The sequence below is a fragment of the Halichoeres trimaculatus genome, unplaced genomic scaffold, assembly GCF_033239565.1.
Source record: "Halichoeres trimaculatus isolate MK-OKI-2021-1 unplaced genomic scaffold, fHalTri1.1 fHalTri1_scaffold_20, whole genome shotgun sequence".
Taxonomy (NCBI): domain Eukaryota; kingdom Metazoa; phylum Chordata; class Actinopteri; order Labriformes; family Labridae; genus Halichoeres; species Halichoeres trimaculatus.
The window spans coordinates 17,561,338-17,808,814 of record NW_027437198.1 but is presented as its reverse complement, the minus strand read 5'-3'; the positions used below and the strand labels follow the sequence as shown (position 1 = coordinate 17,808,814).

The window sequence follows — 247,477 nt, the reverse complement described above, 5'->3', positions numbered from 1 at the left end:
GCTGAGATTTGAAGCATGGCAAAGTTGTGCTTGATGCATGAAATGTGGTGTGAAATGTGTTGATTTCATTTTAACTTGCTCTTTTTGTGTTGCTGTCTACAAAGCATCTATTTCAATAGCAAGGCAAAGACTACCAGGCTGTTAATCTGTGTTCTGAACATGCAGTGTAAACAGATCTAAAGAGCTGACAAATAATTATTTAATTAACTTTGCAGCCACCACATTTACAGGAAAGTCTATTTTGAAGTGCTTTAATTTGAATCAGACATCGCATTACATTAAGAGGAGAACAGATGGAGAAAATCAGGCCTGATTAAAAAAAAAAAAAAAAAGGAGCTGATCGCCAATTTCACTTGTCAATAGTAAGTGTATTAACCACAGGATAATACACTTCCTGTATTGACTGATACACTTCCTAATGACAGGCTCTGCCCCTTTGCTTAAAAAGAGGATGGAGTGCTGGCACAGAGGCGAGGCTATCAGCCCCTGTGGAAGAGGTCAAAGCTTTCACGTAACGCCACAAGTTTTAAGAAACTATGAACACTTAGGCTGTTTTCCAAACCACCTACAACATACTACATGTGAATGTAGTAAGCAGTATGACTGTTCTGTCAGGTCTGTTTTGTAGTATACTACTTTGGTTTCTGGTTTCAAAGGAGTAGCTACAGATGATGTTTTGTTTTGTATGTTTTTTTTCCCTTATTATAAATTTACAAGACAATCAATGGGCAGTTTTTGGCCTTTTAGTTATTTTGTTAATCATATCATAGCAGAATCATCAAACTTGATTTCTAATCTTACACCAAAAGTTATATCGTTTACTGAAAATAAATCTGAAAGGGATTTTTTTTTTTTTTTTACAGCTGATGGAATAAACACTTCAATATAATCCACCTATGGTTAAAAAGTGAATTAATGGTTTACATGGGCTAATGAATTTGTAGAAGTGAACACCTCTTAAGACTGGAAGTGACAAGATTTACTCGTGTTACTTCACTTCTATCTCACGGACCATCTAACGTTAGTGTTGTGTTGTAATTATAATGCCAACTCATTCCAGTAGTTGGCTGTAATTCACCAAAACCTGCCACCTGCGTAGACAAACAGCGTTAGCGCAGTGCATTGTGGGAAACAGTAAACCAGGAAGACTGGTCCGTTGCATACTGAGAAATTTCCCTGGATCAGTAGGACATCCGGGAATTTTTAATATACCGCAGATTTTGCAAGTTTTGGCATACTGACTACTACATACTGAATTTCAGCCAAAGTAGTAGGCAGTACTAGTGTAGTAGGCGGTTTGGAAAACAACCTTAATGTCTCCGTGTCCATTTTTTTTGGCCAGTGTGACCGCAAGTGTGCCGTGCTTGAGCACTCTGCTTTGGCATGCTCCAGGGCGCAGTCTCTCTGGCTATTCGAACCATGCTGTACTCAAGCACTGTTCTCCCGCCAGAGAGTATGACCATTCCTGCTTGCACGGTTTGAACAGCTAGTGTGACCCAGCTTGGGCTCTATCTTTCCCCAGGGCAAAGGATGGTCAGCTTATCTGGTAGAAGTTGACTTTTGCAGCGCACAGATTTATTTAGAATTTTAATATTTGTGTATCTCAGTGTGGCACAATTTAAAGCCTTCAGTGCTGAACATAATCTGACACAGTAATAACTGTAGAGTTATAGAGTCATTAAGCTGTCCTTTTGCGCCCATACTTAACAGCATGCCATCATCGCTGTTGACTTCAGTACTTTTGTTGTTTGGTTGCAGTTTTGTCTTTTTTGAGGTTTACAGTCCTGACCCACAGATCAGGGAGCTGCAGGCTAAAGCGGGCCCAGGTGTCGAGTCTGAAAATAGAGATGAACGACTGAGCTTCCTAAGATTCCCTTTACATGAGCAACCTTATATGGTGCTGTTCACCCTGTCTACAGAAGCTGATAACTCAGCTTCTGTTTTGAAGCATTTAAATAAAAAGAGTCCAGCTGTGTGATAACCCCTCTGATCAAAACACTTCCCATCACCGTCGATTCCTTGTTCAAACTGTATATTTTTGACAACGAAATTTATATTTTTAGGGCCAAATGAACTATCTGACACCTGAATACAGACGGTGAGTCACTGAAGGAGGATTCTTTTTCAGAGCGCTCGAGACACTGAGTCTTGGCATCCCATCTGACATTTGGCTTCAGTAGGACACCCATGTGGCCCTCTTTTATTTAGATGTCCATGTGTCACAGGGACTGGCAACAGGACATGCACTGGGCTCAACCGCTGACAGAAGAGTTGGCAGTGAGAGTGAACATGCTGTTCACTTAAAATCATGATAAAAAAGAAGGCACCAAAGCGAGGAAGCATCCAGGTGAATTAGAGCAACTGAGGCAGGTCGTAGGTGTGGGCTACTGGGTTTTTTTTAAGTGTTTGTTGTCCTGTCCTTGCCTAATATGTGGGATTTCAGCTGCTAAGCAGTTCAGGGGTTCCTTTTTGTTGTATTCTTTGTTACACAATACTGAAACTTTTTTGGATTGGTGGCAAGTCCAAATTCAAGGAGGTCAGTTAAGCACCCAGACTCCTCTAAGCCCTGTTTCCACCAAACAGTCCGGTTCAGATCTGTACAGGTTGGATCAGTAAAGCCTGATTCTGTTTGTGTTTCCACAGCCAACAGTGCCCCCTCTTGGCAGGTAGTGTGTAAACCGAAACGACAATGGACGCATCACTTACGTAGTAGCATAACGCCATAGCAGGGCAACACAGTGTACCTTGCTAACACATCCGCCGAAGAAGAAAACGCAGCACTGTACACAAAAAGCAACAATGGAAGACATCCAACAATACGTCTTCTGTGTGATTTCCACGTGGCTCTTTGATACAAATGGCAATCAAGCTTCTTTCAGAGGATGTGTGATGCCAGGAGAAATACAGCTGCTGTCGCACGGTAAGTGATGATTCTTTCGATGAATCAATGGTCTGCAGTGTTGTAGCTCCAGCTTCTGGGGTCAGATTAATTTAGTCTAGCCACCCTTAGGAGGGGTCCCACAATTTGGGATGGTTTGTCTCGGTGATTTGGGGATCTGTCCTGGGTTTAGTCACCGGAAAAGCCACAAAATGCGAGACAAAATCGGACTGAACTTGGTTGAAACGGGGTTTTACAGAGCCGTGGTGTAGTTAAAGGCTCCTTAAAAGGCATTGTCTGCATGACAACAGGCATTATTCTTCAACCTAAAAACATCTGTCAGCCATTCCAGATTAATAGTCTAGCCATGTCATAGGCATGTATGCATCCCCATACCAGCCTGGATGTTTAGATGCCCATGGCTGGTTGGCCCTTCTCTTCTTTAGAGCAGAGGATGCAACTGCGTCCAAGATTTTCAAAGAAAATGTGTGTTCCCACCTCCGCTGTGTTCACAGACAGATTTACAATTAAGTGTTGTTTGTTTTCAATGAAGCCTAAAGATTACAGCCTACAAGCGTTGTTTTTGGCTTTGTCTGAATTGGAACTGGTGCTACATAAGTAAGAACTGAGTAACTAATAAATTGATTTATGTGAGTATTACATTAGCTTTTCTCCTTTTGGAGCGCAAAAACAAACAAGGGGTAAATATGTTTCTATCTGCTGATGACGAGAATGATAGCTAGTAAATTTATTCCTAAACTACATGATGATAAATTCAAACACTAAACGCTGAGTTATCTCCCCTGGTTGCTGTTCTGCAGATGTCTCATAATCATACTCATCATACGCGGCACAGGCCTGTTCCCACCTCCGACAGTGGGGGATGTTGCTTAAATATTCATGTAAAACACGCATATAATATCATCTGAAGACATTTTTAGACATTTTAAAAAGCGGTGTCGTAACATAAAGGCTCGTCTCTTTAATTTCACTTTCTATGCTAAACGTCTATTTGGGCATCCGTTTGAAAATCACTCTGCAGCTCTCCTCCAGGCCGACTCTCGTTTCTTGTGAGATTCAAAGAAGAGTTACAATGGGCCCTTATGTTATGGATGACAATTCATACGGCAGCACCCTTGCTTAAAAGCCTCTGATGGAATGCTTCTTTTGTTTGTAATCGATCAGGGGAAAAAAAAGGCATCCAGCGAGTAATTGTAGCCTCATTTGATCTCAAATAAAGCGTGCTGTCCGACACAGGAGAGAGAGCAAGGTGAGCGTACGCTGAAGACACCTTCATTAAAAGGAAACACACTCAAACACACCGACCTCCTGCTGCATGAGCACACACACTCATCTGCACCCTCCTGAATTATATCAACTCTGCTGCTCTGTCTTTTTCAGTAATCTCCATCTATGTCTTTTCTTCAATCATACTCAACAAACACACACACACACCTTCGTTTGTGTGCACATACACACAAAAACACACACATTCACTCTCTGTGCCTATCTTGGAATGAGCCTGGGATTGATTCTAGTCACAGTGGAGTGGGGCGAAATGAGCAGTCACTCTGAATAGGCAAAGGCGTCAAATAATACAGATATGAACGTCAGAGGAATAATTGAAGAAAGTGTTTTATATGTAAAAGACAGAGGAGGACGGACGAGTGGAATTGAATCTCAGAGAAAATGAGGAGCGGGTTGTGTCCCAGGGAGGCGACTCACAATGCCTGAGCCTTGTTTGAAGAAAATCGAGGATAATTAGAGTGGTCAGCGGCTTCCACGGGGCACAACTCCGCTCAGCCTCACTTCTCCTTTATCTGTCCTTCATTCCCTCTCTCCATTTGTTAGCCTCTCTATTCTAACATCTCACACTCAATTGTCAGTCTATGTCCATACACCCCTCTGTCCCTGCTTTTTCTTTGCTCTTGCTCTTCCTTTGTTCTTTCCTTTGCCCCATCCATGGCAATTCTATTTGTACTCTCCATTCCTTGTTTTTATGTCGGCCCCCTCTCCCCCTCCTTCCCTCTCGGAGCAGGCGCGAAGCTACATCAGTGGAGTTGATCATATATTCCAGGCACATATGGACAGCACTGACGGGCATAAATCATGAGTATTTTGAAGTGTCCATGGAGGGTTCTTCAGACTGCTTGTGGAGAGCAGGAAAAGCTCCGTAGAACCAGAGCACCAAACCCCTGTTTTCTACCTCCAGTTTTCACACCAAATCTTTTTCTCTTGCTTTTCCTTACACAGCCTCAACCTCTGCCTCGACAGACTTTTCCACTCTCCCTGGCTTTTTCTGTGCCTTTCATCCTGAGCCAACTCGCCAACTCAATATGTGGTAATACGAATGCATCTTCCAAGCCCTCTTCCACTGAGCACATGTGCACTCACAGCCAGAGAGGTGACTGCTTTTCAAAGGGAACTGCCACCCTACCACTCCACGGCAAAGTTGTTCTCATCCCTTCTTCTTTTTTTTTTTTTCCACATTACATCCTGGCTAGCTTGTCGGCATGACAACAACAGGTCTCTATGGCAACAGAATGGCCAGGAGTTACATTCCACGGTGTCCCTCGGTGGCAGGATAGCAGATGACAATCAATATTTTCTTTTGGAGGAAAGATGGGTTAAAGGAAAAAACCAACAGGCGTCAGCAGGGGGGTAACAGTTAGAGCTGTGGGGGCCCTAAGTCACACAACAAACCATTAAGCAACAGTTTGAAAACGAAACAAGAAATAAGATTTCCAATAGTGTTCTTTCATTGCTCTGTTTTCCAATTCCAGTAATCTGTGAGTGCCTTCATAAACTAAGATTGTTTTTGACAAATCTACAGCGTGGAAATATTGCACAGAAATGAAAATCATTACAAAATCAATTGACATGCTCTGTAATCACAGAGGAGATCCCTGGAGCTTCCCATGAGCATTTGTCTCCCCATGTGTGGCCAACAGAGCGACAGGCAGGACAAATAAATCTCCACGTTCTGCTCTGCCCTCTTTCTTTCTTTTCTTTTTTCCTCCTTCTCCCTCCGCCTCTTCCCAGATGAGTTGTCCTCTGTCTCCCTCTCCCTCGCTCCAAGTCCCTGGATATTGATTGGGGCCCTACTGGAGGGAGCAGGGATAAGATAAATAAGGAGTCAGTGGCCGTGAACGGCGCCCTCACTCAAGCTAACATGACGGAAAGGATAATCATCTGCCAGACCTGAGAAAGTAGTCGTGTGTCCCTGCATGCCACTTTCATACAAAACGTTGTCTTCTGAGACACTGAGAATGAATCCTCCTCTCCCATCCCTAAATCCTTAAACACAACCGCTCATCACTCAAACGATCTGACAAAAAGTGTCACCACAAGCAATATAACACGTCATCCTCATCATTATCATTGAATGAATGAAGTTCTTGAATCAAACCATCTGTAAAACACCTCATCATCAACACTGTGGTAAAATGAGCTGCAGCTGCAAACATTACAAGTACTTAATGGAAGCCTGGTGCATGGTGCCATCTCAACTGTGCAGCACAAACAGCAACATTCAGGCAGGTGTCTGTTTTCACTCTGCTCTGTGCAATTATCTAAGTAGTGCACAGGCCATCAAGTTCCTCTACACGGACCATAACACGCCACTTCACATGAGACGCCTATCAATCAAGGCAGATTTCACTGAGAGGCAATAAGGAAGAGAAGTGACTTGATAGTCACACGGCACCATGTACAGCAAAACGCTGCTATGTGCACACGATTACAGCACGCAGGCACACGTAAAGTCATCTGTAAACACAAGTGCACACAGTGGGGTAAATAACTGCCGGTATCTCTTGCAGCGTCGGGAGCAGTGGTGCGAGGCTTCCCCTCAGATTTTGAAAGCCCTATCTGTATCAGGAACAGCAAACTGAAAAAGCAATTTGCTTTGTCACACAGAGACATGCTTGACTACACTGAATAATTGCACTGCAGCTCTGGAAAGAGCTGTTTTCCTTTTATCTAATGAAGGCCTTTAGAGGAGGGAGCCTAGCTTGGCATGTTCTGCGTGTGCGTGTCTTTAGGTGTGATATGCATTAAATGTGCCACAGGATGTCTGCAGGTATGTTTCAACATATAAAGGTGTGCAAGTGGAAGATAAGCAGCCGAGGCATTAAAAAGGTTTTCGTTGTTGCGTTCTTATCTGATCCCATCCTGTCAGCGTCACTTTGCTGCATGCTCTTCGTACTGTTCCTCTGTGATGTATTGATTCATCAAATCTGCATGTTGCCCCTCGTTTCTGCCTGATTTCAGGTTTGAGCCAGTCCCCTGATTCAATAATGCAGTAGCAGACCGGTGAATAAAAGCCCCCGTGCCTGGCCTCAGACACTAACTCCTGAGAAGAAGTGCTGAGTCCACATTCTGCTGCCTGCCTGCCTGCCGGCTGGCCTCTGTGGAGCTTGGCAGAGCGCTGAGGAAACTGGAGGGACAAGTTCAGCCTCCAACCCCACAAAACTAACAGCAGAGAGGAGCGAAGAAGCCCTAGTGAGGATTTGGAGTGTGAGGTTAAAGACAGACAGTTTAAATGAGAAAGCGAGTCCCTCCCTCTTTCCTTCCTTCCTTCTTATTCTGTGCAACTGGTCGCAGAAGTATTCAGAAAATGAGAAGGCGGTGGTCGAGGAAAGGGGCACAGACACAAAAAAAGTGGATCTAGAGACAGAGAGGAAATCAGCTCAATGGGGAAAACACAAAGCATCTTCTCTGATGACTGCTTGTGTGTTCAGAAAAAGGTTTGTGATTTGCCATAATGACTGGAAAGCATTTGTTCCACAGTGGAACTGTAATTAAGCCATCAGCCACAGTTTGGAGTCCTTAACTTCATAATGAGGCTGAATGTGCGCAGTTCGTGCTCTGTGGATAAGCTGCTGTAATCACTTCTATCTGCTTAATTATGTAAAACCATTCTTTTATCCGACTAGTGTCTCGCTCTTTATCTCTTCCACTCCCTCTTTCGGTCTCTGTCGTAGTTTCATCTTTTGAATGTAACTGGAACCATGAGAGCGTGGGGACGTTAATATCTTCCAGCTACCACAGACAGCCATGCTGGGAATTGTCAGTCCAAATGGCTTCTGGGAGATAAAATATAGCCAGGACTGAGTGTTAACAATAGCTGCTATATGAAGTAAAGGTGTGTTTGCAGTGAGTATGAAGCTCTCAGCTCTCCAAGGAACTTTGTATTAGCTTCCCCTGTCCTCTCTACAGCTCACATGGATGTATTGTACACGACATGTTCCTTTTCTTTCTTCCTCGCTTTCAAGTTGAACTTAGAATCCGGGATAAGAAAAGTTGGGTTTACAGAGAGCCTTATATTCCAACTAGAATTGGTTTAGAAGCCCAAACTGAATATAAATGCTCCATATAAACACTGCAATCAGAACAAACCGGTTGAAAGAAAAAATTTGTGAGTTTGGGTTCTTTTTGCACGTGTTCTGTCTTGCTGTTCATGCACAATACAAGTACAACTCGCTCTCACCCCCAAATCATAACTTTCATACCCCACTAGCTACTTTATATACATGTATATATTTTTTTTAAAGGTAGCGTCCACTGAATTTTCCTAAAAATAAAGCATCATTTTTTACTCCTGGGCCTCTATACATGCATGTCAGTGTCTCTGTTTGCTTCAAACCCTCTCCTCAGCCTGTTTGTTGATGTTCTGGCTATACCAGGACGTTTCTGGGCAATAAGTAAGCATGGTTACATCAGCCAATCACAGTACCCCCCCCAGTGACTTGTGTGTCGATTAGTGAGTGGAAGAAACTATACTGAGTGGCTACGATAATGGATGTAGCACAGAGAAAGAGAAACACAACTGAGTGAAACAAAATGCCAAACAGATAAGGTTTTTTCCTAAACTAAGGTGAAGCTTGGCTCAACTATTGCTCGTTTTTGGGGACTTGAACGGGACAAAGAGTGACATGAGTTGGCTTTCTCCTGAGCGGGTATGTGTCAAATACCTGTGATTAGCTTGTGCTTACAAGTCAGGTGCTTGGCTGTCAAGTCTCTCTTGCATCGAAACATGATGCTGCAGGTGGTTGCTGGGCTAGTGATTGTGTTCATGTAGTCACTGTAAGAGATTGTGGGTGTGCGCTGCTGCTGGCACTGAGCCAAGGAGGAGGATCCCAGTTTGAATGTTGTGTTCACTAACAAGCAACGACAATTCCTGCAGACCCTACCTTTAACTATCTATTCATTTATTTTTGTCAAAATAAAGTGGCTAGCAACAAATGTTGCGACTTTTCTGGAGTTGGAGATTCTGATGAGACAGCACTATTGATCTCTCCTCAATGAGCAGCGGGTGCTGAGCCCCTTCCCCTGTCCAAAAACACTCAGAGGCAGAGAAATCCTTGCTCACAGCAGTCTCTCCCAGCTATGAATAAAGGAGGAGGTTGTTATTTTGATTTTGAAATAAAAACAAAATGTTACAACGTTTTCCCTCTCTACTACAGCATCCACGACAATTGCAAACAAATGACTTATTATGCAGATTAGGCGATGGCGTAATTTAGTGACTTTAGACTTCGGGGACAGCCAGAAGTGACTTTTCTTACTGGCTGCGGACCTTCATCCACAGCTTTGTGGTAGTGTAAAATCAATCAGAACAACTGTGTTAAATAGATGATAAACCTCCATCTTTGAAATTTACATGATTCTTTTGTAGATCTGCTTGTGTCACACATCTGTAAAACTGATGTTCTGATTAAATCTTGAGGCACATGTAAACAACCGGAACAGTTAACCTGAGATCTTCAATCTGAATGAAAAAGCCTCTGCATGGAGACCTGGCTGTGCACACATTTCTGAGATTACATGTGAGGATTCGTGGAGGTTACTGCAGGTTACTTGGAATGAAAGTAAACACATCTCTCGCAGAGACCAGCAGGATCTACCGCTTTTACATAGACTAACATCAAAGCTCCCCTTCTATAGTTCAGCCATCACTTCACCACTGAATGCCGCTCTCACAAACACATGTACTCCATCACACTTACACTCACTCCCGAGTGTGTGGCAGTGGAGTGTGGAGTATTGTGAAGCACAGGGAACTTTACACCAAAGACAGGCCGCAATGGAGGGTAAGAAAAAGCCCTAAATGCATGAAAAAACATGAAGCTGCCGCTGTTTCAATGGAGCAGAAAAAAACAGAGGAGAAAAATGTCAACAACAAATAGCTGCTGGTTTCTTTTGCTGCAGGCGACATGGACTTTGGTTCCCTCATGTTTCCTTCCTCTCGCATTATGCATCATCTTTTCATCCAATTAAACACAAATACAGTCTGCAGAGGACAACTCAGGGAGCATCTTCATGCTGCTCGTTCTGGGAGAAACAGGCAGAGGAGGGGAGCAGGGGGTGACACACAAAAAAGGGGAAAGGGAGGTTTGGAGGAAAAAGCAATGGGCTATTGTGATTGTGTTTGTGTGTGTGTGACTGTACTTGGTGGATTCACTTAAAAGATGGACCTCTTGGCAGAGCAGCTCTGTGTTTCTGCCAGTCTGCGCCTTCCCTCATTTCTTCATGTTTCTGCGTTCTGTTTCTGATACAGCGACACGAGCAGCCTGCCGTGCACTTCTTCTAGATTATGATTGATGATGTTTGCTGAATTATGGCGAGGCGTGGACACAATGCACGGTGGGGCCCGGTGCGCTGAAACCCCCCAACTGATCCTGAGTTGTCCTTGCCCTGGTTGCCGTGGTTACACACAGGTAGTAAACTGAGACAGCCCAGGAGAGGGTGTGAAAAGCCATCTTTAATTCCATCTTAAGGCAGCCATTGAGGATTTCACACCTTCTCATCCGGGCACTGGACTGCTGAGTATTTCTATGGAAACCAAGCCCTCACCCTTTTGACCCTGCAGCAGCGAGAGCTTCACCACCTCTAACTCATCCTGTATGTCCATATGAAAACACATGGCTCACCCTATGCTGAATCAAAGAGGACGAGGTTTGCTTTGTTTGCCTGACAGGAAAAGCTTTAAAAAGACAGATTTAATTGTGAGTTGTTGTTGTTTTTTTCCGTAAATCCAGCCAAGAAAGAAGATATGTCATCATGTCTTCCAGCTGCTGCTTCAAACCCTTGAGTTCTGTAATGTCTAAATTGACAATGACTTTTTTCAAACTGCAGCAGGCGGGTGGGTGAAGGATGTGCAAGGATTTCAGTTACAAAGACATCACAGACTCCGACTGCAGAGTTGTTGGCTCATGTTTACACGACACAAGACAACTAGACATTCATTAGCAGGCATAACTAACACGCTGCTGTCGTGATGTTTGCACAAAGCTTCTATCTTGGCTCGGCTCTCTGTGCTGTGTTTGCAGGAGTGGACGGGTTAACACTTCTCCATCTGTATGTTTATTCACATGTTGATATTGTGGGGAAGTGGGTTTGTGTCTGATAAACTGCCAGTCCAGGGTGTATGAGAAAGAAAGCAGACTGAGAGCCTCATTGTGTCAACAACCTGCTGTGGGCACCCTGCATCACTAAATGTAGATGAGGTAATACAAAGTCCGATTCGTGGATACTTTCAGGGAACATACGGTCATTCAGTCCTATTGCATAATAAGTCAGCGGCAGCGGCAGTAGCAGCAACATTATGAAGATCAATAATAACAACAGGGTCTGTGATGAGACAGGTTTCAATGTTTGTGTGATAGATAGAGCAGTCGACTTCACCAAATCCAATCAGAGTGTCTCTGTATGTCTGCGTGATGATCTACAATCTACTCACTCATTGGGCCCATCCATGTGCCAAATATTCATCATAACAGTGCGCAAAACACTGAGTACCTCTGTCTGCAGCTCTGTGCTCCCACAGCTCACTTTCAACAGAGCGCCAGTAAATTTCTTTTCTTTAACCCTTTGTAGAAATCTCCCTGAAAATTTTAGATCTTAAAAATGTCACGGTGTTGGTCAGGCTGTACTTTCTGACAAGCAGAATGCCTGTAGGCCGTAAGAGAAAAACACTCCTGCTCTCGTTTGCTCCCTGTCACTCATTCACACAAACTTGATGCATGACAGTAGGTTGGTATCTGAAAACAGTGAAAGAGACTTTGTAGAGGCAGAGAAAGGTCCAGGCAAGAGAAAATGAAAACACAACAGCACAGTCACACATAAGGTGACACAAAGAGAGACACTGCCGCCTGTGAAGACCCACAAAAGCCCCAAGGCTCTGTTTTCTCCTTCCTCTTAGCCTCCTCAGAATGACTCTCAGATGAAAGGAGGAAAATTAATCTGCATCTTTGATAAATGGGTTATCCACTGTTTGCATTTACCTCAGAAACATGCCCCTGGCTCTCTGAGTGCCCCAGGTCTCCAAACAGTGACAGGGCCTGGGGATGGAGAAGTGCGACTGAGGAGAAGGGAGGAGGGTGTTAGTGCAGCGAGTCTCCTCAGCATGACCATTAAACACACTGGCACTCTGACCCCATGAAGTGACTCAACATCACTTTTACTCACCCTGGCAGCCTTGGGCTTCTCTGTAATTCTCAACTTCATGCTCTTACTGTATGTATTCCAGCACAGGCTCGAGCCAGGGCCACACAGCACAACGGAAGAGCTGTGCTGAAAACAAGAAGTGATCCCTGTATTCTTTGTTCTTCCTGATGCGCCTCCCTCTCCTACGCTGCCCCTTAGCAACTCATTTCACCTCCATGTGGTTTGTCCTGCTGGGAAAATAGAGGGGTGTGCACCATGGCAGCGAGGGCAGCAGCAGGGGTGGAGAAAGCCAGGCCTCAGCTGAACCGTACAAGGGCAGAAGCTGGAAAACACACACACCGACTGAATGTCTGCTCTCAAATGCTGTCTGAATCTGTTATTAACTGAGCGCACAGTTGTAGGTGTTACAGCTATGACAAATCGTGATGTTGACCTTTAAGAAAAATGGATTGAAACACATAAGGAAAAAATACTGCTTGGCAAAATGAAAACATTAAATGAGCAGACTTTGTTCAGACAGTGCTGTTCCTGGTAAAAATAAAAAATGAAAAATAAATAAATTGAATTTCAAGTGAGGATAGTGGGCAGCTGGGCCCCTTTATTGAGAAACTAGCTGGTCAAGTTTACACTAATTTTGTATTTTCAGTGCTTTACTTTGCCATCAGAAGGTTCTTTTAGCACTGCTTCACTGATGCAAGACACACTACCTGCAGTACACTGATCAGTTCTGCCATGATAAGGGATGGGTACCTTTCACATTTGCAATATGATACTGATGCTATCGGCAATCGGTATCAGTACTCAATAATACCAATTTTGGGTACTTTTGTGTGTGTAAATGTAGTAATAAATATTCATTCATTCATTAATTCATTTTCCATATGGTGTATCCTGTGCAGGGTCGCGGGTGGCTGGAGCCTATCCCAGCTGTCTTAGGGCAAGAGGCGGGGTACACCCTGGACTGGACAGTATATCACAGGGCTGACGCTAATAAATATTAATCTTTTTAATAATCAAATTAATAATCAAATTAATAATAATAATAATAATAATAATAATAATAATAATAATAATAATAATAATAATAATAACGATAATAATAATAATAATAAAATAATAACTTTATTAATAATAATAATAATAATAATAATAATAATAATAATAATAATAATTATTATTATTATTATTATTATTATTATTATTATTATTATTATTATTATTAAATCAAAGTTTTTCAATGTAACATATTTATTTCTTCATATATAAACTTGTAATGCTGTGTTCATGTCCAGCATGGAAATTCCCCACTTTTCTACTCCCTCACAGTCACAAGGATGTGTTTGGGTACCTTAACATGGTACTGTTTGCTTTTATATTAATTGGCACTCAGTACCAGCTCAGTACCTGTCCTTAGCTTTTAGAGAATTAAAACTGCAGTTTCATGTGGATGATAGGCCTTAATGTATAAGAATATGTGAGGTTTTCAAGATACTCGACTACATGTGGACATAGGCAAGTAACGTTTATTACCTTTATCATTTAAATCACAACAAAACGTACAAAAAAAACCTCACGATCAAATAAAATTGAAAGACAGAGGTCAAGTATCAATTGGGGCTGGGACGATATGCCTTTCTCGTAATACGATTCTATTACAATTTTTGGGGTGCTGATTTGACTTAAATTGCGATTCTTTGTCATTCATGATTTTTGCGTTTTTTAGTTTTCTTTTTTAACACCAGACCATGGGAGAAAGTTAAATGATGATGATAACAATGTCTACAGACTATATCAGGAGCCACGTTTTCCCATAAAATGCAAATCACGAGTCGGAGAGAAATATTTTACCCTCTGCTGGAGAAAAGTGGTACCTTTTTTCCAATCCAGTTTATGAAAAAAGACTGAAATGAAGAATTAAAAAAAAAAAAAAAGATATTTTGACGAATAATTTTGATATTGTAAAACAAAAAAATGATCTTTTCTCTCACCCCCCTTGTGTCAATACAAACGATATATTACCTTTTTAAAACAATGTTGGATCAGTAGATGTCATCTGAAAAGCCAACTTACTGAGCACAGATCAATGTTGTTGGATTAAAGTAATGTAAATTGATACATTGATGTACATGAATCATTACACCCCTCGATAACAGGTTAAATTTGATATAAGTTTGAATCATTTTGAGCTTAATGTCACAGTGTTACAGAAATCCAGTCAGGCAGGTTGGTGGATGATGCAGACTCCAGTCATTATGGAATGCCAGTATCCTCAAATTCGATCCTGAATTACTGCTGTCACCGAGTGTAAACCGGCTCTCTGAGTTAATGGGCACTGGCTCACAGTCTACATGTCTGCACCACTAAGTCACTTGGCATCCCTCCTGCTCTCTGGTTACCAATAAAGCTTCTGTTTTTCTCTTTTTTTATTTTGTTCCTTTCAGTTGGTTTCCTCTCTGTGCTCCAGTTACTAAAAGGTGCACTTTCACAACCACACATTTTTGTTTGGTTGTATTTTTGTCTGCAAACCCAAAGAACTGATCAGGCGGAGGGGGACATGGAGGCCATTGTGTCTGAACATGAGAAAACAAAGTGGCTTTCTGATAGTGTGGTGAAGCAGTACAGCATTTCTGAAGAGAGAAAGAGAAGGTGCACTTATGGGAATATTAATGCTCAGGTTGGTCTTTCTCAAAATTTGCTGAATTGTGACGTTAAGTCCACCCTGTCTGCAGCTTCTGTTCCAGGTCACCAGCTGGTTTCTTCGCTAAAGAATGGAGCTGACCAGAATCCCTTGCCACATGAAATCCATCTTTGAAAAAATGAACCATCTCTATAACTATAACTTTGTAAGAAAGATGTTTTTATTGTTTGTTTGAGAAATACAGAGCAAGTCAAAGGCTTAAGCACGGCGCTAAGAAACTACAAACTCTGATTATTACAGTGCACCCAAACTGTATCTGCCTCCTTTGTTAAACACAAGCATTACTCAGATGCTTTTAAACAACCTAAGAAACTGTGTATAAACAGCCAGCTGTCACCAAACAGAGCATTCTGCTTGCTTTGGCCGTGCTTATGCTGCTGAATCCCTTTGAAATTTATGAAAAGCATAATCGAACTGGAGGGCTGAATACACTTTTTTTTCTGGCCACAGCGTCACTTTATATTTTCTCTGTTGGTTTTTTCAACAACAGGTCAGTCATTGCAGATTTCTTTCTCAGATTTCATGCTATGCACTGAGTTTTAAGCCAAGCTTTGAGCGCTAAAACAGGGGGGTGCTCAGGATGATTCTCAATAACTCAGAGAAATCAGACCAACAACATCCAATCAGTTCATGTAGATATGCATGGTTATATAAGCATCAAGAGAGTGTCTGTTTATGCATTCAGGGCCACACCTGCTCGGTAAAATACTGATTAGGATGCCAAGCCATCATTTAATTATCTCTGTTAGCTAATGACATTCATTACACTCATTGTAAGCAGGGCAAGAACAATCTTTATCATTTCCCCCAAACCCAAGAGAATCCCTCTGATTTGGCATCTCTTAATGGGACCGGTGTCAGTGCAGGATGAATGGTATTCATGTGGAGCTGACAGTCACTCTTTGGGTCTTTTTTAACGCTCAGAGTTTATATTCACAGACATTATCGATGCTAAATGTCAGCTCTTTCTGGAGGTATCAGTCATTATAGAGGAAGCATTTGTCACTGCCTGCAAGCACATCTATCTATCTATCTATCTATCTATCTATCTATCTATCTATCTATCTATCTATCTATCTATCTATCTATCTTTTCTTTCTTTTAGTCAGTACAGCAAGACTATTGTTGCACCCCCCCCCCCCCCCCCCCCCCCCCCCTTCTCTCCCTCTCTTCCACGCACACTCACGCGCGCACGGCCAAGCTTGGCTGCGTCAAAGAGTGGTACTTCTTTGACTGGGCATCTTGCACACAGACGTGCTGCTCCTAGCGTCGGCACCTTGCAAGCACAGCAGTCACCTTCCAACCTCTGCGCCCTTCCTCCGCTCCTCTCGCGCGGCGGAAGATATTTCACAGAACGAAGGGAAAGAAGGAAGACCCCGCCGGCCGCCGTCCACTCCACCCGATTCCAGCAACACTGGGGACTTTCCCCACACTGGGAGATCCGCACCGTTCCCATTTGCTACCCGCAGAAGAGTCTATGCTCCACAGATTACATCGCGGCTGGTCGCTTTGCTGAGCCAGTGAGGGCTGCCGTGCGTCCTGGTGATGAGGTTGGTGGCGCACAGCCGACGAAGCGTTAAAGGAATCCCGCTGTATCCGGAGAAACCGCCCCAGTAAGGACCACAACGGGGGTAAAGCTGAGGGACTGGTGTCGGCTGGGACGCTACCATTTCAACTGGGATGCATCTCTTCAGTGCCATGTTCCTACTTGTGATGTTAGCTGTCATGCCTGGTGAGGTAAGGAGTCCGGCACAAACGTTTGCACGCAATGAATAAGCATTGTCTAAAAGTTCCTAAAGCTGTGCTTAAAGCGCGTTCACAGAAACAGATTATTTAACCAAGACCTAAAGCCTAAAAAGAAAAGTGCTGTACAGTTAAAAGGAAGGAAACTAGGTTGGTAAGTCTGTGCAAAGACTGAATGCATGTTGCATCATTAAACAGGGAAATTGCTATTGTGCTGAGGTCTGGCAGAATGTAACGTAGTGAGCTGGAGGGAAGAGGTAAAGGAGAGGAAAAGGTAGAAAGTTCTTCGGAGCTGTGGCAGTAAGTATGGCTGTGGTTGGCGGTTGTTATATTGCGGTAATTGAACCCACACAATTTGCAGAATGAGTGAAATGAGAGCTGATCGCCCTGTGAAAACAAACCATGTCTCAAAATAAAAGCAGAGGATTAAATGTCCTCTTGTGACAGGGCAGATTTCTGAGGACTCTGATATTTTTAATCCCCCATCAATCCCTCCCGTCCCTGTCAGAAGGGGTCCAAGAGGCTCCCTCAGAAACTGATCCCTCTAAAAAGAAGTGTGCAGTGATTGAACGGCAGCACTGACAGTTTGTTTACAGCCTATGTGATCCGTGGCTGTGAATACAAACCATGCGTAATTAGAAGTGTTACCAAACCCCGCGCCGACAAATGGTTGTATTCTGGAGATGTGTGACGTGTGTGTGTGAGAGAGTGTTTGTCGTGCTGTTGTGCATAACCCTCGAGGTAAGCCGTGTCCCTTTGGTTAAAAAATGACGAGCTTTGATGTGACAGTTGTAAATTGAAGTGAAGGACGGTAAATTATTTGACCCAGAAAAGCTTTCAGTGAAAGCAGGAGCATTTGAACTTGGAGGGGTTCAGCTGGTCAGTAGCAGGCAGTGTTCAACATAAGCCACGGCAGCTTGGAAAGTATCAAGTCAGATAATAAAAGGGATATATTTCCTGTGTTTTGAAGGAAAGTATTTGATAGCCAGTAAATTTTATGTTTAGCAGAGGCTTGTGAATCTTTCTAAATCCGTACGGGAAAGATTCAGGACCACGGACAGCGCCTTTGGTTAAAGCAGAGGTCTGAGCCAATTTTGTACCACAGACAGCAAAGAGTGTCACCGTTTTGGGGTTGGCCACCAGACGGACCACAGAGCCTCATGATAAAAAATGAAAAGAAAAAAGAAAGAGATATGAAAGATACCAAAATATGAAAAAACATTTTCAATCAAATGGTGAAGAAATGGTGAATCACAGCGAGTGGGATACAATGCCTCCACAGTTAGTCTTTGGGGATGTTTCCTCTAAGAGTTTCACAGGCCACATTTTTCTTGCCTTGGCCTCTTAATAAAACAGCTTGCTGCAGCCAATATCAGTAAATCCAATAACCATATATTTTAATTTTACTACCTTTAAGGAGTCTGTTATACAGAGCGCTATTACTATGTTAAATACAATAAAAGACATGTCCCATTGTTCCCCATCTACCAAACTCAGGACTAGTTGAACATTAATCTATTCTCATGGCCATTATTATCACTACATTACCATAGCCAGCCTTTCCAGCGTGCATTAGTGTTGTATTTGCTCTTCGTACAGGGCAGGTGGGTAATGCACTTGACCTTTAACAGAAGGTTTCCTGTTGAATTATGTTTTTATTCAACAGGAAACACAACGATGGTGAACAGTTGGTACCATCCACCTTTGTAAGGAGTCAAAGTGCTACATGTACAGTACAGATGGTGTTTGAGGAAAACCAGCTAGGTTCATTTAAAGAGACAAGAAATGAGATACAAAACCCCACAGGGCTGTAGTGTATCCATCACATCCCTGACATCCTTGAGTACAATGAAATTAGACTATAAAGATGCATTGTGACTCTTTAGTGTCCTTCAAATGTAATTTATCTCTTGATGCTGACACATCTTCTTATTGAAAAGACTTTTAAACCTAACCAAATAGAAATTCTAGCACATCAGTTGTGAAGTGAATAATTTGTCCTTCTGAAAACACTGGCGCAGAAATTCTGGTGTTTGAAGGGAAGGGAAATAGATGTCAATGCTAAACACTTACAGACGTGACTCTGATAATGTAGCTAATGATTTTAAATCATATCCAAGCCCCTTCTTCACTGGGTTCACGCTGCAGATGCCCTTGGGGGACAATTTGTTGTAAGTGTTTGCATGAAACATTTAAAGGAAAATACGACGCCAACCCAACACTCAAAGACTGCACAGCAAACATAAAGAATTGATGACTCCTCGTGCATCTTCTGCAATGAGACTAACATTCCCTGTGAGCATAGTTATGATACCACATATTTCAGTCACAGTCTCGGCACAGGCTGCTATGAAATATTTAGTGGGCTTTAATGAGACAGATGCACTTGTTCTCACTGCATGTGTTTGTTCAGTACCCATAAAGCCCATGGGTCTCCTCTACCGGAGATACAAATGGGCACCTGCTTGACCTTGGTGCACATGTTATTGATGTCTTGTTATTTTCCTCACATAGAGCCAAGCGTGACAGAACAAAGAAAAACCAGCACATGCATGTATGTGTGTGTATGTGTGTAGAATGTGTGCATTGTACTTAACATCCTTACACCACACACACAGGATACTGCACAAGTGATGTTCCTTTCTCTTTTAAGGCTGCAGGACTTAAAGACTGCAGGTGATCGATGCAGGAAAAAGGGAACTGTTGGTTCAACCTGAATTTTTTTTCTGTCTGCAAAGTAATTTACAGTAACAGTGTCTGAAATATGAAAGGGTCAAGTGACTTCTTTTTTTTTGATGTGTCATACAACTTAGGTACATGCAAAAGCGATCAGTGAAATTCATCTTATTGTCATTAGATTTTTAATCTAAATTTTGCATGAGCAGTAAAACACACAGTTGTGTTATTCTGATTTTTTTTACAGCGTGTTTTAAAAAAATGTGGGTGCGTTTGGAAAACATGGAGCAGGGATCAAGCAGAGGAAGCTCAGCTCCCATAAGGAGGAGTATGAGCTTCCATGAAGTAGTATATTACCCACTTCCATCTTTTTAATGACAAATATTAAATGAATATTATACATACATCATTGTATTTTGGTATGAAGATATATAAGTTAAGATAAATACCTTTAAGAATTGTGTACGCGATCGTCCGCAGACCAAACCACTCTATGTTTATTTAGCCATGATTTATTACTATGTATTGTTCGTAAAGGGTTATTTTCCCTTCTGATTAAACTTCATGTGTCGTTATGCGTATAGAAAACAGTCAAAACTAAGTCTTTGGCTCACTATCACATGACTGTTCTTACAGAATAATGAACAGCACTATTTGACGTGTGCCCGGGGTACAAACGCAAAATATGGCATGAGAAGATCTGGCCTAATGTGTGTGTGAGAGAGAAAGGCAGCCAGGGAGGGAGTAGGAGAGCATTGGATCACATAATGAGCTGTGCACTTTCTGGTTGTGTTCCAAATTGCATTTTTTCCTATGGTTAATTTATCTGCTAGCACCTATTGCAAGTTTTCCTTAGAGACTCACAGGATGCTCAGTTTGCAGCTTGAGCCCAGTGGGAACTCGTGAGTTTATTCTGTGATCATTTTAGGATGCAATTTGATGCAGACAGAATTAATTTTGTAATTAAGGAATGCATTCTTTTTCTTTGCACAAAAATTTGAGCATGTTTGATGAAGTGGTTTCATTGTTGTTGAGGTTTCTTTTAAGTGTTGTCCTTTCTTAGTTTTAACAACCTAATGTCTGAAAACCTTTGCCAAGAGGCAGTTAAAAAGTCTTTTATAGCAGTGAGGTGTTAATCACTAATATCTGGTACATCTGGATCTGACCCTGCCAGTGGTTTTTGGCAAAAATGATCGCGAGGAAAGGTCAAAGCTGATGATCATCTCATTTTGCATGATCCCATAAATGCACTAGTTTTTATTTCAAACTGTTTTTAACGGACAGGAAAGTCCTCATATGAGCTTTAAATGTGCCAAAGCAAGCCCATGCCAGGTCTTTTTTTTCCAAGTGCAAAACTCTGACAGTTTTGATAAAATGATGTAGAAAAAAATCAACATTAAAATGTCCAGTAAAACAGACCCACTGTGTATAATTCTGATTTCTCCTTAGTCGGTCTCCTGAAAATCTGTCATTCATGAAATGTCAGTTGACACTCAGCTCTGATGATTATTAATAAGCAGATGGATTCCAAAGCTGTGCCATAGAGTGTGAAAATATGAGTGATATGAGACTTTGTGTGTGCCTCCTGAGTACCCTCACAGAATCTCACCTGCTGTGATGTTTATGGAGAAATGAAGGCATAAAGATAAACAATCAGGATGTCATTGACTCATGCTCATGTGAGAAGTAAGTTTAATGTTGTTTACAGAGATATAAAGATTTGTATCTTTAGTAGCTGTCCATTTTACCATGAGATGTAATGATAAAGACTTGTTCCTCTATGTGTGAGACGTTCATTCAGATCTGGAGGCATTTCATTTAGGAAGTGGTCCCTGCAGAGAACTTGAGTTATCCGTTCTAGCTGTCTGGGCCCCTCGACTTCTCCAACACTGGCCTGGCTGTAAGTGATGGAGAGCAGAATGAACACTTGCTTTGGTGTTTTTCTGCTCAAACAGCGGGTGCAGTGGGGGAGAAAACCTAATTGCTTGTCATTCTGTAAGACGGAGACAGAACCCTGTGCAAGCAATTGGCTGGATTTTTTAGTAATTTACTGGATCCCTTCTCTCACCAGGTATCAAGATAAACAATCAGTCTGAACACGCTAACATTTAGGACCTTGTTAAGTTGTGTTTCCTCATTCAGGAGTGGTGTGATGATTGAACCTGAAACTCACCCTGCTGAGGTCGATTTATAGCGAAAAGGCGAGTACTGTAAAAGAAAGAGCACTTGTAAATCACACTGCTGTTTAAAACATCATTTGGCACAACATTTAGTTTATTTACATTGAGGCAATTATACAGTACTTTAGTGCTGTAATATAAGTGTCACTGAGCTGAGATGGTTTTATTGATCTGAGTGAATGAGCTAGAAGCCTTCTGCTGCTGAGCAGGCTTACATTGCTTTGTGTCAGTATTAGTTACAAATCCCACAGATAATAACGGTAATCACAAGGCCACTTCCTCAAACAAACAAAGACAAAATAGTGTGAAGCAGTTAGCTGGCCAAATGCTAATGCTATCTGCAGTGAGTCAACATATCGGGACAGCAAGGACAGACTTCCACTCCATCAGAGTCATGAGGGAGACAGCTCAGTCGGCTTATGTCCAATCAAGACGGCTTTAAAACAGTCCGCAGACCTGGCAGTGACACTTCGGTCAGAAATCTCTTTTCCTGGTGCTGGTCCAGCGAGAAAAGCAGCTTTCTCACAATAAGAGCCCTCCCAGATGTGAATGTAATCGACCCAATTATGGTAAATTTCAGTGACTGTCACTGTGCCAAAAAGCTGTAACACATCAATCTGTGGGAAACTGTCAAACTCATTAAAGCTTTAACTCAAAAAATCGCTATTCTGCTTTTACCTCACCTGAACCTAAATATTTAACTGTCTTTTCTTATATATATATATATATGTATGTGTGTGTATATATATATATATATATATATATATATATATATATATATATATATATATTTTCTCAGACTGGAGTTTTAAGGTAAAAGTCAGTCCCTCCACAATATAGGTTTCATGAACAGTTCCTTGCCAGTCTTCCAATGTTGGCAAGTTGGGTTGTAGCCACTTCCTTGTTACAGCTTCCTTGGCTTCAATCAATAATATCTTCATTAAATAATTGTCTGCTAATGATTGGGTATGCAATGCCATAGTTCCAAAGTACAGTGAGCAGATATCAAATGGCACATTAGTTTGAAATATATTTTCCAGACAGTCATAAATGTCAGACCAGTATGACAAAAGTTTTGGACAATCCCAAAGTAATGATAATGGTTGGCTGAATCCGTACCACATATACTCCAACAGTTTGTTCCAACACCTTGATGTCTTTTCTGGGCAGGGATAATAAAGAATCACGTAATGTTCTTCCATCCAAACTTGCACCAACTGTGTGAAGTTGCGGTTTTTCCATTGCATTTTACAAACTCTTTCCCATTCATCCTCAGGCATGACCAGATCTCCCTTCTTTTACCCATCTCGATTAATATGCAAGGTGTGTGAGTAAAAAGAGTTTTTGAAACTTTTGTATAATCTCTAGATATTAGTCTACATCCAATCCCAGGTTTTTCGGTTGAAACAAAAACCTACGGGATATCCCTTCTTAATTCCTCTGTCATATTTTCATTTAACCGATGTCTTATTTGTAGATATCCGCAAAAATCTTGCTTCTCTAAACCATACTCTCAATTGAGGTCATCAAAACTTTTCACAGACCTTTTATGTATGAAGCAGCAGTAGGCTGTTAAACCTCCCTCCAGCCATAATTTAAATCTACTATCTGTCCTATTTGGAATAGATTCTGTGTCATACGCACACCAATGTAAAAAAAATAAAATCTGTACCCTTTAAATTGTATTAACTACTATGTACCAGGGTTTTAAACTTGATAAATATGGAGGATTGAGACTATGCAGGTGTACAACGGACAGAAAAGCACAGAGATGTGAGTCCGTGCCTCAGACTTTCAGAGAGGAAGGACAGTAGGAGGTGTGGACTGGACAGAGTGTGCCCTGCCAAGCAGCAGGCTAACCTCCACCCAGAGAATTAAACAAATGAAAAGCTGCTGGAGCAGGGGGCGTAAATCTGCCAGTGAGACACAGAGACACACACTCAGCTGGTAAAATCACCTTGCTATGCTACAACAGGCTCAGTGCTTGTCTGATACAGAAGAATACAAGAACATTATCAACTTTGCAGGGAATATTACAATAAACCATCCATTGATTGTTTGAAACCCATCATCTAATGTATGTTGATGTATAAGCCCAGCTTTCTTGTGTTTGCTGCTCTGTCAAATAAGATAACCCACATAACCTTATTTTTGTGTCCACGGTCTGTCGCTTACAATCATGTCTAGCACCATGTGGGTGAGTCCACCTCCGCACACTCCCCATTAATATACAAAGGTGCTGCTTCACAATCAGCCACAGATAATGAAGTTGCATTATGTGTCGCGGCTGCTTGAAGAGATTGAATAGTATGTGCTTGTGTTATGACTGATTAGGCGAGAGCCGGAATCAGTGCTCGATAATGATACCACATTGTGTGACTCAGAAACTTACAACTGCAAAGAGATTTGTTTCATAAAAGAGACACTGCTTAAAGGAGGAGGCTGGAGCTCAGAGAGCTGTTGAGCCTTTGTGCTGTCCGCTGTTCACTCTCATCTTAATGTTTGATGTGCTTTCATGTAGCCCTCTGCTTCATCATCAGAGGCTTGTGTTTGGGTGTGTGAGCAGGGAAAATAATGTTTTCACACAGGGATGGGACGCTGGGGAGCATCCCTCCCAAATGTAGAAAAAAAAGTAATTATAAATAGAAGATTATCTAGGGAAGGTAAAGGATGACTGATATCCATTTTTTATTTGTTAGTGTCCGTGTGGATTTTGTTGACAAAACCTATGACAAAAAGTATTAGTGGATGAAAACTAAATAAATATGAAATGAAAAGTCTGATATGATGACGAAGACTGTGACAAAACATAACAAACATCTTAATCAATGAAATATAGATGAGGCGGTAATGCTTGGGAGGGACGCAGGCCCCCAGTGGCTCTGGGTTGAAATGTATCAAAGAAGTTGAAAACACTGTCCCTGCAAGGGCAGGTCTTTTTTTCTCATACGCAGCTGCCCGTTACCTTGACAACACGTCCGTGCACACCCACACACAGCAGTGTTTGTCAGAGGATCATAAGAACAAGTACTAACTTTTATTATTACAAAGTCAATGGTACAATCACACAAGTATTGGCAGTAAGAAGAGGAAGGGTGGCACTGAAAAGGCAAGAAACGAAACGAAAGAAAAACATTACAGTCTGAAGCGACCACACATCACAAACTTAGTAACTTTGTCATCAAGATGAGCTGTGGGATGAAAAAGAAACTCCAGGTGGAGAGGATAAAACGTATAAGGCAAGATGTAAAAGAAAATACAAGGTTGTCTGTTGACAAAATTCAAGATTTTGAATTGTGTATGGTCACTAAGGATGGGCGCCTTTCACACCTTTGAAACGATACAGTACCGGTGCCTGGTACCTGGCAATCGGTACCGTTGAGTACCTGTACTGTTTGCCAGGTACTTTTTTGTGTTTATGTGGTAAAAAAATATCAATTTGTATAATAATAAAATAAAATAAAAAATTCAAGTTAACATATTTATTCTTCAAAATATAACCTTGCAATACTGTGTTCATGCACAGCATGGAAAATTGCCTACTCTTCCAGTCGCAAGGATGCATTTAGATACCTAAACATGGTACCTTTTGATTATACGTGAACCGGCACCAAGTACTTCTGACAGAATTTAATTGGTACCTATAAAAGTACCTGATTTGGTATCCATCCCTTTTGCGCGTGCAGGTGTAGCGAAGTGGTGTCCCATGAGGTTACACAGCCCTTGAAACAAAGACAAACCGAGACCTCGCATGAAACCAAGGGATATGATGAATTTCCCATGATATTGATATTTTTGTATCAAATATCCAATCCTTTGCTTCTTCACATTGATATTAGCCACGTTTTGAACTGGTTGTATTTTGAAATCGCTCATTACAATGATCTACTCAAAGGTACTATAGCAACAGTTACAGCTAATCGTAGCTACACCGATGTCAGGTGAGGGATTCACAGGGGTGGTCTGTATTTCATGAGTGAATGGACAGTTAAGCTGCATTCAGGAGCTGCATCAGCTACACAAGCTATGAAAAGTGAACATCATGGTTTTCAGAAGCTACATAATATAGCGTCTATGTACTGTAACCTTAGCTTAAGTTAGCTTTTCATAGCTTAGCTGTCTTATTACTCATGAGATGCATCGTGGTGGTGTCTGTTTGCTGCTGTTGCTGTGCACTTGACACCCTTATCTCACGTTGGTTTCTCATCAGTTTGTAAAAATGTGTTTTGTTCGGAAGCGAATAAACAGTTGCTCTTCCTATCATCCACTAGGGGTGATGACATAGTGGGGATCGAGTGGTGTCTTGTTTCTAAGAGATGTTTTTTTACCCCATCTCCTTGGCCCTTAAAATAGAGGGCCAAGGAGATGGGGAAGACAAAGGAGTAAAAATGACGATTGGGATTGGCCAAATGACTTAAACTCTCATGGTATTTAATCGACTAAAACTAGAGTAAGACTAAAAGGTTTCAGATGACTAAAATATGAGTAAAAATAAATGGTGAATTATTCAAAAAACTAAATCAGAATTTGTTGTCAAAAATAACTGGTTGGAATTTTGTTTTTCATTGGAGTTTGTCCATGAGAGAGGAGCGGTTAACAAATTAGTTATTTCAACAGATGAGGAGGTGTGTATGCGTGGTTTGCTTTCTGATGATGCTCTACCTGTTTCTGGGTCAGTTTTTCTAAATGTGGTGTATAATGACTCACACAGGGGTGATATTAGCGTGTGATGATGGCGATGATTTTTTTTTTTTTTTTCCACCAAGTGGTCCGGGGTGAAACGGGTGACTGATTTTACTACTGCAGTGCCTCAGATGAGGCACAGAGGCAGGCAGCAGTCGGCGTGGTAATTGGTTAACAGATGGAACGCCGGGTAGAAAAAAAGCATGTGAGGTCAGCAGCCTGACTGTCAGACTGGTATCCCTGTCATGGCCATGCTCTCCCTGAGGAAGCGAGGAGGGGGTGTCAGCGAGCTCTTACCTTCCCAAAATGAAACGGCACATGAGTGTGTGAGAGCAAACGCGCCAATCTGCCTTAAAACAAAACCCCAAGTGCAATCACAACTTAGAAAAATAACATCAAACCAATACCACTGATAATCTATGAGGTACAATTACTCTGCAGGCTTTTAGGGATTGTACACTAACTCTCCAGACTCCCCACTGAGAGACGTAACAATAAAAGCACACACATGCTGAGCATAATGTTTGTGGTTCTGTAAGCTTTTAACTCACACAACAGGTGGGCCTGTTTAACTTATTTGTTGTTAAAACCCTCCAAAGTAAAAATGCTTGCAGATTTTTTTTAAAGATGGCATAAATGCCTTGCTAAAAAGTACAACAAATATATAAATCTCTGCTATTTATTTTAGTTTTAAATTACCACTTTTTTATTCAGAGGCACAGACAGGCCACTACTTCTGCTCGGGGGCTGTGTGGGCTCCATATGACCTCTGTTACTGTTTTCTGTCTTCTTGCAAACCCAGCGGTCGGCTGGCCTAAAATGAACATTAGCTCTCCCATAGAGTGAGCTGGCTGACTCCAGGGCAGCTTATAACTGTCATTAGAAAGGTCTTTGAGGTCTTTTGGGAGTGAGCACTAAATATGGATCTTTCTCGTTTGAGCAGGCGTGGTAAACCTGGCAGCCAACCAGCAGCCAGCTGTACGCTCAAGGACTGATTCTTTTTTTTCATGTGGGAGAAAAGAAAAGTAGATCTACATACGTCCTCTGACTGTGAAGTATTCGACCCTTACACTTTAATACAGAATATTTCACAATTTCCAATCAGTGAACAAGAATTTCTCTAACAGCTCTGCCTGCTCCGATTCTATAGGATGTTATTTGTATTCTTGCTGTCAACAGTGAATTGAAGGATCAGCTTGACTGGTGGGATGAATATCATCCCCATATCACATTCTCTCCCCCACTTTTTCTCTTTGCTTCAGTGTGAGTGTGCTGGAGGGTGCAGGACTCCCAGAGGTTTATGTCTGTGACTCTAAGCAAGAGTGACATTTCTCTGACAACACCCGGGACGTGCACGCGCACACGCACTCTCCCTTTCACACACACAATGTTTTTGACTCCCTTTCTGCCTCCCCTTTGCTCTCTAGTTCACAAACATGTCAGCAACGGCATCCAGGACAGACAAAGAGCCAAACGCTTCGAATCGACTCTGACAAACATGGCTGATGCTCTTCAGCCCGTCGAAGGGTTAAAAGCCTGAGTGACAGCTGACAATTCGAGCGCAGACAAGCTCGATCATGTGGTGGATGCAGGACATGTCCTGGCAATAAGGGGAAACTATACATGTAACCTCTGTAACTGTCGCCATGGGAGTCACCTAATCACTTTTTTTTGCATCCATCTGCTCTTTTTTTGCATTGCAGTATGCACCTTCTGACCAGTTTTCTGCATGACCTTGCTTTCCCCAGCTCGATGAATCTTTTATGAGCCTGGCAATGTGGGTTTCTGTGTAGAAGATTGGAATATAAATATGGCTGTTGCGCCTAGAGCTCCACTTCCCGCTCTGATACAAAAGCTTTCATAAGACTGAGCAGATTGGGCAAGCTGCTACTCGAACAGTGCTCTTCACATCTCTTTCGCTTTTATCAGAAGACACACATCCGGTATCAGAGAGTGTTATGCATTCTCATGCGCCACACATAGATTCTGCCTCCACCTGCCTGATGAGACAGCTGGACGACACACAACTCTTCTGGGATTTTTTTTCTTCGACAAACGGTTGAGTTTGATGTGAAATTATTAAAAATGATTCATGTACTGTATATTTTGCTCCTCGAAAGCTTGACTTCATTACCAACTGCTCACATTCATGTTCCAGAGCTGAAAGCTGTAGCAGCATTTGACATTGAACGAGACAAGATGAAAAAGTGTTGGTAAATCTGAGCAGGACTCCTCAGACTGCACGTCTTTTTCCTCTCTTACTACCCCTTTTGCTTTCCTTCCTTTGTCTCCGCTTTGTCTCCTTCTGCTCCCATTTCACATCATCCTCACTAACTTTATTCCAGAGGAGCCTCTCCTCACCACCGATGTGTGAGTGTGGCAACATCGCCTCCCATTTTGAAAGCTAACTCAATTGCAGAGTTTTCATTTTGGAGAATGAAGGATGAGAGCTATGCGACACAGCAGAGGCGGGTGGCAAGAGGAACCATTTAATCGATGTGTTTTCCACGTGGCACTGTCACTGCCACTCAGTAGGGCCATTGATGAGGGAGGCTCTCTCTCCGACTGCGCCAAGGCTTAAAGGCTCCAGTCAGGGAGGCGTGGGAGCCCAGCAGCCACCAGACACTGCTGCATATCAAGCAGGCTGGCAGAGCTGCTCCCTGCAGCCCCACGATGAGCAGGGGAGAGAGGTCCTTTGATAGAGACACTACATGTAGGAGAGGAGAGATAACAAGATGCTCAGTGGAGGGAACAGCAGCTTACATTACATTATGCTGCCTGATTCTAAACCCCTGGGACTTCTTCCAAGTCTAAAAAAACACACACAGACATCGGAAGGTGTAACACGGCATGTCAACACCGCAACTCAAAGTAAGAATCACAACTTAAAGCCTCAATACATCCTAATGCTTCTAATTGGGAACTCGCCGTGTCGGGTATGAAAGAGAAATATGAAATGGTATCTGAAGTATTGATGACACTCTCTGAGAGAAACAGGATCTAGCCTTGATGGATTACACAAAATTGGAGGAAAATGATGAAACACGCTGACTTTTGCGTTAATGTTTCATAGATCACAGGGCTCAAATTCAGATAAGTGTATTAGCCGAAAAGGAGCTTTTAACAAAGGGAGCTAAGTCTTTTCAGCCGGACCATGATTCAATTACTCATAAAAGCTCTTTGATTATTCGATGATTTGAAAAAAACTTTTAAACAAAGATTTTGAGCTTGTTCTGATTTCCTATTCGAACATTTTCACCTTCTTTTGAAACAACCATCACCCTTAGAGGCAGCCAGTTCAGAGAACAGGATGTATTTCTTGCAATCTGCAGAAAGAGCAGCCTTTTGCACATTTAGTCAATGTTACACACTGAGCGGAGGGTATTCATACAGCATGTAACAGAAGTCTCAACACACCATTGATTTTAAAGGTTCAGTCTGAAAATAAAATGTCAACTTTTACTGCTTAATCATCACTTCTGAGCCTCTACACATAAGTATCCGTGTCTCTGTCTGCCTCAAACCCTCTCCTCAGCCTGTGCGTTGATGTTGTGATTGTTTTGGGACATTTCTGGGCGGATAGTAGGCGTGGTTACATCAGCCAATCAAAGCACACCCAGTGCACGAGTGACTTTGCGTGTTGATTAGCGAGTGGAGGAAGCTATCCCAAGCAGCTATGATGGTAGACTTATCACGGAGACAGAAAAACAACCAACGTGAAACAAAATGCCAAACAGATAAAGCTTTTTTGTCAGTGAGGGTGATGCTTGGCTTGACTTTCACTCACTTTTGTGCACTTGGAGAGCAGCACTAGAGAAAGAGTGACGCGAGCTGACTTCCTACTGAGCAGGTATGTGTTAAATACCCGTGATTAGCTTGTGCTAACATGCCGGGTCAGGTGCACAGCTCTTGTGTCTTTCCCATGTAGAAACACAACGCTGCAGGTGGCTGCTGGGCAAGCGAATGTGTTCACGTAATCACAGTCGGATCGAGGCTGTGGGTGTGCGCTGCCGCTGGCACTGAGCCAAGGAGGAGGAGCCCAGTTTGTTTTGTTTAACAAGTAACAAATATTCCTGCAGACCCTTCCTGCAACATTTTTTTTTGATATTACAAAAGCCTTATGTACATAAAACACCAGAAGGACTCTCTCAACTCTGCCGAGGCCAATAGTTCAATTTCAATGATAATCCAAATCTGCAAGTACACCCACTACAAACAAACTGGATATCTGGAGTTCAACAGGTCGTCAAATCTGGATCCGCTCCAAGATATGTTCCATCCGAGAACCAGTTCCATTAAATATGACTGGTAGTTTTTCAATCATCGAGCTGAAAAACAGCCCAGAAGATGTAACCTCTGTGCCAGTGATACACGTACAGCACATAGCGCATGAATAAACACGCATTCACTAACAGACTCACATACACTGAAGAGAGATGCTGTAATAAGCGAATGCTGTAGTGATCTAGGTTAGCGGTAAGTGTCAGAGTACAACGCGAGGGGATGTGGAAGCTGAATTAATGCCCAGTGGAGTAGATGAGAGGGCCAACATGGCTGAGAGACTGAGTGAGTGTAAGAGAGAAGAACACAAAGTGGTGAGGTGGTGGGAACTGAAGAAAAAAAAAAGAGACTGTAGCAAAGGATGGAAGGAGAAACAGACAGTGAGACTGTCTCCCGACTGTGCCTGCAGGGCGATTATCTCTGCCATCCGAACCAAAAGGAGAATAATAATGAGAGGCCCGTTGCTCTGTCACCATGATTTCTTCCTCTTTACTGGCACTGACACTCCTTGCAGATTGTCTTTAATTAGCCTCACGTTGCTTAATCAATATGGCCATGACTATGACAGAACAACGGCATGTGCATCCTGTCGCTTTGGCAAGAGAAGGCGGTGGGGGAAAAAAAGGATGAAGTGATGACAGACAAGATGAGAGGAGAAAGTGATGTAGAGTGGCGTTTCTGCGGTAGGGGTGGGGTGGGGGAGTAACGTCATGCTCTGATAAAAACCTGCTCTCATGATGATTAGAGTCCACACGTGTTTATCTAATAGTGAGTTTTATAAGCTTGAGGATGAGCAGATAGATTGGAAAAAGATGAGTTTGAAGTCGATTCTGCTGTTTCTGTCAGTTTATGTTAAAGGATCTAAAGCAGTGATCCTGACTGTATTTTTGAGCAGCAGAGCTGAGTGCTTCAGCCACACTAATGGTGATGTGATGAATAGGTATTCAGAAGAGGTCTCTCTCCCTCTTTAAGCTCTAATGCCTCAGGGTACTGGTCCTCTCAGGCCTGGCTCTCATCTCTTACTCCTCTCAGTGAGGGGAATAGCACACAGGGTGCTGCTGCAGAGCTCTTCAGGGAGGAGGACGGCGAGCTCATTAGGCATATTTTTACTCTGCATGTTCTAGATTGATATCTGCTGCTCTCTACCTGTATCTTCATGAATCAGACTCAATCAGCTCTGGACAGAATCCACACATGTAAAAAGAGAGACTCAAATAGTGAATAATATTAGATGAAGATTCATTCTGTGTGGGTAAAATTAGTGGATCCAGTGAAGTGACGCGAAAGTAAGTCCTTCAGCTGGGAAATTAAAAAATTAAGATGTGATGGATATGAGGTTCTATATGCATCACCAGGATACCTTAAAATTCATTAATATGATTCCATAATTTCTCTGATAGTTTGATGGGGAAGGATGATCAAGAGGTGTCCTGCTTCTCAGGTGAATTAAAATGTATTTGCAATAAGTCAAGAATCTGCAGTTACAGAGTCTCTGGGTTCAGTTACACTTCTGTCACAACAACATGTGCTGGGTCAGTCCTCGAAGGCTGCACCCCATCTAACTTTCCCTAAAGCCTTTTATAGGTTAACAATGGTTTTCTAAGGATGGAATGAGTCTCTTTTGGTGTCTGCCCTTCGTCATTGGTTGTTGGCAGTTCTAGCATGTACAATTAATTATTTTATTATTTGGAATAAGCAATACATTCAATTGTGGTCACTTATCATCCTTGTACTGGGTGATCTGTAGCCTCCCAGGAAGGATGATCAGGACCTCTTCCATTAAGTGTCCAACAAGATATATTACCCATAGACTGTGTAATCAATGGATGTGGTCTCCCCGATGTCACCCGTCTGTTTCTGAAACGGATTTTGAAGCAAATCGGCTATCGCGGCCATATTGGAAGTGGCAAGGGCTTTGAGTACAGCTATAGGGTGCCTGTCAGTCACGTAACCTGAGCTGTGCCTCTGATTTGGCAAGCTTTATATCTTCTTAACTGCCAAGTTAGAGAAAAATTGAACCCCCTGTACTGTGTGTGCCAATAGGGAAATTAGCCACTCAGATAGAAGACGTTTCTTGAACCAGGCTGTAAATAAGTTAATTTCTGCTGTGAAGATGGCTTTTATTTAGCCTGCTGAATATGTGACCTCAGGCAGACACTCGGGAAAGGTCAGATTTTAGCACTTCCACATTGTCTCATATTCTTAGACTGGAGGTTGCCTCTTAATTTTATCACAATGACTAATTTGTTAATAATATTAGCAAACTATATATTCCAACAGATGCAGGGGATGAAAGTATAGATTCCTCTGCTTTTTTGTAAAAATTGTCACAAAAACAAGGGAAAGACCAATAATCAGCCTGGCCAGTAATCGGACGGCCTGTTATTGACATGTGTCTTCTCTTTTTAATCCGGTGGCCGATAAGAAATTAAATCTAAGACTATGTTATTTTGACTCTAATACAACCTGTTTGCAGTCACTACTCTGTCTCTAGCACTTTCCCACCCAGTACCATCTGATTGGAGACACCATGAGCCATTTTTTAGAAAACATTTTTTTTCTTCTATTTAACTTTATAAAGACAGCTGCTTAGCCTGGGAGATGTTTAACAAACATATGCTAAAAGGTGTTTAAACAAAGTTACGTGTTGGAGTTCGTATCATCCCCAATTTTGATGCTATTATTTTCACTTTTACTGCAAATGAATATCGACCCCAAATATCGGTTATCAGCTTCCTTAACTACTGATAATCAGTATCAGCCCTGAAAAAAAATATATCAGTCTATCTCTAACAAAGATTTTGCAGAAGTGGACCCTTGCATGTGCCCCATTGAAATTCAAATAAGCCGTACAATCTGAGGGAAGTAAAAAAGTCCTCACAATGGGATTCCCTCTGATAATAACTCTTGATGTGTTTTAATGCCATTCTTAGAAAGGATCTTTTTTTTTTTTTGGTGTTGTCCTGTCCATTCCACCCGAGGCATTCAGGGAATTGTGACAATGATATGTCCCAGGGGGAACAAGCAGCGGAGACACAGACTGCCATGAAGACAAACTAGGATATATTTATGGTTGCGATTAGCAAAAGGAAGCACCTCCCTCAGGGAAAAATCATCTCCCGTCCCCTTTACGTGCTGCATGGAATACTAATGCAAGGAGTGGCCTTTCTGGTATCATATCTTCTGGGCTGCACTCAAAAATATCATCATTAAGCTCTGAAGATGTGTGTCATGCTATGAGTGAGGAGTGAGCCACAGCATCCTGCTTCAGCAGAGGAGATACAGGCAGGCTGTTTAAAGTGAGATATAGAGATTTTTTTTTGAGGGTTACAGGAAACAGAATCAGATTTATCGCAGAGCAGGTTTCACATGAAAGGATTTTGCCTCGCTGTTTGTTGCACAACCTAATATAAGGTTAAAAATAGAAGTAAGAAAAGCAACTATAAGAAAACACAAGCATTAATTTTTCTTTTTCAAAAAGATAGATGTTTTTTCCTACAGACTTTAATGGCCTGATTCTGATAAGATTTGAAATCTCCACTGTGTTCAAGTCTGACACTTTCTGCACCAAACATCATAAAGCGAACAATTTCACATGAATGGTATGTTAAAAAAATGTCCATGTTGGCAGATAAGTGTTGAAATATATTGTCAGGAAAAATTACTGAAGCAATACCACACATATGGAGTGTTGTTGAACTGAATTACAGTGTGGCTGTGATTCAGTAACCGGCAAGAGGCCCTCGTGGAGTGTCAAGTATAATCACAGTGTTTTGATACTTGTTACAACAGCACAACCTGGATCCGTGATATTGCTTCAATTGACAGTTGTACAAGATGCGGGCAGGAGTAAAAAGCTATAAGCAGGAGGTGTTTTCATAGGGTTACACAGATGTTATTTTGATTATCCGATCATTCACAGGCTCATCCACAACCTGACTGAAGCTGGGCTGGTAGCATGCAAATGTATTTTTTACACACTTGATAATTTATGTGAGTGAGCCTGCATCTTAAAAACATACTGAATCGTAATGATTTTTGAGTTAAATATGCAGTTTGCAACAACCAAGGCATTGATTATGCTTCATTATGTGATGTTAGTATTAAAGACTTCTGCACAAGTGATGATACCTGTAAGCTGCAGTTTTGTATTCTCAATCAATAAGTCCAAAAGTCCAAATACCTTTTTATCCCAGTTTCCTTAGTTCCAATTTAAAGATGCTGTTAGGAGGATCTGTTTTAACTGGGCTGCTTCGCCACCTTCTGGCCCAGAGTCTCACGCACACTGTCGTGAAGACGTGATTTTTAGCAAGGTATGTTTTTATTATGGTGTTTGTTTTTTTGTTCAAGACAGTTAGTTATCTGATACAACATGCTGAGGTAAAATATTTTTTGGTACAGTTATGCTGTGCTCTTGTTTGAAACGTGACAACAAGCAAGCATAAGTTTGTACCGTAGTTTAGTAGCCAGCTGTATGTGGCGCTGCTGGCAGCCTGGTGCTCCGACGTATCTGCAGGCTAACGTGACAACAAGCAAACTTTCAGTTTCTAAAGTAGTTTAGTAGCAGTCTATATTTAGTGCTACTGACAGCCCGGTGCTGTGACATGTGTTGGTAATGTGTAACGTTGGTGTATTCTGGTCATGTCCTGCCAGTGCTCATCTACCAAGCAGAGCTAACGTAACCTCACTCTTCATTTTATTTACTCTGCAGAATAACAGCTGTGTGTGTTAGGATGAACATTATCAAAAACAGTTTAGCCGATTTAGCTAGACAGGTTAGCTAGACGGTGCAGATTCCCTTAAATTTGGGGAATCGGTGATCAGCCCATCCTTACATATAAAACTGATCTTTTATACCTCCAGGAAGGTCTGACAGCCAGCCATTGTTGCTTTTTGATCTGAGACCTGAAACACAGGACACTTTATTGGTTGTTTAGGTTAAAACATTAAGATTTTATTGTTTTACAGGAATTGTTCAATGATTTTCAATAAAATATGATTGGAACATTGAAGGTATATAAAAAAAAAAATGGTATTGGACCTAAACGGGTAACGGCAGGTCAGGCTTTTTAAAGCCCGGTGATATGTGATCGGCCAGAAAATTGTGAACAGTGCACCGCTACTTTTAGCCTTTAGCTCGGGCCGTATCACTATCCTTTTTAGCTTTCTTCTGCTCCTCTGTCCTTTTTCTGTCTGACAGTTAGGCTCCTGTGTCCACCATTTCTACAACCAACATCGTCAGCTGGCATGGTGTTGTCATAAAGGCTTTGACGTGCCATAAATCAATCCAGTTCCAATCAGGAAGCTAAGAAGTAGCATTTAAAAATTACCTATACTGGCGGAGATAATCTCATTTCAAAGCATGGATAATGATTCTGCATCTATCTAGAATGGAGACTTTTGCAAGATCACTTAGAAACTCTTCGCAGGGACTTCAAAGTAAAAAGTCAAATTGATGGATTTTTTGCTTTTCACAGATGAAGACATTACAAAGAGCTAACTGCAGTATACTTCCTTCAGTCAGAACCCACATTATATTGGTTTTAAATGGGTTTCACAACAGCAGATGATTTTTTCTGCCACATTGAAGCTTCAAGCTTTTATTTTCACATGCAAAATTTGAGGAGTGATGAGATAATATCTTAAACCCCCTAGTCAAAGCCTGGAGGTGGATGCTGGGTGATAGCGAGGCTGAAATTTGAGGCATGGCAGTTGTGACAATGGCTGAGCAGAGACTGGATATCTTGCAGCTGAAATGGATTGCCTGATTCGATGGATATGTTAATCACTTCGAGAATGATGCATGCCAAGTTTGAAATCATACAGCTCGAGCTATCTGCCCATCGCCCTAAGACGGTGCTTCATTCGATTAACATCAAAATTCTCGCAACTTACCATGCATGTTAATATGAGCTGACTTACGACGATAACCACGCATAGAAACATTCTTTGCTGAAACTATGTTCAACCCTCTCTACTGTGACCAAACACATCCAAAACAATGCACCTGTGCTCCATCTACCCAGCACTTCACAATTATATGACAGTTTTCTTTGCTATGTTGATAGATATTGGAAATGGACTTGTTTCCAGGAGGGAGACTTGTTCAAAGCACACCAAAATGACACAAAATTGTTCTCCGCATTTGGCTGGAGAGGGAAGATGTGCATGTCCTAACATCCCCCATACAGTTTATTGTTTTGTATTTGCTGAACACTGCATCTGTTGCCACTAGCTCCAGTCTGATGATTCGATACATCCCCCCTGAGGTGAAGCATCAGGCTCTATGGTCACTCTTTACCATCAGGCTCACCTCCTCCTCTCTTCCATCAACACCTTCCCACTCACAATACTTCCCATCTCATACTCGGCTAACTCCGCAGAATAGTTTCCCTTTAATATATTCAATGTACAGCCTTCTCATGTCTGCTCTGAATACTCATTTTCTCTGCTTTGTTGACACTGTCAGTCTGATTGTTTTTATAATCACTGCATGGATCAGTGGTGCCTCTGTTTTGACAATGCAGCAGAGACTTTGAAGATTATTCGTCTGGAATCATCAGCAGGGTGTTAGGGGAAGGTACAAAGAACACAAGTTAACACAAGACTGCTTATTAATACTAATAATATGTTTTTTTCTCTCTCCAGCAGCAAGGCAACCCCCCATTAAAGCACACAGTGACAAGCTAATTTGCTTTTCTACAAGTTTCTCCTAACCCTTTTTGCCCAGAACTCCATTTGGCTGTAAATGTAATATTGAGTTAGAGGCTGTTTTGGGATTTCTCTCCAATGCACACTGAGCCTGTGTTATACTAATAATGTGTCCCTAATTAAATGTTACAGCTTCTCTGAGCATTAATGACCTGAAGACAGAGGATACAAATGGAGGCTGCAGTATGAGCTCAGACAAAGAAGCTGGACACGAGACTGCAGGCTGCTTCTCTCCCTTTATGACTAATATGCACTCATAGCTGATGGTCATTGTTTACTTCTGACCATGTTGAGAACAAAGCAATAAGGGTTTTTGTTGTTTTTTTTCCCCAGAAATTTTCTGCTGCCTGCTCTCAGTCAAACTGACTATAATTGGCAGGATCGCACCAATCCTCTCTGGTCCTGTTAGTTTCGCTGCTGCAGACGTGGCAGAAAACAGACAAGATGTAAATTCATCACCTCGGGGAGTTTAAAACACATCAGCCTCTCTTTTCTCTCCTCTTTGCCTTTCTCTTTACCTCCCCTAAACATTAGTCACTTCTATAGTCTGTCTCCTTTTTTATTCCTCCCTTATTTCCCTCCTGTGGACCCACCTCGGTGATGAGTCAATCATGGTGATATCTTTGCTCTGTGGTTTGGTGATATTCAAAAACAATGACTCAGTTGTCACTTAAGCCATCTACAATGTAGAAAAAAAAATGTGGGGGGCCCGAGCAGCGAGGAGCAGCGAGGATCAGCTCGGAGCTCTTCTGCAAAAATAGATGAATAAATTTTAAATGAAACAAAGCACTTTGCTAGCAGGGTAATAAAACAATGAAACAGCACTCAGCAGCAGCGGTTCAGAGGCAGATCTAAAACTGCTCTCATCAGCAGCAGCGATGCTCTATATTGGGGTATTAAACAGACTTGTAAATATTAGCATACAGAAGAAGATGAGTTTATCAGTTGTGCTGGGGCAGAATTTAAAGAATTTTAAGAAATATTTGTTGCCACTGCTCAGTTGAAGACAAGTTACCACCTGGATGTAAAAACTCAATTATTCTAGGTGATAGGGACTGAACCAGTACCCCGAGTGTACTGGAGGATGCTCTGAATAGGAGAGCTTTCTCAATTAGCATGCTTTTTTTGAGCCCCTGATACCTTTCTGCTGGACTGAAGACTCCCAATTTGCTGTCAGTAATTACTCCATTTACAGGAACAGATTTCACACACATACACACACACAGAATGTTGCAGGGTGGGAGAAAGGGTCAGGATGTGGCGGTGGCTTTCTGCGGCTAAATCCAGGAAAAGGCTCGGCTTTGTTGGTCAGAGCTGATCAGGTCATAGAGCCGGAAAAAGGATCAGTAATTGTATGTGCTTGAATGTGTAACTGTAAGCATGTGCCTCAGTGTGTGTGTGTGCGTGTGTGTGTGGGCAATTCGGCTGGGCACAGGAAGTGCTGCACTGAGATGTATTCAGCTGTTAATGTTGGCATGAGTAGGAGCAGAACAGTGGATGGAGACATGCTGTGCTGCAGAATGCATGGCAGCTGATTGCTGCTGCATGTCGTTTCTCATCCATTGCTTTGATCAAGCCTTTCCTTTAGTGAGCCTTGAACAAAATGTGGCCCCCTGCATGTGCCTGATTGAGCTATCAGATATTCAACCATACACCATTCATACATATCAAATAACCTACCAATAATAATGTATAAGCCCCCATGGGCTGTTGAGATTGTAATCAGGGGAACAATCAGAGGCAATCAATCCTCCCATGAATACAATTTGAATGCAGGTTCTGGCAAAATATTCATAAAGCTTCGAAGGGGAAGTACACTGAACTGCAACTTCTCCGTACAGTCTGTGCTCAGAGAAACGAAGTCCTTTATAACTTATCTGTCCCTCCGGTTGGTGGGTCACTGAAAGGACAGATAACTGCAACGTTTCACATTATATCTCTCCAAATTATCCACAACATTTTTTTTTTTTTGGTGGAGCAGTCAAACTTCTATAGAAGTTTAAAAACTGGCAGGAACAATCATATATTGATCATGAATGTAAATTGACTGACTTTGCAGTTCTTGAATCAGAATTTTTCCACATTCTGAAAAAGGCCATGACCATGACCCCTTTTAAGTCAATTTCAAAGCTGTGCGCGCACTCTCACAAAAAAATATCACTATGTATGTGAAAGGGAAAGGAAATCAAGGATTAAAATTTCCATGAGCTGGAGAGAACACTGCTTTTTTTTAAGTCAACACACCAGGAGTTGTCCAGAGGTACGCATATGCCATGCTGGAGACATTGTGGCTCAACTGTTGCTAACCGTTAACATTTCTCCTGGGAATCTCTTCCCTGAGCACTGTTTTTAACACTCAAGTTCCTCTGAGTTTTGCTGTATCTGGGTCTTGTCTCTTTTTTTGTAACATAGAAGTGAGATTAAACTGTAGCAATTACTCTTGGCGCCAAGTGAGAAAACAATTACAAGCAGATGGTTAAGCCCAATTCAGCCCTCCCTGGTTGATTGGATTGGAATAACTCTTGAGATATCTAAGATAGGAAAAATTGACCTATCAGTTAAAACTCCAAATGGACAAATTTGAAACAACAAGATTATATTTATTACCCCCAAACGATCAGATTTCATTTAATCTCACTGGTAATATTATTTTGCGATATAACCATTTAATTTCTGTTTGGTTATTGATGATTTTTTCTTTTCCTTTGACAACAGTGGCAGGTAACCACCCTGGTTCTTGTTTATAGTTCCATGTTCATTGTTCTATCTTTACTAAAGATGTAATAGAGTTCTCTTTAACCCCTTGATGCCTGTTGTCACAAATTTGCACCATACCCAGTCAAGTCTTAATGCAGCTGAGGGGACTTTTGTGTCCAACTAATGCCTATTGAATCATATTGTACACATATAGATATAAAGGATCATATCAAATGCACCATGCCCAACCACATTGGGCAGAGGGCAAACTTATTTTATCTGTATTTATCATATAACTTATTTGTAACTTGTGTGTATGTTGTATTTAAATTCACAATCTCCACTCAATTAAGCATCTGTAAGAATGCAAAAACACACAAAAACAACATTTTTATATGATGGGAAATAAGTTCTGAGCCTTTTCTGATAAAGTTTACTGAGAGCAAATTGTTAGCATTATCCTTAAGAGGTTAAAATGTATCCACTATTACTGGTTTCTTTTTTCTACATTTGGTTGGAATTTAAAGTATCCCAGAAGAGTGGGTATTATGATGGATTATCAAAATCAGACCAATGGTCTATGATCTTACCTCGTCATACTTATTTTAGAATAACTGATGTTGAATTTTTTTCTGGACTTAAAACAACACCGGAAGGACCTTGGTTTTACTTTCAATAATGTTGTTTAACTTTCGTATTGACCTGTCCATTCCAAAGAAAAATAGTATTTTTTAAAAAAAAAAGGAGTTTAAAGACTGATTGACGGCTCCGAAGGTTAAAAGTCCTTGTCTCAGACCTGCAGTCCTGGATCTACTCGTCTTCAGTGTGGGCGGATTAGACAGGCTTCACAGTAAAGACAAAAGATGGACTCACTACAGGGTATATTGTGGGTGTGTTACAGTCAATACAGCCAGGCACACACACTTACCATATTGATTTTCTTTCTTACATGTTCCCACTGGAAGCACAGACTTGCACCTGTTAACGGCCATTATTGTACTTAAGCACTATTGGGCTGAACCTCGGGCAGTGATGCTGTTTTGTTACTTTCCTTCCCTACAACAGTGACCGAGATACCGTACAGTATGTGCATGTCACTGCTCTACCGGGCCTCTCACACAAGACTGTAGCAACCGCCATTAGCGGGTACTGTAGACATTTCACAGCTGAGTGGAGGGAAAGCCTGTCTCATGCAAGTGGACAAAAATATGGAGAGCTATTGAAAAAACACACAATAGATGCATCAGATGCACATGAAAAATCAGACCTCTTGTATTTCTCTCAGCTGAAGTTATTATCATGGTTCTTATCTTGTAAAAGTAATCTGAACATGTAGGGTTATCGTTTTAACCAGGTCTTTTTTTATATACTGGCTCCCTCAACACGAGCTGATGACTGAATATTTACAGTTTAATTGAATGTGCTGTCGTCAGGCGAGCAGGGTCAAAACATGTGTACACTATAGTCCTCTCGTGGCTTCACTTGTACTATAAAACGTAAAAGCCCAGATGAGTTTCCTTCATCAAAGCCCCACAGGAGCCGTTAATAGATTAAACACTCCATGTTGAAAGCACACCACTGTCTGCTGTCCTGAACCCTGGGGTACAGCCTATTTATGTCATTTTAATTGTTGCCATGGTAATGGGGTCACGCTTTGTTTAAGCTGATTTTGATCTTGATATATTTAGAAGGCAGTGGGCCTCCATGTCCATCATCTAATTAATGAATTATGACTCAGAAAAATAGCCAGTATTCTTAGAACCAGATGACGGCAGCATCTTTCCCAGCTCAGGCGGGGGCTCTCTTTGTGTGCGGCTCGGCTGCCTCAGTCATAACAGCTCTACATCATTATGAAGGAAGCCTGTGTAATTAGCTGAGGTGTAATTTCAGCCGTGGATCCGTAGCTGGCTATGTGCTTGTTGCGGTGAAAATATGGCCTGTGTTGGTGCTGCCTGCTCCCCCCATATTGTTATCTCACCCGGAGCTTGTCCCTGTGACCTCAGGGCTTTGTAACGCTCTACTGCCATCCATGGATGTGCTGTGCACGAATGGTTCCATTTCCTCAGTTGGTGGGGATTTTCACCATTTGAACTGATTAAAAATGCCCTTTATAGAGAAAACCCACAGGCAGAGAGCAGAGTGGATTTTATTTAGAAGTATATGTTGAACATAAAGTTATGCCAGCATGTCTATATGTACATGAAGAGGCTCAACAGTTCTTCAGCACAGCTTCTAAATGCTCTACAGGTTTCTGTTAAGTGTTTAAGTCTAGCGTGCATCAAAATGACCAGTTAAAGCTCGAAACAGAAACAGCATAAGCTGAAGCACATGCAGAGGGGAGGAGAAAGACAAGTTAAGATGCCATTTTTTTCTTATTGCCAAAGGGGCAAGGGACCACAGAGCGAGTGGGAGTGAGCAGAGTTAAAGGCTAAATAAGATTCACTGAGAATGAGAACAAAGGAAAGCAGGAGAGAATTAAAGATAATGATGCAGCAGAGAAGCAGCAAAAGGGAGGCTGGCCAATAATTAGAGAAGAAACTATGAGGCAGGGCTGTGAAAATTAATCAAAAAGGATTAAATTAATACAGGTTAAATGGCCAACTTCCTCTCTGGCTAATATTTAATGAAAGCTTGTTCTGCCAGCAGACTGTGTGATTGGATGGATGATTGGCAGAGCTGCAGATTCTTTGAGGTACAGCAGATTGTCCTCATCACACTCATTATTCTCATCCTTTATTTGGTCCATCACTTTTTACAAAAGATGCCTTTTGACCTTTAATCAGTGAGAGGAATTTTAAGTTGAAAGAGTGCTGGTACACTCCACTCAGCACAGTTAAGTAAACACACAAGCTGTTAACCACACTATCATGTGACCACCTGAGAGGATATAAGAAGTGGGAGTTTCTGATGAAGATGAATGCACTGATAGCTGGTAATGTTTTGCCTTTATAAGATAAGGATGTTTATCTCATATAAACAGACACAACCCCTGTAACTGCTTCAGACTTCTTAGTGCCTGCTGACTGTAAATAAAACACAGAATTTAGTATTTGTTTATTCAATGATCACTGTGAGACAGTCTGGGTTATTTTGAGATCAGACAGTTATTATTCTGTGATCATTAGGAGAGCAATACATAAAGAGAGTGAGGCAGCGCCTCTACCATCATCCATTATTTCTCTTCTTACTCGGCGAAGATGAAGAAAAACGATGGTTCACGCTGAGATCATGATTTTAAAAGAGGAAAGGATTCGTAGCGTAAGCATTATGTGTATGTGTGATCCTCACGAGTGTGGGAAAAAGTGTGTGAATCACCATATTATGTTACACATTACATTTAATGTGTTGTCTTGGCATTATTAAACCAATTTAGAAGCAAAATTGTTAAAATCAGATCCACATCATTAGAATGCTAAAGCCATGTTCTAAAATAATTAGAGGAAAAGATTTTCACAGCAGCCTCAGTTGTACACGAGCCTCCTGGGCTCTTTAATTGTCCAACATTTTGCATCAATAAGCACCATTTTGAATGATTTTTTCCCCTCTGTACCTAGTTCCCTTTGCAGTAACTCTGTGTGGGAGAGTGGGTAAATACAGACACAGAGGTAAAGGCCAATTCATGTTTGAATCTTTGCTGCCACCATGTGAATATGTTGATCACTGCATTCTCTTAAAGGGCTGCAAAAGTGGAAATAAATCACAAGGTGTATGACGTCTAGATTTCCTGGTTCACATGAAGCTTTAACATTAACACCACTGTGTAAAAATCAATTTCACTATGACCTTTATGTGCATATCAAATGTACTGGTTTGATAATAGGTTTGATTGGGTAGTGTGGCTGTAGATTAAACTGGATTATGAGGTGAAATCCATGTCAAATTTTAAAGATGAAACAGGGATTTTATCGTCACTGTGTATGCTCTTGAATATTTGCAAAACCCTGCAGCAGTGTGCCTTTGTGTGCATATTTATATTATATTTTTCTTGCAACAATTTTTATGAGCAAATTATATGACTGTAAGCAGTAAGATAGTGTGAAGCATTACATGTCTTTGACACACCACCATGAAGTGACACATAATCGCAGGGCTCAGTACTCATTAAAAACATTGGGATAAGGTGCAGTCCTTTCACTTGTCCACAGGGGGGCAGTCTTGCTGTAAAAATGGAGGCAACAACACACGCAAGACTAATGAGGGAGCCAGCAGGTGAGCTGAAGAGTGCTGAACAGTTTTTGGATGGGGCTCAGAAGCTGTCTCTTTTCATATCACTCCACAGTCCAACCCCACACAGACGAGCCTGTATCACTCACCCAATCTGTGTGTGCATGTGTGTGTGAGAGTGTGTGTGTGGGGGGGGGCATACAAGGCTGACAAAGTGAATAAGTCAGCAGATCAGGGTGCAAGCAAGAAATAGAGATGACCGGGCCGTTTTGTCAGAGAGGGCTCTTCTGTCATTTTTATGCGCGGCTATTTAGGGTGTGAAAACGACACTTGCTGCCGTCTGGTAACTCGCTGTCAATTGTTGAGAGGAGAGGTGTCAAAAGGCAATTTGAGACACCCTTCAATTCACATGCCACCTTATTCCTTCTCGCCAAATTGTATAGAGGGCAGAGAAAAGCCCAGACAGCTGTGATTTAGAGCAAAATGCATACTTCACATCCAGAAAATCGATATAAACTTCAGGAACATGTCTGAAAGCTGTCCTGCGATGAACCTGAACCAGACGCGAGGAGTTGTTTCTGAGTTGACACGATGCCAAATATGTGATGGCGCCTTGGAAGCCAACTGAACTGCAGCAGTACACAATGTTAAAAATGTAACACAAGAAAAACAACATGTAATCCCCCTTCATTAAAAGAAGGCATGCTGTTACAGCTATGTAAGAAGAGTTAAATTGTTTCTTTGATGCTACACAAAACCACTTCATTATTATTAAAATCAAATGCTCCTTTTAATTAGTTCATGTGCAAAACTTAAGAGCATCTGGAACAGTCAATGCAGTAACCGTCAAGAAGAGGTTGTGAGCTGTTTCAGTGATACGCTTGTGCCTGGGGCAGACTGGAGTTAGTAAGATACTGTGGAAGTGCAGGCAACAGCCTGATTTCAGAGATGTCAACATGAAGCAGAATGACAGACAAGCTGTCAGAAGCAGCCATGAGCAGAAGCACCTGGATCTCTCCCACATTAATGTCTCACTAAGCCACCTGCCTCTGTCTCCCATCCTGAGCCCCTGGCCAACCTGAAATCTCATCTAACCATCGTTCATATCAGTCCTTCACTTGGTCCCGACAATGTGCTGAGGATGCAAGAGCATCTTCAGCGCCTCAGTTGCCTGGAGCACTCGCATGTCACATAACATAGAGCAGAGATCAGCCCTCAGAAATCAGACTCCGTCTCTGATCTCTGCGCCTCAGAAATGTGTTCTCTCATATACAACAAGACGTGAGTCATGAAAGGACAGCCAAATGTCAAAGGCAGACAGAGGAAAGGAAAAGAATGGAAACATGCATGCAAAACAGGGCTGGCAAGAACAGAGCAGAGGCTGATTGGGGAGGGGATGAGACGGAGAGGCAGCCAATGCGCAGCTCTGCATCTTGAGGAAGAGAGAGGGAGGGTGAGGGATAAAGAGAGGAAAAGAGTGAGTGAGAGAGAGGGAGGGGGTGAGGCAGAGGCAGTCACTCTGGGAGGGAAGATTCCAGGGTGATGCTGTTGGATGTGAGCCGCTCTCCGCTTAGCGCTCTTTGGCTGTCCTTTGACTGAGCCAGTGCTGAGTGAGTGTGCTTGCTGTGATCCACCGGCTCTGGGGGGATCTGCTGCTGCTGCTTGGACTGAGGAAGAATCTGACTGACCATTTCCCTGCCGAGCCTGTCTGGAGCAGAGGGGTTGACTGGAGCTGAGGTCCAGGGCAGGGCAGGGCAGGGCAGGGCAGGACAGGGCTGGCCACAGGGCCATTTGGGCCCCACAGAAAGCAAACATGAGCGTTCCAATGCTAAAAATTGGGGCGGTGCTCAGCACCATGGCCATGGTGACCAACTGGATGTCTCAAACCCTGCCCTCTCTGGTGGGACTCAACGGGACTACTATTTCCAGAGGGGGCACCTCGGAAAGGATTGTCAGCGTGCGTAAGACTTTCTTCCCTCTTTTCTTTGAGAGAGTGCACTGAATGTGTTCATTCATGCTTCTGTTTTGAGTGTATGAAAGAGGATAAGAGTGGGAGAGGAAAGACGGACACAGAGAATAAGAGTGAGGGCATGTAAGTGAGTCTGCTTTTATTTTCTAACTACAAGAGATTTCTGACAAAGATGAGAGCGTTTCAAGAAAGTGATGTTTTAAGGGAAAGGACTGAAGGTGCAGACTTGCATGTAAGAGCAGTATTTTAACCAAACATGCCTGATGCACATGTTCCTGCATGAGTCACATTAAGTGTTATGAAGCTGATGCATTGGCTCCTGAATATGAGTGATGAGAGGTGGAAGACGCGGTGTGGACGGCTGTGGTAAATCATATGTTTGCCAGGGTGACGGGAGGTAGGGAGTGTTATTGAGTGATGTGCAGACTGATCCCATCTGTCACTCACCTCCAGGCTGGACGGGTGGTGCTTGGATTCAAAGGTGATGGGGAATCCGGCGAGGCTGAGAATGTTACATGCCTTTTTTTCCTGCCTGCTCTGTCTCTCTTTGACTCCTTAAGTCCACTCTTCAAGTAACTCTGGCTCTATAAAGAGAGGTGGCACATATAGAAAGGTGTTGGGTAAAGTTTGTTCTTGTTTACAGTCACCATGTTCACATTTTTACTTCACACATGCAGAAATGTAAAAGCCCCATGAGTGGCTCTCTCTTAGTGTGGCTGTCAGTTAGAAATAAGAGGCTGGCTAATGAATTAGATAATTAATAAGGGTTCCCTCCATCCTGAGTGTGTTCTTTTATGGCACCTTTCCCGTTATAAAAAATGCCGTGGTCTTTTTAAATGATCGGGTAAAAATTGTACATCCCAAGAGAACTGTGACCATCTGGAAATGTGTGTGTATGTGTGTTTGTTTGTGTGTTTAAATATGTACTCTGAGGATGCGTTGGCATTCTTGTCTCAGGGGTAGACGTCCATCTGTTTGAAGTGAGGTTTCATAATTCAGATAGTTTGTTAAAAACCAATGATTTGCCTCTTTATCGGTCTTGTATTTCACAGAAAGCTGTGGAACTGACTCTGTTGCCTTTGTGAAAATGTGAAGCATGAAGTCTTTCTTTATCTTTCAAACAACATGAGCATATCCCAATAGGTAGTTTTGAGTACATCAAAGCAGAATAATAATGTAACCTTGGAACTAACGTCAGAGCATAAAGCCTGTTTGAAGTATTTACACAACTAAACTCTAAAATCCTGCTGAAAACACACGTTTCCTTTGAAACTGAAACATCCACTAATCCCTTCATTTATTTCCCATACCTGTGTATCTCACTCAGGGTCAAGAACGTAAAACATAGCACCATTTGTCATTTCAAAACATAACAGGAGAGGTATGATTTCCATTTCAAAGGATGAACACAATAAATTGTCACATCCAAGGATTACATGTAACAATGTTTTCTTGGGGTAGCCCTCATTCACAGCCAGCGAAGGAAATTGTGGTGATGGAGTTCATCAAAGTTTCATCAATACTGATGAACTAGTTTGATGATGCCAAGATTATTACAGCTTAAAAGTGTGTTGTGATGGAAAATGTCTTGACTGAAATAGTCTCTTTTTGGAAACAATGGCAGGGAATTATACTTTAATGTGAAACCTCGGATTCATAACTATTAATGAGGCATCCTCCAGTGATGATCTCAGACACAGCCATGAGTCTCAATGTTTGGTGTTAGTTTGCTACTGGCAGCTCCACACACTGAGGATGTGTACGAGTAATCCAGTACTTGAATACTCGCCATTGACCCTATTATTTGAGTAACATTGAGTAACATATTAATACGATACAAACTTATGACTTATCCTGCCACGGCTCCAGCACACCGAGCCAGATTTCAGCAAAAACAACTGTTTCACGGCAGCTACGGCAACTCTCTAGGAACATGTTATGACACCGAAAGCAAAAGCACAATAAATGTAGAACCGTCTGCTACATCTGCAACAAGTCAGCCAAGAAAAGTGATGTCTGGAAGTACACTGCAAAACACTGAAACCTTACCAAGTGTTTTTGTCTTATTTCAGTGAAAAATGTCTTTTCAGACTTAATATGAGCCACATTAACTTGACCAGTCCAGAAAAGTGTCTTATTTCAAGTGATTTAAAGGCACTTGAAGAAAATGACACCTGAAATGCCTGTAACAAGTAAAATAATCTGCCAGTGGGGTAAGAGAAATGTGCTTGTCAAAATTAGAATAATGTCTTAATACAAGTACATTTTTCTTACCCCATTGGCAGTTTTTTTTTTTACTCGTTACAAGCAGTTCAGACCTCATTTTTGTGTTTAGATAACTTAAAATAAAACACTTCTGGACTGGTCAAGTGAATGTTGCTCATATTAAGTCTAAAAAGACATTTTTACAGAAAATAAGACAAAAACACTTGGTAAGGTTTCATTTTTTTGCAGTGTACCGCGATGATGAAAGTGATGAAAGTGAAAGATGATGAAGTCAATGTGCAGTGTAAGATATCAGGCATCAAACGTGCACACCATTGAAAAACTAGTTTGATGCTTGACCATATGCGCTCAAAGCACAAGGAGAAAACAGCAGAAACAGGCACGTTCATTCGCCTGTCCTGTCAGCACGTATAGTTGTGAGGAAACCAGAGTGGAGATAATTAGCCTGCTAATAACCAAAATGCTAACTGGAGATATGCTCCCATTAAGGTTTGTGGTGGGTGGAGGCTTCAGAGAGCTGATTGTGTTAGTCAAGCCAGAGTTCAAGCTACCGCCATGGAGAACAGCATCCACGAGACCCTATTTTTGTTTATTCTTTCAATAAAAATGAGAAATGTTTTGTGAGTACGCATGTATTTGTTGATTAGATAGAAGAAATTACTGTAAATTCCCCTGCCTACACCCTAGCACCCTTGCATTCAACCGTGCAGTGTCCCATTTGCAAAGTCTGCCTCACTTGCTCTCTGTGTCTGTCTTCGAACCAGCTGATCACAGAGCACAGTTGACTGAGTTTGTATGGACTTTTCTGCCGTGGCAATGAGCACAACACTGCCCCGGATGCATGTACACATCTGGATGGTGCAGAACCATGTTCCTTAATGAGCACGAGACCCAGCAACTGTAACACATGCGTGGATCTGGTGTGGTTAGACAGTGTGGTCAAAGGAAAGAAGAAGAGCTAATGGACTATACACATATCACAGTATGAGAATTCTTTAAACTGGAAACCATCCTAGAATCTTATATACATATCATCTGACAATGAGGGAAACTTAGCAATAGTTCTGCAGTCAGTTATTAAGCTTAAAACTAAGCTAAAGGTACAGATTCATGGAGGCATTCAGCCACGGTGGCAGGTAAAAGTTTTGTATTTTTCAGGCTGAAATGTGATGAAACTGCGTGAAAAAGTATGGCTTCAGAAGTTTTAACACTATTGAATTCTTAAAAGACAACTTGAAAAGTTCAGGCTTTGTTTTCCCAATGAGGTCTGCAACCTTTGTTGACATCTCACACAGCGGTCAAAGCCGGCAAGATTATGAATAATTCTGCTTTGTAAGCAGAGTTGGCTTTTAAAGATACGCCTGAAGCAGAAAATAAAGTAGGCCTGTATGCTTTTTTAACATTATTTTCAAAGCTTAACCAAGAGGACATAAATAAACATTTTAGACACGACGCAGAACAGAGGTTTGCCAGATGCCATATTTGTTTACAACTTGTAAACTACCAGGGTAACATCTTTCATTTGTGCATTTAGCTGGAATACATTCTGGGGCACCCGTCTGTAATGCATTTAATAATTTAGTAAGATCCTAGAGAACGAGACAAAATTAAAAACAAATGTATGAGAGTATGATGGACACACGATCATGCTTAAAAAAAAGATTTACACAAGAAAAGCTTCCGTCTTCAAGATCAAGAAGTAAATCTGTTGTGAATGCCCTGTCTATAAAAAGGAATAAAACAGTATTGATTGCTTCAGCCATAGTTTTCTGTTCTGTGAGTTACTCTGTGTACAGTGCACTTAAAGTGCTACACAAGGAACTCTTCCACATTCTGTGTTAATCTCCTATCAGTGTTTATGGAGGATTTAGTCAATTCTTCAGTGAGTGCTTTACCAGCCTGGAAGCTGAGCCAGCTGTTCATACATGTTTGATGTACTCCTCATAAGTAGTTTATGTCATGCATTGTGCATACGCAGCATCCTGGTAAATAAAGCGAGACAAAACACTGGAAAAGTTTTTCTTCATGCATTAAGCCCTCTGGTACATGAAGCTGTATCAGTTGATGTAGACAGGAAAAACAGTCCATGGTTTCCGAAACTAAAAACCAGAGTAGTATACTACAGAACAGGCTCAACAGAACAGTCATACTTTGCAAAAGTAGAAGACAGTATGCAATGCCTTCAACATACTACATGTGGTATGGAGTAGGCCGTTTGGAAAACAGCCTGTATCACATAACTAGACATCAACGATTGACTTTGATGCAAACAAGTCAAACTGTGCAACAGCAACAGAAATCTAAAATTTTGAATTATTTTTTATACTATAAAAATAATACCGTATTGACCCAAATGTAAGACAAAGTTTTTTTCTTTGAAAATATTGTGAAGAGGGGTGGGGTCGCTACATGACCACAACAGCAGAGAGTGCCAGCTTTTTGTAAAGTCAGTGACCTCAAGGTAGCTGCAGTGATCTGCCAATCACAGCAGAGGCTCAGCGACAGGAGATGAGCAAAAGAGTGGCGTGCTGGTTGTCCAGAGCAAAGTGGACCAAAAGTTGGGCGAGTTAAAAGACAGCTGAGGCGGAGTTATGATGCTAATGTTAAGATAATGATGGTCAATGTAGCAGAGGCGTTAGCAAAAGGGATGTACCAATCCGATACCTGTGTTAAAAAATAACCTGCGTGCTCAACTGTGGGATAAGACTGGTAATGTTTTGCGTAAAAGAGAAAATAATGAGTGTATGGAATTACTGAAGTTAATATTAATTTAAACTACAAAATATCTAAATGTTTACCATCAAAACAGTTATTCAGAATGAACACAAGTTCTTTTTAATTGTAAACTTTTAAATCCTGTAGATTGGTGATGCTGCAAAAACAAAGAAAGTGCATCAGAGGTAATATTTCAAATCAAATAGCAAATAGCACAGGTAAAAAAGAGGCTTAGAGCTGGTTGCCTGGATCAGCACCATGGATCTGCCCCTTCCTTCAGGTACCGTTACAGCTTTGAGGAGTATAAATACACTGCTACCCCATACCAGGAACGGTACTGGTGCATCCTTAGTTAGCAAAAAACTATGGAGTTACAGAGTGTAATGTCAGAAGATTGTGTTCATAAAGACCATCTAAAAAATTAGAACTGTAAAAGAAAAGCTTATCGTGGTCCTCAAAGCAGCTGTTCCCAAGAGGCTGACAGGAGTATGTATAAGTTTTTCATTGAGAAAGGTAACAAAGGTATGCCCAATACCAGAGCTTAAGCTAGCCCAAATAACCCCACCTGACGACCTAGGCCGTTCCATATTCGGGTCTACATGGTAAATAAATCCATTAAAGCTGTACACTGAACACACTTTCGTGTTGTTTCTCATAAACATGTTTTTCTTGAATATGTAAACATGCATATTTAGATGCAACAGAAAACTCCTGAACCTTTACGTGCTTTTGTATACCCATAATGGTGCATGGAAGGACAGGATGGTAATGAGAGCGTGTTTGTATATGTGTGTGTATGTGTGTTTTGTGAGTGACTCTCCCTTTGATATCTAAAATGAGCAAGCTGTGAGGCAAAGGACTGAAGAAATTATTCTCACCATCAAAAGGGAGCATGGAACAACGAATGGCAGCACACATAAAGCCGAGACTCTGAGTCTGATTGAGGTCACCCAGCCTCTGTCCGTGGTGGTGTGAGACTGTAAACTTTATCACACTCGCTGTGTGCTCCAATAAAGCAGATTGTAAAGATTGATTCTTGGCTATGGATTAAAGATTAAACACTGCTGCAGATTTTTATTTCGAGCACTTTGTTTTTAATGTTTATAGTGCTGTGTTCTTTGGAGTTTATTTGAGTTCAGGGCCTGACAGGTGTCCTCTACTGCCCAGTCAATGTGAAGCATTGTGCACAGCCAGAATCTCAGTGAAAGTTAATCTTGTAATGTAATTTTAAATTGTTCTGATACATTAGATAATTATGAGAGCGTCTGAGTACAAAGCTATATTGATCCCAGACTCTTTGGGCCTGTAGTCAGGCTTTTGACATGGTTCATTTGCTGTGATGAGAGTGCAATTTCCAAGCAGCTGAACTTTAACAAAATCATTGCTTTGTCTCTCTGAAGCAATCTGATGATCTTCTTATTCACACACCTCTGCAATCCATATTTTCCTTTGATGAGGCTCTGACTGTGTTCTCACAGTTTATGCAGTATTTTCTCACATTAGCCACCCTGCCACTCTCTTTCCCCCCTCCCCCACCCAACATTAACCACAATGAAGCTGTCTTTTACCCTTGTAACAGCAGAGCAGATGCCAAATACATTTTCACCGGGGCACCTGGCACCGTGCTCGCAGCCTGCTCCAACAAAAAAGGGATGAAGTTGTGGGTGCTCGCTTCTACGTGCTCAGCATAGATTAGAGCCATTTTCGTCAACAGCCTGAGAATGTGTACCCGAGACCCCTTGAAGCATCATCCTACCCCTGCTGTCATTCAAATGTGATCTGGATTAGATGTGGTGAGCTGCTGTTGAGAAGTGAAGAGGACTACACAGGAGGGGTGGCAGTCTTAGGAGTGATGGAGAGCCAGCAGGGAGGGAAGAGGAGGCAGCAGGGAAGGGGGCATGATGAGTTTATGACTCATATTATTGACTGGCAACCAGGCAGCACTGATTGTGTTAATGGTTTTTTCTTTGGGTGGAGGAGAGACCTGGGACTTTTTCAGGAGTCCTCATTGAGTTTTATTTTGAAGGGCAGCAGCTGGCCTGTGCTTTGAGGATTGACTGATTGTTCATTTGTTCAGCGGGCGTGTACTGCATGTTTGTTTGTGTGTGGGCAATTACAGGAAGATACAGTAAATCTGAAAAATGAGATGTGATTGTTTGGCCAAAGTGTAGATAGAACTCAGCTGTGTGTGTAGCAGGGACAGATGTTGCTGATTTGCTGAGGACAAGTAGACAGAGCATTTAATGCCTGGCACAAAACACTGACAGAGAGGAGGGGGGAGAAACTGTAAAACTTTGATAAACAAAGTTGGCATTGCAGACAGAAGCAGAGGGAAGAGATAGATTATGTCGTTACTACCTCTCACTTTGTTATACTCCCAGACTATCTCACCTTGATGTCCCTTTCATCCTCAGAATGTTTCTTACACCCTCTCTTTACAACTTTATCTCACTTTCTCTTGTGCTGTCCATCCTCTGTGGTGAAGCAGCATCTCAGTTGCAAGTTCAGTTCGCAGTCTAGTCAGCGGTCAGCTCTCTTCCATGTCTCACGAGAAACCTGCGCCGGCTTCCGCCCGTTTGCCCCTTCTGCCTGCTGCTTATGAAAGTTATAATAGACTTCCCGTCATGCTCATAAAGTTGGGAGCTGTAGATTTATGATCTCATTTAGCTCTGGCTTTACAGCAGCAAGCCAGCTCCGGGGTCGGTGTAATGAAACGCCAGAGGAAGTTCATCCTGCTACTCTAGACAGTGATACCCGAAGCTGCTGATGTCTAATTGGACGATCACTTCAAACTTTGTGAATCATTAACAATGAAGGAGTGAGGAAGGACTGTGGTAATGACACAAGGTGGCTTGATTGAGTTTGACATGGATGTCCTGAAACTATAAATCCTCATGTTATCAGCCTCTGCCCCCATTAAAATGACGATTGGATTATTTGTCTGGCCTCAAGCTCAATCCCATCTGTGCACATTTGTGTTGTCAGATGTCTCATTTTATACGAAGCAGTACTGGAGTGCAGTGTTGTTGTATTTGAGTTGGGGTCTTGAACTACATTAGACTCTATCACTGATGACTCAGACTTGTACTTAAGTATTGGCTTCATTTAAAACCAAAATCTAGAGAGGGGGGCTCAAAAGTTTCAAATGTTTGAATCTCTATGTTAGATTGTTTTATTACAGCCTTTTATTTCCTGTATGCACGTCCACGTCTTATCCAGCTCTAGTCACTGTCAGGATAAAGAGACGCTATGGATTATGCATTTTTTCTTTTTAAATAGATATGTCTGCAGTCCAGCTCCGTTCCGTTGCATGCTGACTGCATTTATGAACTCACACTGGCTGCGTGTTCAGTCCAACAAGCCGCATGACTGACAGACAGGTGGACTCACGAGACTGAGAAGCTCTGGCTCTTCCCACTCCATTAATTAGTGTCTCTTCATTCAAGTTTGGTTGTAAAACCTGTTGTCTCCTGGTCTGGCTCCACTCATTATGTCCCTTTGTCGTCGTAGTCAAGCCAAATACAAACTGATTTTGACATGGTTTGTTTTATTTTGAAAGTGACTGACTTTGCAGGTAGTTTCAAATCACAACTTCCCGGCAAAAATAAGATGGCTGTGTTAGGGATGGGAATTGATTAGATTTTGTCAGTACCGATGCCCTTATCGATTCTGCTTATTGATCAGATTTTTTATCAATTCCCTTATCAATTCCTGTTGTGTATTTTCTTGGTACAAAAAGTAGCTTTACAGGTTTTCTGTGTCAACAACATTTAATTGAGTTTATACTGTAAGTAAATAAAATGTACTTGGTCCCTGAGTCTGAATATTTCTGGGCACAATTATACAGAAACAGGTAAAAATTGCACACAATGTGACATTGATGTACTGTGTTGTAATATATCAATAATTCAAGTAGGCCATCTAGTGTCTCAAAGTGGTTATAGCAATGGTTTAAGTTGTTTGGAAGCTCTCCGTAGTTATGAAGTCAGCCATGAGCCTTTCAATTGTCTGTTAGCTTTTGACATTTGAAATTCTCAGTATTTTTTACAAAGAGCTGATGTGATATGTTTCTGTGATGAAAGTTGAAATTCTATTCTGAAGCTGAAGTTATACTGATGTATGCTCACTGCTAGCATATCAATGCAGTTCCCCATATACGTTTTCGATTCCCATCCCTAGGCTGTGTATTAGCTGCGTCATGACAGACTGCACAGTTTAGTCAGGCACCCAAAGGATACCAAAAATTGAGATGGGTCATCTCATTTTTTTGGGAATCTGTCACTGGATTAGTCATTGGAAACACAACAAAATGGGTGCCTTACCAAGATAAACCAAACTAAACTGCTTGGTGGAAATAGGACTTCAGACTCGACTTGGGTCTGTACACTAAAACTTCAGACTCAAGGTTTTGTAACTTGACATAAAACTTGCTACAGTGAATGCAAAGGCAGGCTTTGCACTTTGTAAAGTGATTCCTCAAAGCATTTTTATCACAAGGTATATAATCCCCAAAGGTCTTGTTGTCTTTAAAAAAAGGATCTGGTTAACAAATGTTTCAATACTGAATTCTAAGGCTGGGAAGATATGCTGTTTTAGTGATTCCATTCTATTACGACTTTTGGGGTGCCTGTTCAATTTATTTGTGGTTCTTCAACATTTCCGATTTTTGCAATTTTTAATTTGCTTCTTTAACACCAGACCATGTGAAAAGGGAAATGATGATGATAATGTCTACAGACTATATCAGGAGCCCTATTTTCCCATAAAATGTACATCACATGAGTCAATAGAAACATTTCAGCCTCTGCTGGAGAAAAGTGGTAACTTTTTTCCAATACAGTTCATAAAAAAAAATACTGGAATGAAGAATTTGGATTTGAAAAAAAAAAGATATTTTGGCAAAGAATCCTGAATTTGATACTGTTAAACAAAAAATCCAGATATATAGATTTTCAATCTTTTCTCCCACCCCCACTAAATAAACAGCTTCCTGATGTTTGTGTTCACTTAAAACTCTCTAGCTTCTAATTTCTCTCCATTATTCAAACTCTGTTACATTACAGAAAGCACAAATAAAGAAGTTGTTTGGAAATGTTTTTATGTTTCACAGTTGGAGCTCAGAAAATCTTTGATACATTTTTGCCTGACAGCTAAAACATCAGACCCATGACACCTACAGTGTGTCTGAAATGCTTTAAACTGAAAAAGAAAACTGAAGAATTTGTCCAAAGTTTGTATGGAAGAGAATAAACTGATGTGACTCATAAAATTGGGGCAATGCTTTGTTATCTGATGTGAATCAGATTTCTTTTGTCTGCAACATACAAAGATAGAGGGGGGATGTTGGGAAAGCACTTTTTTGTTACTTTTTAGCTTAGTAATGGTTGAAGATTCACATCTCTTCTCCTTTTCATCCCTCTCATCAGGTTTTAACTCAAGTTGTCATTCAATATTGTGACTGGGCACAATTTGAACGAAGCCAGAGCAAATAAGAGCCATTACTCTTCCCCTGTCAGCCTTTTCTCAAACCACAATTCTTCCTTTTCTGCCTATCAGTGCATTAGCGACTCCCACTATATGCATTTTTTTGTTGCTGGGATAGTGGGAGGTTGTGTTAAGAAGACATGCCAGCAGGAGATAGTGGGACTTCATAGGACCAGGCTTAAGCATGTGATGTCATGGGAACAGGGGGGAACCCTGGGGTGATGCAAAAGAGGCAAGCCAGAAATCTTAAAAGAGCAATTTTTGCTTTAAGATGCAAGCTGGATTGATTTTTCATCTCTCTTGCTTTCTGCCGTTTTCTGTTGTTTTCATTGCTGCCGTCGTCTTTCTTAATGGGCTTTAGCGCGGCAGCCATGACTGTGACAGTTTTGAATCAGGCACTTACATATTCTATTTCATCCTTCACATCTAATGGTTGAATTTCTGGAGGAGTTGACAGTAAATCTCATCTCACTTGAAGCCACAGTTGGCTCGGGGTGGAGGATCTCACAGACCTGAAGTGCTCCCTGCTAGCTGTAGCTGATAGCACAGGTTACTGAGTCATTCTTAACCTGCTTTTAATATTGAAAGATCTTTCATTCATTTCACTTGGCTGTAACTTTGGTGAGTCAGGGTCTTATTTTCCTGCACTAATGACATGTCTTTTGACTGCATGCTGTAGCCACTTTGCTAAATGACCCACTGTCAATGACCCAGCCTTCACTGCAGAGAAGACTCTTCTCTGTTTACATAAATAAGCCAAGACTCGAAAACATATTCCAGTTTACCACTGGCGCTGAGAGATGGCTTGTTTATGAGTGCTGAGATGTGGTTATCTGTGCAATTGCTCAGGCACAAAGTATATAGGGACCAAAAATTTGCATTAAAGAAATGCACTTCCCTCCAGTTCCCTATAGAGCCTGTAACTGCTCTGGAAACGGGGGAAGTTAGCGCAGAATGGATAGGTGGGTGGTAATGAAATTGGAACTGATTCAAATAAGCTCTTAATTTCAGCCCAGCATTTATGAAACATTAATGAAGAGGGGAGAAGATCTGTTGCTGTGAGAACTCCCTGGCTTGGAAAGAGCACATGAGGAGCACAGCATGAGTCCGAAGATGTTGTATAATGAAGAAGACGGAAGAAGAAAAAGAAGGTATTATGATAATGTCTTTGACGCGCCTCCGATATAACCTTGCTGACTTATGACACTAACCAAAATGAAAGAGTGCGACGACCAACTGTGGCCTGCTCTCAAGCTGATAGCAGTTATAAAATATTGATGCACACTTCTGCTCCCATAGCAGGAATCTTTTTAACCAAAAGTGAATATCTGGTGCGTGGGCAGACAGCCCACACATGTATGGATATGAGGTAATCTTATTGAAAGCAGGAGGCCACGCATAACCTCACAGTGAGTAACTTAAGTGGATTGTGCTGTTTGAGGCAAGCTAACCTGCACCTGTTAACACTGCAGGATATCAGCTGTAATGAGAAGCCGGAGTGCCAGGCTGTGGAATCACAATCCCCCATCATACACACGTAAAGTCCTAGCCTTACACTCTGTAGTCCTGCAATGAGTAGCTGCAGAGAAACCTGTTAAATCCCTTTTGGTAAATGTGCAACTTCATAACATGTCAGATACATTCGACAATAGAAAACATTTCAATTCTTTTACTTCATGTTCTTCAGTGTTGGGCAAATTACTTTAAAAAAGTTATTAGTTATAGTTACCTGTTACTTTTCAAAAAAAAAGAAACTGGATTGGTAACTGAATTACTCATTCATAAATGTAATTAGTTACTAGGGAAAGTAATTCTTGCATTACTTTTTTGAAAAACCTTTAACTTTGCAATTTAGTTTTTGATGAGGTTTTGTCCAGCGACATTATGTTCACATGTATGTTCTTGCCTTTCACATCTTTGACGTTAAAGTATTGCCTGTACTTACATCCTGAAAATCAGTGATGTTCGATATCACTTTTATGCAGACCGGTACCAGTGCGGGCACTCCTTCTTGAGTATTCACCGATACAGAGTACCAATACTACAAGCACTTTTGATACATAAAATTTCAGTAAACAGTGACAGATTATTTTGATCAAAGACAGCACAGTCACTCTGCTATTAAGTCCAAATAAAACGCAAACAACTCTCTCTTTAGAACTTTTAAGATCAATATTAAAATACATAAAATAAAAGTACACTGTCAGAGTTTAAGCATTTTTGAAAGTAAACTAAAAAAAGTAAAATAAAAAAGTTCAACTGTTAACTCTTTCTGGTTCATTCATATTGTCTGAAATGGACCTGGCACACATTTGCAGTGGATTTAACTGCAGCAATTAGCAACATCTAGTGGCAAGGAGGACTTGCTCAGCGTAAGATTTTTTTGCCTAGAGTATCAGCTGCTGGTATCTGCAGCCTTCTTGAGTACCGATGCCTTGAAAAAAGGCTGGTATCGGCCAGATACGATACCTGGTATTTGGCTATCACTACTGAAAATGACGTTGAATTATTGCATGTTATTCTATCCTGAAGTCAACTTTTAGACCTACTGACGGCTCCGGACTCGCATATTAAATTTGCAGCTCCTGTCCTATGTTTGGCTGAGCGAGCCAGGTCTGCTAGACCTGCCAAAACTCCTGTTTTAGGAGGGATTGTCCCACTTTTTAACCCTGTCTCCCGCTCCTATCCCAACTTGTAATTTCTCCCGATTAACGCTTTATTTTTAAGTCTGGTCTTGTCATCTCTGATACTTTTCAAGTCTAAACAATTTGGCTACCTGTGCTTTAAATTTAAACCTTGAAAAGCATCTACCCCTTCCCCTTGAGTTGGTTTGATCCAAAGATGCTGCAATAGATCTTCTCTGACTGCAGGTTACACAGACGCACACAGGTGGCTGTGTGATATTCGTTGCTGAAAAGTTTACTTTAGCACTAGCTCTTTGTTAAAAGACGTGATGCATGATTGCACTTATCAGCTGGGTTACCATAACTAGAATTGCGCAAAACCTAAATATCGCAATTAATAAACTGTAATGGAAACACCACATTTTTGAAAAACCTCTCAAATTTTGATTCAAAGTTTTTACGCTCTCTCTGAGGTGGTTTTTCAGAAATTTGGATACCGAACTTTGTCGCAAAAGTGCAATGGAAACACCTATTCTGCAAAAACGTCACGTTGTCACAACAACGCTCCTCCCTCACCTCCTTGTACGTGTCCACTGCCACACAAACAGACTCCAGCGTTCATATTTTATCAGCTCTGCTGTTCAGTACAGGGTTAGGGTTATTTGTGTTTTTGATCGACACTTGTGAAGGCATCAGGACGGCTGTGAGCCGGTCAGAGTCCAAGAGCAGCAGGAGGGAGGGGCAGAGGTCTGTGTGTGCGCGTGAGAGTATGTGAGCTGGAGATGATGATTTTCATTCAGTTTTTTGCTCCTGCATTCTTGAGTTAGCGTAATCACAGGCAAAATTTTGACCATAGAATAAAAACACGAATGCTCATGAATCAGCATCATCATCAGTGCAGCATCTGGACGGATAAGACGCTTTACTTTACTCAAGTTGTGCGCAATTCTAGTCGTAATGGAAACACTGGCAAGGCGAAATTGTTCTTTATCGAACCTTCAGAAATTCGCATTTATTTATCTATAAAGTGTAATGGAAAAGCAGCTATAGTTACTTGTGTGTTTGCCCGCTTTTCTCCACTATTAATTTGCAGCTTCTCTCTTGTGCCTGGCTAAGTGAGCCAGGTTGGATAAATAGTGAGGTGCATAAGTATTGGGAATAACGGCAGTAGTGACGACACTGGTGACGGCATCAGTGACGGTGTTTGTCTTAACACCGTTATTCCCAACACTGATGCTCTTGCATGTTCACCAGCAGATATTGCATTGAGATATTGATCACAGACATATTTAACAGCTCAAGCAGTCACACAGACGTGCTACAGTCCTGACAGTGAGTGAGACGTAGACAGAAAAGCAGACAGCATAAAAGAATCTCCCCCTCAGGCGTTGGCAGGATGAGATAGAAAGTCAGATGGAGCTGAGTGAAAGTGAAGGAGGTCTTGCTGTGGAGATTGTCTCCTTTGTTTCAGTCTTAGCTTCAACTCTGGCCTCTGTGGACCTCCATCTTCCACCTCCACCTGAAATCCCTTTGACACTGGATTTCCTCAAAGAAGAAAACAAACAACAGGAAGGTGCTGACTGAGTTAGCTGTACAGGCCTCTGCAGAAGGCTGCCCACTGACTCACAATTATGCATCAATATTAAGAATAGAGGAATGGTAATTAAGCCAACGAGCCAGTGAGGTCCACTGTGAGTCATTCATGTGCACAGAGGACATTTGGTCCAACTGAAACATTACTAATATATGTGTGTAATATTCCCTGAATAGAAAAAGTTTAATTAAACTTAGATATATTCATTTGGAGGCGCAGGGGCCAATTTAAAACACTTTGAATACACTGAAACACAAATATAAAAACAATGTGATGGATATTGTCTGCTTATTGTGCACTTGATCTTAAAGTATGTCTGAGTGTAGCTCACAGAGCTATTGTCTGTTTGCCTCAGTTCATTTGGAGCAGAACAGATTTAAAATTCATTCATTCTGGGAGTGTGAGGGAGGAAGGAGGGAGGCAAAGAGGCAGAGAGCGGGAGAGACAGAGAGAGGGTGGAGTACCAAGGGGCTCGGAGGAATGACAAGATGTGACAGTGAGCACATTGGCTTGCAGGGTGGCTGCTACTTTACACTCCAATCACACATTCCCCCTGTCCCCAAAGACATTTTAATCTGATCCCCTGGCCCATGAAGACGAGAAGCAAAACACCGAGAAGGAGAGGCGAGACACAAGACTTTATACCCCGTCTTTTCCCCCTCCTGTTATGTGGATGGCTCTTTAATTCCATCACTAAAAGAGCTGCTCCTTTCCTCATTACATTTTGCTTCATATGCTGAGTGTGTGTGGATGCTGCGAATGAATGGATCATCCAAGCCAGGCCTTTAAAACTGTGTGTACATGTACATGTTCTTGCAAGCTCACAGCACTACTTTTGATTGGATTAGTCGCAGAGAGGCATCCACCCTTTCAGCCTCGCCCCTCCTCCACTGGTAACGGCTGCATTATCGATCCCGAACAGCTTCATTTCCTCTCTGTGTCCAAACTTATTAGATGCTCCGCTTTCACACAACCTGGCCTGATCCCTCCTTCTTCCTCTTTTCTTGAAATCCCCACTTCCCTCCCATTTGTCTTTGTCTTTCTTCATCTTCCATCGAGATCTAAGTCTATCTCTGCTGTCTTTTTCAGCCCTTTTGTCTATTTTTCCACCAGTGATCTTGTCTTATCTTAATCTGCTCTCATTTCTGCCCATTTTCTCCCTCTGACTCCTCTATCCCCCAATCTCTTTACCTCATTTTCTCTGTCCTCACTGATGTGAGCTTTACTTCTGCTGCTCTCTAGTCTCGTCTCTCTTTGTGTCGCTCTCTAGCTGATTCTGAAATGAAACTGTGAATGTTTTTTTGAGTGGTTTGTGGGATCAATTGCGATTAATTGTTTTGGAGGAGAGAAATGTTTGACAGGCTTTCAAGAGAGAAAAAGAATACCATGGAGAAATAATAACTCAGATGAAATATGGTGACAGAATGGGCACAGCTTATCATGATATAGAATGCGTTAAAGAGCAAACTTTTCCTCCAAAAACTCTTCAAATCTGTGCAGCAATGGTTGCATTTATTATTAAAAAAAAGTTCTATAGGGTTGAACATTTTCAAGGTAACATTTGATACATGCTGACAGATTTCACTTTTCTACCCTTGTGCACTTAGAAAATCCTGCTTGGTGGCAACAGTAATAAACAACAGATGACAGAAGCTAGCAGTCTCTTCTCCTGGTCTAAGTTATATATGTCTGTGTTTCTGCAGGCTTTGTACCCGAGCCCGGAGGAGGGCTGGCAGATCTACAGCTCAGCACAGGACGCAGATGGGAAGTGTATCTGTACCGTGGTCGCACCAGCCCAGAACATGTGTAACCGCGACCCACGCAGCAGGCAGCTCCGCCAGCTCATGGAGAAGGTGACAGCTGTCAATAACACACTCACTCACTCTGAGACACGACTGTAGCCCACGCAGACACATAAACAGTCACGCTGCACTGAGCCTGTGTCTGGCACCGTCTGTCAAACACAGGCCGCCGAAGTTAACAATCTTACTTTTTTTCCCAACAACAGTTGATGAGCGGATGGAGGTAATCAGTCATCACTATCCAAACTTCAGATCTTTTGATGTTCAGGTGGAGCAGGAGGCTACAGTGGAAGCTTGCTCTTCGTATTAGTCCCCTTTTAGCATGAGTCTGTACACTTTACAAATACTTTGATGCAGTTTCATTTGAAAACTAAATACAAGCAGGAAGTTTATTCTTACCTTCTGAAGTCTGAAGGTCTCCCAACATTGATTAACGGTGTTATGTCAGTACAGAGCTCTGTGGTGTGTCATTGCAGGCTACCTGCAAAAGATGAGTCAACTTTTAATGACTTTTGTGTCACTTTAATTTGATCTTTACATAAATTTCAATAGTTCCTATTCACACAGTCTGAGAGGGGGAAAGGGAGAAGCTGGGAAGGCGGTAGCAGATAAGTCCCTGTAGCCCAAATGTGGCACCAAAAGCACTCTAAGAATCAAGATTCAAGAAGCTTTACCGTCATACTAGCACACTTAACACACAATAATAAAAATAATAACAGTAATGATAACAATTGTTATTATCATAATAATAATACATTTTATTTCAAGACATCAAAGGATTCTGTACAAAACATAGGTTGTGTCTGAAATCATTCTCTCATTCCCGACTCACTACTCACTCTATAGTGAATTTGAGGTAGTGGACTATATAGTCCACTAAGTCAGCTAAATTAAAAAAAAATTCAGACACTACTCACTCACTTACTGGGTAGCTGCTGACAGTGATGTAATTACTCTCACCTCGCTCACGGACGGCTAGGGATTTATAGTTTTACATTTTTCAAACACTGAAAAACTGTATTTCATTTCAGTGATAACTAATCTTATACTTAGTGTATTTTCTGGAATAGCCAAATATAACAGAAACAATTTTTACACGTTATTTTTTAAATAAATAAACCATATCTATGTGCAGCAACTTATGCTGTGTTTGAGAATTACAAGGTCCAGTGAATGCACCACGATGAATGGTTTAGCAGCTAACATCCGTAATGTTTGTTTCTCTGCTCTAAGTTGTGAGACAGGCTCGTATGAAAGTTAAACAGAGAGCTAATTGTTATTCTCTGGCAGTTTGTAATGTTGTTTCATGTTATTAGTAATCAGTAATCATGTAATCAGCCATTCCTTCTGTTTGAACCGCAATGCATGATGGTATATATTGCTCATGTAGTGAGCATCGCAAATAGACTACTTTTCAAAATGCATTGTGGGATACATTGAGTGGACTGTATAGTGAATGACCATGTTCACCTAGATTTTGTACAGCACTACAAAATGGCGTATTCACTATATAGTGCACTATATGGTGCACAGGACGGGATTTGGAAAAAGTCAATAAGAAACATGCATAGCACAAAATTTCACTTTCAAGGTCCTGTTTTTAAGCCAGATAAATATCAAAGATAAACAATAGGTAAGAATAGGACAACTAAATGGTCTTAAGAGCAAGTAAGACTTAAGACTAAACATAAAATGTGCAAATTATAAACGTAAAAGTACTGACAGAGTGAACTAGGATAGCTGAATTCTGTTTAATACAGTTAAATACAGGAGGTAGTCCAAGAGAGCCACATTAAAATGTTTACACTACATAGAGGTGACAAAACAACAAAGGTCGTCACCATGTTGACGGTTTTGCATTAATGATTTATGCAAACAGACCAATCTGCAGACATCTTTCCTCAGTTTTGTTCACACTGCTACCTGGCACTCTCCTGGGTTCACGCCTGATGCATCATCATCGTCATTCCCCTCGCCTACTCACTCGCTGGAAATTTTCCTGAAAATGTCCTGCTGCGTCTTGCATTAGCTCACACTAATTTTTCAATCCTACAGAACAGGGATGGAAAAGCACAGGCTAGGTCTGCTGAAATATGGAAGTAGTTTTGTGCAAGTGTAGTTACAGCTTTTCATCCCAAGTTTCATTCGTGGATATTAATCTTTGAGTTCGAGTTTGAGAAGTCAATGAAGAAAGGCAGTGCTTTCTTTGCCATGTACGCTGGTAAGTTCTGCCCTTCCTCAGTTTTCTCACCCTTGTGATTCTCTTTTATTCCTCTGCAAGTTAAAAGAAATACCTGTCAGCACACTTTATGAGCACCGTGTCATGTATGACAGGCCAATAAATTAAAGCATTATAAAAACATGTACAAACACAAAAGCTTCAAGTGCACACAGACAGGAGCAAGCAAACAGTGTTGCACGAGCAGACAATAAATCTATGTTTTATATACACTGAGTAAAGTGTTATTGACCTACGGAGCACTGCAGAGTATGCAAATGTAATTTTCTGCTGGTGTCCTCTGCTCGATCACACACGCACGCTAACACAATAAACACAGATCAGAGGTGAAACTATAAAGCCAAGAAAAGATCTCTACATACAATGGGTTCTCAGCTGCTTTTTACTCTGCATGAGCATAAATTAGCAATTTTCAGACAATGCATCTGCAACTTCCACTCTTCTCCACCCGTTCATCGCTGAATGAAAGAAATGTAGAAATAGTACTCTGAAGCTTTTGTAGCTTCCATGGCAGCTCATGGACACTCAAACCAACCATATTAGTTTATGTGTGCGGATCCACAGAACGGGTGAAAGCCTGGGAGCAGAGAGACAGAATAATTTGGGTGAGACAGCAGGGCTGACATTGATGCGGTCTAGTGAGGAGAGGTGGTGGTAAATTGAGATGCTGAATAGGCTCTGAGGTCCTGGTGGATCAATGAGACACCTGAATTCACATATTGTATTCATTCTCATTGAAGTTTGCCTTTTCCCCTGACAGTCTCTGTCTGCTGCTCTTTCAAGCACACATTCTCGCCGACTAAATCCACACTCATACACACTTTAAAGAAGAATTCCAGCAGAGCGGGCGTATTCCTGCAGCTTTTCAGAGAAAGTGGTTACCTTCACATAGAGATACAGTATTTGCAGGAATGTAAATATGCACTGTGCATCTTTGTAGGAGCTGTTATATACTCTATTTGGATGTGTCAATCTTTTTTGAAAGGTTTGACATGTTTACTGCACAGGGGGGAAAGTAAGTTTAACATGCTCAGGTTTTTTTTTAGAGGGTTAAATGTGTCATCTGTCGCTTCTTCTTAAAGCTCCAGTGACACAATTTTAGCTGTTTATAGAATGAACAGAAAATGATACTGAAGACTCTTTATGACCTAAAAGTAAACGAGAAAATCAACAAGAAGTGTGACTACCTGAAGTGAACAGTAATTCCCAGTTAAACAGTAATTGTGTCATGCACAGAACAGTGTTAAAGGAAACCAAAGTATAGCTTGCTTTGTTGCCTGTTTGATCCCTGCTTTTTTCTCTCCCAGCTCTCCACAAGAAACATAAATACGCACTTAAGTTTCACTTTCATTTTTCTCTGTGTTACTGAGCATGACTTCTGCTCCAGAAAGACTTCAAAGTTGCATTAAATGCGACATGGCTGTTCAAAAAATCTGATTCTGAATCTAATTCAGTACTGCATTTGAAAGTGGCTTGTGGCTCAATGTCAGATTCAATGTGACTTGTGCTGTTCAGACTGTTATAAACAAAGCAGATATGGGTCACATTCGAGCGAAAAAATCTGGTTCGTGTCACTGTTAACTGCAGAATGAACAGAGCCTGTGATCACGTGCACCAGGTCGATGCCGCCATTTGCATATGATCTACTTCAAGAAGAGAGCAGGACAAAACTTGAAGAACTACCTTTGCATAACACAAACCCAGCAAAGATGACTGAGACCACATGGGGCGCCAAAAAACAGCAAAAACTGAAAGTTCCTTACAGGTGCTTTTATTACAACCCTCCTGTCTTATGACCTATTGTTTTTGAAACAGATATAAGATACCATTAAGGACAATATCTGTCTGCAGTGTTTTACCATTGCTTGTTTATAGCAATGTTCTATACAAGTTGGCTTCAGCTAAATGTTTGCAGTCTTTGAATGTTGTTTATTATTGTACTCTGAGATTTGTTACCAGTTGCAATCACCTCACTAACACTGTGAGCTCTGTACTGTTTCTGCTGGCCTTCTCTAAGAGCTTGCTGGTCTATTCACTAGCTGTCTCTAGTTTACCAGGCTCTTCTTGGCTTGATTCCTCCATACCCATGTATGCTCCTCCAAAGAACTGAAAGCCTTGATGCTGTGCGCTCTCAAGACAACATTCAACGGCTTGTTCTTCGTGTCAGGACTGAAATGAAGGAAAAAGTGATCAGCTTTGCTTCCCCTTGCCCTTCATGGAATGCTGTACAGATCGATCTAAATCTGTCTGAACTAATTTCTCTTAGAGCCTTTCATTCTATACTCAATGGAAGAGACTATGGACCAGACCCTGTGCTTATGAACTTGTGTTTTGATTCACTTCCAGCACTTAAGCTGTAATCGTCTGTTTTGATTATTCTTGTAATAACTGAGCTGAACTTATTTATTTGTTATGACGTGTGCTGCTGACCTCTTGGCCAGGTCACCATCAATGGATTTTTTTCTATCTGGTTAAATAAAGGTGAATATATATTTATATCTATCTTGTAACAGAAAATTAGACTCCAATTAAAATGATGAATAATGAGACAATGATGAAACAAAGCTACAGGGGGACACCAGTTTTATCATGTATGGATTTTTCTGTGCTACTGCTCTTTAAGTCTAAAATTATTCCAGTTTGATAACACATTAGACATATTCAGTATGATGTTTTAATGCTTCGATTGGCTCTTCATCATTAGAGAATAAGAAAAAGCAGTTCAGAGTCCTGAGAACTGACTGCTCTAAAGACTAACACTTGGTCTGAATCTAAAATAGCTGCCAAAATTTTAATTTAGAAAAATCAATGAAGTAAAAGACTAGATAGACATAGATAAAAAAAAATGTGGGATGCAAGTTTGTCTAATAAGACACAGATGGTCAAAGACACTTGACAAAATGAAAACGTTAATGGTAAAGCTGACAGATTTAACAGGTGACACTGCAAACTCACGTTGACAGCATTGGACCTGCATTCACAATCAATTGATTGATGGTGCTTTGTCCAAGTCAGACAGAATTTCAAGCGGAGTTTCATCTCTACAGCCAAGCATTTATTTTGCTGCATTGTGTTTCTCATATTGTTTACTCGGTGTGCCTGCACACCGCTTTTAAGACACCAGTTATCAGCTTACCCATCAAATACGGTGCACAGTTCAGCTTAATGAGGACAGCAGGAGTCAGAGAGGTTTAAGCTGCACCCAAGTTAAAAAACAACGTTTTGGTCCGTGTGTTTGCTCACATATTCGCAGCATACCTGCTTAGGAATCCTCATTTGAACCCAGACCACAAAGAGAAGTGAAGCAAGCCTGGGACACAAGGGCTCTTCCTGACAGAGAACACCATGGTGACACTAACAGTGTCTAAAATGACCTCTGCTCAGAGATATTGAAGTTGCATTGTGCTTAGGCCTCTTTTTGGTTTTCTACAAACACAGCTCAAAGAGCTATTCAAAGCAGAGCTTACCCTGAAGGACAGTGGTGTAAGAAAAATGTCAGCATAGAGTTTGGACACCTCATCTCTTTCTGACCTCTCTGTCTGAGTGTCTGAGGAGTGAAAGGATAAAATGAGACAGAAGAGCACAGCCGGGCGCTGAAACACACAAACACACTTGAGTATTTGGTACAGAGTGAGTCATTACATTGGACATGAGGCAGACACACCTGTGACTGATTGGATTCTTGGAAGTGTGAGGGTGGGGAGCATCTGAAAAGGCCAGAGGACAGTATGAAAGCCTGTTTTTTTGTAGATTAGTTATCATGGTTCAGAGAATTCAGCGAGTCCAGACTGACATAACAGCCAAGCAGGAGGGGGGAGGAACCTGCATCTGTTTGGACTCCAGGCTGATGGAGGAGTTCACTGTAACACCTTCCTTCAACTGTTCCATATGCACTTCTGTCAAGTTCCATTTAATTGGTGTAGAAAACATTCTCTGACCAAATATTTCCTGGCAACTTCATGAAGCATGTGGGAGAAGAGCTGGGCGTACAAAACAGTAGGCTTGGACACAAAGTAATTGAGTGGGCTGTCAAAGAGTAGGCAAGCAAGGCATTTGGTGCAAAACAGACTTAATGCCAAACTGTGACCTATGAGAGTTCAGACTGTTTTTGTTTTGTTAGGAGTGATATGAATAAATAACTTTGTGGAATTTCAGCAGCTCGTGTCTGTGTGGGCAAGCGTGCATTTGCGTGGGTGATCGGACATATGCACACGTGAGGCTCCTGTATGCCCCAGCAGGCGAGCAACATTTGTCAATGTTCAAAAGATTTCTGGCCGGTTCAGGCCGATGTGCAGGAGATGAGTGGGTGTATGAAACAGTAGGCTGGTTATGCAGCTACAGAGTGGGCTGTCAGAGAGTGAGCAAGCTGAGTACCTAGTAAAAATTAAACATAGTGCAGACCTGACTCCTCCGAGAGCTGGGATTCAATAAACACCTACTTGACATGTTTGCTTCTCATGAGATTTATTCTGTTTGCTTTATTGTTTGAATGTTCCGACAATTTGAGTTCACTTTCATTGTGAAACTGATCGCCTACTCCCCTTCTGTTCAAAGGATATAAATACAGTAACTTGACCTTGTTGACTTTTTATATAATTTGCAATGTATTTAGTTTTTATGCAACATCCTGATGATTTTGGGCCACTTTTAAATCCATAAACACTTTACCCTTTTCTCTATTCTTCTGGATTTGCTGATTGAATAAAATTCTTTAATTTCTGTTATCTCATGACATAAATAGACATTAACTGTTGTGTACCTATAATGTGTGTTTTTGGTCTTCTGGCAAGAGCGTGTCAGAAGTTAAAAAAAAAAAAATTATGCCTTATACTTTTTTTTTCCAGAAGTGATATGTGTTTTTGTTGTGCTTAGCAAGTCAGTATGCTGTAGAGATCACATTTTTCTTTTAATTCTAATTAACATTTTTTGATTTACTTATACATCTCATTTTTTTCTTGGTTATTTTTGTAGAATATTGCAACATATCCCACTATCATGATACATCGTGATACTATGGGGTGGGTGATAAGGGCAAAAAAATCTATCTTGATTATTTTTTCAAATTTTTCAATAACAGTATTCTGACGATTTTGAACAAAAATACTGTAAAACTACTTGCCTACCAAGAGGACAACTATAGATAGACACAGATCCCCCAACGGAGGCACCTGCCCTCCCGGAAGTTGAGTTAATTTTGTTTTCCATATAGCACCAGCTCACAGCGGAAGTGATTAAAAGTTCCCTCGCTCATAAATCGGGTCTATACCTTGTTTTTTTTTAATTTAACAGACTAAATAGTCTTGTGTTATTCATCTAATTGACATGACTGGATGTCATTTGTACATCACTGGGTTCACATTTCTCCTCGTGCTGTTCCACGCACGGTGAAGTTCCACTCCAACATGTTCACACACACGCAAACATGTGGTCACATTTACACACACAGACAAGCTCATTCCATATAGCGGACAGAGAGCTAAAAAAAAAAACACCACAAGAAACATTTCCCAACACCTTCTCTGTGAAGATGCAACACTCGCTCCAAACCAATTCCAGGCAAGGGACGTGGACTCACGTCTCACTACGATATCATCCCCTGAGACGGGAGACTCCTGCATGTTTCCTCTTTGTGCGACTATGTAGTGTTTTGGTTTACACTGAGTTACGTGACTGAACCCTGTCCACTGATTGGCTCTTAAGGAGAACGAGCACTTTCATCACTTCTCCTTTGCCATCAATGCATCATCTGCTTGTTTTTTTTTCTTTTGAAACAGTAATACTCCATAATGTAAAATTGCACTTTGTTAAAGCAACGTTTTGGATATTATTGTACGCGATATATATCGCCAACCCCCAATCATGACCCTTGTATCGTGATGTGTATCGTTTCATGAGGTTCTTGCCAATACACACCCCTAATGTTTTCTCTCTCTTTTTGGGTCATTCAGTTTAAAATAATTTTAAATTTATTTTTTTTACAGTTGCAGTGCGGTTAACTGCTAAATCATACTTAAAGTAACCTTTTTGTGCATTATTAGATTTTTCTTTGAGAAACACTGGTTACACCAAATGTCAGAATTTAGTTTTACCATCTGATCACATTTTTCACCCAAGCACAGTTGACTTTTTAAAGCGTGGCATGTTTTCTTTTTTCTTTCCTTTTTTTCTTTTTTTGTTTAGACGTAGCAGATAAAGTCACTGTAACTGGTAGGTAACCACACTGACAGAGCAAAGCATCACCAGATCAGGCCTACACATGCTTAAGGACAACCAAAGACTGGTTGTGCTCTGCCTGCTTCAGCCACACTCAACAAACCAATCTGCCTCCATCAGCAGCAGATTCTGTCGGTCTGTTTTAAGTAATGTTGGAGACATTGTATTAATTTGACTGCTTTCTTACCTATAGAGTAGTGTGTGAATTGAATTTTAAATGACAAGGAAATGTGCATAGACACTTTGGCACATCCCCACTTCTGACCACTCAAAAAAGCTTTCACACTAAATGTCCCATTCACCCATTTACACGGAGATGGAAGAGGCTGCTGTACTAACTGCCCACCAGTTCTGATCCCATTTATACTCATTCATATGTCGCAAGAAGCAATTTGGTGTTCAGTTTCCTTTGACTGAGAAACAGCCGCCTTATTACAAGGTTGTCTTTATGCTTTGCTCTGCTTTTTTTTACAATACATTTATTAAACACAATCTTTTTTTTTTCATTAAGGCATCACACACACACACACACACACCCCAGTTTTTTATTTATTTGTCCAGCTTATATGTTTTTCTTCACACCAGGTGAAAGCCTAAGCATTTAATTAACAGTTAAGTCTCAAATACTGTGAAGTGACTTCAGCACTGACATAACACCACGGGTGAAATCCAGCTAAGCCAGTCCATTACAGGAGCTTGCTTTACAGGCTCTGCTTTGTGGCTCTGCCTGTTCCTATGAGATGTAAACACAAATCATATTTACTGCAAAATATTTTGATGCATGTCTTAGGGGCTTATTGCTTGTGTTTATAGTTATACGTCTGTGCATGTGTGACAGGTACAAAACATCAGCCAATCGATGGAGGTGCTGGACCTGCGTACATACAGAGATCTCCAGTATGTGCGAAACACAGAGAGCCTAATGAAAGTAGTGGACGGAAAGCTGAAGGTGGCCTCAGAAAATCCCCGCAGTCTCAATCCAAAGGGCTTTCAGGTAATTTGCTGTCTGTCACCTCTGGTACAGTGGTGAGAGTGTTTATTATTGTTGAGTGAATGTAGATACCGTTTGATGTGGCTCTGCTAGCAGTGCACTCACAAACTTTACCAGAGTGCATTGCAATCTCTTTGGCTATTCACAGACAATAAAATTTTGTGCGACTTTTGATAAACTGCTTCAGCTGCGGTACACAAATGGAATTCTAAAACTATCTTACTCATGTGCAGAGGAATATTTCTGCTAACTCACATGCTCCTGAATAATTAAAGTTCTGGACTTAGAAGAGCCAGAAGAGGAGTGTTTTTTTTTATATTCTGTCTTTCTCTTTCTACATCATTCCCCTTCCCCTCCTCACACACAGATATACTTAACATTCTGGTGACTGCTCTTAGATAGCAGGCACATATATTCACATTTATCTCTTCCTTATCTCTCTACAAGCTGAGGCTCAGCTGCCATTATCTGTGGGCCTTTTTGTCTTCCTGTCAGCAAGCTGTCTGGCCCCTGCTTTCTCCACATCTCTCATACTCTCACAGATATTAGATGGGCCATAAAATAGCTTGATTAAAAGACGCATTGATAAATAGTAAGAGTGCTTCACAGCTGGGTTGTTGTCTTGTAGTGGGACAAGTATGAGCTGTTTTGCTTTCAGTGCATATTTTGAAAGTAGCTCCATGTGAGGCAAAGAAGATGTTTTCAAAAATTAGACAGTACATCAGAAGAACCTGTGAGCATAACTTTGCAGAAAAGTGAGCACTTAATCTGAGGACTTTCCTGAATGCAGATCCGCAATCCAATAAAGACAAGGAGGAGAAGTATTTAGAAAATCAGGACTGACCAGAGCAGGTTGCCTGATGAATGCTTGCAGCTCAAAGTTGCCAATGGCAAAGCGTGGGAGATTAACGAGACCGAATTTTCGCAGCTTGAAAAGGGGAAAATGAGATTTATGATGTGGCGCCACAGGGCTGAGAGCTGCTCCATCACCAGATTTACGATAAACCCTAACACGAAGGAAACAGCCCCTCCTGTGGTGGCTACACTTTATTGATACACCTTTTTCTCTTTCCTACCTTCCAAGCAGGCAGCCCGGCTCTCCTGCTGCTCCCTGTGCACCAATCTAAGGACACATTGTTCTTTTCCACTTGTAAACAAAAAGAAATGTCTCACAGAACAAGTTTACACCCAGCTCAGCGGTACCATGCACTTCACTGTGGGTAGAATATAACAACTTACACTAACTTAGACAGTAAACAGGCTTGCATTTGATCAAATTGAAAATAATGTACAAATACAGAGGCTTTCCAATCCTTTTAGAGGACTGTAAATGAAAATAAATGGCTACTTTTGATCACACAAAGAAGCCAACACAATTGAAACAAATGAGCAGGAGCTAGATCAATACAGAAAAAACACTGCGGCTGAAACTTTTACTTCTTTTGCTTTTACCTCCTGAAGATAGAAAGGAATAATATTATTTTAAAATGAAACCTCTGTGCAAAATCCAACTTCAATGTGGGTAACAGTCATTTAAGGAAGACATCAAAGCAAATTGCATTTCGACTCAGTACTTTTGATGTCGCTTCAAATCTGGGCTCTAACATGTCAAACACAAGAACCAGCACCAAGCTCCACATGAGCTCCCTGATTGAGAGATTATCTACAAACCAGAAGCCACAACTGAAGATTGAGTGGCTGACTCCTCTGCCCTCAAACACTGCTCTGAACAGAATCAGTTTGATATCCTCAGAGGGTTAAAGTCTCACCAACCCTTTTTATGTCTCTCTCTGCAACAACTATCCCAGGAATTAAAGAACAAGGTGACAGAGTTGCTCCCCCTGCTGCCAGTGCTGGAACAATACAAGGCTGATGCCAAGATGATCCTTCGACTCCGAGAGGAGGTGAGGAACCTGTCCTTGGTGCTGATGGCCATACAGGAAGAGATGGGGGCCTATGACTATGAGGAGCTGCGTCAGAGAGTCCTGCTTCTGGAGACCAGGCTCCACTCCTGCATGCAGAAACTAGGTAAGACTTACGGGCTGGTGTGAAAAACTGTCAACATTTCCCCTCGACTCCAAGCTCTGATGATTTGAATTAATTAGGAAAAATGGCTTTAAAAGCAAAAATGAACATTTTATAATATTCCTAAAGAATGTGTTATCCTTAACTTATGGCTTCGACTGAGACTGTAACTTACCCGATAAAGGCTGTGGTTGTTAAAAGCCTACAGGTCATTAGTGTTATGTATGCAAATGACTTCATCACACTTTAAATAAAGCAAGAAAAGTGCTAATTTTAACAGGGTGGATATAATCTTGAAGTCATTCTTTAAACTGTGAATTTTGGTATTAATTTTCCATCAACATGAGTTGAAATATAAACATATTTTTTTCTTTAATTGCATAAAAACATCGGATTTCAAATGACAATCCATATTAATTGTTGTTTAATCATGTTTAAAATTCATTATTTTGCATTTTAAAACAAGATAGAAAATCAATTTCAACATAAGTTGTAATTAATTAAATGGTTGGGCTGATTAATTAGGCTTGTACTCATGAGGCCAATAAAAGAATTGACAACTAATGCTGAAATCTGAAGCATGACCCAGAGCATTTCTTCTGTTTATTTTATCTGGTTATTTTTTATGGGTTTTTTTTTTTCCAAAGGCCCATTTATCTTTCCTTTGCATATAAAAAATGAATATGTCCTTTTCAAATGATTTTACCATCACTGCTCAGTGCTCATCACTGCTTTACGTTGGAATGGCTGTTAGCCAATGCATCCATCAGAGGGGGTAGCCCCAAGTCAAACGTTTATGACAACAACAAACTCAAATTTAACATGGTGACTGTAGAGGAGGTATTGCCAATCTACTTCCTGTATAAAAGACATAAATATAGGTAGCGTTGTATGAGGTGGTGGTTGGTGAGGCTGTTAAATGCATTGCAAAAGTTCCACCATTGTTTTTTGTTATTTCTGTTTTGGTGTCTCAATACAGGTGTGTATCCGATAGTAACAGCAACACTTCCCCCAATGGTTTCCTAGGTACTGCTCTGTTAGCAGTACCTAGGATCTGTATCTGGATCTGTATTTAGCATTTTAAGAATTCAAAGAAGAAAAAACAAGCACACAATATCGGCATTCAGTACCAGCCAGTCAGTATCAGCCCTCAAAAAACCACCACTGTAAATAAATCATTACCAGCGTATTAATTTGGGAACCAAATGAATACTATGTAACATACTATCAAAAAGAAATAATGACCGGAGTTCTTAGTTCCACAGAGGTTCTAAAACCTTGCCTTGTGGAACACCTTGGATCAGCATGAGCTGCTTTCTGAGGATAACAATCTGTTTCCATGTGCTCCTCCTATGATTACTTATCTACAGTTAGTTCATGACTCCATACTTTTGTTCGTAACGCCTTACCTTCTCTTCTTTGACCTACAGGCTGTGGAAAGCTGACTGGTGTTAGTAATCCAATTACCGTGCGTGCATCGGGATCAAGGTTTGGCTCCTGGATGACTGATACCATGATCCCCAGCTCGGACAACAGAGTAAGTCCCCTCTGCTTCTAGTTTAAGGTTTGTCCTTTAACAAATCCAGGGGATATGAGCAATATTTTACAGCCAGTACTCCTCCAAACTTAGTTAGGTGCTAAATGGGAAAAATATTCCTAGCAGCAATGCTGTCGAGATACTTCAGTGACTGATGGACTGTTTTCCTGGAGAGGGGGAGAGAGATGCAACAGGGATGCAAAACTGAGTCACTGATGGATAGCATCCCCTTACTTGTCTTCCTCTGTCACTACAACTCGAGCTGATTAATCACTTCATCATCACGAAGAAATGAATGAGTTGTTTGGGACAAAGTTTTCTAAATCACTTTGGTAATTACTAAAAGTGTGTTGAGCTGTTTGGGACCCTGATGATACAGTTATGGCCACACTTGATTCGTAAACAGCACATGGTTCTATACAGACAGACACACGGTAAGAAGTAAGGGGTAGACATGAAGAAAAAATCAAAAGATGCAGTGGAAAAGTGGTGGAGATGGATGACCCGGAGTGGTTTATCTTCTACAATCTGTTGGGGAAAATGCAAACTGATGAACTTCAACAGGAAAGCAAATGATGGCCCTTATTTTTATCCCCCACAGGCCTCATATATTTTGCCTACAGAAAAGGTCAATTTATGTGATTGAATGCCCTGATCTTTGTCTTTAATCATCCGACTTGCTGATATAACAGTGGACCCTTAGAATCAATCACTGCTGGTATTAATAGCCGGATACATCAAGGCTATCATATAAACCCCCGCACCAATCATGATAATGATATTTGGGAAACATCGTTGTCGCTGAGGAGCCAAACAGAAAAAAAAAGAAAACACGGTAGAGAGGATTTGGCCTGGCTCAGCTCCTGTTCATTGCTTCGCTCTGGGGAGTCATTTAGCCAGCATAGGAGAAACAATGCCTAATGCTCCATAATCTCCCCTTCTCTATAATTCAGCTGCAATACCTCACCACACCAACTCCCTCCTCATCCACCTCCACTGGGCTTGTCATCACAGAGTGCCTGGTCTGTACTTGGAGTGGAGGTGAGAGACAGAGGAGAGACAGAGAGGTAAAAGATCGGTGGTGCATGAGGCAGCTGAGAGCTACATCTTGGCAAAGCTCTACTTGAAATGTTAAAGACAAAATAAATATCTAAGCCAACTGCAATTTAACTGAATTAATTAAAAGCTGAACTGTGCCTCGATGGGAGTCCTGAAGGAATGAGATGGGGGATGCAGCCGGAGAGGGGCAATGTCAGTGGAGAGATCCGCTGAGAGTGCTTGAGGAAAAAGATAGAGCTGCTAAATGGATTGATTTTCTGTAAATGTGGACTGGAGAGGGCAGAGAGCAGAGCAGCGGCTGACTACGAAGAGCAGGCAACGTCTTCATTCCCACACGCGGGGAAGATCAATAGTCCTGCACACGCAGTCAAGTATGCAGAAACGCAGGAGGGCATACACTCACATTTAAACAAGCTGTGCTTCAACACATACACAATATCCTTACTTTGCCAAAGGCATCACCACAGGCTGAAAATAAAACACTGCTCTAAGAGCTGGAAGAGTGTTGTGTCAAGTAGATGTTCTCCATAACCTCTAGTTTTTATTGTATATTAAACTCTTTCTTTCTAAGTAGTCCTGTTTTTCTAAGTGGGCTCATTTTTCCTCTCCACACAGGTGTGGTCCATGGATGGTTACTTCAAAGGGCGCCGCGTCCTGGAGTACCGCACCATGAATGATTTCATGAAAGGCCAGAACTTTGTACAGCACTTGCTGCCTCATCCCTGGGCAGGCACCGGTCATGTTGTCTACAACGGCTCACTGTACTACAACAAGTACCAGAGTAACATCATCATCAAGTACCACTTTCGCTCTCGAAGTGTGTTGGTACAGCGCAGTCTGAGCGGAGCAGGCTACAACAACACCTTCCCCTACTCCTGGGGTGGCTCCTCTGACATCGACCTGATGGCAGATGAGAACGGCCTGTGGGCCGTTTACACCACCATCCCCAACGCTGGGAACATTGTCATCAGCCGTCTGGAGCCTCAGAGTCTGGAGGTGTTGCAGACTTGGGACACAGGCTTTCCCAAACGCAGTGCTGGAGAGTCATTCATGATCTGTGGCACTCTTTACGTCACCAACTCCCACCTGGCCGGTGCCAAAATCTACTTTGCCTACTACACCAACACTTCGAGCTATGAATACACAGACATCCCATTCCACAATCAATACTCCCACATCTCTATGATGGACTACAACCCCAGAGAGAGGGTCCTGTACACATGGAACAACGGACACCAGGTGCTCTACAATGTCACACTGTTCCAGGTTATTAAGACTTCTGGGGACTGAGAGCTTCAGAGGGACTCACTCAAATAATGCTGTGATCATTGGATGGGGAGGGGTTAATAAGATATGTAGAGAGGGGAACAGACAGCGGGAGGTTGTGGGGTTGGGGGCTTCGGTTTGTGGACAAAGGCTTGGATTTTTTAAGAATTTCAATCTTCATAGAGTGCTATTATTCACATTCTGAAAAAACACGCCGACAGCGATGCCGGTAAAGATACAAGGACTGAACGCTTCTCTTTTTTTCTTTTTGTGATGAGTAAGCATGGTTCTTTTTATTTGTGATGAGAAATAAAATATCAGTCTTTACCATTTATGACTTTGAATTTTATTCTCTCATATAAACTCTGCCAGATTGTACAACAAGGAAGAAAGTCCCTGTAGAGTTTAGACAATATCTTCAGACTTAAAGGGCGGTGAGGGGTTTTTAAGTGATCCCGATCTTGAAAAACTTCTAGATATATGCCTTATCTTAATCCACACTTTGATGAGATGATCAGCACCATTATCTTTATAGTTAGTTCAAAATGCTTCTCCTTAGCTTGGGTTAAGCAGAACCTGAGTGCCTTACCATCTAGGTCTCTGACATCACTACGTTAGCTGACAAAGTTTAATAGTGAGAGGATAGACGTGTGCTTTTCTCAGCTGAAAGCGATTTCTGTGATTAATTTTATAGTAGTGGTTGACATAGGAACCTAGCTGTCAGACAGAAAAAGGACAGAAGAGCAGAGCACAAGCTAAAGGCTAAAACACAAGCTAAGCTGTTTGTGATAATGATAATTCCAACCCACAGTCAGCAGTTATTCTGCAGTGGTCTGTTCAATTTTGAGAGTCTATCAATAAAATGAAGAGTGAGGTTACTTTAGCTCTGCTTGGTAGATGATGGGCAGGACATGACCAGAATTCACTCACATTACACATTACAGGCATGTCTCACAGCACTAGGCTGTTGGCGTTACATATGAACAGCTACTAAACTACTGTACGAACTGACAGTTAACTTGTTGTCACATTAGCCTACAAATGTGTACTAACACCGGGCTGCTAGTAGAGCTACATAAAGCCTGCTGCTGACATACGGTACAAACTTGTGTTTGCATGTTGTTACATTTCAAACGTATGTAGTGCTACGTAAATGTACTGATAACTATCTCACCTCTTCACGTTGTTTCTATAGACTGTATAAAACATGGACGTAGTCTCCCGGACGTCACCCGTCTGTTTCTGAAACTGAAAATGAAGCACATCGGCTATTGCGGCCATATTGGTAGTGGCAAGGGCTTCGCGTACAGCCCGTACAGCCATAGGGCGCCTGTTTGTCATGTGACCCTCAGCTTTGCCTCTTATTGGGGGAGCTCGGGATCTTAATATCATCTGAACTGCTGAGTTCGAAAAAAATTCACCCCCTGTACAGTGGATGCCTATAGTAAAATTAGCAACTCAGACAGGAGACGTTTTTTGAACCAGGCTGTAAATAGGTTAATTTCTGCTCTGAAAATAGCTTTTTTTGGCTTGGTGTGTATGTGACTTCCGGTACTTCCGGAGCCAGCCTCAAGCGAACACTCGAGAAACAGCAAATTTTAGCACTTCCGCATTGTCTCATCCTTAGACCGGAGGTTGCTGCTTGGTTGTTTCCAGTAAAAAGTTGTCTTGAACAAAGTAAATTGGTTCCAAAACAAACACACGCTTGGTTATAAACCACATCTTTTACGGCAGTGTATGCGAGACTTGGGGCCAGAAAGTGGTGCTGCAGTCCAAATAAAACAGATCCTCCTTATAGCATCTTTAAGTGTGTACCCCGAGGTCAGTGCTGCCTACAGAAAAGGCTAAAAGAAAAGGTTTAATGTGTCTTTTGAAGGTTTCATTTAATCTCTGCTCAATGAAAACAAAATGAAAGAAACAGGCTTACAAATCTGATTTCTCCTCATAGAAAAAAAGAATCCCTTAAATGTACAATAAATAAACCAAAAATATCAGCCTTAATAATACCATGTGGCTGAAACTTACAGTCTGGATCATAAAAGAATGAGGTGACAACATGTGAATACTGACAATTCAATCTCAAGGGCTGCATTAGACCATACCTTCGAAAACCATTTCATCAAATTCTTTCCAGTCTAGCAAGGGCATAGGCTCCTGTGTAAGAGAAAAGAATCCTTATACACACTCAAAGAGTGGTAAATTGAACTGCAACAGCCGTGGCTTGCATTAAATTTTACAAGGTGAACTGAAAGTGAAAGCAAAATATTAGGTAAAAGGAACAGGTGGCAGTGCAAAGGGCTGGGAGGCGCAAACGGGGAGGGCGAGGAGAAATGTAAAAGGAATTTTAAAAGTGTTTATGTTTGAGGGGAGAGATGAGGTGTCACGGTGGCTGTTGCTCGACAAGCTCCAATCTACTTTAATCTTGTTAGTTGCACACGGCTCCAGTCTGCGCTGAGAAATGTTCAAACACAAAATGTACAGCCTGATATAAGTCATTAAATAGTCTCAGTCTGCACATCGGTTGCTGCTATATTTTATTGTTTTCTGAAAATAACACTGAAGCAGACGTTCTCTGCTTTTTAGAGGGCACCTCTTTGGACAGCAGCCTACTGTGCTGCCATTTCGCTCCTTTCATTCACAAAGCAAGGAAGGTTGCAGCTATTCTTTGCAGGAACGGTGCTCCAAACAGAAGACAGAATAGGAAAAGGATGATCCACTTTCCTTTCCCTGCGTAACCATGGTGATCCTTTTTTATTCTGGATGACCTTTCTATCAATAAAGTGCCGTGCTGAAGAGAAACCCGATGAGTTCATACACAGCAGTGCCTGGCATTTAAAGCACAATATAGGAAACCACAATACAGAGCATCAAACTGTGAGAGCAGAGGGAACAAGTTCAGATGTTCTCAGCTATTTGAGAAAGTGCAAACAAACCAAGAGCTGATCAGTCCTTCCAAGACGATATATGTCGAGTTCGCAACAATCAACACAAATTCACCCAATCCCTGTGAATCCAGGGCAACCTTGCAATTTTGTCCAATCACCGCAACCTATTCGCAATTTTGATCAATCATTTTAGTTTCACCTGCCCCCTCCAGTTTCACCAATCATGGCAGTCAGTTCCATAGACTGTAAAAAAAATGGACATCATCTTGCTCGTTTCGAAGTGAGGTCGCCACAAAAACTGCTCCCCCCATGTTTGGCTGCAGTAAGGGACAAAGAATCCAGCTCCCCAGTCATTCCAGATGGGCTGTGGTCAAACTTAAAAAAATTAATACACCTCGTAGAAATGTTTCTCACATCCAATTGTTGTGATGATTTGAAGATATTGTTTGGCTGCCTTGTATTCAAGTCCTCTTTTTTCCGAACAGTTCAATTTTTCATTAGTTATAAGAGATTAAAAACTAGGTTTTACGTTATGTTATGTATAACAATGATTGACAGCTGTCATTCTCATGTACTTTTTTCTGGGATTGTAAAATATGTCAAGAAGGAAAGCCAAGAAGAGATTAGACTCTCAAAAATAAAAAATAAGTATTATTTTTGTCGTCCAGCTCCACTCAGATTCTCTCCGAGTCCTTCATAGCCTCTACTGCCCAGACTCTGGCTGCCCTACAGCTGCCAATGGCTGTGCCTGTGAAGGGGGAATTTTGGCTTCAAAACCATACAATGGTAAATGGTGGAACTACGCTGTCCACTCTATATACAGTCTATGATCATTCTGCAAAACTGGCCTGTACAATATCCTGGTGGAACACAAACGTAAATCATCTACTGATGAACACTTTTCTATCGCAAAACACAAGAGAAGAATGACTGAAGCACATGGACAACAGACGAGAATGAAATGTATACTCCAAAAAAATATATAGTGACTTCTTTTGCAATTTTTGCTCACTGGCGCAATTTCTTTGCCAAAGAATAACCATCCAAAAATATCCCAACATGCATTGCAATTTTTTCCAAAAAGCTACTGCAAAATCAGCCATTTTAGCCACAACAATCACAAAAAGGGTGCAACATCTTGGATGGACTGACTGATAGAAGATGGGGAACACGTGGCTCATGCTGCCCTGGAGCTCATTCCAAGACTCTTAAAGAGTAAAGTATAAATCCTTTCACTGTTCGCAACTTTCCCCTTTGACCACAAAGCATGTATGATATAACAGAAGCACACAAATAATCACATTTCTACAGTCAGATGTACTGAATCATAAAGTGACAGCAGAGAATGCATTGACTGGAGAAATGTGCCCAGAAAATCTCTGCATTCAACAACATTCTTCAAATTTCAGACTAAAAGGTCTCTAAATGGAAATAAAAATGTTTTTCCTCCTTTCAAACTAACACCACAACAAAAACACATTTAGTCACAATAAAAGGAGAAATATCATCGCCGCTCTTCTACTCACTTAAGGATCTTGTTGTGCTTTCCCATTCAAGAAATGGACTTTGCAGAAACCGTTAACAAGAGGGGAATAAAGAGGAGTGCAAAGATATTACCAAGTATAGCAGAGAAGAAAACAGGAGTTGTCCTGACAATTTTTTTCAAAAAAAGAAAAATCAATTACTGTGAGTGTTTGCTGCCAGCATTGTTACCATCGCCTCCAGCACTGGAGAGGCAAACATTAGCTCTATGAGCACCACTGAGTGCGCTGTTGTGCTGGCTAATGCTTAAGGTCAAGGGCTAGTGTGTGACGGGGTAATAACAGTCAAGACTGTATGCTTGACAGACTGCATCGAATTCCTGTGTGGCCACCGTGTTAAAATTGTATCAACGTATCTGTGTCAGCGGGGATCATCTCCAGCTAAGGCCTTCTTGTCAGTCTGCAGACCTTAATGTGTCTTCTTTGCTCAAGATCAACTCCGCAGAGAAGCAGAGGATTGAAAACGATGAATCACTGAGCTGTTGCATGCTGTGTGCAAATCTCTGAAGAGTCAGATTCTCACAGATTGGAGCTTTATCTGCAAAACAGTCCAGTACAACAGATTTCAGCCTTGATGAAGGCTGTGTTTTCATCTGAGCCCCTGCTGTGTGTGTTTCAGTCAGCAGTTTACAGCAAACTCAACATGGTTAAATAATCAGATCTAATTTTTTTCCAACCATGGAAGGCCTTCTACACTTGCATGCATCAGGGGCAATAATCATGCTTTATAATGGAAAATACACCACTGCGTCTGGATATAAGTTGGCCTGATCTACCAGAGTATTTATCAAATTTTCCTTTAGTTTGAAGTGCTAAGTGTGGCTTATGTTAGCAGAGCTAGCAGCAACAGCTTTAGGTCCATCCTGCAAGTTAGCATCCACATCCCTTTGCTGTTTAAACTTTGCTCTAGTTGAGTTAATTAAACACAACCTTTAAAAAACTCTATTAACTTTTGCAAAGTCAAAATGTGCCAAACAGCACCATGCCACAAGATGCCAGCTGCTATCTGAGTTTGTTTACAAGTAGCAGTAGTCCTCTAGTCAACTGGAGCTAAAGCTCTTAATAGTGGTGGGTGGCTGTGCTCCAGCTCTGACACAACATACAGTATATTTGGCCATTCCAGCAATTAATTCCATTAATTGAATATAAATAAATCATCTAACCCCCTCATCTCTCTAACGAGGGTGGTAACATTAGATCATCAACTAAGGGCACACATCCAGTGCTTCTCATTCAAGGCCAAGAGACTACAGGGTGTTAGGAAACATATGAGTCACATAGGATTAAAGAGGGAAACAGTATATTTACGTGCACGTAGTGGTTCGGCTAAGGTCACAGCTCGATCACAAAGACACAACAGGGGATTTGGTTTTTAGGGGTGGGAAAAAAATTGATACATCTGGATTTTTGCTTAACAATATCAAAATCAGGATTCTTTGTGGAAAAAAAAAGATTTTTTTCAAATTCATATTCTTCATTTTAGTCTTTGTTCCCACTTTTCTCCAGGAGAGGGTGAAATGTTTCTCTCAGACTCACGTGATGTGTATATTATGGGAAAATATGGCTCCTTACATAGTCTGTAGATGTTATCATCATCATTTAAATTTTTCACATGGTCTGGTGTTAAAAAACCTATATCAAAGAATAGCAATTTAAATAAAATCAGCACCCCAAAAATCGTAACAGAATTGAAAAGCGAGATAAGAATATCGGCCCAGCCCTACTAGTTTTATACGTGTGTACATGCAGAAAAGAGAATTGGACATCTGGCTGAGGACGTATCACTCCAGTACGATGGGCGGCGCTGTGTTCTTTCTTGAAAAGCAAAGCTGTGTGTATACTGAACTAATTTAAACAGATCATTCGTGTTTTTCTGTTCAATTCCTTGAGCTGAGTAAAAGGGAAGGTTGTTTCCTCCCTGCTCCAAAAATGACACTTGTTGCTCTCTGTTGCCATGGTGTTTGTTAGTCAACAGTCATCTCCTTGCTCTTCTAGGTGAAATTTGCTTGCGCCAACAACGAAGCAAACCGAGACCTGCCAAGTCCTGCTGAATCTGTTTGAATTGGAGAGCAGTTGCATTTTCTACGTGTTGATCAAGCTTTGCTCAGTCTGTTATCAGTCTGACGAAGCTCATAGTCCAATTTCTTAAGCTGCATGTAAGTATACTAAGTGTTTTTTCAACCTGTATCCACCATATACTGATGTAGTCTCCCTGACGTCCCTCGTCAGTTTCTGAAATGGTTTTTGAAGCAAATTGGTTGGAGCAGCCACATTGGAAGTGGCCCAGGCTTTGAATTTCCACGCTAACATGTATAGGGCCCTGGTCAGTCATGTGAGATGAGCTGTGCCTCTGATTGGGCAAACTCCCAATCTTAATATTTTTTAAACTGCCAAATTAGAAAAAATCACCCCCGTACAGTGTGTGCCGATAGTGAAATTAGTGATTCAGACAGAAAACGTTTGTTTGAACCAGGCTGTAAATAGGTTTATTTCTGCTGTGAAAACTGTTTTTTTTGTCTTGATGTGTATGTGACTTCCAGTACTTCCGGAGACAGCCTCAAGCGAACACTCGATAACAGCAGATTTAAGCACTTCTGCATTGTCTCATATTTTTAGACTGAAGTTGCCATTTGGTTTCCACTTAACCCTTGCTCCGGAAGAAGACCCTGTAGTACTTGAACTCACACTTTTTTACACAACAGTTGAATCCATACAGCGTCTCCCTGCTGCTATCCTCAAATAGAACAAAATAATCACCCAAGTACTTTGAGTATTGGCTTTGAGTCTTCTGTAAAGGGGCAGCCAGTCAGACTGATGTCAGCCAGCAACAGCATCGCAAAATTCTGCAGGGACTAAATAAAAGAGGTGAACTACAGCGCCTGCTAAATAGATGACAACCGACTCCAGACCAGTCATCACCGTGGCAGAACCAAGTTGGAAGCACACATACACAGGACCAATAATAAACAGAAAAGCGACTAAACTTGACCTACTTGAAAGTGAAAATGCTTAGCTGTCAATGAGTCATTAAAAAATCTTAACACAAATGCACACCATAAAACAGATCAGACATTTTGTTTAATGCATAACAGGTTTTTTCATCCAAAATAAAATAACACTTTTTCACAAACTAATCATGTTGAAGCTGATATTTGGATTAAAAAAAAAACAATACTGTAAAGCAGATTACTTTGAGAATGCAATTAAAAACTCAGACCTTGCGTATCCAAGTTCTGGTTGCCAAGACATCACTAATCTACTTTCTGCAGCCGCAGAGAATAGTAAAGAGGTCATAAATAACTGTTCTTGGCAAAGTGTGCAACAGCATCCTGTAATACATGAGCTACTTTGTATTAAAAAGGATAAAGTAGTGGTTAAAAGTAAAAGTTCAGCCTTATGCTGTTTATCAAATGTGAAAGAAACTGCAACTACAGGAGTTTACTCGACAGACCCCCAGTGACTTCTTCAAGGCTCTGCTGTGACTTCAGCAGAACTTTTCCTTGTTGCAAAGTTTGAGTCCCTGAAGAAATGTACGAGACTGACTTTGAAATTAAAGCCGGCCTGAATAATAAGTGTACAATGCAGAATTTTTATTTGGATGATGTATTAACCCACAGATATCTCTCTGCCTGAGCAGCCTGCATTAGTGCACAGATCTACAAAGAAACAACAGAGACGCTTATCAGGCATGGTTTACTTTAAGTGGCTATATGCATGCGTTCTCACATGCACTCGAACTGACTGAGAGCAGATATGGCAGCGGTGGAAGCAGTTTGATAGAGTGCAAAGGGTTTTGTGAGCCTCACAGGCAGGGGCAGCAATGAAAAGAGGAACTCAAGGATTAAGAAGCCAAGCCGGTTCTTACTTTAATCATGCAGTCTTCCTCAGGAACGAGGTTTAGTTTAATGGGAATACCGTTATACATCTGCATAAGTGTGTGTTTGTGTGTGTCCGTGCAGTTGGTTTACTTTGATCAAGCTATGCACGCTCAATACTTCAATCCACAACAAATGGTTCCATCCTTGTTTCATGTGTCTGAAAAGTTGCCTTCCTCATCAGCTGGTTCATTAATGGTAACCTCACAGAGATCCACACAGAGAACAACAACTCCCTTCTTCCAGATTCACAATGAAACCTTTCCCTCAACTCCCTGCTCCTTGAGATGATACAGAATCTGGCTGAACATCGCTTTGAAGGTGAAGGTTTGCCTCTTCATGATTAATCATAGCTCACACTGAGTTTCCTTGTTTCCTTCCACATTTTATATTCATCTTTGAACTCTTTGAATGAATTGTGGAGATGGGGTAGCGGAGTAGCGAGGGAGTAGGTAATTTTACTTCACTTAACTCCGCCGAGAATCTTACTCATTAATCTGAACTTTAATTGTGTTTTGAGCTTTCATTGATTCAGCATGCACATCCCTAATCTCATTAGGTTCTGTTTTGTGAAGGACAGTAAAGTTGAATCATTCTGGGCTGCAACCATGGGTGATTCAGTTTTATAACCCTGATGTCGTGCATGGCACACATCGCCGGGGCCGTTAAGATTTACCATAAAGCATCCAACTGCACGCTCCCCTGGATCCCTCTCCTCTTTCTGTAATTACAGAAAGATGCTGCTGGAGGCAGAGATGCTGGCTTATCTATGATGCGCTGGTGAAGAAAAGGGGTCAGGATACTAAAATATGAGAGTCCCATAACTGAGATAAGTCAATATAAGTGAAAATGAACCATCACAGTGGAAAATGTTATGGGATATTTATACTGCAGGGTCTGTATTGACGTGACATATTCAAGAGCAGATCCAACATTACTTATTGTGTCAGGAGCAGGTCTGAAAAATGGTAAAGTTTATTCTGTGTGGCAGCTTTTCTTATCACTGTTTGTTTAGTTATTTATTGTTTAATCTAAAAATGATTGTAAGGGATAACTTTTCTGCTTTTGAAAAGATTCTGCCTTGAAAAGTCATAAATTTGATGACACTTCATATTGATTTTAAAACAATTTTGATTAATTTACAAATAAAGTTTACTCCCTCCACAGCTGGTAACACTACCACAGCAACAAATTCTAACCTGCCGTCATGCAGCACACACAAACATCAAATTAAACATTTCATTTTACGCTCTAGCTAAAGCACCTGCGTGCTTATGCAATAATCATTAAACTTGACATTTTCACCGAAGTGGTTGTTAAACAAGGATCACAGAACTTCAGTAGAAATGTTTATGTCGACATTTCATCTTTATTCTGCTCTCCTTCTCTGAGCCTTCAGCTGACACCCTTTAGAGGTAGGGTCTGCAGGGATTCTCGTCAACACAACATTGAAGCTGAGCTCCTCCTCCTTGGCTCAGTGCAAGCAGCAGCGCACACCCACAGTCTCTGACTGTGACTATGTGAACACAAGCTAATTATGGGTATTTAACACATAACTGCTCAGTAGGAAGCCAACTTATGTCACTCTTTGCTGCTCTCCAAGTGCCCGAAAGTTAGAGAAAGCCCAGCCAAACTTCACCCTTGTTTAAGAAAAGGCTTTATCGCATTTAGCATTTTGTTTCACTTTGATGTTTGTCTCTCTATGCTACCTCCACTATTGTAGTCGCTCAAGATAGCTTCTTCCACTCACTAATCAACGCGCAAAGTCACTTTCATACTGGGTGTGCTGTGATTGGCTGAGGTCACCACGTCTACTCACTACCCAGAAACGTCCCAGCACAACCATACATCAACATACAGGCAGAGGAGAGGGTTTGAGGCAGACAGAGACACTGACACACATGTATAGCAGCCCAGAGGTGATAACTGAGCAGGACTATTCCTGCAAAGTTTACATTTTATTTTTTAGGAAAATTCTGCAGACCCTACCTTTAAAACAATTGTGGGATAAACCTCTAAACTTTTAACTGTGTTGCCATGATCACTACTGTTTGAGGCTTATGTTTCTTTGTTTGGTTAGTTAACTTTAAGATACAGCTTTCAACTTTTGTAAAGAACAAGACTTTACTTTTTTGTTTTTATTTATTTATTTATTATCAGAAAATACAACTAACAGCTAAAACTTTTTTGTTTTTTAACTTGGGCTTTACAAGGTGGGCGTCAATTGTATCACCCACACAAGATCCTATGCTGCTCATGCCTGAAACTACAAAAACCTGCACACAGGCTAAACAGAGAGGGAAGAATATTTTTGTGGTAACTGGTCAGTAGAGGAAGTCACCCTTTGGTGCAGATGTGTAAACCAGGATCAATCCATTATTTGTTTCGATCAATTATCTGCATCAACATCTAATTCATCTGATCACTGATGAAAATTAACTGATTAGAAAATGTGCCGCAGTGGCTGCTGTTCTCTTGGGTTTATTTTGACACAGCACTCTGTCCCACCAGCTTCCATCAACAACACTTTTAATCCAGCTTCACATCCTCAAACATTTTGAAGGCCACTTAAACATCTCTGTAGGAATGTGTCATATTTCAAATACTTATTTTGACACAAAGTTTCCCATCTCTTCTGTAACTACATAACAGATCAACACAGGTGTAGGTCTCAAGAACCACAAGTTAGCAGAATCTGCATCAGCTCTAGCAAACTGTCCACCTCACAAAGACTGTTACAGCTCTCATTCTACATTTACTCTTTCATGACAGATCCTGTGGTTGATATGTTTACCTTGTTGAAAAAATATAAGAAACTCTTCACTGTAAGTAGAAGAAAACATATGAATCAGGTCTTCAAATGGCTGTTTCAGCCCACAGCTGATGTCTGGTTTCAGTGAGATGTGCTATCTAAGTGTGCCTGTTGAATCAGGGCATGGAGTGAGGAGACAAGGTTTAAGTTTATGCGGGGTCGAAGAGACCTCACAGACACAAGCTGGAGACAGGAGCTATCAATCTGTCTGCCAGATAAATATACATCAACCCTGAGACCGTACAAGAACAAGAAGACAGTAAGACTTGATAAAATTCTGAGTTAAGTCAGCTATTATAAGAATATATAACTGTTGTCATTATAACTGGCTGTCAAGTCTTGGTTTGAGTGAAGAACTAGTTTCAGTTGATTCTTTAACTAGAGCCAGTAAAGAGTGTTCACAAAGATTTTGCTCATTTGTAACTTTTGTCGTAAAACAATATGTATACGTATTCATGTTGAAATTGTCTCAGTTCAAAGGTTAACATGGATTATATCAAGGCATTACTGGTATAGCCCTACAGTTGTTAGCCCTAAAATACCAAATGTATATTTAATGAATGAGTTTTAAAGACCTCTATCTTATCAAAATGAAAAAAACATTTTTTTTAAATAAAAGAATATGTTCTGCCCTCTTTGGGAATTGTCATTTTACTGCAGGCAGATGAAGTTATATTTTGGTCCTTCAAAAAATGTCTGCTCCATTAAAATTATCCACACACTTTCTTTTCAGGTAAAAAATGACATCTTAACTGTTTCTATGTTTTTGAAATAAGTATTTTCTGCACTAAAAAACAAAAACAAAACATGTTTGCTGAAAACTTTACAAAAAAAGTTGCCAGAACCACCCAACGTGTCAAATGTGATACAAAAAATAAATCAAAAACACAATAATACAGCAATATTTTTTGTTGAAAGAGTTAATAAACATCTCAGTTCCAAAAAATTAGAATTTTCTGACTATTAGTTGATAGGTCAGACTCCAAGCTTGGTTTATGCTTGACGTGTCTTCGAGGTCTGCGCGGCTTTGTGCAGTCGTTTCCATGCAGTAAAAGAATTAACACGTGCACCTCCCAAAATTTCCCGACGATACATCACACAGAGATCACTCTGGTAATTGCGTGATGAGCCATTCTTGGCTTGCAATTGCGTCCAAATTCAGCAGAAAAGAGGAAAAAAAGTTGTGAATAGCATGACCAACTCTTCTTCTCTAGTTTAGTACTATCGTAGACGTGCATTTGGGATACACCGCCCCCTGCTGCTTTGGAACGGCGTTGCACTGAGTGTTTGAAAGGATAAAAGCCGTGTTCTCTCATGCTGATTCAGTGCGTCTCTTTCCGTGGGTCACGCTCCTGCAGAAAGCATAATACAACCTTCACAGGGTTGAACAAAGATATCTTTATTCACAGCCATGGATTAGATGTTGACAAGACAGGATTTGAGTTAAATATGTTCTGAATTTCATCATCAAGAGACACAGAGCTAGTGACAGAGGTCAGGAAGAAGAAAAACTGTCAATCAATACGGTCAACTGCAATTGAAGAAAATACTACAATCCAATAATAACTTCCAGAAAAGAGAGAGCAGTGGCATTTCTTTTCACTTACACTCCTTTCAGCCTTTTCCTGCTCTTATGACTCACACATTTTCAGCTTTTTAGCAAAGTAAATGCATTCATTTGCAGAAAGAGCAGGCAAAGATTTAAAACGGCATCAATCACATTTTCTTTATCCCCGCCACTTAAGGACTCTGACTTTGTCCTTACTCTTAGTGCATTTCTGCTGGGACTGCTCTCTTGAGAGTTATTTACACCATTCAGGATACGCTGTTTTATTTAAGACACGTATCTTTCCTGGATTCCCCCTGCAGCCTTTGCATACAAACCTGACCAACAAAGCTGAAAACCTTAGCATAAGGCTTGTGGACTGAGAGACGGCACAAGGAGCAGCTGTTTGTCTTCAAACATGAGGCGGATTCTCTCAAAGGGACAAGTTGCCCTGCATTGCATTCATTTTGAATGTAATGTGTGACAGCTAGCATCTTGTCATTCCCTGTGTGGCATATTTTTTTCCTGATTACTTTCTGAGAAAAAGATTGCATAAGGCATGAGGCACCATCCTTCCTCTCTGAATGTTGTTTTAAAACGGTAGTGATGATGAGGACAATGAGGTCTTATGACAGGAGACGAGACTCCAGAGAAACAGCCCTGCTTCGTGGCTGTATTAATGAAAGTGATATTTTCAAAGTTCAAACTCTTTGAATAGTATTATTACTCATCATCACTTCAGCTGTGCAGTCATTGCTTTGTGCTGCTTCTGTTAAGCTCAGCAAAGAGAGCATTGTGCAGCTACATGAGACCTTAACCTGCGGTGCTCCTATCAGATATGACAGATTCGTTGCAGTCACAGTAGTTCAGCTGCTGTCAACTTAATAATGCATAATCCTGAAGCTTTTCTGTATAGACCAGAGGTGACGGCGAATATATCGCACAAAAAAACACAACATCTTGCAAGGGAGCACTGAAGTATTGCACAGTGATGTAAAAGATTGCAGAAATTCAATCTTTTTGGGAGGCTGTTAAAAAAAAATCTTTGAAACTTTCATCAATTTCACTGTGGGGTGACCTTTGACCTCACTCTAATTAAGGCCACTTGAAATGATTTTAAAAAGATCTTTTAGCCGCTTACTTCTCTGAGACAGTCTGGTGCTTGGCTTAGAGACAGCCTGCATGCTCACACACTATACCCACAGGGATGTGTACAGCTCAGCCTCACATACTTTTCAGTGCATTAAGTCTCCCACTGAGAGATCCACAGACGCTCTTTCCAGCTATTTTCCCTTACACTCCACCTACACATGGCTTCAGTGCATTAGTGCACTGAAGCCATGTCGTGGATTGCGATGGAAATCTAAAAACTTAATCCTCTTGACAAATTGATCTCCATGTGTGTGTTGTTGGACTTATTGACACTTAATGCTGCTGAGGTTCACCAGCGTGGGTGGTGACATACTGTACGTTCTCCCTTGGCAAACATAAGTTCTCAAGTTTGTCTCACAAGAGCCTTTAGATACTCTCTCTGCAGCTTTAAAATGAACTCACAGTTCATTGATAGAACTTAACAGAGTTAATATTTGAATGCAGAGGTTGTGCAGGGTTTGTATTTGTCTCCATTTGCAGGATCTGTTGCTCCAGAAACATATCACACTCTGCACAGCCCAAACTGGGGAGAAGACGCAGCAAAAAGTCAGTGATTAGAATAATGAATGGAAATGACCTGAAGTCAACCCACATTTTTCTGAGGCCTATCTCCATCCCACCACCTCTCTGTTTTAGAAATGCATGAACAACAGCTCGAGTGTCTGGCAATTTTACAAACCAAGTCTCAAATGACCCATTAATGTTCAGCATTCCTGAGTTTTTAAGGAGGCCAAATAACAAGAGCCAAGTAATACGGCCAGACCTTTTTTTTCCTGAAACAAAAAACACAAAACCGGTTTATAATTAAAAATCTGTGTATCTCCAATGCTTCTGGTGGGTCTGCTGTGACTGAGGTCTGAGCTGTTCTGGGACCAGATCTACGTGAGTCTAATAACTGAAGTTTTCAACCATAACGTAACTATCCAGGAATTTTTAAACAGTAAAAAAACAAAATGATTACTTGTTTTTGAAGTTTCAATTTCAAACTTAACTACTTATGAAGGTTTAAAGCAAGTAACTTAAAGATGCTATGAGGAGAATCTGTTTTAATTGGACTACATCGCCACCTTCTGGCCCGGAGTATCACCCACACTGTCATGAAGATACGACTTTCATCCAGGCGTGTGTTTTGGAACACATTTTCTTTGTTCAAGACAACTTCTTACTGGATACAGTTATGGAGTGCTGTTGTTTAAAATGTAAAAACAAGCAAACGTAAGTTTGTACTGTAGGTGAGTAGATGGCTATATGTAGCGCTACTAGCAGCCTGATGCTCTGATGTACCCGTGGGCTAACATGACAACATACAAACTGTCAGTTTACGTACAGTAGTTTAGCAGCCGTCAATATGTAGCGCTACTGGCAGCTCAATGCTGTGAGACGTGTCTGTAATGTGTGATGTTAGTGAATTCTGGTCATGTCCTGCTAGTGCTCATCTACCAAGCAGAGATAAAATAACCTCGCTCTTCATTTTATTGATAGATTCTCAAGTAGAGGTGAGTATTGGCAAGAACCTCATGATATGACACGCATCACAATACTTAGGTCACAATACAATAGTATCACGATGTATCACGACATCACACACTGTTGTGAAATATTGCGATTTTCAACACAGTTATCTAAGACAAAAAGTAGAGATGATTATCTAAATCACACTATTACTCAAAATTGAAATGACAAGTTGTGGTAAAACTATTTGATTGAAAGCAACTTTTCCATTTTGCCGTTTTTGAAATACTGAAAGTCAAGTACCTTGTTATAAACACTAAACTTGAAATCATAAAGTGCATCAAGTTTTTCACTCAAACTGCTGTGATGTTAAACTAATGTTGCAAAAAAACCATTGGGTGAAAGATGTGGCCAGTTGGTATTACCGATAAATTCCAATTGATACAGTGTGTTTCAAAAAAAAATCTGATATTGATTTTTGTAGTCTACAACACTGTAAAAAGTTAAACCTAAAATAATTTTGAACCAACTGACCCAAAAATAGAAAGAAATATTGATGTCTACGGCATCAAAACTCAAAACATCAAGATCTTTTTTCCAACTCAAACTTGCACTTGTTTAGGGGCACTTAGCAGAAAAAAGAAACATTTCACAGTGGTTCATCACTGAGAAAAGTTTGAGAACCACTGTGTTAGATCATATTATAGACTGGACATGGAAGAAACTGTGCCACTAACTGAGTATGAAAGACTGACATATCGCATTATAACTGCTCATCTCCTCTTTAATTAATCTGTCAATTCACCACGTAAAAGGTTAAGTGATTGATGTTTGTAAAAATAGTTTCTGTCTTCTGGAAGAGTCGATATACCAAACTGAACACCTCTATAGCGTCACCAGTGCAGACTTTGTAAAGCCATGAGAATCATTGTGACCATACGAATCTGTCATTGCTGTAAAAACTAGAAAGTTCTGGAAAGAGAAGCGATGGGGCTTTGATAGAGTGACAGACAAAGTGAAACCCAGGTTATGAGGATATGTGGGAAGACTGACGGATCACAGGCCTTTTCCTTTGTGTGTCATGGAGACAAGACATTGTTCTCTCTGCCTTGAAGATCAAAAGAGATCAGGAGAGCTCTCAGAAGAGAGAGGTCCTCCTTTTTCCTCTGTCCTTTCTCAGTTCTGAGTCAATATGAGGAAGTTCTCAAAGGGGAGAGAAAAAAGCCGGCTGTCAGAAAACACCAGGGGCGGTGTGCATGTAGAGGGCAACAGAAGGAGCCTGCTCTCCAGATCTGAAGTTCTAACCCAACAAAACAAAAGACTAATTGCACCAAGATGAGCCAACTCTAAAAATACACCAACAGTGTTCAGTGTTGATCTGATAGGAGAATAAAACATTATAGGGCTGGGACAATATGCTTTTTTTCCCGATTCGATTCTGTTACGATTTTTGGGGTGCCGATTCTATTTAAATTTTGATTCATGACATTTCAGATTTTTTTCTGTGAAATAGTTAAGTGATGACAATAATGTCTACAGACCATATTAGAAGCCATATTTTCCCAAAAAATGCACCTGTGTCAGTTTTATAGAATATATATATATATATATATATATATATATATATATATATATATATATATATATATATATATATATATATATATATATATACATAGTTTTTGTTTATTTTTTTTTAACAAAAAAAAAACACAATTTAAAAGCATTACACAAATAATCCAGATCCCTTGAATGTTTTCTTCTTCCCCCACAACATTATGATTATAACTTCCTTTCCCAGGAGACGGAGCTAAATGAGGGACTATCAAACAGAAACCCCTGTTTTTGACAAATGAAGCTGATGTTGAAGAGCAGCACCCATTTGAGTCTGGCTATAGAAGTACAAGAAACCACATGCACATCAACGTGCAACGTGCATTAAGAGCAAAATAAACATGTTTAACGCCTGGTTAAAAAAGCACTTTTGGTCTGAATAACTAACATGAGGTCTGACAGAGTGTCATAGTCAGTCAGAGGAGAGTTTATTACATAGACCTGACAGTGAAAACAAATCCTTATTTTCTTTTACTGAAGGACTCTCACTAATATACTGTGTCTGTTGTTGAGGAACAGACAGCACAAAAACAAACTCCACCTATTGTCAACAGAACCTGCTGTAGCTAATTCACACCTGCCTGAGCACATGATTACAGATGACTTCATGTCAGATCAGCTCTACTGAGTCAACAACAAAGCACCAACAGTGATTACACACAGCAACACAATAAAAAAATGAAAAAGGGCATATAAGCACACCATGAAGAGTGTTAAATGCAGAATTAATATTTCTGTTTACATGTTTGCTTCAGCTTCCATTGTTTTTTGGAACCATATGAAACTATAATGGAGCTTCTATAAGTTACAGTTTCTTCACTCTGCATCTGTTCTCTGCAGCTTCCCTGTAGCTATGCTAAGAATAGAGGCGTGGGCTGAAGTTTGATTAAATTTCCTTATCTCACATCATCAGTGTAGTAGTGGATGTATTACTTCTACAAGTGATGAAACGTATTAAAATTAATTACAAGTTTTGGCACCCCCGCCCCCACCCCCCCCACTCTTAAGCTGATATTACCTTTGCAGTAGCTCAGGTATATTTAAAGGCAGCTTCAAACACCTATTATATCGCTCTTATATACTCTTATTGTTTCCCTCTCTCTTCACACCTCCTGCGTGCTCTGGATTTTGCTCCAGGTTGAGCCATGTGTTCGCTCACGCTGCTCCCTTAAAGCTGTTGTTTAATTCATGTGCATGGAATATATATTCTGCCTTGAACACTGCATTAATCTTTATCATGCCCACACACCCAGAAGATGATTTCACTACACTTTTGCACTGACGTTAAAACATATCGAGGCTTGAAATTTCTTGAGAGTTTACTCATTAATTTATGTGGGAAAGCACAAAGCCTCAAACTAGAATCGATGTGTAAAGAAATCCATAAGGGAGGGTTTGTATTGCAGTTATTATTTTTCTTCAAGTTGCATTAAATAAAGAAAAAAATCCCACTACTCCTTTGGGTGAGCTGAGGCTCTAAAGTACCCTTTCAATAAATATTCAGGAGCATTAGAGTGTCCAACAGGGAAATGCTGACTTTTTTTCGCCTCGTATGAGACGCAACAGGACCCCACCCCTGTCACCTCCAAAGTAAAGGTAATTAAAAACAGTCGCCTCAGCCCCACCCGTCCATAAACATTCCACGCTGCACGCACTGTGCTACATTAATATGCAAATTGAAGCTGAGGCTGTGTGCGGGGCACTTTACTGATCCAGTTATTAAATTAATTTCCTCAAAACAAGCGTCAGGAGCTGCTGAGGTAGTCAATGGGTTTTCCCTTTATCTGCACATATTAATGGGCCTTTATCAATTTTACATTCATCAGAGAAAGGAGAGGGAGGAGGCGGAGGAGGCGGAAGCTGTTCCAGTGGCAGCACCACCTCTCTGTCAGGCCACCCCGCTCTGCAGTCACAGACACTTACAGAGTTGTCCGTCACCACAGCAATGCAGGGGGACGCAGAGGGACCAGGATCTCCATATCCTTTCCTCCCCAGCCCAATTTCATCCTGTCTGCCGCTCCATGCACTGCTGCACTCTGGGATGGCATGATCAAGATGTTGCAGTAACAGCAACAGGTGATGTCACATGGCAGCCAAAATGCTGCAGTCTCTGAGGGGCAGCTCTGTCAAATCACTGAGTTGCTGGTGGGAGTCTCACATAGCAATTCTACACTAAGGGCACGTACACACACAGTGCTTGAGCTCATCAGGATAATGTGTGCAGGGAAGACTCCTTCCATAGAAAAGAATGCAGTGACCAAAATTATTTTTTTAAAAAAGCATATGAAGGGAAGATGATGAGACTCATATCAAAATTTTACCATTCACTTTCAGTTAATGAGAAATGTTCAACCGAACACATAAAGATAAAGTGGGGAAAAAAAACTAAATACCAAAATAACTAATGATGATTGGCAGAATATGTGGAAAAGCCACCAAACCACCACTGGTTCCCGAAAATGGGGGGAATTTTCATGGAAAAACCTGGTCTGCTTTTTCATGAAATAAAAGTAAATACTTGAACCAACTTTTTACATGCTGGAGAAACTGTGGATCAGTAAGGGTTAACCACAGTCATTTATTCTGGTAATGTTCAAAAATTAGGAAATACTAGGAAATCATAAATACAGAAGTAAGAAAAATCTTGGGATATACCACTGAATGCTTCTATACCAGGGGTGGCCAACCAAGAGCCACAAAAATTGGTACTACAAAAAACCACATCAAAAACGCACTTCCTCTCACACATGAACTAAATGACATAAAATTTTCAAAGCGGCATTTACTGTGTTTGTGTGTTTCAATTCCTACTTGAAGCCGTGTCAAAGACAAATTTCTGTTTTTACAACAGGAGACATAAAGTTCCATCTATCTAGATAGTTATGAGCACATTAGCAATGTAGAGAAAAGAAACTGAAACTTAAGTATTGATCAATACTGATCACAACGTTGGCATCAATATATCAATATTTTAGATTGATTGGCACACCACTACTCATAACAATATAATAATTTTTTTTAATGAATGGATCAAAGAGCCGCACACTGAAAGGCGAAGAGCTGCATGTGGCTCGCGAGCCGGGGGTTGGCCACCCCTGTTCTATACTGTACTTATGTAACTTTTCAGATGAACATGTACAAGAAAATGCTAAATATATATAAAAAAAAATTTGATAGTGACTTGTAAAAAAACAATAACCAGGAAGTGTTACCAAGCTGATCCCCCAGCTGTGGAACAGTGGATCCAGGCTATTGAAGAAATTTACCAGATGGAGTGACTGACACATATACTGAGACTGCAAGAAGCCCAAGTGGACGATACATGGGAGAAATGGATGAAATACAGAAACCAGCGACATGAAAAAAAAACAGTGAAAAGAGAGCATGCTATTGAAACCTTGATTTTTAATATTTTCCCCAATGTTCTTTGTTTCCTTTTTTCTGCATGATTGCTTAATACATACTCCTTTAAAACCAAATAAAAAGAAAGTTACAAAAAAAAGATAATGTTTGCAGGAATGATCCATTATCCTTTTTCATTTCCGATTCTATTTTAAGTCCAGAATCTTGAGTTTGGGATGATGCATATGACTGATTAAATCCAAACTTTAAAAGGAGCCAAACTCATAAGTGTAAGCAGTGTGAGTGTTAAAGCTGTCTGCTCTTTTTGTGTGTTTTCCCATTTTTTTTATAAATCATCCAAGACTCAAATCTAAAAGAGTAAAGTCTTGTATGACTGACATTTTGAAAGATTACACTAATGTTCAAACACTCGACTGATAGTTTAAAACCTGGTGACACTGGTGATTATTTCTCACATGTCATATAAAATCAATCCCCCTAAAAAAAAGCACATTTCACCTCTGGACACCTTGTGCAAAATGTAACTTCCTGTCTCAGGCTGATCTTGTCAGTGGGTGAATAATGACAGAGCACAGATGTGAGAGCAGCCGGGGGAGGTGTTGAGCTTTACCACTTCACCTGATGTTTTTTTAATAGAATAGAATAGAATAGAATAGAATAGAATAGAATAGAATAGAATAGAACCTAAGTGTCTTTGTAACAACAGTTTACAACGAAATTGAAGTCACAGCAGCAATCAAGCAAACAAAAGTAAGAAAGTGTATAGAAAGTGCAAAAAGTTCCATAAGAAATAGATGATAACAGCTTGTCCATCATCCTCCAGTTCAGCCAGCCTCCACCTCAACAGGGTCCAGGACTGAGCTTCTTCAGTCATGCTCCATCTCTGTTTCCTGTATCCTGTCAGTTCACAGCAGGTGAAGCTCTTCCAACATGGTGTTGGTGTCTGATGTTAGCTCCGTTTGCCATGTCTGTGAATAGCATGATGCTAATCTGCCCTCTGGTATTCCCTCTGTTTCTGAGTTAGCACAGCTAGCTCGTCCATCTTATTGGGGATAGATCTTAGGTCCATGTCGTCACTTCTTAGCTCACACCTGAGAACCAGCATGTCATCCTAACATCCTTCTTCTCACCTTGTGGGAAGACATCAGGCCTTACATCAGTTAGCATTGACATGCTACAGGCTGCTAACAACTGAGTTCACATGTAAACAATGCAGCCATGGTTACATGTAGGATCTCCAGACAAACACAGGAGAAAAAGTAGTAAAAATATCGCTGAAGCCACAAAAAGTTTGGTGTCCATGACCAACAAATGAGCCAAATACAGTAATGATCCACTCCAAATACAAAGATTACGAAAAAGAGACAAAAAAATTACAAGAAACAGACAAAGAAGAGAGAGCTGCTGCAAAAGGCAGCCATAGCCAACAGGGCGGCGCCTAGCAATGTTTGTGTTAAAGACCAACTATCTGCATGTTAATGAACATTATAAAATGAGAACAGGATTTGGAGGCAAAAGAAGTAAATGTTTTCAGGTCTGTCAGGTGTTCCAACAATTTTGGCCACCGCTGCACATTGGATTCTAGGCAGTGTTTTGCAGTGTGTTCATTATTCATGCTCAAACTGCAGCGACAATAAAAATGAGATTTTATGTGCAGTCCAAATTCATACACCTAAAAATACACACAGACATATACCCACAACAACAACTTCCTCAAAACAACTTCCAACATTATGAAAACAACTGACTTCATCAGAGCAGATCAACACAGAGAGGGAGAGCAGGTGTAATAAAGTTTTTTTTTCCCTGGCAATGTTTGGGAACGACTCAATTGTTTGTTTTGCCTGCCTTCTTTTATTTGTATGTGAAGTGACCTTGGGCAAAGACGAGAGTAGAGGGACATTAGCAAACCGGAGAGCATCGTTATAGCAATTACTTGGAAATCACGAGGCCACAGGGAGCAATTATGTGCTTTGAGTTTACAATCTTGCATTGGGGTGCAACGGAGGGAAAGATGAAGAAGAGCAGGCATCGAAACAATTGAACTGTGTGCAAGCAGAGGCAAGTTAAGGAAGGGTGAAGTAAAAAGTAAGAAAGAAAGAAAGAAAGACAGAAAGAAAGAAAGGGAGTTCAGGAGTCATGGTTGTGAGAGGATAAGAGGAGAGCAGGAACGAAGAGAATTTCAACGGGAGTGAAGTGGACTCATAAGTGTAATTGAGTGAAGACTAGTGAGGAAAAGAGGGAGAACAAAATAGCCGATAGCTCTTCTCGAGTCCTTAGAGCGTGCTTTTTCTGCCACAGTGATAACTTGGATTTCTAATACAGGGACTCGCTCCTCTGAGGCATAAATATCAAATGGAACTGCGTCCCCACAGTCTCTGCCCACACTGGCAGATGTGAGCGGTGACGAGCCGGCCTGGCGACGCAGCCTGGCTGAGTCTGGGGCTCGGCTGATAAGAGCGAGGTGGAGGAGGTCAGTGAGCTCACTGTATTGAGACATAACCGCCGGTCAATTCAATTTCCTTAAGGACACAGGAGTCCAAGCGCAATCAGAACATTTCATATCACTCCCAGGCTCCTCTTGCCCTTTCCCCAATCTCATCGGAGGAGAGGGTGGATGAGTGAGTGAGCGTAAACATGAAAGAGGAGAGGGAGAGCGTCAGATGATGGCTGTCAGCAGGGGTGGGAAACTTGCAGGTTAGCGAGATGTGTCAGAAAATCTTAATTTCCTGACACCGTTATTCCAGCCGGTGATTAAACTCCAGCTGATGTCAAGAAGGAGAGAAGGGAGGAACATCAGAGAACAAACTCACTAACAGATGCAGTGAAGCTGTTGCATTCAAACAAACAGGCAAACACTATTGGGATGTCGGGTTCTCTAAAGGAGACGAATCAGCCTCCCCCTGCGCTTTAATTATTCATATCAGTGTGCGCTTGACTTTCAGAGGAGAGTAGGAGCTGTACACATACAGGCCACTGAGTGGATCAAACACCATGCCCACTGCAGCAGAGGAACCAGCGACAAAGACCACCCTCTGATGCAGAGGGAGTGAGAGGGAGGGGAGGATAAACAAGAAGAACTAAAGGAAGGACGAAGAATACAAAACAGCAATCTAAAATTGACTCTGAGACGCCTGTGGACACCCACAGACCTGGAGCTAAATAAAAGATGTAAAGCTAGCTTCCTCTGCCTACTTAGAGCAAACATAGCCAGGATGGGGCCTTGTATTGGAACTCTAATTTTAACTCTAACTTCACTTCAAATCCAGACACAGATAAATAGTCAGAGAGCAGCTCAAACATTTGAAATTCTTTTAATTCTTGTCATGATCCTTTAGATGAGATAGCTTTCACAGTTGCCATTGTGACTTAATTAAAACCAAGCATTAGCAGCGGTGGTGCAAACCAGGGTTGTACTGTTGGAATAATGAACTCTCCATTTTTCAGTCCATTGTGTTACATTGCGATGAGTGAACAGTTCATGCAGCTCTCATTTTTTCACTGGAGCTCTGAAATCATATATACTGGTTGCACTGTGCGCTAACTAATGCTAGGAAGTGAACCTACCACCAGAGCTTGTTTGTCAAAGATCTGAGGCCAGATTTTCTCTTAGTGAGGTAACTTCAGGCTTCACCCTGGATTTTCTGTCCTACAACGATGGTTCACTTTTTACCAAGATAAATCAACTTATGCAAAACAGAAGATCCTAACAAGAGGGTAGTTCATGAAGAAGAGCCTTATAAAGAAAGATGTACCAGTGCTCCATTTGTCTGTTATGTAAGGATGACACACCGGCTCTCATATAGGGCGCGATGATGTGTGCAGAAGCCCAAACCTGAGTCAAATCTCAAAGCAGAATGATACACATTTTGAGTAAATCGTTCCTTCTCTGCCCTCTTTCGAACATCTCTCTACATCCTCTTGTCTTTATTTGAAATTCAGAAAGGACTGAAATCCTTTACCTGCTAAAATGACAAGTGAGCATGATGATTATGTGACTTCAGAAATTAATTAACGTGATGGCTGGATGTGTATTATAGCCACGACAACATTTATTGCTTACAGTGACAGATTATGTCTGTCTATAAGAGAGAGCGAAAGTTTCATGAAGACTGATATGGGGGCTGTGTCGCTGAGCAGATAAGAAGGAACACATAATTGGAGATCCATCCATTATCTTTACTGGGTTTTCCTCTTGGGGTCGCTGGGAGGCTCCAGCCTATCCCAGCCATAATTGGGCGCAAGACAGGGTACACCCTGAACAGGTCACCAGACTATCACAGGGCAAATATAGAGGCAGGCAACCATTCATGCACACACACACCTACAGGCAAGTTAAAGTGACCAATCAACCTAATGAGCATGTTTTTGGACAGTGCGAGGAGGACGGAGATCCTGGAGGGAACCCACGTATGCACACAGAGAACAAATAAACTCACTATAAAGGGAGCAAAGTCTGAACCTGGAATTTTCTTACTGTGAAGCACCACTGTGCAGCCCCTAACTGAAGATTCTTATAGGAAAATCAGAATAGTCACAAAAGGAGAATCCCGCTAATTTCTGACTTGATCAACAGTCCACAGAGTAAGGGATGGGTACCTTTCACATTTGAAACAGCAATTGGTTTCAGTACTCAACTGTACCAATTTTCAGTACTTATGTGGTAATGAATATTACTATGAATTTGTTTAGTAATAAAATCTTTCAATTTCAAGTTTTTCAATTTAACATATTGATTTCTCAATATAAAGTGAGGAGAGGCTCTCTTTGGGCCACTGTGCCATAAAGCCCTGACTGGTGGAGGGCTGCAGTTGACTCTCTTGAGCTTTCTCCCAGTTCTTCTTTTTTAAAGGCCCCTTATTATGCTCCTTTTCTGCAGTTTAATATATATCATTGATGTCTTCATGAAATGGTAGTAACATGTTTTGGTTCAAAAAATCAATAAATCAAGCACAGCAGTATTGTTTCCAGGCTCTCATAGCCCCTCTGTTCAGAACGGTCTGATTTAGTGGGCGTGACCTTCATATGTAAATGAGCCACCGCTGATACCGCCCCGCTCTCGCGTCACTGAGAGCGGCGCCACGAGCTTCGAGTGCACAATGTTGAGGAAACAGCGAAGCTTGTTTACCGTAACATTACAGGCTAAAACAACAGGCTAACGCAGCTAAAGTTAGCATCCTGAAGCTAACACAGAGACAGGGGGGACACTGAGGAAAAGCTCTTACATCTGCTCCACAGCACACAGTATTTAAAATACTCACATTTCCAGGGTCCGAGGTTTGTTGGTGGATGGTTGGTAATGCGCCTGGATTTAGGACCAGTCTATTCACTAGCCCTCTGTTGTACTGTCCAAAGTTGGAAAAGCAGTCGGCCGTGAAGTGACTAGCACACACATGCACAGTTTTACTGAGTGTAGCTGGCACATTTCCTTGATAAATTAACTCTAACCACTTAGTCTTGTCTTCTTCTAAGATGGGAAGCTTGTGCATGGAAATATGTGGCTGTTTACAGCCAAAAACAAAGCAGTGATGGCTCTTCAACTTCAGCATTCCCCTCTCGCTGCTGGGGAGATTTCTCTCCAGCAGTGGGGAGGGGAGTGGGCGGGGAGGGGGTGCGAGGGTATCTGCTCCAGTGGACCAATCTGATCAGACTTGCTCCTGATTAGTCAATAAAGGGAATCGCTGACATCAGCAAATCCCCCAAATCCAAAAAGCTCATTTTAGGTCAGGATTTTACATTCACAAGCACTACTAAGTACAGGTTTTGTCCTTAATTATCACATTTTGTAGGCTGGGAGGAAAGCCAAAGACCCACAAATTTTACTATAAGACTTCATAAAGTGATTTTTGCATAATGTGGGACCTTTAATAAATCCGTAAAAATGTCTTAAATTGTGTGTTTTTATGTCAATATGGGATGCTGTGTGTTAAAAATCAACTTAAATTACTTCATTCAATGGCTGTAATTTAACAAAAAGTGAAAAATTTTAGGGGGTCTGATTACTTTTAGTACCCACTGTATAGACTTGCAATGCTGTGTTCATGTCCCGTATGGAAAACTGCCTAGTCCCCCACTCCCTCGCAGTCACAAGGATGCATCTAGGTACCAAAACATGGTACCATTACCTTTCAAAGTACCTCAGGTAGACCTGCCAACATTTAAAAAGAAACATGACTGACATTAATCATTGCCCTTTGAAGGAGAGGAGGCAAACCCCGTCTGGTAGAATGGAATTTGCAGGTATGTGGCTGTAAACTAAAAACAGCATTAATCTGTTTAATTTCCTGCTTCTCTTCTTCTTTTACCTGAAGGTGCCTGCTCTGCTGACAATATTTATCAGCAGTTTATTTTTTAAAGTCATCTAAATTATCCCCCAGCTTTTTTTAAAAAGTCTTACTTACAATTATATTTTGGCAGCAGGTGATCCGCCTCCTGAAAGGGCTTGCTGTTAATGATGAAGCGTATTTCCAGGATCCAAAACTGAACATAGAAAACCATCTGCAGCAAAGCAGCAAGAGGGACAAAGTAAGTACAGAGAACAAAACAACAGCTTTAATGATTGCGAGCAAGTAAAGTGCATGGATGAAAAGCAAATGTAACATAACTAAATATGAATAACAAGTTATCTGCCAAGTCTTCTCATTGTAATATCTTCATGTAAAAGAAACTTTTTATTAAACAAAGAAACAAACACCAAATTAAATCCCTTAAATTTGGGATGATTACCAGTTTGGCCTTATTTGTGCAGCCTTTGTATGAAGTAAATACCTTAGGGAAAGTTTTTTGGTTTAATTTTGCCAAGCAGAATGCAAACAGTGACTGTGGACAGATAGTCCCCTGCTTACTTGTCCCTGCATAAATCATGCAGCTAAGGGTAATTCTGTGGTTGGCAGATCAATAGTTTGTGAGACTTTGTCAGGCAGCACAGACACAGGGTTCACACAAATGAGCGATTTAACTCAAGGTAGCAATATAGAGACCAGCTGTGTGAATGTAAACACCTTCTTTGTTTCTCCAGCAAATTCATCTGCACTAAAAAAAAACATAAACCCCGAGATGAGATCAGAATGAAGAGGTCTTGATGAGCAGCTGAGTGAGAAAAGAGCGACTGATGAAATGATTTGAGTGTTTAGAAGCAAAGGGGGATGTGTAGGATCATAATCAAAGGCCATGGAACAAAATCATATCACACGAGGTCCGCTAATTTAGGTCGATTCAGAAACTCAGCCTCTGCCTGGAGAGGCATGTAAGGACATCTAGTCAGTCGGTGGTTTCACATCTGGTGTTCTTGATCTTTAAAACCGATTTTAACACCAGATAACTGACAGTGAAAATGTTTTTTTCATGAGAATGAACTGTTTAATTTGTTAAAGAGAAGCATGTTTCATCTCCCATCAGCACACAGTTCATTTCCAACAGCCAAAACACTGTTCTGATGTCTGCAGAACTCCAAACGATCCTGATTATTCAGCACAGAGTGTTCCTCATCGTTGCAAGAGAGGGAAAAAAAAAACCAGAGAGACGAGGAAGATGCGAGACAGCCAACATCTCTTACAGTGTCACTCTGAAGAGAGTCTCTGGAGCTTTATAAGCAGACTTCAACAGCAACAACTCAACAGCCTTGTAGAAGCAAACATGCTGTACAGGTTCCTCTCATCCGCCCACCTTTCACCTCATGCCCCCACCCTTCCTGCTTGCCTTGTCATCTTCTCCCACATTTGTGACTCCCAGCACCCAACTTCACCCCTGCCTGGCCAGCTCTCTGACTGTCTGCCTTATTTGCTCTTTAATGTTGTCAGAAATGCAGCAACCCTTCTACGGGTCACCGCTTTGAGGCTGAACTTGCATCTCACCGCCTGACAGAAGGAGAAAAAAGAGGCCAAAGTGGGGAGTAGAGGCAGAAATGGGGCTTTTTCATGCACAACAGGAGGAAAGAAGAGAAAGACAGGGGGGACATGGGGGCAGAGGAGTGGGGTGGGGAAGGAAGGAGTCTCATCGAAGACATGCCATTCTGAGGGTGTGTACAAAGAGGGAAGAAGACAGCCAGAGAGCACTCAAACACATCCTCAGCAGGTTCCCCTCTCTCTTACAACCCTCCACTGCACCAAAACGCAGCACCTGACAGCAGCTGACAGAGCCACAGCATGAGGCAGAGCAGAGGAGCACACAGCACATGCTCTCTCTGCATATGTCTCGCATGTGCACATCCATGCATGAAATAGAGTTTACAGCTGCTGTACACGTGACGTGTAATTAACATGTGGCTGTCATTAGGACATAAGATTTACTTTGGTGTTATCCTACACTGACATGCCAGAGTATCTTGTGACTTCTTGTTCATGTGTGTGAATGTTAAGAAGGGCATGAGAGCTATGAAAGATTTAATCTGCCCTTTACGTACAAAAGAGAAAGTATGCACACATCCATACGGGACAGGAGACACAAACATCCATCTGAGTGATGTGCAAAGTGAAATGTGGATGTAGAACGCTCATGATGAGTGAGAGATTGAGGTCATCCTGCATCCTGATCTTTGTTCCACATGGAGGTCTTTCCAAAAACTGCCACTTCATAAAGTGAAACAAGCCATTTAATCACCGCTCCATCTCCCACACACTTAAAAAGAGGTGACAGTATTGGGACAGGCACAGCTGAAAACAAAGGCCGTCTTGAATAATCACACAAAGAACAATGAGGTGAAAAAAAACAATCTTGTTTTTGATCTCTGAATATCATCATTCATCATTAATGGGGGAGTGTTTCTCACAGATTGCATGCTGCTGCAATTAAAAACCCATTTAGAAAACTCAGGGAAACTGGACGGCATATGGACTGGACGTGTAATGTGGGTGTGGATGTGACTTATTTGTTTTTAACTTATTAGAATCACACCTTTTGTGTAAAAGGGAGAGAAAGAGGTGAGATCAAAAGGAGCTTCTGTTTAATATTTGCAATAATGTTACTGCAGTTTCCTACGCATTGCTAAGATCTGCAACGAGAAACTTAGCACATCATCATTCAGATACTATAGGAGTACACCGCCTCAAACTCTCATCTCTAATTACAGACAAAGCTTTAATTACCATGGCCTCTTTATATAGATTTTGCCCCACTTTCTGTATGTATAATACAACATTATATAAGTTGGTAGGAATGCACAAATCCTGATAAAACAGAGTCCAGAGTACCAGAGGAATACAGCAGCTGCTCCTGTAGGAAGTGATCAGCGCATGTGCCCCTTAGGACTCCACAGATTTAATTAACCTCCCAGCTGTCCTGTTCCTGCCATCCACATCACGTAACTTCAACCCCAAGCAGGGACACATGCCAACAAAGCCCATCTTTTCAAAGAGATATAAGACAATCATAAACTGAGTCATACTTTCAAACAATTTCAAATGCTTTTTCGTTGTCATTCATATGAGGAAAAAAAAACTGAGCCAATGAATTAATGGCAGAGGAAAGTGAAATGGATCAAAAAGCACTGACAGTGATTTCAACAAGTGAATGTCAGACAAAAACTTAAAAGTAAAAATGCCATGTTTGCTGTGGTGTCAACCTGCAGCAATGTAGTGCCAACAACTGGCAAGAACAACTTACTCAACCTATGATTTTTTTTTTCTTTGAGTATTGGCTTCTGGAATTGGCGGCCTTCACAAGTATACCAATACCTTGGAATAAGGCTTGTACCAGCCTGATAACCGGCACTTATACTCACCCATCCCTACTAATATACTTCAAAAATGAAAAAGAAACTAGAAGAAATCAGAGAGCGCAGACCTCTGCCAAGCATATTGTGATAGTCTCACAACACTTTAGTCCTACTTTAATGTTATACTCCCTTTCAGCAGACTGTCTGCTACAATTTGGTGTTAGTTGCAGATTTCTATTTAAAAAAAACAAGGCCTAGACCTGATTTATAAGGTATGTAACCCTAAATTACTTCTGCTTCAGTATATGCTAAATGGAAAATAAAATTTACTTGACTTCGGGGGCAGCCGCCCTCCTTCCCCATAATGGTAGGGGAAACACTGGATGCTGGGTGTTAGAGGGCTGACTTAAAAGTCACTAAAGTTGTAGTTGTTGCTTGAGTACATCTGAGTTAGAAAGGCCATGATGACCGAGCCCTAAATGATTGTCCCTACGTTGGCCTCCCATACATGGATAAAACAAAAATAAAGGTATCTCATTTCTCTAAATGCAAAGTGAGATCTCTTCAGGGTGCACTGGTTCACTTTGCCTCATTTCAAGGAGTATTATTAAAAATAAAAACAGACATCTAGTGTATATATACAGCTGGGCTCCCTCAGTTCTAAAGCAATGGACTTCCACACCCTCGCCAAACCACTTGTGGCAGCTTCAGCTGTGATGTCAACAGGGAAAAGTGAGATAAATTAGCAGGAATAAACTTCCAGCAAAAACTCTGAGACCTGCAAATGTGTGCTGTTTAAACTTCTATTTAATCTCATCTCAACATTCATTATGTGTGCTTCAAAAGTATCAACAAGATGATTTGGCAGGGGTACATCATTCGCTGTAGAGGCCTATTTGAATTTCAATTTGGCTTGGAGGGAGGGAATAATAAGGAAAGAGGAAGAGAGGATGTAAGGTAGTGAAGGGCAGGGCCAATCACTCATAGATGAGAGTCATTTGTCTCAGTCTGAGGGGAACTCGTTCAATTACTCTTTAACTGTTTGCTTTGATGCAGAGCAAGGATCGATTGGTTTCTCGTTAGACCACATCAAGAGAGCAGACCAGGACAATGAATAAAACGTTCCCTCAAAAGCCTCGGTGAAAGAATTAAACATGTAGAAACAATCCTTATAACACAAGAACACAAAGATAAATATTTTTGCAAAGCATTTTCACTCTGTCATAATGGCTGAGTCCTTTTGCTGAAGGCCAAAGGGAGTTTATTATACACAGTTTTAAACTTGGGCAGTATCCAACTGGTTTTGCACAAAAACATGCACCCAAAAAAGGCAGAGTGCTGCGTTTCTATCACAGCCTGAATGTAGCTCAGAATGTGTCAAAACAAAGAAAATAAAACATTTTAGATTTCACACAGGTGCCATAGCTGGATCCTGAAATATCAGCTGCTGTCCTCTTTGTAGTGAGAATAATGTGAACAAATATCAGGTAAACACAGGATGAAAACTAACAAAAAGGGTTTTGGCTCCCCGGAGCTGGCAGACTGGGCTGATATAACGTTTGTGCTCAAAGATGAGGACAAAATAGAGTGTGTGTGTTTTTTTCCCCCCTTTGTAGGGATGAGGAGTGCCATTATGGATGCAGAGGACAGTAAGAAAAATACAAGTTCATACATAAGGATCACACTTTATGTGTGTGTCTGTGTACAAGTGATTCAAAGTAGCCATTCATATATGTGCATGAGGGAGGAGGACTAAAGCAAAGGCCAGAGGAGGGGGAGAAAGTGAGAGCCAGCAGAAAAGAGGTGCTGTAAATTGTTAACAGAGAGAGCCAGCTAAATGCTGACTCATGCATGCCACGCAATTACATCCAAAAAATGCCTGGCATCCCCGTCCAGATTGAGCTGCGGCTGTTTTGCAGCATTTATTTATTTAACTATTCAGAGGAGTTTTTTTAAGCTAGTAGATCACCAAGAACGCCAACTGGATTTCTGGGTCCCCAATTACTCAGGGTATCTATAAAGTTTCTTTACAATTTAAAAGTGTATCACAATAGCAAATTAACAGCCAGATATGTGAGAAATGTAACATGAGGGGTAGATGTACAATCACGTCCAAAAGTTTTGAGAAGGGCACAAATTTCGGTCGTCACTAAGGTCATTTTTCATGGCAAGGAATGACTTTGCAGTTAATTGCATCTGGCCACTCTTTACAATATAGAGTTAATACAAAGTGCCACCATAATACCTGAGGCAGCAAACTTTGTGAAATTCTAAAAACTTTTGGCTACAGCTGTATAATTTTTTTAAGCTAATTTCACAGGAAAACCATTTTTGTAAGAAAACGATGAAAGGCTTGTCTCACACGATCAGTGATTACCTCAAATGTCGTTTGCTTCTCTCTTTACCCAAAACTGTCCCTGACTCCATAAATTTCTTGTGCCATGACGATTCAATTGACACATCAGTCAATTGACTGACGAGATGGTGGATCTCTTCCATACTTAGTTCTGTAGGTCCACAGAGTCTGTGTATCAGGTTTTGTTACAATAAACCATGACGCTAGAGATAGACTGATAATCGGACGATATTTGGCATTTTGTGGCATATTGGCATCAGCCTTTTTTATATATTAAGTTCGACAGCTGATAAGAAATCAGTTCAAAACTGTGTTGTTATTTGGCTCTGATGCAGACATGCTTCTGTGTCTGCAGTCACTACTCTTTCTCTGGCAATGTTTTACTCACCATTTGGTTGGTTACACACAGAGCTAACTTTTGGAAAAACTTCATTTACTTTATTTTAAAGTTTAGGGAGCGATATGTTTTTTTTTTTTTTTTACATTTTCATCTAACTTTATGAGGCATACTGCTGACCCTTGGAGCTGTTCAATAAACATATGCTTAAAGACATTTAAACAAAGTTAAGTGTTGGAGTTTGTATCATGCAAAATTTTGACTCCAATATTTTCACTATTACTGTAAGTAAATACCGGCTTGAAATATCAGTTATTGGCTTCCTTGACGATGACTAACCAGTATCGCTATCGGTCGTGAAACAGTTATTGGACTGTTTCCAGTTGACACACACCGAATCTTTTCTGAGGAGAAGCCATTTTTTAGGGGTTCATTTAACAGAACCTCTTCCATCAACAGGATACCTGAAATACTCAAATGCGATGTGATTAAAAACTTTAAAAACTCCTGAGTGCAGAACAAATCCGATTAAGATTTCTCGTCAAATATCTTCGTAATATAATTTTTAAATTGTAAAGAGACTTTATAGACACCGTATATATTCCATCAGGAACATGTATCTGTTATAATCCACATTAAAACTATGTTCAAATAAGTCTGTGTAAACTCTACATTCTTCAAAGCAGCCATCCTTTGCTTTGAAAACAGCTTTGCACATTTTTTTTGGCATACTTTCAATCAGCTTCATGTCTTGTCCTCGAAATCAAAACACCAAAGCTCCTATGACTAACGCTCTGTTTGTGTCGATTCTGACAACCTGCTGCTGACAAAGTCACACCTCATACTGTTTTTCTGATCTTGTCCTGTAGATGCCCAAAAAGTGTTTTTTTTTTTTGACTCAGTATTTGGGGAGGTTTAAAAGCGTGTGTTATACACCAGATTTTACAGTCACTGTTAACCACAGATGTATATTCATAGTGGTTAGGAGGGAGCTACTAATGATCTTTGTTATTTGCTCTTGCTGGGTTTCAGTGAATGGAGTTGAGCTCTGTGATAACACAGCGTTAGCTAATGCTACAAAGCCGACATTTAGCATGGCATTTAGCTGTGTTAACCCAGGAGAGCACCTCAGCTGCTTTGTGTGCTCTTACTGTTCTACTCAGTTCATCATTTTTACAATACACCTAACAGTTTCAAAGCATTTGAAATTTCATTTCAGAGGCAGCTCTGTGTTCAAAAGGGACTAATTCTTAAGCAGCACTTTGAGGGAACAAATGAACGACTTTGCCTCTTTAATATTACCACAGAGAAACAAGGAGCATGCATAGAATTAAAGAAAGATATTATTAACGTTTTAGATTTTAAAAAACATTCAAACTGTGCACACATACCAAGGGGGTTTAGGATGTGACCATGAAGTAAGATTGAAGTAAGAACAGTAGGATTATGTTTTACTATGGAACTACACTGCCTAAAAGTTCAGGCCGGGCTGGATAAAAATATATAATATGAAACCACTTTTTGGTCCAGGTGATTTAAACCCAGGCACAAACTCTGAGTAAGAGGAAGGTGCCAACATAACAACAGTGCATTAGAATTCAGGCTGTAAAATTGGGCGACAGTCTCCACATATTGTCAGCACTGCTTGATAACCGAGCAGAGTGCAGTCACCCAAGATGGAGGGGAATGTAATCTTTTGAATAAGACAAATCTTAAAATAAAACTCATTTTTCCCTCTTGGCATTGTGCTTTGTCTGCAAAAATGAGGATTTGCGGTGACTTCTCAGACATTCAGGGCCACTGGTGAGCGAATAGAGTTATTATGCACATCACAATAGCTCACACATACACACACACACACATAGACACACACTTGCTAGCTCAGAGGCCCCCTTGCTGCACTCATCCATTGCTATTCAGTGTCTCCTCCCGTCTGGTCCTTTATGAGTCCCTGAGCAGCTCTTGGGCTGTGCGGCGACCAGAAGTACAAGTCTGCTTAACAGCCCCTGCATATTCAAAAGACCCGCAGTAAAAAGAAGAAGCAGACAGACAGCGGGTGGGCAAACCTGGCATCAACACCTGCACCCAACTCAACGATTCCAAACAGAGAGAGCTGGAGCAAAACCAACAAACAAATGGAAGGTCCTCTGTCAGTCCCAAGGGTGAACACCTGTGATCAGAAAAACTGCGGCTCAGTGGCTGTTTAATGGTTCAGACTATGAGAGATTAAGGATCATGCTTTCTTTAACTTCCAATTTAAAGAAATGCAGGACACTTTTAGCGGGTCCAGATTTTTTCCTCTTCTATTCACAAAAATGAAAAATTAGAATATTTCAAAATTGCTGACTTCAAAATCCAGGAAAATATCTTTAATGTATTCTTCTGATGGCTTAAAGCTGTGTTTCCACCAAGCGGTCCGGTTTGAGTCTGTACAGTTTTTGCTAAGTCTCATCCTGTTTGTGTTTCCACAACCAACCATGACCCCTTGTGGTAAGTGGTGTGTAAACCGGATGCTGATAGCCACACTCTCCAGAGTGCACAGGAGATAAACTCCCCTCTTCATTTGGCGGCAGCTGAGTTGAAGGCCCACCTCCACTGAGTGACCTCTGGACTGTTGCCAGGGCATTGACGGTCATGTCAGCCCAGACACAGCACTGACCAGCTGCTTCATGTACCCAGTGAAGGCATGATGGAGGGTGTACGCCACACCGGACACAGTTATAACCTCCTGTGCGGTAGCCTATAACCCATCCGTCTGATTTCTCCAACTTCATGGCTTCAAACTTCATTTCTCCTGTACGAACAGTCTGCTCTCCCAAACTTTCCATGATGGCAGCCAGTAAAATGCGCTAAATCCTCATTTAAATAGGGCGGTTTGCACCTGTTATCAGTTGCACACACAGTCTTAGTAGATCACCTGCAACACACCCACTAATAGCATGTGCAATTTAGCACTTGTTATTTGGGATCTTAGTAGTTTGGTTGGTGATTTGGTTGCTAGGCACTGCCCTGTTGGCTTTGGCTGCCTTTTGTAGCAGCTCTCTCTTCTTTGTCCGTTTCTTGTAATTTTCTTCATCTCTTTCTCGTAATCTTTGTATTTGGAGTGAATCATTACTTTGTATGGCTCATTTGTTGGTCATGGACACCAAACTTTTTGTGGCTTCAGTGATGTTTTTACTATTTCTGCTCCTGTGTTTTTCTGGAGATCCTACATGTAACCATGGCTGCATTGTTTACATGTGAACTCAGCTGTTGGCAGCCTGTAGCATGTCAATGCTAACTGGTGTAAGGCCTGATGTCTTCCCACAAGGTGAGGAGAAGGAGGTGAGGATGACGTGCTGGTTCTCAGGTGTGAGCAAAGAAGTGACAACATGGACATGTCCTTCCATCCATCGTTACTGGGAACGTAAGATCTATCTCTAAAAAGATGGACGAGCTAGCCATGCTTACCCAGCAACAGAGGGAATACCAGAAGGCAGAGTAGCATCATGCTATACACAGACATGGCTAACAGAAGTAACGTCAGACACCAACGCCACATTGGAAGAACTTCACCTGCTGTGAGCAGACAGGAAACAGGAGACAGAGATGGAGCATGACTGAAGAAGCTCAGTCCTGGACCCTGTGGAGGTGGAGGCTGCTTGAACTGGAGAATGATAGACAAGCTGTCACCATCTATTTTCTTATGGACCTTTTTGCACTTTCTATACACTTTCTTGCTTTTGTTTTGATTGCTGCTGTGACTTCAATTTCGTTGTACTTGTTACAATGACAATTAATTTATATTCTATTCTATTCTATTCTATTCTATTCTATTCTATTCTAATCTATCCAGCCATATTACAATACCATATATAACGGTACGAAACGGATACACTAGTAACTTGAGTGTTTTTGTATTTAGCGTGTAGCCACCCAAGATGCAATGGTTCGCAGATGAAGGAGAAGAAAAGAAGCAAAGTGACTGTAAAGTTGAGTACCTAAGTTTTTTGTTTGTAATACATTGACAAAATGAGAATCAAACTTAGCACTACAATGCACTCAGTAGCTCCTTGTCCTTTAAGGGTGCTGACACTTGTGGAGCTTTACCAACAGGAGGTATGAACCAGGAAGTGTTCTTCTTTATTATGCAAACTTTTACACTTAGATGTTGCTTATTTCTACATGCACCATCCACCAAAGTAGTTTCTATATTTCATATATGAGACTCCTAGAAGTATACAACACCTTTACAGTTAATGCAACATTTGGTTTGTCCCAAAGAAAGAAAAAGCTTAAGACTGAGCATAAAGATAGCTGGGAAACATTAATTTCGATTCCCTGACTGATACAGACTGACTCATGCAGCATAAATGATGTAGAAGAGGGAGACTGCCTCTCCAAACTAAGCTTTTAAGAAACTAAAGGCTTGAAGACATACATTTGCATATGGGTTTATGGATTAATTTATGTGATAATCAGGAGTAATACCCAGCAGAAGGTTGTTTAATTAATGTCAAGAGGTTTTTCAAACGAACTACAATAATTCACATAATTTCAGTCAGGCCATTAAGACAGCAGTCCTCGCCCCCAGGGCTTCAGAGCCCCCCTTCTTACTGAACTCACCATTAGCTTCTATATATTTCTGCATGAGCACAGACAAGGGCAGCATCACCACGGAAACCACTGCCTGAAATGAGAGTATTACCATGGGAGCAGGAAACAAAACCTGTTTCAATGCAAAACAGCAAATGACCAGACATACTGGGAACTGCAGAGTAAAGCTCTAATGAGACCAAAGGTTCAGGTTTTGGAGGTTTTCTTGTCATTGGGATAGGTTTTTTTTGTCTCTCTTCAACCAGCCTTAGATCTTTAAAAATCTTTAAGGCACAATAGATAATGAGCAGAACATATTTCACATATTACAGAAGTCACATCTTAATTGCAGCATGAATGAAACTTGAATGCGTGTATGACAAGCGCAGGGCACGTGGAGGAAATGTCCCTCCCTGTTTGTCGTAACATGATGGACCTCAAAGGAAACACAAACAGACAGGCGTGTTTAATTTCCTCGCAATAACTGGAAATTGAGCATAGTAGATAAAAGCTGACAGGGCTGTTCATCACAGTAACCATCAGATACAGCAAAATCATAAACCCATACAGTATTCTGCAGAGAAAACACTGTTCAGGAGATTTTATCCAAGTTTATTCACTACAAGGCTGACAAGACTAATCATAATCAATTAGAAATTTCATATTTCACTTTCCAATTACAAGTTTGCAAAGTAAACAGCTCAAAGCAGTGGTGGATGATTTAAGTTTCATGTTGGCTGCATTTGTAAATTAGGTCATTAAATTGTAATTTTATGTGCACATTTGGGGCATATTTATGTTAAAGCTTTCTTGTTGGTGTTTTTTTCACCTTCCCTGCCCGATGTTACTGGTGGCCCAAATTAACTATAAAAAGCCTGTCACAAGTTCCTCACAGGTGCTTTGAGGAAAAATCTGGATCACTGTATATCATTTTCATCATTTAGTTGTAAAATCTGTACATTGCTCGCATTGGCTTCCGAATGGCCTGTGTCCATTTTTTATGTGCGACATCATAGATATATTATCCAGTCATTGGATAAACATCCGACAATACTGAATATGACTCAAAGACAGAAGATGGAAGAAGCAGCTAAGCACCGGCTCCCTGCATGATAAAAATACATATTGAAATGTAAAGGTATTAGCCCAAATCTTTCTTAACAACCTGACAAAACCAGTAACAAATATCAAAATAAAAGCTTCTGGTTTCAAAGATCTTTTCAAAGAATAAACTCTCCTCAGCAATGGCGAAAAAAAATATGTCATGATAGCTCAATAAACAAAGATGAGGTTTATTTTTCCAACACTTAGAGATCTGGCTTCTTTCCAGTCAGTTACAGGCTTGAGAGGAGATACAGAAGTTGATGATGTTGTCGCTTGCAACCAGGGTTGCAAACTTTCAGGAATTTTCATAATTGGAACTTTCCATGGGAATTTTTGGAATTTAACAGGAATTAATGGCAATTTATGTTAACTGCATTTACCTGGTCATGTAGATGTATAAAAATTAAATATTTTAGTTTGTTGTAAGCAGACATGCATGCAAACATGTCTACTGCAATATTTCTATCATGAACTTTAAAATTTTAGGATTTATTTCTAAGTCAAACTGTCAAAAAAAAGGGGGCAAAAATATTTGACGTAGCAAGCTTTCAAGAAAAGGTTTTACACATTTTATAAGTATTGGACAGTTTAACTGTGTAAATGTGTCCATTACTGAATTAACCCATCCCATCACATACACTGATCGCAGAAATGTAGTCTCAATGGAAATGCTGTAGGCTGGTGCAGTTGTCACTTATGACAATCAAATGTGCTTGGAATTGTTTGCACTTGGTACTCAGTTGAATTTGCATTCAATCATGTTGTTTCAACCATGCACAGTTTTCAAAAACTCATCCAAGTTGACAAGAAACAATAAAAGAGTTTTTAAAAAATCTGAGCTTAAATTAACCAGGAATTTCTAGACAAATTAATTTAAGTTGATGGCAACAAACCCCTGAAAATTTACAATATTTCTCAGTTAAAATTCCCGGGACTTCACCGGAAATTTTACACCCCTCTGCAACCCCCGACCAGAGACTGGGAGGTGGAGCTTCCAGGCACACTAGCATCATGGAAGAGTAGCCTACCACTTCAATGCTACAGCTGGCTGTTTTCTAGCTCAATTGTCTCTGAGATCACTCTGTCCTTGACCTGGGGCTTGGTTTCTGTGATGATAGGAGTTCATCTTCAGCCCAGAGTCCCACTACAATCCCACATCTAGCAGCTCCTGCAGGGCTTCTTCTTAACATTACAAATTAATGTGGGTTAACATCTCTCTCCACAAAGTCTTAGTGGGGTCTGTGTCTTCTTCTTGCATCAGCAGCACAGCAGAGTGGAAGAGAGGTAGTGTTCGCTTCATTATCTTAGGATTCCAGCAGTGCGTCCTGTGGTAGACTCAAGGATCCATACTTTGCCGGGTTGGAGTTTGATGTCGCCTTCTGATTCAAAGACCTACTGCTGGTCAAGTATTCTATACAGCATACATACCTCATCCAAGTATAGTCAGAACTTAGTGGCCACAGCTAGTACTTTACATGAAATCAACTTACCATCAGGCCTTGGTTAATTTCCAACAGTGTTTTTGATCTATCTAGCACAGGTGCCTCCGCATCCCTTTCCACTGATTAATAGACTGTAATAAACTGCTCAAGTGATAAACACTGAAGAGATGACTCCAATAAAGTTAATCCTTCTGCCAACACTGTTATGCTGTTCACGACTCGGGAATGATCTATTTTCTGAAACTGGAAATGTAGATAGATGAAAGTGTTTCAACTGTTGATGCAGAACACTGAGGAAGATGAATATTTATACAGAGGCACACATGGGAGCACTTCACTATGCAGCTGAAAGCCAAAAAATGCAACCAAGCCATTCTCCCCCCTTCTTCTGTCAAACCCAAACAGCCTCTCAATCAATCCTCAGCTAAAAACCCAAACACATCACTCGCTTCTCTCTCCGCTGTGTGCACATCGTGTGTCCTGCTCGGGGATCAGAAGTAAGGAATCCACTCATATTCACTCTGCCTTGAAAACAGTCTTTGAAGAGGCCAAAAAAGCTCAATCCATCCATGAGTGTGTGAGTAAAAGCGAGTCCATGTGATCCGTGGAAATTCACAGCTTGCCGTTTATCCTCAGACAAAAGCGCTGGGCAGAATGAAAGGGAAATTGGAGTGCTTACTGAAGCTGCTGAGAGGGCCCCAAGCCGAGCCACAAATTGCTTCCCTCCTCTTCACTACACAGCCCTAACATGGCTGAAGCCATACATCAATTACCAGCCACCTCAATGGAACATCTCTGCTGCTGCAGTACCTTTTTCTGGTTTGCTGCCAAATGAGCGCTGGGTGCACTTCACATCATCGGAGTCAAGCAGGCAGCGCCGAGGAGGCAGGTGAATTATAAATCTGCAGCCCATCCAGAGGAACTAAGTAGCTGTTGACAGGTGTCAGTGGCATCAGTGTTGGGAAGAAAGCTGACAAAGGTTGGTGAAGCAGAGTGTGACGAAGCTCACTGATATTACTTTGTGCCTTAAACAGTAATGATGAGATTTGTAGTATGTATTACGTCTGGTTCGCCAAGCAGTTTTTGCTCTGTGATTGCTCTCTGAGGTCATTAGGGTGGAAAAAAACACCCCCCTGCTTTGAACAAGAGTTTACTCTAGACCCCCCCAACCCCCATTCCCAGTAACAACTTCATTCTGGGCAGTCATCCATCAGAGACTGAACAGAGTGATGGAGAGAGTAAGGGAGCTGTGTGTGTGGCGGGGATAGGACAAGTGCAGTCATTTAGTCCAGCTTGCTACATCCAAAGCCCTCATCTCTTGGCCTGGTTGCCTGCCAGGCAAACCAGCCCTCCCCAGGCCCATGCTGGCCCGTCCTCTTCAGCTAATAAAAAAATCTGATGCATACACTCTGGTACTGTTTCATTCCAACTGCGAGCTACATCTGCATCAGGTAACATCCTCACTCTCTCCTCTGATTGAGTCCAAACTGGGCGAAAGAAAGAGGCTGAGGATGTGAAAGAGCTGTAATGTATGAGGCAGGTGGAAACATGTGAAGTGAATGACCAATGTCTCACTGCTCACAGTTATGTGAAGATAGTAGGGATAGGCAATGATTTTGAATATTTGAAAAAGTTATTAACATCAAAAAAATCAGATAATTCATATGAAGAGTGCTTTGTGCTGTCTGCGGCAGATCGCAGTTTTATGCAGGACACTGACGCTATTACGCGTCAATTTCACAAAATCAGATCGAGTGGGACAGGAAGTTAAAAAAATGCCCAATGACTTTCAAAATATAACAAACCATGTCCAAACCAGATCATATTTAACTTGACCACGGCAATAAGCAACACAATGAACAGAGCCAGACCAGAAGTGAACAGGCTGGAGGTTTTACAGCCAAAACAAGACAGAGGAGAAGTTCAAATATGGATCGGGAAGAGCAGGAACTCATTCAAAAAAAAGTAAACAAAAATGAGGTGCAGTGCAAACTCTGCAAAGTTAGTCTCGCATTAGGCATGCAGCCAAAAGTGTGGCTTTGTGCACAGATCAACAGTCAGTGGTAGGCTTTGTTACCCAATAAAGTAAGTTGATGAGTGATCTTGAAAATAATCTTCAAATAGTTTCAAGCAAATATCGAATAGTTCTTCTGCTTGAAATGTCCATCCCTAGAAAATAGTAGGGGTGGGTGAAAAATTGAAAATCGATGTATTGGGTTTTTTGTTCAACAATATCAAAACCTGGATTCTTAGTCAAAATGGGGTTTTTTTCAAATTCAAATTCAAATTCTTCATTTCAGTCTTTGTTGATAAACTTGATGGGAAAACAGTTACCACTTTTCTCCAGCAGAGGGTGAAATGTTTCCTTCTGACTGATGTTATGTGCATTTTATGGGAAATCATGGCACCTGATATGGTCTGAAGACATTATCATAATCATTTAACTTTTTTACATGTTTGGTGTTAGAAATGCAAACTAGAAATTGCAAAAATCCTAGACATTGAAGAATTGCAATTGAAATGGAATCAGCACCACAAAAATTGTAATAGAATCAAATCGCGAGAATAGCATGTCGGCCCAGCCCTAGAAGATGGTTTCAATGGTGTGCTTTTTTTCAAAAGAGTAGTGATGGTTCTTTGGGCCCCTGGGCGGCCACACATCTTGTCCTCTCTGTATGTATTATGCGTCACTGCACATCCATGGATGAGCATGATAATGGAATAGCAGTATGTCTTGGGGTCTGACCAGAGGTGAGAAAGCGGAGTACATTCGAACAGAGAAGCCAATTAGTGGATTCAGCACTTGCTTGTTGAACCAGCACGGTACGGAGGTCTCTGTTAAATTAAAATACGAATATGAACTTGCCAAAAGGGGGCCAGAGTGCTTGTAAATCAAATCACAGGCACTTAAAGCAATCAGACAGGAGAAAAGACGCAAACGAAATATTTTAAAAAGTTGATAAAAAGGAGAGAGGGACAAGGTCCTCAAGAGGCACCTACTATGCCGGCCCAGGGTTGTAAAAACATGGCACGATTAGGTTCTCACGTTGTGGGATTTGTTCTGATTCCTCCACCAAAGTCTTCTGTTTAATTGCCGTTCACATGGGAAATCACTCAGCCCTTGGGTGAACAAGCAGAAACAGTGCTCCCTAAACCTGCAGACTCACACACCAGCACACAAAATTCTCCCCCATGCTTTGTGTTGAGCTCACCAGAGCTCTCTGAGCTCTCTGATTTGGTTGAAACAAAGCTCAAAACAGAGTGAATGTCTGCAATCCTAAACAGTGCTTATTCACTTCTTCCTCATTAACTGAACGCCGCCACCACACTGCAGATCCAGCTGATCTGAAGACATAATTCAGATGTAACTGCAGAAAAACTGCTCCGTTGTACACGATGCAACAAAGATATTTCACCACAACTGAGGCCCTAAGCAATTTCATCTATCGAATCAATTGGCCACAATAAGGCAAAAGCAAGGCTGACAGCAGAGCTTTAAATTGCATTCATCACAGTGTTGTGATTTAATGCAGACTGTGTGTGTTGTACTGTGAGGAATTTCATGTCTGCTGTAATAGGCATATTCCCTTCTGAGACTCTGTTAGTACGAGTCAAGTTTAAGATCAACTGAGATCGTGACACATCTGTTTTAAGGATCCCATAAAGCAGTCATGTTCTCCCAGAACTCTCCACACACTGGCGCCACATCAGCAGATCTGTTCTCAGCAGACTAAATGTGTTAAGTCTTGTCTTGCATACACCAAGATGTGCATTTAGTCAACTGAGTGATTCAACATTCTTGTTAGTTGGCACAAAGATTACCAGATGATTAAACAAATAACTTTAGCAAGAGTGTGAATCTTACAAAATTTCAAAATTTAATTTAAAGGGGCTGTGAGGAGTTTGAAAGTGATCTTGAAAAAGGCTCCCTTCTAGATATACCTCTGATCGTAACACACTTTAAAATGAGATAATCAGCGCCAATATTGCTGGTTACAGGTCACGTTAATTTGCGACTTCTTAGCTTCCACTTGCGGTCAACAAGGACCGGGTTGGTTCACGGCACGTCCTGGTCTCTATGACAACACCACACCTGCTGACGAAATTTAGTAGAGAATAGGTAAAACGCAGAGATCTGTGTTTTTCTCTGCTGAAAACAATTTCTGTTATCAATTTTGTAGTGATGGTGCACACAGGACCCTAACTGTCAGACAGAAAAAGGCAAAAGAAAGATAAACGGGAGAGTGATACAGTCTGAGCTAAAGGCTATTTAGCCTTTGGTTCAGGCTGTATCACTCTACAACACAGGGGCTAAACTGTTTGTGATAATGTTCATTCCAACCCACAGTCAGCAGTTATTCTGCAGTGGTCTGTTCAAACTTGAGAGTATCAATATAATGAAGAGTGAGGTTATGTTAGATCTGCTTGGTAGATGACAAGCAGGACATAGCTAACCAGGATTTACTAACGTTACACATTACAGACAAGTCCTAGACCATCGGACCGCCAGCTGCGCTAAATATTAACAGCTACCCAACTACTTAAAAACTGACAGTGTTTACTTGTTGTGGCGTTAGCGGAGCACAGGGCTACGTATAGCCAGCCGCTACATCTGCTATGCCACGTCTCAGACTGTAACACCACATAACTGTACAGATAAATACTTTACCTCCACGAGTTATATCCAGTAAAAAGTTGTTTTGAAGAAAGAAAACTTGTTTCAATCTGATCTCCATTTAATTTCAAAACAAACACATGCCTCACTAAAAGTAATTTACAACAGTGTGCGAAGACCCCGGGCCACATAGCCTCCTCATAGCATCTTTAACTTTGATTTTTGAGACTCAATTCCAAATAACTTTGATTCAACTAGTTAGATCTATCTATTAACTATATAATCAGCTAAGGAGCTGTCAATATGACAACAGACTCAGGATGAGTCACAGTATTGTTGCGTTTCAGCCTCTCGTTTCACCGCATTGAAGCCAAATATGGAAAGTTTTAATAGGTGTTCTTCAGGTTCTCTGAGACTTTCTAAAATCTACTATGTGTACCTTCACATCTGATTTGCACCTCTGTCAGTCAGCCAGCCTGTCAAACTGTGTTACATGCATGAAGGTAATGTGCTGAGTATGGAGCCTGCACCAATTTGTGTGACCCATTCTCATACTCGCAAATTCACTGAAGCCCCGGTGAGAGTGAATCTGCTCCAGGGTTGACATTTAATCCATGCCAATTTATCACTACTGCAGCCCACCCCAGTGGATAGTACAGGGTGGCAAATTGCCTCAGAGTGGACCTCTGGCACAGACGAAGCACAAATGACAGGTGCTTTTCCTTTTATTTCTTTTTGTCTGTGTATGGGAGGCATCATGTGTTGCACAGGAGTGTGAGATGGGCTTACTCATATCTGAATAAAAAATAGGGTATGGTCATAAAGGAAGCCATTTTTCCCACCTTTTATGGCTGCATGGAAGCAGGCCAAGTTTGCTGTTGAGCAGAGATACAGTCATGAATCTCTTCAACAGCCTCAGGAGGAGAAAAGAATATTACAAAGTTTCTAGATAGTTTCATTACCATATTTGCTGCAATGAAAGAAGAGCTGATGATCACTTTTGCATAAGGCCAATGCATAAGTATTTATTGCTTGCTTCCAACGAAAGTTTGTGTCAAAAAGCTGAGCCTAATAGGAACTGTCTATGTTCACAGGGCTAAACCTGTCAGGATATTTCTCGAATATCCCTGGCAGCCCTCAGGAGTGTCTCCTGCATCCTCTGTGATAATAAAAAAACACAGATTATATTATTTTCTGTCAGTTTCTCCATGCTCCATGTGCATCATTGTGATTGATTTTCAGTTAATTCACTGCGGGTGGAGGATCAAATATGTGTCCCAGAAAGGTGGCACGCCAACAGATTACAAGAGCCGCAAGTCTGTCTCCCATACAAAAACCTCGTTGGGTGTGATGTTGACATTCAAGCTGTCATGCACACTGAAATAGCACATTGACTTTAATCTCAAACCAGACAAGAATGCAAAACAATATGTAGGAAGAAAAGAGGAAAAAGCCAACCTGCACTGAGGCAATATTCTACCACAATATGCCTGCATGTCATTGATTCTTTCTTTTTTAAGTGACAACTCTACCTCTATAAGTAATGTCTGTAAATTAGATTTGTTCCCTTAGCTGTGCCTCCCAGATATACTCTTGACCACATCTATGCATTACACCCACAGTTCCCCCATTAATCAACTTTATAAATGGTAAAAGTTAGTGTCGTGTTTACTGGTTGTGTCTAGCAAACCCTTGAAGAGGTAATATTTATAGCTTAGAAAAAGTTCTGCCTGGAAGAGTTAACTTTGAAAAATTAAGTTACCTGAGCACAAGTTGCATAACCTATTTCTGGCATGTGTTGCTACTGTATGTGGAGCAAACCATAAACAAGCTCGCCTTCACAGAGCTCATGGCAAAGAAAGGAAGAAGTAGTTTATTTTCTTCTTTTTAACAGACAAAAATACTCACACCTCATGCTTTTACCCTGAATCCTCCTACCTCCCACCTCCCACCTCACATCCTTCCCACCCTGGTTTGCTCTGACTCCCAGCGCTGGGCTCTTGGAGGCCCATGACCCATCAGTTCTGCTAAGACCTCTAAGGAGCCATCCATCACCAGGAGCGTGCTGTAACCTGGGGATAGATTTCTTCTCCCCTTGCCCACTCATCAATCACTGGCGGCCACTGTGCATACTCAAGCAGGCTGCAGGAGGTGGGAAAGGCCGAGCAATGTCACTCACTAAGCCAAGTGGCTGTTACGGAATGGCAAAGGAGCATGTCTACTTTAGACAAGTCGGTGGAATGACTCTATACCTTTTGTACTTGCACTTTGGCTACTCAATACATGAGTGAGTCTAAATACACATAAAAGAACACGCCAATGAAACTTGATGAAACACAAATTGTTCCCCACTTTTGGAAGATGGTTCAGAAACAAATCACAGTCGATGACCGGCTCTTCATGATTAATCTTGTTTACTTGGGTATGTACGAGACGAAGGAGAAGGATCACAATCATGAAGCACAGAGAGGAGGGGATATGAAAAGACGCACTGTGAATGCAGTGATGAAACAGCAGCGTGATTTATTCATTGACTGTGTGATATCTCCTCACTTTGTGACAAGTGAAGCCAAAATACCACGTTGATGAACGGAGACATAAAAAACGCTTGTGTTTCCAAGGCTAGTTCAAATTGATCCTGTTCAAAAGTATGGCAAAAGCTTGGCCCTAAAGGTGCTGTGAGTAGCATCTGTTTTAATTGGACTGCAGCGCCATCTTTTGGCCAAGAGTCTCACACACACTGTCATGAAGATGTGACTTTTAACAATTCCAGTGTTTGTTTTGGAATTAAATAAAGATTGGCTCAAGACTAATTTTCTTTGTTCAAGTCGACTTTTACACAAACGTGCCAAGGTAAGGTATTTATCAGTACAGTTACATAGCACTGTTGTTTGAAACGGTACAACAATCAAACTGTTTTACTTAACATAACCTCACTCTTTATTTTATTGACAGACTCAAGTTTGAACAGACCACTGCAGAATAACTGCTGCATATGGGTTGGAATGATTATCACAAACAGTTAAGCTCTTGTTTTAGCCTTTAGCTTGTACACCATTACTCCCTTTTATTTTTCTTCTGCTCTTCTGTCATTTTTCTCTCTAACAGCTAGGCTCCAGTGTCTACCATCACTACAAAATTAATCACAGAAATTGTTTTAAGCAGAGAAAAGCACAGATTTCTCCTTACAACTAAACTTCACCGGCTGGTCTAGTGTTGTCATAGAGACTAAGAAGTGCTGTAAATCAATCTTGTCCTGAATAACCCAAACCGGAAGCTAAGAAGTAGCATTTGGAATAACATATACTGGTACTGATAATCTCATTTTGAAGTGTGGATAATGATCAAGCATGTATCTAGAATGGAGACTTTTTCAGGATCACTTAGAAACTCCTCACAACCCCTTTCAATATTTTTGAAAAAGTGTAAAAAAAAAAAACATCGACAATTCTAATGTGGGAATAAAAACCTTAACCTAAACTGTAAGAAGTCAACTTCTAATTATCAGAATATGTGGTCAGCAATACATTTTACCACATTTTCTTGATGTAGTGATCACTCTGAGTCTAAAATGTCAAAGATTCCTCAGGTTTGGCAAAAACTTGAGCAATGCTGCGAAACTGCTAAACGTGCCAACATTTTGCAATAGAGCTGTCAATCAATCATCTTTTTGACACCATATAACTAAATCTAAACTAGGGGTGGACTAATAATCGGCCCAGCCGATGACCCGATGTTCTGCATTTTGAAGCATATCGGCATCTGCCTTTTATGTTAAGTTTGACAGCTAATAAGAAATCAATTAAAAACTGATGTTTTTTGGCTCTGATGCAGCCACGCTTCTCTGTCTGCAGTCACTAATCTGTCTCTAGCATTATCCCACTACCCACCGTTTGATTGGTTACACAGAGCCTTTTTTTAAGTTCAGGGAGCTATTTTTATTTTATTTTTTATTTTTTTTACATTTTCGTTTAACTTCTTAAAAGATGCAGCTGAGCCTGTGAGCTGTTAAACATAATATACTTAAAGCATTTAAACAAAGAGTAGTTTCGGAATGTGTATTATTAAAAATTTTGATGCCAGTATTTTCACTTTTACTCTAGATGATTATCACAAAGATGATAATTATCAAATATGCCCCAAATATCGATTATCGGCCCCCTTGATTACTAATTTTTGTTAGTTTCGATCTATCTCCGTCTTAACTTTTCTAACACTGATCACTCCCACCTAAATCAGAAAGAGAAGAAATAATTATTCTGTTACAAAACACGTTTGAGGAAAACTAATTTGAGATGTGTTTTTGTGTGTCTTTGTTTGACTCAAGTTCCATCTGGTACAATGGAGGAGGCAGTCTGCAATTCAAGCAGCCAAAAGCAAGCTCTAAAGCTCTGGTTCACTTGGGATATCTCTTTTTTCGTCCCATGGTTTTACAACACTCTCACAGAGGAAATCTGTAATGGGCAACAGTTCACCAGGAAGTCATAGAAAACCGAGTGGCATCACAATCCTCTGACTGAATGAAGCTGTAGTGGGACAAGAAATCATTCATAAGTTAAGTTAATGGAGGTACTCTGAGTGGGCCCCAAAGTGACGCAAAACAATGCAATAAACAAAACGATAGACCCAAGAGAGATTTGGGATATAAAGAGAGTTAATCACCCACTCCACAGAGGAAATGAGCGGTGATGCAACCGAGTAGAAAGAACAGAGATGGGAGAAAAGCAGAGATGGTGCTTGAAAGGCGGTGCAGGCACCTGCAGCAATGTCAGCGACACCGACACAAAGAGAATGCAGCGGTGGTTAAGGCTTTTGTCTCATCGATGCAGCAAGAGGCTGAGCACAGCCTCTGGTGGTGTCGAGTCAACCATGCCAGGTGTCCTTTTGACATGGGCACCACTCCCCTTAATGAGTAGTGGGGAGAGGGGGAGGGAAAGAGAAAGGCAGCCGCAGACACCCTTCCAATTAAAAGCTCTAATTAATCAGAGCTATTTAAAGAAGCTCATTCATCCCCTGTGGCGGGGAAGCATGCAGACAAGCAGAGAGATAAACTGCACATCTTTGCTCTGATTTACCTTTTTCTCTAAACTGCCCTGTGGTTTTGCTGCTCTCTTTCTTAAACTGTGGCAGACAGATGTCACATCCAGAACACAGAGAATAACTGGATTTGACTGCAACTTGTGTATTTTCATCCTGGTTATCTTTTGATGTGGAACATTATAAACTACAAATGCACTCTGAGAGCACAGACCTCTGCCAAGCATATTGTGATTGTCAATATACTTCAATGATATACTCACTTTCTGCTGCAATTTGGTGTTAGTTGCAGGTTTGTAAGATAATTTGTTTCCTGACAGTGTTAAAAATTATGACCCAGTACATATTTCATATTCCAGATCTTAGTACCCAGAATATTGTCAGGATCTGGATCTTACTTAAACATCTGTTAGAAATGATGGTGACCTTGTCTTGTATTGTTTTGCAAAGCAATCCGACCATTTATCGTGGAGTTATATACACACATGGTGAAAACAGCCCTATCCCACAATAATAAAGAATCCTTTAAAAAAGTCTTGGATCCAGACAGTGATCCTGATCACCTCCAGAATTTAATCACTTCTTCCTTCCCATTTTGAACATTTCCTGAAAATTTCATTGAGATAGGTTTGTCATTTTTTGAGTTATGTTGTTCACAGACAAAAGACAAACTCTCCTAATAACATAACCTCCTTGGCGGAGGTAACAAATGTTTACTGCAAAAATGTGAACACAAAAACTTATTATCATAACCCTGATGACGAGGGTTTCGGAGCCTTGAATAAAGAGAAGAAAAAACAGGAGTTTGTCATCTTTACTCTACATCAGTCTAAACTGTCTGGATTAGAAGCAATTCTGGAGAGGAACTGATGGTCCATGGTTAATATTTGAACTCTACAGCCTATCTCTCCCTTCATTAACACACTTATTACTTCTAACACCAGATACTTGGCAATTTGGAAGACAGAAAGCTACCAAAGGATAAATAGCCTCATTTAGAGGATGGTCATTACTATAAATTCCTTGAGACAAGGGACTGATGGTGGTGAGTCAAATGGAGGGCAAAGGTCAGATTGCATAAACATCACTTGTTGCTACTTGACCTGGATCATGTTGAGCCGCCCACTCAGAGCAGCTGCTGCTTTGTGCCCATGGATCATTAATTATCATAATAATTGGCCAGTCAGAATAAAGATTCTGGATGTAAACAAGCTCATGTAAGAATGATCCAGGAGCATTTTTATAACTTTATATGTGATTTATCTCTCACAGTTAAGGAGGAATAGTGTTCTATACTGACAACAGGAACAGGCAGAAGGAGCAGCTTCATTTTCTCCTTGCTTTGGCCTACTAGAGCAGCATGACAGTTCTGTGAATGTCAATAAGGTTTTATTTTGGGGCACTGTTGGACTAGCTGTTTAGGTGCGCGCCCCATAAACACGGCTCTCATTGCAGCAATCACTCGTTTGACTACCAGCCTTGACCATTTGCTGCATGACTTCCCCAACTCTCTGCTTCCCACATTTTGTGTCGCTCTTCAGCTGTCTAAAGGCAGAAGTGCCCCAAGAAAATACTTTTAAAATGAAGGTTTTATTGAGGTTTAATATGAAGGTACATCTGGTCCATCTGCTGGATGACACAGCAACAACACATCAATTTTTAGAGAGAACAAGAAGGACAGTTAATTGTGTACCAAAAGCACATTTACACACCCAGGGACTTTCAAAATAAGATAAAATAAATCATGCGTCACCAGGTCAAATTCTGCTTGACTATGACATCAAACCAGCAATATGAGAGGAGCTCAGCCAAAGTTTTGCAGCCAAACATAAACGAGGAGAGGCTCTTGAGTGTCGCAGTCAAAACGCAAAAGAGCAGAGACAGAACAGACATAGATCTTGTGTGCTCCATTATAAGTCTTATCCCTGTATTTAGAAACCAAGCAAACAGGGAAGATGGAGCCTCGATACAAGATTTAATGGGGTTGAAGAAAAACTGCATTTATAAAAACTGAGGAGGTGACTAATTTCCAAGTCAGTTAAAAGCAACTGGGATCAGGCCAGAATTGGCAGTGATGCGGACACTATACCGGTCTGTTGTGGTGAAGAGAGCTGACCAGAAGGCAAGGCTCTCAGTTTACGGGTCAATCTATGTTCCAGCCTTCAACTATGGTCACAAGCCATGGGTAGTGACCAAGATGACAAGATTATGAATACAAGCTGCTGTAATGAGCTTCTTCCACAGGGTGTCTGAGCCCAGCCTGAGAGACAGGATCCAGCACTCAGACACCTCAGAGAGGCTAAGAGTGGAGCTGCTGCTCCTTCATGTCGAGAGGAGCCAGATGAGGTGGTTCAGGCATCTTGTGAGGATGCCTCTAGGACGCCTCCATGGGGAGGTGTCTCGGGCTTGTCCATCTGGGAAGAGACCCCGGGTAGACCCAGGACACGATGGAGACATTATTTCCCTTGACTGGCCTGAGAACGCCTTGGTATCCACCCCAGAGGAGCTGGTGGAAGTGGCCAAGGCCAGAGTCATCAGTCTTTGCTGATGACATTACTGCACCTGCAACCCAGACTTCGATAAGTGGTGGAGGATGGGTGGATGGATAAATGCAATCTGAAACTCTTACCAGCCTAAAAAGTACCAAAATATATTTATTTAAGCTTTTTTGATTTGCTTTTTTAAGTTTTAGCTTGAAGGTAAAGAAAACTGTAGAAAACGTTAAAAATCTGATTAAAAAAAAAAAAAGTCAAACTGTTTCCCAAGTGTAGCTAACACTTGCAGAGCTAGCACCAATTACTTTTGGTCTTCTGTGGGGGCTTATCACCAAATTTCTGTACAGGTTGCTCACATATACTGTTAGTAGACAGTGTGGCTGCACCTTTTACTGTCAGAGGCACCACCAATGTGCAGCCAGAGTCTGCGCAGTAGAGGCTATCAGGGACCCCAAGAGAATCTTAGTAAAGCCAGGAGACAAAAATATTATCATTAATTTTTCTTTGGAGTGTGTAATTTCTTATTGGCTCTCCCTCCTGACATATTTTACACTCTCTGAAAAAAAACTACACAAAATAGCAGCTATCAATCATCATTAAACTTGGCGTAAAGCCTTGTTTTAACGTCTTATAACCATAGACTGTAAAAAAAATGGATGTACGCTTGTTCAGCTTGAAGTGAGGTCTCCACAAAAACTGCTCCCCCTGGTGACTGGCTGCAGTATAGGTTAAAAAATCCGGGTATCCAGCCATTCCAGATGGGCTGTGGTCAAACTTTAAAAAAATAATACACCTTGTAGAAATGTTTCTCACGTCCAATTGTTGTGGTGATATGAAGATATCATTTGGCTGTCTTGTATTCAAGTCCTCTTTTTTTTTGTAAAGTTTTGTTTTCATTAGTTAAAAGCGAGGCTTAACTTAACGATGACTGACAGCTGCTGTTCTCATGTATTTTTTTCAGTGATTGTAAAATATGTCTGGAGGTAGAGTCAAAAAGTGATTAGACTCTCGAAAGAAAAAAAATAATTATGTTTTTTGTCACTCGACGCCACTCAGATTCTCCCAGAATCCTTCACAGTCTCTACTGCACAGACTCTGGCTGCACAACTGCTAAATGGCTGCGCCTGTAACGGGGGTATTTTGGCTCCAAAACCGTACAATGGTAACTGGCGGAGCCACACTGTCCACCCTATAAACAGTCTATGCTTATAACTAATAATAAATTAAGTTTTTAAGAAAAAAGAGGACTTGAATACAAGGCAGCCATATAATATCTTCAAATCACCACAACAACCGGATGCGAAAAACATTTGTGTCAACCTCACTTCAAGCCTAGCAAGATGATGACCATGTTTTTTACAGTTCATGGTTATTTGTTGTTCTGGTTAAATAGAAATATGCTGGACAGACACAGCCTCTACATAATTAATATCTCCATGTTCAGGGACACATTATTAACTATACAGTAGGACTCACTCTATGAAACAACCAGGAGATAAAATACTGAATACTACTGCAAAGACAGATGAAGTATGTTGAGTATGTTGTTATGATGTTAGGACCAAAACACAGAGAACTGGCTGTTGTCATCTGTAGATTGTTGATATCTGTCAGTACTTCCCTGAGCCATAAGCATTAAATCACTAACAGACTTTCTGAGAAACAGACAAAGGGAACACACACATTTTGGCAGCCTGCATTTAAATTCAGTGAAAACAGCTCATTAGCTCCACTTGCCCCTAACTGAGCTTCCCAGACAGCACCCCCTTTCACGCCGAATATAAATCCCATCTCCTTCAGCGGTTTTGGGACAACCCAGCCCTAGACAGAGCAACAACCCTGACAGTTTCAAACCTTAAACACAGCCATTAATTAGCTGAACATCTAAATAACACAGCACAGCCTGGAGTCAACACATCAAAATGGGTCAAATCAGGACAGAACTAAATAAATACATCACTTCCTCTATCCTGGGCTTGGTTATCACCAGAACAAATTCAAACAAGTGCCTGTACAAAGTTTATATAATATCCCACGGGTGGAATATTTCTGCTGCTCACAAAGTTATATAGATGTAGGCTAACACAGAGAGACAGGAGATTCTTTTTGAGTGTTATTGCTTTCACTGAATTTGGGTTGTGAGCACTAAATTTGCATTCTTCTGATGGCATTTCCCAGAATGATTGCCAGAGAAAACTAGAGACAAACTTTCAACACTTTAATTATTGATAGAAACAAGAAAAACAAGAGCAAAGTTAAATGATCTAAACTATTCTTATAAGCCTGCACTTCACTGTAGCAGTCCTCATCCATTTAGCTGATGAATAAGTACAAATGTTTCAGCCTTTGTTTAAAGCTTGTCGGTCAAATCCCCTCCTTCAGCTAATCACTGCTATTTGCATGTAAAAACTGAACCCTGCACACACTCATCCACTAAGTACATCGCAGTCTCATAATGGAGCCTACTTTACTTTTCTCATAGCTCAATGAACCTGTTGCACAGCTCAAAATCTTCTGAAGCTTGAGATGCTTCAACCATTTTTATTCAGATATCAGACACAAAAGCTTCTCTGCTAACTTACTCTACTCCATTAACTCTGTTCACTGAGAGAAGGCTCCATACTCACATGTTTTGACTTAGACAGTAATAAATGCTTCTAAGTATTCAATAGTAGGTATTTCAGGCTCCTTCAAATGCTGTCCTCTGGCTTATTACTCCTGCTGGTTGTTTGAGTGTGTGAAGAGCGCACAGATGCACCAGGAAAACAATGACAACAGTGATAGAATACCAGAGTCACATACACAGGAAGGCAATCCAGGAAGGTACCATGTTTAAAAATTTGTGTATACACATGTTTTTTTGCTGATTTGATGCCCAAAAATAACCAAACTGCATGATTTCACAATATACACCTGCGTTCTTTGAAATGGTTGCCACTTAGTTTAAAACTTAAAAACTGTTCCACTAAAATCAAATTTTTCCAGTGCACAGAGGCATGACTTTACACTTTTCAAGCAGAGGGCCACTGACCTAATACTAAATCATCATACTACTAAAATTAGGGATGGGTAGTTATAAGGTTTTATTGAAACAAATGTCTTTGTCGATTCTGCTTATCAATCCAATTCTTCAATTCCTCCTATGTATTCTCTCTGTACAAAAAGTAGGTTTTACAGGTTTTCTGTGTCAACAACATTTAATTAAGTTTATGAAATTGGTCACTAGATTGGGATAGCTCTGTAAATACATATGTAAATATAAAGAAATGAGTAAAAATGACATTGATTGTTATATGTTTTTTGACTGAAGTAGGTCGCCTAGTTTCTTGGAGTTGTTTATAGCATTTCTTAAAGTTCTTTGAAGGCTTTCTGTAGTTATGAAGCCTCCACATAATTTTGCTTTCAATTACCTGCTAGCAATTTTACATTTGGAGTTTTTCTATTTCTTACAAAGACTAACATGTGAGATGTTTCTGTAGTGAAAGTTGAAATTCTATTCTGAAGCAGAAGATGCACCGACATATGCCAACTTCTAGCATACAAAGCAATTTCCCGTATTCCTTAGCATCAAGCTAGCGCTATTTTGTTCATTTCATTATTGGTTAATAAAGAGGTTTATACCATGTATTAAAGAGGAATCTCTTGTGAGAGAGTACTGTACATTTCTTTGATTTTTCAGTTCATCAGCAAAACTTCAGACAGAAAATCCTGAATCAGAGTTCTCTTTGGAAACGTTATCCAACTGCTAAGCCAAGATATCTGCAGCAGACTAGTTGCCATAAGGTCCGGCAGCTCCGGCATAGTGCAAAGAATCATTTTGATCGTTAACCATAAAGGCTAATGATGTCGATGGACTGAAATATTTCTTATTGCTTCTGAACAGGAACCGTTTTCTTGATACCCATTCCTAATGACAATACAGTAAATAATCATGACATCTAATACTGAAGTGTCATGTTGTTTCAGTTTACTAAATAATCACGTTATTATACTGAATTATTAAATAATTTCAATTTACTAAATTGCCCGCTCACATCATGTTTTAACAAGATTCTTATCATGTTAAACTTATGTGTAAGTGCAAACACTGTACAGAGAACTGGATGATTTGATTAAATCCTAATTCATGTTTGGGTTAAGACATCAAGAGATTGTTCTGTTAGTGAGCACAGTGGATGATATAATAACAAGTATGTTTACACTAAGACAGATTTTGAGATGCATAGGGCTCCACAGAAGGAAGAATCCCTCAGACACTTCAGAGGTAGCTTGATTTATCATCCACAGGCTGGAGGTTTTATGGATGCAAGCTGCACCAGTCCAACACCACCAAAAACTCATTACACAATAATGTGACACTGCTATGTTTATTTTTTTTTCTGGTGTGGAAGCAATGATGTCTTACTGCTTAACTTAAATTTTATCCTTTAAACAATCGCACTGTAGCTACTCCAGACAAATATAGGTTCACTATTTTTTCAGCTCTGTCTTAAATGCTCTGGGCTGAACAAAACAGTATGAATAAAGAGCAGTGCAGAAGCAGTCTGACCTTTGCAAACCACTATCCAAGTCAGTGAATTTAGTCAAGAAAGTGTGCGGTGTTAGAGCCTGTTGAATCATGTGCAGAAAAGTACTTTGTAAAAATTCTTACACAACAGGAACTAAACATGAAACACTGCCATGCAGCTCCTCTGCTGCTGGGAGTGAAAGGGACAAAGAGTCACGACCAAGCACAGGATGAATCAAAAGGAGGCAGGTGATTCAGTCAGTAGCAGGGCATCTCAACCCTCTCTATATGAAAAGTGCCCAGAAACAGCATCATGATTTAACGCTACATAAAGGAACTGACTCAGCTTGATAATTGAAAATACAGAAAGTTTGTCGGCAGGAAAAGAATTGAAAACCTGCAGAAAATACCGCTATAATAAAAAATTTAAAAAATCCCATGGCAAGTCATAACACTGAGACAGTCATAAATGAAAAAAGAGATTAAAATTACAAAGTAAATAGTAAAATAATAAATCAAATTTATGACTTTCTCTCTTGTCATTTTAGCTTCATATTTCATTATCATTACAACCCACAGGGTTTTCTTAAAATCAAGTGAAAATGGGTGCAGACCTGGGAAATAAATATTAACCAGTAAGGTTAAAATCATGCACCACCAGTGCATGAGAAATGTTCTGAGCCATATAAAAATGAGTACCACTCTGACCCTACCTGTCTGATTTAAGTGGATTTCTTGAAACAGTTCACCTTAATACAAGTTTACAACATATTAAGTTTAAAACAATTTAATTTTCAGATAGAGAGTTTAGATCATTATCTCTAGTTGTCAAAGCAGTTACAATTGTTAAAATTGTAAAAATCAATAAAAGCAAATCATGTTTCTGGTGTTGTAAGGATAATAAAGTTTTATTTGAACCATTAACCTTATTAAACCCTGGCTCCACTTTGATCACATCTCAACTTGGTTGAATAAAACTTTAGTTTCTTGTTTTTTCCCTGTTTTTTCACTTTTGCTCAATTCTGAACACATTTTTTGCACCCACAGACAATATCCAGTTTCAAAAGAAACCCACATGTTGAAGCAAAAATAAGTCAGATTTTTTTTTAGGGTTTTTTTTTGCTTCACAAAGACAAAAGAGAAGATAAGCGTTCAGCCTTTGTTGCCTGTGAAGTCAAGTATCAAAAAGAGAGATTATTGCTTTAATGGCCTGCAGCAAACTGAAATAAATTAAATACTCAAAGATGCAGCTTGTTTCCCCGGTTGGAGTTTCTTTTATAGTACTTTATTACAAAAAGTTCAATCAATTTAGGATAGGTTGTCTCAGATACAAGAATGACTCAATCTTATTTACACTGATAGTTTTCTAGAGATTGCAGAAGTTCTTCTCACATAACTGATTTCTGTGTCTGTAGCGCTTCTACCACCCTTTGAATCTGAATACAGTCCTATTCACAATATTAAAATACTTTCTTTTGTTGCAGGTTCTTTGCATTCATGTAGAATTCCACCGATGTCGCAGGAATGAATTGGTGCTGAATGGTAAGTTATGAGAAAACAGGAGCAGTAAACACAGAAAATAAGCCTCGAGCTTTGCCGCAGGTCTGAACACGAAGCAACGATTAATCCTGGGGACTTTATTTTTAAACCTACAATGAAGTTACATGAAAGCAGTTGCAGTAGTTGATTGTTTATTCATAAGTTGCATCACACGTATCACGCAGCAGATGAGTAGGAAATCTCTGAACCTGAGAGATTAATAATTCAGAGATCGTCCTACTGATCTTATTAATGGTCTGGTGAGATTATGTGCTATAGGACCACTCAGAGCAGCCAAAAGCTTTAAAGGTTTGCCTCAATCTCTCCTTTTTTTCCTGCAGCAAGTGCTGGAGGATATAATCTTAAATCTTTAATCACCAGTGGTGCAGTAGGCAGTGGTATAATTGCTCTTTTTGTATCTCAGCAGCACCTACAATAATAAATGGAGCATTCCACATTGCTTTGAGAAACAGCTGCTGAATCTCTGCCACAGGATGACTCTATTTGTGTCAGTATTACATTACTGGCCTGAAGGATTGTTCATGATCAACAGGTTGTCGCTCACAAGTGAATCTATCATAATGAAGGCTTAGAGAGCAGCCAGAATTGGGTCAGTTATAGAAGGTGGCTGTGAGCAACCTAAAACCTCTGGCTTGTGTGAGAACACTGAAAACAAAGTCTATTAACAAAACTTTTGTATCGCCTGCAGATCACAAACCCCTCACATCCAAAAGCAGATACACCTCAGGTGTTGGAAACACAAACTAGGGATGTACCCATATCAATCTTGATATTGGGTATTGGTGAATCGGTGCCCCTCGAAGCTGGATCAGTTTCTGTGGGAAGGGGCTTGATCCATGGTGCAGATCCTATGCTATGCTACTCAGTGCTCTTGGGTACTTGATTTGTAATAAGGGGTGCACCAATCACAATTTTCCAGCCAATCACCTGACCTGCTGATACCAATTTTTATTTTTTATTTTTTATAACTGACAGCATTTACCTCCAATGTTCCAATATTATTCTATTGAAAATAATTGAACAATACCTGTGAAACAATAAAATCTTTATGTTTTAACTCAACCATTAAATGCATTTTTGTATTTACCCTTTGTATTTATTTGTGTTAGGTGTATCCCTAACACAAATCATCACCAGGTATCTTAGTCCCATGTTTCTAAAATGAATTCAAGCTCCGCTTCAGATGCTACAGTTCCACATGGTGTCACTTCCAAAAAAACTCACAGAACATGCTCTCTATTTAAACTAGAAAAAAAAACTCAATCACCCATTACTCTTTCAAATGTGCATTGATTTTTAAACCCTTATGAGTAAAACTGCTTTGTGACTCATTTCACCCAGCTATTCTTATCATAAGTATCCATTCACAAAAAGCCAGGAGTGCTACAAGTCATTAAATGAATTCGTTTTTTTTCACACAGAGAAGGAAAATGAAGGTCTTTCTGTATTTTTGCCCCAGTGGACTGCAGGAAAATTTATACAGTAGTATATAGTCTGGCCTTATTAAACATCTTTATCCTATGCAAGGAAAAGAGCAGATGTCCTCTTTAAAAGCATCACTACTTACATCTTCTTGCCAAAGGATCTTCCCAGATTCAGGATGGTGGAACCACTGATGCTGCTTCAACATTATCCCTGTCATAAGGTGAGAGATAAAAGATGTTAACAGGTAAAATTGGTTGCTGAGAATCTCTCTTCCTCTTTGAAATCTGTAAATATTTGATTAATCTGGACTGTCTCTGTGTGTGGATTTCCCCCTTCAATGCCCCCACCAGGCTGAGCCAAGGTGCCGGATGCAGTGCTGTCTCCCAGATGTGGCAGGCACAGGATGTTGGCTGGGTCCAGTTGCCTTATTGAGAGGCTGACCTTTAACGCATCTTGAGACTAAAGGCTTTGCATACTAATGATGATCTGATTCCTGTCATTTGTCCAGTCAGGCACAGCACTGCTGGGTTCCCCTGGATCTGCATCTCACAGCAGAGATTTATGAATTCCAGAAGGAAAACAGGAAAAATGAGAGAATAATTGTCAACAAACCTCTTATTTCACCTCTGTTGTAATTGACTTTATCTGCTGTCGTCAATAAATATGAAAGTGAGGCGCATGCTAATTTGTGAATATTTAATCACTCATTAAGACAGTATGGTTTTGAAGCCAGCCCAATTTAATCAGGTATGTAAATGTATGGCCTATTTTGAAAACACAATTATGCAGACGGGAGAGTGAAGGCAGATGTATTCATGGTCCTTAAGAAATTATGCAACAGTGCCTCCTACTGAAACTCACCTGCACATGCTGTCATCAGTCACAGATTTTACTACTTTCTCAGTGCACCTTGTAGAGTTCTGTTTGTGTGTTTGTTAGGATGCTTTGGAAAAACAATTATTAACTTTGCTTTGGCACTAATCAGTAAACACATTGCACCAATTATTTTTGAAGTTCAGAAATGAAAATGTGAAAAAAAGTACAAAACTGGAAAATTGGTAGGGATACATAATAAGGATTTTTTTTCAAGCCACTTTTGTTAGCTGATAATATCTTACTCTTAATGGGTTTGTGTTTTGGCAATTGACTCACACATTTCTGCATATTAAAAAGTGTAGTTTAGGTGCTCTTGAGGTTAATTAAGCTGGGATTTAGTTAGCATTTTGTACTCATTACATGTATAAGAGCAATATATTTCAGATCACCACCCTCATTACAGGTGCATACCGCCATCTACTGTCCAGTGATGTCAGGATTGATAATTCGGGTTATAATTTTTTCAATCAACCAGGAGGAGAAAATGAAGTTAATTAAGTTTAACATCATTACTTTAAGCATAATAAATATAAAATTTAAAAAAAAATAAAAAAAATTCAAAAGAAAGAAAAAAAGAAAGCCTTGTAGCATTCTCTCTAACAGCAACCTCTGCTCTGATATAAGCCAATATAGAAGTGCTAAATACCGCAGTTCATTGAGTGTTCGCTTAAGGGCGGCTCCAGAAGCACTAATGAACCACAAGTACACCAATCAAAAAATAAAAAATAAAAATAAGAAACTTTTTCACAGTCACAGTACCAGAGCCATAGCTAGCTCACCTGGCCAAAACGCAGGAACCCCAGATGTTCGCAAAAAGGTTGGTTTACTTCAAAACTCATATCAAAAACAGATGGGTGACGTCACGGAAACTACTCCAATATTATAGATTCTGTTTTGCTTGACCATGATTACAAAATAGCTCCACTTTGAAACTCTTGGAATCGGTTTGACATTAGGGTTATGCAGTGACACTAGTGCTGCCTTCCAAAGCGCATTTGCATGAAATGCACTGTGTACACATTTTACACTGGACTAAACTGGAACAGTGCACAAAATCGTACATGGTAGTGAAGTCCCGAATCAACACTGCTGATAGGCACTTACCGGAAACTGCAATGGCGTTTCACAGGTGTTCCTTAAATCGATCAACCATCGTTCGATGCCTCTACGTAGCCAACGTGGCGATATTTGAGTGTGAAAAGTGTCCACTCAACTTTCTGACCATTTTGAGTGCGCCAGCAGAGAAATCAAAGTGCACTGCCATGTGATCGCACAATAGAGCGTGTACGTGCAAAAGTACGTGTTTTGGGACCGTCAAGTATGCGCAGCCCTTCTTTGCACGTGTTGCGTTGCATACCGCCACCCAGTGTGCAGGATTGGAAAGGGCTTGTCAGTGTTTAAATGAAAACTATTCTATTGGCTGTTTTTCTCTAAAAAAAAAAAAAAAAAAAAAAAAAAAAAAAAGTGTTATTAAAATAAAGTAAATAATGAAATGTTGCAATTATCAAGTTGATAAGCTTTCAGCCAAATATAGATTGTGTATCTTGGACATTTCCATGTGGCAGACAGCTCCTACTTTCAAACTCTGTGTGTGTTTGAGAGAGAGAATGGATTGTCTTTCCATAGATTATAAAAGAGTGTTGCTTCCTGGGTGTTTCTTTACGACACCTAAAACAGCTTCCAAGCCATGGAGGAAAAGCCTTGTGGAATTTATGCCATTTCTGTGCACAGAACTGCCAAGTCAGCTTCTGTGAGCTTTTAAAGTTGTACAATGAAACCATAAATAACTGAGAACTCCATCAAATATTTGAAAGTTTCCAGCTTCATTTGAAACTGATGCTTGTGCAAAAGAAGAAAACTGTCCTTGGGAGGCTCATATTTGAAAGCCAAGGGTTTCTATGAGCTCTAAATATGCCAAATGCTGTGGTGTGAAGTGAAAGACAATGAATTGCCTTACTGGAAAGTAATTGCATTCTTCACCAGCACAAGCTCTGATTGGCTTAGTGAGGATCAAGTCACAAGGCAGACTGAGGTTAAAGGGGGATACAGTAAACATTTAAACCTAAACAGGGTTCACATCAGAAGATGAGCAGGGAGAAAATAGTGCAGAGCTTTGAAATGAGGATGAATGACAATTATTTAGTGCATTTTTGCATGCTGTTTCCATCCAATTCCTTCAGACACTAAGGTATATACCACTGAGGATGGTGTCAGTAGAAATAGTAACTTGAGCCTCTAAAAAAGCTGTATACTATACAACAATAGAAATTTGGGGTAAAATTAATTTAAAAAGAAGGTAAAGTGAAGAATCATTAGCGAGGAGGTGTATAGGAGTGATGCATTAAGAAGTAAACTCAAAACTAGTATCATTTTTAAACTGGAATACCAAAACTCGGGGCAAATATATGGACCCAGTCTTCATGAATTCACCTATTTTAAGGTGGAGTTTCAGAGTCTTGTCAGTGTCTTACTGAAAAAGCTGACCTAACCTAACTTTGGATGACCCAACTACAAACAGAGGTGGAGTTAGGCAGGCCTTCAGGCAGCTGCTTTATACTTCAAACATGGCGTTTGACTTCCAGGTGTAATAGATTAATCAACAAAAGTTTCACAAAGTCGGTCAACACATTATGAAAAATTTCAGTAAAGAGATTGTGTTTAAAATTTTTATTTTTTCAGAAATTAAATTTCCACATCTAATTTTGAAATGTGTCCTACGTTTATTAACAATTTTTAAAAAATGCATGCAAAAATGGTATGTACGAAAATGCTTTTAACCAGAAAGGCACCAAAGACACATGGCGTCATTAAAACATACAAACAGGATGTGGATCAGCTTGACAGGTCTGCGATTAACTCAGAGGAAATGACATTAGCAACATAATTAGAGATTTTAGTTTTCTCTCACTGTGTAACAGTCTTTATTTGAATGTTAAGAATTCTGATAAGACAATAGTGGTGATGCGGTAGCTAAAATATATATTATTTATTACATAAATAAAATAGTCTTAAGGTAACACACTATATGTTTGCATTATTTACTCCCTTTAGTGGAAACACTGTCCACTCTGTGTGCAAGGGCAAAGAGCAAAGTGAGAACATCCTTAATATAAAGTACAACTTCTCTCAAACTTGAAACTTTTATTTATAAAAACATACACATTTGTAATAAATTATTCTTAGTACAATTTTTAGCCTCTTACTATAAAAAACAACTGTTATATCCTTGTTACTGCTGTAGTTGAGAATGGAAAGATTACTGATATTTCTGTGATTGTCTGAAAATTGGAGTGTTGTTTTTATGACTGACCCTGAAAGGAGAGAGCTGTCGCCAACCAAACCTCATTCATCTCCTGGGACACTCAAGATTTTAATGTCAACCATGAGCGCAGTGACGGTGCTTTAAATCTTCACAAGTGCGAGTAAGATCAGAAAGTGGCACACTTCAGACTGCAGGTCCTAAATCTCAGATTGAGTGTTGGAAGTCAGAGCAGGGCAGATTTTAGCTGGAAAGGGTAAAGAGGAGTGTTAACTTTCTTAGAGGTATAAACACTCAGTGTAAAGATGTCAGCAGCACTCATCATCTTCCTCCTTTGCTTCCTTTTTATGTCTCACATCTGGGAGGAATTTCCTTATTAGGCCGTAGAACGAGCACTCATACCATCACGGTGCCTAAGATCCGTGCAACACCTCTGAACAAAAACCAGAAAATTATTGTGACCAAGTGAATCGACCTTGTGCTTTAGCTGGCTTATGTAACTAGGATTACAATAATGTCTGGAGGCCGTAAGGAACACACTGTTAGCTCCCTTCTGTGCCCACCTGGGGCCTCTCTCTCAAACATTGAGGCACCTTATTTGGATCCCCTTTTGGATACACCAGTGGTCCCGTGCATAGGGCCTTGACTTTCTTATGATTGGTCCCATCAGAAGCAGTGTATCCTGAATGGCGAGGTGATCTTTCTTCTTCTCTTGTCCCAAAAATGTGTCATTCATTAAGAGAGATGGTGACGTAAGACGTAGGAATGTATCCTTCATCCCCGTTGTTCCTTCGGACCCGGGTCCAGCCATCTCCTTTGTCTTCCTCCACCACAGCCAGTACCTCTCCCTCCTGCATGGAGATGGTCCCCTCACTGGCACCTGAACGAGTGAAAACACACAAAGTTAGAGAAAATCCCTATGCTCTGACTCTCCAAGTACCCAACTGCGAGAAGTCAAAAGTTTATATCTTGGAATACAACATCAATAAACCAACATGAGTAGATCATCTTTTTATAAGTTTAATTCATAGGAAGGCCTCTCAAATCAAGGGAGATGGCTGCCTTGTAGAGGAAGCCAGTCTCCGTTTTCATCAATTTTTAACATGTCCTCATCCGTAGAGTTCACTTGCTCTTCAAGAATAAAAAAAAGCTTGTGACATACCGGGAAAGTTGTACATGGCTGTGCATTTTCCAATAGGAGCAGTCAGCTCCTCGTCCTCAAAGTCATCATCGAACTCAGCGTAGATGGCCTGGGAAGGATCAGTCGTGCTTTCATCTGAGTGTGCTCCATCAGGGCTGAGGAGGAAAAAATGGTTCCATTTGTACAGGACACAACAGATCCAGGATCTAGGTCAATCATTCTGATTTTCTATCCACTACCTGTGTGCATCATGAGATCCGTTGTTGTTGAATGAGTGTGTTTTATATCGCAGTGTGTCCCCTCGACCTCCTGCCTCAGCTAGCCATGTCTAAATGAGAGAGCCAGAGAGAAAATTAGTGAAAAAAGTAACACAGAAGTTGCTTCATAGTGGATTACACAAAAAAATCAGAATGTCACTGCTGACACCTACGACATCATGATAGCAGACAATGAATTCATAGGACTGATAGAAAACAGAAGCTGGGATTACCTCGTATTTGTTAAGCTCTCCTCTGAGCCGCTCAATATTCTGGGATGTCTGGTTGATCTGGGATGCCAAACTAGCAGGGTCTCCCATCTGAGGATTTTTCTCATAAACATCTTTCATCTTCCCCAGGGCCTCGCTGCACACATGAGAGGGGAACAAGGGAGGAGGGGGTGAAGTGGAGGGAGGGGTGGAAAGTGACTTTCAGTAGAAATTGGTTCCCTGCAGACCTCAGGGCTGTGTAAACAATTCAAAACACTCGCGCACACACAGACACCCTGCAGTTATGCACACAGTAATGTGCACTGCAGGAATATTACACCCCACTTCTAACTGAGATGGTTATTAATATGCCAACAGATACACACAAATATATACACACACACCTCTGATCCACTTCCTTCTGCAGCTCTTTGCAAATTTCCTCCAGTCTCTGTTGTAACCTTTTCCTGCGCTGCTCTGGAGGAAGGTGGCCGAAATCTTCTGTCACCGTTGGCTGCAAGAGTTCACCGGATGGGTGGGTTAACACTGAGCTTCAGTTCACACATGACCACAGTAACCATGGCACCAGAGACACACACCTCAGGGGGAGCACCAAGCCTGCTGTTTGAGTTCAGCTCAAAGGACAATGCTTAACGGGAAAAAACTGTGGTTTCAAATCTTCCAGTTACATGTTTGTCAAGCTTGAGGCAAGGCCTGCTCAGGTATGACAATGAGCTGAACCCAAATCCACCAACCACCAACCAAATACAGGATAACACAATCTACCTACAATACATGTGCAATTTTTCAGACCAGAGGTTCAAAAAAAGTACAAAATAAAAAATGAATCTTGATGTGAAAGTGTGTCCCAAGACAGAGATATTAGACTTTTGATTTTAACTTGGTAAAGGATTGAGTTTCTTCACATGCCCTGAGCAGTGATCCCTTCCACCACCAGGTGGCCACCTCCTCAATACAAAATCAGAGAGCACTCGGTGTTGTGCCACACGCAGTCATTCTGGACAGTTATTAAAATTGGACAAGCTGATGTTGTACTGAGGAGGTGGCATTTTTTTTCCTGTCACTAAACTGAGACCCCAACACCAGCTTGTTGTTTATATTACCAGGATTCTCTCTGGAGTAAATTTCTGAGGGAAAAAAGAAACAGCATATTGAAACATTTAAAAAAATTATGATTGTGGTCTTTGTTTCCCTGAAAAGAACTCAAACACTTCTGTAACATGTAAGGGTTAAAGGTTGCAGTAGTTGCTACATGATACTGATAATTAATGTGAATGACTGCTCTCTAAGGTGGGAACAAAGGATGATGATGATGATGATGTGCAGGCCCAAATGAGTGGAGGTCTACTGGCACCCAAACCTTCCCTCAGTTGACTCACCGATCTCCTGAGTGTCCGGAAGGAAGAGATTCTGGGTTTGACTGTCTTATTGATCTCCTTCAAACAGTAGGACAGGGTGTCCCGGCCAAACTTTGGGGAAGGGGGTCCGTTAGCAGGCGAGGGGGCAGGGGGTGTGGAAAAGGGTGGAAGCACAGAGGGGGAGAGCTGGGGAGGGGGTGACACCAAAGCACCAGCACCCGAGCATGAGGTATGCAGAGCAGAGGGGGTGTACAGAGTGTACAGGACGAGAGGAGAGGGGGGTGGGGAAGTTTTAAAAAAAAAAAAAAAAAAAAAAAAAACAGAAAGGGGAGATGGGGAAAGACGACAAGGTGAAAAGGGGAAGGAAAAAAAACACCATCAACACCTTGAAGCACACCACAAAGCCAGGAAGACAACACTGAAGCAAAAAACCCAGAGAATGATCTCTGAGAGCTGAAACACACTTCGGTTCCTTTTGCCCCCATCAACAAATAAAAGCTTGCAAGCAACCATCAGAGGTCTAACACCAGCAGCACACAGCAGCCTCACACCTGTAGGTTGATGGGTGGAGTGAGCCAAAGTAGGGAGCTGGACTGAACCAGGTTTACTGAAAGCAGACCTGGTTCAGTCAGACTGAGATCACATTATTTTATAACTACTTCATTACTGATGCCAAGAAACTTTTAAAACTTATGTAATAGGAGATGATAACATTACTTCACACCTTGAATGAAAACAAGCGAGAAGTGTCTGCCAACCTGTTTGCTGTAAACATGAACTATATTTAGGAGCTACTTTCTTTCTTTAAACTTTGTTCTTACACTTGGGAAAAAAAGAAAGAAAAACAGAAAAACTGCTTCTTATGCACTTCCTTATTCTGAAATATACGTTGTTTCTCTACTGTAGAACAGCCCTCACACTCTATAAAGCTTTTTTTATCCATCTGTGTTAGTGTCAGCATTCCTGTCTTAAGAGTAAACATTATCACAAAAATAGTTCTCATAAATGACAAATGTATTGGCACAAACTTTTAAAACAAGAGCCAAGTTATCAGGAAAAATACATTCCTCAAGCTGAATCCAAGTCGCTCAGTAGGATCAAACCTATACCCAGCAGACTCTGACCTATATAGATTAAATACCAAGGCGTACATGCTGCACTTGATATAAATAGCACTTGAGTGTCAGATGTGAATGGAGGTGGCGACAGGAGCTTCATATGTGCCCCAGATGACCTTTGAGGAAGAGGTTAAGTTAGAAACATGCCTAAAGGGAACTAAGAAAAATATTAGTTTGAGCTCTAAGTCTTTGTGGGAACATGGGGGATGTGCTCCATTAGCTAAATTACAAAGACCGGTGTCTAGTCTTTAATAGTGAGGGTCTCAAACAGCTCTACAGCAGGGTCTTTTGTGTAAATAGTCAGAGCTGGAAGTACAGCACTATCATTATGTGAACATCTACAGACTAGGTGCTACTTTTCCCAAGAGTTATGGGAAACCTAAGTAGAGGAGGGCAGCAAAGAGCGAGAATGTTTAAGAGGCCAGACGTAAACCAAAAGCTCACCAAGGCCGGTAAAGCCACCCCCCTATTCATACTTCTACAGGCCTAATTGGGAGAGCATGACTGATGACACAGAGTAGTGTGCCACACACACACACACACACACACACACACACACACACAAAACAGAAAGGGTGCACAGCCAAGCACAGCCAGTAAGACATGCAGAGAGAAGAGAGCCGCTAAACAAGCAAACACTGCAAGGGAAGAAAGAAGGGATCATTCAGAGCACAGGCAGGAGGAGGGGGCGCACTAGCTGCTTCGTGGTCAACTCCTCATATCACTGGTTACAGTTTGGACCTCAGATATACAAGCTTTGATTTATGGTGAAGTGAAGCTCTCTACAACCCAAAAAATCCTAAATGTGCAGTTCAACCTGATTCAATTTTTCTGACCTAGTAAACTTGGTGGCATCCTGATCGTCCATACAAAGATGTTATTGTGATGACAGACATAAAGCGAGTTTCTGGGGAAGTATAATGGCAGCAGTGTGTTTGCGGATGCCTGTATAGGAAAATTCAATGTTGTTCAGGCTCTGTGCTGATGAAAGCACAAGCACAGCAGAATGCTGACTGCCAGTTGACCTATTGGAAACCATACTGCAGAGAGAGGGAGTGTGTGAGTGTGTGTCTGTGTGTGGTTGGAGGGAGGTGGGAGGCAGAGTCATGCAAGGACCTGTTCTAGAAGTGGTGGGGTGCATTTCAGTTCATGTAGAGTACAATGAGAGAGGTTCATGCACGGAAAGGGTTATGTGTGTGTGTGTTGTGTGTTGTGTGTGCAGAGTCACAGCCACAGCTCTACCATGAGTGTTTCCTGTAGTGGGGATCTGAGGGCCCTGCCTGCTCACACACTGTCACCTGAAGACTCTCAAATCACGATGGAGAGGTTTCACTGGTGCATTATCTTAATGGTTGTCACTGTGCAAAAAATCTTCATGTTTGACTTCCTACCTTACTCCTTTTGCTGAAAAGCCAGAAGTTTTTGCTCCTGTTCTTTGACAGGAGCTCCATAGGACCTTTAGGTGTGCCCAGGCTGCTGTCAGATGACGCCCTGTTGATGCCTTGGCTGTAATCTTCAAACTCCAAATCCCCGGGACGCTCAAAGCCGGACTTGTTCTGCTCTATTATAACCATGGAGTCCTTGATCAGAAACAAATATGGACAAAAATCAGTTGATGAATAAAGTTTTCACAAAGACATGATGCGCTTTGAAACTCAGTTTTACATTCTTGGAGACTGACTCACATTCCTCTCATTAACGTTAGTGCCGGCTTTAGTAATGCCTTCCAGGCACTTGCCAATGATTGGCATCACATGCTTCTCTGTATCTGAGAACAGGATGTAGCCTTGCCCCAGCTTCCGTACTCGTCTCTCATCCAGATCCTGCAATTTCTAGAAAACACACAACAGCAGCTTTTCAGACACAGCTGAGAGGGTTCATCAACACAATGTGCATCCAGGTTTAGCATGCTAGCATTAGCATTTTTGGTGCTAAAATGTATTTATCATGCTTTCACTTAATTTCAAAGCCAGAACTTCAATGTGTGAATTTCACAGTCAAAGGGTCCCCCCTTTCCTTATTCCTGGAGTCCATATTATAAAGAGTTAACCCTGATCCAAAACTTTTTAAAAACTGTAGCCCAAAAGTAATTCATCTTTCAAATCTCTATTAGGTTTCATAAACTTTTGTAGGGCTGAAGAATTAATCGAATTGAAACAGACGTCACAATGAAACAGAAAGCAATTTTCAAATCGCAAAGGCTGCAACTACAAAATAAACAAACAAATAAAAAGTTTTACTGACACAGACATGGAGGGAATACAGTAACCTGTACTTGTTCTTCCTTTAAACCAGCAAAACTGAAAGCTACAGAGATCTATACAGAATGAATGACCATGGCTGGCCAAACCATAACCCTTGTTCACTTTCTGTATGGTTTGTTACACTTACTGACAACTGGAGGTCAGTTAAATTTCACACTTTCTTTTTCTTTTTCAATTAAAAAGTGAAATCCACACGTTTCCATATTTCATTGGTTGAGCCAAAACTTTGTTTTTGTTTTATTTCTGCACTTCAGCTTGTGTTTTGTTCCTGATGAGAGATCAGTAAGATTTTTATGCATTCCACATGTTGACATATTTTAGTGGTTGAGCCAGAGATTTGGTCTTATGGTAAGTAAGACCTTTCTGCACTTTATTTTGTGTGAGAATCATAGAAAAAAGGTTTCATGTTTATTTTTCATATTATTGTTCATACTAGGCTGGTTGATCTGCAGTGCTTAGTTTCTGTCTCTGATTTAATTTGAGGTAAGTAATGATAATTATATTACATAGCTCCAAAGCTTGAAGTTAAATCAGTCAATAGTCTAGCCTGATTGTAATAGTTAAATAGAGGTATGTTATTTGTATCAATTCATGCATCAGTTCCTCTCATTTCATCATAACATGTAGGTCTGGTCTACAGTGTTGGTAATACTATAGAATGATTTATTGCTTGTGTTTGGTAAATAATGCAGAAGATAACAACCCCCACCCCCTCCAAAAAAAACTATCACATGTTAAATTGCAATACTGGTCCAAAATCACAATAAGATTATTTTCCAAAATTGTTCAGCCCTGAACTATTCCCACATTAATAGCATATATCAGTGTCCAATTTCTATATAACAAGCAAACTAAAAACAATTTAATTAGGAGTTTATTCACTTACATTAAATATGAGCGGCATATCGTTGAAATAGAACTGGTTCTGCTCCTTGTTAAACTTCTGAAGCTGAGCAGCATAGTCGTTCTTACAATCCTCGGCTATGTGCGCTCTCATATGAGCCTGCTGTTTGGCCTGGAACCACACACACACACACACACAGACGGACAACATGTTAGCCAGGTGAGACTGATTCCCCTCATAGTCATGGTTGTTAGTCTTAAATAAGTGCTTTTTACTTTCACCCCTTCTTACTTTTTCGACGTCTGCCTTTGTGGCATTGATGTCTTGATCTGTCTTCTCAGCGTACAGTGCTGCACGCTCCGCTTCTCTCCACTCCCTCTCAAAGCGCTTCTTACTCTGATGTGCAGGAAGAAAACATGAGGGAACAAGTTTAGTTCATTCAGCTACATGAGGTCACTGCATGAATGAAATATGAGGAGGTTCTCCTATTTGGAGCGGTGTGCTTTTCTTTCTCTGAAGTTTGAGAACGCTGGCTTTGTTACATTTCCAATCATAACTAAACAGCACTTGGAATCATGTCAGGAGTTAAAAATAAGAGACTGCTTCCACTCCGTCCATCTGTTTTTACTTTAGTTAAATATAGCAACCTGACCAACCGCATTCAATGACTTACACTGTCGAGCTGCTTGTAGGTGCTCTCCAGACTCTGCTGAGCCTTCTTGGCCTCCATCAGATACTGCAGACATTCATAAAAATAGACCGAGTGAGTGAGAGGAGGAGGGGTCAGATGACAGACAAAAAGAGAGAAAGAGAGGAGGGAGACAGCCAAGTGTAGGGACAGACACAGAATAAACAATGACCTCCAAAAGCCACACAGCATTACAGACAAGAAAACAAATACCAGCGTGTCTGTTTGAGACATCACGTCTGCAGTAAGAGTCTGTGCACTGCTGCAGTGTTCTGCAACCCGGTGGGACACAGCCAATTCATTCCACATAGAGAACTGGCACACCACGTTCAGACCAAACTTCCCTCTGGAGACACTAAGCAAGGCCTGCTTCCTTCCTTCCACAACAGTGAGATCTCTACTCCTCCTCAGTCTCCGTCTCTTCCCCTCTCACCCCTAACACTCTTCTCTGTTGTGTGTGTTGTACATTCAACACAAATCATATTCTGTAGGTGTTCTGGCATCCAGTAGAAGAACATCAGTATCTTAACAATGGAGCGTCAACAACCCATCTATGAATCAGCTGTATGACAAAATAAAAAAGGATCCAGAGAATAAAGCAAAAAACATAGACGGTGGTAGTTCTGAGCTTCCGCAAAAGAGAATTTGCTGTTTTTTTACAGCATAGCTTAAAACCTGCTTCAAAGAATAAAAAAGTAACACTGTGAGAATATTTAAACAAGTTTTTTTTAATGAGTCTGAAAGAAGGTGTGTTTAAAGGTATGTTGTGTGTAAATAAGAAGCTCTTGTGAAATGTGATAAGTATGGGGCTACATTTGTCAAGTTTTTATTATCAATACAAATCCTTCTGCCTACAACAACTTTTGTCCTCATCTTCCAACTGGTGCACAGGAAATCAAGCCTTCCCTTAAGTGTCCACTCTGTGCTACCAAAGAAACGTGACAGTGCAAGACAACTTAGGCCCCGTTTACACGACAACGTTTCATCTGAAAACGCTAAAACGCACTGAAAACGCAGTGTGCTTGCACGGGAACGCTGTTGGATTGAAAACACTGTGGTAAGCATGCCAAGCCTGTAGGTGGTGCTATAACTGTCTTGTCCAGAAGCCACTTTTGGGAGATCTCCACCGAAGTAGAGTTGAGCCTATCATTGGGTGTATTGGGGAATACTAAGTTAAAAAGTGGAGCAACAGATGCATATTTTGTTTAAATACAGTCAGCAGATACAGCAGATTGAGCAGCACAAGTACAACACGGTAGTTCGCGACGATCGTACCAACGGTACCGTTGTCCTGTTGTATGCGCGCGCGAGGCAGAGTGTGACGTCAGCGTTTCCACTGAAAACGCCGGCTTACTGTTTACACGGCAACGGTGTTTGAAGCGTTTCAGAAATATCCCACTCTGGCGGCCGTTTTCAAAGGTTTGCGTTTTAGGTCGGCTGAAACGCGACAAAACTTTTGCGTTTCACCCTGAAACCGTTGTCGTGTAAACGGCCCCTTAGTTTTGACGTCTGGGCATTACCTTTTGTCTACACAACGTTTTTGTAAGCACTTCAAGTATTCAAGTTTTTATTCTCTGCACAGAGTATAAAAACACCATATAAAACAACAGAATAATAAAAACAAGAATGGAAAGCACCAAATTCATTAAAAGCAGTTTTAAAGAGGTGGGTTTTAATGAGGGTTTTAAAGTGGACATGTTCAGGTAGTTAAAGATGTAGGGCCTTCTTTCCCCTCAGGTTCAGTGCTGAGTGTCAGTGGTATGGAGAGGAGGTGGGCTTTAGGAGATAAGAGGTTACAGGAGGGGGTGTAGTGGTGAAGCAGGCCGGTGAGGTAGGAAGGGGCCTGGTCATGGATGAACAGGAGGATGCTGTTTGACAGGGAGCCAGTGGAAGTTTAGGAGGACAGGGGGATGTGGTCACAGGAACAGGTGTGGGTGAGCAGGCAGGGTTCTGCTTAAAATTTAGTTTAAAGCTGCGTTTCCACCAAACAGTCTGGTTCGGTTCACTATTGTTTGGTTTGTTACGGTTTGGTACAGTTAAGCCTGATCCCGTTTGCGTTTCCATAGCAAAACTGTGCCCTCCGAAAGCCGCAGCTGTTAAACAATAGTATGACGCCGTAGCAGCGAGACACAGTTTGCCCCGCTAATAAATCCAGTGAAGAGGAAAAACGCAACACAGTAAACAAAGAGCATAGATGGAAGACATGCAGCCTTTCGTCCTCTCTGTGATTGGCATGTAGCTCTTTGATACAGAGTGCAATCAATCTTTTGTTTCAGAAAAGTCTATGTGCCGCCAGGAGAAATGGAGCTGCTGTCAGGGTAAGTGACGATTCTTCCAACCAGTCAACGGTCTGCAGTGTGTTGCTCCACCCTCCGAGAGAGGATTGGTTCAGTCTGGCACCCATATGAAAGGGTCCCAAAAAGTGGGATGGCTCGTCTCAGTTATTTGGGTATCTGTCCCAGGATAAATCAGTGGAAACGCCGTAAAATGCGCACCGTACCGAGACGAACCAAACCTGACTATTTGGTGGAAACGCGGCTTTAGTTGTTTGGAAGGAAGAGTGTAGAAGATGCTATTGTATAATCAAGTCTGAAAGTGATAGAGGCATGGATGAGGGTTTCTGCGTTGCGAAAGTAGAAAGATAGACAGAGTCAGGTGATATTTTTTAGATGGAAGAAGGCAGTTTTGGTGATGTGATGTTCCAGAGATGGGAGTCAAAAAAGGTAAAGATAAAGATGTAAACGTGAGGAAATCATTGTCGACGGAAAGGTTGAAGTTGTTGGTGGTTATGGGGGATTTTAAGATTGGAATTTCATAAAGAGTTTAGATTTTTCATAGTTGTTAAGTGTTTTTTGAACCAGGCCGTGTCTATCATGTCAATTCAATGATTGGCTTTTTTGAATTGGTGTGTACCTGGTTTCTGAAGCCAGCCTCAAGTGGACTTCATGTTCTTATATTGCGGGTTGCTGCTTAATAAATGCATTCAAAGCTCTGCAAATTTAACATCAGTGTGTGAGTACTTGTGTTGTATCATGAAAAAAGGGCTGTCTCAGTTACCCTGCAGCATGGTGACTAATTTCAGTCTTACATAACCAGTTATCTCCTCTCATCAGTTTTAGGTAAACACACTACATTTGATTTGAATTGATAAAAGCAATGCTGTAAAGACAGGGGGAAAGCACTGTATCACATCAGACCGTCAACTGTTTTATTTACCGTCTTCCTCTCCTGCTTGATCTCTTGCAGATACTTGGTGAGATCTATGCAAATGTTCATCATCATGTTCTCAGCGATAAGCTCCCGCTGCCCCGCGTAGTCGTTCATCTCGTTTAGGATTTCCAAAAAGGACTGGTAGCTGGACAACCTGCAGTTTTAGAGGGGGAGAGACAGGAAAGGGTGGAGCGATCACAACACAGAGATGGAATCGCCGATAAGACGAAACACACATGAGCTCACAGAGGAGGCAAATCATAATAAAGGGCTTGTGACTTCCTTGTTCCTGCTTCCTCTCAGCAGCATCTAAACAGCAGCTCAAAGCCACAGAATGGAGGAAATTAAGTTTCAGCTGATATTTGGCACAAATTTACTCGTATTTTCTCACCTGCACTCTGGTTCATCTTTGTTGCTTCGTTTGAGGTTGTATTTCTTTGAAAGGTTCCTGAGGACAGTAAACACACAGATATGTGGATATAAAGCTCAAGAAATGGGTTATTTTCACTCATCCACTGACTTTTTTAACAATAGGATTAAAATCAGAGTCTGCTATGAACTTCATAAAATAGCTGTTCTTCATTCTTTCCCTCTGCTTCTAACCACTTCCTGTCTATCATGTGCCAGTCTGCTCCCACTTCCTCTCCTCTCCAGCAAAGCTCAGCAGCCCTGCACCAGATGTGGGCCCGCACACTGGGACACAACTGGGAGAGAGCAAGCACTATGGATGAGTAAGGAGGGGGGCAGAGCAGCTGGAGAATGAGGCCAGTGTTTCTGAGACAAGTTTGATTCTGTCCCAGAGTTGTCATAAGACTCTGTACACATTTCATAACCAGCCTTTTAACATGGATACACACACACGCACACACTAACGTTCTGAGGCAAGCAGAGCTCAACCTACCTTAGCTGTTTGGCATAGTTCTGCTCGATCTCTGTCCTCTCTTTTACAAATTTCACATACTTCTCCACCAGCTCCAGGCCCGACTGTGTGTGTTTCTCAATAATGTCATATTGATCCTGGAGAAAGGAAGACAAAAAGGAAGGCATCAGACAACTCTCTCATTATGAACATGAGTTAACTTCTGGATCTCAGCTGTGGTGTCCAGTAAATCCATAACAGAGACAGCTAAAGGACACAGGAAAAGGTGCTGCGTTCTTTAAATTGACATGATTTGATTCAAAAGATCCTGGAGGAGAATTTTCACACAGTAGGGTTTTCAAAGTGTGCCCAACCCAACATTAATCCAGTGACCTCTTTCACAATGCAGCTAAATTTGCTTTCACTATTTGAAAATGTGGGAAGAAGGGATATCATGTTCCTCATTCTTCTTGGTTCCTCATTTGGTAAGCACTTTATGACACCTTCAAGCTCAGACAAGTCTGTTAGGAGTGTGCGGCAATCTTCTCCAACTCCACGATCAAAACAATTCCCCTGAGCTTTCTTTGCTGCTGACTTGTGTATTGAGGAGGGGGGAGGGATATGATGGAAAAGGGATTCCTGACGAGTTTGGCCTTGTTGTAATGAACCCCTCATAGCCTTTAGGTAAAAACAAAGAAGACAAAGAGCTGAAGAATGGGCCAAGAATTGGCTTCTGACTTTTCAACACAGATAAAGACAAGACGTCTGCAATCCATCTCGAAACCAAAGATGTCACCAACAGAGAACATGTTGCCTCGTTCATTACCAAACTGAAGCAACAGTAAATATCACAGCTGAGGATTTTCCAATTTCCTACACTGTCATGTAGGACAACTTTTGTAATATGTGGCATGCAAAAAACAGAAGGTAAAGGGGCAATCCAATCTCTTGAGCAGATTTTGATGTGTGCTTTGCAGTTTTCTGCATCTAATTCAACAAAACTCTGTAGAACACAGAAGCTAAGACGAGACTAGCATTGATCAAAAAAACAGAGTGAGAGGTGTTAATCACAGTTGGTTGAATAAAACCTTGGTTGAGGTCTTAACTGCAGCAGTAATAAAAATCAGCTTCATTGCAACTCGCTGCAACATGAAGCTGGTTGGAGTTAATTGTACCACATAAACACAAACACAAAAGTATCAGGCATTGGCACCGTTAAGTACCGTTGAGTACCATTAAGTACTGATACTGATTGCCAGGTACCAGGCATATGGTATCACATCGTTTCAAATCTGAAAGGTACCCATCCCTACCAATAGTGCTCTTTTAGAGGTGTATTAATTGTGTATGTAATTATTTATTAATATATTAGTTTTATACTTCAATATCTGCTCCTCATTTTGTAACAATTTCCACATACTTGTCTGTCCATTGGCTTTTATAGTACATTTATAGTTTTCAAATAGACTTCATGGAAATCCCATATTTAAGATGTGGGAAATTATTATAAAGACATACTCTTATCCATACGTTTGGCAAAGATATGTTTTATTTATAGCTATAGGGTATATTAATTAGGGTTTGGGGGTTTTATGAGAAACTTAGCCCCATTTTAATCATTTGCACCCACTTTATAAATTGTGCCATGTGCCGAACATGAGGAGGACATAAAGTCGCATTACCACAGCAATACAATCAGGTCCTGATACCTTTTTCTTTAGAGCCGTCATAGGATTCCTCATATCTCTAACACATGACATTATTCATTGAGGCTGAGACAATATGCTTTGTCCAGATTTGATTTTTTATTTACAATTTTTGGGGTATAGATTCAATTTAGATTACGATACATCAATACTACTGATTGTTGCAATGTTTAGTTTGCTTTTTTAACAACAGACCACATGAAAAAGTTGAAAAGTTCCCAAAAAAAGCACATCACACATGAGTCACTTTTTACATCCCAACTCTTTTTCAACCCAGCTTATAAACAAAGACTAAAATAAAGGACTAACATTTGAAAAAAAAAAAAAGATTTTAGAACAAAAAGAAAAATCACAATTTAAAATCGTTAAACAAAAAAATACCACGACTGGGACACATCTATTTCTTCTCCCACCCCTATTATTCATCACACATTCTTTGTCCTGTCTTTGAATGCTTAGTTTTATCTGCCAGTATCTAGATTATTTTTAATACCCCCTTTATTCAGTCATCCTCCTCTCTTTATCTGAATTCTGGAAAACTCTGGATGTTCCTCTCTTTTTACAAATGAAGTTTCAAAGGTCTACATTAAAGTCTGCATTACACCATGCCCACACACTGGTGTCACAGCGTGGTGCCGAATGTGTTTTTTTACCCACTATTGAGCCTAAAATTTTCACACCAGGCATCGACAACACATTACTACATAATGGATTGCTGTCCTGCTGCTTCTTTTCACAACAGTAAAATAGCTTCACAAAAAAAAGATGTCATGGGATGATGAGTGAGGTAGGGAGGAGGAGACAATACTTTTTTGTGTTTTGGCCATACTGATCAACTCTTGGACATACTTATGATATCACTTTTCAATACAGGAACCACACACAAGACACAAATGTTTCCAGCTCAAGCATTTCACTCAAAACAGAACTTTGAAGATGTTTCTGGGTCAGCAGTTTATTTTCACAAGAAGAAATAGCTACCATCTCTTTCTTGTTTCAGTATGAACTCTAAGTCATCAGAGTGAGCTCTGGCTGACCTCTTTATCACTGCTCCTTGTTCTGGCATTAAAAAGGGCAATCTAAACATTCTTTACTTAACTGTGACAGCTTGAAAGAAAACAACATTGCCCCAGTTTGATCCAAAAGCCACAGTCACAGTTGTGTCTTTATCGCTCCATATTTGAACTCTGTTGATTTTCATAAACACTTTGAGTCACTTTTACTGGTTCTATTGAGGATTAAGTGATATCAAAAGCATATTCTCACTTACCCCTTTCAAAGGGGTGGGAATAATACAACAAGGAGAATCTTAACCTCTTTCATGGAACAGATTTCTTCTGGAAAGTTTAGGTTGTACACAGTTCTCATCAAGACAAAAACATGCCAAGTTACACTTAATCTTTTAATACTTCCAGCACTACCAGTAAGATTCCTGGCATCTCGTGAATGAGACATAACTTCTCGAGGAGTAACCCTGAAAGTCACCAACCAACAAGGCTTGGGTGGATATTTAGGCCCTGAGTCACCCCGTCTTCTAGAAAGAGAGGGAGAGACCCAGCCTTGCCAGACCTGCCCCAGTGATCTCAGGTCAGGCCTGGCAACACTCACAATCACAGCCAATACCTAGACACTGCCTTTGCACTCAGCAAACTCGTGCCTTAAAATAGCCACTGGATTAACGACAATCAGGGGACAGATGCCATAGAGCTGACTTTGCCCCAGGGATGACACTCAAGCCAAACATTACCCGAACCAATTACACTTTTAAAGCTTTGTCTAACCAGGCAGGTGAGGCTGAGGGTAAATAAATTTATGGTGCAAGAACTTTGATTAAACAGTAAATCATTAATATTTCAGAAAACCAGGGCTTGTGCGTGGATGTTTAGTCTACAGTAGCCTCAGTGAAACAACTCCACTGGGTAAACAGAGATCACTCTGCAGATGGAGCCTCTGATTAATAATGGGGTACAGATTTTCCTCTAACTCATCAAAGTAGGGCAAAACTAATTAGGCTGTAGCACCGGCATGTAGGATTGAAAAGGGACAGGGGAAGAGGCCTACGGGGGGACTCAGAAATCAGGTCACAACCTTGCTATCCTCACTTTGCAGTGCTCCAATTTCCTTATCCAGGTTCCCTGGAAGCAAGGAAGTGTGAGTGTCGCAAATATGTTGCTTTATCATCATGGTTCAGTGCAACAGCATGTAAAATGTGGTGGTTATTAAGTTAAAATGTAACATAGTAGAGACTTTTCAATGGGAACTGTTGGTTGCCTTGAAGTGTCTCACAGTATCTATTCAAAGGTTAGGCAAAAGCCATTTATTTATATTGATAAATCAGTTTAATGAAGCTGGAGAGTTGGAAAATCAAGATTTTTCAAATCTACTTCCTGTCTGCTGAGCAAACAACCATGACATAAAAAAAAGAATCAGGTGGACGCATGATGCATTCAACAGTCATTGATAAAACTCGTTTCAGGGCATCTGATTTCATCTCTATGGTAGCAAGGAGTGCCAGACTGTAAACAGTGAAACATCCCACTGGGTTCAACCCACTCCTGGGCCCTTTACACGTCTTTGAAGTCTACTGTGTCCAGACAAAATAGTATTCTGACACAAGTTTGACCTGCCATCATTTTTCATTGTTAAAGTTCACATTGCTACAAATATGTGCATGAAGATTCAAAGCCACATGGGTTACACAGTCATGACAAGACATTCCCAGGTTCTGAGAAAGGTAAAAACAGGTGGTTTGAATCTGAAATTGGTTTAGAATTTAAATAACTGTTTGCCTCGTGCTCTTTGTACGACTCCATGCATAACGGAACATCTTTCCAGAGGGATCCAGACAAAAGTAAAATCACTCCATGTGCAAACATGACCCGACGACTGGCAGCATTTCTCTTATCACAAGAGCAACATATTTGCAAAGCGTTTCAGCGGGCCAACTCTTTGTCTCAACTAGTGATAAAGACAAACTGCCAGAAAACGGGATTGTGCTCCTGAACGCACCGTCTTGCAGCTCCAGAGTCAGCGTTTCTGCTCTCATTTCTGCTCCACAAACAGGACGCTAAACGGTACCAGATTTCATCTAAGTAGCCGCATTACTACCATCCTGGAAACAAAAAGAATGACTTCCAAAAGGAGCCAAATGACAGACTCACCCAAAGCTCTGTGCCCCAGTCCATATTCAGCTTGTTGACAAAGCTGTGTGAGTCCCCCGAATACAAAGAACTTCTCCAAAGTTATCCCAGCAGCAGCAGCAGCAGCAGCTCGGAGGAGGAGGAGGACGGCCCTGCCAACTACTATAATCCCGAGGTGATCAATCTGTCGAGACCACCACACACTCTTCTGAGAATTTCTTTAACCAACAACAAATATTGACATCTTAATTTGCTGATTGAGTTGGGCTGGTAGTTGTCGTTCGAGTTTCTCTAAATAATTTTCATAGCGGAGGAAAGAGGGATAAACTAGCTTTCATATCCGCGTCACTCCCAAATCCTAAATCTTAAAGGGCCAGTGTCCTGAACCAAAGGCGGCGACTGTCATGGCACCGTGTTGCTACATCTCGAAGCTCAGAGTTCATTTGAACTTTACTTACTGTTGTTAAACAAAAAAGGGAGACTTTCTCCAATCTAAAACAAGAATAAAATTAATGATATTAATCATTATATTTTTTAGGGCAGATACATTTTTATTATTTTTTGTTTTTGTTGCAAGGGAGGGGGCTGGCTTCCATCTGATTGGCACTACCCTTCACCAACAAGCAGTTTTACTTTCCAGGCACTGCAGTCAACATTGTTTTTCATTTTTCTTCTGTTTATTAAGTAGCTGCACATGACAGTTTTTTTGTTGGGTGTGCTCACCAACACACAGAATTTCAATAGAAAACAAACTCAGGTGCTTGAAAAAAGTCAAAGATACTCAGAAGAAAATCATACAAGCAGTGTGACGTATGTACAGACAAAAAAAAGCTTTCCAAATTCTAAATGCACAACAGTTTTAAAACACTGTGTATTTAAGCTGTTTAAATAGATGTGATAGTACTACTATGGATGGCATAATAAATTATCAATAGTATAATTATTATTGTATCAATAATGATTGATCTGCTGTGTTAGTACAGAGCGGCAAAAATGAGCTCTTATTTCAAAGATGGTTCTGATATTTTTGTTGGGAAAAAAACACGATTTTCTTATTTCCCTCATTGTTGTGAACTTTGAATGACCAAAGTTTGACAGTACAAAATTTGCTGGCCATTCCAGCCATGCAGGACATACAGCATGTCTGTATAAGTTCTCAGTCCCAAGACTGTTATCCAGTGAGTAATAATTATTCTACGCTTCAGGCTTATCACTCATTGGGATATTGTCCGTGGCATTGCTTGAAACAAAACTATACTGTCCATTTTTTTTCCGACGGTTGTGAAGAATGATCATCAGGACGGCGAGGAAGAGGACCACACAGAGTATCAGTAAAACCCATATGAACCATGAGGGGCCTGTGCTGATTTTATCTGCAAGACAGAAAAACATAACAGCCTAAATGCAAATTCTTCTCCTTACTTCTTGATAACATAAATGCAACCCATGTGGGATATACTGAAATGTCTTAAGTTACAAATGTTCAGATGAGGTGCACTCACGTGATAATACCACTGTGACAGATCGTGTCACACTACCAATGTCATTCGTGGCGTTACATTTGTAAACACCAACGTTGGTAGACGTGGCTCCTGTGATGGTGATATTCACATGGCGCCCCCCAGTGGTCTCCTTCACATTCACTGCAGAGACGTACTCCCAATGGATCTTAGGGGGAGGGTTGCCACCAGCACTGCAGTGAAGAGTCACATTTTCACCCGTGTTCACCTGTAGGATGTAACTTTTCTCCTCAAACACAGGGGGATCTGTGAAGAAGAGGGTTTGAGGATTAGTTTAAACCCAAAGTCAGGAAGAATGCAAGAATATGCTTGGATCAGTAGCTTTTGCACCACTAAAAATGAGCTAAAATAAAAGACAACCATTTTCAACAGTTGTTAAACCAAATGAAAAACTTACAGTGCACATCTGCTATGAAAGGTGAAGAGATTGCAGTAGGGGCTGGGATTGGTCCTTCTAGTCCAAAGTGTAGCTCGGCCATGCATTTGAATGCTGCCCCGTTGTAACCTCTCCTAGACGTGACTTTCAGGGGGAAGGAAACATTTACTGGGGTCACAGTGGTGCTAGTAAATGTCTTGACAGACACAATTTCACCACCTCGGTACCACTTCAGTTTGAGGTTCTGCTTAGGAGCCACGTGGATGACATCACAAGTCAGCACAAAGTCCTTGCCTTCCAGAAATGGTCCAGGATCTACTGCAGACACTGACACAATGTCAGGAGTCTCTGTAAAGCAACGTACGAGAAATGATATGAGAGAAAAGTTCACAAATGTGTGTATTATAAGGTCAAGACACCACATAAGAATAGTTAAGTCTGAGCTACTTACTGTAAAGAGTGACCTTTGGCATCATAGTGCATTGCTCATTGTTTAATCTAGTGAGGAAGCACTTAGGTTGTATGTCCCACATCTGTAGTTCTTCAACCCTCCAGGTGACGGTAGGCGGTTGACTCAGTGTGCCTCCTACTGTCGCCTCCCAACCCATTATATCAGCATCAGAGGCTGAAGTGCTGCAGTTAATTGAAGCTGGATCTCCATATTTCACCACAATCTCAGGCGGCGTCAGTACAAGGGGGCAACCTGCAACACAAGGCAAAATGTTCAGTCTGTGTCACTCACTCGTACAATAGATACCCATGCGTGTCTGTTGTTCACCTCCTGTGGTTGTTGTCTCATTGTAGGTTGGTTTCGGTGTCTCAGGGGCAGTCGTGGTCAACTCATTGTTGATTGGCATTGGTGTCCCAGGGGCAGTCGTCGACTCATTGTAGGTTGGTGTTGGTGTCTCAGGGGCAGTAGTCGACTCATTGTAGGTTGGTGTTGGTGCCTCAGGGGCAGTAGCCGCTGATGCCTGAGCGGTGGTCATGGCTGCAGGGGCTGCTGACTTAGCAGTTTTTATCACCTGAACATTCATCGACTTGGTTATGCTTCCTAGATGATTGTAAGCTGTGCAGTTGTAGATTGCGTCGTCGTCCACTCGAGTAATGTTCAGGTGATTCGTCTTCTCCAACAAACTAACCCCATCACGAGTCCAGTTGAAGACAGGGGGAGGGTTTCCCTCAGCTTCACAGTTCAGGGTGGTGTTGACACCTTTTTTTAAAAAGTAATAAGTCTCACCGGTGGTTACATTGAATCTGGGGGCATCTAAAAAGAAAATATAGAAATTTATGTAAGATTATCATGATAAAGAAAATTGAAAACCACTGTTTCTCCTGGAGCAACAAAAAAGTTTACTTACACATAACGGAAACATGATGCACCAATGAACTAACAGGAGTTTTCACTCCATGTATCCCAAAGTCCAGCTGTGCTTCACACCGAAACTGAGCCCCGTTGTCTTCTTTGCTGAGGTTGACCATCAAAATGGAAGACTCGTGTTCTGGTATTTTGGCGGTGTTGGTGAAGGTATCAGTGCTGATGATTTCTTTGTCTTTGTACCACTTCACTGTGACATTCTGAATTGGCGCAGCCTCGATATCACACTGTAGCTCGTATGACATCCCTTCCACCAGTTCAGGGAAATACTTGGTTGCGTACATGGACAGAGCAGGCATCTCTACAAAATTATAAAACATGTTTGAGTCAGTGATGAATATTATCATTGATTCCATCATGTCAATAAAGTGTCAAAAATAACAATGGGTGTTGTCTTGCAACTGAAGGCAACATATTTAGTTTACTGACACAGAGGAGTAGAGACATCAAAAATTTTGAAAGCTTAATCTTTTATCTGATAGGTTATTTTAAATAAAATTCATTCAACCATTACAGCTGTAGATGGTGTTACTTTTTTCTTTTCCCATTGCATCATTTCCGACTTTCACTTACTGTACATTATGATTTCCAGTTCTTTCCCGCATTCAACGACTTCATTCAGCTTTATTCGGCACTCAGCTGTTGTGTTCCAGTCTGAAAGTGTCAGAAGCTCGGGGATAAAACTTCTGTCATCCTCACGATCAGACTCTGTGTTTCCAACTTTCCAGTACATCCCATAATGATCCTCCAACGTGCTGCTGCAATTAACCTCCACTGACTCTCCTTGTTCTCCTATAACCACAGGAGGATCCAGGGTGAGAGGGTTGAGTTCAGTGGAGCATGGACTGTCTGCATCTGTTGATGGACAAAATAAAACAGCTTTGTTACATGGTTAAAAAGCCTTTACTGCCCTCTGTTGGCTCAGATCAGTAATGCTACATGTGACATTTAGAACTGTTTGTTCTCGAGTACTTCAGTTAGAGCAAAATCACACAACACACAGTCAAATACTAGTCATTTATATAAAATATTCCTGTACAATGATCATCAAAATTTACAATAAATCTTTTTTTTTTTAATGACTGTAGTGAGAGAGAATTTAGGCGGATAGGTTAAAGCGTAGTCAATATTTCACTAATAGACATTCAGTACATTGGGCTGACTTATTTATATATTTATAATTTTTTGTCACTTGGGCTGTGTTACAGCCAAGCAAATCCAAGCATTATTTTTATTTTTTCTGCTAAAAACACTGAAGTCACACACAAAAACCCATCCAATGCACATCACTACGTAAAGCAGAAGGAGTGGTTCACACATCTGTCATAGCAAGTTTTCTGCTTCTTCCCTCTTTTTTTTAAACCAGCATTGTGACACCTACCACTCCTATTCCGTAACTAATGTTATCTTTCTTTCTTTTTTTCATATCTGTTCAACCAGCTGAAAAAGTCAAAGGCTTCCTGTATGTCACATTGGAGTATTCCTGTTTTTCATCCTTTAACAGCATCTTACTCGTCTAAAGTATAATTATCCATGTGACATTTCAAGTGCTTAGCACCGCTGCTAACCCGTTGATCTGTTGCATCAGTTGGCACGCATGGAAAAAACCTCAGCATGCTGATGTTTTATTCCAAGGCACAGCTCAAAATAAAGTGCTAATTACATCCAAGTCTCTCACAATACTAGTGTTAAGCATCTTCATTACTCACCACACAGTAATATCAGGAGCATGAGAGGGCCCAGGGTCCTTAGAGGCTGCATGCTGGAAAAGCACGCTTGAGGATGGCGGTAGATTACAGAGGCAAGGTGTGTTTCAGGATTGTCCAGCAGATGTCCAGCTTAAGTGGCGGGATCGGATTAATCCTGGTTCAGACCTGATGATGATAATTACCTGCTGCTGACTGTTAAATAAGCTCAGCGAGAGTAAAGTACTTATAGAGAGGAAATTCCACGCCCAAGTGAACAGGAAACTAAAACGGAACTGTGGCATCACTGCATGGCCTGTTGTGAAGCAAGTGCAGATGATGCACTCCCCTATCTTTTGTGAAACAGTGTGTCTGTAGTTATTTATAAAATCTATCAAACATGAGCTTATTGGCATTATTTATTGAAAAGTACACAAAAAGGCCAACATGCCAAACAGTACATGCTGGTCTGTCTACACTTTGTAGACATTAACTAGACTGTAATCGTTATGTAAAGACAACTCTTATAAAAATAGACACTGTGTCGACCTGTTCAGTATGTAACCTGTGAGCCAGAAGCCTTTAAAATCATGACGCAAAAGGAAATAAATGTGGTTACACCAAATTGATCTTCCACATGATACAGTTAGGGTTATAGTGTTGAAATAGTCATGCAGTAATGTTAGATACTTAGATCAGTCTAAAACACACAATCGTGTTAGTCTGGACTTTTACCAAAGCAGCAACAAAGGATGAATTAACCCTTCCAATGGATTGATCTGCGTCTGAATCAGAAATAATAACTCCCTGAAAAAAAAAATTATTACAACACAATTTTACAGCAAGATAGTACACTGTTGTCCCCATGTTTTACAGGTGTGACATAAGAAATGTAAACTTTTTTGCCTCTCGCCCGTAAAAAAACAGTGAAAGGAATAAGTCTTCTGTACAGGGTTTACACTGAAATCGACTCTCGATGTCTACTTCAGTGCATTCTCTGTCTTACATGTCCATAATAAAACCATGTTATGTTGGCTTGATCATCAAGGAAACTCGTTTGAGAGAGTAGGATCCTCCATGGAACTCTGCCCAGTAGACCCCATCCTGATAGCGGCTTCGATAGTGTCCACCTCGATACCACACGCCATTCAGATTGGAGTGTGCACACATGTGGTACCACCAGCCTCCCTTTTGGTAATGAGCACAGTTCCCTGGAACATAACAGAGGAACTTTTTATTTGAAGAGACAGTCTATACAGATACAAACAGTGAGCTTACAAACTGAAGCGGGCTGGGCTTTAGCAGACCTGTGTAGCTGTCCTTGTCCTTGTCCAGAGTGGTGAAGGCTTTATTGTTGTGCCATGAGAGAGAATCCCCAGCGGTGCCGTGGTATTGCCCTAACCGCAGCCGGTACCAGTCGCTTTCTGGTTCCAGATGGAAGCTGTCATATTCAGCATACACTTGTCTTCCTTGCCAGTCCTCCAGAGCCACACGAAGCTTATACTGAGCCTGTTTGGTTATCCAGTAGAGATGTTCCAGACCGAGCCAGTACTCCCCATCCAGGTTTCCAAAGCCTTGCTGAAATGCCAGTTGAATAAAAAGATCAGTGCTCAGTTAATGTAGTCATTTTCATAAATTCCTCAGTTTTTAGCTATATTAGCAGCCAAAAAACAGCTACTGTAGGACTTACTTTTTCTACTGCTTTGTTACAGACTGAATTATAAAAGTTTCAAGTTAAATCAGATAACATTGTGTACATTGCTCAAGTAGATTTATCTGTCTGACTTTACCTACAATGCAACAGTTCATTTTCCTTCAAAACATGTCAACACCCACTAGATGGAGAAGCTCAGATGGATAGATATCACTAACTTTCCTCTGAGTCTTACCAGAGCTTTCCTTCAAGTGTCTTGGCAGTGCTTTGGTATAAAACTACAAGCTGTTTCCTGACTTTTCAGGCAAGCTGAATCACCTTGTACTGCTCCCAAGTCCTGAAGAAGTTCACCGACCCATCCTGTCTCCTCTGGATGACCGTCCAGCCTCCCTGGGCCTGACTCTGCTCACACCAGGCCTGCAGGAGGCGGTTGGCATTCTGTGGGCGCAGCAGGTAGATCCCACTGGTGGTTTCACCTGATTCCAGAACATGCTGACAGTCCTTCCACGGCCCTGAGTCAAGAGGTGCAGACACACAGTGAAAGTGAGTCATGAGTCACTTTTATGCTTCATATATGTTTTTCCCACAAGATGGATCTCAGGGTTGTTGTACACCATTTGAAGTAACTCTAATTTTAGTCCTTACTAAGATCAACAACAAAAAATACAACAATTTTGCAGCTAGAAGAAACTGCAGTTAACATCAGTGGGGTGTGAGTAACAATATCGATATTTACCAAGCCTAAAAACTTTTGAAGCTGTTATTTTGATGTTAAGTTTCCTTAAACTTGCAATCACCTATCTGCTTCTCCTTTCTTTTTCTGTTCACACAGTCCTTGTGACATCATGTATTTCTTCCTGAAGCAGAGTTTTAATGCCTATCAGTGGCTATCATGTTGGTAATGCTGACTCAACCTGATGTCAGTCAATGTAATGTTGCAAACAGATGGAGCTGAGGCAGGGTTTCAGTCTATTGCTAACAGCTACACTGTGCCCAGTGGTCAGTCAAGTCAGCCATGCCTCTGAATAGGCAAAACTCATAAGTTTAATGCATGCAAGTTCAATGCAAGGCCACATTGGTAGTAATGGGGGCTTTGACTACCGCTGTGGGGGCACCCGTTAGTCACGTGAGTTGAGCTGTGCCTCTCATTGGGCGAACTCTTGATCTTAATATCTTCTAAACTGCCAAGTTAGAAAAAAATCACCCCCATACAGTGTGTGCCAACAGTAAAATTAGCTATTCAGACTTGAAGTGTATTTTTTAATAGGCTGTAAATATGTTTATTTCTGCTAGTGTGTATGTGACTTTTAGTATTTCTGGAGGTAGCATCAAAGGGACACTCAAGAAACAGCGGATTTTAGCACTTCCACATTGTCTCATATTTTGAGACTGGTGGTTGCCGCTTGATTTAATGTCTTCAAAAAGAATGAGTTGAGGAAAAAATGAGTCCCTACAAAATGTGTGCTAAAAGTGGATTTGAGATGAGTGAGTGAGTGAGAGAGACATTAATTTTTTTTTAAAGTGATTTTAGAAATGCTTCAGTCAAAGTGCTACCTCTCTTTGCAGACTTCTAACAAGAAGAAATTGGGCTCTGAAAGCCATTTCATGACCTTAAATCATACATATTGAGACTTTTTTATGAAGTCAGAGAACTCTGAAATCTATCAACTAGTTAACGTGATAAAATTTCATATTTATATCAATATTTCTAAATTGATTTTTAGGCTTCTAAAGATTTCTTCTTGTCTGCCTTAGAATAAATTTCAATACAGTCCTGGCAATCCACATGTTTATAGAAAGTTTTCAATCCTGTTTGTCTGGACCATCCCAAACCTAACTCCAGTTTATCTTTGCAGGGCCAAAGAATTTAACATATGTATGTTTTGTATCTCATGCCACAGTGATAAGATGAAGAAATGGGTCTGCACAGAAATGTGTACATTGTTTTTCACACAAAATGCTAATGGGCTTCCTGGAAAAGCATTTTTTATCAATCCTCAGGTCTGTTCACACCACTAAGATGTGGCAATGTATGTTCTGTGGTCAGACCTTTAAGGAAGTGACACACACATTGGAGTCAGTGTAGTTCTGCTGACTTGTCAGAGACAGCTTCAGCATTCTTCTTAATAATTGAACATTAAAGTTGTGCAAGTTTACTGCAGCAGGGTCATTTAGAGCCCTGGCTCTGTGCTCTGTTAAGAACTGTGAGCTGTTTCTGACACTGTTTAGGAGTTCCCAGAGTGATAGAGCTCCAGCCAGCAGGTCACTGACTCCCTCAGCTTCTGCTTATCAGATCAGCTAAATAACTCTGACAGAGGATGGATGCGTCTATAAACAAGTCTCATCAAGTACTCGCTGCTGAAGAGTGTTTTACCTGGAGTCTTTGTGACAGGGAAGCTAATGAAAGGAAGATCTGTAGGAGTGCTAACTGTAGTGCTGGAGAGGAAATGTGCAGTTTTTTCCTTGTGAGGTGGTGGAGCACTTTGGTCCCTTTGAACATCATTGGTCATTTCGTTGGCGTCAGAGCTGTAATTTGGATGCACGTTTGACTGGCTCTGTGGTGGTTCAGTCGTCACCTGTCCGGGCAAATACAAAAATAACACAGCATTATCAGCTGTTGCATGAAAACTCAGTATTACAATGCAACATGCAGTTTGCTCCCTACCAGGGAGGGCTGGGCGGAGTCCCTGCACTGGCACTGCTTCTCCAGACGCGCTATAAACTGGTTCTGGGAACTCAGCATGGAGGTGAGGGCTCCATATTTCTTCTCCAGCTCCCTGTAGTTACTTGAGACCTGCAAGGCCTGACATGTGGCAGCATCGTACATACAAATGAGTTTGATTATAAATTAACTTTGCGTGACATGAATAAAACATTAAGAATCCTCTGCTTGCCTGTGTTGTTGCATTTAAGAGGAGGTTCTCCACCCTCCGCTGCTCCAAAATCTGGTCTTTCTTTTGCATGACTTCGTGCAGCAGCTGGGCATAGAGCTGTGCAATGCGTGCGTTCATGTTGCTGCTCTCTTTACGCAGGGCCCGAACTTCCATTGCAAGAGACCCCTCCTGCTCCAGCTGGCCCCTGAGCTTCTCCATCTGCTCCTGCTGCTTTTTGAGCTCCACCCGCAGTGCTACCACCTCTGAGTGGTTGGTGGTAGAAGACAGTGTGTTTAAACACAGAGCACCAGTCAGTTTCTGCTGTGGGACAATGAAGGTGTAGGAGCAGCGGCCTCCTTTTGAATCTGATGATCTTAAAGAGCGTTTCTGAGTGTCTCCGCCATAAGCACCTTCCTTCCGTCCCCAGGCCTCTGGTATGATCACGCAGAGCGTTAAGAAAAGACACAGGCCCACTGTCAGTGTCTTCTCCATGGATGTGTTTGACTTATGAGGATCTAGACGAGGTAGAAGAGAAGATTCTGTTTTAAAGAAAGTAGAAATGGGATCATGAAAGCAAAGATTGGGCAAAAACTTAAACTTTGTGTGAAAGGAAGCTGTGTCACCAGATGTTTCCTTCAAAGTAAAAGTTCAAACTTTTCCACCTGGCTGGAATTTATTAGCAGGTCAACACTGATGGGACAACAGTCAACATCACCCAGCCAGAATCAACACACAACAGTCTCACAGTCAATAGAAGAGCAGGCTTCAAATCCAGCCACAACAACCACGGTCAACACCATAAACACACGCAGCCATACAGGTCAATATTGACATGGGTTACAAATATCTCCTCCAACACGTCCTCACTGACACACATCTCTGACACAGAATAAAGTATATCTAAAAATAATAAATATTCCTTAGGATTTCATAGACCAAGCAGAACTGATTTCTATAATCAGAGCAAGAAAGTTTTTTTCAAAGCTCAGAACTTACTTCAGCTTCAGGTGGGAACTCTTTGTTCTGCTGTAGAGTGTAGCTGCAACTCACTGGGTGTCCTGATGTCAAATAGATGACAGACTCATATTTAAAAATCACATGTTCAATAATCCCAAAGAGTCAAAAGTGTCTTCTCCAAAAGTCAAAGTGATCTCTCGTGATCTCCCAAAAGGAAAAATATTGTGACATGCAACTTTCAGCGACTACTTGGCTGCCTCCTCTCCTGTGGATCCGTCTGAAGGTCTCTGAAGGAGAAGAAGACAACTAATTACAAACTGTCCAAATGCACCGCCTCCCAGTTCTTGTTTAGCTGGCTGCTCAGAGCAGGAATGCCAGGATGTCTCCTCCTTCTGCCTGCAACCTGCTCTTCTGCCGTAGACTGCATCCTGCCAGAAACTTAACTGCGGTTATCAAGTGCATCAGTTTTACCAAGACTGAAACTGGCAGCTTTAAATATCAGTGTCAGAGGCATATGATACAGGGTTTTGAATACATCTCATGTTTTTTCTTAAAAAGGAGCAGAAGACAGTTTTGACTAATCTAAATAGTTGTTTGCCTATTCTTCTTTCTCATCAGCAAGCTACACAACAGGAAACACTATATAAAAAAGTAGCATGTTAAATCAGAACTGCTGACTGTAGAGCGTGGGGTTCCTCAAGGCTCAGTGTTGGGGCCCCTTGTGTTTTTGTACATTAATGTTTTGTGTTAAGTTTCAAATACGTTTAATGTAATCATTCAAAGTTAAAAAATTGAATTCAAGATATTTACTGTTCAAAATGTTTAGTAGAGATTCTGTTACTTTAACCAAAGTAAAAGTCAGCATTACTTGAAACTATCTCAAATCACACCCTTGGCTATTTAAGCCATGCTGCAACCCTTTCAACCTACGTAAAGCTGTATTGTATCACTCACACTAGCAAAAGTCATTTTATCTGAATAAACCAACTTTTCTCTTCCATTAAGTCATACTCAACAGAAGCCAACAATTTCCCCAGGTCTTCCCCACAACAAAGTTACTTTCCATCATGTGCAGATAATATGATTTTAAAAGATACTTAAGGGATGTGAACAAACAATGTTTTTAAATATGAAATCCTTTCGTGTTTGATGGTGTTGCATAGAATTCACAAGGACACTGTCCTCAAGATCCAAAATGTTCTTTAAAAAAGGCAAATTCTCATGAGCCAGTAATATCAATAGGTGCCTTTAAGAGCGTTGACCTGTGTTATCTCACAGAGTAGAGAAGGATCTTCTGATAAGTGGGTGGAAGTACAGCTTTTCAAAAAACACCACACCTAAGATGTAAGTTTTCTTGTGGTTTCCAGAATTGCATTTCTCACCGCTTCTTGAGCTTGTGATTTCCTCCTGTAAAAGAAAAGCAAGATAACCACAGTTTCCTCCACCCTCTTGGTGCTTCAGTCCTAAGTGTATAAATATACATGTCTGTTTAAGGTAACATTACGAAATTACTTGAAGTATTAAAACGGTGTTGTAATCACAACGAGTTATGACATGAGCATTTACAGAGGACACATTGCAGAAGTCTGATTTAGCAAGAAGTTTCAACAAGGATGCTTTCTCTCTCAACAGGATTGCATGACATCTGCCCATGGAATCAGTGACATACTTAGGCTGTTTGAGGGGCTTTCAAATTTTAAAAGGGCACCACCTTTCAAACCACTTGTACTTACAAGCACTTACAGTTCTTTTTTTTTCTTCTTCTTCTTTCAACATTGTGATCCCTGAACACCCCAAGTAGATTTAATTTTTAAAAAGTGATGTTTTGATGCTGTTTTAGTGAGACTAAGTAAAGGTAATGTGATAAAGTGGCAGGATGAGTCATAAAAATATATTTTTGTTACCTCTTTGGTTGTTGTGCACATTTTTTGAGTTATTTTTTTAAACAGTTGATTATATTGGGATTTATATTGACTTACTCAGTTTTAAAATGAACTCTTGAAAAATAAGACATTGAGTATGACTAGAATGTGAACTTTATGCAAAAAGTTGAAATACTTTTTAAATTATGTAACAATAATGTGCTTTTATTTATATAATTACTTTTAAGTACATTTTTTTCTATCAATATTCACCAGAATAGCATTATAAGGTTATTTATCTTGTAAAGTTATCTAATGAAGTATCCCTCTTCAACAAATACATTGATTTACATAAATTAAACGATTTTAACCTCATCCTTAGACAACGTCTGAAGCCTAGGGAGGAATTACTTTCCAAAGTGGACTGTGGAGGGCAGTATTACACAGCCAGGCGGAACCCCAGTAGAGGAAGAAGTCCCGGCCAACATGTGCAGCCCGGACATATTAGCATGTGACACACGGCGGTCTGGTGTGGGATACATGTGGAAATCGTCGTGTTGCTGTCTTAGCTTAGCTGGTTAGCGAGTTGTAGGGTACAAATGTCTCTCATAATGAATAGTTACGCTTCATTGTTAACAGGATTATAGTGTGAACAGGGTGACTGCGTTGTTAAAAAGCTACGCTACTTCATTTCCTTAAATAATGGGGAAATCAAAGGTAAGTAAGGGCCTGTGCTAGCACATTAGCATAAACCCTTAGTTTGCGGAGAACTAATAACTTTGCTTCACGCTGAAAAATCTTTAATGTTCGCCATTATTTTTTGCTCATATACTGTTTATGAATATGTTTTCAGACCAAGAACCAGAAGAAATCCCGAGCGCAGGCCAACCATGTGGCCGAGGAGACGTACGGAGTTATCCCCCACTCTTTCGTGTTTCATCGGGGTCAGATTGGGAAAAACGTGGGTCAGCTCATCCAGGATGTGCGGAGAATCATGATGCCGTACACTGCAGAGACTCTGAAAGTAAGGTTATTTAGCAGGAGTTTTATAAACTTGAAATAAGTGCAAACAAGAAAAGTAATCAGTTTTTTTAACATAAAGGTTTTCCTCTAATGAATGTTACAAATGTTTTAGCTATATTCTGCTACCTCTCTCTCAGTATTTCTGACTTGCTTGTACTGTTTATACTGTTTTTCAGATCAGGAAGAAGAATGTGCTGAAGGACTTTGTGGCTATCGCAGGACCACTGGGGGTGACACACTTCATGATCTTCAGCAAGACCCCTAGCAGTGTGAACATGGTAGGTTCAGTTCACAACATTAGCAAACAGTCATCTGCTTTGATAGTGTTATTCCCATGTACCATCATTTCACCAAAAACATCTTTATTTTCAGAGACTTGCTCGACTCCCTAAAGGCCCCATGCTTCACTTTAAAGTGCAGAAGGTAAATATAAGAACGCAGGCGCTAGAATGATTGAAAGCAGGGCTCATGTGATGACAGTTTCTTATTTGACTGTAAGTGATGTTTTCAAAGTAAACGCACTGATGTGCCCACGCTTTTGAAGTCAAATCTTACCTCAGAGTCATTCCCACTGTTAAAAGCTGACTGTTTTTCTTTATTTCTGCAGTACTCCCTTGTCAAAGACGTGGTTTCATCTCTGAAGAAACACAGGATGCACGATCAGCAGTTCACACATCATCCACTACTCATCCTCAACAACTTTGGATCTGATGGCATGCATGTCAAACTGATGGCTACCATGTTTCAGAACATGTTTCCATCTATAAATGTGCACAGGGTATGCTTTTTTTTATCCTCTTCCTCTTTACTGAATTTTTTTGTTCACAAGGATTTAACTCAGCTGTTGACATGATGAAAGTATAGTCTTCTGAGATTTCCTTTGAAGATTAAAAAAAAAAGTAAACGCTTTCTGATTTTGTTGAAGTCCTTGGCACATGTTGTTGAGTAAAATGCTAGATTTAGCTGAAAATTACATTTTGTTGTTGTTTATTTCCCCAGGTGAGCCTCAATCATATCAAGAGGTGTGTGTTGGTGAATTACAACCCAGACTCCCAGGAAATCGATTTGAGACATTAGTAAGTAATATTATGATAAGTCAGTCATCAGTAGCAAAATGCTTCTGTATTTGAGTTTTGGTGCTCAGTTAATGAGCATTTTTGTAAGACTACAGGGTGCAGCAGACAGGTGTGTGCCAGGGCTCAGATGATGACAGATTGTAACTTGATTGTCCAGTGATGCTTGTTCAAAGTAAACGCACTGATGAGCCTTCACACAGTGACTTTATATCATTACTCTTGGATAAAAAGTCATACTGACTCTTTTGATCATGTTTTTCATCCTGCAGCAGCCTCAAGGTGGTCCCAGTGGGAATGAGTCGCGGGGTCAAGAAGCTAATGCAGGAGAAGTTCCCCAACATGTCCAAGCTTGAGGACATCAGTGAGCTGCTGGTGAAGTAAGGGTCTTGTGAGGGTACAATTTCTAAGCGCACTGTGTCTGGAGCTGTAGCTCCTGCAGGACTCGCAATGTGTGGGCAATGTTTGAATTATTCAATGTCCTTTTTCAACTCTTAGGGGAGCAAACCTTTCAGAGAGTGAAGCAGAGCAAGATGGGGAGCACAACATAACGGAGCTTCCTCAGGTCTACTCTGGCCGAGGCAACATGGCGTCCCAGCAGAGTGCAGTCCGTCTCACTGAAGTGAGTGTTACGAGGTAGTGCAACTTAAAACAATGCTGTAACTGAATGAGAATGACAAAACTGTAACACTGCTTATCTCAGATTGGTCCTCGCATGACTCTGCAGCTGATAAAAATACAGGAAGGAATGGGAGAAGGGAACGTTCTCTATCACGCCACCAGTGAGTCACATCTTTCTAATTAATGTTGTTCTACGTACTGTTTCCTGATGTACCTGATGACAAAATCTTTATGAAAGCTATGATTTCGCTCTAAAAGTAAACGCTTACTGATACATCAAAAAAAGAAGAAATGGTTTACTGGTTGTCTGGTACAGATGGTCTTTAATGTTTTTTTTTTTTAACTTCTCCATTTGCCAGTCTCAAAGACAGAGGAGGAGATACAGGAGATTCTGAACAGGAAGGAGGTGCAGCTGCAAGAGAAACGTGAACGCAAGAAGAAGCAGGAGCAGAATGTCGCTCTGAAGAAGGAGAAAAAAGAAGAGAACAAGTAATGTGATTTCTGGGTCTCACTATCCTCTACAAAATGTTTCCTCTGTTTTTCAAATGTGTGAAGTGTAAAAGTATTTTTTTACTCTACTTTTAACAGGAAAAAGAGTCTGGCTGGCATAAAGAGGAAGCATGCTGAGGAGGCTGAAGAGGACAGTGAGGTGGAGGATCCTGGGATGCAGGATGATCAGGCAGCTCTTGTTGAGTCAGACGACGAGGTAGAATACTACCGACAGGCTGTAGGAGAGGAGCCAGATGAAGGTGAATGTAAATTCTGTGCATGCTTTAGTTCAAGCCAACATGCTCCAGGGCCTTCCTTAAAAACAGTTATTGACTAAGTTTTCTTTCTTTTTTTTTCCATTCGTGCAGATATGTTCCCTAGTGTCAAGAAGAAGTCAAGCTCAGACAAGACTCAAGGACCTGCCAAAAAGCGGAGGCTGTCCAAAGGTGAAGCAAGAAAAGACCGAGATTCAAAATCTCCAAAGAAAAACAGTGAAAGAACTCGCAGAGACAATACAGAGAAAGGATGGAAGAAATCCAGGGATGGGGAGAAAGCTTTTGGAAAGAAAAAGTCAGGAGGAAAGGTATTCAAAGGAAAGACATTTGCAGCAAAGCAAGCTGGTGGGGAGAAGTTTGGTGGTAAGAAGAAATTTGAAGGGAACAAAACGTTTGGCGGGAAGAAAAACAAGGACAAACCTTTCAAATCTCGAGGTCAGAAAGGAAAGCCGAGCTTCAAGAAGAAAGGAGGAGCAGGTGCAAAGCAAGGCTTCAAACAGAGGAAAGGAAAGGGCTGAGTGTGAGCTCTTCTCTCTGGACTCCTAAATGTTGAATGTGTTTTTTGTGCTGAAGCAGCAGAGGGCAGCAGGGGACTGTCGGCTGCTGAGGCCTCGACCTGTGAGCTCATGAGCAGTGAATGGGTGCTGATTGAAAGGTGCAGCAAAAGGAATGGAAAAGAACAGATATGCCATATTTTCAGGCTGAGTAAATTTCAACAATGTACAAGTTCAATAAAACAGATCAAGTCTACCAGTGCAAAAGACCATTACATTGTTATCAGTGCTGCCAGTTTCCAGAGCTTTGTAAACTTTGTTAGTTTATTTTTATATACAGCATAACTTTCTCTATTCCAATGAATGAACGTGTGTATTTCTGGAGGAAGCTGCAGGAACTTGGCTCCTGTGGTGTTAAATGTATTTTCTCCAAATAAAACCCACCCTGTTGAGCGCGTGTTATGAAACAAGTCGAGTCATGTGTTGTGTTTTTAAGGTAAGGAATGCACGCTGCAGGTGTGCCTCACTTTCTTGGAAATCCTGGACTTCCGGGTCAGTTAAGCTTTATGTTTTCTCAGCCTATACAACATCATTACTTACTACGTCCGTCGTGTGTCGAGCTGCTCTATGATGTATTTATGCGCGCACAGTCAGGTGAGTAACGGTGAATAATCCCTGCGGTCAGATTTTGGTAAAGGGGGGGAAGAGTAAAGCGACAGATTTCCTATCTATCCTTATTATGTATTTTGGTTTATTTAAAAGGTGGGCTAAAAAGTTTTTGTTGAAGTTTTTAAGGGAGTATTTTCTCGGGTTATTTTACTCGAACATGTGCAGCCTGGTTCAAATGGAGACAACATGAAACTATTGATTTTAGCGGGGAAATTTGTACAGGTACAGAACAGCGTTAACCTCGCGTAAATATCTGAATCACATTTTAAGACCTTGAGTTTGGCATTTACTGGATAATTGAATCGTAAAATACGCAGTTTATTTCCATTTTCTCAAAAAGGGAGTTGCACCGACGCAAGCATATGAGGGCTCATTATTATGAACGCGTTTATGATGTATCGCATTTTACAAGACAACAAAATAATACATTTGATGGTCCAAATGTTTAACTGGAGTATACAATAATAAGGATAAGTAAAGAAAACTTAACTTGAACTTAAGCTAACTAAATTTCATCAAGAATTGTATAAAGAAAAATCGTAGTTCCACTCCAATCCAATCCAACTTTATTTGTTAAGCACTTTAAAAACAGACACTGTTGACCAAAGAGCTGTACATACAAATACATAAATAAAATGCAATCAGGGGCGTAGCTACAATTAGGCAAACACAGGCAGTTGCCTGGAGCCCCAAGATTCCCAGGGGCCCCCAAAGCATTTCTTAAAAACTGATTCATGAAGTTCTCTTCAATTTAAAGCGTTTCTTTTTTCTAAAGCTTACTTCACATGCTTCAAAATACATCAAAAGGCTTAATCTTTAATGATCGTGGGTACTCCCCCTCCCTTCTTATTCAATGGGCTATTCCATGTTAGAACACATCTGAAAATTCGATTCAGGAAGAAAGTGGTAAAAAACACCTTTTTTTCCCCATTTTTTTTTTCTTATTTTCAACCAAGTCGGAAATAAAAACAATGTTGCTCTGAGATCTGAGATAAACATATAAGACTTTTAGGATTTTAAGGACTTTATCTAGCCCAGAAAAAAAGGATAATTTTCTCAAAATCAAACTTTTTGAGTTGGTGATAAACATTATTGTACAAAATCTCTTTTTTAGATACATAACTCACTGGACAGGGGGTCAAATAAAAATACAATAAGTTTAAAATAAAAGTATCAAAAAGTATCGTAACTGTAAATATCACCTCTTCAGGATATTTTTTTTCCAGTTTTATGTTGTGCTTGATATTTACATATTTTTTCTTTACTAAATAATTTTTTTAATATTTACCTATTGTAATGCTTATTACTTCATATTTTCTTGTTGCTGTGAATGCAGTAATGCATTCACAGCATATGTTCTTCTGTGACAAAAAAATTTCTTCTTCTTCTTCTTCTTCCGCCCGCTTTTTTGGACCGCTAAAACTTCTACAAACTTCAACTGATTTTCACCGTTCAAACTTCAAAACGTGTGTTTCAGTGGGGACAAGGGGGCTATGACTCTTCAGAAACTTTTCACAAATACTTTCCGAGATATTCAACGATTTACGAGATTTCGGTCCCATAGAGATGAATGCGGAATTTTCAAAATTTCCTCCCTTCAGGACATTATTTCAGCCTGCTTCAAACCCTCCTCATTCAGTCATACATTCAGCTACAAACTCCATTCAAACTTCAAAATATTCAGCTATCTTTTGACTCCATTCAGTCGGTTTCAAATGTTTCCTAGCATTCATAGTTACTTCACAATGACCCTTCAAAGGTCATGATGCATTTCAGCTCTTCAAGCCATTTAACATTGGTGTGTATTGGACGGAATGTTTCAGCTCAGAGTGGGAGATTCAAACGACAGAGCAGGGAGAGGGGGAAACAAGACCTGAGAAACTGCTGGGTAAACTGCTCTCTTGGCCACATTTTTTGAGCTATCAACACAAATAAGCCCTCAGCATGTAAGTAGTCTTGTCCTGCTTCTGACAAAGTGGTTTTTAAAGCAAAAGGATGGAGCCCTTTTTCACAAAATGACCAACTGTCAGGCAAAGTCAGCTCAGGCACCCATGTACTCCAATGTTAATTCCTGAGGGGTTTTCTCAGAGATCAGTCAAATTTCCCTCATCTATATATCGCTGTCATGGGCCTATTTCTGCATCTTTAGACATGAAATTAACACAGACAGCTTCCTCAGGGTCTCAGGATTCCTACGGTGTGATCACTTTTCTTATCTGCCCTTTGGTTTAGTCACAGTTGCAGGCAGTTTGACACCCTGATTTCAGTGGAAATGTGTTGGGAATCAACAGACTCCACCAGCTCTCTGATGGCAGTTGGTAAACAATGATCACCATGGCAACATCTGGCTTCAGATGAGCCTCAGCTGACAGGCTTACATGATTAAAAACTCACACACAGGACACACAGAATTTCATTTTAACAGCGTTTCAGAGATGAGACTTGCATTTTCCCTCAGTCAGGTCATTATTTCCATAACTGTTCTCTAAAATGTAATTCATTGCTTCAAATTTTGAAAAAATGCAGCCATTTCAACTTTAAATTCATTTATCCATTTAACTGATTCATCCATTAGTTTCCTTTCATCCAAGAGTTCATGGCAGGTTGATTTAGCATTCTGCATAAGCAGTTGAGTGCCAGCTTTTCATGAATTATTTCAACCATTTTCAGACATAAATTCAGTCATTCATGTTTAGCATTCTGCTTTTGCAGTTGAGCACAAGCTTTTCAAGACTTAATTCAAATGATTTCAGACATAACTTTAGCCATTCTTGTTCAGAATTTTGCTTTAGCAGTTCAGCGCAAGCATTTTAAGACTTCATTCAGCCACTTTCAGACAAACCTTCAGTCATTAATGTTCAGCATTCTGCATTAGCAGTTGAGCGCAAGCTTTTCAAGACTTTTTCAACCATTTTCAGACATATCTTCTGTCATTCAGGTTCAGCTTTTGTTGCATTAGCAGTTCAGCGCAAGCTGCTTCAGCATTCTGCATTCACAGCGCAATTTCTTCAGAAATTGCTTTTCTAGTTTGTTACTGTTACTCTGAAAATTCCCCACTGTGGGACAAATAAGCTGTCAATTGACCATAAAAGATTTTAAATCCAGGACAAAGTGGACTAAATTATGTATTCACTTTTTTCAAAATCAAACTAAAGTACAGAACTTGAGGAGATGCATTTAGTTGTGTTAAGTTACCATGTACAAGATTGGCACTGTCTAATGCTTTGATTCTCAGAAAGAGACAGTGGACCCAGGTAAGGCCAGTCTAGCTCTGAGGAAGATGAGTTACAAGGACACGGAGGGCACCATTGACTGGGTTTGCCTTGGGCCCCCAAACGACTAAATACGCTCCTGAATGCAATGCGTAGCAACATTACATGTAAAATACAAAAACAATTTAAACACATAAAACATAGTTAAAGGGCATGCAGAAGAGAGATCAAACAAACAGACAAATACATAAATAAAATCAACGACTTCTGTGTTTTAAAGGCCAGAGAAGAGCGTTATGGGTTTTTAAGAAGAGATTTAAAAACAGAGAAGAGGCCTGTTTAACATGCTGTGGTTACTCGTAGATCACCTCTTTGGTGGAGACACCAAGTCACCAGACTTGTGATTTATTCATCTATTTCATTTTTTTTCAATATCAAATATTCAAGATCTGTCATTTGTAATGTTTGCACCATATTATTTAGAGATATGCAATAGACACCTGCATCTATAATTCAAACTTAGAGAATTTACTGAACTTACAGCACTCACATGATGTGATTTCTTTGGGGTTTTTTGCATGTTGAAAACACAAGATGACACTGGGTGAGCTGTTCCGCCAACATGTGTCCATCTTGATAGCCACCACCCTCCACTTATAATAATAAAGATCAGACTCAAGGTCCCTCTGAGTCAAGATGAAATACAGTATGACAGTGTCTTGTACTGATGCTCTAAGTCGCTGACAGTACGTTTGTGATGTGATTCAGTCAAACACTGTGCTGATATGATGGGAAACATGTGGGCAGTGATAGTGAACAACACTCAATCACATCTATGTTGTAAATTATGACCTATTTATCCCCAGCTCTTTTGCCAGCACTTGCCGCGTGATGGCACGCTGTGTCGTCATTGGCTCTTGAGTTGTGAAATTTATGCAGGGGGTTAAGAGGAAGTGACTTTCCGTTAGATAAGTCCTTCATGTTTCTAACATTCCTCACAAAGACAATCATGATTCTCGAGGCTGTTTCTTCTCACTCGTCATTTACAGACATCACACAGGAAATGAGCCCCAGACACAACTCTCAGGTGACACTGACACCTCCTAGCACAGTGCACTGCAAGTCTACTCAAGGGTAAGCTAAAGTTTTACTTATTCTCACAAACGTTTCTTTCTTATTTTTGATCTGGATAGAAGAAATGCTTCATTACATGCTTTTTAACTATTATTTACCTTTTTTATTTTTAACAAAATGACATATTTCTCTCACAAAATGGCTTTCCCAATTATCCACACCCAGCCACATAAATCACAGATGAACTGTATTTCTGCTTGAGTTAGAACTAAAGTGATATATATTTGTTGTCCAAACATTGATTTACAGATATTGAAACATTCAAAGTTCATGAAAGCAGCACCCTTCAGCTGAAATCAAGATGGTGCACAATTTCTCCGACTGTGAGAAGTTTCAGATCTCCCTGCTGCCATCAGTGTATGGTATTGAGTTCATCATCGCTCTGGCAGGAAACCTGTTTGCTCTGTGGCTGCTGGTGGTCAGAGAGAGAAAGAACTGGCACACTGGAGTTGTCCTGTCCTGCAACCTGGCAATAAGTGACCTGCTGTACGTCCTGACCCTGCCTCTGCTGATTGTCTACTACGCACTTGGGAAACACTGGCTGTTTGGGGACTTGGCATGCAAGATTGAAAGATTTCTTTTCACCTGCAACCTGTATGTGAGCATCTTCTTCGTCATGGCGATAAGTGTGAACCGGTGTGTTGCTCTTGTGTGGCCCTTCTTTACCCGATCCCATGTAAGGCCTGCCCACGCTAAGGCAGTCAGCGTCATCATCTGGATTGTAGTAGGAGTCATTTCCTGCCCGGTGTTGAAATTTGCTTCAGTTTGCCCCAACAAATACAATAACAACACCCTGTGTGTGTCTTTGTGTGAAAATCCATCAGAGGACGAAAGCCCTCTTGTCACTCACAGAATCTTTCTTAGTGTGTTTGGATTTCTGCTTCCTTTTCTGGTCACTTTTGTGTCTTACTGTGTGGTTATCAGAGTGGTTTGGAGGAATGCAAGTATAACAACACTGGAGAAACGCAAGGTAGCCCTGTTGGTCTCATCAGTCCTTGTGCTGTATGTCTTCTCCTATGTGCCTTACCATGTCTTTCAGAACTATCACTTGTATCAGAAAATCCAAAATCCCAACACCTCAGCCTGCTGGGTGTACAGCATGTATCAAGTGTCAAAGGGACTTGCAACCCTAAACATGTGTATCCACCCAATCCTTTACATGGCCGTGTTTGACAGTATAAGAGTAGCTTGTTGTGGAAAGAGCCAAGAGGATGAGTACCAAGAAGGAGTAAAGAAGTAGATTCCGCAGCTTTTCTGTAAATGAAATTAGTTTGGGATTTTGGTTCATAACAGACTGTAATTAATACAAGGAGGCTTGCACTGATTTGTTTTTGTTACTTCATATAAAAGTTGTATTGTTAACTTTGATATAAAAGCATATTTTTTTCAATTTCTTTGTTGCTCATTTTAATAACTGTCTTACTACTTCATATAGTATCATCATATCAGTATGCAAAATAAGAGAGTAGGACACTTTTATTTTATACTACTTGTACAATATTTCATTGTAATTTGTAAAAGCACAAACTTTACAGAAAAACATACTTTTTCTGATAAAATAATCTAGTGAAATGTGAGAGACTACACAAAATGCCACTTGGAGGAACAGATACTCGTGGTTGGTGTTTGAGGAAGTGGTTTTCTACATGATCGTGCAGCAGATTACCTCAAATAGTCGTAAAAAGATCACAGTCCTGAGTAGTTCTGCCACATCACAAATTTCTTAACTGGTCAAAGTACAGATTTGTGACTCATCTAATTATTTTAATTCAAATCAATCAAGTTATATGCTATGCTTTATTCCTCTCGTTTGGCTATGAAGGTAACTTTGCATATATAGGCAAAATAAATCACATGCTGCAACACAGCTGTTACAACAGAAATTGATAAAAATGAAGCCCCTTCCATATATCCCTTTAAAGTACAATATGTGTGAGTATGCAGTTATAAACAAAATAAATAAATTGATATTGATATGGCTGTAACAATAAAAAAACAAGGTATCTTCTCTTTGAGAATGTAAACACAGGTTAAGTGAAGCTGAAACAGAAAATTTGTGCACTTTCGTAAAGCATTTAATTTTAAATAAATAAGCCTTTACTTGTGTACACTTATTTTTAAACAAATGAAGCTTTAGAAATTACGACTCTTATTTTGAAGCTTGGTGTTTAACAAACGTTGTACTTTTAGTTTGAAATGAACAACCCGGAAGTGTTTGTGTTCGTGCTTTGGCTCGGCTCGCGCTGGTCCGTTCTCTACGCTCCGGGGGCTAAGCTAGCCGCGAAGATGCCGTCGATCGAATACGACGAGTGAGTTTTATTTTGGATTTTTAATGCTATTAATTATTTTCATAACTATTTTATGTTCTTAATACTGCATGTGTTTCCCCCCCTCCAGCTCCAAGCCCAGCTGGGCAGATCAAGTCGAGGAAGAAGGAGATGAAGGTAACGAGTTTTCCTGTTAGCGCAGTTAGCTTATCCGTACTGTATCTCACCAGTCCTGAGGAGGAGGCCGGCTGGGCGGCTTTCACTTCCACGTGGTTTCTCTTTTCATCCATCTAGTTAAAATTTATTCTCCCGAGATGATAGTTATGACTTGGTTTATCAAGGCATAAATCAAACAGTATGTGATTTGGATTAAGTATCAAAATGAAACATCCCATCAACGTATGTGGTGGCCTGTTGTCAGTGACGTAAGCAGTGACAGCTTCGCGCGAGCTGGTTAGCTAACTTGATAGCAGGCAAATATTAACTGTTTTCTTCATTATTATAAAAACTAACGGATGTGTTAAGGTATTCCTGGATTCTTTTAAAAGTAATGCACTGCACAGACGAGATATACGAGATATATAGTGACGCAACAAGAGAAATGATGTTGACGGTACAAGGAAACATAGTGATGATTTCCAAATGAATGTATTGTTATCTATTTATGTACAGGCACGCTACCACCCCCCAAGGAAACCATCAAAGGAAATATAAAAACTATCACTGAGTATAAAATCGACGATGATGGAAAGAAGTTCAAGGTAATTTCAGTAGCACGAAGCTTGCTTTTCTTTTCTTTTTTTTTTACACAAATTTTATTATTTGTCAACCTGTAGTTTGTAAAACGATCTTTACTTCATATCCTCTTGAGTTAGCAGTCGCAGGACTCTCCAAAGTTTAACACAGACTGTTGGTTTAGTGATATTCCATAGCCATATGTGATGAGATTAGGCTGTATGTGCTGTACATTTCTGGATCTCTGTGCTGTACTTTGTTACACATTTCTGTTCCGTGACTGAATTTACACTTCCTGCCCCATTTTACCCTAGATCGTGCGAACTTTCAAGATTGAGACAAGAAAAGCCTCCAAAGCTGTTGCCAGGAGAAAGGTCAGTGTTAAAAAAACAAAAACAAAGACACATTCACCGTGAGAACAGAAGACAAAAGTTTATGTTCAGCTTCTCTCAAATTTCAGAACTGGAAGAAATTTGGAAACTCTGAGTTTGATGCACCAGGCCCAAACGTTGCCACCACCACAGTCAGCGATGACGTCTTTATGACCTTCATCTCCAGCAAAGAGGTGGGAATTTATTCTGTGATGACATATTTTCGAATGTAAAATGCAGACTTGGTTATTCTGTGATGTAATGTGATTTGCTTGATTTAGCTTTAACTTGGTATCTTACCTCTCCTCCTTCAGGATTTGAACGCTCAAGACCAAGATGAGGATCCTATGAATAAACTCAAAGGACAGAAGATTGTGTCTTGTCGTATTTGTAAAGGTGACCATTGGACCACCCGCTGTCCATACAAGGACACTCTGGGCCCCATGCAGAAGGAGCTGGCCGAACAGCTTGGACTTTCCACAGCAGACAAGGAGAAGCCTGCTGGCTCTGGTACCATCAGACCTACTACCACACTATCACATTCAAAGTTGTGGTTTGTTAGTTGTAGTGGTTTTTCTGCTGCCAGAGCAATAACTGATTCTTCCTCCTGTCTTTTGAAACAGTGGAACCAGAACCTGCAGCGCCAGTCCAGAACAAGACTGGAAAGTATGTGCCCCCGAGTCTGAGGGATGGAGGCACGCGCAGAGGGGAGTCCATGCAGCCTAACCGCAGAGGTGGGTGTAAGTTCGTGCAGCTGCTGACCCTACCAGACCCGTAATTATCACTCAGTGTTAAAGTTATGTTTGCACTCAACAGCTGATGACAACGCTACCATCCGTGTGACCAATCTGTCTGAGGACACTCGTGAGACAGACTTGCAGGAGCTCTTCAGACCATTTGGCTCCATTTCGAGGATCTATCTGGCCAAAGACAAGAACACGGGCCAGTCAAAGGTCAGTGCCAGTTTTTACAATCAAGATGTATTTACTGTTTCATCTTCGTCTACATTTATCAAGCCAGAACTGTGCAGTCTAAAAAGTGTTACATGTTAGAAACTCCTAATAGCATATCGTGCCACAGCTGCCTCATCCATAAACTCTTTGATTGGTTTCTTCAGGGATTTGCCTTCATCAGCTTTCACCGTCGTGAAGATGCAGCCAGAGCCATCGCTGGAGTTTCAGGATTTGGATACGATCATCTTATTCTCAATGTTGAATGGGCCAAGTAAGTGATCATTAGATCGCTGAATGAAGCGACAGCTTGTAATATTCATGCTGCTAAAGTGCTTCTGTTCTCTTCCAGACCTTCAAACAACTGAGGAATCCACAAGAAAATATTCCAGGATGCTGCCAGATTTTATTGTTGTAATAAAATATGGTTGTTACTTAAATAAAGAGAATCAGCGTTGCTATCATTTCTTCTGCTCATTGTAGGATCCTCATTGCCAGACATTTATCATCCTGACAAAGCTTCAAGGTTTAAACTTTGATGGTTTTTTAAACATAATTTTCCAAAGCTTTTTAAAGCTACATTTGAATACTAACAATAGATTTGGCATGATTTCATCCAGTTTTCAGTGCATTGAGCTTACAACCCAGATATGGTGAGAAATATATTCAAGAATCACAGTTTTTCACAATTCTTAACACACGTTTCAAAATACTAACTGATTCCTTCAAAATGTACGCACAAACCTGAAAACCTCACACACAAAACGCTAAACCTGCATTCACCAAGCATTCACAGCACACTGAAGTGCAAAATTGAAAACCCAGTTCTAAAAGTGCAACGCACAATGTGAATGGCAATGACTCATGAGAATTACCCATTTTCCTTCTGGAAAATGTCTGTGTAGGCCTACTTCTTCAAGCATAAAATATCACTCAAGTATGCAACAAATCATTGTTTTATTTACAGTGTTTCAGTGCACAGGCATTTCCAAGGAAAATGTACATAAAAACTACTCTCAGCATACTGTATTCTATTGATATGCAGTATTACAGTACGGTAAAGAACACAAGGCAAATAGATTTACTGTAGTACCTGTTCTCTAATCCGAAGGTCCTGATGATTCCAGCCACAGTGAAACAACTGAGGTCTGGCTGGACTCTCCTATAAGGCTAGCCTCTTTCATGCTCAGACCATGATTCAGAACATGGCAAACAACAGTGGCCCTGATTTGATGAGAAATTATTGCATTCATCCTCCTTTTTCTTGTCCTCCTCTCACTCTTACCTCTCTTCTTGTTCAGTGCTCACCAAACATAGCAGAGGCTCAAGACCCTTTTATGCTGCAGTTCCCCAGGTTGAAAATTGCTCACCAGACCTGGGTGTTATGAGATTTGCATAATTGTGTGTTGTGGGTGATTGACATCAGAGTGTAATGAAGGAAAGTCAGAGGCTGATGCAGGATAAGGGATTGTTTTGATGTAGCAAATTGAGCCAAGCAATTGGTACTTGAAGTGAGGGTTTTGCAAACTGTGCCAAATTATTAAGAACCGTGAAAAACTGTAAAGAATTCAAGACTCAAAATCCTACTGAATTGTTTCCACATTTGGATAATCTGTACTAATTGACGACAACCTGGGAGTGAATACAGCTCAAGTTTAATATTTCATTTACCTTTAAAACAAGTTGCCGGTTTCACTAACATTTAACTACTCTGTGTCAAATTGAACAACAGTCACCAGTAATTCATAAGAGCTTTATTTGAAACATTTAAAAACTACATACAATTTATCCCACGCTGAGTGGGCATTTCCCAACATCATGATGAAAAGTACATTAAAAACAGATTTTAAATAAACATGGAATGAAATGGCACTGCACAGAATATCCATGGTGGCCACTTAGTGACAGTTGTAAGCCAGCTTATTTTATAGGAATGATTGCCCTACACGTGAACATCAGGCTTTGTGGAACAGATAGTGGGAACTAATCAGAGACCTCCATCTTCTCCTGTTTGACATTTTCTGTGGAGGGGAGAGAAAACAGCGCATTGGTTAAAAATAAACAAATCACACACTTTTACAGGTGGAATTTTACATGGTAGAAATATTCAGACAGGAGTTACCTGGTGCTTGTTCTTCCTTAATTCTCTCCAAGACACACTTTTTAATCTCCAGGCCAATGGCTCGAGAAAGAGGAGGAGGCACAGCGTTTCCAACCTGGCAGGAACAGGTTTTAGTGATTATCCGAGTTTACACTGTGAGCAGTTTAACACATCAACTTAAAAATCTATAAAATGATTGTATATGGAAAAATAATCATTGCCAGCTTTAAAAGCTATTTTTGCATCTCAATGGTTGAAAAGTAACTCAACTTAAGGGATTTAATAAACTCTGAATGATCATTAAGCTTGAAGTTTGTAAGGTCTTACCTGTCTGTGTTTGTCAAGGACATTTCCAAAGAAGCGGTAAGTATCAGGGAATCCCTGAGACCGTGCACATTCCCTCACACTGACCACTCTGTGCTGCTCCGGATGCAGAACACGGCCCTGAAAAGAAACAAAGTTTAGATTTCAAATCAAGGAAAACTATCGCTTCTACGTTTCTGTAACTCAAGCTCTTATCTTCCTTCTTAAATAACATCTGTTAAATCTTAGCAGAGTAGTAAAAGTTTCAGCACCTGCTTGCCCATGGGCTCAGGGTTGGTGACAGTTGTGCTGAAGAAACCATCCCACTCCAGTCTGCCGTAGAGCCCGGCCCAGTGGTTGTGACGGTTGCCAGTGTGGGGCAGACACCAAGGGATCAGGGTGTTGAACTGCCTGTCTGCAGGGTCACATGGCTTCCCTGAAACGGCAAAGAAAAGCAGAAATGCATCAATACTCCATGTTTAAGCTTTTTTTTTTATATAATGTGGGAAGAAAACTCATCCTGCATACCTCCTGCACATGTGCAAACACCTCTGAGTGCACCTGTGCTGCTGCGCCCGTTCTTTTTGTCGGAGTGTGTGTACCGCAGCTTCTTGGTCATGGTGCCGTCTTTCAGCCGAACCTCCATGTTGGGCAGATCCCTCCAGTCAGAGCCTGGAGCCAAGGGGATGTGACGCATACGGCCCTCAACCAGAGCACTCATGTCCTGAAGAGAGACAGAACGTTTGTTGTAATCTTCAATCAGAGAAGAAGTGATTATTCATGAACACATTTCTTTCCTGAGAATGTCAGGCACTAGTCACCTTGCAGATGTGATCTCTCAGGATTGGTTGATACTGTGTGCCTCTGATTTGTCTCTGGAACCAGGACTGAGGCTCCCCGTTGTAGGAGATCTCCAAGGCAGCAGCACCGTTCCGGATCTCTGGCAGGTCAGACATGGTGTCTCTGACAGTGATGGTTCTGTAAATCCCTCCATTACCCCTGTTGAAGACAAAGGAGAGTGAAGTCAGAGGCTCAACAAACCGATGAATAGAATTACAAAAGAAGGGCGTCTGCGTTACCTTGTGACATTGCTGACGTATTTCTTTTCATCCACCACGACACTCAGGGAGCAGGCTCTGGGAGCGAACACGTGCAGAGGCTCGGGGTAGCGAGGCAGCTCCTCTCCAGGTGCAGCAGCGAGGATGATGGCCCTGCGCCGGGTCTGAGCAACTCCGTACTGACCAGCCTGAGAGGGAAGGGAACAAAGGAGGAACATCAGAGGGGTCAACTATAATCACAAAAACACTCTGTACTCTATCAGCCTGTGTGAACAGCTGTGCCACTTGAAGGCTAAAAAAAGAATTGTGGTTGGACATTTTTTTTGATAAAGACACACGTGACCCAGGATTAAACCAAAAAAAGGAACACAGAGCCACATGTGGTTACTCAGACTCACCTGCAGTACACCAAAGGTGCACTGGTAGCCCATACGCACAAGACAGCGCAGAGTCAGCTTCAGGACCATGGAGCTTTTAAACGAGACGAAGTTCCTCACATTCTCAAGGAGGAAGAACTTTGGTCTGTAGTAATCACAATAACTGCAAGAGAAGAAAAGCTTTTTAAATATGCGCTGTGTGGTCTCCACTGCAGGACGTACTGATATTACTATCACTGACCTGAGATAGGAGACCACCAGTGAGTTCTTGAATGCGGAGTATGTGCGGGAGTTAAAGCGGTTCATCCCGCTGAAGCCTTGGCAGGGAGGTCCACCACACAGCATCTCCACGTCCCCCTTCTGAGGCAGCTTCTGACCCAGAGAGTTTGTCTTCTCTCCGGACATGACCAGCTTGAGCAGGATGTTGCAGTCCTCTGTGAACACTGTGGTGCCAGGGTTGTTAAGCCTAAAGGCCTGTGCTGCAGGCTCCCACATCTCAATGGCCCACAGAGTCTCAGAGATACCTACAGAAGAACAGCAGTCAGGTTTTTAGTGTTGTATCCAAGGTTTTGCTGTCGCAGCCCCAAAACTCTGAAACGGGCTGCCTCATAGCATTAAACAGGCCAGTCTCTGCCTATTTTTAAATCCCTTCTTAAGACCCACTTTTTCTCCCTGGCCTTTGAAGCACAGTAGCTGGTGATTGTTTTATTCATTTTTAAAGTTTGATTTATTTTATTTTGCTTCTTCTGTGTTTTTTATTCATGTTAAATTTGTTTTATGTCTTTTATATTGCTCCTTGTCCTTGACAAATTCTTTTTACTTATGTTTTATGTCTATTCTTTTTTCTTGTATCTTATTCACTCTCTTGTACAGCACTTTGTTTTACCTATGCTTGTTTTTTAAAATGCTTGACAATAAAGTTGGATTGGATTGGATTGGATTAAAATGTTGGGTTGTAAACCAGCATGAGACAAGTGTTTATTTACCAGCCTGGTGGAAGCCTTCAGAGAGTCCACCACAGCCAGAGAACACATCCAGTGTGCGGTATTTGGGCACTTTAAATGTCTGAGGTTCAGTCTGCGCGTCCTGTGGTTCCTGTGCGGATGGCGCCTTCCCTTTGCCTTTACCTTGTATTAAAAAAAAAAAAAGTGATTATTAAAACAGATTGTATAACAAGCCTTTAGATAATTTTTTATCATTAAAATCTAGTTTATATTTACCTTTCCCTTTTCCCTTTCCTTTGCCTTTATGTGTAGCAGAGCGAGCATAATTTGGAGGGTCTTCAAAGCTTTTGGTTTTTGCGCTATAAGCCTGTGAAGTACACGTGTGTGAGAATCATCTATAACACATGCGTGGAGCCAATAACTTAATCTTTGATGATCAAAATTTGTACCTCTAGGAAATAGAAGCGGTCCGGTCCACCACTGGAGTAATCCTGAACAGATTCATTCAAGTCTTCTCCGTATTCCACCTGACAACGACCGAGCACCTCGGACATGCTGACGGTCACTTCTTCATCGCTCCAGTACAGCTGATTGATGTCCGTGTGGTAACTGGCTTTGACACCTTTGTGTGTGTTCTCAGGCCTGGCAGATAAGGGGAAAAAAGAGAGACTCAGTCAAATTCTGAGCAAAACTCACAAAACTCCAGAAAGGCTATCAATAAAGTGTTATCCTTACCTGTAGAACTTGTAGAGTCTCAGTTTGACCTCTGTGAGGTCAGGTTTTCCGTTGCTACGCCTGTGACAGAAGATCTCCTTGATGCGTCCGATGCGGAAAGGCTCTGGGGCATCCAGGTTTGACCCTTTGATATAGTCTGAAGACTTTCTGTAATACTCTGGATACAAGTCCTCATCCACATCATCCTTCCTGTGGGAGCGCTTCACCGGACTTGCTGGCTTAACACTAAACACCAGAAACAGAAGAGGAGAGTTTTAGATCAATTCAGCAGAAGTAGAGTGAAAGACATACTTTAAGTTAACTTCCTCACCTAAAGTGAAAAGCATCTGGGGGCAGGTAGACGCTGTCTCCAACCTTGAACTGCTGACCCTTAAAGCAAGCCAAAGCATACAGGGCTTTGGAGTCGTTGTCTTGGTCCTCCAGGGGTTCAAACGCACAGGGTTTCTCTTTGTCGGCTCTTTCTTTAGTTCTCACACAGCTGCCGCAGAACCTGAGAGAAAAGAGAAGCAAACCCAAAGTGATTAATGCAAAAAGAAAAGAACAATCAGTGAAACATAAAATCATGTTGGTGGTTCTTACATGAATTTGCAGTCTTCTGGTTGAGTCGTTTTTGGAGGCGTCACAAATCGGGCAAAATCGGTGTCATACCAGAACTGATAGAAGAAGCTCTTCCCATCATCCTCGATCACTTTGATGTCCTCATCTATCCCACCCTGAGATACAGACATGATGGAGTTGAGAGAATGATAGACTGAATATCAAACAGTACATTTCACATACTGAGTTCACCTACCTCCATGAACCAGTTGTTGGACGGGGCCTTGTACGTGACGTTCACTTTGCCCTGCACGTAGTTCAGCTGCATGTCTTCACACTCATCAACAATGACGAGCTCCAGCGGGTCAGAGGACTCCCCCAGGACTGTGCATGTACCACGCATGAACCAGTGAGCATGAAACATCTTTCCACTGGGTTCCTCCCACAGAGACGTGATCCTGAGGAGGAGTTGGTCGTTAGATACTCATAAACCACAAAGACGAGATTTCACCAAGTCTGGGTTGCCAAACCTTGCCAGATAGAGAGGGATGCTCGGATCCTCTGAGGAAACTGAGACACAGTCGCCGACTTCCAGCTCTTCATCGTTCACGCAGACCCTCCTGTAGTACTGCTTCTTTCCCTCAGTCTGAAACAAAGACGCTTCATAAACACACACATTCCTCAGAGTTTTAAGAATGAAAGGAGGTGAAGAAAGCAGACCTGAATAGACTCGCCGATCCACGTGAGCTTGCACTGGCTCTGCTTCTTCCTCTTAGCTTGAGAAACCTTTTTGGCTTTCTCCACTGGGACATCTTCCTCTTCGACAATCTCATCATCTTCAGCCTCTTTTACTGCAAGGTTAGGGCACCTAAACCGAGGAGAACAAGTTTGATTGGATGTTACTTACAGGTGACCGACTGGGTGATGCAAACACTAGAGTTCACCTAAACTGACAGCGTCCATCACAACAGATAAGATCACGTTGTCTGGAAGTTTGTGGTTTGTGGTCAAATGCTGAGATCTAAGTGTTGCAAACTGAAGACACCAGCAGCCTGAACCACTCAGACATTCTGCTCACCTTCTCTGCTTACAAGCCTGCTTGCTTTTTCCACTTCCTCCAAATTTGATCATGTCCTTACAGGCCACACACTTGCCACAATCAGGAGATTGACACACCTGAAGGAAAAAAGGGGACATTTCAGCTTATGCTCATCAGACTGAGGTGAATTAGAGTCTTAACAGAGCTGATCGTCTTTCTAACCAAACCCCACTCACCTCACAAACACCACACCGCTGTCTTTTGGCTGCACCGCCCTCTTTACCATTCTGCTCAATCTGATCCGAGAAGAAGGTGTCAAAGATCTGGTGAACCAGCTTGGTGGTTGTGGCTTTCGTCGGCCCCTTGCTGTCTTTCTCGATCTTTGTCGGGTGACGGATGGCCTGTCTTCTGGCGGCTCTCCTGTCAACAGAAAAAAAAAAGGTTGTACTTAGAGAGGAGGTCTGCTTGTCTCAGCACAAACACCTGACGGTATGTGGAGCGATGGCATTATGAAGCCCCTGGCCTTCAACACACCACAGCATCAGGCCATGCAACAAAAGGAACAAGCAAACAGAAGCAAACTGACACAGGGAACATGTACGATGCAGAGCTCCTGTCTGATCAAGTTTGTCCCAAACGTTTGTTCAGCTCAAACTTTTCACCCAATGTCTTTCTCCGTCATGTTAGTTAGAGATTAAAGTTTAAGCGGTATGTCTCTGCAGGGGTTAGAGCAGGTCAACAAAATCAGAGAATGACATTAAAGCAGGTCTGACAGTTTGAAAGCGTCTCCTATTTTTGTCGCTGGGTTTGAAACTAGTGACTGTTTTTCTCTGGCTGCAAGTTACCCAACCTGACACATGGTGCACTCACTCATTCTTCTGTGTTTTACTTTTCTGGTCCTCTTTGCCCTTTTTTACACCTTCAGATAACACTGACCCACAAAAAAGTCATTTAAGTTACAGAGGGCCATAAAAAATACCAAAAAGTCAAAATTAACTCTTGTGTATTTTTACTTTGAAAATTTTATAATAAATTTGTATAATTTATAATCTTGTGTGATAAGAACTCAAATTTGCCAGAGAGCTTCAGTAAACAACCCACCCCATCGATCCCTGTGTGTGAATAAACCGAACTTAAACTCTGGCGTTTTGATCTTTTAGTCCATCAAATTTCTAAATGCTTCACACTAACACACCACCATACAAGCTAATGATGCATTCACAACAAGGCCTACCTACCAGTACAGCAGCATGCTGCATTAGGAAATGTCAAAGGAATGTTAGACATCAGGGAGAACAAGGAGCAAGGGCAGACAAAAAAAGGAATCCAAGGAGAAAAAGGATAGCTGACAAATTCCTCAAGTATTTCAGGATATTTTCATTCAAGTAAAATATGCAGCGTGTACACTGCTCATATTTGTTTTCACTGAATACCGTAAGAAAGGCTGCATGTATTTGTTAATGTATGGGATTACAAAAAGGCCAAGAAGCCGTGGACTTGTGTTCTGAAAACTACAACAGGTGTGATGTTGACAATGTAAGCGCTTAAGTTGTTTTGTTTTGTTCTAGGCTTATCTGAAAAGTCTCTTCACAGGGTCATCTCTGTGCACAAAGCTACCTCTTTCCTAGAGTGACTCCAGCAAGCTTGATCAGGTCCCTCATGCAGGGAGTGACGATGATGGGCTGCTCGTCCGAGTCCCCGGCCTCGTCGTAGCTCTCCACCTGCTCCACCACAAACTGGGCATGGCGCAGCAGTGTGTCCTCAGTGAAGCAGTTAAAGTTCAGCCCAGCAGGAGGCACAGTGGTCTAATGGCATGAGAAACAAGAGCTGATCAGCATCCGGGCAATGATTCAACATGGAACCTGATCCCACGTCTCAATCAGAGCGTTTCACAGAATGTGTGGGAGAATTCAGGGTCAACGTTTGCATCCTGTATGTTTTATGAAGTCACATCATGTCCTTGTGTTTGAATCAGTGTTTGTTTAATTTGTGTCACCCGTAACGTTCCTCACCTCAATCTTATTCAGAAGGTCTTCATAAGTGGCGTCACGGTTCTTCTGGAGAAACTCCACCACGATCTTGCTCATGTAGATCTTTTCCTGCATCAGTGCAAAGATCGGTGCGTACTCATCGCTCGAGTGCATAAGGATGTAATCAGCAAAAGCTGGAGAATAGAAACCAACCTTCAGTGAATCAAACACAGTGAAGAGGGTGATATAAGGGAGGGTTTGGAACAGCAACTACCTGTAGTGAAACCAATCAAAGCTTTTTCTCCGCCATCAAAACCAGTGATCCACCAGGCATTGATGGGTCCGAGCTTCTTCGCAGGTACGCCTCCTTCAGAGAGGAAAAGATACAGAAACAAAGTAGAATTTAACCCATAGAAGAGCTGGATCATCATCAAGATTTGATTTCTTGCATTCAGGGATTTGTACCATCCAAGCAGGGGTTGTCATCATAAATCGGTTTAACCACGCAGCTGAAGTAGAGCTCCACGTTCTTCTCAATCAGACCAGAGTCGAACGGACAAAGGTGGCCACGCTTGTCGTAAACACTGCAAGAAATAAAAAATAGAGTTCAAACTTTGACATAATTCCTCGACACACTATAAGAAGCTTGTAATAGGTTTGTTTCTCTAATCGAGGCAAAAAAGAGGATTATGTGGAATCACTTACCTGAAGTTTGTGATCTTGTGCTGTGGCAGATCCTCGTAGCTTTCAAATCCATCCTCGTTGGAGTCAAATAGGGAGAGGCGTTCATCAGTCAGCATTTCTGGTTCATCCAGCTGAAGATGAAATAGTAAAAAAGTCAGAGGTCTCACATTTGTTAAGTGATTACATCAATTATCATCATTATGTAATCCTGAATTTCCTGTCAGTATTCTATAAAGAATAACATTAAAAACCAGCAAGGTTAAAAAGTGTTTAAAGGGTGCTTGTTAAAAAATACACCATTCAGAAGTTTTACAGGTGTACTTGAAAAAAAAAAAAAAGGATAAAAACAAAATCAAGCTACTTCTAAAAACTTCTCACCGCATTGTCAGGATCGCCTTGAAAAAACTTAAGATCCGAGTCATCCAAGTACTGTCGGCAGTCTTGACATTTTGGGGGCGGGGTCTAAAATGAAAAACAATATTTCAAATCAACACAAACAGACATCTACAGCTGTGACTAGTTTGTCAACTAATCAATCCACCTTCAATAAAAAAAATCATCTCCATCTTGTTCGAGTAACAACAATGTGACACACATAACCCTATCACACCATTCCAACTGTGCAGTGTCCTAAGCACACATGCAGCTTTGAGCTGTGATGACATCTTCTTAACATTTAGCTTAACAACTCAATCCCTACCTTTGCAACCGGCTTCATAATCTCACTCTTTGATTCTTTTGGAGCAGGACTGTGAAAAGAAAAGTGTGTTTAAAAAAATGAGCGGAAACCTTTATTGATTTTACACCAAAAAAACAACAACTTACTTTTCCTCCGGGTCCACTTTGAGACGCTTTTCCTCCCGAGACTACAACATACATACAGCAGAGAGTTATTTACCAGACATTAAAAGCTGCAACAACACTTATCTTAAAGATTCAATGGTGAAAAAAAGTCACCTCCTCGGCCTCATCTTCCTCTTTTTTCACTTCTGTTTGTCCGTTTGTAGCGTCTCCATTTAAGTCTTCTGACTTGCGCTTTTGACTACAATGACACACAGTATGACATCACTTAAAAAATAAAAGTGAAGTTTTTATACATAGTCAAATGATGATGCTCAACTACTCACACTTTGGAGAACATGGACATGATGGTGGGTTGTTTTCCACCATTTCTTGTAACCCTGGTACTGGCTAAAGAAGAACAAGAGGACTTCCATTAATTATGTGTCATTTGATTTGAATGTTCTGAGGTTAATTTGGTGATGGTGAGTCTAAAATTTACTTGGTGTGTCGGAATTAGACTTGCTCTTGCGTCCACCCTTCCCTTTGGAAGCAGTTGGTGATTTCAAAGCCTCCTCTTCCTCAGGTACCTCCATTGCCACATCTTCACTGTCCTCGTCTTTGTGTGAACCATTTGTGAAGCCGTTGGTTTTTCCATTCTGCTCTACGCCATCAGCATGTGAGCCATTTTCAAGGGAAAGCTCTTTTCCCAGCAGGGCTTTAACTTGAGATATGTAGCCCTCCTGAGGAAAGCAAAAGGCAAACAAAGGCCACAAATAAAAAAGCTAATCATAATATACAAATAATTCTGATTCTTAACCGCCGTCTTAAGAATACAAACCATAGTGATCTCTGAATTTTTCATTTTTTCCTCAAGGCTGGTCAGCTGGTCCTGAGCGTCAACATGGAGGAAGTCCTGAACCAACTTGAGCTTTTCTTTCACATGATCCTAAAAAGACATCAATGAAGCAAGATAACACAATAAGTGGTATGGTTTTATTTCCATTTTATTGACCTTTTCCATGTTTTATTGAGTTGAGCAGGCTTTTTCTAGGATGCTTATTCATTTGTGTGTGGGTCGGTTTTAACATATAAATATTTGAGATGTCAGCATCAAGGCACGACAACTCTGAACTTCTCAAAACTTTAGGCTATTTAAAGTGTATCGGTGTCAACAGTTTGTTAAACTTACATCATGTAGCAAATGTCCGACTCTTGGCGTGAACACACCTAACGCATTGTGATCTGGTTCAATAGATACTTTTACAGAGGTTGGAACTTCTATGTAAGCTGAAAAGGCTATTTTGAACCTCGTTTCCCTTTAATATGAATAAACACCTCAATCACAGCAGTCATCAGTGAACGTTACATATCAAGAGGAGTCAACCGATGATTGTTTGCCGACTTTAATATGCAGCAGGTAGAAAAAACCTACCTCGTCTGAAGATCCAGCTTTATCCAACACCTGCAGCCTGTGTAAACACATGTCGAAATGTTAAGTTAAGTGCACATAAAGGTGACAGTAAAAGTATTATCTTCGAGCACATGTCTCTCATTAGATGTAATCACAGAGGTGAGATGGCAAGTAAAACTTCCCGAGTGGCGCCAAATCTCACACGCTGCTCCATCCATTGACAGGCTGCGAGCTACAATGCTAACCTCAACAGGGAGCTAACATGAGTTGTGTATTGACTGTCAAGTGGTAACAAGCTAACGCTAGCCACAGCTGCTGGGAACACATTGCAAACAAAGTGGTGGGCATCGCTCACGTTAAACCGTGCAAACCAAATGCAGGTGCCGTCATGGACTACACTTTGTTTGCCTCTGTCACAACTACAACAAGCTACACGCCTGCTAAATAATATGGACATTATTAGCATGTTTTTTACCACCGTACCTTTTCCTCACATCCTCTGGTAAAAACAGGGAAGTCCTCGATGGCATGGTAAAACAGCTAGCTAAACGTAAGAGACAAGAGATAAAACAGCTTTAAAATCCGTTAAAACAATGTTAAACCCGCCGTGTCTGAGTGGCTGCAGAGTGCCTGTGTTGTCTGCTGATTCTTGCAGAGGATGCTATAAGCAATTCGGGCGCGCGGGCCGTCTTTTCGCGCGGAAACCCGGGTGTTGTGGACTGTACCACTACGTTGATCCACGGGTAACGCTTATCATCAATAACGTTATAGTTATCTCCTGTATTCATGTATTTTTCTTAAAATACACGATTTTCTTTAATAAAATATACAGAGAGCAGAAACTATTGTGAACTTGTTTTAATTTTGCACGAATATTACTTTACATAAATTAACTACTACTGCATTACACCCCTAAATTTTGCCACACTTGATAGACAACTGACCAAGCGGAAGCAGTCGGAATAATATTGACTGATGGGCATTGAGTCAAACTGGCAACAGTTTATCAAGCCAGAGTTTTATAGTTTTGCATCCACTATGTGTGAAAAATCAATTTGCATAAGTTAACTGTTACGTGAGTGAGGTTGACGAAACGCGAAGCAGTAAATCACTCGCTTTCCTTAGTCATTGTAATGTAATCTTAGCACTGTGGTCCTAAGTGGTACTCTTTCGCCTACTCATTTTTAAATGAGATAAAAAACTAACATTTAATGGTTTGATTTTATATAGGACAGTAGTTCCAAAAACGATACTTTGACCAGCCTTCGAATATTGCTGTATTCCTATTTAACCAATAGGTGGCACCATGACATCAGACAAGGGGGGGCTAGTCCTTGAGGTTGCCATGCTGTGACTGATAATTCCTGAATGTATATTTATATGTGAGTCCGGCCTACCATTAACTCTCAGACCATAGACTTACATTTATAAAATAGTGAGGATTTTTGATACCAAGGCTACGACGTTTTTGTGCGTCCATGTGTGTGCTGTTTGTGCATTATCAATGGGTTATGATCTGTGCTGTGTTTCAATGAAAGAACTTAAATGTACTTTTAACTATTCCTAACATTTTTTTTTGTTGTTTCAGAAACAAACCATCTTCAGTCTTGTGTTCTGACTTTAAAGTTATTTGTATATACAACTTCACCTACAGGTTTCTGAGTCTGATGTCATATCCTGCAGGGCACTGGAAAGACCTGGCAGACTTCCCAGCAGCCTCCTGGGGCTGATTCAGCCAGTGTTCCCACCCAGGAATCCTGGACGTCTGACAGGAAACAGGCCCAACTCTCTCAAGGCCACTATAAGTCAGCCCCTCCCCCCTCCCCTTTGGCTGAAAAACATCTCCTGGGACGTTCTTTTATGTTTTTCTCAGACAAACTATCTTACAAAAAAGACATTTTTCTTACCACACCCTATTTTCACCCTCCCTGTCCTCTGCCCAGTTTCCCATCATAGTCCTATCTTGCTTGAGCCTTTGGGCAAGTTAACAACACATTAGGTAAGAAAGCATTGATCGATTGCCAAGTAATCTTCAAAATAAAACGTTTCAGGCTTTCGTGTTGAAACTAGTGCTTTTTCACCTTGTCAGTGAATGTTTGAACGAAAATCTGTGTCTTTCCATCAGATGCTGGCAGATTGAAGACGTTTCAAACCTACAGGCAAAGAACATCTGAAATTCAGTTTGCTTTACAGCCAAGAATTAAAGTCAAAACACACAAAATGGATAATTTTTGTATTTTATTCATTTTATAAAAAGGGAATGCAATTAACAAAATGTCTATGTACCTACATTAGTGTTTCAGATTGTACCAATTTAACACAGGCAGCGTGCTACAGGACACAAAAGGCTATTGCACACAAGACATTTCACACATATTATACACACTGTACAAATTACATAGATACTTACAAACATACATAGTTATTTCATGTATTAATTATAAAAATATCACAGAGTCAGGCAACACAATGAAGTGATAGATACACAAATTAAAAATGTCTCTCCATCAGAAAAAATGGGGAAAACAAACATTACTGAAGCTGCCAAAGTGCTTTTCACCATTTCTACTTGGCCATCTTTATGTGAAAGTCAATATGAAAACACTGGAGGAGAGAAGAGTTCTTAGATGTTTGTCCACAGGAAGAAGGTTAGACTGATCCTGAACAACAGGAACCGGACTACGAAAAATAGGACTTCCTATGGTTAAAGGAAGTTGCATGTTGAGGGATGTCAGAACGAGGATGGAGCTAACCTCCCAGGAGGATAGAAACCGGATCTTCTCCCTGTTTTGTAGGGAAGACAGGGGGTCTTTGGAATATGAGACGTATTAACATCTTTAGCTGCACATGGCATATGGCCAGCAAATTAGACCAAGATGATCACAAATAATTCTTGTTCATGTTGCTATGTAAGACTTCACAGTGAAAGTGCCCTGACCTGTTCATCTCTGCTCGTCAATGAATTGGTAATTCAAAATGATGACCAATAATACTGTCAACAAAGGAGCGCCTGCTCCAAACACTTCATACATACATTCAGCCTTATTCCCAAAGAGGAAGGCGCACACAGAGACAGCACATTGCTGCTGTGTTGCTACAACACTGTCGGGACATTAAGTCCCTTTTGTCAAAGCTGCTTGGACAGCTGTCATTGAGTAGGATTCATCAGTGCCAACTCACTTCAGGAAATGTGCTTTCTTGATTAGGCCTTCCTCGAAGGAAACTATTAAGATACAAAAGACAACAGTAAAAGCGAGAAGGACAGATTGTGACAACAAACGAGGGTAGGGGTGTTATTGATGGAAGCTGAAGCTGGAGTATAATATACACATCAGAACTTACAAATAAGTTAGAATTCATGCATTACATGTATTCAGATTATTATGTTTTTTGAAGTTAATCAATTAGATTAAGAAAGATTATACAGGGAATATATAGCCCTGGTTTAGGGAGTAGTTATTTGGCTTATTTGGAGTGCAGTGCTGAATAAAGTTGATCAATGTATCTAACTCTGAATGATACATCTGTAGGCCTAATGTATACATATATCAGTGGAGGAGAGTAATGCAGTTAAATCTTATAAAAGACAACAGTTTCTCAAGTGACTCAAACTTGGTGAGTATTGCATTGATTTGGTTCTTAATAGACCCAAAACAACTCACCTTACACTAAATAACAAGCTTTGTATGTTTCATCTTTTGGCTTTAGATACAGGTTTACATAGTAGAAAGGAAAAGGGACCAGAGGGATACGCATGGAAATGGTTTTCAGCTCCGTATTAGTTTATGAGAGTACCTGATGAAAAAGCTTTTTTCACATTTCTTAAAGTTCTCACCTGTGGATTTGGTTTCCACTTGAAACATTTGGATTTCACACCCACTGCATGGGTGAACTGATTGAAGGCTGATTAGGAATTCACTCATTTTGATTGCCTTGAGAAATGTCTGAGTTTCAGAGTGTATCTCAACAGACAGCTGTGTCACAGCCTTTACAGGCAGCTCAGTCCAACGTGTGCTTGCATCTTTTTTTTCACATCTCTCTGTCTCATCATAGCATCTCCCCTTGATCTCATTAACACACACACACATCATCTCACTCTCTCAGACACACTCACACACACTCAGATGATCTTTCACCAAATCAGACGCATGTTGTACAGTTTTGCATGATAGGTATGGTCTGTTGTTCATGCTTGTTGGTGCAGTGTTCCAGAGAGCTGGAGCTCTTAAGAGGGACCAAACAACGGTCAGCAGGCCGCCCGCTTTGCAGCACCCCCCAGCAGCACAACACTCGCAGAAACTCTTTTCTCATGTCCTTACTGCGCAGCGTGTATATCACAGGGTTAAGTGCTGAGTTTAGAGTGGCAAAGCCAAAAAATATGTCTGCTTTGGAAAGAATGGGGCAGAACTGTATGCTACAGGATGAATCTAGGAGGAGGATGGTGAAAGCAGGCAGCCAGCACATGATGAAGACACCCAGCACTATGGTGACAGTTTTCAGGAGAGCATAGGCCGGTGAGTTGGTTGCCTCCTGGTGGCTGGAGCGCACAATCAAATAGATCCTCACATAGAGGATGACAATAGAAAGTAGTATGAGGCTGAAAATAGTCACAACAAAGAGGATGTATCTCTTTGAGTAGAGCGGCAAAACAGCCGAGCATTCGGGAAGGTCAAAGATGCAGTTCCAGCCGATGATAGGAAGTCCTCCCAGCAGGATTGAGGTGACCCAACATGCACCTATTAAAAGAAACATGCGGCACGTTTTTGTGGAGCCATACACCTTGACTTTGGTGATAGCTGTGTAGCGCTCTATCGCTATCGCCAGCAAGCTGAAGACTGACGCTGCCAAAGCGATGAACGCCGTGCCCTCCCGAATAAACCACTGCACAGGTACCAGCTCGAAGGTCTTTGATCCTGACAGAAAAATGTTGGCTATGTAAGCCGAGCCTGCCAGCAGGTCAGAGAACGCCAGATTGCCGATAAAGAAAAACATGGCAGAGTGGAACTTCTTATTGCGGCAGACGGCGATCAAGACCAGCAGATTCTCCAGGATGATGATTGTGCAGAGGACGACTATGACAATGTTCAGGCTCGTGAGCTCTTTCTTCCGCTCGATGTGTCCATTCAGCTCCTGGGGGGTCATGTTCTTCGCATAGGCGTAGTAGTAGTGGATGAGGCTCCGGTTGTAGTACTGCGAATACTTGCTCTTCATGGTGACGGGGTGGCAGAGCACAGTGGCTTTACGGCAAAGATTCATTCACACAGTGAGGATGTGCACAGTATCTCCGCTGATGATCATTGCCTTTACGTGAAGGACAGGAAGAGGACCCAGGCTGGAGGGAGGCTGCCCCGGTCCTGCTGTGATGTCTACAGAGGTCTATGTGGGTCACCTGCAGACACAGAAAAGAAGAGGAAACCATGGTTACTGATATGATTCAGCTTGAAACAGTCTTTTGGAGTCTGCAGCATAACAAAGTTTCCAGGCAACAACCTGATTCTCATTCTGAGGACACCAAATTTATAAAGACTTATAGGATGTATGATTATAGTGCTTTCTCAGGACACCCACACAGGCAGCAGTCTCAGCCTGTTGTGATCTAAATGGAAAATGATCTGTTGGGTAAAAGGGGAAGTTTCATTATAATGATAAAAAAAATGCTGTGTACCAGGCAGAATAACATTTGAGCATAAGAATCAATCCTCAGTGTGCTGCGCTTACACAATGAGCTGCATGCGCTCGCAGTCTGAAGGGGACATTCCACCAACCCTGTCCGAGCACTCTGTTGTCAACACACAGCATTGTTGTGGGGAGCGAACCATTCCACTCCACTGAGCTACCTCTTGAAACTTCTGCATAGCTTGTGGATCAGTCAGACTTCTTCATCCTGCCCCTGCCTCCCTTCTGACCAGCTGACCAGCCGCCAATTAAGCAGATACGCGCAGAGTGTGGACGCTTCCTGGACTGAGTGAGAAAAAGCTGAGTGAAGCTTCACTACGGTGCATCACGAGCCCAAAATGATGTCACGTTGTCTTAACATAGTCTGACAAACTGGGGTCTGTGAAAAATCATACCTACAAACACTGTGACATTACAGAGCTTTAAAGGCATGTGTTACAGCATCTCACGGATCCAGTGACAGATTATATAAACTAGCTTACTAGTGTGAAACCATTGCGGGAAACCTTTGGAATAATAAGGAGTAAAATTTTATATTAAAGAAAACAATTCCAAAAAAGCTTTGTGATCCACTAACATGGCTTCACATTACTTATGGGATCATTTTCTTGAAGTGAAACTAAGTAAATTTGCTGCAGTCAAGGAGCTCAAACAAAAGAAAAAGTTTGAGGCTCTGGAAATCCAATTAGAGGCAGCGCTGGTGTCTTAAACCTGTCAGAAGTAACAAGATCCCTCAGCAGACCAGCTCCAGAGGTAACCAAACACCAATGCTTCAGCCTCTTGTCTTAACAGCAGCTCTGGACTAAAAAACCTTAAGTGGAAACTGGGGCTGAAGCCGTTCCACGATAAGCTGAGCTCCGACTCAAAACCCGGGAGACTGAAGGATGGAGAGAGGGATTGAGACAAAGGCAGACGGAGAGCATGCATGTGGAACGGCATCTGGACACAAAGGCAGGAATCTGAGACTCTGCTGTGACGTCCACACACACACACACACACACACACAAATGAATTGATGTGACATGCAGCACAGCACTAGACTTCTCTGCACGTGCTCTGATAGTTATCTCCTTGCACACAAATGGAGAATTGTGGTGGTCATAGAGTAATGAAGCAACCCTCTGCAGACAGCGACTCAGACACACAGCTATTATTGGTTGCCAGCATTAAGCAGCACACTGTTTCCTCAAGCAGGAACAAAGAACAATAGTCTCCTTCAGTGTGGAGAGCATTGCCCTTCAGCCTTAATAAAGGGACAGCACACTCCATTTGGCTGCTGTGTCTGTATCATGGCAGATATGTATTTACAGTTAAGCCTTCTCTTATCTGAACCTCTGCCACAGGACGGCTAGCCCCCGACCCTGCTAATCTATTTTAGCTCCATTAATGGACACGAATGGGAGGCTTGAGGCTGAGCACGCGTGCCAGCTGCACCAGCGTTATTGCATTATGTCATATTATATTGACTTTAATATTGAAGACATCAGAAAATAAGCAGCTCTTTATCTCCACATCCTGCAGTCTTCTTCGATAAAAAGGCTCAACTTTCACTTCATCTCCTCCTAGGTCTCAAAAATGGTCTCCCTCATTTGTTGTGTGCACTCCAGGTCCTCCTGTCACCTGAAGACCTTGGCGTCTGTCATCAAGGGATTTCTCTGTGTGTAAGAAACCTGACGGGCTGGTTTGCCTGCAGCACCGTCTCGTCCTCGCCCTGCCCTACACCTCCACCTGCCGTATGTGCCATTCAGAGGTTTCCAAGGTGATTGGTCAACAGGAGACTTCCTGCTTGGAGAGGCCTCCCCTTTTCGACACATCGTCAAAGTGGTGCCCTGCGTTCAACCCAGACATCCCTGTCGCACATCCACAGCAGACAAAACACAATGTCAAAAATGTCTCACTGTGTCACGAATGACTCCTTTCCTGTCTAACACACGTGTGGATAGGAAAAGCAACTCAAAACTTTGCACCAGTTTCTTAATGTAACAGGTAAAGTGTGTGTAGTGCTAAGTATGTTAGAAAAGAAAAGCATTTTATCATAACTTTTTTAAGTATAAGAGGCATCTTCTATACATTCAAGTTTTTATTAACTGCACACACTTTGAATTTTTGAATGTGTGTTGAATTTTCATTTTAACACAAAACCTCAAATTCTATGCAGGAAAAATGAATTGCAGGGAAAAATGTTAATAGAACAGAATACTTTTATGTATTTATCATATCAGACGAGGACAGCAAAAAATCGTTCCCTTTTTTTTCTTCTTCAAAAAATGCCTAAATAAGGTTTGGATAGCAAAATTTACTGGAACAAAAACAAAGTAAATCCTTCAAAAGTGAACATTTAGCTCCAAAAAAAAGACGTCAAAGAAACATTTTATGCTGTTCAGTTTGATTTGAGACTGGCTGCTAACATGAAGGATTTTAAAAAGGCGTTTTAGAGAGACAGCAGCTCTCAGATGTTACTTTAAGAGAGACTGCATGAGCAAACAGCTCAACATTTACAATAATAGTTCTTTGCAAAGAGGAAACTATTTGTAAACATGTAACTTATGTGACTTCTCTCAGCCCTGATTCATTTGAGATGAACGAAGAGGAAGTGAAAAACTTTCCTGTGGTGAAACAAATCGAAACTTGATATACTTTGTAGAAGTCACGGACACAGCATCATCTGCTCTGCTTCTTATCAGGAGACAGCTCAAAAGCTTTACAGGGGGTGCATCAGGGCCCAGATGTAGTTTACACATCTGGCTCATCTGATTCATGCTAGGAAACAAACACAGGTTTTGTGGTAATGTATGCAAATATTTAGGGGAGACCTTGGACATTAACCCCTTACGGCCTGAATTAATTAAAAATGATAAAAAATAGGTTGTTGTTATGTGTGTTTGTTCATAGAGACATTAAATCAAGTGGAGATTGTAAATTGAGCATAGTATGCACAATAGCTATAACTAAGTTATATTATATATGTAGACATGAGAAGTTCATCCCCTGACCAATATATTGTGACATAATGGATCGTTGGTATGTGCAGCATATAAATCAATAGGTAATAATGAGATACAAAGGTCATTTCAGCTGCATCAAGACCTGACAGGGTATGTCACAAATTTGAGACAACAGGCATCAAGGGGTTAATATTTGTAGAGAAAGATATGAAAATGACTTTTAAAGTGAGCTTAAATTCTCATTAAAGAATAAAAAAGTTTAGTTTTAGCATTCGATTTATAGTCTTTGCCCTGTTTTTAGAACTCAGACAAGTTGAAACCATCAGTCTGTTTTAATTGACTTCTTACACAGTGGCCCAACTCCTTTAAAAGTCTGGTTATAGATATCAATGTAAAGCATTAACTCTGGATTATGCTGTTTTTGCCCAGTTTAAGTGAACTTAAAATTGAATTGTAGTTAAATGACATGTTAAAAAAGTCTATGTGTATTTTTGAGCTCTTTTTATTTGCTTAGTGTGACTAAAAGAACAGAGATGATGGACATGTATTGTCCTCACCTCAGAGAGTTTACAGAAACACAAATAGCAAAATATCCTGTCTGGATTTCACAGTGTGACCGTCACGGTGATGAAAGAAACAACTGTTGACGGGTGGGTTCAAATGAGCTCCCAGCAGACAAAAGGCCGCCAAACAAGAGACAGTCACCTGAGACAGGATATCCTATCAGAGAGCTCATGCGAGCAGTTTCAGCTCCAGCGCTGCACACGCTTCACATCTGACAGACAGCGCTGAGATGCTTGTGTGGTGTTGTCCCCACATGCAGTCTGTGTGATTTTCACTGGTTTGCCCACACACATACATGAAACCATGAAAACCATCAGTCACATAACCTTATATTGCAGCCCCTGCATACAAAGATAAGATTTTATTAACATCCACACACTTCTGCTGGAAACTGACTCTCATTTCTTCCACATCCTCACAACAGACGGAGCTCCCCTCTGCATCAAGGGACAGAGGGCTGCAGGAACGCCTCAGGTGTTCTCTCCCTGAAACATCTGATAAGCCCCAATTAGCAAAGCGTCTGCTCACCAAAAACCAAGGCAACGCCCCCCAATGACACCACCTGCCACCTGTGACACTCCACTTAAACCTGGATCCACTTTCTCTGGGTGGGGGGAGCACTTAAGAGAGCTTCTAAATGCTGAGACAGCATGTCTGTCAGCGTCTGTATGCACACACATTTTCACTCTTCAATCACCTGCAAACATTTTAGCTGAGGAAGTCCAGTGACTAATAACGTGCTTGGACAGTTTACATTTGACACTTATCATGTTTGCTATGAAGTGTTCTTCCTATTTGTTAACGCTGAGGAATCAGCCGTTGAGCAGGCTGTGGTCTGCGACATCCTGCAACACATCTTTCACCATCTGCTCTTCACACTCACATCACGCAAACTTACTGTAAAGGCAAGAGTGTATGTCCAAGTGTGAGCAGAGTACACACGGGTTTACTGTTCCAAATGAAGTAAAAGATACTGTTCAAACAAAGTCAAGGCCCACTGATTAAAACACAGATATTTTCATTGATATGTTGACAACCGTGACTTCATTTGCATTTTCCGGGCGTCATTTTTTTTTTACATTTAAAGAAATCTCTGCTGATTTTAAGACAAGAACTGGCTGGCTCGCCACTGAATTTGTTTGGAAAGACGTTATTTGGTTTAGCAAAACATTATGAGAAAAAATAACTCTGAAGTGAGTGAAAGTGGAAAGAGTTTCTGTCTTCAAAACATCCAGAAGTAATCAAAATAAAAGACTTCATGGCTCAGTGGATGTCAGTGACTTCCAGGCCTGTGCAAATGTACCACATTTTGCATTTTTTTACTTTAATAGATTTGATAAATTTGACATCCTGAAACATCACAGCAAATGTGAAGTAGGCCTTAACTGTTTTATTTTTGAACAGTTTACATCACAGCTCAGTTTCACACAGGTTAAAAGTAGCATCAGCAAAAATGAAATTATCACCTTTGAGTGTTTGCTGAAGCTACTTTTGTTACCCTGCACTCTCTCTAAGCGGACAACAAACAGAGGTCCGTGTGTGTGGGTGTGTTGCAGCAATCAAGCAACTTTAAAGCAGTTAGTTGCTGAGGGAACACCATAAAATCAAAGTAATGCTGAAGAGCTTTGAAAATTCCTTGTGCAACGCGTTAAAATGTAGTAAGAACATTTCCAAAGTCAAGTGTTGACATGTCAGACACCCACAGTGACAAAAACACTCACCAACCATTGCTATCACAGGTATCAAGCAGCTTCCGCAGAAGCATTAAAGGGAAATGACTCAAACCAAAGTTTGTCTGCGAGAAGAACAAAGAACACTCATCTGTTCTCTTCTCTTACTTTGAGACACATTTTTGCAGGAGCTCCTGACATTTGTTGGATAATTTCAGGGCACTCAGGCCCTTATGTTTTGATTCACGGGTGGACGACTCAAAATTTGACACAGGCTGATGCCTTTTTCATACATTCACTCTGGATCATTCTTTGAAAAGTGCATAATCTGTAATCCTGAAATTAACCTTTAGTTGTGTTTTATTTTTTACTTTTATTTTTTTCTTGTTTTATAACATTAACCCTGTAAATCCTGACCCATCAAAATAAAAAGCCTTTTTTTTATCTGAAACTTGAATTTTTTTAACTATTCAAACAAAATCCACAAAAAAATATTGCTGTCATTTTGCTAATGATAATTTTTTGTCCCACATTTGATACATACACATTTTTTTTTTTACTTAAATTGTGTATATATTTTTATCCTACTCTGTACAAAGTTTTTTTATTTAATACTGTAATTATTATTATTTTTCTCTACTACTTGAGCTCTATTTTCTCTACTTTTTGTAATATTTAGTGTTTCTCTTAGTGTCTTTCTATTCATAACATTTGCAATGAGAGTGCAGTTTAAACCAGAGTCAAATTCCTTGTATTCTTGAAAATACTTGGTGAATAAAGGTGAGTCTGATTCTGGTTTTGGCAACTTTTTAAATTAAATTTTTTGTAAAATATGCATTCTTTCAATGCATTACTTGAAAATAAAATAAAAATAAAACATTCTTTAAAAATGAGTATAAATTTAGATGTTGTTCTTACCAAAACTTCTTGAAAATTAGCAATGATTTTCCTGGAAAAGAAGAAGTGTGTTGATGAGCCGTTATGAAAAGGGACAAATTACATACAGGAAACTTTTAAACTCTCAGAGGTCTTTGAATCTCATTTATCAAATGTGAAATGTTTGCCATCATAGGAATAAGTGCCAATAAAGACAGTACATAAAGTGATTTTTCCTGTAATCTTATATAAAAGTTTCACAATATGTTTTTTTTTTTAACCAATCATCTTAACCAGGCCAACCGCAAGTAGCAGTCACATATTTACATCAACAACCTAGCTCACTTCCTCCCTGCACCTTAGCCTACTCACAGTGAACTCACAGAAAATATGCTGTGCTATGTGCTCTCACTTGGCCCCGAAATGACACGAGGGGGCTGGCAGGAAAAATTCCAGGTAAATTCAGGTTGTAAAACTCAGCTGTTTGTGTTCATACATACGAATCACATGTAGTTTCAGATAATTTTCAGGAATTTTGTTTATGCGTGTGGGAAGAGCTAATGGGATAGAGGCTCAGGCTTGGAGGAGTATCTTGAATTTTCCTTCAGGATAAATAAAGTATCTATCTATCTATCTATCTATCTATCTATCTATCTATCTATCTATCTATCTATCTATCTATCTATCTATCTATCTAGTGTGATTGGTTATCATTTTTTGTCAATGAGATCTATCTGTAACTTCACTTCTTAGAAAAGGATGAGCACAGCAGTTTGCATTGACACAAGCAACTCGTATCGACACAGTCAGAAATGGGCTCAGTAATTCTTTAAGCTTCGAGCCACTGTCCATGTGGTCATACCGTGCAACCACAGAAAAGGCAATGATAGTCATTGTGATTTGGCAGGAGACTGCACATCATCCCAACGCCCCGTCCATCCCTCAGCCCTAAGGCTCAGTTTCTCGGATCTTTTCGAATCAGCACAGCGGCACGATCGACCATCAGTCGTCAATGTTTCCAGTATTAATGCAACAGAGTTCATGAATGAATCATGCTGGTGCTGTGACATAACCCAGCTGAATCCTGGGCTGCAGAGTGACCTTGTTCATGGCACAGACTAAATAAAAGCTGAAGCGATGCTTGTCAGGCAGCATCTACCATGTAAGGTCAAAACAGGAGTGTTGTAAAGTCATGACTACCTGAGCTTATCTCCAGCTCAGGTATCTCTGTTCTCGTCGTGCTGCCAACAAGCTCTGATAACACTGTTGCCCAACAGTGACGATGAAGACAAACACGCTCGTGTTTGAGGTCAAACTAAGCTAAACTAAGCTTCAAAGCATGGGCAACCTCAACTTCCTTGTCTGTTAACCAACAAAGACATGCATTTACTGCTGCTCAGCTTAACCCTCCGCTGCTGTGAGGCCTCCCGCTGCCAGTCAGAGTGCTGAACATCCTGTATCTTCTGTTTCTCTTCATCTATTTTTAGACATTAACCAATACTTTCAGCAAACACAAGGTTAAAATTCTTAAGAGACAGAGCATCTGACACATTCTGGCACTCGTATCTCACAGTGTGTATGACTGTGTATGCATGTGTTTGTGCAGGCCTTGTACTCTGGGGACGAATGCGTGGGCTGATTTACTGAGAGCAAGAAAGACTCAAGTATCTCTGCAGGATCGGTTGTTTTGAAAAAACCAGCAGCTCGTAAATTTAACAGACGAGTGAAAAGTAGAAAGTTTACAGGACGGAGTGCAAGTAAAACAAAAAAATTGGAGAAAGGCGGAGATGGAGGCCTGCAGTATCTCTCAGTTTCAATCTGAGAGAGGAACTCAACTGAGGGGACCATTACACTTCAATAAATAAATAAATAAATAAATAAAACAGCTTGGGAAAGAGATGTGTTTGACTTGTTTAACGGTACAGACAAACAAATTACATCCTTTTTCTGTGCTGAAAAAAAGAAGTGTCTGTTTTGGTTTGATTCTGTGTCGTGATACCATGACGGCATCAGATGAGAGACTAGTTCCCAAAACTGACGGATTAAACAGTTCCTTCTTTTTCCACTCTGTGCTGAAGGTTTGATTGTCGCACTTAACCTTCCCCTCTCTTTGTGTGTCATTATGCTAACACAGCCACGCTTCGTTAGCAGCCTATAAGCCGCGAGATATTAGAGGGGTGGGTGTCCCCAATACGCAGGGTTTCATCATATAATTAGGGATTACCCTTTCGCTCGTCAAAGACTTTGACAGTTTGGGTACAGCCTCTTCTGAGGGGTCTGGTCTGTCAACACGGCTCAGTCGAGGAACAAAGAGTTCTCCATGTTTCATTTTGACTTCTCAAAGTGTGTGTCTGTAGTTTTCTGTTCCTCCCTGCATTTTTTTTAACTTTACTTTTTACATCTCCTCACTTTGTTTGTGGCAGCTGTTGTTTTGTTGTGTGCAGACAAAGAGTAATGTAAAGAAGGGCATCATGCCGCCTCAGGACCCATAACCCGCATAACTAGCAGACACCAACCTCCCCCCTTCTACTCCCCCAATCTCAGCCTCTCTCATTGGGGGGTAGGGGGATCCCCAGGGGTGGCGCCTGAGAAGCAATTACTGTAATACCTTCAGCTTCAGACCATTCCTGTCAACTTCAGTTATTCCAAATTATTCATGTTTCTATATCGCTCTATTTAGCATATTTTCCTTTCATGCAGCGCTATGATTTACAGAGCCACAACGTCCCCACTCCAACACCCCCTTCCCTACTCGTATATTTAAGACTTTACCACAGAGATCAAAAGACAAGGCCACAAAGAGGCGATTAAATGCACATCAAGAAGGATTTATTTAGCACACATCTGGAGCGGACAAGCTCTTACAGTCGTCTAACAAGACTTCATTAAAGCACATGGTGAGCTATCAGGAAACTCTGCGCTGAGAAACTTCTTTCTCAGATCTCCAGTCTGTGGGTAACTTTTTATGGATCATTACTGATTAAAAGTAGCATAAGTACATCATGAGTGCATGCATGTGCAAAACAATCTGAAATCGATTTAGCTTGAAATGTCAGATACAGTTCTAAGAATCAATGCCTTAGATAGAAAAACCGCACAATATAAAATGTTTGGCTGAGTGTTTGCTTTCATAAAGCTGTGGAGGTGTTAACCACATGGAGTCTTTGCAGATGCACAACGTGAACATGTGATGCAGTGTGAAGCGAGACAGAGAGATCAGGTCTGGCTTGGCCTGCACCAGAAACCACAGGTCTGAGGGCTTGATTCAGGTTTCAGCTCATCTGCCCCCCTCTCACACCGTCCATGTTCTTGTCTTCACAATGAGCTCTCTCCTAATGAAAGGCTTTGAACCCTCCTTTAGGTCTCCATTGTCCTGACTCCCTTTTCCCATTCTACTCTGTTCTCTCAAACCTTGAACTCCACCCCGTCTCATGTTCGGCTCCTCCGTTGGGAAACTGTGTGGTTGCCGTGAAAGAGCTTGTGGTTATTTGTTGCTTGGCGTGCCAAGGAACATGAGACATGACAACATTTATGTGTGGTTGTTGATAGCTGGGGCTCTGGTGTTGGTTCCACTGATGTTACAGTGATTTCTAATGCAGTGATCCTTACACAGTGATGGGACAACACGCTAAGAACACACTGGGTGATGGAAAACGATACCATCTGCACATATTCTGCTTAGTGTACCTCGATAACGTGATAAATTGAAGGAGGCCCTCCATCTCGCCACACGGTCCAGCTTTAAAAAACAGCAGCTCCAGACTCGTCTGGCAAACATAGATCCATTAAACATGGCTCTGTTGTTGGAGAAAAACATGGTTGCCTGGAGAGGGAACAGTGTTGTGTCCACACAGTCCACGGCTCCTTCTCTGTATTTTATACAATTTAAGATTTTCCTTCTTTGAACAGAAAATTAATATCTTGAAAAAACTCAAGCAATGCCAACATCAATTTGCCTCCACTCCATATCTGAAAGGACATGAAATATCCATACAGCGCCAGCAGAGTTACAACCTGCATTTAAAGACCAGTGCATGGAAAGAGACCCGAGAGTATTTAATGTTAGAGATTTTTGGAGGGATACTATGTCTGCTTTACTTCCTGGCAACTCAACACAAATAAAACTTTTTAAAAAGAAAAGGCCCCACAGAAAACTCCCTGGCTTTTGTGCAGCTGCGCTGAGTCTTATGCAAGCCTTTGGGAGAGTTGTTTGCCAAGGGATATTTTCGCAGAAATAACAAACAGGTCAGAAAGTGAGGATCGTCTCCACGCAGCTTCTTGGAGGGTAACTGCTACTTGACTTTGATAGAGACACAGCTCATCTGAAATGGACATGTTGAAGCAGCCGTCGCGAACAGAGTCCATTTTGACGCAATCTGTCTGCTGGGATGGAGGAGTCTGGCCTGTGTCGTGACCCGGCTTGTGTTTGACTGGAGGTTAATTCCATCCTGTCTTTAAGCCCAGAGATGAAGCTGAGGCCTTTACAGGATAAACACTCCTAATAGATTCTTTTCTTCACAAAATCGCAGCTATCCTGCCTTATTTTAGAGTCTGCAGCCAAAAGAAAAAGCTTTACAAAAGCTCATTAGGAGGAAACTGAATGGATTCAACAGGCCCTCACTGGCTGCACGGGGCAATCTGAAATCCAAGAAAATTGTCTCCAGTCCACTCCTGGATGTGGAGGTGGGGTGTTGGAGTAATCCTGCAGAGTTTTGCAGCTGCCCAAACAAAGCTTACTGGATAACAAAGGCTTCCAAGAGAGAGGAAGAGAGATGAGGAGGAGGATGAGGCTGCCAGATCCTTGGCTTCTCAATGCTTACCTGCTCCCAGAGAGAGGAGAAAAGGAGGGGGCACTGAGAAAGACCAGGAAAAGGAAACCATGACATGACCACACTGGTTAAAACAGACAGCACAGTGGCACTCTCATAGATCACTCTCTAATCCAGTGCAAAGCTACCACCAAAACAGAAAACCTAAAACACTAAATCTTCCTCATTGTCTCATAACAAACGCCAGTCAGACCCCTGAAAACCATCTGCAGTGTTACTTCCAACTGGCAGCGTTTTAGAACAGGAGCTGGTCCAAGCCTGAAACATGCAAGAAGACAACCGGTCTTATCCACACCCCAGTAGGCGTCAGGAAATCCTGGCATGCTGCTACAAGCATCAGCGCCTGGTCATGGGGGGTCTCATAGTTTGTCCAAGTCCCTCAAGTGGAAAAGGAATGTAACAGGAGACCTTAAAGCTAATGGATTCTTTCATTACTGAAAAACACCTTCCTTTAAAAAAAGTCAGACTCCACTCTTTTCTCCCCCAAAATATCAGCTCGTGTAAATGTTTACACGACAGTCCTCACAGCTCTGACAGCATCCGACTGCAGCTCGAGAGCTTGTTTTGAAAAGCAGAGACAGATAGAGCAGGTAAGTGTGCACGTGTATGTGTCTCCCTGCCAACAAAGAGCAAACAAAGTCTTTAGTGACATCCCGTTCTCAATTACGTGTCAAAAATGGGTTAAAGCAGAGGACGCCATATTTATTTCCCTGATCCCAGGCACTCCTCGCTTTTGGCTGTGAATCATAAAGCTACATGCTGTCAGCTGTGTGTTGTGACTTGCGCTTCAGCAGCTTGCGAACAGAAGGCGTTTATTTTGCTCCAGCTGCCACACCCAAGGAAAAGTGTTTTTCAGACTAAGGGGGAGTACCAGCTAGAACTCTGAGCCCATAGAACCCAGATGGCCGTCTGAGGAAAACTCTCATTACCACAGAGAAAAGCCTAAGAGCAGAGTATAAACACATACATTGTCCTCTGTGATCCTGTTCCTCTTTTATACAGTGTATACACAACTGACTGGTTTCATTTAACCAGGTAAAAGCCAGGTCGCCTCTGGCAAGTCACTCCTCCTCTGATCTCTCCGTGTTGCTACCCCTCCGATCTGCCTGGATAAAGTGGTGAGTGTAAACAACAAAAGAGACGTCAGGCTCCCAAAGGAAAAGCTTTCTCACAGCTTCCTATTAGCAACCCGCTCTCAGGCCTGAGCTGAAACCCGAGCATCCCTCTGGGATCCACACCACCCACCCACCACCCATCTTCACCTTCAACCCCTTGGTGACCCGCTCTATTAAAGAAAGGCACGCGAATCCAGTTCCCACAGCAGAGCTACCATGAATTTATTTATCTCTCCACGCACTTGTACATCTATTTATTTATTCAACTCATCTATTTGTCTTCTCTTCTCACGCTACCCCCGGCAGTCCCCATTGAGCGGGGTCTGATTACAGGCGTCACCGTGTGGAGGGAAACAGAGCCACTGAAGCCCACTGACCCGGGTCAGCAGCATCTTGAACTCATGATGTCATGGATTCTGAACTAGGACTGTATATATAATAAGAGTTTCATTTCAACTTCTTGGTCTAAGACTTCCACCATGTGCGCTCAGTAAAAATCTGTGTACTTGAGGCTTTGAAGTGTCAGCTTAATAAATTAACACCATTCACAAGCACCCTGGGGTTACCCTCACCCAGGGCAGGGATGGCAAAGTGTGTGAAGAAAGCTGGCAGCGATGAGGCTTGGTCGGGTGGCCAGTGTTGTCCCGGTGCAGTGAGCCATACGCACACGCTGGCCCAAAGCAGACGTCCGACTGGCTGCATCATACCCCGTCTCAAGACAAGCTGGTAGAGGCACCTGGGCCCATAAGCTCCTGTGCACTCAAACAAAGCAAGCAGCTCGTGCACAACACCGGCATCAATGAAGCTGCTGACAGGGCCTTCAACACTTCATCATCCTCTCCCAATGCCGCTGAGCGTGCTTCCTCTGCAAACCCCCTGCTCCTGATGTTATCTCGCCAAGGTGTTTGCCGGCCTTAATGCAACAGGCTTTGTAGCATCCGTGTGCATTAGAAAGCTTCAGTTTCTCGCCCTGTAACCTCGCCTGCTGCTTGAGATAAAGCCTCACTTTGCAGTTTCAGGCAGCCTTGCTAATGAGCCGCAGCGCCGCACAGAGTGAACCAGACCAACCACAGGATGAAGGATGACGGATGGAGGGGGTTTATCTGGGCAATAAACATTAGTTCCTCAACCTTATCATCTTATCTGCTGTGATTTGAGGATTCTCCCACAACAGGATACCACAGGAGTAGAGTCCTGACACCTCCGTTTCCCTCTCTGTTAGGGTTAGTCTTGCTGATGCATGGAAGCAACGCTCTGTTTCTGTCTGTCTATCTTTATAGGGCTGATAAGGAAATGTAATACAAGGCAAACAAAGGATTGCACAGGCGGAAGGAAGTCCTGCATTTCTCCAAAACTGCTATAAAGTTCATAAAACACTATTATTACTCACTTTTTTTGCAGATTTCATAGTCATAACTAAGAATGCATGCAGTTGTTGCAGTGTCTTGATATGTTTGCACATTGAATCTGACAAGAATCTCCTGCAGTCTGTGTTAAGAGCTTCCTTGTTGCAGCACACCTCCAACCCCTCCAGATTAACTCCGGTACATGGGGGATAATGGAGGCTTTTGTCTTATTAATACATCCTTTCAATACAATGCCTTCTTTAGAGTGACGGATGAACAAGCCCCAACAACATCGGAGGGGTCAACGCGGGGGGGCACACACACAGCAGGCTGCGCAACGGCTCCAAAAAACCCAGTGTGTGTGTGTCTGTGGAGGCCCCTGCGAGGACGCGCATGGGGTGCACGCAGCTCATCTCTGCACCCCCCAACAACAGCTCAACACACAACATATGATGCAGCAAAGTGCACTGACCCCTGATGTATGATCGACAGTTGTAGCCCTGTGTGTTAATATTTAACGCCGAGCAGTGTTATTCATTAAAACACACACACACAGTTTGGCAAACGCAGCTGCCACACACACACACACACACACACAATGCAAAAACACTATGAGAAACTGTTGCAGAAGTGTTTCTTTTTATGGCGAGTAAAAGTGCAGAAGTGGCGTGTTGCTTCATGTGGGCCTGTCATGATGGGGCTGTGGGTTAAAGGAGCATTTCGTAATTTTGTGCGTCAAGTAAGAGTTTGAACGTTACAGTGAAGGAGTGATTCTTTTACGCCCAACAGATGACCAGTTCGTGTTTAAGTGAGTTGCATTTACAGTAGGAGCCTCCAGAGACATCAGATCCCTTTGTTAAGTTGCCGCAGCACATGCAAACTGTCACACACACAATGTTATGAGAAGGTGCCATGACTTACCCCATGAGAGAAAAAGTAGAGAGCAGCGAAAAGACGCTCCGAAAACAGTTCGTCTCACATGTGGCCACCAGCTTTCCACAAAACGCTGCGTCAAAGTTCGGCGCTTTCCTCTCTTTGATCCGGGGTCGGGGAGGCAACGATGACAATCAAAACTTTAGTGCAGGGCTACGCGGCGTGTCTCGTCTCGTCACTGGTAAATCCATACCGGTGTGTGCGCCACCGCGGAAACCCTAACACAGATAAACTCCCGACGATTCCAAAGAGCAAGGAGCGGGAAGAAACAAAGAAGACTTGTCTGAAAGAAGGAGAAGAAGAAGAAAAAAGGATCTCGCACTTTCTCTTTTGTCGCTCTAATCCAACACTCCGTCTGCTTGTCCTGCTGCTCTGTGAGAACAACAGCTCCACGGGGCTGTGGAGCGTCAGGGAGGCGCGCGCACAGTACGCGGTCACACACACATACACAGAAACGCACACCCACACACACGAGACTCCAGAGTGTATGGAAACGTCATATATCCAAAAGAGTCTCGAGTGTCTGTGTCTAAATGTAACAATGGTGTGGGTTTGTGAGCGGCAATTAATTTGGAAAAATACTCTTTAAGCCTATTTCTGGAGCTTTTGCTCACTCCGGAGCTCACAAATGAAGTCCAGATGTTCCCCCTCTTCACTTCCTCTCTCCTCACAGATCCCAGGAGCAGAATCCACACTTTTCACCCATGTTGGCTCCGTTTTCCTTAAAGAGTAGTTTGACACCAAGAAGACTGACATATAAATTTCTGTGACCTTTTCTTCTTGACTTCACTCCTGTAGGCAGTGTTGTGGTTTCCCTTTTCCTTTAAACATCTGCATAAATGAGTATGATAAGCTAAAGGTAAGTCAAGGCTTGTGAGTCATCAGGTCTGTGGCGAGACATACAGGAGGGCAGGTGCTGGCTGGAGTGAAAGAGCCTCTTTCCAGCCCCAGAGGAGGTAATAATGTCTTCACAGTCATTACTCTGAGAGCCAAAGTCATCCCCAGTGGCTGTGATGTCATGTGTCTGCGATAAGAAGAAGCTGAGTAATGTTGTTATAGCTTTAATAAGTTATCTCACTAAACATCAGGAGATCCCCAGCTCCTGTGCTGAACAAATCTTCAGGATCCGTGGCAATCAGGGGTTTGGAGTTAAAGATGCGTGTGGTTGAAGACAGGAAGTGGTGTTTCAGACTCACTCCGGTTTTATTTTTGGCTTGACTGCCACCTGGTTGAGTGATGATGAGAGTGTACCACGCAGGGAAAACACCTTTCCACTCATCATACTGTCTACCTGCATGAGTGTACGTAAGATCCCCCTCCCATAAGATCAAAGTGTATGTTTGCTCTTTAGTAAACAGTTTCAGGAGATTTGACTCATGTCGTGTCTGCTGATGCTTTGGAGAAAGGATCAAGATTGTGCAATCCGTTCTCAACACAGTCATCCTGACCGCCCCCGCAGCAGCAGCAGCTGATATGAGGAAAGAACTCTCCAAAGAAGAAAAAGGAGAACTTTACAATAAGACAAACATCAGCTTTGCAATGTTTCTGTTAATGTTGCCACAATCTGTCAACCTGCAATCTCAGAAGATGAAGACAGCGTCAACGGCTGTAGCCTCTTGTTTTGTAAAGAGGAGGTTGGACTAGAGGTGTGTGTAAAGAGTGTGTAGTAGACACACTTTATGGACTGACCTCTCACTGTTATAGTGCGTTTATGATGGGACTCTTCCAGAAGCTGCTCCACTAAAGCTGCTATCTCTCACTGAGCTTTAAGGGGAGGGGTCAAGAGCCCTGACCTCACTTCCTGTTGGGGCTCCTCACAAGCATTCCATTGTCTGTGAGAATGTGCACGGGCCCCGGGGACTCTGCACATCTGGCAGCTGTTATTAGCAGGAAGATTACTACATATGCTGGTGGATGTGCCCCACACATACACAATGCTTCCCATGAGCCAAAGCTATTGTACCACAACAAGCTGCGTCAAGACTATTATTGAGTCGGCTTGTGAAACCAGCTCTGTTATCGAAAGATAAATAATCAACCAGTTCTGACTCAATAACAAAGGTTATTTCCTGATCAGAGCGAAACGCACGCATGCAAGAGCACATCACGTACTGTGCACGCATGCAGATGATGCACACATTTACACTTACATAAAGCTTTCATAAAGAAAAAAAGATCCTCAAAGCAACTACATTGAGCTTAAAGTTAATATATAAGAGTCTAAAGTCTGAAATGGACTCATCCAAAGTTATATTAAAGGATATTTAACTCTATATGTCCCTGATCATTCCCTCAGAGTAATGCTCAGCTCAGCTACTTGTTCCACGGTTGTTACTTGAGGTGACTGGACCATCACAGCTACAACCCCAGACTGTTACTCCCTGATAAGACAGACCGCATCCTAAACTTCCTTCAACACCACCTGATACAGACTCATAGATCACCGCTTTGAGATGGTGTTAAGTTAAAGCAGGGCATCAAAGCTATCTGCTCAAGTTTGAAGAAGGACATCACAGTGTGGGTACAAATAATGACTCAACGTTTACTTTTGGTTTCACCTGGAACCTGAAAGTCCAGTCTTCTCAGTGAAAGTCTCTCTTTGTTTGATCACCCACCACCTCGACCGCCACCCAGAATGGACTTTCATCTCTAGCGTAGTCAGTGTCAGCAGGAGGTGGTTTTTGAAGGTTGGTTTTCTTTGGAATTAAGCGCTATATGCACATACTCAAAGCTAACATACACTAATGACAAGCAATGGCTTTATGGGGGGCTCACATTACCTCTGCTGAAACCTGCAGCGTGAGGGAGAAGGAAGAGAAACTGTTCGTGCAAATAACTGTTTGAGTGGATAATGACTGTATGGCTCCCAGACAGCACTGGGACTCGACTACGAATCAACTCTGTAGTGGAAATCACCGCATTGCCTCAGAATTACACCCAAAAGAGACACTATGTGAACTCTGCAGCCACAGAAGGAGATTAGAAGTGTACTCAATAAAGAGAAAACTATATTCAGACATGTTATAGAAACACCAGAGATGATGGACTGAGGTGGAATGGAAAACTGTCCTGAGGTCTACAGAATCCAAACTTAGCTTGAATTGAGATCACAGCTCAGCAGCCAGCATCCATGATGGTATAGAGCTGCATTACCACCTGTGGCACAAATAGTTACACATGTGGGAAGGCAATATACCCAGGTTATTGACAACAAGTTGCCATCAAAACACTGACAGAAAGACCTTGTATTATACAGGAAGAGGATTGTAAACTACATTTATTTCAGTAGCACTGATCCCAGTCATCTTTAACTCCATAACCCCAAACATATCATATCTGATACATGAGTTTCAAAGACCTCTGTATCATCAACATGAGAAAAAGTTTCCTGAAAAGCCTGAAAAACATTAAAAAACAGGGTGAGTCCTGGTATGGGGCTGACACCAGCCTTATTTCATGAAGGCTGCCTATACCAGCAGCAGATATGCAAGGCAAAATTAATTATGCGTTAAGTCCTCCTCACCAGTAGTTGGCGCTATATTGCTGCGGTTTGACACCAGGGTACATGTGCATCAGATCCAAGCAGCAACCTCTGGTCTAAGAATATGAGACAATGAGGAAGTGCTAAAATCTGTTGTTTCTTGAGTGTTCACTTGAGGCTGGCTCCGGAAGTACCTGAAGTCACATACACACCAAGCCAAAAAAAGCCATTTTCAAAGCAGAATTTAACCTATTTACAGCCTGGTTCAAAAAACGTCTCCTGTCTGAGTCGCTAATTTTACTACCGGCACCCACTGTACGGGGGGTGAATTTTTTTCTAACTCGGCCGTTCAGAGAATATTAAGATCGCGAGCTCGCCCAATAAGAGGCACAGCTGAGGGTCACGTGACGGCCAGCGCCCTATGGCTGTATGTGAAGCCCTTGCCACTACCAATATGGCCGCTATAGCCTATATGCTTCATTTTCTGTTTCAGAAACAGATGGGTGATGTCGGCGAGACTACTTCCATGTTTTACACAGTCTATGGTCAGGTCCTGTTCAGACAAAATAAATGAACCAGGGAGAGTTAACTGTTAAACTCTTTTCTTTTGCAGTTGAGTTTATTTAAAAAAAATAAAAATAAATCTCTGAAAATTGTTAGCTGTATTTTGCACTTTTTTGAATGTTTAAAAACAAATCATAAACATAGACTGTGCTGTCTTTATTAAAAACAATCTGCCACTGTTGTTTATGTATCGAGAGTACCAGTGGTATCGGTACTCTGTATAAGTGTGTACTCAAGAGGGAGTACTCGTACTAGTATTGGTCTGAAAAAAAGTGGTACCTAATGTCTTTATCAAAAACTTTTTTTTCATAGCCCCTTTGGGTTTTTCATTTCGCTACAGGCAGTTGAAGTTGTATTTTAGCCCTTTTCAATAAGCTGCTCTCATGAAATCATCCAACCACCCTTTTTTCCAGGAGAATCATCACTTATTTTTTAACAAGTAAAAAATGCATATTATTTACTTAAAACTTCACTGAAAAAGTTGCCAGAACTGCCATTGTGTCACATGTGATACAAAAATCGTATTAAAAACAAAACAATATGTCAATAGTTTCAGTTGATTCTGTTAAAAGGGTTAATAGACATCTCAGTTTAATGAAATAAAACACAATTTTCTGGCAATTTCTTTGATTGGTCTGGCTTTTGTGGTGAAGAAAGCTTCTTGGGCATTGTGACGCACAAACATAAGAAAGGAGACCACAAAGTGTTGAAGAGTTCATAACTTTCCACTTTCATAACCGAGTCCTCAAATGTTTACAGAGTGTTGTTAAAAGAAGTGATGCAACACTCGTTTACATGACCCAGATTTGATATGTTTTTAATAAAACAATCAAAATCTTCAGCCTCAACATCTGATAAGATGTCCTCACACTGTTTTCATCTACATCTAGGCTTTGAATTCGTTGTAACTCTTAACCACCTGACAAAGAAACAGTCCGGATAAAGCTTCTAACAGTATTACCAGCATTATAGTGTATGATAAAGTGCATTAAGGGGAAATGAGCATCACAGGTTACAGTTGGTGGGTTTGACACCCTGAGAAACCTGAGTAAGCTGCTTCTCATCTTTGTACAAGCATTACTGAAACACAAAGGAAGTGAAATTCTAACCCGCAGACAAATCAAAATGAGTAGGATTTAACTTTACCTTCACAAATGACTACCAACAGGCCTCTTTAACTCAGTGCATCTAGGCCGCTGTGGTTTCATGAACTCCATTTGCACTCTGCAGAGGTGGGTCGATAGATATCTTGATAAGAGCAACAACAGAAAGAAGATAGCGTCTCACATCTGCACAAAAAAGACTTTGTATTGCGTGAATTACTCATCTTCGAAATAGATTTTTTTTAGAACTCAAATCCAAAAAAGGAAAAAGGGTTCTCAGAAGAACGGATAAATATTCCCTGTTCCTACTTTTAGCCACAGGATTACACTGGGGATGACATTAAGTTTGAGCTCAAGCTGTTCTCAGGCTCTGTGTGCATGAGACGAGGGACTTCCCATCCTTTGTTTACATCGATAGAACATGGAGCCGATGCAGCTGTCAATATGTCATATGTGAAATAAGGGCAGTGAACATGCAACTGTCCACTGGCTGTTCTCATGGAATGAATTATTTGTGCTTACTGAGCACAAATCTTAAACCTGACAAGAAAACATAAAAGCAGACACACAGAAAGTGTTTAGAAAGAGAAAGATCTCCCACCACTTCCTCATCCACAGATAAAAGCCGTCCAGACATGAAGAGAAAAGTCTCAGTGGAAACAAATCTTCCTCTTTTCTGCACAGATGCTCTGACCAAAGCGAGCCATGTATTTTTAGCGCTAAGAATGTTCTATAGGTCATGTGCATCAAAGTTGTTAGAGACTCTCTACAGACTCTGCTCTCACTCAAAATGGAGAAGGAAATGTGCACAGTTTGCATGTGAGAGGCTTTTTTGTCACAGCTAATCTGAGTAAACGTGACCAGATGCATGCTTTTTCACGCTTAGATTTGAGACGTTAACACCAGACATCACAGGTTTCATGAACGTGCTCTACTTCAGTCACATAAAGCTGGACCACACACAATGAAAACACATCTTTATATCTCAGCACGTCTTGCCATAGGAAACACTGACGAAACAAAGCTGCTCTGCATTGTTTAAATCATTACAATGGTTAATCTAGGGCACGGAGCAGACACTTAATTGAAGCAGACAGTGCTGGTGGCTGTGGAGATTTGGTTTCCAGTCAACCCCAAACAGCACAAGTGCTGCCTGGAGTCAGGGTGGCTTATCTCCCCTTGCACTCCAAACAGACGGCTCAAGTGCTAGCTGTGCCACATGTGTCTGCTGTTCACAGGTTTAAGATGAAATCCGTCCACCCTGCATTCACTCTCCGTGAGACCTGCAGTGTTACCTTACTGCTTATCTCAGATGCATCTAGCTGTTTTTTCCCTCTGCACAAAAGATCTCAAATACTTCTACATTTGATCTGCTGAAAAGTGGCTGAATCATTGCACTGTCTCCCCCTCACAAAGGAAATATCGACCTCGTAACAGGGCTTCATGAAAAACAATCACGACTTGTGATTTTGCATGCATTGTTTGTGTTGTTCTTTTGTACAATCGTTCCTTGTTTTCTTGCAAAATTTATACAACGTACGTTCTAGTTTTCATCGCTCCACCCACTCACTGAGGCATTTCTCACAGGAGTATAGAGTTACTGTATTTTTACAGTAAGGCTCAGGAAGACTGTTCCCATGGTCCACTTCTGACCCAACCTGTGTACTCCTCACCATGCTTGTGTATCAGTGGCCCACTGTGGAGATAAGTGTTGGTGGACAGTAAAGTGAGGGGTCTTACATGTTTGGCTGTGGGTGGAAGAGTCATGACTTATGTGGCTTCCTGCAGATTAGAGCTGTGTTTGCAGAACCTTGCTGAAGTACCCTTAGCAAAACACATTTGAATCCACACATCACTCCTCAGAGTCTATTCCATCCACATTAGCACAGAGAGGGTGTGTTTCATGCTGCAGCCGAGCCGTCACAGGAGAGTTGATGCAAGCCCTGTGGTCAAACAGTCATTTAGTGGTCGGAGAAGTGTCTCCTTTGAGGTGCTCAGGCAGCAGAAAGGCCTCTGTTCAGCACTCAGTAACACCATGGATATGCTCCCCTGTCATTTAATCCTCCGAGGCTTCACAAAGGGCAGAGGTAAAATCTGCTGTTTTGACCTGAAAGCATATGGCAGCCATCAGCAGCATCGACAGAGAAACCTAACCCTGACATTTCTAGCTAATTCATTGAGCAGAAAGTAAGTTCAAGAGGTTAGTCACATGTTTACATGTACACATGTGCTGATGCTAGTGCATGGCAAGAAATTTACAAACAGGTATTTGTGTTTTCTGAGTTCACATCTCTCTTTGCTTAGAATATCAAACTGATAAAAAGAAAAGTTTTGTTATAGGGTTCAAGTAGAGGTTAATGAAGTCAGTGGAAAGTGTATTATCCACAGGGGAAGTGGGTAACCTTGGCCTTTTTTTTTTTAACTGTCCAATAACCCTTTATGACCCATATCTTTACAGTTTTACACGCTGTGGTATCATTTCATGCTTTAAACTGTTTTCGAGATACAGAAACATCATGGCTGTATCTCTTGAAATGTAAATGTAAAAACTAGAGATGGCTATTGATAAGATTTTATTGATACCAATTCTGCTTATCAATCCAATTCTGTACTGAATCCCTCATCAATTCCTCCTGTGAATTTCAGAGTATGAAAAGAAGCTTTAAGCGTTTAGCTTTTTCTGTGTCAATTTTTTTTTATTGAGTTTATCAGTTAATAAATATAGAAGGATAATCATAGTGTTTCGATCTCTTTGCCATTGTATCGGAACAGAAAACATCCACTGACAGGAATACCTGGTCTGTCAGTAGAAGGGACAGTGTAGTTCCAAACAAGACTGCTTTTGGTCAGGTAGCGTTTTTGGTGACAGCTACTTACGCCTGGAATATTCTGCCAGCGCATCTCAAGGAGCATGATACTTACCTTTCTTTTACAGCAGGTGAAGCTCTTCCAACATGGCGTTGATGTCTGGTGTTAGCTCCGTTAGCCATGTCTGTGGATAGCATGATGCTACCCAGCCTTCTGGTATTCCCTCTGTTGCCGGGTTAGCACAGCTAGCTCGTCCATCTTATTGGAGGTAGATCTTACGTTCCCAATAACGATGGATGGAAGGACAGGTCGATGTCGTCACTTCTTAGCTCACACTTGAGAACCAGCACATTGTCCTCACCTCCTTCTCCTCACCTTGTGGGAAGACATCAGGCCTTACACCAGTTAGAACCGACATGCTACAGGGTGCAAACAGCTGAGTTCACGCGTAAACAATGCAGCCATGGTTACGTGTAGGGTCTTCAGACAAACACAGGAGAAAAAGTAGTAAAAGTATCGCTGAAGCCACAAAAAGTTTGGTGTCCCTGACCAACAAATGAGCCATAAAAAGTAAAGATCCACTCCAAATACAAAGATTACAAAAAAAGAGACAAAAAAATTACAAGAAATGGACAAAGAAGAGAGAACTGCTGCAAAAGGCAGCCATAGCCAACAGGGTGGCGCCTAGCAACCAGTGAAAGGTGTACTCACCAAATTTTACTGTCATAAGCAGATTGAAAGAGTAGCACTATCTTCATCTGATATTTTTTATGTTCAGAGCAACCATCTGCATCTTTCATGATCAGAATTCGGAGGCAAAAGAAGGTCAGAGCTTTCAGATTTGACTATTTCATTCTCAGACAAGCAACATCCTCGAACTGCAAAGAATGAGGTCAATGCAGAAGTGTTAAAACCTGCAGTGGAACACAAACACCTATGGCAAGATGAATTCTTTTACAGTTTGGTAGTAAAGATGATAATAGATTTAACTTAGCATAATCGAAGGTACAGCTGATGTTACACCCAAAGTGGCTTTTTCAGACGTCCCACAGCGTGGAGGTTCCCTATTGGACGACAGAGGCTGATAAGTCTCAGATAGTTAGGGCAAGCCCTGAAAGCTGTGGTGGAATGTTAACAGCATGATGGCAGACAAAGCAACAGCGATCTATGCTGTGATTGTAGTTGTTGCAGTTATATCAGTGTGGCGTGCAAACAGATGTGCAGATATCTTTGCTGTTTGAAACATGAGGATGACTTCTCCTTAGTTTCATATTGGAATACTATACAGGGTTTGCATGATAGCCATCATCGCTCCTGCTCACTCATTTGTGATGAGAGAAAGTTAAAGGGAGCAGTTCGCTGCTCTGTCACAGCTGCAAAAGCTTTACAATCTGCTCTCTTTCTTTGACCTCGGTGCTGTTAGGTTTCAGAGAGTGCTACGTGCTTGTTGCGGTAGAGGAGAGAGTTAGAGCCCAGATGTTGCAGAGCAATCACTCAGCTGAAAAAAAAACACCTGTCTTTCCTTTCTGCTTGTTCAAAACGCCTCTGAAGATTTATCAGGGAAAGGGAGACCATGAAGCGGAGCGGTAAAAAGAAAAAGATGGATGTGTATAGGCAGTGAAGGGAAGGAAATGAAGTGAAGTTGGTCAATAGAGGGTAAAATAAGCTTTCCGCAACCAGGTCAAGCGTGCACCTATTGGAATCTTGCCTGAAGAAGCTAGCATTTTGCGCGTCTGAGACAGGGAGGCCAGACTCAGGGAGGTGATTCTAGTTTGCCTTTAGCTGGAGGCAGAGCAGTCAGTATTTGTTTGTAAAGTGTGTTTACAAAAGTGTGTGTGGGCAAACAAATGTGTCAGAAAGGTGCACATTTGTCTCTTCAAGCATGAAGTTATCTTCAGTTTCCCAAAGGAAGGCGGCCACTCCACTGCCGGGGTCAATGTTGAGGGTCATCAGATAAGAAGGATCCCAGTCAGGCCGTTACTTTAATCCATCTGTTTGTACCAGCCATTCGCATGACCTGCACTCCTCCCTGTGCCCTCGGTTAGATCTGACTGGTCACACACTGGAGCGATGTTGTTTAAGAGGGAGAATGTAGACCAAGAAAAAAAAAAAAAGACAAAGAGTGTGAGGAGAGATTACAGGAGAGCAGCAGGGGTCTAAATCTCACACTCTCCTGATACAGCCTGGAGCACTTCTGTTGACACACACATGGACACACATAAACACACAATGAGCATGACCAAGACCTAGCCTGGATGTGGCCCAGACAATCATATAGGCATGGGAGAGTGGAGTTTCAGCAGCGACCATGACAAATCTGCACATTTTTTGGTCGTCAGACTGACTGAAACGGATGAGGGAGGGAAGCTCGACTAAGTTCAGATCCTTTTTACGGCAGTAGCAATATCTCACCTAGCTCAGTAAAGATTTACAGAAAGCTAATATTTGACAGGATATACAACAATGTTTTATGTGTTTTTATGTGTTTACTGCAAACAACCTTAATCTTATCAAGTGTTTTTGTCTTGTTGTCAGTAGAATTTTTTTTCTTTAGATTTAGGCTCCGTTTACACAACGTTTCATCTGAAAACGCTAAAACGCTGTGAAAATGCAATGGAAAAAAAATCTGCGTTTACACAAAAACGCTAATAAACTGAAACGCTGTAGTAAGCATGCCAGGTCTGTAGTTGTTGCTATTACTGTCTTGTCCAGAAGCCGCTTTTGGGAGATCCCCACCTAAGTAGAGTTGAGCCGGTCATCTGGTGTATTGGAGAATACTTAGTTAAAAAGTGGAGCAAAAGATGCACTTTTTGTCTAAAGACAGTCATCAGATACAGGCTTACTGTTTACACGGCAACGGTGTCGGGAGTGTTTCAGAAAAATCCCACTCTGGAGGCCGTTTTCAAAAGTTTGCATTTTAGGTCAGCTGAAACACTGTTTCCGTTGTAAACACGAGGCTGAAACGCAACTAAACTTTTGCGTTTCGCCCTAAAACCGTTGCCCTGTAAACGGCCCCTTAATATGAGCCACATTCACCTGACCAGTCCAGAAAAATGTCTTGTTTCAAGTTGTTTTAAGACAAATAGAAGGTCTGAATTGCTTGCAAAAAGTTTAAAAAATCTGCCAATAAAACAAGAGAAAAGTTACTTGTATAAAAACATTATTCTAGCTTCAAGCAAATTTTCAGCAATTTTTTTTGTTCCACTGGCAGATTTTTTTTACTTTTTTCAAGCAATTTAGACCTCATTTTTGTCTTTGAATAACTTAAAACAAGACATTTTTCTAGACTGATAAGTTGAATGTGGCTCATATTGGCTCAATTTTTACTAAGACACACACTTGATGAAATTTCAGTGTTTTCATGTTATTCCCAGTTTCCTTTGAGCCTAAAAGAAACACTCCCAGCTTCACTGGCTGCACACGGCTGCCTCCGCTGTTTCCGAGCTCCACACGCCACCCGGGAAGTGTCGCTTTGATCAGCACACGGGGCACACATTCTTCCCATCATCGTCTCACTTCCCTCCCCTGGTGTTTATTATCGGCTGCAGCTGGAACACCTCCAGTCTCTCAGACCTCTCTCAAGCACAAGGTCGCGCTGACAAAATCCCACCCCCTCAAAGAGCTGGAGCGACTCCACCTTTGCTTGGTTTTAACTCATGTGGAATCGTAGCAGCCATGGAGAAAAGTTATAAGGAGCAGCTCGAATTGCGTCATTACATCTCTGAGTGGGTCTTTGCATGCTAGCAGGATGACCTCTTCCCCTTTTTGCCTCGTGTCAGGCTCTGCTTGGCTGCAGATACTTCAACATTTTCCTCAGTTTAAATTCTTTGATGTTGCACTAAAGTAAAAGCAATACTCTGTACTTTCATAAACCTTTAATGACGCTGATTTTTTTGTATTACCAGGCAATCAAAACAAACAAGTATTAACTCATCCCTGCATGTGATTGTTGACAGGGAGACTGAGTCATCCCCTGAGCTTTTTTTGGCATTTGGTAATCTCATGTCTCAAAATGCAAATGCCACATTAAGAGCTCTTCGGTAGCCATTAGAAGCTTAGTATAAAGAATTTAAGTACAGGTAAGGATCATGCAGATAAAGAATCATTTAGGCCGTCTCTGAAGGGGCAGAGTGTAAAAGGGTGGGGATGGAAAAGTCACACTGGGGCCCCAGAGAGGCTGGTGATATTGATACAGCTGTACTCTAATTGCATGGTGATCTCACTGGTCACGTCCAATCGAGTTTAGAATGACATCTCACCCACAGCCAAGACTGTAATACCTCCAACAATTAAAGGAAAGTTACCCACAGCTATAAGAAAGGCATTAAAAGCACAAGAACTACAATGGAAGATGTTAAACCCAGATCTGGATTCAACAGACTGGCTCCATCTTTCACAGTAGAGTATCCCAATAATCACTCCTTGACATCCAGCTGTCATGTTTTCCCTTCTGCAGTCCAGGATGAGCAATAATGACTAAAGTGCGCCGCCCTCAACACCATTTCTGACTGCATCACTTCTCGTGTCAGAGGATCAGTCAGCCCTGGATACACACACATCTGTTGGTGAGCTTTTTCACAACACAGCGACTGTTCGCTCATGCTTCTGCCTGCCAGCTGCTTAGTTCTGCCCGCTGATCTGTGAGTCACGCCATTAAGAGGTAAAAGTCAGCGAGGTGATGGGGCAAAAGGAAAAAAAGGAGACGGCTGCATCATTTTCTAATTACCCCACAGGTCTGATACCAGTCACATCCGCCTTGAAGAAGTTATGCAGACTTATTCCTTCAGGCTGGGAGGGTGGATGATGAGAAATGTGAAGTCAGAGCCGTGCTTGTGTTAAGTGCTTGTGTAAATGATCGGCCATTAAAGAAAAGAGTTTGGCAACAACAGAGATTTTGCTGTAAAGCTGACGGATATCGCTGCTGGATAACGGATGTGGCTTCAATTAACAGCTCTCTCACAGATCCTCCAGTGACTGCCAGTAATCCCGCTAACCAAAAACAGACTGATTAAGACCTCCAGCTAATGGGGAAGCTCCAAGAAGACCACAGTGTTGTTGTTTGGATGGTGTCAGATTTAAGATTTTTCTTTGATATTGTACCAACAAACTCAGAAAATCACTATTAATTCACTTTTCAAGATGCTTAAACTTTGTTTTTTGGGTGACTTCTATCATTACCCAATGATTTCCAACCCAACCTCTTCCAGATCCAAGACCACAGTTAAATTTTAGGACCCCCGGTTAGAGAAAAACAGCCCAACTTTAACCTACAGGGACTTAAAGAGGCTCTGAGTCAAATCAAAGTGCAACAGAAGAAGACAGATTGTCCATCACTATCAGCTCACTCTTGAGCTGAATTGATTTAACAGCCTCAGTGAAATATTGATCTCAACCTGGCCTCGGACCACTCTTGCCCCCTAACCCCGTCCTCAGCCAGCCTCCCCCTCAGAATTCCTGGAAAAGTTGCTGCGAAGTTCTGGCTTCCATAAATCACAGTTCCCCTCCCAGGCGCTCCCTGCAGAGCAGTGAGGGAAGAAACATCATCCCCTTCCCTTTCCTCGACCCCCCTCCAGGTCCTCCAGACTCCTCCGACTGCTTTAATGCAGCGCAGGGCGCTAGAAGAGAACTTCCTCACCGCTTTACAACAATCCCAACAGGGTCCCACTTTGAGTAACTCACTGTGCACTCAGATCTTTACGGCCCTGTCTGTCACAGCACAGTGGCGTCAAAGTCATGCTGCTTCAATCAGCCTCCCAGCTTTATTTACCTGTTAGTGTTTCTGCATGTGGCCGTGCTGTCGTTAGAGTTTTATTACCTGCAATCCACAAGAACGGTGCCACTCAAGTCAGACTGACTTCTGTCCTCTGACTGTGTTTTTATAGAGAGCACTGCAGTGAAAACTTTGACCATAAAGTCCTGCAGGGGGTTTGAAGGAGTAGAGCTCATGCTGCAAAAATTAAACAAAAGCCTGACAAGGACAAAGCAGAATTATGCTGGGAAAATGTTCCATGACACAACACACTAATGGAAAAATTACACAAGCACAGTTTCACTCTTGTAGTGGAAAGCCTTTTTATTGATTGGCCTGTGTTTATGCCTAAAAGGAGTGTGAGTGTAACTGTAGTGCTGCCGCCCAACCCATGTGAGTGATAGACCTGTCTGTGCATGCCCATTAGACGCAGAGCTGATTAATACACAGGGTTAGGCTCTCATGTGACTGACGTATTCATCACATGGCTCAGATTTAAGGACAGCAGGGCCGAGGGCTCTGACAGGACCTCTCACACTGCTCTCATGAATCGCACATAAACAAAGAACATCCGTAAACAGTTTAGAAGACCCGTTTGGACTTTGTTCCATGAGGGAAGGAGGGATGAGGAGAGGGGAAGAGTGCAGAAGGGGGAGAGAGTGAAACAGTGCAGCTGATACTCCCCCGATGGTGGCCCGTTTGGGAGGAGCAACATCAGGCTGCCTCTGTACTCCTCTGGGACGTTCTGCCTGTACAAACAAACCGACCCCGGGCCTCCAGTCTAATGGGAACCAGACCTGCTGGAGGACCATATCCCGTCTTTTTCTCCTTCCCTTCTCGTCTTCTCCCCTCCTCCGTATGACCGACGCTCTGCCGACACACACTCCAGCTGAAGGACGCACTTCAATTATCCCAAACAGACCTGAAAATATTCCCCACTCATTTGCCCAGTTTTCCCACACAGCCACGGTTCATGACGTCTCTACATCAGCGCTGACCTGCTCGACCCTCAGGCAGCCAGACTCCAGTGACCCTGCACTTATCTCCACAGACACGCTTTCTCTCACTTTCACATGCTTTCTGTATCACTCCTCCTCTCCGCTAATCTTTTCTCCTCCGTGTTTACTTCACACATTAGCACAAAGTTTTCCGTTGACTCATTTGGAGATCCCTATTCTGTCTGATCAAAAGGTTTTAAAGCATCAACATCTGGGGCTGAAAAATGCAGCCGGTGTCAGAAGTTCAAAAAGTGCAGTTGTTTTCATGGCCACACGAGGCCTGACTCAAACGCAGATAGATCTCTATTCGCCCTTCAATCAATATGCCCTACGTTTTTTTTTGTTACCTGGAATAAAAAACTTTTTGCCCTTTTAAAATTAAAGCTTATTTTTACATTTAGGCTTATTATACAAGCAAGTATTTTCAGGAACTGTCTCTTACAAACTATCTTTAATTGTGTAAAATTAGAAAGTGGAGGCTTTCAGTGACAGGTGGATGCAGGTAGTTGTATGCATAGACAGTGTAGCCTCAGGGACGTCACCTGTTGGCTTCTGAAGCATTGTTTTGAAAGCAGTTAGATGACAGTAGTCATATCGGAAACAAACACATTTTCAATGCCATTAATAATGTAAACCTATACCTCTTATTCTTTATGTATCAAAAATAGCTGTTTCATAGAAATTCACCAACTGGAAAGTCTGTGAAAACAAATAAATGAGCTGCAGAGTAATACTGTAGGCTGTATAAATATGGGCGTAGTCTCAGTGACATCACCTGTCTGTTCATGATACAGTGCAATGAAGTCATGTTGTCGGAAGCAGCCATATCAGACATGACGGGGGCTTTGAGCTTCCATTCTAACAGCTAAAGGGTGCCGTCAGTCACATGAGCTGAGCTGTGTCTCTGATTGGACAATCAGATGATCCTAAAATCCTCTAAACTGCTGTGGTTTTGAACCAAATTGTGAGGCCCGCTGTCACCAGACTGGATTTTAACCCTGTGAGAGCCTTTTCTTTTGTTTTTGGCTTGGTTTGTTTGTTTTGGTCTGTTAACACTCAACATTTCATCCGAAAACGCTAAAACGCACTGAAAACGCAGAAAAAAAATCTTGATTACACGGGAAAGCTGAGGAACTGAAAACACTGTAACTAGCATGCCAGGCCTGTAGGTGGTGCTATAACTGTCTTGTCCAGAAGTCGCTCTTGGGAGACCTCAACCAAAGTAGAGTTGAGCTGATCATCTGGTGTATTGGGGAATACTAAGTGCAGAAGTGGAGCAACAGATTCACATTTTGTATAAAGACAGTCAGCAGATTCTGCAGATTGAGCAGCACAAGCACGACACCGTAGTCTGTGACGATCGTAACAATGGTACTGTTGTCCTGTTGTACGTGCTTGTGTGAAGCGGAGCATGACATCAGCATTTCTACTAAAAATGCCGGCCTACTGTTCACACGGCAACGGTGTTGGCAGCGTTTCAGAAAAATTCCACTCTGGGGGCCGTTTTCAAAAGTTTGCGTTTCAGGTCGGCTAAAACGCTGTTTCCATCTAAACACGAGGCCAAAAAGCAACAAAACTTTTGCATTTCACCCTACCGTTGTCGTGTAAATGGCCCCCTAGACCACAAGGCCATCTGTGCACCGGAGTCATGTTTTTCAGTATGGCTGGATGATGTTTTTGTTTTGCATGCTAGCTGCTGCATCTAATTCAGAAACTTCAAATTTTGCCATGTTTATCTTGTTTGTCTCTTGAAGAAATTTTTGTTTAGGGGCCTATTCACACTACACTATCTGGGCATAGAACATCTGTGGGTACTTCTTTCTGCATGTCCATGGCTCTGGCACTATTTAAAAAAAAAAGTGTGTTTTGGAGCGCCAGTAATGCCTAACAGTTACGCCCCATGATGTTAGCCCTCAAGCATTAGCTCTTGAGTCTGACCTGCTGTCCTTTCTCTCATGGCACTCCCCTCTCTCCATGTTTCCTGCTCTATCTACTGTCCTGTCTTCTCATTATTCATTGCAGCTCAAAGAAAACAGCAGGACCTGAATGATGAATCAAATCACCATCACAAAGAGTGAAAGGAAACAAAGCTGGACTTAAGCAGTTGGCTGTCCATGAGACCTTTGCTACAGATTTTTGACCAGAGAAGTTCCAGTTAATTGTTGTTTTCATATTTATGGGAAGTGGACACTCCACATCACCTTTATTTCTCAAGGCCAGGGTGTAATAGCTGTGTGAGTGTCTCTGTGTGTGTGTCCATATCTCAGTGAGTGTGTGTAGAGTTCCTGCTAGTGCTTTTGCAACACTTAAACATAAGATGAAAAGACACTTTGACACCAACTCTTCCATCATGAAAATTCAAAGTTATGATGACTGCAGTGCAGAAACTACTGATCTTTAAGCTTCTTGTGCTTTTTAGAAATAAAAATACAACTAAAATCTTATTCTGCAGGAAATGTTATGGCTAACTTATTTATTCTTGTGTGCTAACATAGTTTCTGATTACTGTGCAGCTTTGAGAACAACATTGCTTCTTCAAACCCCTGAATCCAGCTTCATCTCTGTATCCAAATATGGTCCCCCTCCAGAAAACAAACACAGCAAGAGCTAAAAAACCTCAATTCAAGCTTAAAAAGGCCAAACAGATCAAAGAGTGACCTCTCAGAGGCTACATTATTATTTATACCAGTCAGTTTTCTTTAACCCTGTTTCATATTCCTCGGGCTGACAAATAAGAACATAATAAGATCTCTGTCAAACTATGAAAGCATCCTGAAACTGCGGCTCAGAGCGGCTCGTCCCTGCCGGCACAGACTGAATGTTCTCATTGTCAGGGTTCAGAGTTTATCAGTGAATGTCCTCCCAGTCTCACTGCTGTCTCTTTCTGAATGTTCTGTTTCACTGTAGCATGAATATTGGCGTGGTGTCAGATAGAGAAAAGAGAAAAGGCCCTTAAAAGACATAGATCCTCCACATTGAGCGCCTGTCTGCTGCAGAGAGGGCTGCTTGTGATCCGGCCTGGTGACAGCGGGCCTCACAGGCATGTGCTGGTGTTTGAGTTGCATCGCTTTATCACCACATTCTTTTTCCTGAAAGATAAGTTTGTGATAAAAATACACGTTAACGCTTCCTTGCGTTCTTTTTACTGCTTCTTACCCTACAGCTGTGGACTGTATGTGCAAGTCTCCCTTTGAAGGCTTAAAAGCTCATTATTTAGGCAAGCTAGAACCAGTGATCGAGTCACTGACGCCAAGTGCCTGGAAGTATGGCAGATTTATCAGGGAGAATGGACCGTGTCTGAAGTGTTGGAATGAATTCACAAACGCTGTTCAGCTCTGTCTCCCTCCCACACATCTGGGCACAAACTCGTCAATGCTAGCCTTCAGCTAAACAGAAAAAAATCCATGATGAGCCGAGCTGAGTTGCTGCCCAGCTCACAGTCTTTTTCACATGAAGCCCCTCCGTTTAGATTTCTGCCTGGTCTTGTGCTCCCCTCTGGGCTTCTCTATATAGTTCTCCTTCTCAGTGGAAGTGCTATGGGCCCTTCTGGCAGGGTTTGCGTCTTTGTTTCGTGCATGCCAGGAGTGGCCAAGCCCAGGCGCAGCCCTCTGGAAGTGAAGTGATTTTTTTTGTGGAGTCAGCACAAAGCGAGACCTGCCGGTAACAAACGTGTTGCAACTCACTCACTCACTTCTGGCTGCCTTGAAAGAGGTTAGGAGTGGGAGGTGTGTGTGTGTCAGTTTGTACGTGCTGTGAAAGAAATGAAGCTGAAGTGTGTTTACAACTTGAAGTGTGTGGTCACACTGGACGGGATGTACTGTCTTTAATATCTCTGTGTGCTTTTGTTAACCTTTGCATGATAGCTTCAGGATACATTTAATTAGACCTTCATTGATCGACTGCACACTGCCCTAAAATTGACATGGATCAATACGACACAACAAAAAAATCTAACAGATAGATGACATTACCGAGAACTCTGACTGATACAGTGCAGCTTTGATTAATTTTACAATAAAACCATGAAGTAAAAGAATCATCCATGCCTCCATGAGGTCAAATGGGCGTTTCTAGTAAAAGGCAGTTGAATCTGAATTGGTTTATCTTCCCAATGATGTCATCTGCTGAAATTTTGGCTGACACACACAGTTAAGGTCATTGACCCGCTTCAGGGAACAGCCACCAATCAGTGTGTGCGTGTATGTGTGTGTGTCAGTGACGTTCAGAATGAATGAACTCTCCCCAATGTAAAGAGGGAACAGGGCTGTCTTTGTCCATTAATGGTCGTATACACATCATCGCTTTGTCCACGAATGGTTAAATATATAACTGCTTTTGTCATTTGTCAAAAGCCCCTTCCTCTTCGCTCCCTACTTTCCCAATCTGATCCCTTCCTCCACATTGTTCCACTGCCACGTCGTCGCAGCAGCAGCAGCAGCAGTTTGGAGCCAGGGAAGTGGAGACACCTGGATGAGATGAAGCTTTATGCTAAAACCATCCTGATCCTGATTGTGATGATGTGGCAGGGTCTGATAGTGAGAAACCAGAAAACGAGGGGACTCCACACCCCCGTGGCCCCTCAGAGCTCTCCCTACTCTGGAATCAAATGCACAGAGATGTGTGGGACTGCTCTCACAGGAGGAACTTGAACCCCCTGACTTCCTGCCTCTTGATGAGGTCACAGGTCTCAGAGGGAGGGTCTCTGAAGAAAAAAAGAAGCCTGCTCAATAACAGCCGACTGACAGAGCAGGGATGGGATGTGAAGAGAGGTTGGATGCAAGGTTATAATAGTTTTGGATTTGTCATTATAGTTTAGTTTTAGTTAGTTTTGACATTTTATTTTCCATTACAGTTTAGTTTTAATTTGTTTTAGAGCAGGCATTCTAGTTTTTATTTAGTTTTGATTTTTGCAACAAGGTTTAGTTTTAGTTTAGTTTTAGTTTTTTCACACCTTATTAACACGGTGCAGGATTCGAAAAGGTCTGAGTAAATATTTTGTCATACTGTTTATTTTCAAGTCCAAGTCCTTAATATAAAAAATATATAAGCATAAAATATATAAAATAAAGTTGACATAAATTACATAAAAATAATATTAACATAAATTATAAAAAAAACAATATAATATGAGCTTCAATAAATAAAAGCTTGGACTCTGTAACAATTAAACTATTACAGATGCTCTGATTCATTGCTCCACTACGTTTCGTCACAGCACAGTGCACAGCCAGTCAGTGCAGTAAACAAGCACATCCCAGTACATCGCTGTGATGGTGCCGTACGGCGCTGACAACTGCCGAAAATTGTCGTAAAATTGGTTGGGACATGTGTCGGATTAATTTAAATCCTAAAGGCTATTAATATTGTCAAAAACTATAACTAAGGACATTTTGTCTTTAATTTTGGTTAGTTTCAGTTAGTTTTGTGAACACAAGATACAGTTTTAGTTTACTTATCGTTTTTCTTTTCTTTTCTAGTTTTTTTAGTTTGAGTTAACTGCAATGTATTTTAAATTTTAGTTTTCGTTTTTAGTTTTATTTTGGTTGGATGGAAGGCTGACAGGTTGATACAGCATGGAGAGAGAAGGGGGGTGGGGGAGGGAAAGGTCCAGTGCTGTCTCTGCTGAGCCTGAGGCCTCTGGCTGAGCACAGCGTGTGTGCATGTTATGGAGAGGACTCAGCTTGAAAGAAAAAAAAAAATGACGAAGGGGGTGGGGGTGTGAAAGCAACACCGCCAGGAAAATCTCACAAAATGGCTGAGAATGTTCCCGTCTGAGTGAACTTTCTGTTTTTCATTAATTACGTATGCGTCAGTTCGTAATTGAAATCCAAGGCGGCGCACGACTCCAAATCCGCCTCTATATGTTAATGTGTGGGTTCAGATAGAGATCAGGACTCCATATGCCAGAATGCACTGCTCTGCCCTGAGGCTGGCCTCTTTTATGACCAAGAAAATGAGGCCTTCAATAAGCCAGATGATTGTCTGTTGAGCTTTCTAAACAGCTGTCGGGCTGTCACAATGAAGTATTTTCGCTCAAAAGGGCAGGTCTTGTGTTTTTTCCTGTAAGGAATGTGTAGCTTGTGGTATCACATGCTGCTCGCTGTCAGCTGGACGGCCTCTCGCTAGCTGCCGGCTGATGTCAGAGAGCTCCTGATTAAAGAGCGTGCTGCGTTTGCTCTCGGTGAAGGTCAGGTCGCTGTGAGGTAACTCCTGCTCCCTGAAAGCAGCAGGACCTGCGGTGTGGAAGGGTGGGAGGGGAGCACCTGGTGCAGCCCTGCCCCAGGCTGCGGCCCTTATAGGTACGAGGTTAGGAAGCGGGGAAGGAAGGGAGGGGCAGGATGGTGATCGCACATACAAAGCCAACTTGTTTCAGGCTACACTCAGATGGAGCTGCTCTGTTGCCAAGCATCCAAAGCTCTACATCCTGCCCGCTCAGTGAAAGACCCACTCTTCAAACGAGCTGTACGAACAAAGCGCCATACAGCTCTTTCTGCACACACACACTGTAGTCCACACTGTATCACCCCCTCATCTCTGTTTTGACTTCCCCATGGCACCCTCATTCAACTCCATTTCTCAAGAGGTCACCGCTCCATACCCGAACTCCCACTAAAGAAAGTAATTAAGTCATTCTCTATAAAAAACACACACAGCCTGGTCAAAACACACACAGTCACCCTCTCGTCATCGTCCCCGGTGCTCTACCCTCAGGCGGCATCATAATGCCTTCCAGATGTGGAGATACTGTACTCTCCAGTCTCAGCAAACCGTGGACATCGCCTCTGTGTGTTAACAGTGCTCTGGAGGCCTCTGAAGGGGGGAAGGGTGGGGTCGGCTGGTTGGTGGTGGAGGAGGAGGTCAGAAGACCTTTGAAGCTCCTGCTGAGTCTACAAAAAAGATGTGGGCATCCTTTCCCTTTCACGGGGTAATCGCTGATCTGTCTTCTCTTTGCACCGATCAGCGGGGTGTCAAATGAAAATCGGCATGAGGAGCCCGGGTGTGGCTTTAAAAGACATCCTGATAACATTAAAAGAAGGGAGGTGTGCCTGAAAACAGGATCACAAAGTTGTTTGCAGCTGGTGGTTCATACTCTAAGGTTTCATTCGTCTTTATCCTGGGGTTGGGTGTCTTGTTACGGCATCTCCTAATCAACTCCTCTTTTTTTCCCAGTTCTGCTAGCGGAGCTTCCAGCTTAAAAAAATCAATGCTAACTCTCAGGGGTTAGCTTATGTTACCATCTTTTCCCTCCCCATGACCCCTTCTAAATGATCTCATGCCCCAGTCTCAGATTTATGTCCAAGCTGTGCTCTATTAATCTGTTAAAGGCCAATCATTAGAGCCCTATATGTTTCTCAGAAGTGACACTAAAACACCCTTTGGCATGGCAGACGCTCACAGTCCCCCTGGGCGTGTTTTTTAAAAAGCTAATCTCATCCTAAAGCCAGAGAAGGATCTCATCTGGCTGCTCCAGAATCCGAAATTTACTCCTGATTATTTTTTATGTGGACTTTTGTGGTGGTTGGAAGATGAAACGCAAAACACTCCATGACTCCACTCCTGCCAAAGATGGCTTTGAGGTTTTTCCAGTTGTTCTGGCACCTTACAGCATCACAAAGAATGACCAGTGAGATATATTAGCTTGGCTGGAGCAAAGGGACACACAATGATATTACACAACAACATTTTGGCCATGCCAAAGAATCCACTCAGGCCACAGTTTGAGCCCCAGACAACCCAAGGAAGCACAGAGTACGCCGGGGAAGGGTAGGAAAAAAGCTCCGGGCTCAGGGTGCTCTGTGAGAAAGTGTCCATCTGCAGCACATGTTGGAGACAGCCCAAAACAAACAAGTTCAGATTAAACCACAGAAAGACAGACGATCTCTCTGTTTAAAGTTTCTGCAAACAGAGGATTACCCTGTTACCATTTCAAAGGTTTGAGAAATTGTCAGTTTTGTGGTTTAACCCACCACAACATAACCGTTAATGTCTGTAACAGCTACACAGCTGGCTGGGGCGCAGCTGTTTGCCACAAAATGTAGACGGAAAGTGAATAAAAGTGGAGAAAAATGTTCTGAATAATGCAGCAGGTGTATTCAAAAGAGCTGTTTTTGAGTGCATTTCTCACATTACACTAGATTAGATGTCTTCATGTATAAGTCACAGAAGAAAAATGGCCTCCAATGATTTTTTCAGGTGATGAGTTAAGCTTTTCATGTTGCAAGTGCAATCAGCAGTACAATACAGACTGTACTGCAGCATGCACACTAAATGCTGCCGATGAGCACTCAAAGATTGCAGACGCACGTCTCCATACCGTGACAGAGATGTAACAGGTCACAAATTCTGCCTTTTAATCACATTTCCTGTTTTGTGTTCAAAGGTCGCTTTGAAACAGAAGTGGTTTATATTTAACAGTCTCTCATGACTACAGGAAAACACACACTTACGGTAAAGCTGAGCACATGTGTGCCTCTGAGTACATGTGACCTTCTTTCCCACCCATCAGTAACACTGATCAGTCAAATTAAATCTGACTAACAGGGACCCCGCTGCTCAACTTAGCAGGCTTTGACCTTGCTAATTGGGTTTCACTGCAGGGCCTTTGTTACAGCCTCAGACTGAGCGTATGTGGTCGCTGTGGTTTCCAAAGCTGAGGTTTTCCCAAATCCATATGATACCCTGCTGTTTCCAGCAGCCCCTTCCACCACCTTCACTCAGAGCCTTGTCTGTCCCACATTTCAATCTTACTTTGCACAGGGAGTTTCTGCTAGATTTAACACTGTGGTGCCATCTAGTGGAGACTCATGACACTCAAAGGAATGGATTGGGGTTGCTTCCTCTGAGAAGAAAATGTCCTGCAAAAAAACAACTTGAGTGTTTTTTATATCTCCTCTATGACAGATCAACAACAAGTATTATGTTTTTGCACCAAGTCATTTCCTGGTTTATGATTCCGACTTTGGAATCACTTTCCTGGATCAACACAAGGGGGAGCCAGAGATCCGGGACTTGAAAATTGAAAAGCATGCCAAAGTCCCAGTGCTGAACAAAGAGCCATCAAATGAAACATTCCTTATGTTTGGATTTATCCCTTCAGAGGCTTTGGGATGCCTTTCGACAGAGAAATAACACCCAGATGATGTAGGAGGTCCTCTGCCGTTCATCTGGAAAAATATTTACAGCTTATTACTCCCCAAAACACATGACATCATCTTTTTACAGCCCCACACAACGCCAGTTTTCTCACCCATTCCTGATAAACATGATCAGATGCTTGTGCATTTCCCAATGAACAGATGTTGACAGTGAGAAGGAATTGGAGAAAACTAGAAGAGATTCTGTCTTCTTTGTCTTTTCCCCACCATGCAGCCCCTAAACATTCCCATATGGCAATGATGTCAAGTTGTACGTTGCAGACCAATGATCCTCTCATGGGACCACCATAGAGCCAGATCCTCCCTCTGTTGGTGGACCTGAAACCCACTGTCAGCTAACATCTGTGCTGTTAAAGTGAGACAAGGCAGGACTCATCTCAAGGGGCTCTTACTGAAAGTTCTGATATTGCTTTAAATAAGAAATAAAAGTCAGGAGAAACTGGTTTCCTCACTCAAGTAATTTATTTGTGGAAACCAGTGGCATTGCACTGAAGTGAAAAGCTAACTTTTTTAATTATCTGCAAATTTGTGTAGTAGAATTTGCACCACATCCTCTGACTCATCCTCCCCCACAAGCTTGTAGATTCTGGATGAATCCGATTGTTGTAGGGGACGGGGGCAGGTTGTTCTTGGAGAAGCCTTCTCCTATGACTCAGCTGGACAGGAGTGAGCCTCCTTTCACCAAACAGTTCAACAAAACAAAGTAATCATTGTTAAAGGAGACCTTAAGTCCCATCTGAGACTCTCAATAGCCCTGAGGACTAACACTCCTTCATTTCCAACTGAAGAGAGCTGTTGCATTTAAAAGGAGCATGGGAGAAAGGAGCAGACAGAAAGTACAGCCATGAAAAGGAAGGGATGGGGCCAGTTTGAAAAAAAAAAAAAAAAAAACCTAAGTCAAGGAAAGATTTTTGGCTTGCTTCACAGTGTCGAGGATCCAAAGCTAGTCACAGCACACTCAAGCTTCAAGATGTATTGTTCTTGTAATAAGCTGGGGTGAAGGGAAGTCATGAGGGCATTCCAATAGTTATTGTAAGAAAACAGATATAATGCAATCAGGAACTGACAAACAGAAGACAGAGGATGCACTGCATGAGGCGCCCAGAATACAGGGCAGGAAGTCATTAGAAAATAAATGAGATCAGGAAAAGACACTTCCAGTTTCAGGCTTTCTTCCACATGGCACCGCCCCTCACACTAACACTCTTTCTCTTTCTGTTTTGAACATTCAATTGTTTGCTGGAGTTACAGAATGTCCTGTTTATTGGTTATCTGCTTCCTAAATCAATCACACACTTGCACTTTTAGTTTCTGATTGTTTTATCAAATGCTTTTGTTTTAAGTTTATAGAGTGAGGAAGTTTGAACTGGAACAACTATTAAGTGATGATAGGAATTTGTGGCTCAACAGGCAGGTGGGGTAGGGTGTTCCTGACTTCATTGGTTTCAAGCAAGTCAGAAATGTCAATAAACTATAACAGGCGAGGTTTTTTAATCTATCTATGGAATACAGTCACAAAATTTTTCAGAAACATTTACCGTATTCTTTCCTGACCTTGGTCGTCACCTGCCCCCCACACGGCAATGTCCGGTCTAAAAATATGGGACAATACTGAAGTGTAAACACAATGACTCCATATTTTGGTAGTTAACAAACATACAACTTTGGCCCATGTAAGGCAGGTGGGAACCCTGTCTGCAAAGAGGCTGAAGGCCCACCTCTACACATCATCCAAACTCAAACATTTAGTTCAACATTTCCAATAGATTCAATAGTCAAAGATTTTATATAATGTCATTTTCCACCGCTTGTCCGGGTCGGGGGGCAGCAGGGCCATCAGCGAAGACCAGTGGCCTCTGTCCTGGCCACTTCCAGAAGCTCCTCTGTGGGGATACCAAGGTGTTCCCAGGCCAGTCGAGAGATGTAATTTCTCTACAGTGTCCTGGGTCTACCCCGGGTCCCCTCCCAGTTGGACATGCCCAGAACACCTCCCCAGGGAGGCGTTCAGGAGACATCCTCTCCAGATGCCCATACCACATAATCTGGCTCCTCTCAATGTGGTGGAACAGCAGCTCTACTTCAAGTGTCTCCCGGATGTCCAAGCCATGAACCCTATCCCTAAGGCTGAGCCCAGACACCCTGCGGCGAAAGCTCATTTCAGCCGCTCCTAGCCACGATCTTGTTCTTTTGGTCACAACCCACAGCTCGTAGCCAAAAGTGAGGGTTGGAACGTAGATTGACTGGTAAATTGAGAGCCTTCCCTTCTGGTTGAGGTCTCATGTCACCACAACGGACCGGTAAAGCTCCACATCACTGCCGACACCGCCCCAATCCGTCTGTCTATCTCTTGCTCCATTTTCCCCTCACTCAGACCCCAAAATACTTGAACTCCTCCATTTGGGGCAAAGACTCTCTCCCGACCCAGTGAAAGATGAGTGCCCAGTAGAAGATGAGCTTCAGAACTAGGGATGGGTACTGAACTAGGTACTTTTATAGCTACCAACCGAATTCTGTCAAAAGTACCGATTCATGTAAATTCAATAGGTACCATGTTTAGGTACCTAAATGGATCCTTGTGACTGTGAAGGGGTGGAAGAGTAGGTGATTTTCCATACTAGATATGAACACAGCATTGGAAGGTTATATATTGAAGAATAAATGTGTTTGATTGAAAAAATTTACATTTTATTATTAAATAAATTGATATTTTTTACCACATAAACACACAAAAGTACCAAAAATTGGCAGTGCTGAGTACCGATTGCCAGGTACTAGGAATCGGTACCGTATTGTTTCAAATGTGAAAGGTACCCATCCCTATTCAGAACTCTATATCAGAAACAAATGGGTGATGTCACGGGAACCAAGTCCACATATTATACAGTTCGAGTACAACAAGACACCTTGTATGCATCATTCAAAGAGTCCATCTTCAGTGCAAAATAAAAAATGTTAACAGTCTGGTTACAGGAAAAAGGGGGGCATAAAGTAGCTGTTAGCCTCAACTTTGCATCTTGTCAAGTCAACAGCAGGTTAGGTTGAGTCAACATGGCGACCACATTTAGGGAGCTTCGAAACTCTTCAGAACAAATTATTAACATAGACAGTGTTCCGTAAATGGGATAGAGAGATGTATGGAAATATTAAGATAAACATATGCAAAGTGAACAGCATCATCTAAAACAGGAGATCCACATTTGTAGAAAGTGGAGTTCTACTCACGTCTGAGTACAGACACAATGGATCAAGTAGGTTAGCATCTGGAATATTCTGGCCTCTGTGGAGGTTTGCATGAAATCAGAAACGTTGGACATTTCCACAGTATTCTTCTCATGAGCACTTACACATACCAGATCTGACCCCTGCTCCGTTTAATGGCTGATTGTTTAGGGAGGATCTGGTCCTTGGCAGCAGAATTTCTCTTACATAATACAACCGTATGTAGGACGAACACTTAAAGGGGAGTGTAAGTGCATTACCACACATTATAGAAAGGTATAGCTGCTAACGCAAGACTAAAATTAAGTACAAAGACAAATGACTTCACAGAGGTTTTAAGAATTTTTGGTAGGGGATGTCATCTTTTTAGACCTGGTAAAAGCAAAACTTTTGTTTTAATCATCAAAAGGTTAATTAAATGAACTGACATCATAAACATTTCTCAGTCATACAAGAATCCTGTCCATCATCTCTGTCCAACAACTCCAGCAACGGCATCATCTCACAAGACAAAGGCAGACGCTTCGAAATGCAAAAAGAGACACAAGGAATGTGTGGACACAGAGGGTCCTCTGTTGGAGTCCTGCAGTTTCCATGATCACATTACAGTAAGCTTGGTTTCAGTTTGTTAAATGAACAACACTTAGATTGTTGTACTCTGAATGTCACTCATGTTATCCTCTGTTTGCTGGCTGATAGAACACACAGTTGTGTAACACAGATGCAGAGAGGTTGGGAAAAGAAGCATCTGGTCGCCAAAGCTGATGCTAGTTTTACCCTGAAAGTAAAAGGTCCCACTATCACTGTCCAAACAGCTCATTAATCTCTGGATGGTGCTGACATGCACACCAGCTGTCACATACAGTCAAGTGAAACCTTCACCCCTGTTTCCTCTATGTTTTCAGACAATGGTTAAAATTTTACCCATCTTCCTGGCACAACTTTATCACCAGGCAGCAGGACTGTTGAGCACTGAGTTAGTAACAAGCTCCAGAGAAAATAGATGAGAGCATATGAGCTGATTTAGCCTTTCTCGTTAATGGTTTTTCCCAATACTTCCAGTTCCATAATCATTTTGGCTGGGAATTTCCGTGATGTGACCTCCCTCTTTTGCAGGATGCTGACACGAGACAACACACTAAGATAACGGTTTAATGAGCCTTTCATTTTGAGGTAGAGGAACTTCTTTAAAGTGTGTATCTATTGTCTGCTTGAGCTGGTATCTGTGTGTTAACAGCTCAAACAACTAAATATGGATCCTTAGTTTTGTATCATGATATAATTAGAGATGACTTTATCACAAAAAACCCACAAAACTTCAATCTGCTAACAGAGCGTCAGAGCGGTTGATTAATTTTACTATGACTGACCTGGAAAAACATTTGGTAACTGCAAACTAAAATAGGCTGGAAATTCTTGTGAAGCCCCATGACAAGGTTCCTTTTAATGATGTGACTGCAATAACACGGCAGGTTGATAACGTCACACAAAGTCAAACACACTTTTAAAGTTTGAGTTCAGCTTGGCAGCACTCTTTGTTTTCGGTTCCTCTGATACTGTTTCTATGAAAACAAACACCCTTTGTCAAAGAATGAGAGCAAAACTACTGGCAAATGACCAATAACCACTTATTAACGTTTAAAAAGCAATGTTTTGAGGCTGATGTGAGTGTGTGTGTTCACCTCCTGCAGTGACAGTGGTGAGCGAAGAGTAGTGCATGTTTTTTCTCTCTTCTTTTCTTGTGAATTGGGAGTGATTCACAGCATGACTGGAATCTTAATGCTTGTTGTTTTAACTAAAGCCTCCAGTTTGCCTCTCCAGGCCTCCCTCATTGCCTATCTTCCTCTCTCATCTCCTCCTGCTCCCAGCTGATAAACCGGTGGAATGACCTTTCACCCTGACAGGATTAAAAATGCCTTGCTGTGTGCAGCTGCGTATTCTCAGCACTCTCACTTCCCACATCTTCAAACGTCATTCTCTGCGGTTCTTCTGACTATCTCTAAGGGTCACACCAGCTCAGGGAGGATGAGATTCCACCGTCTGCTCTGTGCCCTCCTACTAAAGCATCCAGATTTGTTATGTGACATGGTAAAAGGTACATCCCCCACAAAGTCATTATCCTAGGGTGATTCATTATCAGCATCACTTCAGCTATTTCAACGAGGCATGAGGGGAAATGATCCTTATTTCAAGGAACTCATGTTCAGCATGTCCTGGAAAATCCTGAACTCCTGAAACCTTAAACAGTTAAAAACAGGATGTGACTAAAAGCTGTGTACTGTGGAAATTCCACAGTCATGTAACTTTCTTCCTGAAAACCAGAGATGCTGTAACAGGTATAAAAGATCAAATGGTTATCTCATAGAAAAGAAAGAAAGAAAGAGAATTGATATTAAACATTTTATCTTATAAATGAAAAATATATGTATCTATAACCTTTGAATGTCAGGAATATGATGATTTTGTTTAGTGTTGAATTTCTTTCTGTTCTTTTTGATACCTGAGACTCTGCTTAAAGCTTCTGGGTGAAACTTTCTCTTGCGTTGATTATGGCACCCCTAGTGGACAAAGCAGTACCCCTAAATTTTGATAATCTGGTGCCAGCACTCATTTAGAGTCCATCTACCAACTTTTCCACAGGCAAGAGCCAAGTCATTACATCACATAAAACTTACAAAACGAATATACTTATTAATCTTTTGTTTTCCATTGAAATGCATGTGAAATGAAAAAAATGGGCTCAGCTTTTGGTTGGAATGTGGTCTTTTACATGCCAACACAAGTTCAAAACCAAGAAGTGTCTGACTTTTGCAGTACACCCAAATGCCTCGCATCATAAAGAGGGTACGGGTTCACATCACTTCTCCTCAGGGGCACGCCCCCTCTCAGTCATACTGAGTGTGGTAGTAAACACAGCGAGACTGGGAAAAATGTGGAATAAGACATGGAATAAAGGCTGTTGGACTTGTTGTGTTTGTCTTGAGAGCCTACATGTAACTATGGCTGAATTGTTTACATGTGAACTCAGCTGTTACGACCTGTAGCATGTCAATGCTAACTGGTGTAAGGCCTGATGTCTTCCCACAAGGTGAGGGGAAAGAGGTGAGGACGGCGTGCTGGTTCTCAGGTGTGAGCTAAGAAGTGACGACATGGACCTGTCCTTCCATCCATCGTTATTGGGAACAATATCTATCTCTAATAAGATGGACGAGCTAGCTGTGCTAACCCAGCAACAGAGGAATACCAGAGGGCAGAGTAGCATCATGCTATTCACAGACATGTCTAATGGAGCCAACACCAGACACCAACGCCACATTGGAAGAGCTTCATAAGCCTCAGTTTAGGTTAGTTAACAATTATGTCAAGCACAAGGTTTATAATCACACAAATGAAGACAAAAAAGGTTTCAGTTATGAAAACTATAGCCAAATGAAATATGCTAAAATTTAGAGCTTTGGTAATTTAAGGTATAATTTTAAAACACAGCATAAATTAATGTTAAGTGATACAAAATGGGAATCAGAAATCCAGCTATCATTGCCTGGAATGTTTCTGTAAATAGCAACACTCTTTTAGTGACCTGTCAAGAGAAAGCTCCGACGATTTGTTCGTTCAATCAGTCGTGCGAAAGCTCTTCCACATTTTTTGATACTGGTTTTAAGATGGTACTCAAACCAAAGCTGCTACTCATCTCCTGCTTTCTGCCACTCAGTGGGTGACTGGGCCTAATCGCTAGCTGTGACGTCACGTACATACCCTCTATTCTGACAGCTTATAGGATTACAGGAAACAGTAGGACCTGAATGCTATCAGGTTTTCAAGTTTCCCTGTCAAAGTAGAATGAAAACACTACCACTGTTTTGAAAAGAAGAAGAAAAGAAGTGTTAAAATGTGATTCCACCCTGGTGGCAGGAGGAGGAATAACAGCCTGAGTGAAACATGAGCCAGCAAACCCGCAGTGCACTAGCATCGCACTGTGGATTAAAAAACTTCAATACAAACATTTTCAGCATAGTTGCTAGCAGTCTTAACATCACTGTTAATTCCAGTCTCTTTCGTAACCAGTTGAAAACTCCACACACCAAACGTTAAGCCTAGTGTTATCACCTTATCGTGCTAAGCTTCAGGTTTCTCTTATGTCTCATTTTAATGATAACAGAAATCAAGCAGTCAATCATCAGCATTGTGGCAAAAAACACACTTATGTAAGACATGTCTCATTTCTGAAGGATGATTAATACAGGAAAACTACCAATAGTGTTGTTTATAAGTTCTCTCTCAAATATGAGAGCATGGAGCTGGTGGAGCTGCAAACACTCAGCCTCAATCTGTCTAGGGTGTGTGGGTGTTAATCTATGCACTGGTGACCTTAACAAGTGTGGGCAAAATGGAGCCTTGCATTCAAAACATTTTTTGACAGCTTGGCAGGCTGGAGAAAGGAAGGAGACAGATAAAAATCACTGACATTGAATTTGTTCCTTCTGTATCTTTGTTTGATTTCTAGAAATCACACAGTGCTTTATGTAAGATATGGGGTGTAACCAGAAGTTAAGTCTGTAATGAAATGCCTTGATCATTAAAAAGATAGGTCAAGCCAGCATAAGATGTGGGTCAGTGAAGGAGTCATTTTAGAAAAGTCATTCAAATAAATAAATGAAAGAAGAGTCTACAGTGAACTTGAAAAGGAAA

General features: G+C 41.3%; 8 protein-coding genes and 1 long non-coding RNA gene across 13 annotated transcripts; 3 read left to right on the top strand and 6 right to left on the bottom strand.

Moving 5' to 3' along the window:
* Positions 1–16,234: 16,234 nt before the first annotated feature.
* olfm2a (olfactomedin 2a) lies at positions 16,235–78,206 on the top strand. 2 transcript variants are annotated; one of them, XM_074696778.1, is made up of 6 exons: positions 16,235–16,763; positions 62,477–62,626; positions 71,866–72,021; positions 73,827–74,046; positions 75,474–75,580; positions 77,255–78,206. In XM_074696778.1, exons 1-6 carry the CDS (start codon positions 16,707–16,709, stop codon positions 77,927–77,929), a joined length of 1,365 nt encoding a protein of 454 aa, XP_074552879.1. In that variant the 5' UTR covers positions 16,235–16,706; the 3' UTR covers positions 77,930–78,206. The 2 variants fall into 2 exon arrangements, with proteins under 2 accessions (XP_074552879.1, XP_074552878.1); XM_074696777.1 differs by lacking the exon at positions 16,235–16,763 and adding an exon at positions 45,674–46,118.
* On the bottom strand, positions 25,306–139,373 carry LOC141809657 (uncharacterized). Of its 2 annotated transcripts, XR_012600009.1 has the most exons (6): positions 139,231–139,373; positions 137,393–137,460; positions 104,547–104,643; positions 62,975–63,056; positions 46,578–46,714; positions 25,306–25,347 (listed from the first exon to the last, which is right to left on the bottom strand). It is a non-coding gene; the product is annotated as an uncharacterized LOC141809657 (long non-coding RNA). The 2 variants fall into 2 exon arrangements; XR_012600008.1 differs by lacking the exon at positions 104,547–104,643.
* Positions 139,374–140,816: 1,443 nt separating this feature from the next.
* trip10a (thyroid hormone receptor interactor 10a) lies at positions 140,817–158,551 on the bottom strand. Of its 2 annotated transcripts, XM_074696561.1 has the most exons (16): positions 158,222–158,551; positions 153,397–153,512; positions 152,887–152,943; positions 152,502–152,649; positions 149,271–149,333; positions 148,889–148,993; positions 148,640–148,768; positions 147,175–147,321; positions 146,881–147,069; positions 144,393–144,557; positions 144,117–144,140; positions 143,397–143,506; positions 143,017–143,149; positions 142,766–142,854; positions 142,548–142,681; positions 140,817–142,265 (listed from the first exon to the last, which is right to left on the bottom strand). In XM_074696561.1, the coding sequence occupies exons 1-16, from the start codon at positions 158,243–158,245 to the stop codon at positions 142,114–142,116; spliced, it is 1,785 nt and encodes a 594-aa protein (XP_074552662.1). In that variant the 5' UTR covers positions 158,246–158,551; the 3' UTR covers positions 140,817–142,113. The 2 variants fall into 2 exon arrangements, with proteins under 2 accessions (XP_074552662.1, XP_074552663.1); XM_074696562.1 differs by lacking the exons at positions 144,117–144,140; positions 144,393–144,557.
* A 534-nt stretch (positions 158,552–159,085) lies between these two features.
* Positions 159,086–163,360, bottom strand: LOC141809915 (uncharacterized). Its single transcript, XM_074697154.1, has 8 exons — positions 163,181–163,360; positions 162,045–162,326; positions 161,455–161,772; positions 160,875–161,360; positions 160,548–160,799; positions 160,118–160,444; positions 159,703–159,966; positions 159,086–159,573 (listed from the first exon to the last, which is right to left on the bottom strand). The coding sequence occupies exons 1-8, from the start codon at positions 163,230–163,232 to the stop codon at positions 159,395–159,397; spliced, it is 2,160 nt and encodes a 719-aa protein (XP_074553255.1). The 5' UTR covers positions 163,233–163,360; the 3' UTR covers positions 159,086–159,394.
* An 822-nt stretch (positions 163,361–164,182) lies between these two features.
* angptl6 (angiopoietin-like 6) lies at positions 164,183–168,175 on the bottom strand. Its single transcript, XM_074697049.1, has 6 exons — positions 167,705–168,175; positions 167,476–167,613; positions 167,185–167,386; positions 165,129–165,322; positions 164,464–164,734; positions 164,183–164,367 (listed from the first exon to the last, which is right to left on the bottom strand). Exons 1-6 carry the CDS (start codon positions 168,173–168,175, stop codon positions 164,183–164,185), a joined length of 1,461 nt encoding a protein of 486 aa, XP_074553150.1.
* Positions 168,176–170,980: 2,805 nt separating this feature from the next.
* LOC141809380 (uncharacterized) lies at positions 170,981–180,747 on the top strand. Its single transcript, XM_074696370.1, has 15 exons — positions 170,981–171,219; positions 171,356–171,526; positions 171,702–171,803; positions 171,898–171,948; positions 172,133–172,303; positions 172,525–172,601; positions 172,871–172,978; positions 173,097–173,220; positions 173,302–173,380; positions 173,579–173,708; positions 173,808–173,968; positions 174,077–174,496; positions 174,557–174,616; positions 174,974–175,029; positions 179,773–180,747. Exons 1-15 carry the CDS (start codon positions 171,205–171,207, stop codon positions 180,730–180,732), a joined length of 2,685 nt encoding a protein of 894 aa, XP_074552471.1. The 5' UTR covers positions 170,981–171,204; the 3' UTR covers positions 180,733–180,747.
* Positions 180,748–181,676: 929 nt separating this feature from the next.
* On the top strand, positions 181,677–184,279 carry eif3g (eukaryotic translation initiation factor 3, subunit G). Its single transcript, XM_074696705.1, has 10 exons — positions 181,677–181,801; positions 181,890–181,936; positions 182,432–182,520; positions 182,809–182,868; positions 182,955–183,059; positions 183,180–183,375; positions 183,489–183,599; positions 183,682–183,818; positions 183,983–184,089; positions 184,168–184,279. The coding sequence occupies exons 1-10, from the start codon at positions 181,689–181,691 to the stop codon at positions 184,181–184,183; spliced, it is 981 nt and encodes a 326-aa protein (XP_074552806.1). The 5' UTR covers positions 181,677–181,688; the 3' UTR covers positions 184,184–184,279.
* A 1,293-nt stretch (positions 184,280–185,572) lies between these two features.
* On the bottom strand, positions 185,573–196,424 carry dnmt1 (DNA (cytosine-5-)-methyltransferase 1). 2 transcript variants are annotated; one of them, XM_074696284.1, is made up of 35 exons: positions 196,241–196,424; positions 195,779–195,815; positions 195,185–195,292; positions 194,846–195,086; positions 194,691–194,754; positions 194,521–194,605; positions 194,389–194,429; positions 194,264–194,312; positions 193,942–194,025; positions 193,585–193,694; positions 193,345–193,463; positions 193,154–193,246; positions 192,922–193,073; positions 192,527–192,714; positions 192,148–192,162; positions 191,146–191,329; positions 190,949–191,046; positions 190,591–190,738; positions 190,401–190,516; positions 190,127–190,328; positions 189,913–190,046; positions 189,644–189,823; positions 189,334–189,558; positions 189,048–189,240; positions 188,875–188,965; positions 188,641–188,781; positions 187,896–188,178; positions 187,676–187,817; positions 187,299–187,465; positions 187,041–187,218; positions 186,748–186,943; positions 186,492–186,655; positions 186,244–186,360; positions 185,938–186,031; positions 185,573–185,836 (listed from the first exon to the last, which is right to left on the bottom strand). In XM_074696284.1, the coding sequence occupies exons 1-35, from the start codon at positions 196,285–196,287 to the stop codon at positions 185,799–185,801; spliced, it is 4,524 nt and encodes a 1,507-aa protein (XP_074552385.1). In that variant the 5' UTR covers positions 196,288–196,424; the 3' UTR covers positions 185,573–185,798. The 2 variants fall into 2 exon arrangements, with proteins under 2 accessions (XP_074552385.1, XP_074552386.1); XM_074696285.1 differs by lacking the exon at positions 192,148–192,162 and having other exon boundaries at positions 185,574–185,836; positions 196,241–196,423.
* Positions 196,425–198,009: 1,585 nt separating this feature from the next.
* s1pr2 (sphingosine-1-phosphate receptor 2) lies at positions 198,010–216,118 on the bottom strand. Its single transcript, XM_074697519.1, has 2 exons — positions 215,700–216,118; positions 198,010–201,146 (listed from the first exon to the last, which is right to left on the bottom strand). Exon 2 carries the CDS (start codon positions 201,011–201,013, stop codon positions 199,898–199,900), a length of 1,116 nt encoding a protein of 371 aa, XP_074553620.1. The 5' UTR covers positions 201,014–201,146; positions 215,700–216,118; the 3' UTR covers positions 198,010–199,897.
* Positions 216,119–247,477: the final 31,359 nt, after the last annotated feature.

Coding starts and splice junctions, on each gene's coding strand:
- olfm2a (XM_074696777.1), top strand. CDS start 45,975: ATGAGCGTTCCAATGCTAAAAATTGGGGCGGTGCTCAGCACCATGGCC. Junction 72,022..73,826: donor TCAATCCAAAGGGCTTTCAG/GTAATTTGCTGT, acceptor CAACTATCCCAG/GAATTAAAGAACAAGGTGAC. Junction 74,047..75,473: donor CTCCTGCATGCAGAAACTAG/GTAAGACTTACG, acceptor TTTGACCTACAG/GCTGTGGAAAGCTGACTGGT.
- trip10a (XM_074696561.1), bottom strand. CDS start 158,245: ATGGACTGGGGCACAGAGCTTTGG. Junction 148,769..148,888: donor CAAAGGCAGACGTCGAAAAA/GTAAGAAGGGGT, acceptor GTGTGGTTCCAG/GCCAAACAGCAGGCTCATAT. Junction 142,855..143,016: donor GAGAGCTTAACAAATACGAG/GTAATCCCAGCT, acceptor TCTCTCATTTAG/ACATGGCTAGCTGAGGCAGG.
- LOC141809915 (XM_074697154.1), bottom strand. CDS start 163,232: ATGCAGCCTCTAAGGACCCTGGGCCCTCTCATGCTCCTGATATTACTG. Junction 160,800..160,874: donor TGAGACAACAACCACAGGAG/GTGAACAACAGA, acceptor CTTGTGTTGCAG/GTTGCCCCCTTGTACTGACG. Junction 160,445..160,547: donor GCCAAAGGTCACTCTTTACA/GTAAGTAGCTCA, acceptor GTTGCTTTACAG/AGACTCCTGACATTGTGTCA.
- angptl6 (XM_074697049.1), bottom strand. CDS start 168,175: ATGGAGAAGACACTGACAGTGGGCCTGTGTCTTTTCTTAACGCTCTGC. Junction 167,614..167,704: donor TCTTAAATGCAACAACACAG/GCAAGCAGAGGA, acceptor GCCACATGTCAG/GCCTTGCAGGTCTCAAGTAA. Junction 164,368..164,463: donor GGACAAGGACAGCTACACAG/GTCTGCTAAAGC, acceptor GTTATGTTCCAG/GGAACTGTGCTCATTACCAA.
- LOC141809380 (XM_074696370.1), top strand. Junction 172,979..173,096: donor ATCAGTGAGCTGCTGGTGAA/GTAAGGGTCTTG, acceptor TTCAACTCTTAG/GGGAGCAAACCTTTCAGAGA. Junction 173,221..173,301: donor GTGCAGTCCGTCTCACTGAA/GTGAGTGTTACG, acceptor TGCTTATCTCAG/ATTGGTCCTCGCATGACTCT.
- eif3g (XM_074696705.1), top strand. CDS start 181,689: ATGAACAACCCGGAAGTGTTTGTGTTCGTGCTTTGGCTCGGCTCGCGC. Junction 182,869..182,954: donor AAGCTGTTGCCAGGAGAAAG/GTCAGTGTTAAA, acceptor CTCAAATTTCAG/AACTGGAAGAAATTTGGAAA. Junction 183,600..183,681: donor CATGCAGCCTAACCGCAGAG/GTGGGTGTAAGT, acceptor TGCACTCAACAG/CTGATGACAACGCTACCATC.
- dnmt1 (XM_074696284.1), bottom strand. CDS start 196,287: ATGCCATCGAGGACTTCCCTGTTTTTACCAGAGGATGTGAGGAAAAG. Junction 192,715..192,921: donor ACCTTCTGAATAAGATTGAG/GTGAGGAACGTT, acceptor TCATGCCATTAG/ACCACTGTGCCTCCTGCTGG. Junction 185,837..185,937: donor TAAGGAAGAACAAGCACCAG/GTAACTCCTGTC, acceptor TCCCCTCCACAG/AAAATGTCAAACAGGAGAAG.
- s1pr2 (XM_074697519.1), bottom strand. CDS start 201,013: ATGAATCTTTGCCGTAAAGCCACTGTGCTCTGCCACCCCGTCACCATG.